The following is a 288,358-nucleotide window of genomic DNA, read 5'->3' on the forward strand; positions in this document are numbered from 1 at the left end:
CCACACACCCTTAGGGGCTGTGAGGGGGGAGCAACATGACTGCTCCCCACATCCAGGTCACTTTCTCTGCTTCGGCTGCATAAGGAGGTGGCAAGAGAGTAGCAGCTTCTGATGCCTCATAGCACAGCCCAGGTGGGAAAAGTGTCCTGGATGCTGGGAGTCCTGGTGTGTATGTGGAGGGGTGGGGGAGGGGAACATGATGGGAACGTGTGAAGAAGACTGGGTGTATGTAAAAACAGTGAACAAAAACCAAGCTGGCCAAACATCAGCCACGTGCTGCCCCCACTCAAAGGGAACCATCACGCTATCTCATTCTTCACATTTCTCACAGGGACTTCCAAGGCTTGAATTAAAGATTTGTCTGACACTGGGGCACATGTAAAAACTGTTTAAAACATTTTAAAAATAAAAATATGAAAAATGCATTTGCATTTTATTTACAGTGGCCTTTTTCATTCTAGTCTTGCTAGTCATTCCCCCCAGTTAGAGAGGCACAGGGATAAAGATCAGGACCAGCTGTGTCCCCAAAAGGCCAGGCCAACCCTCCAAACTGGACCCAATTCCCCCCTCTCAAACCAGGGGCACTGTGATGGTGGTGGGATGGGGGCAAGGTGACCTGGGAGAGATCCAGTCCCTCCCATAGGTGCTGGTGAGGGGGGCATGGGGCAGGCAGAACAGAGAGTCTCCCCCCGGTGGTGCTGCTGATGGGGGAGAGATGGGGGAGCAGGGAAAACCGGGGACCTTTCCCAAGGATATTAATGACAGGGGAGGAATGGGGTACCAGGAGGAACTGAAGGTCTCCCCAAGGGGTGCTGCTGATGGAGAAGGAACTGGGTCTCTGACTGGTAGGTGGGGCCCATGCTAACTGGCTTATTTGGATCAGGGGGCACTGGTGGGCACTGGTGGGGTTGGAGCAGGGGGAACTGGGTCTCCTGTAGCTGTGTGGGGCCCAGGCTGAGGCAGCTTATCTGGTCACTCACTGGTTGGGGTGTCTATCCATACGGTGCTGGTGCCCCATGCTGCTGCGTATTTTGCACATGCATAGGGATGGCTCTGCTCAAGTCCCACAGCAGCAATGCTGTGGCAGCTCATGCTTCAGCATGAACTAGCTCGGCAAGTAAGTCCCGGAGCTATGAGTGGGTTTACAGAGCCAGCACTGAAGCTCATACTGCCTTAGTTTTGTTGCTCAGTATCCATGCTAGTGAGAATAACGCTAACTCAGGTACATCAGCTTGAACTGCAGACACACACTTTCTGATTGCAGTCTAGACAGACCCTCAATCCTTGCTATTATGTAGTCTGAAGTCTTATTAGCTCAGAAGAGCCCATCAAAGTCTTGCTAGTGTCCTAAGGAAGAATATAAATGCAGGTCTCCTGAGGTTCTATAGTAAAAAGCAACCGGAACTACAAGTGTCTGTCACAACACTGGTGCTTAAAGTTACAGAAAAAAGCAAGATCTGTTTGAATGCAAATAAAACTATACAAATAAGTTAGCTGTTACCTCTATGATTTAATTCCTGACTGTTAAAACATGAAATTGAGAGTGGCTTGTTTTATGAGTTATATTGAGTATCCCGATACAAGCATCTCCGTTAAATTCTCATATAATAGTAAAAGAATGTTTGGCTCAAGAAACAAGGCAGCTATTAGTGTCACAGGCTTCCTACTTGTTCACAGTGTTGCCAGTTATTTAGATTCATCCTTAAATGTAATTTATGGTTTCCTTGCCAGAATTATTTTAAATTACGACTACAGAAGCTATTATTGTTTAATGCACTAAAAGTTGGACATGCTTGAATTGTAAATACTAAAAAGCCTTTCATAGCTTTAGTAGATTTTTATTTTGTTTTTGTATAAAGTAGCTAGAGGCAAACTCTCTGGTTATTTGACCTATTTCTTAAAAATAAAAGTGACCATGTATCTCTGAGCACAAAAGTTTAGCTGCAATTTAAAATTGTAAATGTACTAAAAATTCATTTGCTTACTTAACTCTTCCTGGGCATGTGTACACTACAGCACTAATTCAAACTAAGCTAATTCGAATGAGTGCATCTAGACCTAAAAACTAGTTCAAATTAGCGTTTTGCTAATTCGAAATAGCATGTCCACATTGAGTGGACCCTGAACAGAAGTTAAGGCTGGCCGGAAGCAGTGCCGGCAGGCATCAGGTCAAGACTTAGAGTGTGGAGCTGCTGCCTCAGGCTAGCCGAGGGCTGTGCTTAAAGGGACCCGACCTCCACCCTGGACAGACAGTTCTCAGGGTTCCCCGCTTGCTTGTCTACTTTGATGAGGGACAGAAAAGCAGTCCTGTCTTGGAGTGCCCTGAATGCCCACACTCGGCACATCACAGCACTCGGCCATCAGCTCAGCTGCACTTGCTGCAGGCTGCCATCCGGAGGGGAGGGGTGTCAATCGGGGGTCTGTCAGGATCCAGGATGCCCTGCAGGAGAGCTTCCATCCTGAGGAGCCAGCAGAGCTACCCCAGTCCTCCCCATCAGGGGCTCGTGCCCCATTCCTCCCTCATCTCCTTCCACTTACTCCTCCCTACCCCCCCTTCTGATGTAAAAAATAAGGGACACGTGTGTTCAAAAATAGAAACTCTCTTTATTTAACAAAACTGGGGGATGGGGGGGATTAACCTCTGGGGAGACTGGGAAAAGGAGGTGGGAGGGGGGAAGAGAGAGGGTGAGAGAGGGGAAAGGGAAACCTGGGAGGAGGGAGCTGGAAGGGAAAGCCAGGGGAAGAAGGAGGAGGGGAAGTATAAAACTATGGTATGCCATGTCTTCAGTACTGTGTGGTCTCCTCACCTCAAAAAAGATATTTTGGCCTTGGAAAGGGTTCAGAAAAGGGCAACTACAATGATTAGGGGTATGGAACAGGTCCCATATGAAGAGAGGCTAAAGAGACTGGGACTTTTCAGCTTAGAAAAGAGGAGACTGAGGGGGGATATGATAGAAGTCTATAAAATCATGAGTGGTGTGAAGAGGGTGCATAAAGAAAAGTTCTTCATTAGTTCCCATAATAGAAGGACTAGAGGACACCAAATGAAATGAATGGACAGCAGGTTTACAACTAATAAGCGAAAGTTCTTCTTCACACAGCGCATAGTCAACCTGTGGAACTCCTTGCCACAGGAGGCTGTGAAGGCTAGAACTATAACAGAGTTTAAAGAGAAGTTAGATAAACTCATGGAGGTTGGGTCCATGGAGTGCTATTAGCCAGGGGGTAGGAACGGTGTCCCTGGCCTCTGTTTGTGCAAGGCTGGAGATGGATGGCACGAGACAAATGGCTTGGTCATTGTTTTCGTTCCATCCCTTCCGGGGTACCTGGTGCTGGCTGCTGTCGGAAGACAGGCTACTGGGCTAGATGGGCCTTTAGTCTGACCCAGTATGGCCGTTCTTATGTTCTAAGCTCAGGGCTCAGGGTCGGAGGTCTCACTAGACCAATTTGATTTTCATGCAAACCTGCTCCTGGGTTCGCATGTGGCCTTTGGTGGCCAGGCTTGCAGCTATCCTGCCCTAGATGGCCTCATTCCTGTGCCTAATGCAAAGATTGTGGATGTTGGAGGCCTCCCCCCAAACCTCAATGAGGTTCACGATCTCCGCACTAGACCAAGCAGGCGCCCGCCTCTTGCGGCCCTGGACCAGGCTGGCAGCTCCCAGGAGCCTGCCCAGGGCCGCAAGAGGCGGGCGCCTGCTTGGTCTAGTGCGGAGATCGTGAACCTCATCGAGGTTTGGGGGGAGGCCTCCAACATCCACGATCTTTGCACTAGGCACAGGAATGCAGCCGTATAGGGCAGGATAGCTGCGAGCCTGGCCACCAAAGGCCACATGCGAACCCCTGGGTGGCAGCAGGTGGCTGGCTCATGCCGTGCCAGGTGCAGGGTCTGCTGGCTGGGTGCTGGCAGGCTTGCAACTGGCACAAGCACTGTAGCCAGACCATGCCCCTTTAAGGGCTCCGGGGCTGGGAAGGGAGCAGAAAAGTTTCCCTGATTTGGCCCAGAGTGGCCACCAGAGCAAGCTGGGGAGGGCTAGCCTCCAACTAGTTCAAATTAAGTGGCTACACAGCCCTTAATTCGAACTACTTAATTCGAACTAGGCGTTAGTCCTCGTAGAATGAGGTTTACCTAGTTCGAATTAAGTGCTCCGCTAGTTCGAATTAATTTTGAACTAGTGTTTTGTATGTGTAGCCACTATTAAAGTTAATTCGAACTAATGGCTGTTAGTTCAAATTATCTTTGTAGTGTAGACATACCCCCTGAGTGGAACACTTTGCTTTCAGGGACTGCCAGTGAAACAGTGGGAAAATAAAAGGAGGAAAGGGCCAGTTTGACATCGAAACTCCACATATTCTGCATGGAAAGTTTTCCCTTTTCCACCATTCATTTGAAACAAAAGGGCCTGTAGGGAATGTGTCCACAATCACAAAGTCATTTAAAATCCAAAAGCTAAATTTCCAGTGCAGTGAATACCAATTAAAATAGACTCATATCTGCTTAGTAACAGGAGAGGACCCCACTTTTACAAGGCTTCACGTTAGAAGAAGCTCAAAACACAGTCCCAGTGGAATCTTTAGGGCCTGATTCTATTCCCCTTGTAAGCTATTCAGGGCAGTGATTTCACATTTTTGTGCTATATGGCATATAGCATATCATCTGCCTTAAACAAATAATAGTGGGAGTTTGCCATTGGCTTCAATGGGAGCAAGCCTTCAATTTTAATGTGCTAAGACATCATCTGAACTAATTTCCCTTTAGCTAGCTTTGACTAGGAACACTGAATTAACATTATAAATGGAGCTGGGAGCAGTGTGGCCTTACTGGGCGAATCCAACTGGAAAGTCAAGAACTGGAGAGCCCCTAATGCCAGCTCTTTCCAAGTTCCCAAAGCAGACATTGGTCACCTTAAAATAAGAAGGAAAATAAGGGGGGGAAAAAAACAACCAACTTTAACCATTATGTTTCAGAGAACCCAAGTTGATGTCAGCTCTTGAGCTCCTACAGTGAACTTCATCAAATAAGGGAGTGAGGGACAATAGCCTGGTTGTGAGATCAGCAGAGTGTCTGGGAAGACTTCCTAGTTCTACCTCCAGATCTGTCAGGTCTGTCAATAGTGGGGGAAAGGGAGGTAATTGCCTGGGGCCCAGCGATTCAAAGGGGTCTGGGTCTCCAGCCACTGCTGCTGCCACATGACAGTGACTAGAACCCCAATTCCATTCAGTTGCCACCAGGGGACCACGCTGGGCACTCCATACAGCTCTGACATATGGGAGCAGGTGGCTCTAAGGGCTGGTTGCCTGGCCCTGCCCTTCCACGTGAGGCCCCACCCCTTCTGGCAGCATGGAGGGCCCCCACACACACTTTGCCCAGTGTCCCATGGAAGCTGTCAGCCTCCCTGAGCTCTGTCACTGACTGTCTCTGTTACCTTAGGCCAGTCACAAAGTTTTTTGTACCTCACTTTATCTCGCTGTAAAATAATACTTCATGCTTAAAACGTCCAAAGCACTGTACACAGCTTAACCCATTATTCCTCATAATATCGTTGAGTTATCTCAGTAAGTATCATCTCTCTTTGGCTTAGGCAGAAATTGAGACAGTAACATGAATGGGCTTGGGTCATGTCAAATGGTGAATGAGCTGCAGGACCTGGATTAGAACTCCTGCATATTTGTGTTCATTTTTCAGACCACTGCCTCTTTTGGAGAATACCAAAAGCTGCCTATACCACAGGGATGTTGGCAGGATAAATTAAATAATATGTGTAAAGCACTTTATAAATCTGAGGTGAAATGTGCTAGATAAGTGTAAAGTATTACATTGTAAATTATACATAAATGCTGCTTTTCAGATGTGTCTTCCACCAAGAGAGTAGCTTCTAAACAGTGAATGAGGAACACTTCTATAGAACTGATTACTATACCGTAGGGGCTATAAAAACTGAAAAGTGGTATGAGTGAGAAAGGCTCCTTGACATTTTCAGAAGTACTGTATTCCTTTTGAAGTTATGTCTTAGTTTATAGAATGCCAACCTCTGCCTTTTTGCATGTAATTTTAAAAAGTGATTTAAGTTAGTATGCTTTGTTTTAAAGTGAAAATATCTCAGATGGAGCACAAGGCATCCAGTAGGGCACCCAGTAAGAGAATACTATGTGAGTCAATGACTGTTTCAAGAAACTACGAGAAACAAGAATACTAATAAGGTAACGATTTACAGTGGAATGAGTAGAGTCTTTGGGAATTAAGGAGTAGAGAGTTGAGCTGAGAAGTCTGGATCTGGGCTATTATAATTTAACATTTATGTGGGGTTTACAGAGGCACAAGACACCATAGCAGAAGTGAAAAAGAGACTGACTTTATTTCCTGCTTCCATAGGCTTAAAAGCTCCCTGTTATATATCCCCTAGTGGTTCTCTTTTCACTACACCACAGCACGTTTTCTGAAGAGGAAACTTATACTTTATATTTTTATCTAATCACCAGCATAAAACAAAATAATATATAATACAAACAAAAATAAACAGCTGTGGGTAGGACAGGGCAGACTGCCTGAACCTTCAGCCTTGTGTCAAGGACTTGTTCTGCCTTTTTACAAATTCAGCTATTAACTTTCTGGGGTTCTTGAGATCTTTTGTAATCCTCTAGGGATCATAGAATCATAGACTCTTATGGCTAGAAGGTGCCACAGGAAGTCATCGAGTTCATCGTCCTACCCAAAGCAGGACCAATCCCAACTAAATCATACCAGCCAGGGCTTTGTCAAGGTGGGACTTAAAAACCTCTAAGGATGATTCAGGAGGACATCTTTTTCTAGCCAGATACATCTTTGCAGGGAGAAGATCTGGAGGTCATACAGGCAATTCTATGTGGTCAAGAAGGTTATCATCATAGATTCCGTATTAGGAGTGGGGATGAGGGTGAATTGAAGGTTCCTCAGGTGGATCAACAAGATGATACAGATTCCAAAGACTGATTCCTACTGGTTTGAGGATTGAGGAGCTATGGAACATCCCTATATGTCCCCTTTTATTGAATGTATTTCACTCATACATCTCCTGGATTCAGCACTCTCGAGGATTTGACTCTGTGACTCCTGTCAAATTCCCTCTTCTAGTGAGTTCTATATTGATCTTCCTTTTGTAGTCTCAAGAAATGAGGTCAACAAGGGTTTAGTAGGGAAGGAATAGTCAGGATAGTGAACTGCAGCTTCCTCCCCATCACTAGGTCTGCAGGACTAAATCCATTTGTTAGGGGCATTAGCGGTTATAGTAATAAGATGAAACAAGCATTTGAGGACTTAGAAAGAGGTTATTTTAAAGTGACATGTTTGAAGCTATAATACTCTGCAAACTTTTTATAGGTCTCAGAAGAAAACTGAAATCACTATCAGGGTTTGCTCTGGAATCCCTAATCAGGGAAAGATTAGTTTTATCTTGTGTACAACTGCACTTGATGTTGTGTTGAGCAACTTGGCAATTTCAATAAATCTTGAAAAACAATCAGTTAGGTTGTGTTATCCCAGCAGAAGATAAATCACTTCTGATTTCTGCTACGGTCAATCTGATAGAACGAATGTTAGTTTTTCACGCGATACATAGTCAGCCCGTGGAACTCCTTCCCAAAGGAGGCTATGAAAGCCAAGATTATACCAGGTTCAAAAACCAGGCAGATTAATTTATGGAGGCTATTTATGTCCATCAATGACCATTAGCCAGGATGGGCAGGAATGGTGTCCTTAGCCTCTGTTAGTCAGAAGCTGTGAATGGGCAACAAAGGATGGATCACTTGATGATTTCCTGTTCTGTTCATTTCCTCTGGGGCACTTGGCATTGGCCACTGTCAGAAGACAGAATACTGGTCTAGATGGACCTTTGATCTGACCTAGTATGGCCATTCTGATGTTCTTAGTAACAATTCTCATCTGTTTGTTCTCATACATGCAGAGCTGTCACTATCTCAACTCGCTACTGTAATTGTTTCAGACTGTTTTGTTCTCTTTTCTCTCCCAGCATTTGGAAATACCTGGGTGACCCTTACATAGTCTGTCAAAGATTTCCTGTTGCACTGATAAAAGGATGAGCATTCTGGACAGACCCTTTGTTTCTGATAAAATCCACAAACTGCCAAATGTGTTCCTGGAGGTTTTGAACATTGTCTGGGTTGTTTAACCTTCTCTGCAATCAGTTATGACTTAGCTCTGGCCTTAATCTGCCTCTTGTTTCTTATTAAGTTCTTGCAGACATTTTTCTGTGGTAGAAGGGCTAGACCAAGCCAGGGACTTACTTTCCTGAGCCCACAGTTCACCCACTGCCCATGTCTATATCCCTGAAAAAAACAGTATGTTTACTTCATGTATCTCAACCAACACAATTTAATTTCTCAAAGCCGAAAAGAATCCATGAACAAAAACAATCCTGTTCCCCTGACAACACTATACTTGCCTCAACTGGCCTTATGCTTCCTTCCCTCTCTTTTGATTCCCTCTTTCTTCTTCCCAGTTAACACAACCTTTTGTTTTCTGAACTTCTCTCCTTCCAGTGCTTACAAAGTTATCATTCTCTGTCAGCTTGGTGGCAGGGATTCAAACAGTTTCTTTAGTGCAAGCCTAATGGATGTATTCAGGCTAGTAACAAAGGATGAGCTGGTAGGTGAATGGAAGAACATTCCTAAACTTAAAGGGCTATGATGGCTGAAGCTGTGGATAGAACCAAAAGAATTTCCCATGATTTTTAAGGGAAAATGAAATCTATGAATCTGAACTTTAGATGAGTAATGATTGGTCCATACAAGAAAATTAGATTTTTTTAAAATAACTCAGTCATGGGCATAAAATATCCACACCCTCAAGCGATGTAGTCATGTCTGCCAATGGGGGAAGGAAGAGGGCAAAGGGGCCAACTGCCCTGGGGCCTGAAAATTCAAAAGGGCCAACGGCATCAGCTGCCACCACTGTTGTAGTAGTAGCAGTGGCAGCAGCTGGAGAAGGGGGCACAGTCTGTGTGGCACTGAGTTCTGGCTGGAGGGATCATGTTGTGGTCTGGAAAGCTCTGAGGGCTGGCTGCCTCTTCTGGGAGTATGCAGCCGGCTTCTCACACCTTGCCCTGGGGCCTGGCATTTGTCAGCCCTGCCCTCAGGTGTAGTTAAACAGACTTAGCCTCCCAGTTCTTCCATTGACCTAGAGTGCATCTACACAACGGTTATTTCAAAATAGCAGACGTTATTTTAAAATAACAATGCAAGAGTCTATATGGCCATTCCAGTATTTCAAAATAATTTGAAAATAACAGATGACTTATCTCAAAATCTGTAAACCTCATCTCACAAGGAATAACGCTTATTCCAAAATAGCTATTTCGGAATAGCAGTTGTGTGGACACTCCTCTGCTGCTATTTCGAATAGCTTCTCCTCAGGGCCATTTAAAGTAATTACTCCTCAGTGCCTCCTGGGGCTCTAAATTGAGGTAGCACATCTACATTAGGGAATCCTGCCTCAGACTAATTTTAAGGCTTCCCTGTAGTATAGATGTGCTATTTCGAAATAAACTATTTCGGAAGAAAAAATTCCAAAATAGCTTATTTTGAAATAAGTGTGCTGTGTAGGCATACCCCTAGGCTGTGTCCAGACTCCATGCCTCCGTCGACGGAGGCATGTAGATTAGCCAGATCGGAAGAGGGAAATGAAGCCGCGATTAAAATAATCGCGGCTTCATTTAAATTTAAATGGCTGCCCCGATCTGCCGATCAGCTGTTTGTCGGCAGATCGGGAGAGTCTGGACGCGATGCCCCGACAAAGAAGCCTTTCTTCATCGACACAGGTAAGCCTCGTGAAACCAGGCTTACCTGTGTCGATGAAGAAAGGCTTCTTTGTCGGGGCATCGCGTCCAGACTCTCCCGATCTGCCGACAAACAGCTGATCGGCAGATCGGGGCAGCCATTTAAATTTAAATGAAGCCGCGATTATTTTAATCGCGGCTTCATTTCCCTCTTCCGATCTGGCTATCTACATGCCTCCGTCGACGGAGGCATGGAGTCTGGACACAGCCCTAGTGACTGTATCTCAGGGAAGTGAGAATCCTTTCTGTCAGCATAGAAAGTGTCTGAACACAAGTGCTAAATATGGACGAGCCCTAACTGGAGAGGCAAAAAGAAAGACCTTCACCCAGAGAAGAGGACCAAAAATTGAATGTGAGAGCAAGTATGACAGATAAGAACAGAAGCTTTGAAGAGGGATACAAGTTAATGAGCAGAGGAGGAAAAAAACAAAATTACAGATGTTGAAGCAGGAAAATGACATTGAAAACTAAAACAGGATGGAAGTAAAGATGACTTGAGAGAAAACTGGAAGAAGCAAGGAAAAAATCATCCATGTTTGGTTGGTTCTTTATTTCTGAAGTTCAGATTCCTTAATGTGATGCTGTGGTCATGCCCTGCAAGGAACTTTCTCCTGCCCTTTTATGAACATTTACAGTGTGTCATAGCACTCAGAATTTCTCTTTTTCTCCCTCTGGTAGAGAGGTTTCCTACTATACTGTTTCCTAGTTGGGATGGGAAGCCAAGAAAAACAGAACCAGCCTGAATCCTAGCCATCTAAACCACGTATACTCAGCTGATTAAAAGACCTTTGGTAGTTAAGCCATTGCCCTTTCTTACTTCCAACAGATCCTTTTGATAAAATTAATCTCAGTATAATAGAAATTTCTGCTTGTTGGTATCTTGGTAGTTTGAGTACTCCCCATGGTCATATGGGGTGTGTCTAAACTACATCCCTCTGCTGACAGAGGGATGTAGATTAGGCACATCGCTTTTGCAAATGAAGCAGGGATTTAAATATCCTGCGCTTCATTTGAATAAAAATGGCCACCACTTTTTGCTGACTTGGCATTTTGCCGGGAAAAAGCAGCAGTCTAGACGGGGATCAGTCGACAAGGAAAGCCTTTTCTAACCAATCCCTTATGCCTCATGCAACGAGGTTTACAGGATTGGTTGGAAAAGGCTTTCCTTGTTGACCGATCCCTGTCTAGACTGCCGCTTTTTGCCGGCAAAGTTCCACATCGACAAAAAGCGGCGGCCATTTGTATTCAAATGAAGAGCCGGATATTTAAATCCACATTTCATTTGCAATAGCGATGTGCCTAATCTACATCCCTCTGTCGGCAGAGGGGTGTAGTTTAGACACACCCATGGAAGACAATACAGTCTTGGTTGTTTCTAATGGAGGAAAGCCTTAAAGCACTAGAGATTTTGAGAGCACTAGTCAATATGAGTAAGAGCTGGGACAGAGACTTTTGTACTGAAGGTTGGAAGTCTAGTGAGATGGAAGATAAGTGAGAGTTGAACCAAGAAAGGGAGTTGGGATACAAAAGGTTCCTGGGAGATTAGAAAGAAAAATCTTGAATAGTCAGAGGGTTAATGATAGGGATTTTGAGGTCAGAGAGAATGACCAGATGGGATTAGAGGGAGTAGATAAGAAGTAGGCTGGTTTAGGAGAATGGTGATAATGGATTACAGAATATTTCACTTTAAATTAGTTTGCACAGGGAAACATTTTCAAATTTGGAAGATTAAAATTAATCCCCTAAAAATGAGGACTGATTTCTTCAGAGATGATGAGCAATCACTAGGAACTCTGGGTGCACTGGACCTCAGAAAATCAAGTCAATTGTATTTAGGGATCTAATATTAAAGCAGAATTTTTAAATATGGGAGATAGCCATTTAGCCTTTCTATTTTCTTGGTAAAGGGACACTGCTAACTTGAATTATTTTTTTAAAATGACTTACTAAAACAAAAACAATCACCTTTTACAAGGCTATATTTTGAAAAAAAGTTCCATACATGTTTCCCTGTTCTTTTGTTGATATAGTTAGGTTCTTTTCAATAAGGGAGAAATGAAGATAATAGAAATAATGATGTGTGTTAAGTTAATGAAGTGAGTAAGTGTTTCCAAGATTGTTGTCTGATGGACTGTAAAGAACAATGCACAAAATGTTGTCAAAAGCACTAGAAAAAACAAATGGAAAAATACAGAATGTTTCTGCTAAATTCTTTCACCTATTATAATCTTAGGAAGTATAACTATAATAGGTTCAAACATTTCAGACAAAAATGTGTCATGGATATCTGTCCCTTTATGGTACAGTGATCCTGAATTCAGCATAAGAGTTTTCATAATTTTATTCCATAGAAAAACAGTTGGGAAGATTTACAATGTCATGTAAGTGAAAGAAAATCATATGAACTCTTAAACTGTGATTCAGAAAAAATTGCAAATTCAACATATGTATGTAAACTAGCAAATCATAGTCTCTTGCTGTTAGTTTACACCAAGTTTGGGAAATGATTTGGAAGGAAAACAGGCAGAAAGTTCCAAGGAACAGTCCCAAGCCTGTCAAACTATATTTGATGAAGTACATGGACTCTAAAAACATAGCAAATGAAAAATATATATTAAGGACCCAATTTCACAGACCTTGATGAATCAAAATTCTCATTAAGGTGAATGGAAGTTTTGCTGGATAAAAGGAGTTTAGAAAATCTAGCTGTAAATGCCTAAAACTGAGAAAACATCAGAAGAGGCAGAGGGAGTAGACAAGAAAGTCTTCCACTACAACAGTTACCTCATTATGCTGTGAAAATTGTCTATATTTCCACACAATTTCATCCCATTAAGCATGATTGGCAGTTAGTTCAGTTCCTGGTCTTTCTTGAACAATCAGGTGTTTACAGGTTAAAAATAAGGTGAATTAACAGACTTGTATGAGAATGGTAGCATATCTTCTGCCTGTGCTCTGTCAGGAGATGTCAATTCCTCTCCTTTTTGAGGGAGCAAGTTAACTCAGAATGTTTCTAATTCCCTTTTGTCTCTAAACCAATAAAGTCTGTGCATAAAATACAGTGTTATAAAGCTGCCATGTATTAATTGTTTACCCATAACAACCTGATAATCAGAAATTCATGCATATTTACATGAAGGCATTTAAAGATACTAAATTGAGCATCACAGCATCATTTTAAAATAGCTAAACAAGATAAATATATACTTCAGGCTTAACAGCTCGTAACACAATCACAGTCCGTCAGCAGGGATATTAAGCAGTTCAGTCAATTGTGCTGGTTTCCAGCCTTCTTATATACCATTCTTTAACTTAGCAGCTCTCATCTACCCCCTTAAATTATTCTAGTCATTGACATATAATTATTTAGACACACCATGCGGTGCATGCCTATTACTGAAAAGAGGGATAATTTCATGACGAAATAATTATTAGGACTTTACTGTTTGGTTAGTCATGTCTGAGTTAGATTGTCCCCAAGCAATCATTGGTGGTTACAGGTAAGATTTGTATGATTTAAATTAAGGCATTATTCAGTAGCATCAAGTAGCAGACATATAACAGCAGGTATTCTCTTCAGCTCATTCCTCTCCTAATTAACTGATTTTGACAGAGAAATTGGCTTTTTTCCCCACTTCCCCTTCAATTCAAGCCAGATTTTTTCCTAAAAATCATCCCAAGTCAGTGCTATAATTACCTTAAGATGCATCACTGAGGTTAAAGGTCAATAAACAGTTCCTTGACAAACATAGTTTTGGTGATTAATTCCCAACTCTTCAACGTGCTCTAGAGCTGAAGTTCTAAGAGATATCTAGTTCAGCCAGAAGTTCTGTGTTCATCACAGCTGGGTGAAATTCTATGTCCCGTGTCATGCCCAAGGTCAAATTAGATGATGACAATAATGTTATCAAGATGATAATTTACAGACACTGACCTTGTCTCCTTCTCACACTGTCCTCTGCCTAGTACATAACAGGTAACATCTGCAGTGTTTGGGATACTTGCTTTGTGCCAAATATTTGGAGAAGAAAAATCTTCAACTCAGTGACAGTGTTTAAAGGGGGCCGATTGTTTCTGGTGCTTAAACATCCCTCCCTCCCCCCCAAAAAAAGATTAATTTTGAAACTGGTGAGATGGTAAATAGAGTGGCAGCTGGGCGGTTTATTGGGCATAATCCAAAACCTTATGGAGTCAATGGAAGGTTTTCTATTGACTTTGGTGAAACTCAGACCAAGCCCTAGGGACATGATCCTACAAAGCTTATTCACGTTGATAAGCATTCCTTCTTGCAAGTAGTCCCAATAGATACTTGGTACTGCATGTGAATAAAGGTTGCATATTCACACCATGTAATTTTGAATAAATATTCCTGTTTGCCTGCCTTTTGGTCTTGCATGGAAGCTGCTGGTGTAAGAGATGGCAGTTAGGTATTGGATGGTGAGGAAAGGTGAAACTGACGCTGGCATTGCTTTTCTAAGGAAAGGGAAAGCAATGGTGCAGTTAGCTTTGGGGAAAAGATGTTTGTCTTAGGGTACGTCTAGACTACCGCGTTTTGTCGACGGAAGTTTTGTCGACAGATACTGTCGACAAAACTTCCGTCGACAATTTGCGTCCAGACACATGGAGTTCTGTCGACAAAGCAAGCCGCTTTGTCGACAGAACTCCGTAGTCTGGACACAACGTTACAGGCAATAACACCTTCTGTCGACAGAACTCTGTCAACAGAAGGTGTTTTGCCTCGTAAAATGAGGTATACCAGCGTCGACAAAACCGCAGAGTTCTGTCGACGTTATGTCGACAGAACTCCGCGGTAGTGTAGACGCTGGTATTGTTTTGTCGACAAAAGTCCACTTTTGTCGACAAAACTAGGTAGTCTAGACACACCCTTAGACTAATCTATTAACTGGACTGAGATTTTTCAAATCGGTTTTTATGGGGTGGCTGGGAAATACTCTAGCTCCAATTGTCAATGGTATTTGGGTGCCTAGCTCCCACTTACTGAGCCTTGGTGCTCATAAAAGAGTCTATTACTGACAGGCCAAGATACCACCTCTCACAGACACAGCTCCTTCCCCATGCCACTGTATGTTCACCACATCCTGAAAAAGGCAATTAGATCCTGCCTGAAGAGGGTAGTTCAGTCTCCAAGTACACTTGGTGCCAAGTGTCTTTGCAGAGCCAATGAGAACCCACTGTAAGAGTAGCTTTGTAAGCACTGAGGAGAGATTAGATCAGGTGGATTCTATGTTCAGAGGCAGTAAGAAAAGGCTGCTGAGCACCACTTCCATGTTCAAAGCTTTTACAGGCAAGGACAGTAGGCATCAGGGAAGATGCAGAAATATGAAGGGAAAGCGCTCTTTTTACACTAGTCATTTTAAAATATGCCTTTTTCTACTAATGCCCTGGGGATATCAGGAGTATGCATATTTTTATAAAGTCAGGTTAATTTCATGCTAGGAATGACAAGCTTTTTGGAAAGAGCAAGAACTTGTTTGGAAATTTTAACATTCATGTTGCTCAGACATTTACATTTCAGGAACTGGCATTGTTGGTCTGTCCTACAACAATTTAAAATTCCAAATGAGGCATTGGAGTATGTAACGAATATTTCTGTGGCAGATAATCCCATGGATTTCAAAGAAAGTTTGGGTAATGCTTTTACAGAGCACTCTGGATCTAACATGCATGCTCCAAGTGAGATGCACAATGCCTGTCTGATTTAATGGGGAAATGTCTCTCTGATTTTAAATGGTATTTCAGTTAATGTAATGGTACTATTGAAAATGTGTAGGGCAGATAATGCCCAGGCCCTCCTTGGTGCAACATGGGGAAGAGACTGCAAAGAGCTTTCCCTACCCCTTGTGCCCCAGTGTAGGAGGCAGGCACAATCTCAAGGAGGAATTCAGGGGCAACTCCAGGCTAGTGCTTTCAGCTCTAAGTCCCCGAAAAGAGGAGGGCAGGGCCATGGCTTTGTTTCTTCTCCACTGTCCTACAAGGTGGATGGGTGCATGCTGGCTTAGTCAAATAATACAAGAGAGGTCCTCTGTCTGTGAGCCAGAATTTCTGTTAGGACCCCTTCTCATTCACCATCACTAGTGAAAGCCAGTGCATAGTGTAGGCAATGAATAACCAGTGGGCTTAACATGATAAAAACTGGCACATGCCATGCCACATGTCTTAACATATGTGCATTAATCTTGATTAGGATGCTAAAGGCCCCTGTTAGGGCACAATTTGTTCCAGAGTATTTAAGTATGTTTGTCTCGGGAGTTTAATGGAATCTGACTTAGTACTGCAAGGTCCTCATGTCAACTCTGTGTCACTTAGAGCTAGTTTCTGGTGTCTTTAATTAGAGAGAATAGGATCTCACCCCGCGAATGGACCCATTGACTTCTGTGGCACAAATCAGGTCCTGTTCAGCATCAGTAGAAGTTTCATAACTGGTCCTTGAAGTTATGACTTCACATACCTTTCCTGGGCCAAAAAGCAAAGCCCAGGAAGCTGATATTCTAGGATGTCACTGAGCATTATTTTTCAGGAAAAAAATAATTAATAGTGTCAGAAAACAACCAATTATTGAGGAAAATAAAGGTTTTTGTTTAATACGTGTCATATACTATTTTAGTGCAGGTATCTGAAATCCAAGAACACTAACATAATGGCAATTTGGCAAAAATGCTTAAACTTTGTAAATTCAGTGCCGCTTTTCACCATTTAATATCTTCATTTGTGGAATATTTTCCAGGTGAATTCAGTGAATATAGTATCCTGTTCTAAGTGCTTTCAATTCTAGTCACTGCTGAAGAAAATAAAAGCTGTTATACCTGTTATAAATGACAGGTATTAACATTATTCACAATTTGAAATCCTTTTTCAAAGATGCAACAAAACAAGCCATTTAGCTCTAATGTACAATCAATTTAATCCAACAAATCACATTTATTCCATGTTTCAAATTGTTTGGATTGATTCTAAGGGAGAAAGGACATATTTTCTTAAATGTATCTGAACATCATAAGTGGAGGAATACACAGTGAGCTCTGGTCTATAACTCCTCTTATTTCAAAATAACAAGCGGAGCGTCCACATTATCAAGCCCATTATTTTGAAATAAGGGGCTGGTTATTTCAAAATAGTAATTCCTGTTTTTCACAAGGAATAACTTTTATTTCAAAATAGTTATATCAAAATAGCGGTAAAGTGGATGTTCCACTGCTGCTATTTTGAAATAACGTGTGGTCAGCCTCTGCCCCCTACCCTGGCAGGAAGGCCTCCCCCTTCCATTCGCACATGTTGTGCAGAACACAGCATGCAGCCACCAAATGTGCAATGTTGTACTCCCTGAGGTCCAGGTGGGTGAGGAGGCATCTAAAGAGCACTTTCAAATGGCAGAAAGTGCCCTCCATGACTATGCGGGCCCTGCTTAGTCTGGCATTATATAGTTCTCTGGAGGGGTTCAGGTGGCTGGTGTAGGGCTTCATGAGCCAAGGCTGCAGGGGATAGGCCACATCCCCCACCAGGCAGACAGGCATGTCCATATCCCCGACCCTGATGGTGCAGTCGGGGAAGAAAGTTCCAGCATGCAACTTATGGAACACACTCAAGTTCCAAAACACACATGCATTGTGCGCCTTCCTCGACCACTCGACATAAATGTTGTGTGAACTGTTCCCGGTGGTCCATCACAGTTTGTAGGGCCACTGAAAAGTATCCCTTTCCATTGCTGTACATTGATGCCCGGTGGTCTGGGGCTTCGATGGGGATGTAGGTCCTATCAATAGCTCCCCCCCCCCCACACACACACAGTTGGGGAAGCCCATGTTGGCAAAGCTGGCAATGATGATGTCCACATCTCTAAGGTGGATGACTCTGTGCAGCAGGATGGTGTTGATCACCCTGACCACCTGCAGAAGAAAACAAACAAAGAATCACAGGGGTGCCCCTGAGAATTCCCCCAGTCACCCCTCCTAACTCCTTTCCTCTACTCACCAGGAACAACCCCCTCCAATCACCTTAACCACTGGCATGGCTTTGTGAGGGCAGGACTGAACAAAACCTCCTGGGGAGGGGGGCTTGCACCACCTCCACCCCTAGCCCCATCCCCCCTTTCACTAGGGAAGCCCATTCCATCTTTCCACCCCCCTCTCCTGGGACAATAGCCCGAGAATGCCATACCTGAATGACCAGGGCCCCGATGGTTGATCTCCCCTTGCCAAACTGGTTCCCCACAGATCAGTAGCTGTCCAGCATGGAAAGCTTCCAGAAGGCAATGGCAAAACGCTTCTGGAGGCGATGGTAGGTCTCATGTGCATGTCCCGTCATCTCAGGGCAGGGGTGAGCCACTCACAGAGCTACATGAGGTGTCCTTTTTCATTTTGAAGTTCTTGAGCCATTGCTGGTCTCCCCAGTGCTACAAAGCAATGTGGTCCCACCAGTCTGCACTGGTATCCAGACGCCAGAGGCAGTGGGGCATGGTATCCAGGGCAGGCGGGATCCAGCTGCAGGAGTCATGCCCACACAGATCTGAGGAGGGTCTCCAACAAGGGCTGGGGGTTGGGTTCCTGCAGAGCCTGGGAGGCTGCATGCAGAAACTGCTGCATGACTTGCAGGAAAAGCTGCAAGAGCTGAAGACTGCCTGGAGGCAGCTCCGGCTCCATAGTGGAGACTGATGTGGTATCCTGAAGTAGGGAAATCAGAGCAAGAAGAGAAAATGCTTTGCTGTCCCTCAGAGAAGTAGGCAAGGAAGCAGGAAAACTTGAGAAATGGTTGTTCAGGAGGGTCCCTTTGAGCACGAGTCTCAGAGAGCTTCAAGCAGCAGCCACACGAAGTAATGACTGACCGGATGTCCTGTCTGAACTGGTTCCGAGTGGCCTTAAATGTGATTCAGCATCCAATCAGTGTGAATTATCTATTTTGAAATAGCTGAGCATCATTTCAATACACATTTTGTATGTAGACATTCTATTTTGAAATAAGCTATTCCGGAAAAGCTCTTCTGGAATATTTTATTCCGAAATAGCTGTGAGTGTAGATGTAGCCTGAGGGAACCTGCCTTGGACTAATTTCAAGGCATCCCTGTAGTGTGGACACATTATTTCAAAATAGTTATTTTGGGAGTAATTATTATTTAAGTAAGTTATTTTGAAATAATTTCCTAGTGTAGACATGCCCATATTTAGGAAATTAAAAACATAGAGTAATTTTGATGGTTTAGTGTCAAAGCAAGTTTAGGATACTGCAGGATTGTTCTGAGTACAATACTAAGAAATATTTCACTTATCATTTGGAGGCTGGTGTGAAGTGTACACTAATTACATTGTAAAGAGCTTCAGTTTCTTTAGAGAATAGAATTAAAATATAACACATTCCTTGCTAAATCTGAGAATTCATTTAAATGCAATAAACTGAGATTCAGTAAAGACAAATATAGATTGATGCATGTAGAAGTCAATAATCAAACTTAGAAAAAGATGTAACTTGGGAGATAGACAGTTAAGCAGTGGTACCATAAAGAAGTCTTTAGTAATTAATGTCAAGGATAAATGAAATAGAGGTCAACAATCTGACACTAGTGCAAAAAATGGTGATTGCTGTGTTGTGCTATATTAATAGGAGTGTCATATGCAAATCAAGCAGGATAGTTCTTGTTCTCTGCTAGAGGCAATGCTTTGGCCTCACTGACCATACTGTAGCTCTCTGTCTGGCAAAGAGGACAGAAATCTGGAGACAGTTCAGAGGAGAGCAGCAAATTTGCTAAAAGGTTTGGAACAACTTGATCTGTGAGAAAAGAATGAGAGAACTGTGCATGTTCAGTCTGAAGAAAAGAGGTCTTGGGAGAGATATGCTACTTGCCTACAAAATAAATAGAACAGATCACAGGGAGCAGCTCTTCTCACTGCTCATTCAGAACCGAAGTAACTGACTTGTGCTGTAACACAAAAATGTCAGAGAAAACTTACTTATAATAGACTGTAAAAGCAGCTGCTCAGGGATGCTGGTGAAGTGAATTCCTTAGAAATATTCAAAGGACTAAGAAAGGTTTAGGAATCAGTTCTATCATGATTCAAGAAGACAAAATGTACATGATTCACTGGAAACTGGAAACTAGCTCCTCCAATTATTCAGAATGCTAGAAGGCAGCAAGCTGATAACCCAGGGTATGTCTACACTACCCTGCTAGTTCGAATTAGCGGGGTAATGTAGGCATACCGCACTTGCAAATGAAGCCCGGGATTTGAATTTCCCGGGCTTCATTTGCATAAGCGGGGAGCCGCCATTTTTAAAACCCCGCTAGTTCGAACCCCGTGCAGCGCGGCTACACGGGGCACGAACTAGGTAGTTTGAACTACCGTTACTCCTCATTTCACGAGAAGTAACAGGAGTTCGAACTAGGAAGCCTAGTTCGAACTACCTAGTTCGTGCCCCGTGTAGCCGTGCTGCACGGGGTTCGAACCAGCGGGGTTTTAAAAATTCAAATCCCGGGCTTCATTTGCAAGTGCGGTATGCCTACATTACCCTCCTAGTTCGAACTAGGAGGGTAGTGTAGACATACCCCCAGAGAGTAATGGCAACAAATCCTTTCCTTTCTGTGCCTCTGTTAGCTGGGCATATTCCCTCTTGTGCAACTGTGCGGTATCTGTTTAGCCTTCTGGGCAATTACCATGCAAAGCAATTCACCGAGGCCTAGTCTATACTAAAGGGGAAAGTTGACTTAAGAAACATAATTCCAGCTATGTTAATTAAAGGCCATTTTTCAGGCCATCCACATAGTGGGAGATCGAGTGGACAAACCCTCCTTTTGACTTCCCTTATTCCCCATAAAAAGCAGGATTACCAGGGGGAAGGGGGAGTGGACAGCATGGGGCACACAACTGTTTGAATCAGTGGGTCTTCTCAGTTTGAATCAGTGGATCTTCACTAGACCAGCTAATTCAAGCACTAGAAGACCTCTGAAGGGTCAATCTTCTTCACCGTGTAGACAAGCCCTTAGAGTCACTTGCAGGTTTAAACTAGTGTAAATGGTAAATCCTATGTAACACAATCCGCTCTTCCATCACCAAGAGCTCATTAGGTTGGACTGTGCTCAGATGGCAGCCGTCTCCTAATCTCCCAACATTTTGGAGTTTGCTGTGTCTAAGGAGCTATGTTATGTAACCAGCTCCACCATGGGGTATCACAGTGAGAGTTGTGGCACATCAGTTCCTTTTAGATGATAGGTAAAATTCTAACACTGTGTGGTGTGAACATGGAGGTGATGGCTGTAAGTGTACTCATGGTAGATAGTAGAGATTAGCCCCAATAAGTAGAGACTGTTGGTTGGTCTCCACTGGACAGTCATACCGTTTTTAGGAAGCAAAGAATGATTCTTTATGGGGGCTGGCAGAAAAAGTGTACATTATTATTATAAGGTTAAGGTGTGATTTGATCACTGTCTGTAAAATACCTACAAGGGGAAAAGATTTCTAATTGCAGAAGGCACTTAAGTCTAGCAAATAAAGTCATGACAAAACCTGGTCATATCTAGAAGGTGAAGTTAGAAATTAGGACAAGAAATAGGACACGTTTTTAAACAAATGAAAGTAATTCTTCATTCGAACAAGTTGTTTACAGAGACTTCATCATCTGAAGTTTTTAAATCAAGACTGTCTGTCTTCCTAAAAGATATCCCCTCGTTCGACTAAAAGTAATCTGCTTGATGGACAGAACCACATGGTGAAATTCTATGAACTGTGTGTGCTGGGGTTTGCAAACCTCACACTGGAGAGCCATGGTTTAAAGGGCAGCTCTGGGCCCATGCAGCTCAAGAGAGCCATACTAGCAGGAACAGCATAAGTTGCGGACAGGACTTTAAAAGGGGAGAAGAGCAGCTCAGAATGGAGAAGGCTGTGAAGGGAGCAGATCATGTTCCTGAGTCAGAGGGTCAAAGTATTGCCCCATGACACCTAACCTGTGGCTTCACTACACAGACTTTGAAGAATGGCTTGTATGCTGATGAAATCACCATCAGCCAGGGTAGGAAGTGGTCCAGAGAGGCCCCACTGTTGGGCCTTGGACTGGATTTCAGTGAAGAGGGTGGGCCTAGGCACTCCTAACCCCACCCAGCAAATAACACAATACCAGAGGCCTTCATCTAAGGGGAGAGGCCTACTGGAAGACCTTGATTATTCAAAGACTCAGCACTCACTACCCCAGACAGGAAAGCTGGAACCCCTGACTACTAAGGAGTACTATGGGCAGTGGCACATTGTTTACCATGGGTTATGCAGGAGGTAAAACTAGCTGATCATGATGCTTCATTCTGGCCTTGAAACTACTACTCACTTATCTATTTGTATCCCAGTAATGCCCAGAGAGTCAAACCATGATTGGGCTTGGGATGACATGAAATTATTTAGGCCTCGCGTACACTACAAACACACATCACTAGAACTAGATCCTTCCGGAGTGTGAGAAATCCACCCCCCACCAAGCGACACAGTGACACTGACCTGACCCCTCTATGTCAGCGGGAGGTGAATTAACTACACTGACTGGAAAAAAACCCCTCTCCTGTTGCCATAGTAACTTCTTTACTGAAGTGCTACAGCAGCGGTGCTGCATTGGTGCAGTTGCAATGCTGTAAGTGTAGACAATTAAAAATTAAAGGGCAATTTAACCTTTTCCAATGGAGCCCCCAAATGTGGGCCATTAGGGGCTACAAGGGAGACTGTCCATTACATTGCCAAGGTCTGTAATTTTCCTTATGTGATTCATCCCTTCCATTCAATATTGCCCTGCAGTAGCAAGCAGACAGACCTCAATCTTGCTGAATGAGGTCTCACTAGGAGTGCTTGGCACCCCTTGGGGTGAGGATCAAACATGACTTTCTACCATCTTTCTGATTCATCTTATTTCCTCTCATCCTGGGGTAATAGCAGTGTGGTTCTTGGCCTCACTGCAAGTTACAGCAGTACCCTTCTGAACATTGTGCCAGTGGGGATTGTCAGAGCAAAGCACATTCTGGCTACTTCTCCTCCTTTCTTCCTCTGCTCTGGCTCTGCATTGTGGGTAGGGTGTAAAGTAAAATGTGGGGCCCATAGAGTCAGGTCTTCATCAGCCCTCGCTACCATTCTGTGTCCCCCTTCAGAGATGTAGTGTGACGTCTATATCTGGGGGTGGGAGGCATGAGGTGCGGGGTGAGGCACAGTGGTGGATTAGGATGCAGAGAGTGGGGCTTGCTAGGGGGTTCCGGATGAAGGGGATGAGCAGTCAGATGTGGAGGGACTCATGGGGGGATTCTGGTGGGGGAGGGTCTGGATGCCCGGGGATTGAATTGATGGGAGGATAACTCCCTATACAGTGATCCCTCCCCCTGGAGTGAGGAGGACAGGAAGTGAGGTGGGGATATAGAACTTCCTGCAGCTGTGTCCTAGGGATGGTTCTGACTTGGACCATGCCCAGCTTCTCTGTGCAGGAGAGGAGGAAGTTCCCAAGGGAACTGCTGTGAATTGCCCTGATTCCTGTACCTTCCACCCCTTGCCTTGAGCCTCTCCCCACCTCTCAAGCCTCACTCTTGCACCCTCCCATGCCTCCGGTCTCCTTCCCTGAGCCTCCCACATTCCCAATGCTCTGCCCGGATTCTTGCACCCCCACACTGCCAGCCCCGTCCCCTGAAAGATCTGAGCAATGCTGGGTAAGTCTTCTAGTTTAAAATATTTGAATAGCAGTAATCGCATTGCTACCTACAATTTTCTGGGGATTGATGATTACATGAGTTAATGGTCTGAAGCTGCAACTTAAGTTGTAAAATTCCTCCCAGCCTGTTGTTAATCCCCAGGAGATGTCCAGCAACTTGATAGTTATTGTTCCAATAAATTACCATAGTAGATACTTTCCTCCTGTACATCTTTTTATCAAACATAATAAGTAGTTCTGCATAATCTACAATTGCTTGAAGTACACAATTATTCAGGAGCAGGCCACTTCATCTCATGTTCACTAATTATGATTCTTTTCTTCCTCAAAGCTCTTTCAGAATAAAACTGTGAAAGCATAAGGAATGGAAATAGCTAGGGAAAATAGAATATCATCATTGTTATAAATGTATGTAGGGACCTTGCAAGACAATTGTGTCTTTTGTTTATAAACTGCATTTCACATCCATTTTCCTCTGTTATTAGAAAGTGCATTCATTTCAGCACGGTTAGTTGCCACATTTATGAAAGAGATTACAAAACATGGGAAACCAGAATATTATGATACATAAAATATATTATCTTAATCATAACTCTTAGGGTTTTGTTAGAAATGTCAGGACTCCAAATTCTAGTAGGGCCCCATTGGACCTTTCGCTTGACACACAGGGGACTTACAACTATGCTAAGTGGGGGCTGTGGGCAGCTTGAGGGGCATTTTCCATCCAAACTGGCTGTCACAGAGGTGATTCATGGGGAAGATTTCCAGATTTCTCCCTTAGCCCTGCTTTCTTGGATGGAGGGGGAGAGAGCAGCAGCCTTCAGGCACAGAGTGTGCAGTTGCTGTTCGCCTCCCTCTCCTCCAGCTCCCTAGAGAGAATGTTGGGGTGGGGACTGACTAGTGACACCAGCCAGGTGCTCTCCTCTAGCAGGTTAGTTTCTCACTCAAGGGCTGTATGGCAAGGGTTGGGGAGCAGCCATTCATTTCCAATGAGCAGAGCTAGGCAACTGAGCAGCTTCTCCGGTGTGGATCTTCCCATTCTTCTCTTCTCCAGGTGCCTGCTGTGTAAGGGCCTGTGAAAGTTACTCGTCACCATACATTTGCCAGATTCTAATCCAAGTACTTACGACCTGTAAAAAGTGGGGGTCTTTAGACACTGCTTACACATCCAACGTAGACAATGTCTCAAGCTAAGTATAGGGCTCTGAACTTACCTTCCCCACCTCCATGCCATTCCCTTCTGTGCTTTCAAGCTAAATTGACTGAGGCAGAGATAGGTGGGCAACATGCTGAGTGACTGATTACTCCCTTCCATGGGTAGAGACTCAGCTACTCAGTCTTTTTTTAAAGTACAAGACTGCGTGGTGCCTGATTCCTGTTGGAACTCAGTGTCTTCTGAAACATACAACGGGCTATTTTCTTTTTGTTGTTTTGAATGTAGAAGTGATTTTTACTGTTCTGACAATCACTAAAAACTACACTAGTATTTTTCAGGGTACATATGCTGGGGTCACACCGATGGCTCTGGATGTGGAATGAGAAAGAATAATAGCAAGGCATGACTGGAGCCTTCTCCCTTTTTTCCTCAGGATTATGGGCCCTAAGTTCACCTGAGGAATTCCCTCCTAGTGCAGGGAACACAGAGGAAACACACAATCTGTCACAGAGGAGTGTCAACTGGAACACAAAAATAAAGCCACTATCACAGTTCCTACAGTAATAAAAGATTAACAAGGGATTTATTAGGCATGGGGAACCTGGGATAGTGACAATGGAAAAAGTGAGTAGGATACCAGAAGACAAAGTTAATAATACATAAACTGTACGCTTCCCAAATGTACAACCAATACAAAGCTCCCCCCTCAGGTCTCCCTCTGATCCCCTGCCTAGGCAAATATTGAGTTAGATTTTGATGGTGCAGCAGGCAGCTTAAAACAAAATAAAAAAAATAGATGTTCTTACTAAGTATCCACACCAAGATGCTAAGATGATTCTATGGCTCTCTGGTCTGGATTCCAGTGTGTAGTTAGGCTAGCCACCATTCTGGGTATTGTGGTCAAGGGGTACCATGGTAAAAAAGCAAGGAGCTGGAGAGGGCGGGAGCATGAGGAGTGAAGAAGGCAGCAGAGCCTGGAGGCAATGAGGGGACCCTGGAGAAGCAATGGGATTGGGGAGATGGGTGGGGAGCCTGGGAAGGAAGCAGGGGTCAGGGTTGGGGGGTAGGTTGGGATCCTGGAAGACAGTAGGGACATGAGAACCAAAATATATTTCCTTTAAAGTCAGCCTGTCCTAGTCACTCTGGGAATGGAGTCCAGGAACTTTGTAGCCATTGCTGCTCTAGTCCCCTAGAGCTAAGTGAAGTATTTCAGGAGCATCATCCCCAAAGGGGTTACACTAGCAAGTGAAGAAAAAGCCCAAATAAAATCATGGATTCCAAGGGTGCATCTACACTGCACCCGTAGATTAAAATAAGATATGCAATTTGAGCTACGCAAATTGCGTATCTTATTTTGATCTAATTTTGAAATAAACCGCTATTCTGAAATGTCCCTTAACTCTCATGGAATGAGGGTTACAGGGACGTCAGAATAGAGAGCCTATCATTTCAAAATCTATTTCAAAATAATGGGCTGGTTTAAAAGACATGATATAACTATTTTGGGATATTGGCGGTGAGCTGGGCAGGATTGTATTCAGGCGGCTAGCCGGTGTTGTCACCCATATAGCCATGGTTATACTGCTGCTTTTAGTTCACTAGCTTGATTAAAGCTTTGGTGAGTACATCTACCCAAACTGGAAATCTACATCAATGTCTACATTGTATCCCCAGGAGTTTATGATGTCTGGCAGGGGAGCTGATAGCCACCTCATACCCCTACGCAAGGTGTGGGCGTGGGTGCAGCTTCAGACTCCCAGAAGGGGTGGGGTCTTGGGTGAAAAGGGTGGTGACAAAGCAAGCATGCCACACCAGCTCTGCCCAGCCTGCAGTGCCACTAAGAGATAGCACACCCATAGAGCTGCCAGGAGTCTGCCATGTGGCACTCTGGTGGCGATTTAAGGGGGGCAGGACTCCGGGCACTGCAGCTGTGTGACGGACCGGGCCGTGTCTGGGCACAACTAAGGGCGTCCGCTCAGGGCGAGTTGCTCAAATCCGGGGCTCCTTACAGTCCCCCTGACTGGCGACCTCTCCAAACAGGCCACAAACCAGTCCCACAGAGCGCTTCAGCTGCCTGCCTGAAGCCTCCCGAGCAAAACCCCTCCGACACCCCAGCAATATTCGTGCCCCAGATGGCCCCGGGCCTATACACAGGTGGGGGGTCCTAGCACCCAATCCCACCTACCCCGAACAAGTTCTGTCCGGTTCCAAGAAACCAGCCACAGATCCCTGGTCAATTTACCCTCTGGACCTTACCCACAAATCACGCTGGGCCAATCCTTTAGAATCTATATCTAAAGGTTTATTATTACAGGAGAGAAAAGCATGAGAGTAAGGTTATTAAAGTACAGTACGTTACATGCACCGAATCTCCCAGTTCTCGATGCAGGCTCTAGCAGAGATGTTGCAGCTGCTGGTTAAAAGTCCTTATTGCACATCCTGAGATCAGGATGGGTTCCCAGGTCTTCCGGGCTCTTCAATCCCTGCAGTGCTGCCTCTGGGATGAAGTGCTGAGCTGAAAACAAAATGGCATCGACCACATGGCCTCTTTATACTCCTTCCTGGCCTCTTCTTGCATGCAGCAAGTCACCTGGTCATAGGCCAATCTCTATGTTTCCTGCTGGCTGCCCTCAGGTGACAAATCCCATTCTTTGGGTGTGTCCATAGCCTATTGAGAGCCATTGTTCCACAGGGCTTTGCTACTCAGCCTGTCCATAGCCATGCTTAGCCACATTCACAGAAATATTCAGCTTCCACACAGATTACAGTTTCCTACCTACACACATAGACATTATACACTCACATAAATAGTGTACATAAGATTAGCAAACAATAAGTTCCCATTCAATACCCCACATGGCCCCCCCATACCAATTTCTGGGGCCAACACTCCCACCTAGGGGTGCAGCAGCGATTTGGCTGCTTCCCTCCAATTCAGCAACGTGACAAGCTGGCTTTAGAATTACCAGGGCCCAGGGCAATTAACCCATTTGCCCCTCTCCTGCTGTCAACAGGCCTGCTGTTTGGTCTAGGTATTACATACTCTCCATAGTATAGACTTTAATGTGTTTATTTTCATAACACTCCTGTAAGATAGGAAAGAACAATCATTCCCACTTTACAAATGGAAAACTGAGGCACAGTGAGACTAAATATAAAGGTATTTAGACTCCTAAATGACTTTAAAAATTAGGCTCTCTAATTCGAACTACCGGTACTCCTCGAGAGGTAGAGAGCCTAATTCGAACTACCTACTCTGTGCTATGTGCAGCTGCGGACATGGAGTCCGCACTAACAGGGATTTAAAAATAGCGGCGCCTAGCAAGATGCAAATGAAGCCCGGGATATTTAAATCCCGGGCTTCATTTGCAACTTCGAATGTCTACATTAGTCACCCTAGTTCGAACTAGGGTGGCAGTGTAGACATACCCTTACTGACCCAAGGTCACACAAAAGTTTGTGAAAGTGCTGGGAATGCATTGCTGATCTCCCAAGGTCCAGTCTAGTGCCATCACCATAGTATCTAAATTCACTTAATTGAACTGTTCTTATCTGAATTTTTCAGAGTATCGGAAATTTAACTTGGATAAAGAGAACAAGTCATGCCTGACCAATCTGATTAGCTTCTATGATGAGGTAACGGGCTCAGTGGACATGGGGAAGACAGTGGATGTTATATACCTTGACTTTAGCAAGACATTTGATACGGTCTCCCACAATATTCTTGCCAGCAAGTTAAGGGATTGTGGATTGGATAAATGGACAGTAAGATGGATAGAAAGATGGCTAGAAGGCCGGGCCCAGCGGGTAGTGATCAATGGCTCGATGTCAGGATGGCAGTCGGTTTCTAGTGGAGTGCCCCAAGGTTCAGTTCTAGGACCGGTTTTGTTCAATAACTTTATTAATGATCTGGATGAGGGGATGGATTGCACCCTCAGCAAGTTTGCGGAGACACTAAGCTGGGGGGAGAGGTAGATATGCTTAAGGGCAGAGATAGGGTACAGAATGACTTAGACAAATTGGAGGATTGGGCCACAAGAAATCTGATGAGGTTCAACAAGGACAAGTGTAGAGTCCTGCACTTGGGACGGAAGAAACCCAAGCATAGTTACAAGCTGGGGACCAACCGGTTAAGTAGTAGTTCTGCAGAAAAGGAACTGGGGGTTACAGTGGATGAGAAGCTAGATATGAGTCAACAGTATGCCCTTGTAGCCAAGAAGGCTAATGGCATATTAGGTTGCATTAAGAGGAGCATTTCCAGCAGATCCAGAGATGTCATCATTCCCCTTTATTCGGCTTTGGTGAGGCCACATCTGGAGTATTGTGTCCAGTTCTGGGCCCCCCACTACAAAAAGGATGTGGACGCATTGGAGAGGGTCCAGCGGAGGGCACCCAAAATGATTAGGGGGCTGGAGCATATGACTTATGAGGAGAGGCTGAGGGACTTGGGTCTGTTTAGTCTGCAGAAGCGAAGAGTGAGGGGGGATTTGATAGCAGTCTTCAACTTCCTGAAGGGAGGTTCCAAAGAGGATGGAGAGAGGCTGTTCTCAGTAGTGACAGATGGCAGAACAAGGAGCAATGGTCTCAAGTTGTGGTGGGAGAGGTCCAGGTTGGATATTAGGAAAAACTATTTCACTAGGAGGGTGGTGAAGCACTGGAATGGGTTTCCTAGGGAAGTAGTGGAATCTCCATCCCTAGAGGTGTTTAAGTCTCGGCTTGACAAAGCCCTGGCCGGGTTGATTTAGTTGGATTTGGTCCTGCCTAGAGCAGGGGGCTGGACTTGATGACCTTCTGAAGTCTCTTCCAGTTCTATGATTCTATGATTCTAACAAGGGAATTCGAAAGAGGAATCCCTGTGTTTCTGGAGGTAAAGATGTATTTCTGAAGGAAAAGGGTGTTCTGGTCTCTCATGTTGTATCTGTGACATAGCTGAGTTCTTATCTCTGTAACAATCCATTTCCCTTAAACTTTAGAATTGATATGCAGGCTAGACACCATACTGTCCAAATAAAATACCCTATTGTTTATTATGCATTTTATGCATTTTTAAATCCCCGTTAGTGCGTTCCACGAGGAGTAACGGTAGTTCGAATTAGAGATCCTACGGGTTTTGATAACAAACTAAACTTTCTGACCTTTTCCTTCGCTTCTGATTAGTTAGCTCTCAATAATAAAACCTTTTAACGGGTTTTTCTAGAGATGCATAGAAAAGGTGACGGGGAGACAAATAATTCACAAATTCAAAGGACCTGAATCTGCAACACTGAGCATCTCTTTCCATGGAGATCTGTGGGAATTCAGAATGTTCACTTCCAGCTTGGTAGGATTAACCAGCAGGTTGCCTGTAAGCAGAAGAGAAGATGAAAACACAAAAGGCTTCTTGCATGTGGATGGGAGCTTGAGGGGAAATCAGAATTGGAGTTTTAGGGAATTTAATTTTTTTTTCAATTTCTTGTCTTACAAATAAGTGAGAAGAAAGGGGGGAACATCAGCTAGAATATACTGCCCAGTGAAAAGAATGAAATAAATATAAGTGTTTTGTTGGCATGAATCAGCATAATTTAACCTCATTGACTTCCATGATTAATTTATACTAGCTCAGAATCTCTCCTCATCATTTTTCTTGTGAAAGATTATACTCAAATAGGGTATGTCTACACTGCCACCCTAGTTCAAACTAGGGTGGCTAGTGCAGGCATTTGAAGTTGCAAATGAAGCCCGGGATTTAAATATCCCAGGTTTCATTTGCATCTTGCTGGGCGCCGCCATTTTTAAATCCCCATTAGTGCGGACTCCGTGCCCGCGGCTACACGCGGCATGGAATAGGTAGCTCGAATTAGGATCTCTAATTCGAACTACCGTTACTCCTCGTGGAACGCACTAACGGGGATTTAAAAATGGCGGCGCCCGGCAAGATGCAATGAAGCCCAGGATATTTAAATCCCAGGCTTCATTTGCAACTTCGAATGCCTTCATTAGCCACCCTAGTTCGAACTAGGGTGGCAGTGTAGACATACCCATAAATAGTTGGATTAATTTTGATTTTCATCTTTTCATAACTATATTTTTTGTTAGTTCCTCTTCTTTACCACCAAGAAACAAATACCTTCTACAGCTAAACTAGTCCCCCTCTTTGAAAAATAGCTGTGAGGAGCAAGAAAAGGAACAGACTGGCAACATTTGTCAATGCTCATATGCCTTTATTATCCCATGGGCCTATGTTGTCTGTTATCTTCTGTTTTCTTTGAGGAATGTATGTGATTGCAGAAGTGTCTTTAATCAAAACTACAACCATTAGAATGTGTTCAGAACAACCATTTTTATCTGGTTTTGATAACAAACTAAACTTTCTGACCTTTTCCTTCGCTTCTGATTAGTTAGCTCTCAATGATACAGCTGTGACAGTTCATAAACATCCCTTTCTGTATCCCAAGTATTAGGTTTTAGGAACAAAGTTAAACATTTATCAAAAAACTGAAAGCTAGTGAGTGACCTCCTAAAGAGTTATTCCAGCCAAAAAGCATGCATATCACTTCAACATGGTGAAACATGAGGGAGAGCCCTGTTCATTTTTCTCCATAACTTAAAAGATTTATATAGGTCTAAATACCACTCTAAAGACACTAATGACCTTGAATAATTAGTTTAAAGACATTCAGCATTTATAGCATACATCATAATGCTGAACTCCTTAAAGGTTTCATCTGATTTGGGCAGAAAGAAAGAACCGATGAACCCAGTTAATTGGCTTTTTGTCAGTGCTTATTGGACAATCTGAGTAGGATTTATACTGTGCAGTTCTGAATGTACAGAATGTCTCTTTGAATTACTTTGCCTTCTAAGATAAAGTCAGTGTTTCACAAGCCACATTACACTACAATAATGCCTGCATCTTCTTAAAGAATATAAGCAGTTTTCATGTTTAGATTTAAACAGTTGACTAGAATAAAAGGATTGCTGGATGTAATTATTTCATAGTGCAGAAAGGTATTGCATGCAAAAACAGTACACTGCAAAGGAGAAAAAAAATAAAATGTAAAATAACTGACCAACACAAAACTAAATAAAAAAACAAAGCTCATTAAATGTTAATAAAGAAAAAAATGTATTGGGTTAAATTCATGCCAGATGTCAGTAGGTGGGACTTCATTGACATTGTGTGCACCCATATAATTGAACAGAAGTTTCACAAAGAAAATAATAAATGGAAATACAAATTACAATTCTGTCCTTTGAGTCAGGAGGTGAAATTCTTAAGGGAACTGCAAAAATGGATGTGAACCCACATGCCTGAAAACTCACTTATTTGCACACAGAAATCATGTGTTTGCATGCAATAATTAATACCTGCCTCCTTTATGGTGCATTTAATTCATAACCCTCAAGGGGTTTAAAAAGGAAGGTAATAATAATAATACCTTGCTTTCCTCTAGTTATTTTCATCAGATGATCTCAAAGCACTTTTATAATATAAAAAATACAATTCCCGTTTTACAGATATAACAACACAGAGTGATGAAGTGATTTGTACATGGTCACACAGTAGATGAGTGACATGTCTCCTGATTTGTGATTCAGTGTCCTATGCCTTGGATCACACTACCCTTGCTAGCGTTAGACAATGGTGCCTCTAAACAAGCAAAAAACAGGACCGTGTAGCACTTTAAAGACTAACAAGATGGTTTAACAGGTGATGAGCTTTTGTGGGCCAGACCCACTTCCTCAGATCAAATAGTGGAAGAAAATTGTCACAACCATATATACCAAAGGATACAATTAAAAAAATGAACACATGTGAAAAGGACAAATCAAATTTCAGAACGGAAGGAGGATGGAGGGGAGGGGGAAAGGGGGGGAGATAAATGTCTGTGAGATAATGATATTAGAGGTGATAATTTGGGAAGCTATCTTTGTAATGGGTAAGATAATTAGCGTCTTTATTCAAATTTGTGTGTAAAGTGTCGAATTTAAGCATGAATGACAGTTCAGAGGTGAAGTCTTAAAAGGTCTTTGAAGCAGGATGCAGGTAATCAAGTCGTTCAGACAATGTCCTTTCTGGTTGAAATAGCAAGAAACTGTTTTCGACACTTTACACGCAAATTTGAATAAAGACCCAAATTATCTTACCCATTACAAAGATAGCTTCCCCAATTATCACCTCTAATATCATTAGCTCACAGACATTTACCTCTTCCCCTTCCCCCCCCCCACTCCATCCCCCTCCTGTTCTGAAATTTGATTTGTCCTTTTCACATGTGTTCATTTTTTTAATTGTATCCTTTGGTATATATGGTTGTGACAACTTTCTTCCACTATTTGATTTGAGGAAGTGGGTCTGGCCCACGAAAGCTCATCACCTATTAAACCATCTTATTAGTCTTTAAAGTGCTACACAGTCCTGTTTTTTGTTTCAGCTGTATCAGACTAACAAGGCTACATTTCTACCTCTAAACAAGCAGTTAAACTCCCCAGGTGTCATTTTGCAAATTCATTTGAGGTTATTTTGCATGGGAATGGGGGTGCTTTTAGCCCAGCTCACCCATTGAATGAGCTTTGGAAAATTTGATTCTTAGACTCGTTATTTACTGATTTATTTAGTGTCATGTCTTGCTCAGTCCCCAGTCATTCTTACTGAAAATGAATTTCCTATGACAACAATGTACCTGTTAGCTGACAAGCTGGCAAACATAACTAACCTAATCATGTGACAAACATGCACAGCTTTGCGTGGATTATTATTTACCTACTATCACTGATGTGCATATTGGTTTGCAGATATACAGCAAGGCAAGGTTCATACCACAGAGATTTTACAATTTATGTAAGCAAAATGCAAATGCTGTGATATCAAGTACATTTCTTGTTAGTTTCAAGATGTTTGTATTTAAAATATATATTTTTCAAATGTATGTTGTATTTAAATACTAATGTGAGCTATGAGGTGGGGCATAAGAATAAGGAAGGATGGCAGCTGGTGGAAAGCCAAAAGACACAAGATTTTAGGAGGGGCTTGCATGAAATGACCTGGATCTAAGCACAGAAATGCAAGTGAGGACAAGAAATGGAAAACTGGTTAAACACTGGAATAAATTGCCTATGGAAGTTGTGGAATCTCCATCTCTGGAGATATTTAAGAGCAGGTTAGACAGACACCTGTCAGGAATGATCTAGACAGTGTTTGGTCCTGCCATGAGGGCAGGGGACTGAACTCGATGACCTCTCAAGGTTCCTTCCCGTTCTAGTGTTCTATGAACTGGAAAGGAGGCAGAGTATAGTAGATAAAGGGGACAGGGGCTGTAGAAACGGATGAGAGACAAGTTGAAGAAGGGCAGCACTGTGTTGTATCTTGAAAATGAGGATGATTAATTTGAATTTGATTCAGGAAGAGATCAAAAGCCAGTAAAGGCATTGGAGAGAGAGGATGTGTGTATGACATGATCAGAGTGGCAGGCCAGGAATATAATTTTGACTGCTGTGTTGAATGGCCTACGGAGAGATGAGATGCCAACAGACTAGACATTGCTGATGAAGAGAGACAGAATAGGGAGGAGGGAGGAGTCCTGGGAAGTAGGGAGAAGATGGGATGAAAGGACCTAAGAAGGTAAGGAGACAAGAGTGTAAGGTTTCCTGGTGGAGAGAAGATGGATGACCTCTGCATCAAAGAAAAGGGAGAAAGCCAAAGCACCAAGAGGGAAAGAAAGGAGGGAGAGACTGTGTAAAGACAGGTGAGGCAGGACTGATACTTCTAACATATGTGTAAGCTACATCTCTTGATGACTCCTTTAGCGTGTGTGAAAGGAGAAACAGCTAGTAGAAGGAACACCCATAGCCTAATTAGAAAACATTTTGATTTTGACGTCGGACACAGGTGTAGAGTGTTGAGCGTGTACGCATAAATAAAGAGTTAAGTGTGACAGGGGGTATGGGAAGCTCACGGTGCATGGCCTCACAGCAAGTCTTGTTTAATTGCAGAGGTAAGGCTAAGAAAGAAGCACATAGTTAAGTAGATCATTAGTATCCTGACACAGATCCATTCTCAATTACACCCTAAGCAGTTAGAAGTAAGGGAGCAGACTGCGCAAGAGACTTGAGAACAAAGGATTATGGCCTTAACCTTGCTTGCACCCAAACATAATCTCTACTCCTACTCCCACTACAACACAACAGGCTTGTACATGCACTGTGCGGTAAGCTAGGACTTGCAGGGTCAAAGTCTTTACAACACAGTGGTGCTCACATATGCATCAGAGATCAGTGGGCGGGTCCAGAGTTGCTCTTACTGTGGGTCTCTCGTCACACTTTTTAAACATGCTTACAATAATAGTAAACAATTAGAATAGTAACAATATTTATTAAGAAGGGATGCTGCTTCCCCCACTATAGAAATAGATCATTGAAGATACATGGTAACATTAATAAGAATGCTCCCCTTTCATCAGAAGGAACCTAAATAAGTACGATGTTTTCCACTCAGCGATCCCCTTTTATATCCCTTCCATCTCATCTTTCTGCACTGTTGTTTTTTCCTTCTTAGCTTCATGTCATGGCAACAATGCAGAATACTGATGAAAGAATGCATGGTGCTAACCCCATGCAGTCATTTGGCAGAGACAGATAAAGCACAACTCACAGACTTTCAGACCCCTGCTACCTATGCAGGTCAAATCTTTCTGTCCTGGTCCTTCACTGTTCAGCTCATGATGTGTTTGTTGTGATTCTGATTACATGATTAAAAATATCACCAGTCCTGAAAAGGACCCTGCTTAGAGGAAGTAGGACAGGACCACAGGAGTATTTTGAAAAATAACAAGGGAGTCCATGTTCAGTTGTTAATTGGTTGGCACTCTGCGTGTTTCCTGCTCAGAATAAATATTCAGTGGTATTCCCAAATACTTCAGAATGCCGGAGGCTGATAAGCCAGCCCTGTAATACTCTGGAATAATTGAAAGTGATGAAGTGGAAGACTGGAGATGTTTATTTCAGAACAACACTCTTACAGTAAAATGCCAGAAGACAGTGAAAACCACTGGAGATCTTTTTAAGAATGCCAAAATAGAAAAACAACATGGTCCAGAATAATCAGAATCATAAACATTGTAGCATCCAGTTTCAGCTTTCTTTAAAGGAACATTGTTTTAAAAAAACAATCTAGGTTATGAAGTTATGTGGCTTTGATACATTTTTAATTAGCTCTGATAAATAAATAAAAGAAACACGGGTTGCCTAGCTCTGGAAAGCTTCTGAAATGAAATCTTGTTCACTATTTGGCAAATCTAAGTGAACCAAAAAATGTTGACACTCTGAGGGAGTAATTCTTTCCTTAAATACCTGCTTGAGAATACCCTGGAAGGAGCACTTAAACTGGAATCATAAAGCTTCAGGATGCAACAAAGGAACTTTTTCTCAATTATTTTTATTCTGGCTAGTAACAGTGAAATATGATAGTGAGAACTCTTCAATTCAAATGCAGTATTGAAGCTGATGGGAGTAGTATGCGCATAAAAGGGCTAAATCTGTCCACTTGTCTAAATAACTAACATGGGATTCTGGCATAGTCAAGTCCAGTCAAGTGCAGGATGATTGCAATCCACTGACATCAGTGTATGACCTCCCCTGGGGTTGCAATGTCCAGTCTGAGAACCCACTGCTTAGTTCATGCTCTGTTCATGGTAGTAGAGCTGGCAATTATTTGAGGCTATAGTACTCTGAGCTTGGAAAGAGAAGGCACAGTTTCCAAGAAAAAATTATGACATTAATTTAGTGAGAGCTGAGTCCTGGTGTATGGAGTGTTTAGAGAATATCAGGTGTAGACAATTGCAACTGCCGTGGTGGAAAGATAAGGGGTTTTGTCTTTTTTAATGGTTGCCATTGTGTTACCACATTATTCCTGTCATACTACATTGAGGCAACGTCTTCTTCATCATTGTTCCAGTTTCATAAGACTAAAAGCTTTAGCTAGGCTTCCCTGCTCTTGGCTAATCTATATGGGTATGTCTACACTAGCCCCCTAGTTCGAACTAGGGAGGCTAATGTAGGCATTTGAACTTGCAAATGAAGCCCGGGATTTAAATATCCCAGGCTTTATTTGCATGTTCCTGTCCGGTCGCCATTTTTAAATGCCACTAGTCCAGACTAACTGCCCGCGGCTACACATGACAGTTAAATGGAAATTCGAACAAATTCCTTAGTTCGAATGACCTATTACACCTCATTACAGGAGGAGTAACAGGTAATTCGAACTAAGGACTTAGTTTAGTTCTAAGGCGTTTAGCCGCAGGCAGTTAGTCCGGACTAGTGGCATTTAAAATTGGCGACCAGATGGGAACATGCAAATAAAGCCCAGGATATTTAAATCCCGAGCTTCATTTGCAAGTTCAAATGCCTACATTAGCCTTCCTAGTTTGAACTAGGGAGCTAGTATAGATATACCCTATATCTATATCTACATACACCAAAGTCACATGGTTGTATATATAATGTTGCATAGTTGTGTCCATAATATCATTCCAATATTGCTTGTTTGGTGGGTAATCATTGAGTCATGAAAGGTACGTTACTGTCTCTAGTTGGGGTCAGTTATTGGAAGATACGCTCCTGTGTGTGATGCAGTATGTGGCAGAATAGTCTGCTATTGGGAATCACATAATTGGGGGTTGGAGTTGGCAGAGTTAAAACATCTCTTTGTGGCATGCTACCCTGAGACAGGCAGATCTTCAATCTATAGGGAGAACGGGGGGGAGGGAGTTATCCATTGGCAATGATTCCCAAAGCGGCAATACTGTTAAGAGCAGAGGAGGCAAGGCATCTGGGAAGAGGGGAAAATGTTCCACAGAGCTAGCTTAGATTTAATGTGATAGACTCTAAAGTCCCTCTCTAGCCACATGGTCACTCATTATCAGAAGGGACTATGCCACTGTTAACAACTATGAGTTCTTCTTTGGGTGGTGTCCCTGTGGGTGCTCCAGTGTTGGTGTTGGGCTCATCCTGGCGCTGCAGCTTGGAGTTTTGATGAGCAGTCATCAGTCAGACTTCACATGCCACACGCGGAGTGCATCAAGTGCCTAGGTGAGGCACATATCCCGCAGAAGTGTGCCCATTGTGCCAAACTTACTGTGAGGGCATGGTGGGTGTGACAGCGCGTTGGGTGTCCCCCGTCTCCTGCACCCCTGAAATGGCATGAACAGACTCCACCAGCCAGTAGAATAGAGGTGGTTTATTGCTTCCCCAGTATACAGCACAGCACAGATGTCATCAGGTTACAGGGCAGGCCTAGGATGCCTCAGCCCCCCTTGATATGGGGCAGGGGTCTCGGCTTCTAAACCCCCCAGCCTTTGCTGAGGCTGCTTCCTCCATGCTCCCAGACAGAAAAACTAACTCACTCTCCTCCAGCCCTGCCCCCCAGCCAGGGTAGCATCCACCTTCCTTTGTTCCTCTCCATGGGGGATGGCTGGTCAGGCAGGTTGAGACACCCTTTGCATAATGACTCATCCTGTTTTGCTGGGCCGTGGTACCAACTGCATCCAGTGGGGGTTACCCCAGAGACAGCAGCATAGAAACCAGCCAGGTACCCCCACTACGTCACAGTGGGATAGAGAGATGAGACTTAAAATTATATTATTTGACAAAGCCTTACAACTGGTGGAGTCGTCAAAACCAGCCTCAATGCGGCGATCTCCTCCACCACAGAAAAGGAGAGCTGCGTCAACACTGCTTGGCCCAGCCTGAAAACGACCATCCCTGGCTCGCTCCCTACTTTCACATAGAGTGAGCATACGAGACAAGGCACTTCAGGCATTATTTTACGGAGGAAAAATTGGCTTCAGAGCCAAAATCCCAGCAAAAACCAGACCCGGTGCCGCCAACAGCCGTAACGGCCCATCGCTCTCATTGCCAGTGACCGTGCTGAATAAACAGGTGCTGTTGTCATTTGCAACATCTGTGCTGGCACCAAAGCGCCCATCGGCACTGACTGCCTCAGCACCAATGGAACAGGAGCCACCCCCGTCTGTGCCTAGCACGGAACTGGCACCAGCAGCACAGGCACACCTAGCACCAACTACCTCGGCACTGCCTGCACCCGCACGGTCTGATCTGGCACCATCACCATCGGCACAGGAAGAATCAATGCTGCTATCATCTCCCACATGATCTACGGGATGTTTGGTGTCTCCTTACAGCCCTCCAAGTTCTTAAGAAGGCATCTCACAAGTCAGTCCCTCAGGCACAATTAAGCCTAGAACACTTATCCTTTTCACCAACACCATCCTCTCCACTGCATTCACCATACTTGTCTAGAAAGAACAGGGATAGGGCACATCGATATGAAATATATAGATCCAGATATGACCATTCACCTTCACCATACAGTGCTTATGCATCCTTCTCCTCTCCACCTTCACCCTACCGACACCAGCAGATATATTACAGATATAGAGTCTCTTCTAGACACTCCTCACCATACAGTCACTACAGCCCAGTTCACCACTGATGGTACTCCAGACAAGACTCTGTCCAGAGTCATCATCACCATAGGGACCACTATACACATAGCCAGTCCTGTTCCAGAGGTCCACTGCCTTCGACTTCTCCCCAGGAGGACCAGACCCAACAGGTACCACTGACATCCCTGGGATCACAATCCACAACACAGTACTTGGAACCGGAAGAGACATGCCTCTCGGAAGCAGAGGAACAACCACCTGACCTCTCTCTGACGGATCAATTCTCATAATCTCCGGATGAAGCGGATGCACCTGATGACCAATCCCCACCTGACGATCTCAGGCAATTCCAGGATTTAGTCAAGAGGGTTGCTGCATCACAGGATATTCAACTATCAGAGGTACCGCAAAAACAACATAGGTTCTTCAAAAATTTGCAACCCTTCCAGAGGGGTAGGATTGCTATACAAATCGACGAGGCTATTGCGGAATTGGTGGACAAGATATGGCAGACTCCTGTCTCTGTACTCTCCACTAACAAGAGGGCTGACCAGAGGTACTTCATTCCCCAGAAAGAGGCTGACTTCTTATTTGCACATCCACAACCCAACTCATTGGTTGTTGGCACCGCACAACACTGATCCAAACTCCCTCAGAATAAAAATACTAATGACAGGGATGACAAATGCATGGACCTCTTTTTCAGGAAACTTTATTTTTCTGCTACACTCCTTCTGGGTATGTCTACACTACCCCGCTAGTTCGAACTAGCGGGGTAATGTATGCATACCGCACTTGCTAATGAAGCCCGGGATTTGAATTTCCCGGGCTTCATTAGCATAAGCGGGGAGCCGCCATTTTTAAATCCCCGCTGCTTCGAACCCCGAGGAGTAACGGTAGTTCGGAATAGGACCCTAGTCCGAACTACTTAGTTTGAGCCCCGTGTAGCCGCGCTACACGGGGTTCGAAGCAGCGGGGATTTAAAAATGGCGGCTCCCCGCTTATGCTAATGAAGCCCGGGAAATTCAAATCCCGGGCTTCATTAGCAAGTGCGGTATGCATACATTACCCCGCTAGTTCGAACTAGCGGGGTAGTGTAGACATACCCTCTCAGAATAGCTAATTATGCCATGATTTTGTCTAACTACAACTTTGACAATTATTCAAAATTATCCGCTCTCATGGAACACCTGAGAGATGCAAAAAGACCAATACTAAAAGTGATTGTCCAGGAATGCTACACTGCATCTAGAACATCACTACAAATAGCCCTGGGCATCGCTGATACTGTAGCTAGAGCCACAGCCACATCAGTCGTAATGAGAAGAGCATTCTGGCTACAATCGGCCGGAGTCGTTAGAGAGTTACAGTCAAAGGTAAAGGACCTTCCCTTTCACAAATGATAGCTTTTCGTGGAAAAGACTGATGACATCCTGCATTCCAGTAAGGACTCAAGGACACTGGGAATGTACACACCTCCCTATCATCACAAGTGATACACCCCATATCAGAGAAACAAAGACTTCCAGTACCAGAGATACTACCAATGCACCTTTGACAGTCCAGACCCAGACAAAGACCATAGCGTAAACATCAACAGACCAGCCATACTGCCACCAGTTAGAACAGAAGCAGCAGGTTTGATTTGTTGGTTGAGGGCCCGCAAAGTCTCTCCATCTCTCATCAGTCATCACGTCGGTCCAATTTTCCATCATCGCCTAAAACCCTTTCAACATCAGTGGAAAGCCATTACATCAGACCGATGGGTCACAAGACAATCACTGCAGAGTGTACCATCCCCTTTACCAAACTACCTCCAATTTCCCCACCTTCCCCATCCCTTTTCAGGGACCCCTCTCATGAGAGCCTTCTCAGACAAGAGGTTCAATGTCTCCTTGACCTCAGGGCAATAGAGATCATTCCCGAGGAATTTCGGGGCAGAGGATTTTACTCACATTACTTCCTTGCCCCAAAGAAATTGGGAGGATAGAGGCCTATTCTGGACCTGCACAGACTGAATCGTTACCTTCGCAAGCAAAGATTCAAAATGATGACCCTCATGACCTTAATCCTGGCATTAGACAAAGGAGACTGGTTCACGGCCTTCGGCCTGCAGAATGTGTTATTTCCATATAACGATTCACCCAGCACACAGATGCTTCCTCTGTTTTATGGTGGGACTAGAACATTACCAATACTGAGTAATTCCGTTCAGTCTTTCCTCGGCTCCCAGAGTCTTCTCGAAGACTCTGGGGGTATGTCTACACTAGCTCGTTAGTTCGAGCTAAGTAGGCAAATGAGGGCAACTGGAGTTGCAAATGAAGCCCGGGATTTAAATATCCCGGGCTTCATTTGCATATTCCCGGGTGCCACCATTTTTAAATCCCCCTTAGTCCGAACTCTGTGCCCGCAGCTACACACACCACGGAGTAGGTAGTTCGAATTAGGCACGGAGTTCGGACTAAGGGGGATTTAAAAATGGCGGCACCCGGGAACATGCAAATGAAGCCCGGGATATTTAAATCCCGGGCTTCATTTGCAACTCCAGTTGCCTCATTTGCCTACCTAGCTCGAACTAACGATCTAGTGTAAACATACCCTGGCTGTTGTGGCAGTGTATCTACACAGACACCATGTCATGATATTTCCCTATCTCGATGACTGCCTTGTCAAAGGCACATCAGAAAAAGAAACGCTTTGTATGATTTCTACAACAAAATGAGTATTCGAACTTTTAGGCCTTCTCCTCAATATAAAGAAGTCAACTCTGACACCTATACAAAATATAGAATTTATAGGCGCTTGACTGGATGCTCTGACAGAACGAGTGTACTTACCCAACCAGAGAGTTCAAGCCTTCCAGGACCTTGTTACCACTATCACAGTGAGTCCCACGGTCCCTATTCTTACATGCCTTCAACTAATGGGTCACATGGCTGCTACTACATATGTGGTCACTCATGCACACCTACATTTTCCATGTCTACAGCACTGGATCACCACGGTTTACTCCCATCAAAAAGGGAAAGTACACAAGCGGGTAACTCCTCCACCGTACATACTTCAGTTCCTCATATGATGGACCAAACCAAGAAATCTTCTGGCAGGCATACCTTTCCACTGAGACCAACCTTCGATACATATAACCACAGATGCATCCCTCATTAGATGGGGGGATACATATAGGCACAATGTCAGCCCAGGGCAGATGGTCCACCCAACAGACAACTTACCACATCAACCTTTTAGAGCTCAAAGCTGTTTTCAATACATGCAAACATTTCAAAACATGCATCACTGGCAGAGTAGTCTTAATTTTAACTGACAGTGTATCAACAATGTATTATAGCAATCATCAGGGGGGCGCTCGATCACACTCCCTATGTACCAAGGCAGTTCGCTTATGGAATTGGTGCATATGGAAGGACATCACAATAGTAGCCTCATACCTACCAGGAGTAGACAATTTGATGGTGGATCAGTTGAGCAGACACTTTGCACCGGATCATGAATGAGGGATAAACCCCAGATATCTTTGCCCTATATTTCATCTATGGGGCTTACCAGAAATAGATCTCTTTGCCTCCAGCACAAACAAAGTGCCATCAATATTGTTCCAAAAGGGCATCGGGAATGGATCTCTGGGAGATACCTTTCTCCAATCCTGGAAGGGACCTCTCCTATACCCGTTTCCTCCAATTCCTCTCATCTTCAGAGTCCCGGAGAAGATTTGCAAAGACAAAGCCATGGTGATACTCATAACACCATTTTGGCCGTGGCAACCATGGTTCCCATACCTTTATCAAATGTCTCCTCGATCTCCCTACCATCTTCCAGTACGCTAGTATGCTACGATTTGCTGACTCAGAGATTTGGGACCTTACTCCACCCTTGACCACACATACACAATTAACAACATGGTTCCTTCTTGGTTCAGCCAACTTGTGAAAGACGTCTTCTTACATAACAGGAAACAGTCTGCCTGAGTCACTTACCTGCACAAAAGGCATAGGTTCCAGCATTGGTGTTCTGATCATAATTTGGAAACAACCTCGACATCTTTGGAGAATGTCCTGGACTACACTTTGTCTCTTAGGGTACGTCTACACTACAATGTTAATTCGAACTAACTTAGTTCGAATTAGTTAATTCGAACTAAGCTAATTCGAACTAACGGATCCAGACTAAAAAACTAGTTCGAATTAGCGTTTTGCTAATTCGAACTAGCATGTCCACATTAAGTGGACCCTGAACCGGGCTTAAGGATGGCCGGAAGCAGTGCCGGCAGGGCATCAGAGGAGGACTTAGAGCGTGGAGATGCTGTCTCAGGCTAGCCAAGGGCTGTGCTTAAAGGGTCCCGACCCCCACGCCGGACAGACAGTTCTCAGGGGTGCCCTGCTTGCAAAGCAGTCCTGGCTTGGAGTGCCCGGAGTACCCACAGTGGGCACATCACAGCACTCGGCCATCAGACTGGCTGCACTTGCCGCAGGCTGCCATCTGGAGAGAGGGGACAATCGGAGGGCTGCAGGAGAGCTTCCACCCCAAAAGCCTGCAGAGCCAGCCCAGTCCTCCCCATCGGGGGCTTGTACCCCATTCCTCCCTCACCTCCTTCCACTTACCCTTCCCTAGCCCCTTTTCTTGATGTACAAAATAAAGGACAATTGTGTTCAAAAATGGAATCTGTCTTTATTGAACAAAACTGGGGGAGACTGGGAAAAGGAGGTGGGAGAGGGGAAGAGAGAGGGTGGGAGAGGGGAGGGCAACTACAATGATCAGGGGTTGGGAACAGGTCCCATATGAAGAGAGGCTAAAGAGACTGGGACTTCTCAGCTTAGAAAAGAGGAGACGGAGGGGGGACAGGATAGAGGTCTCTAAAAGCATGAGTGGGGTGGAGAGGGTGCATACAGAAAAGTTCTTCATTAGTTCCCATAAAGAAGGACTAGAGGACACCAAAGGAAAAGAATGGGTAGCAGGCTTCAAACTAGTAACATAAAGTTGTTCTTCACAAAGCACAGAGTCAACCTGTAGAACTCCTTGCTGCAGGAGGCTGTGAAGGCTAGAACTAAAACAGAGTTTAAAGGGAAGTGAGATCAAGTCATGGAGGTTGGGTCCATGGAGTAGTATTAGCCAGGGGGTAGGAGTGGTGTCCCTGACCAAGGTTTGTGGAAAGCTGGAGAGGGATGGCACGAGACAAATGGCTTGGTCACTGTCTTTGGTCCATCCCCTCCAGGGTCCCTAGTGTTGGCCGCTGTCGGCAGACAGGCTACTGGGCTAGATGGACCTTTGGTCTGACCCAGGACGGCCATTGTAAGCTCAGGGCTCAGGGTCGGGGGTCTCAGTGGTCCACCTTGATTTTCATGCACTCCTGCTCCTGGGTGGCCAGGCTGGCAGCTCTCCTGCCCTAGACGGCCACTTTCCTGTGCCTAGTGCGGAGATCGTGGATGAGGTCCACGATGTCCGCACTAGCCCAGGCGGGTGCCTGCCTCTTGCAGTCCCAGGCAATCTCCCGGGAGCTGCCAGCCTGGTCCCGGGAAGAGGGGTAGGGCTGGGGGGCATCGGGTGGGTGGCTCGAGCCGTGCCAGGTGCAGGGTCTGCTGGTTGGGGTCCGGGGCTGGGAGGGGGGGCAGACGAGTTTCCCTGGTGTTGGCCAGAGTGGCCACCAGGGAAACCTGGGGAGGGCAAGCCTCCCACTAGTTCGAATTAAGGGTCTACACAGCCCTTAATTTGAACTAGTAAATTCGAACTAGGCTCCCCTTTAAGGGGTCCGGGGCCGGGAGGGGGGCAGACGAGTTTCCCTGGTGTTGGCCAGAGTGGCCACCAGGGAAACCTGGGGAGGGCAAGCGTCCCACGAGTTCGAATTAAGGGTCTACACAGCCCTTAATTTGAGCTAGTAAATTCGAACTAGGCTTAATCCTCGTGGAATGAGGATTACCTAGTTCAAACTAAGCGCTCCGTTAGTTCGAATTAAATTCGAACTAACGGAGCGCTAGTGTAGCGCCTATGAAAGTTAGTTAGAACTAACGTCCGTTAGTTCGAACTAACTTTGTAGTGTAGACATACCCTTAGAGACTCTGGCTTGGCTCTCACATCAATAAAGATGCATTTGGCTGCTACCACCTTTCATCAACCTTTACAAGGGCTCTTGGTCTTTGCGCACCCCACTACAAGGAGATTCTTAAAGGGTCTTACTAATCTATACCCACTGTGCAGACCACCACCACTTCTGTGGAACTTAGAAATGGTGTTGGATACTTTGACTCATACCTCCTTTGAACACCTCATTACCTGATCTCTGCATACGATGTTACCTCCCCAGATTTCCCTGGTGGCCACTCTGGCCAACACCAGGGAAACTATTGCCCCCCCTCCCGGCCCCGGAACTATTAAAGGGGCACGGGCTGGCTACGGTGCCCGTGCCAGGTGCAAGCCTGCCAGCACCCAGCCAGCAGACCCTGCACCTGGCACGGCTCGAGCCTAGGGACCCTGGATGGGATGGACCGAAGACAGTGACCAAGCCATTTCTCTCCAGCCTGCCACAAACTTTGGGCAGGGACACCACTCCTACCCCTGGCTAATAGCACTGCATGGACCCAACCTCCATCACTTTATCTAACTTCTCTTTAAACTCTGTTCTAGTTCTAGTCTTCACAGCCTCCTGCAGCAAGGAGTTCCACAGGTTGACTCTTTGCTTTGTGAAGAACAACTTTATGTTACTAGTTTGAAGCCTGCTACCCATTCCTTTCCTTTGGTGTCCTCTAGTCCTTCTATTATGGGAACTAATGAAGAACTTTTCTGTATGCACCCTCTCCACCCCACTCATGCTTTTATTGACCTCTATCCTATCCCCCCTCAGTCTCCTCTTTTCTAAACTGAAAAGTCCCAGACTCTTTAGCCTCTCTTCATATGGGACCTGTTCCCAACCCCTGATCATTGTAGTTGCCCTCCCCTCTCCCACCCTCTCTCTTCCCCTCTCCCACCTCCTTTTCCCAGTCTCCCCGAGTTTTGTTCAATAAAGACAGATTCTATTTTTGACCACACGTTTTCTTTATTTTGTACATCAGGAAGGGGGGCTAGGGAGGGGTAAGTGGAAGGAGGTGAGGGAGGAATGGGGTACAAGCCCCCGATGGGGAGGACTGGGCTGGCTCTGCAGGCTTTTGGAGTGGAAGCTCTCCTGCAGCCCCCCGATTGCCCCCTCTCCCCAGATGGCAGCCTGCAGCAAGTGCAGCCGGTCTGATGGCCGATTGCTGTGATGTGCCCAGTGTGGGTACTCCAGGCAATCCAAGCCAGGACTGTTTTGCAAGCAGGGCACCCCTGAGAACTGTCTGTCCGGGGTAGGGGTCGGGTCCCTTTAAGCACAGCCCTCGGCTAGCCAGAGACAGCAGCTCCACGCTCTAAGTCCTAATCTGATGCCCTCCCGGCACTGCTTCCTGCCATCCTTATCCCCGGTTCAGGGTCCACTCCGTGTGGACATGCTAGTTCGAATTAGCAAAACACTAATTCGAACTAGTTTTTAGTTCTAGATGTGCTAGTTCGAATTAGCTTAGTTCGAATTAACTAATTATTAACTAACTAATTATTAACTAACTAAGTTAGTTCGAATTAGCGGTGTAGTGTAGACATACCCAAAGTGAGTTGGCATGACCATTATGTAACGGAGGGATACAATGAAAAAAGTAAACAAATTACAAACTAACAAATCAGCTACATAGAACAGAAGGTTGGGGTGAGGGGACAAGGAAAAGACAAGGAAGGAAGAAATTACTTATTGTAAGAGTCAATTAAGTGGCTAATCTGGAGTTACTATTAATATCAAAAAGTAGGGAGGCTTTGTAATTAATGTGTAAGGTAATTATCATCTATATTAAGGCCCATTTGCAACGTGTTGAATTTTAGCATATATAAAAGTTCTGAAATCTTCCTCTGTAATATGGTGTTAAAGTCTCTTTGTAGTAACACAGTCTCCCTCCCAAACTCACCTTGTGCTGAGTAGCTATAGGGATCTCCTGAGGAGCTCCAATGTGATCTCCATGCAGATATCCATGGGTGTGTCTAGACAACATGGCTCCATCTATGGAGCCATGTAAATTAGTTTATTCATCATAGTCAAAGAAGCAGGGATTTAAATAATCCCCGCTTCATTAAAATAAACATGGCTGCCGCACTGTGCTGACGATCAGCTGATCTGACACAGCACGGCAGTCTAGACGGGTACGTCTACACTACAGCGCTAATTCGAACTAACTTAGTTCGAATTAGTTAATTCGAACTAAGCTAATTCGAACTAACGCATCTAGAACTAAAAACTAGTTCGAATTAGCGTTTTGCTAATTCAAACTAGCGCGTCCACACTGATTGGACGCAGGGGGGCATTTAAGGGCAGCTGAAACCGGTTCTGGCAGGGCATCAGGTCAGTAGTTGCTTTGTGTGGCTGCTGTCTGAGGCTATCTGAGGCTCGAGCTTAAAGGGACCCCCCGTGGACAGCCGGTTCTCAGCTTTTCCTGCTTGCTTGCCAACCTCGCCAAGGGACAGTCTGTGTCGGTGCTTCCCTTCAGGGGGGGCCGCCGCAGGTGGCAACATGGAGCCACAGCTCGCCCTGCACCTTCTGGTGCACTTTCTGGACTTGCTGCTGCAAGCCTGCCAGCAATGGCTCGAGGCTGCCTGGCACCACCTGGTGAACGTCAGCCCCCTGCCTCTCCGCCTGGCCGCTCTGGGGGCTGTGGAGGAGCCGCGGCAGTGCCCCGGCACCGGCCTGCCCCGCTGTGTCTGGCATCTGGACACCCATCGTCCTGGAGCACTGGGAGGACCGACAGTGGACCCAGAACTTCAGGATGAGGAGGGACACCTTCCTGGAGCTCTGTGAGTGGCTCGTCCCTGCCCTGCGCAGAAGGGACACTCGCATGAGGCCCGCCATTCCCCTCCAGAAGCGGGTGGCCATCGCCCTCTGGAAGCTCTCCACGCCGGACAGCTACCGATCTGTTGGGAACCAGTTCGGCGTGGGGAGATCCACCGTTGGAGCGGTGCTCATGCAGGTATGGCACTCGTCGGCCACCGAGCCGGGGGGAGGGGGGCTGCGAGGAGGGGATGGGCCGCCCCAGGGACAAAGGGGGGGCGGGAGGAGGTGAAAGCGCCCCGCACTGGAGGGGTCGGTCTGTCCCGGCCGTACTACACGCCACCAGGGGGGTTGCTACCAGGAGTGGGGCGCGGGGCACTGCCAGGGCACGAATGCTCCCAGCCACCCGGGCGCCCCACTGATTGGCGCTTTGCTGTGTCTCTCTCCGCAGGTGGTCAAGGCCATCAACCGGGTGCTGCTCCGCAGGGTGGTCCGCCTCACCGACCCGGACGCCGTCATCCGGGGCTTCGGTGCCCTCGGCTTCCCCAACTGCAGTGGGGCCATCGACGGGACGCACATCCCCATCCGTGCCCCGGAACACCAGGCGTCCCAGTACGTTAACCGCAAGGGGTACTTCTCCATGATCCTGCAGGCCGTGTGTGACCACCGGGGCCAGTTCACGGTCATTAATGTGGGCTGGTCCGGCAAAGCACACGACGCCCGGGTGTACCGCAACTCCTCCGTGTGCCAGCGGCTGCAGGACGGGACCTTCTTCCCCGACCGCCACATCAGGGTTGGGGACGTGGACATGCCCGTCTGCCTGGTGGGGGATGCCGCCTACCCACTGCAGCCGTGGCTCATGAAGCCCTACACGGGGCACCTCAATCCCTCCCGCCAGGCCTTCAATGCCAGGCTGAGCAGGGCCCGCATCGTGGTGGAGGGGGCCTTCGGGCGACTGAAAGCCCGCTTTCGATGCCTCCTCACCCGTCTGGACCTGGCCGAGCACAACATCCCTTCCGTGGTGGCGGCATGTTGTGTGCTCCACAATTTGTGTGAGCGGAAGGGGGAGGCTTTCCTGCCAGCCTGGATGGCAGAGGCTGACCGCATGGCTGGACACTACGGTCAGCCCCGCACCGCCGCCATCCGGGAAGCCCAGCGGGGGGCCGTCCGGATCCGGGAAGCCCTGTGGGAGAGCTTCCTGGTGGAGGAGGAGGACTGACCTCTCCCTGCCCCACTAGGGCCTTCTTCCACCCTACCCCCCTTCCCCTTTCCCCTCCCTACCTACTGTCAAATAAAGACACCTGTTTTTGAAACCAAAATGTCTGTTTATTTCACATAAGTGGGTGGTGGAAGGGAGGAATGAGGGTGGGAGAGGGGAGGGGGAAACCTGGGATAAGGGAGCTGGAAGGGGAGGGAAGGGAGGAAGGGAAAGGAAAGCTCAGGGGTGGGAGTCTGGCTGCCTCTCCCGTCTCACCACACTGCGGGTCCGGGGGCGTCGGTGGGAAATGGTTGGGGGGGGGGGCAGGAGGGACAGGGGGTGTGGAGGAAGCAGGAGCGGAAGCAGGAGCGGGAACAGGGGGAGCAGGGGGAGCAGGAGGAGCAGGAGGAGCAGGGGGTGCAGGGGGAGCAGGGGGAGGAGGAAATGGGAAGCGGTCGAGCAGGCTCTGGAGGTGGCCTCGCAGGGCATGGCCCTGCTCCTCCAGGGCCTCCAGACTCCTCCGGCGCAGCCTCAGGTCCTCCTGGACCCAGTGGTCCTGGGTGCGGAGCTGGTGGTCCATGAACCGGAGGTGCCGCCTTTGGTACTCCTCCTCGTTCCTGGCTCTCTTGCTTGCCTGGGCACGGGCAGCTGCTGCAGGCGGTGTGGTGCACCCTGCAGGCCCAGGTGCTGCAGCTGTGGTGCAACAAGACCAGCGGTCAATTACCCCAGGGGCCCAGGTGTGTGAAACCCAGCTCCCCTCTGCAAGGCCAGGGCCCCTGCAGGATCCCCAGCTGCTGCTCCGTGGTGGGCAAGGCCCAGGCGCACGGTCCCGGGGCTCCCTCTCACCCCAGCCCCCCGTACACATAAGGGGAACACGATGGTACTCACAGGTGGACGCCTCCCCGGCCTCGGACGACACAGGCGAGTGGCTTTGTGGGGTGCCTCGGGGGTCCCAGGTCCCGGGCAGGCTGGCGGCAGGCTCCTGGCTCTCAGAGCCCTCCTCCTCCTCCTCCGTCTCCAGGGTGGCAGGGACGGCATGAGCTCCCAGGAGGCGGTCCAGAGCGTGGAAGTGGGAGCAGGCCTCCGGGTCGGCCCCTGGCTGGCAGGCCCGGGAGTAGGACTGCCGCAGGTCTTTGACCTTGCAGCGGACCTGCTCCCGGCTGCGCTGGTGGCCCCTGGCGGCCAGGCTGGCAGCCATGTGGCCGTAGATGGCCGCGTTCCGGTGGCTAGTGTGGAGATCGTGGACATTGGAGGCATCCCCCCAAACCTCGATGAGGTCCACGATCTCCGCACTTGACCAAGCGGGTGCCCGCTTTTTGCGCCCCCAGGCAGGCTCCTGGGAGCCGCCAGGCTGGTCCTGGGGAGCACTGGAGGGCTGGGAGTCCTCGGGTGGTTGGCTCATCGTGTGGCTGGTTTAGGGTCTGCTGGCACGGGTGCTTGCAGCCTTGCAACTGGCACAAACTGTGTAGCCAGCCTGTGGCCCTTTAAGGGCTCTGGGGCCGGGAGGGGGGCAATAGAGTTTCCCTGGTGTTGGCCAGAGTGGCCACCAGGGAAACCTGGGAAGCCTTAGCCTCCCACTAGTTCGAATTAAGGGTCTACACAGCCCTTAATTTGAACTAGCTAGTTCGAACTAGGCTTAATCCTCGTAAAATGAGGTTTACCTAGTTCGAACTAAGCGCTCCGTTAGTTCGAATTAAGTTCGAACTAACGGAGCGCTAGTGTAGCGCCTATCAAAGTTAATTCGAACTAACGTCCGTTAGTTCGAACTAACTTTGTAGTGTAGACATACCCGACGTGGATCTGTGCGTTGGGGAAGCCTTTGCGGACCAATCCTGTAAACCTCATTTCACGAGGCATAAGGGATTGGTCAGCAAAGGCTTCCCCAGCCAACAGATCCGCGTCTAGACTGCCGCGCTGTGTCGGATCAGCTGATCTTCGGCACAGCACGACGGCCATGTTTATTTTAATGAAGCAGGGATTATGTAAATCCCCACTTCTTTGACTGTGCCGAATAAACTAATCTACATGGCTCCGTCAATGGAGCCATGTAGTCTAGACACACACCATGTGCCTCAGGTAGGTCCATAGGTACCTCAACATCTGAGGTGGGACAATTTTTCATTTCATGGGGGAAAGAGAGATCCAATTTTGTCTTCCCTCCCTACACTCAATATCATGACAGCCCCTGGAATAATGTAGGAGAAACTCCAGGAAGAAATCTCGGATTTTTCCTCCACATCTCCCACAACCACTTCTACAGGAAAAGGCCATTATTATACGTTATGATGTGCTGTGTGCAGCTGTAAGAGAGGAGTAACATTCAGAATAATGCATTACACCAGGGCAGCTTCTATCACAGGATTCTTTGGCTTTTTAATATGTGACTTCAATAATTAGTGGGGCGGAAAGCCTCAAACAGAACATGCTAGCTCACTTTGCCCAGCCTGTAGGCTCTGTTCAACAATGCCAGCATTTCAAGAGTCTGAATAAAACTTCTGTTCCTGATTGCAAAGAACATTCTGAACTTAAGAGCTAAAAAGGAAAACTCTTGGGTATCATATTCCTATGGAGAATGTGGGAGGCACTTTGCTGAGTCAGCACAGGAAGCCACACTTTCAATAACAAGGAATGAAATCCTTTCCCTCTCCTCCTTCAGTGATGTACAGTTTGTGTGTTGTTTCAATTACATCCTGCTATAAAAACAGAGCTCTGTCAGTTTGCATTACTGAGGAGGAAGTGAAGCATATACAGAGAATAGTTTTATATGCTCACTTAAATGTTGAAAAACAGTTTGAGTCAAAGAGGGGAGAATTTATATGTGGGGATGAGCTCTGCTTTATGTAAATCAATTGGCCTGCCTGATCATTGCGTTACCCTAATTACTTGCCCTTCAAATGCCATTTCTTCCAAATGAGTTCTACACGAGGGTGAAGCTGGAAGAATGCTGCAGACAAGTCAATGTGTTTGCATACAGTGTGATGGCTGAAGTTGTATGACTAGGAATGAATTTTTGTCCAAAAAAGTGTATTCATTTGCTTACCTTGACTGTATGTCTGAACAATAAATGAATATTCTGCATGTGAGTGACTAAACTGTAAATGGGATTGTTCGTGGCTCCCAAAGTGGATGCTGACCAGAAGATATCAATTTATGATGGCGATTCATTTAGCTATAAAATTATTATACTGTTTTAGAATACACACACACACACACACACACACACACACACGATACAAATTGACCCAGCTGGAATCACTGTTGGCAGTGTTGATGGAAAGACCAAGAAATGGATGGCAATGGAGACAGGACTACTCTCTTTGTTCTGGACATGGTGCCACCAGACTAGTGTTGAGAGAGGCAAGCTGGGGAGAACTTTTACATCTATTACCTATCTGTGACTAAATAATGAATTCATTGTCCAGGGCTACTCATCCAGCGCCTTTCATGGGATAGGCACGCCAAAGCTCTGGAGCCACATTTCTTCCTTTCTTTATCATGTCTGAGCTAATATCTGCCTGAGCTAATATCTATAGATAAATATGTGAGATCGGAGCCCCAAGAACGAAATGATTAATGTACTCTCTGGTTGTAAGGGGATAAGATTTGCATTTTAATGTAACAGTTCCATAGAGAAGGGGGTAATATTTAGTAAGTATGACACTGAAGATATAAGGTAGGCAATGGAAAAGTGAATGAATAGATTTTCATCATAGTTTTGATTTGTTCCACTTACCAGTGCAGATCGTACAGTATTTGTAAAGTTTCTAATGGGCAGGGATTTGGGGGTAGCTCAGGCAGAGCTCCACAGGGTGACTTTGATATCTTCTCAGAGTAGTACAATGAGATTTATCTGGTTCTCTGCTCACGGTTTCCTTTGGCAGCACTTTTGATCCCACTCCTGCCCATACAATTCTGATTTGTTGTCAAAATTCACTTTACCCTGGTTTCTTTCGGGTTCCTCTCCTTTTGTGAGGGGACACACAATTCTGCTTTTGGAGGGAGACTTGGGGCTCTTTTACCTCTAAACTGGTGGTAGTACTGGTTGAACCTCTCTAGTCCAGCACTTTCTGATCCGACAACATCCATGGTCCAGCATAATTTTAGTTATCTGGATGTCCACTTACCATGTGCGTGGCCAAATTTTCCATGGTCCCATAAAGTTTGTTTACAGCCACCAGTCCTGACTGTCTGTGTTCTATGCCATTATTTAGATGTAATTTACTCCTAAATGTCTTCTAAAAGCCCACTAAAAGTGGAAATGTTAGTAATGCTCCTAGACAATACTAACCCCATGGTCCAGCATATTCTCTGGTTCTGCACCAGTCAGGTCCCAAGGGTGTTGGCAGGGGCAGATATAGGGCAGGGCGAACAGGGTGGCCGCCCCGGGCCCCGTGCTTCAAAAAGCTATGCGCCATGGCAAAGGGGGACCCCGTGAAATTATGCTGCTCGGGGACCCACAAAACGGTCATCTGCCCCTGGGTGTTGGACTAGAGAGGTTCAACCTGTAGAGCATTTTTTACTAGCATGTTCCTGTATTCTTTTTACTTTTCCATTCCCACAGCCAGATGCAGACCCACTGGATGGCATCTTCTACTTTAGGCTGAATCCTAAAAAGAAAATTTAATCTTAAGAACCATCTTGGTTTCCTCTTCCTCTTTAAACACTACCAGTTGTATTACTGGTGGATGGCAAGGCATGGGGAATTCAGAGGTAGTGGAAACCCCCCTTTGCAACCTACTCCCAAATTGTAATGCGTGTTTCTCAGTTGCAGTCCATGATGTGGACCATAGTAAATGAGGTGCCTAAGTCCAGGTTTAGGGGAATTATCCTATCCCTGATGCAGAATCAAAGGTGCCATTTTGGGAGAGTGTGGGAGTAGAAGGGCAACAGCCATGTTACCAGGACATTACTTGCTCTGTACTTTCCCCTTGCTCCCTGATAATGAGGGGAAGGAGAAGAGAAGCAAGCAGCATCCCAGTGTGTGTGGCTATAGCCCCTCTTCCCAAAACAGCAACTGGTTCAAAACTCGGAGGAAAATATACTGTTGTTGCCTTAAACTTGAAATATCTTGGAATTAGAGACGAGAAGGAAACATATGTATTAAGAAGTTCTAGTCTTGTTCTTGCCTATAAAAGCTATGAGAATTTACAGTATAATTCCAAAACAAACAAACAAACAAACAAACAAACAAGTAAACACAAAATCACGTCATAGATGACTTTCTGGAAGATGTACTTTAATCAAACACAAGTTATTGTGATCAGTACAGGAGTGACTGAATTAAATTCTATGACCAGCCTTATACAAGGGAACAGTCTATGACCTAAAGGTTCCATCTAATCATAAAAAAACCCTGGTGGATATGTGAGTTGGGAGAGTGTCCTAATAACCTCTAGCAAAGTCTCTCCAGAGATTTTTAAAACACTTTTGTTGACAGAAAACTTTTCAGACACAATGTTGCCCAGTTACCAATTCACCAACATCATGAAATCTATTGAATATGCCATATCTGAAGTGAGGTGTAAATATTAAAAGTGCTCCTTTTTTTTGCATTATTTTAAGGTAAGATTTTCCAAGAAGACATCATTAGAATATCACTTTTCTCATGTAAATGCGGATGAGGCAACAAGGAGTAATTTCCACAGTTCTTTAAATGAGTCAGCGGAAAGCTGGAGTAACTTTACAGCTGTCTCTCTAAAGCAAATTGCTGAGAGCAATGCTCTGTGAAGGAATATTGAATTTTGAAGAATCAGGCCTGGAAAAAACTTAATTCACCTCTAACGTGTAAAAAGAATATTTTACTGTACTTGTATAATGTTTAACTTGTCCATAGAGAAACAGTAACAAACTCAATCAACAATTGTTACAGGAACTGATGTTATTAATTTAACTCTCAAGTTGTATAGTGATAATGTTAGATTTTATTATTTTCAGGTCCATTTCTCTTATGTTTCCTAACTGATGGAATTCTGAAAGTCAATATTTGCCCTGGGGAGTGGATTCTGTATTATGTAAAAAAATGGGAGGAGGTTACGCTCATTTCCAGTACAGGCAGTCCCCGAGTTACGGGGATCCGACTTATGTCGGATCCGCAGTTACAAACGGGGCCCTCCCTCTCCCTGGTCTCCAGCAGACCAGGGAGAGGAAGCAAAGCGGCGGAACACGCGGGCAGCGGACAGCCCAGATGCGTCTGGGCTGTCCGCTGCCCGCGTGCTCCGCGGCTTTGCTCTGCTTTGCTCCCCATCTGGGCTGTCCGCTGCCCGCGTGTTCCGCTGCTTTGCTCCCCGTCCCCCTGGTCTGCAGACCAGGGGGACGGGGAGCAAAGCAGAGCAAAGCCGCGGAGCACGCGGGCAGCTGACAGTCCAGACGCGTCTGGGCTGTCCGCTGCCCACATGTTCCGCCGCTTTGCTCCCCGTCCCCCTGGTCTGCAGACCAGGGGGATGGGGAGCAAAGCAGAGCAAAGCCGCGGAGCCTGGGGTTCTTAAGTTGAATCTGTATGTAAGTCAGAACTGGCGTCCAGATTCAGCCGCTGTTGAAACTGATCAGTTTCAGCAGCGGCTGAATCTGGACGCCAGTTCCGACTTACATACAGATTCAACTTAAGAACAAACCTACAGTCCCTATCTTGTACGTAACCCGGGGACTGCCTGTATAGTTTTGGTGAGTTATATTAGCAAGATGTTGAAAACTATGAATATGTTGCTGCATATAACACCATCTTTTATTAAACATGAAAAAAGCCTGACATACCGTGAAACACCAAGTTGAAAGGGAGTTTGGGAGCATTGGTGTCTGACAGCTTATGCATCCAATTACTGATATGTCACCAGAAATATGTGGGAAAAAAGTAATGAGATGGCAGGCCTTGTAACAAAGGGTAACATTGTCTCTCTACATCTGGATCACCATTTTTATACAATGTGTAAATCTACATTTTCCTATTAACTCTTTCCTGTCACACTGTAGAACTCACTAGCTCAAGTTCCACAATACTAAAATTCAACCCCAGGAAAGTATATGGCCACTTTTATAATGACATGGGGTCTAATTCTGACCTCCCTGTTACTAGCTTTACATCAGAGTCTGTGCATTGATTTTAATGGAGTTACTGCAGACCATACAGCCTGTGAGTTCGGACCCAAAAATTCAAATGGAGAAAGATTTTTTTTCATGTCTTCAATACTTACGCAGGTCTTAGAATCAGAACCATAGGGTCAGAAAAGATTGCAAGGTAGTGTAACTACCCATCATGATGCAGAATTTGATGCTACTTCATTCCTTTATCTTGAATCTTCAACTGGGTCTTTTCAAATTTAAGGTAGGGACAAAGTGGTTACAAAACAGCCTGAGATATCACCATAAACTTAAACAGAAACTGAACCATTTAGTAAATGAAAAAAGCTAGTTTAGCTTCTTCAAATTAGTTGTTAACTTTCAGACACACGAGAGCTGCTTAGTTCTGGCCAAAGCCTGAAGTCAAAGAGCTGAAACATGGCAAAGAAAGATATTCTCCTGGTACCAGATCCAATATTGTGCATCAGCCCCTTTTGCATCAGTTGGGCTGACACTATTTTCTCACCAAACCTCCAGGGAAATCTCCCCATCACAGACTCTGCTGTGGGCCCTCAACTGAGGTGGAGGGAAGACATGAGAGACACAGCGGGCTGGTGGGGGTATATTGGGAGCAGCAGAAAGTATCGTAATGTAATGTATATGGACAATTCCGAGCCCTTACAGGGTGCCCTGAGGGCTACCTGAGGGTATGTCTACACTACAAAGTTAATTCGAACTTACGGACGTTAGTTCGAATTAACTTTGATAGGCGCTACACTAGCGCTCCGCTAACTGGAACTTAATTCGAACTAGCGGAGCGCTTAGTTCGAACTAGGTAAATCTCATTGTACGAGGACTAAGCCTAGTTCGAATATACTAGTTCGAATTAAGGGGTGTGTAGCCCCTTAATTCGAACTAGTGGGAGGCTAGCCCTCCCCAGCTTTCCCTGGTGGCCACTCTGGCCAACACCAGGGAAACTCTACTGCCCCCCTCCCGGCCCCGGAGCCCTTAAAGGGGCATAGGCTGGCTACGGTGCCCATGCCAGGTGCAAGCCTGCCAGCACCAGATAGCAGACCCTGCACCTGGCACAGCTTGAGCCAGCCACCCGATGCCCCCCAGCCCTACCCCTCTTCCCAGGACCAGGCTGGCGGCTCCCAGGAGCTTGCCCGGGACCGCAAGAGGCGGGCACCCGCCTGGTCTAGTGCGGACATCGTGGACCTTGTCCACGACCTCCGCACTAGGCACAGGAAAGTGGCCGGCTAGGGCAGGAGAGCTGCCAGCCTGGCCACCCAGGAGCAGGAGTACATGAAAATCAAGGGGGTCCACTGAGACCCCCGACCCTGAGCCCTGAGCTTACAATGGCCGTCCTGGGTCAGACCAAAGGTCCATCTAGCCCAGTAGCCTGTCTGCCGACAGCGCCCAACCCTAGGGACCCTGGAGGAGATGGACCAAAGACAGTGACCAAGCCATTTGTCTCATGCCATCCCTCTCCAGCCTTCCACAAACTTTGGGCAGGGACACCAATCCTACCCCCTGGCTAATAGCACTCCATGGACCCAACCTCCATCACTTTATCTCACTTCTCTTTAAACTCTGTTCTAGTTCTAGCTTTCACAGCCTCCTGCAGCAAGGAGTTCCACAGGTTGACTCTTTGCTTTGTGAAGAACAACTTTATGTTACTAGTTTGAAGCCTGCTACCCATTCCTTTCCTTTGGTGTCCTCTAGTCCTTCTATTATGGGAACTAATGAAGAACTTTTCTTTATGCACCCTCTCCACCCCACTGATGGTTTTATAGACCTCTATCCTATCCCCCCTTAGTCTCCTCTTTTCTAAACTGAAAAGTCCCAGTCTCTTTAGCCTCTCTTCATATGGGACCTGTTCCAAACCTCTGATCATTTTAGTTGCCCTCCCCCTCCCACCCTCTCTCTTCCCCTCTCCCACCTCCTTTTCCCAGTCTCCCCGAGTTTTGTTCAATAAAGAGAGATTCTATTTTTGACCACACATTTTCTTTATTTTGTACATCAGGAAGGGGGGCTAGGGAAGGGTAAGTGGAAGGAGGTGAGGGAGAAATGGGGCACGAGCCCCCGATGGGGAGGACTGGGCTGGCTCTGTGGGCTTCTGTGGGTGGAAGCTCTCCTGCAGCCCCCCAATTGCCCCCTCTCTCCAGATGGCAGCCTGCGGCAAGTGCAGCCAGTCTGATGGCCGAGTGCTGTGATGTGCCCAGTGTGGTCACTCAGGGCACTCCAAGCCAGGACTGCTTTGCAAGCGGGGCACCCCTGAGAACTGTCTGTCCGGGGTGGGGGTCGGGTCCCCTTAAGTACAGCCCTCGGCTAGCCTGAGGCAGCAGCTCCATGCTCTAAGTCCTCCTCTGATGCCCTGCCGGCACTGCTTCCGGCCATCCTTAAGCCCGGTTCAGGGTCCACTTAATGTGGACATGCTAGTTAGAATTAGCAAAATGCTAATTCGAACTCGTTTTTTAGTCTTGATGTGTTAGTTCGAATTAGCTTAGTTCGAATTAACTAATTTGAACTAAATTAGTTCAAATTAGCGCTGTAGTGTAGACATACCCTGAGTTATGCTGGGGAGGGAGGGCTGTGTCAGCCCCGCAGACCACAAATAGTGGAGAGACAAGCTACCTGTCCTGCTACCTGTGCCAGCTCATGGGTCAATCTGTCCCATGGTACCTAGTCTAACCAAAAATAGGGGTTATGGGAATCTCCTGAGACCTCCAGGCCAGTATGCAGACACAGATTCCCTCACCAGTGAATTAACTTCTTCTGCTCCTGAGCTCTTAAAAAAATGAGGGGGTGGACAGTGAGAATGGAAATTAACAGCAGCAGCACAGCATTGCTCTACTGGGAGAAAGGAGTGTAGGAAATTTGTGTTAGTTAGCAGAAGGTCCTGTGGAATTAGGGTAAATTGGAGTAGAAAAACAGTAAGAGTACATCTAGATTACAGCACCAAAATACAAAATAAGCTATTCCAAAAATAACTCAAAATAAGATACACAATTTGCATAGCTCAAAGTACGTAGCTGATTTCGAGCTAAGGGCTCAGTGCAGACGCACCCTTTATGATTAGCATGAACATCACAGTCCTATGCATCCTTTAGGCCCAATCCTATAATTCTTCCATTGAGATCTGAGTGAAGAGCATGTTATTTCCTGTGAAGATTGTGGGATTAAGACTTCCAAGCAAAAACTGTGTTTAAGCAAGCAATAATTATTTTCAAATTCAAGGGTACGTCTAAACTACATGCCTCTGTCGGCAGAGGCATGTAGATTTGTTTGTTCAGCAAAGACAAATGAAGCCGCGATTTAAATGATCGCAGCTTCATTTACATTTACATGGCTGCCGCGCTGAGCCGACAAACAGCTAATCAGCTGTTTGTCGGCTCGCCACTAGTCTGGACGTTCCCCCTGTTGACATCAAAGCCCTTTGTTGGCAGCCCCGGTAAACCTCATTCCTGACACCACAGATGGTCAGTCACTTGCATCTCCTGCCCTTAAATCAGGCCCTGGCTGTAAGGAATTGTTGTGGTAGATCCCATTTCAGGGTGAGGCCTACACATTGAATAATTTTGTGAGCACCTATTGTACTAGGAAAGCTGCATTTATATGAATGTGTGTATTTCAGTTTTTGTTTCTGGAGGCTAGTTATTTCAGAAACACTGTCTTATGTTTCTACCACACCCAGACTCTTATAATGAAATGTCCTCCATTTATAATGTGTTTTGTTAGTATGCCCTTTGTTTTTGCCAGGAAGCATTAAAGACAAAGTGCCCTTTCAGTGAAATCTTACAATATTTGAAGTAGTAATTACTGAATGCCAGAATTAATTTTTCTCTGATAATTATTCCTTAAGCAGAGTTGACAATCCCAGGCATTTAACTCATTCATTAAAATTCAGTAATGATTTCTCCTATGGCTTTCACTCGCAGTAATGACATGCATTATTATGCATCACTAATTTCCATGAAGAACAATGAGCCACTGTTTTATTGGCAGCTAGAATTTCTCTACTGTACTTTGCTATGTTTTTCTGAAAAGATGATGAAAGGGATAATCATGCAGTCTGGATTAAGTTTATTCTTTTTCAGCCATTATAAAATTCTACTACATCAGCAAAGTATTAAAGAGACACTACTAAATGTTAAAAACTATTTTAGCTGTTGAATAATAATTGGATGAGTGTCAAAGTCCCAGGCACCAGTCTTCCCTCTAATATTTCCATCCATGTGTGGAATAAATTTTGTTACGTGCACTTAGACATGTATGGATGTGCACCAGTAATAGAAACACATGCTGCTGACTTTCAGCATGGTAGGTGCTCTGCTAATCATCCGGGCAGCATTTGAATCTCTCTTGGGTGGCTACCCAAGTGCTCAGCTTACATGGAACACTACCTGGCACCCATTAAGATATTTTTGCTAAGCCTGGAGACAATTTTTGCATTTTGATTAAAATGTAAGGAGTGATTAGAACTTTAGTTTAAAATTAGGTGCATTTGATTAAAATGTGTTAGGTTTTATTTGCTTTTTAACTGGTAATCAAATAATTTCTTTTTTCTTGAGCTCAGGGGTAAACTTCAGAAAGTGCAAGTGACTATTCTATTGTGGACCTGTTTCTCTTCCCATTAACTTCATTGGAAGCAGGATCAGGTCCTAAATACGTTAGGTTTTTAACTGAAGTTAAACAAACTATTCACAGGGGAAATTTTATTAAGAAAATTAACTTGTTTGTGAATTGTCCAAAGAGGGTGTTTTTTTTGTTTGTTTGTTTGTTTTTTTACAAATCGGTTCACTATTTGCAATTGTGTTAATTTATGTATGAAGAAACATCATTATTTGCTTGTGAGCTCACTATAACATGGTACATCTATACTGCACTCTCTTGTGCAAGAAAATACGCAAATGAGGTGAAGCGGTGAAGCTCACCGTGCCTTATTTGCATACTTAATGAGCCACAATTTTTGTGCAAAAACTCCCTCTTGTGCAAGAGCCGCTCTGCCACTTTTTTTCAGGCAGAACAGCTCTTGCTCAAGAGGGGTTTTTTGCGCAAAAAGGAGCAGTATAGACAGTCAGAAAAAAGCAGACTTTTCAGGCCTATACATCTTGCTATTTATGGATCAGAGATATTGATTGAAATACGGACAATGTTACACTGGCATAACACAGCAGAATTTGGCTTAATGGTGCTACTTGCCTTGGTAGGCCAGGTTTAAAACACAGAAGCTTCAATTATTTGGCTAATAGATTAATCCTCTAATGGTAATACAACCCAGAAGTTTTTGTATGAATATATAGAATTAATTTCCACTGCCTTGCCTTCTTGCTAGGGGAGGCAGATCAGCTGTCCTTTTAAGTATATTTTGTTTCCTTTAAAGTTAAACTGTCAAGCATTTAGGCCAAAGCAATTGTAAAGAACATAAAAATGGCCCATTTAGCCCAGTATCCTGTCTTCTGACAGTAGTCAATACCAGGTGCCAGAGGGAATGAACAGAACAGGTAAGCATCAAGTAATCCCTTCCTTGTCACCCATTCCCAGCTTCTGACAGAGGCTATGGGCACCATTCCTATCCATTCTGGCTAACAGCAATTGATGGACATATCCTCCATAAATGTATCTAGCTCTTTTTTGTATCCTGTTAAAGTCCTGATCTTCACAACATCATCTGGCAGCAAGTTTCACAGGTTGACTGCATTGTGTGAAGAAATACTTCCTTTTGTTTGTTTTAAACCTGCTACCTATTAATTTCATTTGCCCGTCTCGTTCTTGTGTTATGGGAGCAAATAAATAATTTTTCCTTATCTACTTTCTCCACACTGGTCATGATTTTATAGATGGCTATCATATGTCTCCTCCCCCCAAGTTTCCTCTTTTCTAAGCTGAAAAGATCCAGTTTTATTAACCTCTCCTCATATGGTATCCATTACAAACCCTAATCATTTTGTTGCCCTTTTCTGAACTTTTTCCAGTGCCAAGATAAATTTTTTTAGATGAGGTGACATCTGCATGAAGTATTCAACTTACTTTGCTTAAGAGCCTTTGACTTTATATTTGTATTATTCTCATGAATCAAGCTGGATTTCCATTTATAACAGCCAATTGTCAAAAATGCCCTTAAAATAATAGAATATGCACTGCACTCATTTCAGTGATGCTTGTTCAGTTGGAAACTATTCATTAAATATGCAAAAATGTCACAGATAATTTCGATTTGGCACAAAAATTACACTGTCTTTTTTACTAGTCAAGCTTTTCACTTCTTGTAATCCTTATGTAACTTCTTTGGCCTCAGAGGGGATTACTTTAGTGGTGAATTGGGACTACTGTACATTAGCCCTATTTCTATGGTGGAACAGTGACATTTAATAACTTATTAGCTTCAGTCACAGATGTATATGTCTTAGGGGAATATTGGTGGCCTGGTTTTGTATTACAAGGTGATAGTATTCAAAATACATATCTACTAAAGCTACACCTGTATTATTGTAAGCAATTTACTGACTGGAATCAGAACAACTCAGAATTAAGGTGATGCTTTGTGAATATCTGTGATCTAGTTTCCAAGCTTTTTTTTGTTGTCAATGCCTTTGGGGGTGGCCAGGATGACTTCATCCCTTGCCCTAGGGAATTTTTCCTACCCTTTATCAGAAAAAAGCCAGGAATAAATTGGATCAAATTCTCTGCTTCTGTGGCGGTATGTCTAGACTGCATTTCTCTGTCAGTAGAGGGATGCAGATTAGGCACGTCGATGTTGCAAATGAAGCGGGGACTTAAATATCCCATGCTTAATTTGCATAAAATGGCCACCATTTTTGCCGACTCAGCACTTTGTCTGCAAAAAGAGGCAGTCTAGAGGGGCATCTGTTAAGAAAGAAAGACTGTTTCGATAGATTCCTTATGCCTCATGCAAGAAGGTTTACAGGATCTGTCGAAAAAGGCTTTCTTTCTTGACAGATCCCCCTCTTGACTGCCTCTTTTAGCTGACAAAGTGCTGAGTTGGCAAAAACGGTGGCCATTTTTATGCAAATTAAGCACGGGGTATTTAAATCCCTGCTTCATTTGCAATGTTGACCTGCCTAATTTGCTTCCCTCTGCCGACAGAGGGATGCAGTGTAGACATACCCTAAATGGACGACCAGGACCATATTTTTAAATATTGGCCTCTGTTTTGTAGAGAAGTAATGGAGGTTTCAATGTAGATAACATAGATATACACAGAGTCAGATAGTTGTGCAAGTCAGAAACTGAGATATTTAAACATTCTAAATCATAACATTGTAAATCCAGTTAAGATAGGGCTGAAAATCAAGAATTTAAACATCTTCAATATTGTTTTCATGGACTTTCATGAAATAAATAGCATAATAGTAGGATCCCTGTTAAAATCAGACTACTCACTTTGATTTCTTAATAATTCCACACTTTATTTAAAAATAAAGAATTAAAGACCATCTTTCATTCATTCATTCAACTCTCTTATCTGAAACATTGTAAAAGAATAAGATCAGATTACTGGATCATTTAATATAAAAACAAAAAAATACAATGTCCATAGGTTTATAGAAACAAAAAATAAATCGGTTTTTGTGATGCTGTTCTATACAGATATAAACAATTGTCAATAACCATCATAAGCTGTAAAATTAGGAATTAAATTCCAATAATATTCCTAGATGATAAAAAAACTGTTCACAGCATGATTTTTGTCAGATGACTATAGTACAGGCAGAATTTGGTTGAAAATTGCCCCGGTAAAAAGCTGTTAAACCACTATATACTCTTTGGGACAGAAACTGCCTCTTTCTACATGTCTGTACAGTACAGACTTCAACAGAACCCACATCCTAAATAGGTCTGTGAGGTGCTATAATATAAATAATAAACAATAGTGTTGATGTAATCTTGGATATTATTTCTTAAAAGAACGTAAGAATGGCCATATTTGGCCAGACCAACAGTCAGTCTGGCCCAATATCCTGTCTTCCAACAGTAGCCAATGCTAGGTGCTTAAAAGGGAATGAACAGGACAGGTACTTATCAAGTGACTAACCCCTTTTGTCTACTCCCAGTTTCTGGTAAACAGATGGTAGATGCACTCAGGGTATGGGTTGCACTGATATGTTCTGTGGATTTATTTGGAGTGTGGGAAATGGGCTTCGGGTGTCCCAATTTTATAGGGGCAGTCCCAATATTTGGCTTTTTTTCTTATATAGGCACTTTCAGCATCCCTTCCCCTTCTGTCCTGATTCTTCACAGTTGCTATTTGGTCACCCTAATTGAGCCAAATGTGCAGGCAACATGACCAAAGTCACAGGGGAGACTTTTCATTCATGGGATGTCTACATGGGGGAGTTATTTTTAAACAAATCCCTTTACTTCGAAATAACAAGGTGAGCGTCCACACAGTAAGTCAAATTATTTTGAAATAATGGGCTTGTTATTTCAAAATAATAACCCTTGATTCTGATGAGGAATAACACTTAGGGTACATATACACTGCACACTTATTCAAAAATAAGCTATTCTGGAATAGTTATTCTGAAATAGTTTATTTCAAAATAGCATGTCTACACTACAGGAAAGCCTCAAAATTAGTCCAAGGCAGACTTCCCTCATGTGGATATGGTATCTTGATTTAGAACTCCAGGAAGCACTGGGGAGGAATAACTTAGAATGGCCCTGGTGAGGGACTATTTCGAAATAGCAGCAGTGGAGCGTCTACACACGCCTAATTTCAAAATAGCTATTTCTGAATAGGGATTATTCCTCATAGAATGAGGTTTACAGATTTCAGAATAAGTCATCTGTTAGTCTGAAATTATTTCGAAATAATGGAATGGCTGTGTAAACACTCACATTTTTATTTCAAAATAATGCTTGTAATCTCGAAATAATGGTGAAGTGTAGCTTCACCCCTATTTCAAAATTGGTATTTCAGGAGTTGTTATTTCAAAATAATCTCTTAGTGTAGACATAGCCCCAGAAAGTGAATTGGACTAATTGTAGGTTGGGGTGGAGAATATCTGGCATTCAGGCAGCACACGGTTCTTCAAGTTTAGGTAAGGGCTGGGACACTGCTACTTACATCTTCCTCTGGTCAGGAACTGTGGCTACTGGGAGCTGCATGGCTCTGTACCTGTAGACACTCAAGTAAACAAACCATTTCTCAGGCTGCCTACAGCTCACCCTGATAAACTGCATGTAGCTCATGGGCCTTAGGGGTTTAGGGGTGGTTTAGGCATTTGACCTGAAAACAAAGGTAAAAACAGGAAGGAAAGGGGTACACTGAGTCAATGGAGTGTGAAAGGGAAATCGTATATGAAGGATAGCAAAAATAAAGATAGAAAATGAAGCAAGCCTAACTTTGAATTTCCTGACTTTTGTGGATTTAAATCATCACAATCAATCTGGGTTTTGAGGTACACTCGAGTGGATACATTTTACATTTACAACTTGTTACAATGTCATGTTTTAGATTACGTGACTTTCTGCTGCTCGGAAGCTTTTAGTGTTTTTATTGAATGAGAGAGGCAGCAAGACACATTTTGTGACAGTGCCAATTAAGATTTATCTCTGGAGAATTGTGCCGAGAAAGAGCTTGATCAACCGGATTATAAAGTGTACAGAAGGCTCACACTGCATGTCTGCATTCCTTCACATCAATATCCAGGTGACAATGCATAGGGAGTTTTGATATCAGCTTAGTTGTGAATCACTTCTGAACTGCTCCTGGAGTTCTGACGGGACACTGCACCAGGAGATAACACTTCCAAAGAATCAGCCATTTCTGGGAGTGACAGGGTAAAACTCTCCTGGAGCTTGATCCCTATCTAGTTCTTGGGTCAATTCATTTGCTTCGACACTTCAGTTTTCAATCAGTACTTATACTTCTGGTTGGGTTGCTGCTTCCTCAGAAGTGGGTAACCAGCTGCATATTATGACTGAAAAAAGTAAACAATATCAGTGACAAGGAGTCCTGTGGCACCTTATAAACTAACAGATGTATCGGAGCATAAGCTTTTGTGGGCAAAGACTCACTTCATCAGATGCATGTAGTGGAAATTTCCAGAGGCAGGTATAAATATGCAGGCAAGAATAAGGCTAGAGATAACGAGGTTAATTCAGTCAGGGAGGATGAGGCCCACTTCTAGCAGCTAATCTGCAGATGTGAACACCAAGAGAGGAGAAACTGCATTTGTAGTTGGCTAGCCATTCGCAGTCTTTGTTTTATCCTAAACTGATGATGTCAAATTTGCAGATGAACTATAGCTCAGCAGTTTCTCTTTGAAGTCTGGTTTTGAAGGTTTTTTGCTGCAGGATGGCTTCCTTTAAATCTGCTACTGTGTGTCCAGGGACATTGGAGTGTTCTCCTACAGGTTTTTGTATATTGCCATTCCTAATATCTGATTTGGGTACATTTATCCTTTTAGGGTACGTCTAAACTACATGCCTCTGTCGTCAGAGGCATGTAGATTTGTTGTTTCGGCAAAGTCAAATGAAGCCGCGATTTAAATGATCGCGGCTTCATTTACATTTACATGGCTGCCGCGCTGAGCCGACAAACAGCTGATCAGCTGTTTGTCCACTCAGCGCACTAGTCTGGACTCTCCCCTGTCGACATCAAAGCCCTTTGCTGGCAGCCTCGGTAAACCTGATCCCATGAGGAATAACGGGGCTGCCGACAAAGGGCTTTGATGTCGACAGGAGAGCGTCCAGATTAGCGCGCTGAGCGGACAAACAGCTGATCAGCTGTTTGTCGGCTCAGCGCGGCAGCCATGTAAATGTAAATGAAGCCGCGATCATTTAAATCGCGGCTTCATTTGACTTTGCCGAAACAACAAATCTACATGCCTCTGACGACAGAGGCATGTAGTCTAGACACAGCCTTACTGTCCAGTTTGGCTGATATATATATCACATGATGGCGTATATTACATTGGTAGATGTGCAGGTGAATGAACCAGTGATGGTGTGGCTGATCTGGTTAGGTCCTGTGATGGTGTTGCTGGTGTAGATATGTGGGCAGAGTTGGCACCGAGGTTTGTTGCATGAATTGGTTCTTGAGTTAGAGTTATTATGGAGCGGTATATAGTTGCTGGTGAGAATTTGCTTTAGGTTGATGGGTTGTCTGTGAGCAAGGACTGGCCTGTGTCCCAAAGCCTGTGAAAGTGAGGGATCTTTGTCCAGGATGGGTTGTAGATCAGTGATGATGCATTGGAGAGGTTTTAGCTGAGGACTGTAGGTGATGGCCAATGGTGTTTTGTTGGTTTCCTTCTTGAGCTTGTGTCATGGCTCCTTCCCCACTCTGGCATGATAAATGCAGAAGTGGGGGCCAGCAAGTGTACCCCAAAGCCTTATCTACCAGGCTTTGGTATAAAACTTCCCCCCAAGATCTTACAAACCTAGATCTTGGGAATAAAACTTCCGCTGCCACCACCCAAATGTTGATAAAGAAATCAGGGGAAAGATCATTTGGGAAATCTTACCCCTAAAATAAAAATCAAGGCACACAATTAACCACTGCCAGGTTAATAAAAGAAAAGAAAGAACCTTTATTATTACAACAATATTCCTGTTGCAAACATAATGACTAGATAGGGAGGTAACAAAATATACTCATGGAGAAACTCCATGGGCCTAGAACTTAGTTACAAAGAAAAGCCAAAACATCTTTTAAACAGTGTCAGATCTCAGATCCCATACCCAATCCTTAAAACAATAAAACCTAACGAAACTGCCTAAACTTTACCCTACTTACAGAAAATGAAGAATGGTGTCTTGGAGAGAGAGAGACATGCTTGTCCCTCTCTGTAGCTGCAAAGAGTTCACTCAGAGAGACAAAAAGGGAGAAAAGAGAGAAACCCAAATTCCTTTGTCCCAGTTTGAAAAATCCCACCTACATTCCTATTGGTCACTCCACCTGGCTAGGTGTAGTTAACCGCTTAATCCCCAGGCTGCTGGCTAACCCTCATAATCATGACAGCTTCTCCCGCAGCAAGAGGCTTCTGGGCACATGTCTGGCTCTGTTAATCTGTTTCCTCACCAACAGAACACTAACCATGCATATATATGATGCATATATATATATATATATTAAGGCTGTTGATTAATCACAGTTAAATCACACTCTTAATTCAAATTAATTGTGACAAATTGCCATTTGAATTGCACTTTTAAACAATAGAATACCAATTGAAATTATACATATTTCAGATGTTTTTCTGTTTCAAGTATATTGATTACAACTTGTATAGCACTCACTTTATATTATTTTTAGTACTGATATTTACAGTGTAAAAATGAACACAAGAAATAGTATTTTTCAATTATCATCATACAAGTACTGTATTGCAATCTGTAATGTGAAAGTGTAACTCACAAATTTAGAGGGTTTTTTTGTTTGTTACATCTGCACTGAAAAAATGTAAAACTTTAGAGCCTACAAGTCTACTTAGTCCTACTTCTTGATCAACCAATTGCTAAGAAACAAAAAAGTGTGTTTTCATTTATGGGAGATAATGATACTTGCTTATTTACAATGGTTCCTGAAAGTAAGAATAGGCAGTTTTGTAACTGTCATTGCAAAGTATTTACATGCCAGATATGCTAAATATTTATAGGCCTCTTTATGTATCAGACATCATTCCATGCTGATGATGCTTGTTAAAAAATAATGCTTTAATTAAATTTGTGACTTAACTCATTAGGGGAGAATTGTACAGCTGTTGTTCTCTTTTATCCACATTCTGTCATATATATATAATGTTATAGCAGTGACAGTATTTTGCTTATTTTAAGAACACTTTCACTGCTGATTGGACAAAATGCAATGTTAGATTTTTAAAGCATTCAATCTAAAGTTTAAAGGTCTGAAGTGCCTTCCAAAGTCTGATAGGAACAAGGTATTTAACATGTTTTCTGTGTTTACTCCTTGTGTCAGAAGTGTGTATCCTCATCAGGAATGCTTATTGATTGTACTGTCAGTTGGGGCATTGCGGGATGGCTCCTTAAAGCCATTAATGCTTGACATAAGCAATGCAGTGTCTACACTGACACTGCATTGACCTAACTACACTGATCTTGACTCTAAGCTGCTTGTAGAGGTGGAGTACTTAAGTCATTGTAACATGGAGGTTACATCAGACTCAGAGGAAGCAAATGTATATATAGAAACTTACATAGTTAGATTGTCATATGTTGCGTTGAGTTGACCTAACTCTGTAGTGCAGACTAGGCCAAGATCATCCCAATGGCAGAGCAGGGTCTGCGGCAACCTTCCCTCCAACCCAGGCCCACCAATGCCCACGTTTTCCCAGTCTGCTCTGCTCCCACTTGACTCCTTCCTCCGAGCCATGGCCCTGCTCTGCTCTCCCCCACATTGCACCCCTTTCCCAAAGCCCCCAAGACTGGGAAATTATCAGGGGACCTGGGGTGGGGCAGCAGCAGTGGTTGGTCCACCCAACACTCACCAGAGCAGGAGTAGAGTAGAGCGGGTTGGATTGCTCCACTTCCTGCCACCATAGTGAAGAAAGCGACCCAGCTGGGAGATGGCCATAGAAGCAGAACAGGCAGCTGCAAATGCTCCACTTCCCACAAATTCCCATGGCGAATGCAGGGAGGCCTAACTCTCGCTGCCAGCCTCAGGGCCTCCGAGGTGTTCTTCACGAGCTAATCTCAATATGGTAGGACCATCCCATTCATAGGATGGCTAGGGCAGCTCCCACGAGGCACCCCAAAGCACGTGGCTTGGAGTGGATGCCCCGAACCATCCTATAGACCAGGCGGTTCAAAACTAGATTATACCGATCGAACTTCTTAGGTCAGGGCACCTTCTCCCAGAGTCCAGTTAATGTTTCCTGTCAGATGTTATGAATGCGATGGTCAAGCAGGGCATTAGAGAAAGGGGGAGTCTGCCCCTTTTTATAATCCTGTCCCCCCTTGGAGAAGCATTCCCAGAGGGGAGCAAGGTGACTATCTGTGTGAAAGGAAACTCCATTCTGTTTCTTTGCTAAGGTGTAGATGCTCTGCCCCTGCCTCCTTCTTCACAAAAGACCACTTAGCAAGTAGTGGTGCTGGCAAAAGCACCAATTTACCCTTCATCTTGTGGAACTGATTTGGCCATTCCCCAGACTTTCTGGGGAACATGCTTTTAGTCATGATATCAGCTTATGTTTATAACTTCACATACAACTCTGCTTCATGCATTTTACTATGATATAAATGAGCAGAAAATGATGCATTTTTAAATGATATCTTACAAGGCATATTTTGTACAAAGATTATTACAATAGTGTATAGGGTGCAAATACAGGGGCATATTTATTTTATTTGAATAAACAGCAACAGAAAAGACTCACTGCCTCTCAGCAGGCATTCATGGGTTATGTATCACATGTTCATTTAAAAAAATTGTTGCAATAGACTTTCTGGCTGATAAGCTTTTGACAACAATACTTTGTCTTTCAGAGGGGAGGAGATATTGTGAGCATGAGGCACATGATGCAAGGCACAAGCCAAAAATTAATTCAGTGTCAGAGAAATCAAGAGGAATGGAACATTCTTGATAAAATAAAATATCCATTTGGGAATAGGAGATGGGGATTTTATACACCCAATTACCATCATTACTGATAGCAGTCTGTGCTTTTTGGAATTATCTTGAGAAACAGCAATAAATGCTTTTAAGTCTGTGCTGTATGTGTGGTCATGAGGATGCTCCCTTGAATGCCTTACAGATATATTTTTTCATGGCTGTTTTTGCCTGCCCTAACCCCCACTTGGTACTCTCCAGTGATTTTGGAAAATACTCAGATATAGCGTCTCTGCCAGCAAATACACATCAACACAAAAGCAAACTAAGAACACAACCCTGCCATCCCTGCACTACTAAAAAACCCACTGAATTCAGGAAGTGCAGGCATAAGCCACACACAAACTGGATGTAGTAGCTGAAAAGAAAGCAATTAGTACCTTGTAATTACTATAATGTGCTTTATATTGTATTAAGTGTGTAATTAATATGTAGTCCTAATTTAGTCTTGTAAATCTACCACATTGAGAAAAGAAAATCATTCACATCAATCTTTATCTGATTCATAAAGCAGATATATCAAAGGGGATGAAAGGAAAGTTAAATGGTGTAGAAACATCCCAAAAGGAGGGGAAGGAGATGCATTGTAGAAGCCTAGATAGATATAGTACAGAGCAGAGCCTTTAAGACATCCTTTTTTTTACCAGCTCTCCTGGGAGCATATAGAAGGTCTTATTGCTATTAATTATTTGTATTACTATAGTATCTAGAAGGCCTGGACATGGACCAGGGCTGACTGTGCTAGGTTAGTGGTTTTCAAACTGGGGTACACGTATCTGAGGGGTATGCAAGCTCTCGTCAGGGGGCATGTGAGAAAAAGTGCAGTAAAGGTGGACAATACATTCTATTTATTGAGATATGACCCTATCTCAGATGAGGGTATGGGATAAACGACATTATTTAGAAAGGGGTTCACAGCATTTGAAAACCACTGTGGTAGGTGATTTTTCACAGAAAGTCCACAAGGATACTGGTGCTGGCACTATTGCTGCAGGGAAAGGGGAGCAACAACCCTTTGTGGTCTGTTTCCTTCAGGACTTTGTTGTGGTTAACTGGATACACATACAGAATCTAAGGCCTCATCTACATTACAGGTTGAACCTCCCTGGCACTCCCAGAACCTGAGTGATCCTAAACATCAGAGATTGCCATACCAGAGGAGGTTAATTCCAGTCCCTCTGCTGATGAACTCCAGGCTTTCCTGGGGTCCATCAGTGATCCAGCCAGGCGCCCCTCCCGATCATTGGGCTCCACTGTCAGCCCTGGCTGCCAAACTCCTTGCCCCTGGGCCACCAGCCAGGCTCCCCTTCTGGTCCCCGGACAGGTTCTGCTGCTGGCCCCAGTCACCAACCCAGCTTCATGTTGGCCCAAGACACCAACAGCCCCCCCATCCGCCTCTCACCTTATCCACGGAATTCACAGCTGCTGGGCTTTCTGCTCCAGGGGCTTTCTGGCCTGGTAACATCCGTGGTCCTGTTGAACCACTGATGCTGCTGGAGCAGAATGTCCTGGGCTAGAGAGGTTCAACCTGTGCACAGTTTTGTTGACAAAAAAGTCAGCTTTCATCAACCAAACAGTCAGGTTTACTACTGCTTTGGCTTGCATTATCTTCCCCACCATACTGGTAGCCACTTCCCTCAAAGTAGGTTTTTTCTTTTTCCTTGTGGACTGGAAGCCAATCGTAGCATAGCTTCTCAGGGAGCCATGCTGGGAAGGGGCAGCTTTGGATAGCAACTACACAATGACACATGATTGCATTTTCTGAATGTGAAATATCTGGAGGCTGCTTCTCCACTGCTTCCTCAAATTCCTCCCCATTAAAGGCACATTAGCCAGAAACACTGTGAGGTAGGATTTACATTGTTTGCTGCACTCTTTTCTCCCCCCATACATTTTACTGTGGGAGGCTGCAAACTTGGCCCTGAAAAATGTTCTCTCTGCCTTCTTGAGCTGTTTGTGATTTTCAAACAGTTTGTGGAAATCCAGAAAAGTAATTTTTTGTTCCCGTGGCCCCTAAATGACAGTTATCAGATGAAGAGCAAATTGTCTTCTCTAACTCAAAACCATGTTGTAAACCTCTTATTAGTTGGGGAGCATTGTAACCTTTATTTATTACTGAACAATACAGAGATCTGTGATATGAATTTGGATGAAATTGCTGAAATGCAAATTCATGCTAGTGAAAATACTATTGCCCACATCCTCAAAAATATACAGGCATTGGACTAATCTGCATTAGTTGGAAGTAGGTGCCTAAAACCTTTGAGGATTTGGGATTGAGGGCCTTATTCTGCCACATTGGCCCAAGTTGAGTAGCACTCTAATTTGTAAATTTCTTGAATAGAGGATTGATAGGGATTGTGCCCAGGGGCATAGGTGTGGTCAGACTGCTATTGCCTTGCAGACTCTAACTAGAAGACCTAGGATTGAAAACCCCTATGGCTACTTTTTCTTACACTGGGAGTAAGCAGCATTTGTCATGGCTCCTTCCCCACTCTGGCATGATAAATGCAGAAGTGGGGGCCAGCAAGTGTACCCCAAAGCCTTATCGACCAGACTTTAGTCTAAAACTTCCCCCAAGATCTTAAAAACCTAGATCTTGGGAATAAAACTTCCGCTGCCACCACCCAAATGTTGATAAAGAAATCAGGGGAAAGATCATTTGGGAAATCTTACCCCTAAAATAAAAATCAAGGCACACAATTAACCACTGCTAGGTTAATAAAAAGAAAAGAAAGAACTTTTATTATTACAACAATATTCCTGTTGCAAACATAATGACTAGATAGGGAGGTAACAAAATATACTCATGGAGAAACTCCATGGGCCTAGAACTTAGTTACAAAGAAAAGCCAAAACATCTTTTAAACAGTGCCAGATCTCAGATCCCATACCCAATCTATAAAACAATAAAACCTAACGAAACTACCTAAACTTTACCCTACTTACAGAAAATGAAGAATGGTGTCTTGGAGAGAGAGAGACATGCTTGTCCCTCTCTGTAGCTGCAGAGAACTCTCCCCAGAGACAAAAGGGAGAAAAGAAAACCCAAATTCCTTTGTCCCAGTTTGAAAAATCCCACCTACATTCCTATTGGTCACTCCACCTGGCTAGGTGTAGTTAACCCCTTAATCCCCAGGCTGCTGGCTAACCCTCATAATCATGACAGCATTCACAAAAGGATTGCCCTTTCATATGAATAACAAGAACACTCAGAGTTACAATACTAAGATTGTTTTTAAAATGACAGAAGTTGGAAAGGGATATGAATCCCCCTGGCTTCAGAGTATAAATCAATATGTGACTGATGGGGATTGAGAAGAAAGATTTCCTTGTGGATAGTTATTCCATAACAATTGCGTAATGCAAGGTTAGTTATTCCATAATATTGTGTACTACAAGGTTTCCTACACCTCCAGATACGTCTGTTACTGGCCACTTTGGGACACAGAATACTGGGTTTCACTTTGGGGACCACTGATTTGATCCAGTCTTGCAATTTCTAGGTTTCTACTGGAGCTGAGTAATATCTCACATTTCAATATGTGGCAATCAGAAAGCATTCAGTAATAAGCTATGCAGACTACAAGTGAATAAACAAAATGTGATAATCCATATTCATGAAAGAACCTTAATCCATTTAACTGGAGTGTTCAATTTATTTTCCCATTTGTGGGCAATCTAACTGTGTGCTATAATTGTCAGGAGCAATTTAAAAATTGAGTTGATTCCCTTTTATGGGCTCAATATTAAACGATGTCCTGATGCACAGTTGTCACTCAAGTTTGTCAGTTTTCTTATAATTTCCCCAGCTTGCTAGAGCATTGAATAAGGAAATGGAATGCACAGGACAGTAGCAAACTCAGAATGGGGGTAGATATATTATTTTAATAATTCAAAATAGTGAATATATGTAGGAGATGCCAACAGCATTGGCACAATCAAAGTTGGTTTGATACTCTGAAGCCATCTAGGATCTATTATATATATCATTGTAACTGGAGTACAGCTAAAGAGACAATCTGTCACAGGATTCATTAATTAAGATTGTAAAGGCACACCATTTTATATTGTCTTGTACTACAATCATGAATTCAGTAGAACAGATTTCACCAAATATAAAGCTACAGGTCCCGATAGTGGAGAAAAACAGGTGTAAAGTGACATGCTGACATGACAGTGATGTAGACAGAGAAAGTTATATAAACCGAAGCTTGCACCTGCATACTGTAGAGGTCACATAAGCCACACTACTAATGAATACATAGTGCAAATAGTACCCTCATTTGTAAGGGTATGTCTACACTACAAAGTTAATTCGAACTAACAGACGTTAGTTCGAATTAACTTTGATAGGCGCTACACTAGAGCTCCGCTAGTTCGAACTTAACTCGAACTAGCGGAGCACTTAATTCGAACTAGGTAAACCTCATTTTATGAGGACTAATGCCTAGTTCGAATTAGCTAGTTCGAATTAAGGGCTGTGTAGCCACTTAATTCGAACTAGTGGGAGGCTAGCCCACCCCAGCTTTCCCTGGTGGCCACTCTGGGCACCACCAGGGAAACTCTACTGCCCCCCTCCCGGCCCCGGAGCCCTTAAACGGGCACGGGCTGGCTACGGTGCCCATGCCAGGTGCAAGCCTGCCAGCACCCAGACAGCAGACCCTGCACCTGGCACGGCTCGAGGCAGCCACCCGCTGCCACCCAGCCCTCTGCCTCTTCCCGGGACCAGGCTGGCGGCTCCCGGGAGCCTGCCCGGGTCCGCAAAAGGCGGGCGTCAGCCTAGTCTAGTGCGGAGATCGTGGACCTCATCCACGACCTCCGCACTAGGCACAGGAAAGTGGCCGTCTAGGGCAGAATAGCTGGCAGCCTGGCCACCCAGGAGCAGGTTTGCATGAAAATCAAGGTGGTCCACTGAGACCCCCGAGCCTGAGCCGTGAGCTTAGAATATCCATACTGGGTCAGACCAAAGGTCCATCTAGCCCAGTAGCCTGTCTGCCGACAGTGGCCAACGCTAGGGACCCTGGAGGGGATGGACCGAAACAATGACCAAGCCATTTGTCTCATGCCATCCATCTCCAGCCTTCCACAAACAGAGGCCAGGGACACCATTTCTACCCCCTGGCTAATAGCACTCCATGGACCCAACCTACATGACTTTATCTAACTTCTCTTTAAACTCTGTTCTAGTTCTAGCCTTCACAGCCTCCTGCAGCAAGGAGTTCCACAGGTTGATTATTTGCTTTGTGAAGAACAACTTTCTGTTATTAGTTTGAAGCCTGCTACCCATTCATTTTATTTGGTGTCCTCTAGTCCTTCTATTATGGGAACTAATGAAGAACTTTTCTTTATGCACCCTCTCCACACCACTCATGCTTTTATAGACCTCTATCATATCCCCCCTCAGTCTCCTCTTTTCTAAGCTGAGAAGTCCCAGTCTCTTTAGCTTCTCTTCATATGGGACTTGTTCCAAACCCCTGATCACTTTAGTTGCCCTCCCCTCTCCCACCCTCTCTCTTTCCCTCTCCCACCTCCTTTTCCCAGTTTCCCCGAGTTTTGTTCAATAAAGAGAGTTTCTATTTTTGAACACACGTGTCCTTTATTTTGTACATCAGGAAGGGGGGCTAGGGAGGGGTCAGTGGAAGGAGGTGAGGGAGAAATGGGGTACGAGCCCCCGAGGGGGAGCACTGGGGTGGCTCTGTGGGCTTCTCGGGGTGGAAGCTCTCCTGAAGCCCCTTGATTGACCTCCCCCCTCCGGATGGCAGCCTGCGGCAAGTGCAGCCAGGCTGATGGCTGAGTGCTGTGATGTGCTGAGTGTGGGCACTCAGGGCACTCCAAGCCAGGACTGCTTTGCAAGCGCGGAACCCCTGAGAACTGTCTGTCCGGGATGGGGGTCGGGTCCCTTTAAGCACAGCCCTCGGCTAGCCTGAGGCAGCAGCTCCACACTCTAAGTCCTAATCTGATGCCCTGCCGGCACTGCTTCCGGCCATCCTTAACCTCAGTTCAGGGTCCACTCAGTGTGGACATGCTAGTTCGAATTAGCAAAACGCTAATTCGAACTAATTTTTAAGTGTAGATGCACTCGTTCGAATTAGCTTAGTTCGAATTAACTAATTTGAACTAAGTTAGTTCAAATTAGTGCTGTAGTGTAGACATACCCTAAGTTCCTTGAGTAGAGGATTGATAGGGATTGTGCCCAAGGGCATAGGCGTGGCCTGACTGCTTTTGCCTCAAAGGCTGTAACTAGCTAATGAATATGCAATGTGAAAAGGTATAAGAGATCACATGAACAAGGCACCAAATCAGAGAATATTGGACAGACTGAGATTACCTGCACAGAGCACAAGAGAGCTTCCTAGTTCTCCAGAATATAGTATCTTGTGCCCTAACAGGTCCATGTTATCTGCTTAATTATCTGCCATAAATACAGGATTGGAAACTATAAAGGACAATGATTCTGTCTAAACAATTATAAAGGCAAAAATTGATTAAACCTAAATTTAGAGGACTCACACTTCAGTTTCCCCATCTTACAGGAAAAAACTGAGACTTTTAGAAATGTTTCATGAAAAACCATAGAGAAAAATAGATATCCTATCCCAGAGCATCCAATTGCCCAATGGTTTGGGTACTCATATGATAGACTGCGATTTAAATCCCTGCACTGGGTTAGGCAGAGTAGAAACTGGAATCTGTGTCTCTTACTTCTGAGAGGCATTGCCAAACCACTGAGTTCACATGTCTTTCATAAATAGAGTACCAAGGAGTATTTTATAATGGGCCATTATGATTTATAGGAAATGCACCTTCTTCTTGCCCTCCCATATATACATTAGAGCTCTGACTAGCTCGCCCTCAATAAGGCAGAGAAGTTATTTCTCTTGGGCTCAGTATCTTTCCTATAATTATGACCTCTGTGCAAAATAACCCCTACAATAGTCTGCCAAATGCATAGACTCTTTGTGATGGGGTATGGGAATATGCTTTAAAAAAAATGATCTCAAATTTTGATCAGGCAGTGTGCTTTGTGGTGCTCTAATGCAGTTATTTCAGGTGGGGACAACAAGGCTGTGTCTGAGACATTGGTGAATGGATGTTGTCAAGTGACTATTAATTGATCGGTGAAGCACGGCTCTTTAATTGCCTCTCGGAGACAGTAGAAATCTTTTAATTGGTTGTAGGCTTCTGTGTAAGGGGGTGATAATCAGGGTCTAAATGCTGCAAAGGGAGAAATGAAAGATTTAACCCCCTCCCCAAATAAACAATTAAACCTACAGATCACTGTGAGTTACTATATCTTTGTGTTATAAAAATATATCTAGTGAAGTACACAGACCATGATCGTAATTGATGTGTTTTGGTATATAGAAAACTGCTCAAACTTCAGCCCCCCTTCACAGCAAGGCAGCATGCAATGTGCACTGGTCCACAAGAATTAATGGGAAGACAATGAGGCTCCCAGGCTAGAATTTCCCCAATCTGAAGAGCCATGAGCCAGCATATTAGGGGAAAGAGGCAAAAAGGAGAAAGCTTTTTAATAATGGGTTTGGAATTAAGGTTGGTCATCCAGAAACTGAGGCAGCCTTTGATTCTGTGTCCCGGTACCAATATTACATCCCCAAGTGCTGCCTGCTACTTCCATTGGTGGGGGCAGTACCCATAGATGGGGCAGGGCACAGAGCTACATGACTATACCTTCATGAAGGAGCCAGAGAAGGGACATGCCACTGCTCCCAGGAGCTGCTTGAGGTAAACACCAACTGGAGCCTGCGCCGAGTCCCCTTCCAGGCCTTAACTCCCTGCCTCAGCCCTGATCCCCTCTGAACCCCTCTCTCCTAAGCTAGAGCAAATTTCTGCATCCCAAACTCCTCATCCCCAGTCACACCCTAGAGCTCGCACCCCCAGCTGGAGTCCTTGCTCTACCTGCACCAGCCCAGTTTCACTTCCTGCACTCTGAAACCTTCAGTCATAGTCTGAAGCCTCCTCCTGCACCTCAAGCCCTTCATCCCTGGCCTCACACAGACCCTGCACCCCCAGTTGGAGCCCTCACCCCTCCTGCTCTTCAGCCCCCTGAGCTAACCTGGTGGAAATGAATGAGTGAACAAGGGTGGAGAGAGTGAGCAACAGTAGGAGGGGGACAGAATGAACAGGGGTAGGGCCACAGAGAAGTGGTGGGGTTGGGGTTGAGTTGGGATAGGGGTAGGGGTAGGGGCAGGGGAAGGCGAAGGGCAGAGGTGTTCAGTCTGGTGTAAGGAGAAAGTTGGCAACCCTATTCCTACTACTGGCATAATCTGAATCTTTCCTTAAAATTATGATGCTCCATTAGATTGGGTCAGAAAATATTTTGCCTTTCCATGAAAAAAAGTCTGACTTTTTGTTGAAAAGCCAAAAGCTAACCCAAACTCTTGGGATGGAGGAGCAAATTTTCTACTGAACAATGTAAAATTATCATGCTTTTCCAGGTAAGCAGACACTTCCTACAAATTTCATGTAGTTGAAACCCCAATTTTCCACTAAGTTTTATTTAGCTTTTTGCCTCCTCCTTTGATTTACTTTAGTGTTTAATTAAAATTTCTGTTGTGACAATTGGCCCTAAACATTTACCCCAATTGTAAGCTCAAATGTAAAAAGCATGGGCAAGTTCATAAAATGTCACAATGACCTATAGCTTTTGCTTGCTTGGAACTGAATCATGGAAAAGTTATTTCAAATAACGAACAGTATGAAAAAAACTCACAAGACAACCAGAAAGAGAAACTGGATTAGTCCAAACAAAAACGTCCATCTAGAAAAACTTGAAATCATGCTTGGTAAAAAACAGAAGATGTGCAGCCAGAAACTAATGAATCAAAATTCACATGGCAGATATTAGGCACGGTCGGTGGACAAATAATGATGGGAAGAACTATGAAGGCCTCTTTTTCCCTTTTACAGTTTCTTAAAAAAACTTTTAAAACAATCACTGCTTTCTTCTCCCATCCTAATTTGCATCTCAGCTAGTCTTGTCTCATCACATCTTATCTTCCCTGAGGAGCAGCTCAGGCTGAAATACTTTCTTTCCAAGAGGAAGGCCATTAGGCCTTGCTCTTTTTCCAGGGAACTTTGCTATTTACTTGTGTGCTCTGAAAATCATCATGTCATCATGAGATCCAATTCTCAATCCAGTACTGGGGATATCTATTTGCTAGTATCACAGAAGCATGTAAGACCCAGTTCTTGACCTTTTCCTTCCTATCATCTTTCTTAATCTCTTGGCTTTTCATCAAATCCTGAAGTCAACTACCTGGCAACAGTGCAGTGAGTTGAGAAGTCCACAATCTTGCTCTGTCTAAGGAGAAAAAAACGCAAGTAGATGAATGTTAACCAGAATACAAGTGACCAACGCAGATATTGTCCAGTCATTGAAAGCATCCGTCTATAACTGACCAGCCACCTGGTGGTCCACAAACATTAACAACAGATATATTTCCCCTACCTTTTCAATCTTATCTCTCAACATATACTGAAGTTTGTTGGGCCATAAATTGGAGCACATCTGAAGTAAAGGAACAATTTAGAATGCAGTAGTTAAGGTCCAGGACTGTGCCTGCCAGTAGGGTTGTGTGTTTTATTTTCCTGACTTCTAGCACTGAAAAATGGACCAATGAGTTTCTAGAGGTTGGGACAGCCTCTCTCATGCTAAAGAGCTGTGATCCAGCAGAAAGAGTTCTGCATAGATGGCAAGCGGCACAAGAGCTCTTTTTGGTACAACTCAGGAGGCAGGAGAAGTAAATGCAGGGTTTTTGTATTCCCCATTCCAGAGGAATTCCCAGCTGCCTAGGAAGGCCCAGCTTAATGGTCCCTTAGTGCTATCTGAGGCTATCTCTAGACTGCAAGCCTCTTTCAAAAAAGAGCATCTAGACTAGTACTTTCGAAAAAGCAATCCGCTTTTTTGAAAGAGAGCACCCAGGCAGTCTGGATGCTCTCTTTCGAAAAAGCACAGTTTGCATTACATAGCGCCTTTTTTCGAAAGTGCCCTATCAAGAAAAGGCGTTCTTCCTCATAAAACGAGGTTTTCCATGGTCGAAAAAACTGCTGCATTCTTTCGATTTACTTTCAAAAGAACATGGTAGCAGTCTAGATGCAGGGGAATTTTTTTTTAAAAAGGCCACTTATTTAAAAAAACCCTCTAGTCTAGACACACCCAGGGTATGTCTACACTACAGCGCTAGTTCGAACTAACTTAGTTCGAATTAGTTAATTCGAACTAAGCTAATTCGAACTAACGCGTCTAGAACTAAAAACTAGTTCGAATTAGCGTTTTGCTAATTCGAACTAGCAAGTCCACATTGAGTGGACTCTGAACAGGGCTTAAGGATGGCCGGAAGCAGTGCCGGCAGGGCATAAGAGAAGGACTTAGAGCATGGAGATGCTGTCTCAGGCTAGCCGAGGGCTGCGCTTAAAGGGTCCCGACCCCCACCCCGGACACACAGTTCTAAGGGGTGCCCCGCTTGCAAAGAAGTTCTGGCTTGGAGTGCCCGGAGTACCCACACTGGGCACATCACACCACTCGGCCATCAGCCCGGCTGCACTTGCCGCAGGCTGCCATCTGGGGAGAGGGGGTAATTGGGGGGCTGCAGGAGAGCTTCCACCCCCAGAAGCCCGCAGAGCCAGCCCAGTCCTCCCCATCGGGGGCTTGTACCCCATTCCTCCCTCACCTCCTTCCACTTACCCTTCCCTAGCCCCCCTTCTTATTGATGTACAAAATAAAGATAACGTTTCTTCCAACATTGACTCTGTCTTTATTGAACAAAACTGGGGGAGACTGGGAAAAGGAGGTGGGAGAGGGGAAGAGAAAGGCTGGGAGAAGGGAGGGCAACTAACATGATGAGGGGTTGGGAACAGGTCCCAGATGAAGAAAGGCTACAGAGACTGGGACTGTTCAGCTTAGAAAAGAGGAGACGGAGGGGGGACAGGATAGAGGTCTCTAAAAGCAGGGGTTGGGTGGAGAGGGTGCATTCAGAAAAGTTCTTCCTGAGTTTCCATAAAGAAGGACTAGAGGACACCAAAGGAAAGGAATGGGTAGCAGGCTTCAAACTAGTAAGAGAAAGTTGTTCTTGACAAAGCAAATAGTTAACCTGCGGAACTCATTGCTGCAGGAGGCTGTGAAGGCTACAACTAGAACAGAGTTTAAAGGGAAATGAGATCAAGTCATGGAGGTTGGGTCCATGGAGTGGTCTTAGCCAGGGGGTAGGAGTGGTGTCCCTGCCCAAAGTTTGTGGAAGGCTGGAGAGGGATGGCATGAGACAAATGGCTTGGTCACTGTCTTCGGTCCATCCCCTCCAGGGTCCCTAGGGTTGGCCGCTGTCGGCAGACAGGCTACTGGACTAGATGGACCTTTGGTCTGACCCAGGACGGCCATTGTAAGCTCAGGGCTCAGGGTCGGGGGTCTCAGTGGACCCCCTTGATTTTCATGCACACCTGCTCCTGGGTGGCCAGGCTGGCAGCTCTCCTGCCCTAGCTGGCCACTTTCCTGTGCCTAGTGCAGAGATTGTGGACAAGGTCCACGATGTCCGCACTAGCCCAGGAAGGTGCCCGCCTCTTGCGGTCCAGGGCAAGCTCCCCGGAGCCGCCAGCCTGGTCCCGGGAAGAGGGGGTGGGCTGGGGGACATCGGGTGGGTGGCTCTGTGCTGTGCCAGGTGCAGGGTCTGCTGGCTGGGTGCTGGCAGGCTTGCACCTGGCACGGGCACCGTAGCCAGCCCGTGCCCCTTTAAGGGGTCCGGGGCCGGGAGGGGGGCATAGAGTTTCCCTGGTGTTGGCCAGAGTGGCCACCAGGGAAAGCTGGGGAGGGCTAGCCTCCCACTAGTTCGAATTAAGGGGCTACACACCCCTGAATTCGAACTAGCTAGTTCGAACTAGGCTTAATCCTCGTAAAATGAGGTTTACCTAGTTCGAACTAAGTGCTCCGCTAGTTCGATTCAAATTCGAACTAGCGGAGCGCTAGTGTAGCGCCTATTAAAGTTAGTTCGAACTAACGTCCGTTAGTTTGAACTAACTTTGTAGTGTAGACATACCCCCAGAGAGTCTGTGCTGAAGTGGGATATCTAGCCCATTATGTGTAACTTCCAGTGAGTTTGCATTAAAATGACCGCTATTCTTTCTTTCTCTCTCTTAAAAGAAGAAACCCTCCTCACCCCATCTCTCCTCACACAGCCCCTTCTTTCCAACTTATTAAACTAGCTCTGTACTTCAGTCTAGGTTTATGATGGGCCTGACTCCAGTCCTCTGGTTCCAAATGTCATGTTTGCAGTTCATGTTATCACTGTTAATATGAAGTAAAAATTGTGAGATATGAACCTTCAAAGGTCAGATGACAAGTCTGCTGCTAAGTGATCTTTTAAAAAACAAACACAACACTAATACTGCATGCACTGAGCCAGCCTCTTACAAAAGGCTTCCAGTTCACCCCTAGAGAAACCTGTCTACTCCTCTACTCCTCGCTCTCTCCTTCTCAGTCCTCTTTCAAGTTACTTCCTTTAGAGAGAAGGAACTCTCTTTCTCCCTTTCTTCATGTGTCCTCCCCACAAATGGGCTCACCTCCATGTGCAAGTAGACAGGTATGTTGGCCTCTCAGATCACATATACACATTGCTCTTTGTTGACACATGGCACAAGCACCCCTTCAAAAAGTGTATTCTACAACTACTACTTTTGACCTCCCAAACATTGAATATATATATAAAAACTTGCACTTCACTCCCCAAAATTGGAAATGTTGGTGGTTAAAGAATCTGCAAAATATAACTATGCATTTTCATCTAGTACAGTGGTCCCCAACCTTTCGAGGTTGTCGGGCGCCAGGGGGCGTGGCCGTTCGCCCGCCGGGCGCCAGGGTGCGGGGACACTTGCGCCCCGGCGGCGGCCCCCCCCATAGCCGCATGCCCGGGGGCGGCCCCCTCCCATAGCTGCATGCCCAGGGCCGGCGCTCCCCCCGCCAAGCGCCGCGCGCCCGGGGCTGGCGCTCCCCCCGCCAAGCACCGCGCGCCCGGGGCCAGCACTCCCCCCGCCATGCGCCGCGCGCCCGGGGCCGGCACTCCCCCCGCCATGCGCCGCGCGCCCGGAGCCGGCGCTCTCCCCGCCATGCACCACGCACCCGGGGCCGGTGCTCCCCCCGCCATGCGCCGCGCGCCCGGGGCCGGCGCTCCCCCCGCCATGCGCCCGGTGCCAGGTCAGCCCCGAGCACCTGGCGGGCGCATGGAAATGCCCCCACGGGCGCCATGGCGCCCGCGGGCACCGTGTTGGGGACCACGGATCTAGTACTTCAACAATCTGTGATTTCTTAATAAACAGTATACTGTACCTTGAGGGTTTTTTTTTAAGCTATGACCTTTATAAACAAAGAAACGAAGAAAAAGCTGTGAGTAATGAACCATTTACAGTAAAACTCCGATAGTCGGTCATCAAACTGTTTGGCACTCCCAATACTCTGGCATCAAAATGCCAAGTGCTCCTGACCAGCTGATTAAAAAGCCTGCAGCTCAGCACAGGGGGTAACCAGAAGGACCATAAGGGGGGAGGGGAATGGGATCGTGTTACAGTAAGGAGAAGAGCATTTTGCTTCAGCAAAAGGGAAAGGGGAGGGGAGAGGAAGGAGGATCAGGTTACAGCACAGAGGAGACTGGAAGAGGAAAGGGGAGGAGAGAGAGAGGGAGATTGTGTCCTGGCCAGCTGTTAAGCCATGCAACTGTACTGGACCTCCTGATTCTCCGGCAAACCTGATAATCTAGCACCACCTAGGTCCAAAAGGTGCCAGATTATCGGAAGTCTACTGTATAAGGTATTTTTAACTGGGAAGTTCTTATCACAGGTAAACTGTACAAGAAACAAAATGTCTGTAGGAGTAGCAGAATGATGTACTAAATCAGTGCTGGTTGGCAATCTGGGGCCCGAGGGCTCTATGTGTCACCTATGAAACATTCTGTGACCATTGCGCATGCACAGGGTTACCAGATTCAGTTGGTTTCATCCACATAGTTTTTCCCTACCATTATTACTAAAGTGCCATTCAGGTAAAGCGAAAGCACGTTGAGGTTTGAGCTGATTGCATACAACATTGGCTGTGACAGCCATATTCTCCCTCTGCATCCAATCAAAGTGCTGCTATGCTTCAATTAGCATGACCCGCAAATTCTGGGTACACAAGTGCAGTTAGCAAAACCACCCTGTTCTGGGAAAACACATTGGTTACAACAGTCTTGCAGCCCACTGAGATGAAGGAGGGCCTCTCTTGCAGCCCACTCACCAGCCTAAATTGCCCATCGCTGCACTAATGGGACAGGGACATTCAAAATATGGACTTTTCTTTTATTATTAATGTCACCCGAAATTCCATGCACTATGGTGCCCTAGAATGCAACATTTTGTCAAGTCACAGACACCAGCAAAATGCAAATGCATATGTAGCTCACCTATAGAAGCTAAGATATATCTCATAAATGTAGAGATTCTGTGGTTTGCCAGTGGTTCATATTTTATGTTATTTTTAAAGGAAAAAAGAGACTATATATTTTAAATAAAGCCATTTTATCAACAACTAATTTAATTTGATACCTAAAGCCTGTCCTTTGTCCTGCTGATATGTTACACATGATCATGCTAGGCCTGAACAAAAGCCTCCTGAAATAAATAAAATGATATTGGGGCCAACATTAACAGCACTACATGCTACTAATGTTTTCTTAAGTAACTAGTCACTAGCTTTCCTATGTGTATATCCATGGAGCACCATTGAAGTCAGTGGCGTTTCTACTGGTATAAAGCAGAGCAGAATTTGGCTCTCTGCATTAAAGTGATTTCTGAGAATCACTTCCAAGACAGATGGAGGGATTGTAAATCTCTGAGAATTCCTTCAGAGCAGCAACAAGAGTTCTGACTAACAGGAACAGTTATAATTGCAAAACTGTATAAAAATGTAGATGAAATAAAGCATTTTTCTCCCTGTGCTTTTCTGTATCTAGATCACGTAGTTGTGATTAAAACTTTGCTGAAAGTCAAAATCCTTGACATGGCTTTGCAGGAGTTTTCTGAAACTTGCAATCCCCACTTGTAGATACAGGGAATTTTATCATCCAGTCATCTTTAATTTAATACATTTTTAATGTCTTCCCCTTTCCAGTTCCTCTCTGGTGTCCAGTTTGTGACTCGGGAGGAGGAGGGAGGGATTGATTTTTTTTAGCAGAACTACAGAGGTCAGTGAAGCCCATTGCTCTTGCCAGAATTTAATCCAGCAGCTGCTGCAGATAGGAGTAAGTGGGGCAGTTCTGAAACTAAAGCCAGGAATATAGGCACCTAGGAGGTAGCTGTGCCTCAGGCCACAAGATTATATGAAGAGATGAAGTGATTGTAAAGACAGCATTGAGGTTTCAGCAGGAGAGTGGGTAGAGTCTTCTAAGGGATACTCAGGAAAATTAAGCTGAATTAAATACATGTCTGACATGAAACAATATACATTAAAACACTTAAATTAATAATGGTAGTGTGACCTGCTGGATTATGTACTATACTGGGATTCAGGAGAGCTGGGGTCTCATTCCAGCTGTACACCTACCTTCTGGGGGGTCACCTTGGTAACTCAGCTCACCGCTCTGTGTCTCAGTTTCCCCATCTTCAAAATGGGATTAAAGATACTGACTTGAATGGCTCATTCTGAAGTAAAGAGGACTTCTTGGAGGATAAAACTGATGAAATAAGGCCACATTGCCTCTGAATGAGAGTATCCACACAGAAATGTATTGAGTATTAGTGCCATACCTTTAGTTAATTTGTCTGGACTTTCCTGAGTGTCCCCCACTTCCTCTTCACTTGAACAAGCTCTCATTGCTGGAAGATGTATGGTGTATGCCAAAAGGCAACTGGACTGAATGTCTGGAGAGGAATTTTCTCTTCTTCCTCTTTTCCCTCAGCCCAATTGCAGTCTGCAGTGTATTTTCAGGGAGCAACCATGAGTTGTTGAGGTGTAGTCAAGCAATATCCAGCCAGCCTAGAAGGGGACAGGAATTTGAAAATTATAATGCCCAACAATGTTGGCACTGGGGGTTGTGTGGAATGAAGGTTTCTCAATAACAATAAACTCTCTCAAAAGAGGAGAGAGGCAAATATCCCTTGACAATGAATTATGAATAATAAACTCAAAGCCTTTAAATAATATTTTCACCTGCTTTTGTAGTGGTTGTAATGAGTCTGATAACAATGTGTTTGGGTGCAGAGTTCACATATCTTCAAGCATGTGTCTTTCCTTAAGGCATTACGTCTTTGTTTCCTCAGGTAAATGTTTGATTTCCACTTTCCATTGACACTGTGGGTCCCTGCTTTACATGTATTTCACTTCCATAATGCCTATCCTCCAACGCTGCATTTTGCCTCTCTTTAAATTAGATACATTCAGATGCAGACAAAGTGAGTGTTTTAGTTTGTACTTATGTGGCAAAGTGGTGTCCTACAGAGCAGTGATAGAAAATATGCAGGCGTGCTAGCTTATCCACAACCTGCTAATAGCTTTTCCATGTATTATTTAGCTCACAAGACTCTGATCTCAGTGATGCTGAAATAAATCTGAAGTACAGGCAGTCCCCGGGTTACGTACAAGATAGGGACTGTAGGTTTGTTCTTAAGTTGAATTTGTATGTAAGTCGGAACTGGTACATATTGCAGGGGAAACTCTAGCCAAACATTTCTCCAGAGCTCAGTTTTATTCTCCCACACCTCACTTCCCTCAGTCCTTTATTCTCAAGCTGAGGTGTCTGCTGAGAAAAGCCGCTCTGCGTCTCCCTGGTCTGCTGGCGGGGGGGCGCTAGCTTCGCGTCTCCCTGGTCTGCTGGGGGGAAGCAGCTAGTGTGGGGTTGCCTCACCCCGTTTGTAAATAGGGATCCGATGTAAGTCGGATCCATGTAACCCGGGGACTGCCTGTACCTTCAGTGAATTTTCTTCATATTTACACCAGTGTAAATTAGGTCAAAATCTGGCTCTTTGTTCTCCCTTTTCCTTGTTTTTGCATTGAGATATGGCTCATTTAAAAGAGAGGTATAATGGGATAGATACAGCATATACTGAATCTATAGCAGCACATGACAAACATGTAAAGATGGAAGGACCAAGCCAAAACCTTCAAAGATAAAAGGTTAGCTAGAATTCCGAGTTATTCACACTGCAGTGCATTACCAACAAGTCTCAGATGTGCACCACTTGAGAAAGTGAAAAAGTGATTATGAAGGTTATAATGGCCACTCTGAATCTATAATGCATGAGGCATTCATCCCAAGGTGCACTTGTGCATCTGTTAAAGTGTTTTTACTAGTAATTTTAGAGCTTTTTAAGCAGTTTTCTGAACTGTTTATCTCATTTCTAATGTTTAATTGATTTTTTATTTTTGTCCTTATGTTTCTAACACTGATAAGCCATGACACAATGGAGTATACAGCAATGAAAATTGTTTCACCCTACATGAATCAACCATTGTGTTCTGTCATCACCTTTACTGTCCTCCTTTGTGTCCTTTCCTGCTTTTGCAGTCCTTTTGGTACTAGGCTGGCTCCCAATAGGTACAATGAATCTGCTCTGCTCTAACTTAATGGAAGTCACTGGAGTTGCTCCTAATTTTTACTGGTGTGAGAGAATTAGGGCTAATTACTTAAATGTGAGCTACAGTCTTCTACAGAGAAATAAAATGTTTCCTGTTCTGCCTCCCCATTCATGCATCTTGGTATTTTGCTTTGATTTTATCTTGCTCTGTCTTGGATATCAATGGAACAAAAGAAAGGACTATGCAGCACTTTAAAGACTAACAAGATGGTTTAGTAGCTTTCGTGGGCCAGACCCACTTCCTCAGCTCTAACATGGCTACGTCTCTATTACTATTGGATATCAATGTAGGTCAGACGAAACTAATTCTTTTTCTCACAAGGTTTACAGAAAATGTGGTTGTATTGGTTTCAGTCAAATTATTCCTGACTTACACAAGCATGAGGGAGAGGAAAATCTCTTGGATCCAGTTCTGTCCTCACCTACTTAGGTACATATCACCTTGATTTTAATAGGTCAGCCATTGAATCCACATTGGTGAAAACAGCACCAGGCCCTTTTTCTTTTAACCTGCAATTGTATGAACGAGTCTGGTTTTACAAGGGAACGAGTAACTCAGGAGTGACTGGACGGACTCTGATGAGGATACAGCAGCATAAAATAGCATGGCCTGCAACTGTGGTAGAAATCAGACCCCATTATTATTAAAATGGGCAATTTCTGCAGAACACTGAGCTGGATGGTGAATAAAGGATTGTTAAGAAACCTCATTAGAAAACTGGCAGGCTTGATCATTCAAACTTTACACTGGTGTAACTCCATTGAGCCTCCTGTGTATTACACTCTCTTCACAGATTTCTAATGACAGTAAATTAATAACTAGAATGAAAACTAGCACTTATTTAAGATTGTTCACCTTCACAGTACATTATGAACCTTCTCTTATTCATCTAGCTCAGGGGTGGGCAATAATTTTTGGCCAGGGGCCACTTAAAATTTTTTTGAAGCAGCCCTAAGCTGCCCCAGAAGGGGCAGGGCCTCAAACGGAAGGGGTGTGGCCAGGATGGTTCCATGATTGGTCTGGGAGTGGGGGAGCCCCTTTGCCCCCCCTTCCCACTAAGCACACATGCCCCTGACCCCGGCCTTGACACTCCCCCACCCCCAGACTGATTAGGGTCCGGGGGCGGGGGAAGTGCATGAAGTTTTCTCCACCCTGCTAGGAGCACATAGCACTTTAAAGTGCCTGATTGGCCTGGGGGCGGGAGGAGCGTGCAAAGTTTCCTCCACCCTGCCCCCGCCCTGAGAGGAGCGTGTGGCACTTTGAAGTGCTCTTGGCAGGGTGGGAGGAGGCTTTGCATGCTTCCCTGCCCCCAGGGCTTGGGGCCAGGGCTTGGTGCCACGGGAGCGTGTGAAGTCTCCTGCTACCCTGCCAGGAGCGTGCGGCACTTCGAAGTGCTACGTGCTCCTGGCAGGGCAGAGGAAACTTCGTGTGCTTCTACCACCCCCAAGCCCTAATTGGCCTGGGGGTGGGGGAGCAGCAGGGCCTCTGTGGGCCGGATCCGGCCTGAGGAGGCTCTTTTGCCCACCCCGATCTAGCTTCTCTCTACCCAAAGGATTCTTTTGCTTATATTGGCTATTTCACTGCTTGGCTGCAAGGATCCCAATTCTCCATTGCCCTGCATCTTGTGTGGTATTTACATCCATGCTAAGTGAGCATAAAATGGGGGTGAAATGATAACAGATAAGAAAGCGATTATTTTATACCCACTTGGCCTAGGTGTGAATGACTTCTTAAGGTACAAGGCAGTGGAGAACCAGTCCCCATGGCTAAATCCCCAATACAAAGAATGACAAAATGGTCTGTGTTTCTCCTTTTATTACCTACCATCTTCCTGGCTCATGCCTATTTTACTTTGGTATTACAATCTGCACACAGCCATGCAATCTGCTCTGTGTCTACTCAACAATGATACTCTTACTGGTACCTAGTCACTCTTTGTTTTAGTTGATTGAGAGGTACAGTAGCAACACCTTTTTAAAAAAAATTGAAGTAGCTTGTGTTCACTGATTCCTATCTCCCCAAATATGTATTCTGTAAGATACCATACTGAGTCATTTTTATTCTCTGATACTTCACTGGGTGTTTTGTGGCTTTAGGGTCTGATTTTTTTCTCATGTCTGCCAGCATGAGTCAGTAATTTTACTGGAGTAGAATTATATAAAGTTAAAATAAGTGAAAGGAGAACCAACCTTTTAAGCAACATTTTCAAAAGTGACCTTTGTTTTTAGCTGTCTTGACTTCTGGGTGTCCTAAGGTGTCAACTCAGGGACTTAGAAATATGGCACCACTTTGAATGTATGGCTCTTAGCTTTTATTGAAGTCGGTATGTATGGACCATAGAATTCAATATGTTTACTTGGGTCATGATCCCAAGTTACCTTAAATCAGTTAGAATCTTTATTAATAGCAATGGTCCACAAGCCAGACTCCAGCTATACAATTTTTGGCTTCAAGTTATTCACATTTTTATAAATTTCAAGCTTCTGCCTGATTCTCTGTTCTCTCTGTGCCTCTGCTCTTTTTCCAAGGAATTTTCAAAAACATTTGCCATTTAATTGCCTCCTCCATCTCCTCAGGTTTATAAGGTTTATAAGAGGATAGGAAGGAAAGTCAAATTAACCTGTTTGTGAGTTCTCAAGTTTTCACATTCCTTGTGTTTGCAAATGTGCACACCTTTCCACACATGAGCATGGACCATGACCAGAGCAGAAAGTGCTAGAATACCATAGGAAGGGCAAGGTATAGAGTCGGTTGAATCTCATTAAAATTGTTGTGATCTCCTATCACATTCTGGAGTGTAATCCAGACCACTGAGAGGTCACGTCACCACCTATTTCCTAACCTTTGGCACCTTAAAATTCTTTGCTTTTGTAGCTCCAAACCTTGGCTGCTCATAACCAATCTACAAGCATGCAGGGGAAATCCTGAGTATTAGAGGGCTGGACAGTCCTGGTTCAGCAGCTCTGACCTCAGCAGCCTGTCTACATACCCACAGCTTTACTTGCGGGGTTATCCAAATGCACTCCCAGTCCTGGAATTTCCCAAAAGCCTGTGTTCTGCAATACCCAGCTGTCACCTGAGCAGTTTGAAAGTCTCAGGGTATGTCTACACTACCCCGCTAGTTCGAACTAGCGGGGGTAATGTAGTTATCCGCACTTGCAAATGAAGCCCGGGATTTGAATTTCCCGGGTTTCATTTGCATGAAGCCGGCCGGCGCCATTTTTAAATGCCGGCTAGTTCGAACCCCGTGCCGCGCGACTACACGCGGCATGGAGTAGCTAGTTCGGATTAGGCTTCTAATCCGAACTAGCTCTACTCCTCGTGGAACGAGGAAGCCTAATCCGAACTAGCTACTCCATGCCACGTGTAGCCGTGCGGCACGGGGTTCGAACTAGCCGGCATTTAAAAATGGCGCCGGCCGGCTTCATGCAAATGAAGCCGGGAAATTCAAATCCTGGGCTTCATTTGCAACTGAGGATGACTACATTACCCCCACTAGTTCGAACTAGCGGGGTAGTGTAGACATACCCTCGGAGGGATAGCTGTGTTATTCTGTAACTTTAAAAAAAAAGTAGTCCTGTACTACCTTAGGGTATGTCTACATCAGCCACCCTCGTTCGAACTAGGGTGGCTAAAGTAGTCATTCAAAAAAATATCCCGGGCTTTATTTGCATGATCCCAGGCACCACCATTTTTAAATGCCCAGTAGTTCAGACTCCCTGCCCATGGCTACATGTGGCATGGGCTAAGTAGTTCGAACTAAAGCCCCTAATTCGGACTACCATTACTCCTCATTGCTTAATGAGCATACTCTCCATGCCATCATCTAAATCATTGATGAAGATATTGAAGAAAATTGGTTCCAAAACAGAATCCCACAGAATCCCACTTGTTATGCCCTTCCATTAATAACTATTCTCAGAGGGTATGTCTACACTACAGCGCTAATTCGAACTAACTTAGTATGAATTAGTTAATTCGAACTAAGCTAATTCGAACTAATGCATCTAGAACTAAAAATAAGTTCGAATTAGCGTTTTGCTAATTCGAACTAGCATGTCCACATTAAGTGGACCCTGAACCGGGGTTAAGGCTGGCCAGAAGCAGTGCCGGCAGGGCATCAGATGAGGACTTAGAGCAAGGAGCTGCTGCCTCAGGCTAGCCGAGGGCTGTGCTTAAAGGGACCCAACCCCCACCCCGGACAAACAGTTCTCAGGGGTGCCCCGCTTGCAAAGCAGTCCTGTCTTGGAGTGCCCTGAGTGCCCACACTGGGCACATCACAGCACTCGGCCATCAGACCAGCTGCACTTGACGCAGGCTGCCATCTGGGGAGGGGGCCAATTGGGGGGCTGCAGAAGAGCTTCCACCCCCAGAAGCCCACAGAGCCAGCCCAGTCCTCCCCATCGGGGGCTCGTACCCCATTCCTCCCTCACCTCCTTCCACTTAGCCCTCTCTAGCCCCCCTTCCTGATGTACAAAATAAAGAAAATGTGTGGTCAAAAATAGAATCTCTCTTTATTGAACAAAACTTGGGGAGACTGGGAAAAGGAGGTGGGAGAGGGGAGGGCAACTAAAATGATCAGAGGTTTGGAAGAGGTCCCATATGAAGAGAGGCTAAAGAGACTAGGACTTTTCAGTTTAGAAAAGAGGAGACTGAGGGGGGATAGGATAGAGGTCGATAAAAGCATGAGTGGGGTAGAGAGGGTGCATCAAGAAAAGTTCTTCATTAGTTCCCATAATAGAAGGACTAGAGGACACCAAAGGAAAGGAATGAGAAGCAGGCTTCAAACTAGTAACAGAAAGTTGTTCTTCACGAAGCAAAGAGTCAACCTGTGGAACTCCTTGCTGCAGGAGGCTGTGAAGGCTACAACTAGAACAGAGTTTAAAAGGAAGTGAGAGAAAGTGATGGAGGTTGGGTCCATAGAGTGGTATTAGCAAGGGGGTAGGAGTGGTGTCCCTACCCAAAGTTTGTGGAAGGCTGGAGATGGATGGCGTGAGACAAATGGCTTGGTCACTGTCTTTGGTCCATCCCCTCCAGGGTCCCTAGGGTTGGCCGCTGTCGGCAGACAGGCTACTGGGCTAGATGGACCTTTGGTCTGACCCAGTACGGCCATTGTAAGCTCAGGGCTCAGGGTCGGGGGTCTCAGTGGACCACCTTGATTTTCATGCACACCTGCTCTTGGGTGGCCAGGCTGGCAGCTCTCCTGCCCTAGCCAGCCACTTTCCTGTGCCTAGTGCGGAGGTCGTGGACGAGGTCCACGATGTCCGCATTAGCCCAGGCGGGTGCCCGCCTCTTGCGGTCCCGGGCAAGCTCCCGGGAGCCGCCAGCCTAGTCCCGGGAAGAGGTGGATGGCTGGTGGGCATCGGGTGGCTGGCTCGAGCCATGCCAGGTGCAGGGTCTGCTAGCTGGGTGCTGGCAGGCTTGCACCTGGCACGGGCATCATAGCCAGCCCGTGCCCCTTTAAGGGGTCCGGGGCCGGGAGGGGGGCATACGAGTTTCCCTGGTGGTGCCCAGAGTGGCCACTAGGGAAAGCTGGGGATGGCTAGCCTCCCACTAGTTCGAATTAAGGGGCTACACACCCCTTAATTCGAACTAGTAAGTTCGAACTAGGCTTAGTCCTCGTAGAATGAGGTTTACCTAGTTCGAACTAAGCGCTCCGCTAGTTCGAATTAAGTTCGAACTAGCGGAGCGCTAGTGTAGCGCCTATCAAAGTTAATTCGAACTAACGCCCGTTAGTTCGAATTAACTTTGTAGTGTAGACATACCCTTAGAAGGTTTATGCAGCTAGTTATACACTCACCTTATAGTAGGCCCATCTACGTTGCATTTCCGTAGTTTATGGATCAGAAGGTCATGAGAGACTGTATCAAATACGTTACTAAGGTGTAGGTATACCATGTTCATCACTTCTCCCCTAGCTACAAGACTTCTTAACCTATCAAAGAAAACTATCAGATTGGTTTGGCATGATTTGTTCTTTACAAATCCATGCTGACTATTACCTATCACTTTACTATCTTCCAGATGTTTGCAGATGAATTCCTTAATTACTTGCTCCATTATCTTCTCTGGCACAGAAGTTAAGCTGACTGGTCTGTTAGGGTATGTCTATACTTGCACCCTCTTTTGAGAGAGGAATGCAAAAGCAGACATTCAAAATTGCAAATGAAGCTGGGATTTAAATATCCCATGCTTCATTTGCATATTCACATTATAATAACTGGTAAACCTCATTGTATGAGGAATAAGGGTTATTTCGAGAGAAGGGATTTCTCTCGAAATAACCGTGTCTTAACAGCTTCTGATATTTTGAAATAGCACTATTTCGAAATAGTGCCATAACACAAATATGCAAATGAAGCATGGGATATTTAAATCCCAGCTTCATTTGCAATTTCAAATGTCTGCATTTGCATCCCTCTCTCAAAAGAGGGTGCAAGTGTAGACATACCCTAACTCCCCGTTTGAAATCACCTATTCTCATGCTCTCTGGTCGCTGACTCACTCATTTATAAAGCCCTGGACTGCCTGATAGTCTCTCCTTCTACCAATGCTCAGCCAATCAGCAGAGGCTTCTAGATTTCAAACTTTAATTAGAAGCCAACAGTTTCCAGCTGCCAGTCATAGCACACACACCATGGGGCGGGGGGGGGGGGGGGGGGGGGGGGGGGGGGGGGGGGGGGGGGGGGGGGGGGGAGGGTCAGGGGGAGCAGGGAAAGGGAAAAAACAACCAAAAAAATACCACACTCACAAACACAAACTCAGCACACAGCAAGAAAGCCCCAAACACAATACATACTACAGACAGCCACTTCCCTCAATAGTCCTGTAATCACTTCTCCCTTACCTGGAGAACTCCCTGTCCAAACTCCCTGTTTGCAATCACCTTTTTGCAAGCTCCCTGGTCGCTGACTCACTCCTTTATAAAGTCCTGGACTACCTGACAGTCCCTCCCACTACCAAGGCATTCCCTTATAGATCTAGATAGTATCATGAGCAGTCATGGACAAAACTCATTTCCTTCTTTTTCTGTTATAAATTGAGAGGGTTCTGCCTTTTCTCTCCTCTCTGCTCCTCTGAGGGAGAGGCAGTGGGGGAGGAATATTCATCAATTGTAGTTCCAGTGCTAATGATGCTAATTGAGTTGGCTGAAAGTATCCCCATACTTAGCTTTTGATGTCAATTGGATGTTGAATGTAAAGAATGCAGGTTTTATAATGCCCCGTCCAGTTCATTTCTTGGTTCAAGCTATGAGATATAGTGTCAAATTTGCATACAAAGGCCAATCCATAGTCCCTCAGTAGTTGGTTTTTGGAATTCCTTGGTAGAAAAATGGCTAATTTTAAATCCATTAATGAGTGCCCAAGTAGGTTAAAATGTTCTCCTACAGGCTTTTGTGCCTTACCATTACTGATATCTGACTTGTATCCATTTATCCTTTATCATAGAGACTAGTGAGTTTGGCCAATATACATGAGAGAGGGGCATTGCTGGCACTTGATGGCTAGCAATATATCACATTAGAGGATGTGCAGTTGTATGAGCCTCTGATGTTGTGGCTTATGTGGTTAGATTCTGTGATGGTGTCATTTGTATAGATGTATGGACAGAATTGGCAACGGGGTTAATTGCAGGGGTAAGTTCCTGGGTGAGAATGTCCGAAGTGTGATGTGTGGCTGCTGGAAAGAATCTGTCCTATCTTGCGTGACTTTTCAGAATGGAGAGAGGTAACTAATTGGTGTCCCTCAAGGGTCCATGCTGGGACCAATCCTGTTCAACATATTTAAAAATGATCTGGAGAAAGGGGTGAACAGTGAAGTGGCAAAATTTGCAGATGATATTAAACTGCTAAGATAGTTAAGAACAACGCAGACTGTGAAGAGCTTCAGCAGCATCTCACAAAACTAGGTGATTAGGCAACAAAATGGCAGGTGAATTTTAATGTTGATAAATGTAAAGTAATGCACATTGGAAAAAATAATCCCAACTATACATAAAAAATGATGGGGACTAATTTAACTATAACCACTCAAGAGAGAGATCTTGGAATCATTGTGGATAGTTCTCTGAAAACATCCACTCAATGTGCAGCATCAGTCAAAAAAGCAAACAGAATGTTAGGAATCATTAAAAAAGCGAGAATAAGACAGAATATCTTATTGCCTCTGTATAAATCCATGGTATGCCCACAATCACATATGAAATAATCTAATACATCAGGGAAGGGCATACAAATAAACACTGGCAATTTTTTAAAGTGCTTCTACACAAATGCTAGAAGTCTAACTAATAAGATGGGTGAACTAGAGTACCTCGTATTAAAGGAGGAGCTTGATATAATAGGCATCACAGAAACCTGGTGGAATGAGGACAATCAGTGGGACACAATCATACTGGGATATAACTTATATTGGAAGGAGAGACTAGGTCGTGCAGGTTGCCGAGTGGCACTTTATGTGAAAGATAATTAGAATCAAATGAAGTAAAAATCTTAAATGAATCAAAACATTCCATAGAATCACTATGGATAGTAATTCCATGCTCTAATAAGAATATAGCAATAGGGATATACTATCAACCACCTGACCAGGACAGTGATAGTGATGTTGACATGCTAAGGGAGATTAGAGAGGCTAGCAAAATAAAAAACTCAATAATAATAGGGGATTTCAATTATCCCCATATTGACTGGGTACATGGCACCTCAGGACGAGATGCAGAGATAAAATTTCTCAATGCCTTAAATGACTGCTTTTTGGAGCAGCTGGTACAGGAACCCACAAGGGGACAGGCAATTCTCAATTTAGTACTGAGTGGAGCGCAGGATCTGGTCCAGGAGGTAACTATTACAGAACCGCTTGGGAATAGCGACCATAATATAATAATATTTAACATTCCTGTGGTGGGAAGAACACCTCAGCAGTCTAACACTCTGGCACTTAATTTCAAAAAGGGGAATTATGCAAAAATGAGGAGGTTAGTTAAACAGTAATTAAAAGGTACCATGACTAGAGTAAAATCCCTGCAAGCTGTATGGAAACTTTTCAAAGACACCATAATAGAGGCCCAACTTAAATGGGTACCCCAAATTAAAACACATAGTAAGAGACCTAAAAAAGAGCCACCATGGCTTAACAACCATGTAAAAGAAGCAGAGAGAAGCATTTTTAAAAAAGTAGAAGTCCAATCCTAGTGAGGTAAATAGACAGGAACATAAACACTGCCAAATTAAAAGTAAAAATGTAATAAGTGAAGCCAAAAAAGATTTTGAGGAACAGCTAGCCAAAAACCCAAAAAGTAATAGCAAAATATTTTCTAAGCAGTACATTAGAAGCAGGAAGCCTGCTAAAAAACAGTGGGGCCCTGGACAATCAAGATACAAAAGGAGCAATCAAGTATGATAAAGCCATTGCGGAGAGACTAAAGTTACGTCTAGACTGCAAGCCTCTTTAGAAAAAGAGCATCTAGACTACAACATGTACTTTTGAAAAAGCAAGCCGCTTTTTCAAAAGAGAGCACCCAGGCAGTCTGGATGCTCTCTTTCGAAAAAGCACAGTTTGCATTACATTGCGCCTTTTTTCAAAAGAGCACTTTCAAAAAAAGGTGTTCTTCCTCATAAAACGAGTTTTTCAGCAGTCAAAAAAACTTCCGCGTTCTTTTGATTTACTTTCGAAAGAATGCGGCAGCAATTTAGACGCAAAGGAAGTTTTTGCGAAAAAAGGCTACAGTAATTTAGCGAATATAACCCGCGGTTATATTCGTTTTTACAAATCCCGCACCCCCTCCCCCGCAGGCTATAGTTGTGCGCTGGCTATATAGGGTTTTTTTTACAGAAATGTCAGAGGATCCCTTCTCCCCCCTTCACTACCTTTGCCGAGCTGAGTACAGAACAACGGGGGGAAACTTACAGGGGCTGCAGCAGCAGGGAACGCTTGGGAGAAGGGCAGAGATATCCCCAGCAGAGGCGGGAAGTTCCCAGCCCAGGCTGACAAAGGGAAGGAGCCCAAAGCAAGTTGGCGGCCAGCAGCAGCGGCGGGAGTCTGCAGGCTATACAGGGTTTTTTTTAATACAGAAAGGAAGACAATGAGGAAAGCAGCATATTTTAATTTAGTAATAGAGATTGTTATGTTCCAATTCATTAATATTATTTAAAAGACATTATAATACCTTAAAACACATTTTAAAACATTACTTTATTGTGCAACTAGTAAAAGAATAAGAACACTGTAAAAAAGAAAGGCTTCGCATTCTCATTCACCCTGATCTCTAGAATAAGCACCAGCAACATCCTCCTCAGCATCTGAGTTGTCAAAGCCATCAAAACTTTCATCATAGTCAGTGTCTTGAAAAATATCCATAATATCCATAGCCAGGGCGAGATCAGCTTCAGTGACATTTGAGGTTTGTATTTCCGAATCAGATTCACTATCATACTCGGAGTCAGAGCTTGAAGAGTCATTGTCAGGTAGAATTGCTTGTATATCATAGGGGTTGTATATCCCTTACTGCTCGGCGTTATCAGCTGTGGCTCATTAACAGCTCACATTACCATCTTCAGCTTCAGCTCATTGACAGGTGATTAAAGGGGACTTTATTCACAGAGTCTCTCCTGCGGGCTATAGTCCTAGGTGGGGTATACAAGGATTCTTAAACTCAAAAGGGAAAAATCGCAGGTTATACTAGGTTGCGGAGTTTATTTGGGTGTGGGGTATATGTGCTAAATTACAGTACTTTTTTCAAAAAAACCCTGTAGTCGAGACATGCCCCAAATGATTTCTTTGCTTCAGTCTTCATGGCTGAGGATGTTAGGGAGATTCCCAAACCTGACCCATCCTTTGTGCGTGATGAATCTGAAGAATTGTCTTGGATTGAAGTGTCATTAGAGGAGGTTTTGGAACAAATAGAAAAACTTAACAGTAACAAATCACCAGGACCAGATGGCATTCACCCAAAGGTTCTAAAAGAACTCAAATGTGAAATTGTGGAACTATTAACTGTGGTTTGTAACCTATCCTTTAAATCAGCTTCTGTACCCAAGGACTGGAAGACAGCTAACATAATGCCAATATTTAAAAAGGGCTCTAGAGGCGACCCTGGCAATTACAGACCAGTAAGTCTAACAATGTCAGTATCAGGCAAATTAGTTGAAACAATAGTAAAGAATAAAATTGTCAAACACGTAGAAGAACATAACTTGTTGGGCAAAAGTCAACATGGTTTCTGTAAAGGGAAATCATGTCTTACTAATCTATTAGAGTTCTTTGAAGGGGTTAACAAACATGTGGAAAAGGAGGATCCAGTAGATATAGTATACTTAGATTTCCAGAAAGCCTTTGACAAGGTCCTTCACCAAAGGCTCTTGTGTAAATTAAGTTGTCATGGGATAAGACGGAAGATCCTTTCATGGATTGAGAACTGGTTAAAAGACAAAGAGTGGGAATAAATGGTAAATTTTCAGAATGGAGAAGGGTAACTAGTGGTGTTCCCCAAGGGTCAGGCTTGGACCAATCCTATTCAACTTATTCATAAATGATCTGGAGAAAGGGGTAAGCAGTGAGGTGGCAAAGTTTGCGGACGATACTAATCTGTTCAAAATGGCTCGGGCCAGCGCTGGTTCATGGAGGTTAGGTCCATCAGAACTTATTAGCCAGGGTGGGTAGGAATGTTGTCCCTAGCTTCTGTTTGTCAGAGGCTGGAAATTAATTACAGTAGAGAGTTCACTTGATGATTACGTGTCTCTGTTCACTCCTTCTGGGGCATCTGACATTGGCCACTGTTGGCAGACAGAATACTGGGCTAGATGGACCTTTGGTCTGGCCCGGTATGACCGTTCTTCTGTTCTTCAGGAGGCATAAAGCTGCCTAAGCAGGGAAATGGGGGCTGTCTCCTCATAGGGACACTATTGAGGTAGTCTTGGGAATGGATAGGAGCATAGAGTACTTCTGCACACTGGTGACCTCCTGCTACATAATGGCCACTTGAGAGCCATTACCTGCTGTCATGTGTTAGAGCAGTAATAAGGCTTCTCTAATTTATGCCACAACTAAACTCACCTCACAGTCCAATTCCCAAGAAGTGAAGGTGCACAAAAGTCATCCCTTTCCTTTCAGTCTTCTTTCATTCCTACATTGAACACAGTGTGACTAGACCTGAGAATCTAAGCAGATGAACTTTAAGTCAATATGTGAGTGATTGCAAAACAGAAAGTGAATATTGAACAGACCCCTGATTCAAACCATCCCTGCTCAAATACTGACTGCTCCCGGTGAGATGCTGGTGACCAAGTTATGTACCACCTATATGCAGAAGTTGTTTAATAAATAACGTCAAATAAAAATAATCTGAGAAACCCATAATTTGCTCAAGAACAATTATGGAAGATAAACATAGGCACCATTCTTTGAATAAATCTTGCATCACAAATTCCAGCTTTAATTTAAACACTCATTGATTTCATTCACTACTGTGCAGCTGCCCTCTCATTAGTGCTTTTACACTTTCTAATCTTAGCACCTTTTCTCCTTAAGAGCTTTTTATTACTTCACCATAAAATCCATCTTATCCCCTACTTTTATTATTGTTTGAATGATGCACTCTGCTCCAAAGCTCAGAATATATAGTTTTTAAAGAGCCTCATTTTAAAGAGCCTCATTATAAAGACAGATCATGAAATACTGTACCTTCATTTGCTCTGATGCTTTCACTAGTAAAATATAGTGATGTCATTTAAATAGACCCAGTGTGAACCAGCTGTTGCTTTAGTATATTCATCTCATCACCTCTGTAGCCTGATGCAGTTTTCCTAAAACCAGGTCAATTGCTTCTGTCTATCTAATGCTTCATTCTGTCAGAAAATGATCTGATCCTGTACCATTTGCACTAATATTGCAAGCCTGCTTCCTAAGTGAATTCTAGTGACTTCCCAGTTAGTAACCATATTTTGCATCTCCCACTCTATCAAATCTATTGCCGAACGTCTTCTACTGCACAGTGTCTTCACAATCTAGTGCTGCCTCAAGTCCCTAACTATGGATGCATTAGTTAATCCAGAGGAGGCAGAAAATTTTCTGAAGCACCTGCAAATCACTGAGACCTGGTCTACACTAGGGGATAAGTTCGAATTACGATATGCAACTTCAGCTATGTTAATTGCGTAGCTGAAGTTTCTTAACTCGAATTTTGGCACCATCCACACTGCAGGGAGTTGAAGGGAGCACACTCTCCTTTCGACTTCCCTTATTCCTCATAAAAGCAGGACTACCAGCATCGATGGGAGCACACTCTCAGTTCAAATTAGCGTGACTTCATCACACCTGCTAATTCAAACCCTAGAAGGTTGTCTGTGGCTGCTTCAATCTTCTCTTTAGTGTAGACATGGCCTTAGGTAACTATACATCCCCAACACCTCTCAGACCACTAGGAAAAATGAAGTGTGCTCTACAGCCATAGCTAGGAGGCAGCTGGCTTTTAGCTCATGTGGTAGAATAGGAATGGGTAAATTCTGGCCGATGGGCTGGATCTGGCCCATAGGTTTAGTCCCTGCCAGGATCCCACCTCCATGTTTACCTGTGCCTTAGCAGGTATCAGAGGATCACAGCTTTGGTTGGCTGTGAAAAGTAATTTGCGGCCAAACAGAGTTGCGATCTTCCGATACCTGTGGAGGTGCAGGTAAACATAGTAGTGACAGCATGCCGAGGACTAATCCTGCAAGCTTCCTTTTTTTTAATTGCCTACTCTGTGGTGGAGGCTTATGGCTTTAGCTCTTAAGGGGTTCCAGGTTCAATCCTACCTACCAACAACCAGCACCTGTCTGATTTACACTAGGAAAGAGATTCAGAAAAGCTAGTCGGCCATGCAGCTCCCGTAGAGGAAAAAGGAATTGTTCTACTCATCATCATTTCCTAAGCAGTGGGAAGGTTGCGGGGGGGGGGGGGGGCAGGGTTATTGAGAATCAGGGAATTGCTATCCACTATCATAGACGGTGGCGATGATCTTTTTCCAAAGACCTGCTAAGCAAACACATAAAAGATCTCTTGATAACTGGGATGGGCATTGCATGAGTTCAGAGCAGTATTAGAGATGCAGTGTAGAGGAAAAGAAATGCCACATCTGAGCAGGTTGGCTTGTGTTTTTAGACATTGAGGCACACATATCTCATTGTTAGGAATGGAGAACTTCTTCACAAAACCCTCTTTGCTCTGGGTAGAACTTGGTATCATTAACATTGGCATGCACTGAATCTTTCCTGGCTCCACAAAAAGATTTTGAAAGCTACATAACCTCCTAGTTTTTCATCGTCAAGGAGACTGGGCCGATAAAAGACCAGTTCCATAATAAATTATTGCTAGCCGTCAGCTGTTAACAATCTCTACATTGTTTCATTCTGTATAAACAGCTGTGTAATAAGAACAAAATAGAAAAGAGAGAGGAAAACTGCTTGTTGCAGCCACTTGGTGCCAGTGAACTTTGTATGCTCTGATTTGTGAGGAATTAGGTGATTTGTGCTTAGTTAAAAAACCAAGTATCAAAAAGGAAAAATGAGAAGTATCAGATAATATCCATTGCACTGTGACCATATTTGTCATCAATTGCATCCAGTGCAGCAACTTTTGAGAAAGTCATTATTGGATCCTAGACTGTAGGATAGTACCACGTTACTTGAAATAGCCTATTATTTTTATGTTCACAAGGTTAGCATTGTTCATAATAAATTCATAGAGTACAGTACTTCTATTGAAACTTTATCATCATTAGTTTATCACAGACGAAAGATTATTTAGATTTCTTTATACCTTAATTACATAGAGGAGTTTAGCTTAGACCAGCCTTTCTCAAACTGTGGGTCCTGACCCCCTGAAGGGTCGCGAGCAACTTAGAGGGGGATCGCAAACAACTTAGAGGGGGGTTGCAAGCAACTGAGAGGCTGGTTGCAGCAATGGAGAGGGGGTTGCGAGCAACTGAGAGGGGGGTCGCGGTATCACAAGTTTGAGAACCCCTGGCTTAGACACAACACTTAGTTGCCAAGTCGGCCTGGTAATAGTAAATGCGAGAAGACATTTAAATGTGTGCATCAGTGAACAACCAATGATTTTTCAAAGAGTGACAATGAGGAACTGTACAACATCTAGAGCGTAAGGTGGGGTTCAGATAAGGCATTCTGCCTTCTGTAACTAAAGTAAATCACAAAACAAATGGCAAGCTTTGAGAACACAAACCTCTTTTGTGCCACTCGGAATGTGCTTTGCTGATGAATCCAAATACACAGCAGACCAGTTTGAAGCACAAGAGAATGACATGTTAAAATATGGCTGGATACTGAAGCAATGCCAGTTTACACAGTAGCACTTGGCAAACACCAGGCTGTTTATTCTGCTTGGTAAGCATCCTCCAAGTAACTATGAGTCTAATAAACTGGAATAATGTGTAGTATGTAGGAGAAAAAAAAACTCTTGGTGATAAGCGAATAATATGAAGAACTTCCACTGAACTTTAGTGCTGGTGAATGGGAATCAAAGCTTTAGCTGTTAATGCTTTAGAGAATGTTCATAGATCAACTAGTTACATGATAAACAAGCAAAAGTTGAGTACCTAGCAGAACCCAAACAAAGATAATGGTCCTAATTCTGCCCTCAGCTATTCTTGCACATTCACACTCATATTAGTAGGTTTGAAAAGATAAAGGCCAGAGCTGAATTTGATTATTTGGCAGCACTCAATTATTATTACTGTTGGTTGGGTGTTGATAGTGTGACTGCTACATAAAGGAAAAACAAGATCCATGTTCTGATTAACTTGGTGGGTCTGACCCAGGGGTCCAGCTGGACAGTAAACAGTGCAAGTTGGTATGGGGGAGTTTAGCAGCTATAGATATACATTGTGGGGGCAGTAATTCTTACAGCAAGCCCGTAAATTCTGGTTGGGCTAGGGTATATATTTGAAAGCAACAACCAGTCTAGAGTTAAAGGAGTCAAGTGAAAGAGAATACATTACATCTTTATTAAATTGTTCCAGTAGTTAATTACAAGAGCTGGTAAGAAAAATGTTTGTTGTGCCATTGAAATATATATGAAATTGTCTTGATTTCAGTGAAATTCATCTCAGGGAAAAATTGAAAAAAATCAGAATGAAATATTTTCCAATTTTTCCTTTTTTCTAAATTTTTGTATTGTGTAGTATTTTAAAAATTGATCTGGACCTTTTTCTTTGATAGTGGGAAATTTTTTCTTTTGTTGTAAATTTTGTTCTGATTTCAAATGAAGCCAAATATCAAAATCCTTCATCAAGTGGAATTGTCATCCTCTATTCAACTGTATTAGTTACTCTTAATTTTAAAAATTTGTGCCTGAAATCTACCGTAGATGTGGCTTCAGCTTTTAGTCACTGGATCTTGATATGCCTTTATCAAAGAGCTTCCATTACCAGAAATCTTCCCATGTGGTTAGAGATTGTGATCAAGTCATCTGTTAACCTTTCTTTGGAAAATATGTTGAACTTCTTTAGGCTCGGCTGTGAGAAAGGTTTTACAGACCTTGAATCATTCTTCTAGTTCTTTTTTCAACTCTTTCCAGAATGGAACACAATATTCTAGTAATGGTCTAGCTGATACCATCTCCCTTCTTCTAAGCTATATTCCCCTATTTATACCTCTAAGGATTACATTATCTTTCTTAGTCATTCACATCACACTAGGAACCCAAGTTCATATGCTTGTGTACAAATAATTCCTATTGCCTCTAAGTTGCTATTTTCCAAAATATAGCTCTACCTCTTGGCAGTGTGATCTACATTATTTGTTCCTAGATATATGTGGCTGTGGTCTTGCTCTGTAATGAGAATTATTGATGAGAGATTTCTTTTTTCATGTAAAAACTCAGACTAAAAACTGGTTATTTTAAATTATCATTCACCCTATGCTTGCGTGGTCAAGTTTATGTACTCGCGCATAAACTCTTGCATAATCGTGTACTTGCCTAGCATAGAATGGACCATAAGGAAAGCTAAGTGTCAAAATACAAAGTCTCAAGTTGACAATCTCCAAAACATTACCCCAAAAGAAGAAATTTCTTCCGAAACAACAGAACAGTAAGTGTTCGTGGATCATAAGTCCAAAAGGGACAACTATGACATCCTCGACACAAGCCATTAGTCTTTCCCAATTTAATTCCTTTTGGAACTAAAGCATATACATTAGAAAAAAAAACAAATCTTCCTTTAAGCATTGCCAGAGATGGAAAATCCACCACAATCCTAGGTCAATTGTTCAAATGGTAAATTTACTCTCACTAAAAAATTTGTACTTTACATCCTGCCTGAATTTGCTTAACTTCAATTTCCAGCCATTGGATTTAGGTATATCTTTGTAGACATAAGAGAGGCCTAGTGTCTATTACCCCTGTAGACTGTAATCAATTGACCACTTTACCTTGTCAGTTTAACAGAGACACAAGGAAATCAATCTACACTATTGCTATAATTCATGCTTTCCAGTCTTTTAATTAAAATAATTTATGTTAACTAATACAATCACTGAGCCTATGCTACATCTAGAGCTCCGTAGGTGTATGACATAGAATGCTTTTTTACTGTCACACAAAAATTGTTTTTAGCTATTTTCATTCCAGATCAATAGAACGACATGGCCACCTGTGACTGATTGGCATCTGCTATGGATCTGATTTGTTGTCCACTGCAGCCAAGGAGAGTTTCTGATCAAACCCTACTGAAGCAACCTCTTGCAAGTACTGGCCTGCAAATCTATAACAACTGCATCATTACATTCCAATATAACCCACTAGGAGGGGGGGGGGGGAAGAAATGAATACTCACATTTCCTACATTTTGTTAAAAGCAGAGAGAAAAATCAATACTTAATTTTTGCTCATTCTACATAGTATATTTTACTCTTATATTCATTGCTGAAACTTCAGCCCATCATTGCATTTATATTGAACATTACAATAGCCATAGCTCTTTGCATGGGTAGCAGAACAGTTTCTATATATCATGAAGAGAAAGAGCTGCCCCAAAATCAAATCATGTTGGCCCTGCTCCAAAGCCCATTAATCAGTGAATGGGAAACATTCCACCAATGACCCTTTAAGAGGGCACCTAAATAGAAAATGATTAGCTGTAAGTAAGGGATAAACCCCCTCCCCTCCCCGTCTAGCACCATGTATGTGACAAGGAAACCAATATTCTGAATTAGCTAGTGACGCTAATACAAAGAGTTTTATGGTGTGCTTTATAGCATATTCATAGTTGTTTTACTGCCATAGTACAACAAAAGAATCCATTCTGAGGCGAAACTGATGATTCAGCGTCCTTTGACCTATTTCAGACATCATTGATCCAAAGTTTTTCTCAGTCTACTACTGATTACCAATAGATTAGGTCAGTGGGAAATTCAGACCTGATATTAATCAGTGATACTGAAATGTTAGTGTCTTAAATTAAACTGTTACAAAAAAAACATGCTAAATTGTCTATGATGTAGATTGACTAGAATCATAGAATCCTAGGGCTGGAAGAGACCAGGTCATCAAGTCCATCCCCTGCCCAAAGCAGGATGAACCCCCACTAAATCATCCCAGCCAGGACTATGTCAAGCCAAGACTTAAAAACCTCTAGGGATGGCGATTCCATCATCTCCCTAGGTAACCCATTCCAGTGCTTCACCACCATCCTAGTGAAATAGTTTTTCCTACTATCCAACCTCGACCTTTCCCATTGTAACATGAGACCATTGCTCCTTGTTTTGCCATCCATCACCACTGACAATGATGGAGATGCCTTTCTCCATCCTCTTTGGAACCTCCCTTCAGGAAGTTGGAGGCTGCTATCAAATCCCTCCTCACTCTTCTCTTCTGTAGACTAAATAAACCCAAATCCCTCAGCCTCTCCTCATAGGTCATGTGCTCCAGCCCCCTAATTATTGTTGTTGCCCTCCGCTGGACCCTCTCCAATGCGTCCACATCCTTTCTGTAGTGGGGCCCCAGAATTGGATGCAATACTCCAAATGTAGCCTCACCAATGCCGAATAAAGGATAATAACCACTTCTCTAGATCTACTGGAAATGCTCCTCCTAATGCACCCCAATATTCCTTTAGCCTTCTTGGCTACAAGGGCATACAATTGACTCATATCCAGCTTCACAGTCACTGTAATCCCCAGGTCCTTTTCTGCAGAACTGCTACTTAGCCAGTCAGTCCCCAGACTGTAAGAGTGCTTTGGATTTTTCCCAACAAGAAGATGGGCTTAAGTGGAAAATTGGGTACCTTGTACACCAAATGGATAGTGAGGGAAAAGTGGCTCTTTCTGCTATAGTTCCCCCATTCACCTGCTATACATTTAAATTATACTTGCCTTGCACATTAAGAGCTAGACTCTTGATTCACTGGGTATCCTGAATCATGGGGCCTCCAAAACTGTTCTACAGTGCAAACTAGAGCTATCCAAAAGCTGGTGTAGTATATACCTGGCTATTTATGGCAACAGGAGGCCTCTCCAGCACCAGGGGATAGTTAGCATTCAAAGATAACTGGTCATTTCAGCCTTTAGGCTGCTCACATTTGTGTTATTGTTTTTGCTGCGGAAGTGTCCAAAGCAGCTAGCACAGGAGCTGAATCTGACTTAAACTGATTATTAAAAAACTCACACAGTGCAAAAGCACTATCCTGCATTTACATTTTGGCCAATTTCCACCTTACCCTATTGTTTGTCACTTGTGAATTTGGCTGCATGTTTATTCAGATTGATTTTTTATATATATCTTCCCAGCTCTTAACTAGCCAAGAATAAATGGATACATCGTGTACACTCACCAAATCCCAAGACCATCATTCTTATTTCTGCAGAATACTAACTTTGTCAGCATTTAAAACTGATCTAAGGGAAAGAGACTTCTAAGGCGTTCAGACATGGAAAGTCACAATTTAAATTATATATGAACACAAAAATTCATTTAAGAGCACTGCTATAAAATAAATAGTAACCAGTGTTGTATGCAGAATCGATGTACGTGTGTTGGTCTTAGGAACAAGTGACCAATGTTCACATTTTTCCTATTGTAATTAGATCAATTTGGCTTAAGAAACAATTAATTTAAAAAAAAATCTGTTGTAACCAACATTATTTAATGTAATAAGCCCAGTAGCTAAAGGTCATTCAGTTCTAAGAACACCTTTTCTTCTCAGTTATAGTGCTATTAGTCCATTGACTACAGCAGAGCTGCACTGAGGTAACAAGGGGTTTAATTTGTCTTAAGGATGCTTCTGTACAGGCAGTCCCCGGGTTAGGTAGAAGATAGGGACTGTAGGTTTGTTCTTAAGTTGAATTTGTATGTAAGTCGTAACTGGCGTCCAGATTCAGCCGCTGCTGAAACTGACCAGTGGCTGACTACAGGAAGCCCGAGGCAGAGTTGCTCTGCCCTGGGCTTCCTGGAATCAGCCGCTGGTCAGTTTCAGCAGCGGCTGACTTGGGGACGCCTGGGGCAGAGCAGCTGGGGTGCTGCCGGGTTGGTCCAGTAGCGCCGAGGAGCGGTGCTGCAGGACCAACCCGGCAGCGCCCCAGCTGCTCTACCCCTAGCGTCGTCGGTGAGAAAAGCCTGGTCTGCTGGGGGGGGCGCACTAGCTGCACCCCCCCCAGCAGACCAGGGAGACGCGGGTAGCGGGACCGCCGAGACACGCCGCGGTCCTGCCCGCATCCTCCGCGGCTTTGCTCCGTGTCTCCCTGGTCTGCTGGGGGGAGCCCCCCCCCCAAGCAGACCAGGGAGACGTGGAGCAAAGCCACGGAGGACGCAGGAAGCGGGACAGCCCAGACGCGCCGCGGCTGTCCCGCTGCCAGCGTCCTCCGAGGCTTTGCTCCCCGACTCACTGGACTGCTGGGGGGAGCCCCCCCCCCAGCAGACCAGGGAGACAGAGAGCAAAGCCGCGGAGCACGCGGGCAGCGGGACAGCCCAGCCGCGGCGCATCTGGGCTGTCCCGCTGCCCGCGTGCTCCGCAGCTTTGCTCCGCGTCCCCCTGGTCTGCTGGGGGAGACTCCCCCCCCAGCAGACCAGGGAGACGCGGAGCAGCTTTTCTCGCCCCGGAGGATGCGGGCGGCGGGACAGCGGTGCATCTGGGCATCCCGCCACTCCCATCCTCTGTGGCAAGAAAAGCCCCGTTCATAACTGCGGATCAAACGTAAGTTGGATCTGCGTAACTCGGGGACTGCCTGGACATTGTTTATTTGGCTGGCCTAAAGCAGAGGTTCTCAACTATTTCCACACTTGGAAACCCCCCTCCCTCCCACCGCCCCACACACATACACCATCTTTCTTTGTATAAAGGCTTCATCCATTTTAAAGTAAACTATGCTGGGGTGGGGGTGTTATTGTATCAAACATACATATTCAATTAAACTATCATAGAACATAGAAACTAGAACTGAAAGGGACCTTGAGAGGTCATCGAGTCCAGTCCTCTGCCCTCACAGCAGTGATCATATTAATCACTTTACTATATTGACCTTTTATAATACATTTTAACCTTCTCTGCCCTAAATCCCCCATTTTATTTATTATACACGCTACATTCTGGAACATGAGGCATGGATTGTATAGTATCTCATGACAATACTCTATTTCCTACTTGGTTCCACCATTTTTTATTCTGATTGTTTCTATATTAAATGTTGTAATAAGAATCCAAAGCTATTCTAACTGAGATAGAGACTTGGCTGGCCTGTACGTGCAGCCCCACACGGCTGCCAGCGAGGAGGCCTATCGGGGGGCTGTCAGTATCTGGGAGGCCCTGCGGGAGAGCTTCCAGATGGAGGAGGAGTGAAGTCTCCTGGCGTGCCCCACTGGGGCCTTGTGCCTTATTCCACCCTCACGTCCTTCCACTTTCCCCTCCCTAACCCTCCTTCCTGATGTAAAATAAACACGTGTGTTGCCTAAAACAATCTCTGTTTATTGAACATAACTGGGGTGGAGGGGAATGAGGGCAGGAGAGGGGAGGCGAGAGGGTGGGAGAGGAGAGGGGTAAACCTGGGAGGAGGGAGCTGGAAGGGGGAGGCAAGGGGAGGAAGGGGGAGGAGAAGTTCAGGGTTGGGGGGTCTTGCTGGTCCATCTGTCTCCCAGCACTGCAGGTGTGGGGGTCTCAGAGTCCCTGGGGAGGAGCAGATATGGTGGGTGGGGAGGGTGGGAGAGGAGGAGTGATAGCTGGGGAGGCAGCAGGGGCTGGAGTGGCAGGAGGCACCAATCTCTGCACCAGGGTCTGCAGGTGGTCGCAGATGTCACGGCCTGGGCAAGCAGCTCCCGCCAGCTCTCCCACCGCAGCTGCAGGTCTTCATGCACCCAGTGCTCCAGGATGCAGACCTGCCTTCGCAGGAGCCCCAGATGCTGCCGCTGGTACTCCTCCTGGTTCTGGGTGAGCCTGGAGAGTGCTCAGGTGTGAGAGGATGTCCAGGCGGGGTGCTGCGCCCTGCACTCACAGCTGCTGCGGCTGTGGAGAAATAAGAGAAGTGGTAAGTTCTCCCTGGGGAAACGGTGGGTGAAGCCCAGCCCACCTCTGCAAGGCGAGGATGGCAGGTCTCCACACCATCAGAGCCGATGTGCTTGCACCCAGGCCATGTTTGGCATGTCCTGCTATCCCCGGGAGTGTGAGCTGGCCCGGGACTGCAACCATACCCCTGTGCTATATATAGTGTGGGTGTGGGGGCTGCGCAGAGGGGGCTTGTGGAGGGAGGACATTATGTCAGTGTCCCTCCACAGGGTCAGGAGCATGTCATGTGCCTTCATACATACACGCATGTGGGTAACACCCCAGGGCCTCTGTGTGGCAGCCAGCTGGGGACACATGCCCAGGGTGGCATGGCACATGCACAGATTGCTGTATGCTCCATGTTCAGCAAGGCCCACACACACGGTCGCTGGTCTCCCTCTCCAGGGAGGCCCCCTATTTCGAAATAAGCATCTACACAGCGCTTATTTCCATTTACCTATTTTGAATTTGGCTTTATTCCTCGTAAAATGAGGTTTACCAAATTCAAAATAAGTGCTCAGCTATTTCGATTTAATTTTGAAATAGCGGTTTGGCTGTGGAGATGCTAGTAAAGTTATTTCGAAATAACTTTTCTGTGTAGCTATACCCTAAGTGAAGTATTTCCGGAAAAATGGACATTTTTCAGAAAAAAAACTGCATGTAGACATACCCAGGGAGAATACAGAAGTAGCTGTCTCCTTGTCTCCGTTCTGGTTCCTGATATCATGGAGGTCAAGATTTAAACTTCCAGGAAAAAGTCTGCTCAGCTCTTGTTTCCCTGTGGAGTTGAAGCCTGCGCAGTGTGGCTAGCAAGTAGGAGCTATGGAGGGATAGTACAGATAGAATACTTTGGAAATAATACTGTATTGTCTGCCTCTAGCAAGTCACTTTTCAGAGACTTGTAACTTAGCTATGTTTTCAGCTTTTTATTGGTACAGCAAAAGGCACATCAGTAACACAAAGACAACCTCCATGACAAGTTTCAAATTCATGCTCCAAAGCATGAAGACACTAAAGCTGCTTGTTGAAATAGCTATCAGGATTTTTTAACACGAGTAAAACAATATAATCTTCCATTAATGTTGGTCACAGCAGAGGAGGAACCATTTTCATTGAAACGTCCTAGAAAAATTGAGCCAGAGGCTGACACTTGAAATGGAAATTTTCAGCCTGAATGCTTAAAATTTAGCAAAGTTGTAAGAAATTGAAAGAAAAAAAGGGTATTTCAAATGGACAATTAGGCAATTTAAATTATAGGCATGGCTGCCAGTACTGCTTACAATAACTTCAGTCCTGTAGCCGTGTGAGTAATCAGTAGGTCAAGAGTAGCTACTCTCGAAGAATACAGAAGTTGTGGATTATCAAACCCACTCTAATTTGGGCCCTGAATATATATTTCTTGTTGCAAAAAGCCTGAGGTTCTAATTGCTTTTCCCCATACTCAATGGTGAGTATTGAAGAAAAACCATCAATAGCATTTCAGACAGACATAGGCTATGTCTATATTACAGAGTTTTTCCGGGATCCCAGAGGTATCCTGGAAAAACTCTGCCCCATCCAGGGAACACATTTGCTCTTTCGAAAATTTTTCAGAAGAGCAGACATGCTTTTTCGACAACCTTGTAAACCTACAAGGAAGAAGAGATGTTCTGAAAAAGGGTTTTTTCCTGACATTATGCCCGGTGCAGATGGGCCAAATGTTGGGAAAGCTCCTTCCAAAAAAAGAAGCAGAAAAAGCGATGCAAATTGCGGTTCGCAATTTGCGTAGCTTTTCCCGGAAGAACAATGTAGTGTAGACATAGCCATACAGCTTTCTTGGAAAGAGAAATAATTTTTTTAGGGAGTTTTATTCTCTAGCTTTACTCCAGGGGTGTCCAAACTTTTTTCAAAGAGGGCCAGATTTGAAGAAGTGAACATGCGTGAGGGCCGACCATTTTGCCTGACATTCTTTGAACCATTAAAATTAAATGCAAATTAACTATTTTATGCAAAGTTTATTGCAAACGGCATACTTTTCATTTCGTCACATGGATGACAAATCTAAACAGGTGTTAAATCACTCTGCCTTTCATACCTGAAGGCCAGATGAAAAAAAAATCCAGGAAGCTGAAATATATGTCAGGAACATTGTAAAGTACATTACATATTATCAACTTTTAAGTTCAAAAAATATGAACAGGAACATAACACCAACTATACATGTTGTGTCCAAATATATTTATAACTGATTTAGACCAACTGACATTAACTGAGATTTTACAATGTATTCATCTCAATTGAAAAAAAAACTTGCCTACACTAATGTGAAGGGTGAAACTGAGATCTGGACTGCAGCACAGGAGAGCGCAGGGCACGCTGGCCTCACGGCGGCACGGGGGCAGGGCGAACCCGCAGCCAAGCGGGGGAGCGGGGCTGCAGACGTGCCCTACATGGCAGGCTTTAGGACCGCAGCGGCCGCCATGGATGGCGGCGGCGCGGCTGGAAGCGGCGCGCTGTGCGCGCCAGTTCACAGGAGTGCCAGGGAGCCAGGAGAGGGGGAGGAAGCGGGGGCTGTCCCCGCACTCTCAGCCCCAAAGCGGAGGGCCCGCGGGGTCGGAGAGTGCAGGGCACGCTGGCCTCACGGCGGCCCGGGGGCAGGGCGAACCCGCAGCCAAGCGGGGGAGCGGGGCTGCGGACGTGCCCTACAGTGCTGGGTCTAGTACCGCAGCGGCGGCGGCAGCGCGGCCCGAAGCGGCGCGATGCGCTGCGCGCGCCAGTTGAAAAGAGCACCGGGGAGCCGGGAGAAGCGGGGGCCGTATTAAATCCGACCACGGGCCGCAATTGGCGCGCGGGCCGGACTTTGGACATGCCTGCTTTACTCTGACTGATTTCCTCTATTTCAAATTTCTTTGGCATTACAGCAGGGGAAAACTGTCACAACAAGCCCACTCACTCATATCATTTCACTATGCTGGATTTGTGTATCAGTTCACTTCTGAATGCTGTGTCTGAATTCCAAGACAGATGTGACTAGCTAGCCAATGCAGATCTCCTTGGCAGAATTATACATTTTAGAAGTTTTGTTATTCTTTTATAGCAACTATCACACAAGTATCAGTTGTGAATGCTCAAGATCAGTCCCTCAGGATGGCAAGTGAATCATGCAACTTCCATTAAAGTTAATGCAGCCATAACAGTGTGCTATGAAAATGAACTCTTCATCATCCAGAATTGCTTTCTGGGAGATTATTTGGGCCATTTTGGTGACATCGCTCCCATGTTTAGATTACCTATGATACCTATGTACTATATTACCATGACTAGATGATCTCATTTATTTAGTAATAATCATCATTTGCTACAGGGATGGAAAATGAAGAGGATAGGGTGCCGAGGAGTAGATGCTTGACAAATTTGGCTTGCAGAACACTGAATGACTTTAAAGTGTGTACTCCATGCTCCAGAACAAGCATCTCTCACAGGCTTTTATTTGCATTTTAAAGAAATACAGATGATGTGTTTCCTCTTTGAAATGATCTCCCCCCTCCTCCTCTCCCAGCTTTCTGACTGTGTATTAACTATGTGTGAAGATTGTGAAATCCAGAAATAAAGCTTTGAAGATTAAGTTTAAAATGTAAGAGCTATTTTGTAATAGTATTTTGTGTTGTAGTAGTCCAACAAGTCACCATTTAGATGGCTCATAACGGACCCCTAAAATGTATTCTTCTGTGACCAACTATTGTGATTTCTAGACATTCTAGTGTTTAATAAGAATTGATTTTCCTAGGCTCCACTTTTCCTTCTGACAGTTATGGAAAAATCTTTGCTAACCATACAGTAAAATCCCCTAATAAAAGAGTCTAATAGAAATAAATAGAAATTTTCACCTGTTGAAGGATATGATAGGCTCAAACAAACAAAAACTTATCAAAATATATTACATTTTACATGCTTTAGGTATAATTTCTATAGAACATTCTTGGGTTTCTCATATTAAACTCCATTGGATTTTCCTCAAGAGGAGGAGAACCTATGCAAAAAAAAAAAGTCATTTCACAAATAAGCTGGGCTTAGAGAAAGGTAAAGATGGACTTGCCCATAAAGTGAGAGTGAAGAATACATTATGGGAACCGGGCACCTCAAACAAGACTAGACTTTTAATTCCTGATCTCTGTTTCTAAATCCTTTTACTTTTATTTTGTAACCTAAAAGAATTAGAAAGTAACAGATGACAACTTCTGCCTCCCTTTTTAAAATGTGTATCATGCTGGTGCTGCCTCACATCTTTGGTCAACTGCTCGATTGTTGTTTTGTGATGTCCTTTATTGCTGAATAAGTATCTTAGCAATAAATACTGTAAGCAGAGCTCTGTTTTATGGTTGACTGGATGTCCTGAGATCAGGTCAGATTCTAAGAAGCTTCCACTGTTTTCTTCTTTCTGGGTGAGTGCTTTGGAGAGACAGTGCATTTGCAGCCATGCTGAGCTATTTTACTGAGCTAAAATGCTTGCAAATGGATATCTGTGAATTTAAAGCTAGCAAGGAGTGCAGACAGACTCCAGCAAGACTAGCAAAACCAAACCTAAATCTTCAAATGGTATTGTGTATTTGGACCCATAGATCTTTCCTGGCGAATGTTTAATATTCACTTTATGTTGTCTCAATAGTTAACTCTCCAGAGCAACTGACAGAACAAAATTGCTTTTTTGGAAAATTTTTTGTCTGCAAACAGAAATGAATCTTAAGGAACTCACTGGCATTTATTTTGACTTAAGAAAGAAAACTTTTGAAGCATGAAGATACATGTTCCTGAAAAATGCTAAGCCTAAATTTCTATTACCTAAGAAAAAGCAATCAGAAGGGCTAAGGCAGTATGAAAAAGTTACAATAGCTTTGGAAGAAAACCACACACACAAAGGCACAAACATTTCAGCAGGCCTGCAGCATAGAGTAATTCTGCTGTATTCAGATCATTGTTACCTACGCCTGGTCCAAACTAGATTTTTGCTCAGCTGGAATTGGCTTACCTTAAGCTTCACTGTGGAGGCGCCCACACAGCAGGTGGCTGATGGGAACACACGCATCTGTCGGCTTCCTTTACTCCTCGCAGAAGAACGAGTATTGGATACTTGCATGGCCTGCCCCAGAGTTCAATTTAGGGCTCGATATAAGACCCACTAAATTGAATGCTAGAAGAATGACTTCCAGAGAGTTTATCTTCTCATAAGTGTAGACATGGCCCCAGTGCTCACTATACCTAGCACAGCTCAGAGTAAGGAATAACAGAGGTGAACATTAGGAGGCATTCTGCCTGCTTTCCTGAACTCCTCAGGATTCAGCGAGTGCACTTTCAACAATGACACTATCAATACATCTCTTCCCTCTACCAGTGTGTTAATCCCACACTGCAGGACAGTTCAGAGAGGAAGCTAGGCCTCAGCCCTGATGACACCCTATCCCTCTTGGTATGTCTACACTAGCCACCCTAGTTCGAACTAGGGTGGCAAATGTAGTCATTCGAACTTGTAAATGAAGCCCGGGATTAAAATATCCCGGGCTTTATTTGCAAGTTCCCGGGCGCCACCATTTTTAAATGCCCTGTAGTTCGAACTCCCTGCCCGCGGCTACTTCTCATTGCAGGAGGAGTAACGGTAGTCTGAATTAGGGGCTTTAGTTCGAATTACCTAGCCCGTGCCGCATGTAGCCGCAGTCAGGGAGTTCGAACTACCGGGCATTTAAAAATGACGGCGCCCAGGAACATGCAAATAAAGCCCGGGATATTTTAATCCCGGGCTTCATTTGCAAGTTTGAATGACTACATTAGCCACCCTAGTTTGAACTAGGGTGGCTAGTGTAGACATACCCTCTCTTACACTGGAAAGCACACAGAGAACAATTGTCTTCTCCTGAGTATAGGAACTGCATTTGTACCCAACTTTTATGCAGGCCATACAGAAGAGAGAGGGAGAAATTGGTTCAAGGGTGTTTTGTCTTCCAGAACAGACCATCACCAGCTGTCTCCCCAACCCCACAAATCAAAAGGCACACTATTTTTTCTTTGTCAGTGATTTTGTCTCATCAAATATTTGCACCCACGTTGGCTACCTAGATCACCCCTCCCAAAGATCAGACCTGCTCCTTGCACCCTGTGAAAGGGCTAAGCAAAAACTTGCTCTCTCACAGCATATCTAATTTATACCATATTTGAAGATTTACCCAGTGGTGCTCAGGTCCTTAACTCAATTTTTGTTTTTCTTCATCTAAATTATTTCTCTGGGTTAGGACTGGGGATGAGAGCTTCCACATGTGGGCTGCCCTGAGGAGAAAGGACTACCAGTTTTCAGTTCAGCAGTTTGGGACCAAATGAAAAGCACCTCTCCATGGCCACTGCAGCTCCAGCAGGCACAGCCAGGAGAGAGGTGCACATGCTCCAGCTAAGGCAGGTCCAGGTTCAACTGCCTCTTGTGCTCCCCAGCCAGAGTGAGGAATGTAGCAAACTGTGCACTTTCCCCTCACTCCCTGACGAGGAGGTTCCTCTTTGAATTGGAGTGTGGGGGAGGAAGAGCTTCAGCCACCTGCCATCCCAAAAGGGCACCTGGGAATGGGAAGCTTGGGGTTGGGGCAGTCCCAGACAGGGAGAGGCACATGCCCAGCCAGCTTCTTTCATCTGCCTGGGGATTCTGTCTGTTTTCCATATGGTTTTCTGAAAAGCAATCCCATTCTAGGCACATCCCATTTTCCTGGCACAACCAACTCTATGATAAGAGGACGCTGCATACCAGATTTGGTTGTACTAGCTCTTACCACTTAGGAGGAGTTCTTGAACAGAGAGACACACAAACTCTTTCAGATATACTAGATTATCTACTTGACATCAAAATGACTAAGAAAGTGCCAGATGAGATTGGATATCAATTCAGTCTCAACTTAAACAAAATCCATTTTACAGTTTCAAATAGAGAGGATAAAGACTCGTTCTCCTTGTGGTAGAGAAGCTCTCATACAATGCAGAGCAGATTAAATTAGGCCAATTAACCTTATAAGCTACATCTGGAAGAAAGCCAGGGCTCAATAGAATCTAATGGAAAATGAAATTCATCTGGGAAGGAGCAGATTAAGCTTGTAAAACTGACCATACTGGATCAGATCAATAGGCCATCTAGCTCAGCATCCTGTATCCTGACAGTGGCCAATCCCAGGTATTCCAGAGGGAATAAACTGAACAGGCAATTATCTGATCCATTCCTAGTTGTCCACTCCCACTTCTGGCACTCAGAGGCCTGTGGCTTCATCCCTGAGCAACTTGGCTAAAAGCCACTAATGGATTTGTACTCTGTGAAGCTAATTTTTTTTAAATCTCATTTTAGTTTTGGTATTCACAACATCACCTGGCAACAAGTTCCACAGGTTGACTATGCATTGTGTGAAGAAATACTTCCTTTTCTTTGTTTTAAATCTTCTGCCTATTAAGTTCACTGGTTCTTGTGTTATGTGAAGAAGTAAATAACTCTTGCTTATTCTGTTTCTCTACCCAGTCATGATTTTATACACCTCTATCATATTTTCTCTTAGTTGTTTCTTCTTCCAAGCTGAAAAGTCCCAATAGATGTAATCTTTCCTTATATGGAAGCTATTTCATATCCTTAATCATTTTTGTTGCCCTTCTTGGTAGCTTTTCCAACTCTAATATATATTTTTGAGGTGCAGAAAGGAGAGCTTCATGCAGTATTCAAGCTATGAGAGTTCCATAGATTTATATAGTGGCATTATGATATCATCTATCCCATTCCTAACATTCTGTCAGCTTGCTTGCTTTTTAAAAAATGAAGCTGAGCCCAAAAGGGGACTCCAGGGAAAGTACACAGCAGTCATTTCCAGAAAAAAGAGAGGTGCACTGGGAGCTCCAGAGTCTGGCAAGAAGTTAGAGGAGGGAAGTCATGCACAGTTACTCCCTGGGAGGTCAGAGTTTGGGCTGGTAAATTCCAAGTGAGCAGAGGAAGTGAAAGAGTCCAGGGAAATAGAACCAGGTTCTGGGAGCAAGTAGATATAGTTGCTGGACATATGGCTCTGGACTAGAACCCAGAACTGTGGGTGGGCCTGGTTTCTCCTACCACCCACTGGTAAATAGCACAGGATCTGATCTTCAACTGGCTACAAGAAGATGCCCAGGGTGATGTATGAACCCGGTGACATTCCACAGAAATTTCTTATGGAAAAAATGAAACAGTTTGATATTGAAATGCTGTCGCAGTGCCTTAGAGGCATTGTATTTCAGGTGCAGCATGCTCCATAGGACAGGCTCCCTAATCATTACATTTCCCATGGTTCCCCATGGTTTTCATTCTTTGTAAGGTGCATCATGATGGTCGCATGGCCATTGTGCATTGTGGGAGATAAAATCAGCAGGGGAGTCTGGCCCATTAGAGAAGAACTGGGAGATGAGGGTAATCAAACTACAATTCCCCTGCGGCACTGCGGCGGTATATATGAACAGAAGTGGTTTGGCTTTGTGCTTTTGGTTTTGATTTTTTTTCAATTAAAAATATCAACATTTTCCATGAAAATGGATTCTTTGTGTGAAACAAATTAATTTAATCAAAACTCCAAAATTTCCATTGGTAAACAGGTGATGGTAATTTTTTGACCAGTCCTAGTTACGCAGTATCTTTGTATCCAAGTGTTTTGAATACAGTACTACAACTCCTGTTCCTAAACACTCCTGGCTGACTGTTGTTCATGATTACATATTGTCAGGGTTCTTAAAGCAATAGTGATAATCTATATCCTGACAGGATTTTCCAATAACTGGTTCACATGAGCTATGGATGTAACTGAGAACATTTTAATGGCACCTTCAGAAAATAGTTTAATCTTAAACTGTATCACAAAGTAGAAAAAGACTACAAAATAGAGATGGTCTGGGTACAAATTACTTTGTGCCTGATTGTTCTGACCTATGGAAACAGAAGTAATCTAGGTTTAATCATGTTTCAGTCTTTGTCCCTGATACTGAATCAGTTTTTTGTGTGCCAAATGTTGTGTTCCACATTTACTCTCTTTTCAGCAAAGATTGCTGGGGGGAAGCTGGCCAGCCTGGGAATATGAAAGGAGTGAAAAGCCTTACTATCATAAGAGCTGATATAAGGTTGTTGGATCCCCTGCTTATTTGTCCCATGTTTGGCAGACAATATAGGAACTATACAAAGAAAAAAAAATAAGATAATGGTGGAAAAGCTACAATTAAGAGGCAAAGAACAAATCATGGTTTAGTGCCTTTGTTTTCACATTCATAACTCTAAGTCCTATAAGCATCCATATTTGGCAATCAGATTATCAGATGCAAATTATCAGATTATCAGATGCAGATTATCAGATTCAGGACCAAATTCTACTCTCCTTTCTGCCACGGTAAATTCAGAGCAACAACAGAGAAATTACCAAGTAATTCCATATTTAGTGCCTCAAGACAATTTACTTCAATGGACATTGTATTGGGCCCTTACAGAGATGAAAGAGAAAGCAGAATTTAAAGAACAGTTTTTTTGGCAGATGGGTGGTATACTTAATGCATTTTACTGAGTACTATACATTATGAGTATCAACTACACACCATAGAGTATTTCTTGCTGTTTCAATTCACTATGTTTCCATAGGTTGAACCTCCAAAATGTAGGATTCTCTGGTCTGGTAACATCTGTGGTATGGTACGAACATGGCTATTGCTGGATCAGAGAGCCCCAGCACCCAGGAGTGTGAACTCCATCCTTGGGGAGTCTGGGCTGGGTGGGGGAGAAGTGGGGCCATGTAGCTGGGGAGTTGTCCTGGGGAGATCCAGCAGGCCGGACCCCAAGCTGAAGCCCTGCAGGCTGGAGTCCAGTGGCAGTGGGGCCGGTGCAGAGCTAGCTGCAGGGAGGGGCAGGATCCTAGGAGGCCAGTGGCAGGGGACCTCCTCATATCCAGCAAATTCCCTCATTCAGGATGGGTCAGGTCCCAAGGCTGCTGGATAAGGGAGGTACAACCTGTACCTTGTCCTATAAAAATTACAAAAAATGGGCAATGTGCACCCTCTGCCCCTGAGGGTTTGCTTGTTTTATTGAAAAAGTGAGGGGCACAACAACTCACATGGCAGAGATTTCTTTAGTCAGTGGAAAGGCCAGCTGCAACCCAATAAATATTCAGAGCAATGTTGGTACTGGACAATTTGCCTGTCCCCCAAATATAGCTATCAATTCAGAGTTCCTGCTTCAGGAAAAGTTTCCAACTATCAGCACCTGGGATTGGGTCAGAATTCATGAGGGAATCAACAGGATTATGAGTTAACTTCCCTCAGCTTAGCCTTTATGGCTGCACACAAAGATGTAAAACTCCACAACTTTCCTCTTCCCCCCCAACTCTCTTCTGGACAGATTTTCTAACCCCAGTCACATTTAAGGCAAATGATTTTCTTCACTTATGACTGCGTGGACTACCTTTAACAAAAATGGATTAGCTTCGTAAATGGAACACATTTCCACCCTGTCTACTCCTCTCCCAGGGTATGTCTACACTACAAAGTTAATTCGAACTAACAGATGTTAGTTCGAATTAACTTTGATAGGTGCTACACTAGCAAACCGCTAATTCGAATTTAATTCGAACTAGCGGAGCGCTTAATTCGAACTAGGTAAACCTCATTCCACGAGGACTAATGCCTAGTTCGAATTAAGTAGTTTGAATTAAGGGCTGTGTAGCCACTTAATTCGAACTAGTGGGAGGCTAGCCCTACCCAACTTTCCCTGGTGGCCACTCTGGGCACCACCAGGGAAATTCTTCTGCCCCCCTCCCGGCCCCGGAGCCCTTAAAGGGGCACGGGCTGGCTACGGTGCCCATGCCAGGTGCAAGCCTGCCAGCACCCAGCCAGCAGACCCTGCACCTGGCATGGCATGAATCAGCCACCCGCTGAAATCCAGCCCTCCGCCTCTTCCCGGGACCAGGCTGGCGGCTCCCGGGAGCCTGCCCAGGTCCGCAAGGGGCGGGCGCCCACCTGGTCTAGTGCAGACATCGTGGACCTCATCCACGACCTCTGCACTAGGCACAGGAAAGTGGCCGTCTAGGGCAGGATAGCTGCCAGCCTGGCCACCCAGGAGCAGGTGTGCATGAAAATCAAAGTGGTCCAGTGAGACCCCCGACCCTGAGCCCTGAGTTTAGAATGGCTGTACTGGGTCAGACCAAAGGTCCATCTAGGCCAGTAGCCTGTCTGCTGACAGTGGCCAACACTAGGTACCCTGGAGGGGATGGACCGAAGACAATGACCAAGCCATTTGTCTCGTGCCATCCATCTCCAGCCTTCCACAAACAGAGGCCAGGGTCACCATTTCTACCCCCTGGCTAATAGCACTCCATGGACCCAACCTCCATGACTTTATCTCACTTCTCTTTAAACTCTGTTCTAGTTCTAGCCTTCACAGCCTCCTGCAGCAAGGAGTTCTACAGGTTGACTATTTGCTTTGTGAAGAACTTTCTTTTATTAGTTTGAAGCCTGCTACCCATTCATTTCATTTGGTGCCCTCTAGTACTTCCATTATGGACTGTTCTTTATGCACCCTCTCCACACCACTCATGCTTTTATAGACCTCTATCATATCCCCCCTCAGTCTCCTCTTTTCTAAGCTGAGAAGTCCCAGTCTCTTTAGCCTCTCTTCATATGGGACCTGTTCCAAACCCCTGATCATTTTAGTTGCCCTCCCCTCTCTTACCCTCTCTCTTCCCCTCTCCCACCTCCTTTTCCCAGTCTCCCCGAGTTTTGTTCAATAAAGAGAGTTTCTATTTCTGAACACACGTGTCCTTTATTTTGTACATCAGGAAGGGGGGCTAGGGAGGGGTAAGTGGAAGGAGGTGAGGGAGGAATGGGGTACGTGCCCCCGAGGGGGAGGACTGGGGTGACTCTGCGGGCTCCTCGGGGTGGAAGCTCTCCTGCAGCCCCCCGATTGACCCTCCTCCCCGGATGGCAGCCTGCGGCAAGTGCAGCCGGTCTGATGGCCGAGTGCTGTGATGTGCCAAGTGTGGGCACTCAGGGCACTCCAAGCCAGGACTGCTTTGCTGTCCCTCATCGAGTTAGACAACCCCTGAGAACTGTCTGGGCGGCGTGGGGGTCGGGTCCCTTTAAGCACAGCCCTCAACTATCCTGAGACAGCAGCTCCATGCTCTAAATCCTAATCTGATGCCCTGCCGGCACTGCTTCCGGCCATCCTTAACCCCGGTTCAGGGCCCACTCAATGTGGACATGCTAGTTCGAATTAGGAAAACGCTAATTCGAACTAGTTTTTAGGTTTAGATGCACTAGTTTGAATTAGCTTAGTTCGAATTAACTAATTCGAATTAAGTTAGTTCGAATTAGTGCTGTAGTGTAGACATACCCCCACAGTGTCTATTTCCAGAAATTGGTTACACTATTGTTTGATTAGAGAGAGGCATACTTATAGGCATGCAATATAAAGTTACTATTTTTAAGAAACAAGAATGCCATAGTAAGAATTTGCAGCATTCCAGTGGGGGAAAAAAATCATGTGCAAAGTGTGCAACCCAACCAGAAGCGGAGGCAGTGGGGCCGGGATCAGGAGCAGAGCCTGGCTGTTTGGCCTGTGGCAGTGTGGCTGTAATTGTCCTCTGCTGGTGTGGCAAATTCCCTCATTCAGGACCTGACAAGGACCGAAGGTGCCTGACCAGTGATGTCCAGCCTGTATTTGCTAAAATGCCTGATCATTTCTGGTACTCCTACTAAAGTCCATTGTTTGGCTGGCCTCACATCAGAGATTCACCAAAACCTGGCTGTGTTCCAGGGACCATGAAGCAGAGTGTTTTGCAAATGGTTTGTCCTCTTGTACAAACAAGAAGGCTCTCTGGTGGTGTGTTTTTGCAGCTTCATTGTCAGAAGACAGGCAATAGAAGGGTTCAAAACTGATTTACCAAGCTGATGCATTACACTAGGGGAATTGCTTCCACTTGTATGCAGTCAATTAGATATTCTTTGGATGGAAAGGAGAAGAGAAGTTGACCCATGGGATTGTGGGACATTTTTAATAGACTCCCAGGATTTAAGGGAGGAGCATTCTGCCTGTGTCTACCCTGAAAAATAATACAATCACGAATCCCAGCTTGACTCTGTCTCAAAACATCTACCCCTGGAATCTCCTAGGACCCTAGGCCTGACCCAGAATCAAAGATTTGTGTGTAGATAGAAGAGGTGTGTGGGCTCAAGCCTGCATCTTACCCTGGGTTTCCATTGTATTGTAGACATACCCCATGTTTGGGTTTATCCCAAAGAATCATCTTATGTAACTTTCCACACTTAATATTGGGCACGATCAAGCTCTGTGAGCACAAAGTTAAATCTGGATTTGAAAACAGAAGAGTAGAGAAATTCAGAGTCAGTGGCTTCCATGGCAACCTTTACAACTAACTACCACTTATTGCTTAAGCGCTGTGCATTGTGGCCATCTCCTGACACCTTTGCCTTTCATTGCATCATTTCTTTACACTGGTGTAACTGAGCAGATGAAACAGACACGTTCTTTGGCATCCAGTGAAAGAAAATAATCTCTGCTGAGAGAAAACTTCATGATCCAGAGGCAATGAAGGCCTTGTTCCAAAAAGCATGATGGGTAGGGCCTTACCTCAGATTCACAGCCATGAACATTTCTGAAATGCTGTCTATATAGCTGAAGCAACACCACATTTTTGGGGGAGGAAATCTTATTTTCCTAATAAAGAGTACTACACAAGAACTTATTCAAGCTAAATACCAACAATGCCACTCACCACAGCCATCAGCTCAGCAAGAAGGAGTAATTCAAAGGCCCAGACCCTTAGATGATATAAATCAGTGTCACTCCACTGAAGTCTAAGATACTGTAGATATTTTATGCAAACTAAGGATTTGCCCTCAAAAAAGGGATTTAGAAAAAACTAAGGCTGCAAACCTATTATTTTCTTTCCAGATGTCACTTCCCATATTTTCTTGCTTTCTGTGACACACAATAAAGACATCAGAAAGGGTCAGTAGTTACAGTCATCCCTGCAGAAGGGCTACAAATCTGTGTGTACCAGCACTTAAGATATAAATATTTTATATTCCTAACTACAGCTTTTTCTAATATAGTAACTTGCAAGAATGCTAGAGAGACTGAGATGAAAATGATGTACACATTTATTGTGTGTGATTCAGCTGTATGTAAGGGGATCACTTTTTATAATTCAATTAATTGAACATAGAATTTAACTAGTGAACAGAAAAAAAATTGGGGAGTGAGGGGAAATATTAGTGGCAGCTGCTGTTTTGTTTTATTCTTACTGGTTTGCAGTTGGCATGAGAATGGGTTGAAGATCATAATTGGAAAAGCTCCTAGTTCAGGGACTTGTTTTAGAACTCTTTGTTACAACTGCACACGAACACACACACACACACACACACGCATGCACAATCTCCTCTATTAACAATGCTTGAGAATGGCCCAAAGAATTGGAGTTTATACAAAACAAAACAGAGTGGTGAAGGTATTAAACAACCAAAAGGTGACAGGGTTAGGAAGAAAACACCTCTATATGTCAACTACAGTATTAAGCAACTGTTCACTAAGCGTTTCTTGGCCTTTCTGAAGCATTTGATCATGGCAGCTCTGGATATATCTATCCTGCAGTGTAAGCCCAACCTCAGACCCAGGTTCCAACTTCCCAGATCCCACATCTGTCTGCACACAATTCACTCAGACTCTAGCCTGGACCTCGAATTCTAAGATTTTGTGGGACTGGAAGATCTGAGCCTGAGTCAAGCCATAACCCAGGGTTTGAGACTGATTGCTTTGCAGTGTAGGCACACACACAACCCTGACTTGGGTCCTAAGAGCCTGCCAAAAGTATCCCATAATTCCATGGGCCAATTTCCTTTGTCTGGTTTAGCCCAACAATTGTCAATCAACTCGAGTGACAAACAGAAACAATCCCAATTGGCATTCAGCAGCAGTTTATGAATCAGCATTAACCCTTCCATTGTTTTCTGACCACTGAGCAGAAAACATACCATCAAAAAGTCTTCTGTGTTTGCAAGACTGGACAGAAGAAAGTTTTAGCAAAACACTCTGCTTCATGGTCAAAGGAGCAGCCAGATTTTGGTAAATCTCTAGAATGAGGCCAGTAAAACAACAGACTTATTCTTATTAGAGTACCAGGAATAACAACACATTCCAAAAGATATCAAGGAAAGTGACAGGCATGCAAATATTCTGAGCTGGTGACCACTGCAGAGAGCCAATTAAGCATCTCAAGACTGAGCACCAGAAAATCAGGGGCCCTGAAATACCAGAGGTTTTTGTCTTATATGTGGTTTCATGGTTTGCACTTGGGCATTCTGTGCTTTGGTATTCCTCTTCCTCTGGGTCCACCTCCTCTTACTTGATCATACGCTCTGTCAGATGTCACCGATAATGTCCACCAGTGTCTTGTGGAAGCTCTGGCAAGTTCCTGATACAGAAGTAAAAATGCAAATAAGAAAAATTCTTCAAACGGTGCCTCTTCTAGTAGTTGGGGGTGCACAGACCAAACTGACTGCGTGGTAGGATGTGGTGGGTTACTTTCCGTCACATGCAGGGTGGTCAGTAAAGTTTTCTCACAGTTCACCATGGTCAAAAAGCTAGAGCAGTCACATTTTAGAAGGGCCCTTTGGAGTGTGGGATATGGTTGGTTTGACTTGGATTTCCATGCTATACCATGGATGCCCAAGCCCAGATGAGAAAATTCTTAATGGAGGGGTTAACAATCAGTGTTTACACTCAAAACCTGGCCTTCTCTAAGCCACAGTCAGCTGACTCAAGTCCCACCATTACTGCATAAGTATAGTCTCTGAAGGTATGTCTACTCTGCAGAGTTTTTTCAGAAAAACAGCCATTTTTCTGAAAAAAAAAAAACCTTCACTTACATCCACACTGCAATCGCATTCTTTTGAAAAAAAAAATCTAAAGAATGGAGGGTTTTTTCTGACATTGGTAATCCTATTTCTATGGTAAACCTATTTTGGAAAAGAGCTCTTTCGGAAAAAGGTGTGTGTGGATGGGGAAGAGGGAGTTCTTTTGAAAAAAGAGGAAAGAGAAAAAAGCACAGGTGCCCTGGTGGCCACTCAGTCCTTAGTAATCACAGCTTAAATGCAAGATAGAGTCCATTCAGTGTGGACACTATCTTTCGAAAAAAACAGATCACTTTTTCGATGTGCTTTTTCTGTGTAGATGCTCTCTTTCAGAAGAATTTTTTTCTGAAAATCTCTTCAGGAAAAGCTTCTTCAGGAAGAAGCCTGCAGTTTAGACATAGCTTGAGTGACAGGATACATACACAGATAAACATGCTTCTAGCATGGCACTTTCTGTGCTCTACTTTTATAGTAAATGAGTTGAAAAAGAAACACTTCATGGTAGGTGAGGCTTTAGTGTCATCCCCGTTGGCATTTTAGGCCTTCACAACTGCATCCTGGTCAACATTTCAAACTTTATTTCCTGCTATATTAACCTCCGCTACATCATACCATTTCCTTCCCACAATCATTTCTCTTAATACAGTCTACATTGATCTTAAAATCCATGTTTCACCAAGCCACCTCTCTCTAGCCATTCTCATATGTATGTGGAAAAACTGTGTGTGTATCTAAAGAAACCATCAAAGTATATTCTTATCAAAACTGAGCAACTATGTGATCTTATTAATGTATCCTTTGTCCTTCCTCACCTAATTTCACATTATCACACCTTTTTAATCTAAAATTAGCCTGGAAACTCTTTGTGGCAGGAATGATATTGTGTCTTTTTATTCATGCTGTGAAGCACTCGGTACTTTTTTATTTGTTAAGGCAACGCATAATAATAAGCCCCGGCACTAGGTATTTCAATGCTGCTGTGTTTTATAATGAGTGGAATTGTGTGACTAATTTATTTTTTCTTCACTGTCCACCTCCTTCTCTGAATGAGAACCAAGTTTCCATGTGAGTCTATCCACCAACAGTTTTCAGCTGAAGCTGTTTCACAAATTCACGTTGAATTCACTAATAGTTCATCAAATTGAAAGAGCTTTTTTCAAATAAACTGTTTGATATACAGAAGAGTGAGAAACATGGGGATGTAACTGACTCATTGGCTAAATGGAAGAAAAATGCTTCAGTGAAGCTGGGCAAAATTTTTCAATTTGTTTTGCAGAACAGCACAAACTGTTTCCCACCCAGTTCTAATCAGGAACAGAAGGAAGTGGCATACAACCATTTGTGAAGTACTACAAAGGGCCAAGCTCTGGTGCTAACTCTACCGTTTCTTTTACCTCACAAAGGTGAGGTGTCAAATTACTAAGAGCAATCCATACTTTTTAAAGGAGACACCACTATTAACATGATTCCAAATGTCTTGAGGGGATGAATTTGTATTACAAACAATATGAACCACCTGGTATTTAGCACATCCCAGATGCAACATATGCAATCTTAGGGCCCCAATTTTTTCCTGATGCAATCAGCAGGGTTACACAGATGTAAAGAGGTGGGGCAGAATTTGCCTCTGTTAGATTTAATGCTCTCTCATTCAGAAATTTTATAGCACAGCCCCAACAGGAGCAAGTCACAATGAATTAAAGGCTAGCATCTTGATGGAACATGAATTTCACTGCGAACCTCCATTCTACCTGAGTGAGATGGGCAGCTTCCTGAAATACACCACAACAGATTTTGTTTCCAAACATGCATTTCTGGATAAAGGGACATAGTTGATTATTCGAACCGACAATTGCTAAACCGCACCCACTAACAATTTTCCCCCAATGGTGTAATAAATATTTAAAATAAATGTTTCAAGGTTCTCGGCACAGAATTCCAACATTTAGTTAAAAGCATTCTGTAAAAATACTGCCATCTTACAATAAAATCTCAAGGTAAATGGAGTGTTATGAATTAATGTAGTGTGTTATAATTTTGTTTCACAGCTTCATGCTACTTTTACTAGCTTTTTTTCTGATTGACCTTATATGAGAGGGTGATGCATACTGGAAATTAGGGAAATGCTGCAACAGGAGGTGTTTATTCAGTGGGGGGGGGGGGGGGGGGTGACAGCCACCATGGGCCCCCAGGTCGGGGAGGGAGGAACTTCAGGCTGAAGGGGCAGCGCCGGGGGCCCTCAGCATCACCCGAACCATGGCACAGCCCTCTCCTCTGAACTCTCAGAGCCATGTGGAGTGCCTGACATGGCCCCTCTGGCAGCAATTTAAAAGGTTTGGGGTTCTGGCTTACCACCACTGCCACAGTAGCAACGGCAGCATCCAGGTGCCCGGGCTCCAGAGCAATTGCCCCTTTTGCCCCTTCTACTCCCCTATCAGCGGGTCTGCGTTTATTATGTCCACTGTGGTCTTATAACATACCATGTGGGAATAACTACAACTCCTATCAACCACCAGGACTGATTTCATTGTGGTTGCTTTAAACTAGCAATGGATGAATCACTAATGATATGAGAGTTTAGGCTACATAAGCATGGAATGTTTGTCTGAATTTTTATTCATGTATCAATGTTCAGCAAATTGACCTTGAAGTATAGCGAAAATCCCATTGTTGCGTGATTTCAGAAGAATTGTGAACATATCATTTCGGTAGTTCTGCTTCTAATCCCAGCCAAAACCAGACATGCAAACAATAAAAGCAAAGAAAAGTTAAGTGCACATTTACAAATCTTACAGCTTCTGAACTGGGTTCATATCTGTGAGGATTTGGATCTGCTTTATTGCTCTGTGCCACGCAAAGTCAGGATGGGTTCAAAGTATTTGCACTTGTAAATAACCTATGAGCAGTTTATAAACCATGGCTGATATTCAGTTCATCTGGTCCAATTTTCCATATAACACAGGCCTTAGAATTGTGTCTACTAATTCCTCCATCAAGCCCATTACTTCTGGTTCAGCAAGAACATGTTTTTTAGAAAGACATTTATTTTTTGCATCAAATCTCCAGGCATGCCCAGGAGAAATGATACAGTTCCAGAAGCCTCAGCAAGCTTGGACTGAGACAAGTCAATTAAAAAGAACAAACAAACAAACTATGCCATCTCTGTCAAACTGAACTCCTGACAGCTTAAAAACACATTACTGTGTTTGAAGGGTATAGATATGATGGTTGCTGATGTGTTCTGACGGCAAGTCCCATCTACCTTCACCTTGGACAAAACTGAAGACAGAGACTGCTACACCAAAATGCATGATACCTATCTGTAATTTGCCATAGGCACCTTTGGTCTAGACTCATTGTTCCCCATCTCCAAGTTCACAGTCTTATACATGAATAATATTAAAACTTGCATGTATACCCTCCAGTAAGAAACTTGCATAATTTTCCAGAACAAGCAAGATTAATCAAACATGATAATCACAATACTAAATGCAATACTGACTCCTCACATCATATCAATCCAGCTAAATGGGCTCAGTGGCACTAGCTGTTAAGAAGTAAGAGGAAAGGCAAGTGACAATCCACATTATGGAAAGTCAAAACACCTCAGTCTCTGAATCAAAACCATTTTTACAGTTCACATACAGTCCATCTTTTCAGTTAAACTAGCATTTCTCAACCTTTTTGTGCTAGCAACCCTCTTTGGACCTAAAAAATATTGTGACTTCGTGCCTAGGAAAAAATTGCAACCCCTTACCTTCAGCTTGGAACTTCGGGCTCCAACCACCCCACTTGTGGCATGGGGTTCTGAGTTTCAGCTTAACGCAGGCCTGGGACTTTTAAATGATCTCTGTGGGGCTCCCTGTGGCATGGTCCCAAGGCAATTGCTCTGCTTCCTACCTAGTAATACCAGCCCCGCATGCGACTTCCCTAAACCCCTCCTATAACCCCTGAACTGAAAAACATTGAATTAAAACCATAGAGTGTCCAAAGGTGGGCAAAATACACCAGTCAGATCCCCCAACAGTAAACCTCCAACTTGACAAATCATAGCATATCATTTCAGTAGTTCTGCTACCGAACTATGGAGGTGCTACCTATGGAGGTGTGTCTTTTCTGGCTTGCTTAAAGTGAAATTTTCATCAAAAATTAACATGACTCTAATCAATATGAAATATGGGACCACATCCTCAGACAATGTAATTTGATCTAATTCTGCTGATGTCTATAGAATTATATCAGTTTATGCCATTTGAGGATTTGACCCTGATGATTTTGAATTGCTTAAAACTAGCCAAATTCCAGATTGTTAACATGCTCATTTTAGATCTTGGATTGTCTATAGGAGGCCAATATCATACACTCTACAAATACCATATCAGGGTACTGTATAATTGTGCTAAAATATGCGGCATATAAATATGTCAGAAGAGGGTCAAAGATACCCATCTCCTGTACCTCATAATCCACTCTGAAAAGATTAACTCAGATTCTCCTGTCCTTCTTCCACCCCCACCCTCCCTCCGCCCCTGGTATTTCTTACCTTTACCCTATTTTCCAAGTGATCACCTGAATCTCTCACTCATCTACAGATTTTGGTATCCTTAGTTGACATAGCTTCTGTCCATCAATCATTATATCCATATAATCAATTTGCATCTCCACTTCATTCCATTTTAGACTGAAGAATTTTGAAAGCATATCAGTTATAGCCCATCCAGTATTTTATTAATCTCCATCAAGTTCTTAATAAAGTCTGACATTGCTTGATAAGTCAAATTCATATGGTGTAAAATTTTAAAAAATAGTCATAGAGAGATGGGTCCAAAGCCCCGCTATTGGAAGGTTGACAAGGAACTCGTTTGTGGGTGTAGCTTTATGTATTTCAAAGTGTTATGCATTCAATGTCTTTTAAGTAACAAAAGCAATCACACAAAAATACAAGGTTAAAAACAGTGAAATAACAAAATTGGGAAAACTATAATGTGACATCAGTTGTAATCTTCACCGTGTCTAAGAAATTACATTTCATATTTTATTAATTAAAATTAGAAATACACAGTGAAAACTGAGGGGCCACATTCATAAATCAGGAGTAACTTTTAAGTCCCTAATATAGATCTCTGTCAGGGCAATGATCAAAATCTGGCCCTGTATTTCTGTTCATTTCTTTCTTACCACAAGGAAGGAATCTCTTAATAACCCTGATAAAACTCTGAGCTCTACCTATTTTTTCTTGCTTAATCTTTTCATACAATACCACTATTTTTGAAGTTTAGGACTGCAAAAGACTCCTGTTGCAATCAGTTGATGTTTCTCCTGATTAGATGAAGGGGCTCTAGATGAACTATTGCTAAGGGGCTAAGCAGCTTTTGTTGAATTAACCACAACCTCAAGGACACTTTCACCGTTTTACAGAAAAATGAGGTAAATTAGTGGAGGTGATCTAGTCCAAACCTTGCTCAAAGCAGGACCATCCCTACTAGGGCTTTGTCAAGCCAGGCCCTAAAAATCTCTGAAGATGGAGATTCCAATGCCTCCTTAGGTAACCATTCCAGTGCTTCACCGCCCTGCTGGTGAAATAGTTTTTACTGATATCCTCCTCCATTGCCACTTGAGACCTTTTCTTCTTGTTCTGTCATCTGCCACCACTGAGAACATCCCAGCTCCTTCTTGGAACCCCCTTTCAGGTAGTTAACGACTCCTATCACCCCCTCTTCTCTTCTTTAGACGAAGTAAACCCAGTTTTCTCAGCCTCTCCTCGTAAGTTTTGTGCACCAGCCCCTAATCATTTTTTGCCCTCCCTTGGACATTCTCCAATTTGTCCACATCCATTCTGCAGTGGAGAGCCCAAAATAAGATGCAATAGTCTAGAGTGTTACCTCACCCAGTGCCACATAAAGGAGAATAATCACTTCCTTTGATCTGCTGGCAATGCTCTTAGTAATGCAGCCCAATATGATGTTAGCTTTTTTGGCAACAAGAGTGCATTGTTGACTCATATCCAGTTTCTTGTCCACTATAATCCCCAGGTTCTTTTCTTCAGAACTGCTATTTAGCTAGTCGGTGCACGGCCTATAGCAGTGCATGGGATTCTTTTGTCCTAGGTGCAGGATCTGCACTTGCTCATGCTGAACCTCATCAGATTTTCTTGACTCAATCCTCCAATTTATCTAGGTCACTCTGGGACCCTATCCCCACCCTCCAGAATATCTGCCTGTTCCCCTAGCTTAGTGTCATCTGCAAACTTGCTGAGGGTGCAATCCATCCCCTCATCCAGTTCATTAATGAAGATGTTGAACAAAACCAGTCCCAGGACTGACCCCCTGGGGCACAATGTTTGACAGCAGCTGCTGACTAGACATTGAGATGTTGATCACTACCTACTGAGCCTGATGATCTAGCCAGCTTTCTATCCATCTTAGGGTATGTCTAAACTAAATGGCTACGTCGACGGAGCCATGTAGATTTGTTTGTTCGGCAAAGGGAAATGAAGCCGCGATTTAAAGAATCGCGGCTTCATTTAAATTTAAATGGCTGCCCCGCTCTGCCGATCAGCTGTTTGTCGGCAGATCGGGGCAGTCTGGACACTCCCCTGCCGACATGAAAGCCCTTTATCGACCTCCCCGGTAAACCTCATCCTATGAGGCATAACGGGGAGGTCGATAAAGGGCTTTCATGTCGGCACGGGCGTGTCCAGACTAGCGCGCTGAGCCGACAAACAGCTGATCAGCTGTTTGTCAGCTCAGCGCGGCAGCCATTTAAATTTAAATGAAACCGCGATTATTTAAATCGCGGCTTCATTTCCCTTTGCCGATCAGCCTAATCTACATGGCTCCATTGATGGAGCCTTGTAGTTTAGACACACCCTTATAGTTCATTCATTCAAGCCATACTTCTTTAACTTGCTGGCAAGAATATTGTAAGTGACTGTATCATAAGATTATCTAAATTAAAGATCTAATTTACCTCTGAGCTGTGCAGCCATGTAGTCACACAGCTCCCTGTTAGGTCCCATGCAGGTGCTCAGGGCTACAGTGGGGAGAGATGCCTTTCATTAAGCCCCAGACCTTCTGCAGCTGGGGCTACATCTCGGGAATGAATCCATGCTGACTGCTCCTGATCATTTTACTCTCCTCCAAGTGCTTCAAAATAGATTTCTTGAGGAACTGCTCCATGATTTCCCAGGGACTGAGTTGAGCCTGATGGGTCAGTAGTTCTCCAAATTCTCTTTCCCCCCCCCTTTTTGAAACATGGATACTATATTTGCCTTTTCAAATTATCTGAGACCACCATGGAGCATGAGTTTTCAAAGATAATGGTCAATTGCTTTGCAATCACATCAGGCAGCTTTCTCAGCACCCTCACATACATTAGATCCAGCCCCATGAACATGTGCACATAAATAGTCCCTAACCTGTTGTTTTCACTACTGAAGGCTGCTCGCCTCTCCCCTCTGTACCTCCCTTGCCTCCCATACTGTGTTGCCAGGATCCAGAATTTGACCATGTCATGGAGACTGTTGCCCATCTTGCCACCCACATCTATTTCCCCTACCAATTCCTCCTTGTTTGTGAGTAGCAGGTCAATAGGAGCATAGCCCCTGTTTAGCTCTTCCAACACTTGAACCAGGAAGTTGTCCCCAATACTCTCCAAAAACTTCCTGCATTGTTTGTGCACTTCTGTATTGTTTTCTCATCACATGTCAGGGTAACTTAAATACCCCTGGAGAACCAGGGCCTATGATCTGGAAACTTCTGTTAGTTATCTACCTCATGCTCCTGGTCTTGTCGCCTATAGCAGATACCCACCATGACATTACCTTCTGGAAAATCACTCAATGCACAAGTTTCTAACATCTGTTGGTATGTTTAAAAGAACTGTATTTGAGTATAAACAGAAAAGTGGATCGGGAAGGGATTAATGCTTGCTGATATAGATTTATAGTTGCTTAGGCTAGTTGTGCCCTCCTTTAACTTTAAAGTCTGTGTTTTCTGGAGTTATACATATTCCTCTTCCAGGTGTAAATTTCTTGTGCTGCAGAGAGAGATGGTGGTGGGGAGTCCTCTCTTCTTGGTGTAAATACATTCTGACATGGATGTTCTTATCAGGACAAAAGAGCTTGTCTTGGACATGCTCTTTATACTCAGCTCGATTAAGGGCAAATTTGAACCTTACACTTAGAAGTTCTTGGTATGTTGTATTAAAATAAAATCGCATTTAAGATGTGTAATGGAAGAATCTTGGGAAGACATAGTCCAAAAAGAAAATCCCATCCACCATGCAAGTATTACAAAGATTCATAGGACTTATAAACTTTGGGAGAAAAATTTAATTTAAGCTTCACAGATTCCCCCACTCCTCCTTTCTTCTACTTCATTGAACAAGTGAACATGCTGTGTTCCAGAAGAGAACTATAGAAAGCACCACACCGGAAAATGCTGATTTTTAGTGTGAGTGTGGAGGCAGAATAAGACATGTGCCTGAGAGTATGTGACAGACAATACCAAATGTCACAGTTTTGCCAGGCCCAATGCAAAGAACTGCAAAATTAATGGGAATCCTCCCGTCACCTTTAGTGGATCAGGCTTGTATATGTGGTGTGATGTGATCGACAAGAAGGAAATGAGGTACACATTGTGTCAAATGGATCATACCATCAAAAATTATTATTTTCTGGCCAAGAGCAGTTACCCTGTAGATGGATGTGGAATGTAAGCTTCCTTGCTTGATGTATCTGCATACTGCACAGAAAACACTGCAGCAAACAGGGGTGGGGTGATACCCTCTAGTAAATCTTGGGAAGGGCTTTGTCCTTATTATTAGAACACTAAAGTAAAATCTGAATATGATTATAGAGACCAGCCAACCCAAAGATGCCAATATTGTCTACACTCAAAATGTCTGTTGCACATCAATGTATTTTGTTGAAGGGACTTGATTTACGGTCTATTTTTTAAACCACTATTTTCATCTGTGAGGCGGGACGGAAGAAGGCGGGTGAAAATCAAAATCAAGTAAACCCAGAAGTGGACATTGACTAGCTGCAGGGACATTGCCGTGTGTGTGTGATTTGAAGAAAAAGAGACAGACACATTAACCACTGAGAGAGGGCCTCCTCCTCCTCCCTCTCCAGAGGAAGAGGGACTTGCTAACCAACAGGGTCATTATTTTAACCTCAGTGATGAATAGCAAGAGAGGGACAGGAGAAGGGAAATGTATGAACCCCCCTCCTCCATTGTCACACAGCAGCTAGACAGACAGAGAAAGATTAGGTAGGCACAGTGAAAGAATGCCCTCTGATACAGCTATGGGGCACAGTAAGTAGCGTGAAAGCCTTCACACAACTGTTCAAAAACATCAAATCATCCACAGCAGCTGTGCCACTCCTTCTATCACCTCTGTTTTAGATTGTGAGACCATGAAGGCTAGAAGGCTATTGAAAAAATACAAAAAGGATCCTATAAGGAATAAAATGGCAAGTGTCTATTAAAGTAAAGGGGCCTGATTTTTTTTAAAAAATAGGGTCTTGTACTCGTCTCTTATTTTTCACTTGCTAATCATTATAGAAGCGGATTTTTGGATATAATTAATTGTGGACACAAAAGATGGCATCTAGATTTCTAACTACCTAATTATGTCTGGAAATAGAGCAGTTAGGCATTTACCAACCATCACGTGTCTACATTTATCTGCACTTGGAAGTACTTGAAGGCAGTTAATTGTGTATATAAAATCGGGGCCCGTTTAACAAGTATTAGGCTCCCCAGGTGCATCAGGTGCCATGGCAAATCTAAGAAAATTATGCTGCTCTTCCACTGTAGTAACTAAACAGCACCATTTCTTACCTCTTTTAACAATGGCAATGAACACACTAATGATGTGTATATGGGAATACTGGCAATGATGAGGAATGGATAGACTAGTAAAAAAAAAGCAGAAATAGAAAGGTGCCTACCAGTCATTACAACACATAAAATATTAAAATAAGCTACTTCTTTGGTTAATGTGGTCTCATACCTACCAGCACTTATTCATAGTGCAGCTCTGCAAGCACTGCAATGAGTACAAAAATGTAATAGTTGCAGAATTCTGTAGGCTATATGGAGCTACAGCAGATATTTGATTTTTAGTTCTCCTGTGTTACTATGTCATTGTAAAATGCAATGTCAACTTGGAACATCCATGACTTTTAATAATAATATTTTTGTCTCAGCTTAGTGATTCTGTGGGGGGGATTTTTTGCTTGAGTTCTCCCTTAACACGGCCCTGTTATGTTCCTAGCATTGCCAAACTAATGTGATCCATCTGTTCTGCTGAATCATTTCTAGCTCACTAAGCAAAAGTATTGCGTTTTCATGCATTTTGGACATGGTTGATATGCCAGATCCCCCTGCAGACCACTAAGAGTAATCTTGGATCCCTCTCTGGAGCCAATATGCCTTTCACTTAAACATATACACGCATAGCCCTAATGATCAGTAAAGATTTTCATTTAGGGGGCAGAGGTATCACTCTTTGTATCCTTTGGCCCAGATACTGCTCATCTCTCTCAATGCTTTGTGATCCAAGTATCGTGTGGGAGGAAATTAAAAATAAAACAGGGTACGGATGTTAAAGAAGGGACTTCAGCCTTTGCTTTGAATTTTTGCTGACTTTCATTCATTTAAATTAGGCTCTTAAAATGTGTACAGTGTGTGGTTTTGTGACATAATTATATAGTGACATCTTGTGATGGTTGGACCTCAGAATGTGTAGAGGGTCAAGCAGTCCCACCAAAAGGGGGATAAGAGGGGCAATTGCCCCCAGGCTCGGTGTTTCAAAGGGCTCTCGGCAACTGCCATTGATACTGAATTTCCACCAAAATGGTGTGCTGAGCATTCTGCATGGCTTTGAACCCCACCTCTTCTACCTGCGACCTCGCACCTTCTGGGGATGCAAATCCAGCCCCCCCCTACACCTTCTCCCCAGGCCCACAGTGGCTGCGAGCCACACTGGGGTCAAGTTAGGATCAGCACCAATGATTTGCTTAACAATTTTCCACACACATAGACGGTCCCTATCGTCATCCTAAAATCATGTCTTACTTTCTTCTCCAATAATTCCCTGGCTTTTTATTCCCAGGGACACCTCTCCCACGGGGACAGACAGCTTCTTGGGTCCCTGAGCAAGGTGTGGGGGGCCCGGCTTCATGCTCTTGGAAGATGCTGGGCCTCGAGAAGAAGGAGTGATGACAGGGCAGATAGCCCTCAGCACCCAGGACTGCGGTGTGCCTCCACAGCCTCAGAGCCACCTGACGTACACCACATAACACTCTGGCAGCAATTTAAGGGCACCAGGCTTCTGGCCACCACTCATTGGCCCAAAGGCAACTGCCTTCTTTGTGTTCCCCTCCCCCATTAGTGGGCCTGACCTCTCCCTATGCCTTAAATAGGCTCTAGCGTCTTCATGGCTCCAATAGTTCCAAACTACCAAACCCGTTATTTCGAAATAATGGGCCAGTTATTTTAAAAGCTGGATTCCTGCTTTCCTCAGGGAATAACACTTATTTCAAAATTGTTATTTCAAAATAGTGTTAATGTGGATGTTCCGCTGCTGCTTATTCAAAATAATTAGCCTCCAGAGGCCTCTCACCGCTGCACTTGTGGCTGCTCTGGCCACATCTGCCATCTCCACTGCTTCCCTTCTTTTGTGGTGCTTAAAGTAGCAGTCTGCAGGAAAAGAGCTATGACACGAGAAGAGCGTTGCCAGCCCTGTGCCACACAGCACCATTTCAGGAGCCATGGCCAACCCCAGCACTCCCTTTGAGCCCCCTACAGCTGCCAGAACTCTCACAGCACATTCACCTGCCACTGGCCAGGGACACAAGTGAGCACCAGCCTGGACTGGTGCAGAGATCCCGGATCTCAGCGAGGTCAGGGGTAAGGAGACCAACCTCTGGGATCTCCACACCAGAAAGAGAAACACAAATGTCTACCACCAGATATCCACCAGCCTAGCCAACAAGGGACACATCCAGACCCTCGATCATGTCTGAATGAAAATCAAAGAGCTCCAGCAGGCCTACAAGACCAAGGAGCAGAGTGGACACTCTGGGGCGGCACCTCACATGTGCTGGTATACAACCAGCTCGATGCCATCCTGGGAGATAGACTGGTCTCCTCTTCCCTCCCCCATTGTCATCGAGTCCAGCCAGAATACACCTGGCATCAGCCCCCACGGGGGCAGGGTTGTGGAGGACAATGAGGAGGAGGCAGAGCAGGCCAGCCAGGACACGGTGCCCACCAATCAGGAGCTGCTCCTCATCCTGGAGTTGGTCCCCTCTCCCAGGACATCTCTCAGGGATCAGACGAATCCAGGGAAGGTACTTCAAGTGAGTTCTATAACTTTCCCTATACAAATGCAGGAGTAGACTGTGAGGGTACATCTAAACTACATGCCTCCGTCGACGGCAGCACATTCCCATGCCTGCTTGTCCCCTGGCCGTGGGTGTTGCAACGCTCCCCTGGGATGTCCCTGCTCCTTCAGGAAAGTGCCCGCTATCAAGGCAACTGATGGCCTTGCTCGAAGCACATCACCATTGTCTGAACTGAGACCTTCAGTGTCAGTTCAAAGATTAGGGTTAGGCTTCATGAACAGTGTCTCCTGGGATTACTGCCTTTGTAACTCTTCTTCGGAGTTGGGCCAGCTGCGGGTGTGGTGTGTCCACCACCTCCCACACCATCTTCCCAACTCCATGGAATCCACTGGAGGACGAGAACCTGGGAAGACCTGCTGTTTGAGCAGATAGCTTACCTCTAGTCCATCGTCCAGCACCGGGAGTGGGCTGCTGACTGGGAAGAGCACTGGGCTTACCGGGAGCATCAGAAAGTTGCCTGGGACCAGCTGGCATGTCAGCATGAGACCATGTGCCTCTACCTCACTTTGGTGATGGAGTTCATGGAGTGGGCCACCAGTAATATCTACTCCCCTCCCTGTTACTTCCCCTCCTAGACTCCCCAGGGACCACCAGGGCCCCAGAACATGGGAAGTAGGACCTCCAAGGCAGCCAAAGCCTTCCAACCACCCTGAGGCAGGTTCCACTCCCAGCCCCATCCCTGAGCCCCCCTTTCATCCCCTCCTCCATTCCAGGTTCTTTCCCCAATCCCCTCCCTGTTTTGTATCCCCCCACACACTTGTTTATTCAAACAAAAAAGGCTTTTTTATTTGTTCTTCAGGGGAGGAAGGGAAAGTGGGAAAGGAAGGGCTGGGGAAGGAAGACACAAAGGGGGAATGCAGGGGCCCCTTGTGGAGAGGCACAGGAGAGACTCTCATGGCAGGCCTTGGCTGAAACTCTCAAGCCTCCCTGATGAGCACAGCCCCTTGATGTGCTCATTGAATGGCCCTGGTATCCAGTTACTCGTAAGCCCTGGCCAGCCATTCAGCCTTTGCCCCCCATCCTGGCAGGAAAGTTTTCCCCTTGCTCCCTGTGACGGGGCAGGATGTGAGACCGCGCTGCCCTGCACTAGAGGTGGCTCCGAACTGGGAGCGGGCAAGCAGGAGTGGGGCCCGGGTGACGGCGAGCAGACAGCAGCTGGCCGCGGGGCCGAAGGGGCCACACTAGAGACTGTCGGCGGTGCTGCGGCCGCGGACTGCTGGGAAGACAGGTTGCAACCCGAGGATGTCATCAGTAACATCACACGGATGCCCCAGAGGGGCGGGGCAGGGGGCGCGGGGGCGGGGCTGGCAGGAGACACCGAGGCGGCCAGAGTGAAAAGGGCGTGAAGCCCGAGCAGAGGGGGGGAGAGCCAGAGCAAGAGGGCATCCACCCCCAGGGAGAGAGTAATGGTAAGCCTGGCACCGCACTGGGCAATGTAAAAGGTTCGTCAGGGAAGAAGTGGCCCAGGGCAGGGCCGTGAACCCTGTGAGTGGAGGGTTTAGGGGCTCGAGCCCCCTCCACTGAGTAGGGACAAATGTCCCTGCCTTAGGGCCCTGGGCCGGGGCTCGGAGAGAGGGAGGGCCCGAGCCCCCTTCCCTGACCCAAGAGGTCACTTGCGTCACAGCTTTAGATGCTCTCTCTTACCCTGACCCGGCACGGGGAAGAGTCGGGCCGGAAGGTCCGCAACTAAAAATCGCCGGGTTATCATAGACACGATTTGGCTCGCACGAGCCACTATGGGGTGTGTTAGAGGAATCGGTAACATTCCCACATAGGTTGTGGAGCACATAGCAGGCCACCACCACAAAGGGGATGTTGTGCTCATTGAGGTCCAAGCAGGTGAGGACACTCCTGAACCTCCCCTTTAAGTGCCCAACGCACACTCCACCACCATAAGGCACCTGCTTAGCCTGGTGTTAAAGTGTTTCTTGGTGGGGTCCAGACTGCCCATGTATGTCTACATAAGCCAGGGAAGCAAGGAGCAGACTGCATTGCCCTGGATGCAAATGGGTATGTTCACATCTCTGACCCTGATGGTGCAGTCAAGGAAAAATGTGTCAGGCATGAGTTCCAAGAGATGTGGGCATTATGTGCTTTCCCTGACCAGCAGTCACTGATGTCAGTGAAAAATCCATTGTGGGCCATCATGGCCTGCAGCACCATCGAGATGAACCCCCCTCCCCTTTCTGTTTATATAGTCCGAGGCACGGTGGTTGGGTGCCAGGAGTGGATGTGCATGCGGTCTATGGCCTCTCCCAGCCGCCCCCCCCCCCGCCGTTGGGGAAGCCCATGGCAGCAAAACCATCCAAAATGGTGCTGATGTTGTCTAGAGTGACAAACCTCCATACCAAGATGTTATTGATGGCCTGGGCTACCTGCAGAAGCACAGCCCTGATTGTGGTTTACCCCATGTTGAACAGGTTCCCGATGGAGCAGCAGCTGTCCGGAACGGTGAGCTTCCACAGGGCGATGGTGAGCTTCCCCAGGGGGGTAGCAGGTTGCAGTTGGGTGTCCTGTCAACTGAGGGTAGGGGCAAGCCACTTGCAAAGCTCCAGGAGATGACCTTCCACACGCAGAAGTTCCGCAGCCACTGCTGGTCGTCCCATCGCTGCATGACGATACGATCCCACCAGTTGGAATTGGTCTCCCTCCACCAGAAGTGGCATTCGATGGTGTCCAGGGGATTGAGGTGCATTTGCAGCAGCAGGAATGCCAGGACCTAGGTGCAAGGGTCCTCTGGTTCAGGCTGGTCGTTGTCGTGCTGGAGCACCATGTGGGTAGTCTGGATGAACTGCACCGTGAGGCCCAGCAGGAGGTTCATGAGCCTGGCACTGCTTTTCAGCAGCTCCGGCTCCATGGTATCAGTGCTGTGGTGTCCGCAAGGGCAATCAGAGCACCCTGCATGCTTTTGGTGCTCTGGAGAAGTGGCACATGAGACGTGGCTGTAGAAAGGAGCCCCTGAAAGCATGTGTCTCAGCTAGCTTGACCAAGCAGCCACAGGAAGCGGCTGCCCTTCTGGTGCCCTCCCTGGAGTGCTTCTGGGTCTCTAAATCCAAGGCAGGCTCCAATCAGTGTGGACGTGCTATTTCAAAATAATTCTGACTAATTTGATGCTACCCTGTAGTGGAAACATGCTATTTCCATTATTATTTCAATTTTACTTATTTTGAAATTATTTCCTAGTTTTGACGTGCCCAGGAATGGGTCACAGGCGATGGACCACTTGCGATTACCTTTCTGTTCATTCCCTGAAGGGCGCTTGGCATTGGCTAGTCAGAAGACAGAATATTGGAATATATGGACCTTTGAGTTGACCCAGTATGGACCTTCTTATGTTCACACCCTCCTCCATGCTTGCCCTTATCTATGAAACATCCTCCTTGAATTATTACAAAGGACCACTACTCTTTCCTCCTTTGAAACTCTCTTCAGGACTCACTTTTGCAATCAAAACATTTAGTTAACCAGTGATCACAAGATCTGCACCAGTCTGCTCTGGCTAGTTTTATTTAATAAAAGAGTTTAAGGTAATTTAGAATAATCAGGAGCAGTGTAATTTATTATAAAACCATACAATGATATTTTAGTGACCCCGGTCCTTCATTTTTTCAGATTATCATGCTAATTTAGTCTCTCTTGTCTGCAGTTTGACTTTAAACTTCTAAAGGAAGAAATTGTTTCTTACTATGCATTTGTACAAATGACTCAGATAACAGAGCCTGATTCTGAGAGGGATGTCTAGGCACTCTCTGACTACCACAAAATTAGTCATGTCAATCATGAAGACAAACAAGAAGAACAATAGAGTTTGATGAACTGATATGTGATACTGAAAATAGAAAAAAAAGTAATGTTTGGAAAAAATGTGAACCTTCAAATTTCAGAGAAAACATCTCTGAATATAGTTGAAGGTAAAATGGTCACCAATGTCACCTCCTACTTTGTGTTCAAGTCTGATTTCATGATTACTAAAATGTTCTCAAATCACAGGAAAAATAATCCACCTACTTCAAAAAAAATCAGAAGCAAAATTGATTTCAGTTACAGGTAATTAAGTACCTAATATATATATTATTGTTTAAATATATATTATTTCAGAAGAATCCTTCTTAGTGTGCTTTTATTGTTGTCCCTACATAGTACTGCAGGTTTTAAATGGTCTTTTTCTCTGGAACTGGAGAAATAAAAGAAACAGATGGAAAAAAACTGATTAGGTCATTTTGTCACTTTCAGAGCACAAATGTTATTTCTCAAAGGGCCCTTGAATGCTGTATCCGATATAGTTATAAAAGAGTCCAATGAGGGGGCTTCATCATTTCTCTTTGAAGACAAACCCAAAGACTAATAGATTTCTTGGTTAGGTAGCTTTTTCTGATATACAGTGTGCATATTTTTCATTTAGCATGTGTTCCTTGGACAACCCAGTACAATTAGTAGACACAATCTTTAACACGGCAGACGCGAATGATTGAACATCAATGGACTGTGTAATTTTATACTCAACTGTCCTAATTTAACACTGGATGGAGTTTGTCCAACTATTAAAAATATATTTTTGAATAGGTATCATAGAAGAAAAAAGAGGGAAACAGAATAACGCAAATTCTATTCTGCTCCATTCCGCAGCTATTCTAATTCCTGGCTCTTTCAGGAAATAATTCATGTTTAAATGCTCTGTGAGGCTTTTGGTAAATCACTTGTGACTTTAGAGATAACATGAGTTCCTCTTCCCTACCCTTTGCCTGTACTGTCTATTGAGAATGTAAGCTCTTCAGAGTAGTGTCTATTTCTTACTATCTATTTGTACAGCACTTACCACCAGGGCCTGCAATTTTCAGTGGGCCTTAAAGGCACTTCTCTAATATGAAAATAAATAAATAATGTTATTTACTAATTCCTTCATGTTAATCTTTCTAGTTTTACTAGCTCAAGATCTCTTTAGCCTGACAAGTCTTATTCCTGTTACCTCTTCTGGCAAAAATTAGGCTTCACTTTTATCTGTATCTAGAACTGCTGCAGAATTAAGTTATTTTGCTTGTATATCTCTTTATTAGCACTATGTGTGTATTTTTGTTTCTGGAGTTTCATATATTGACATTGTAAAGGGCAACTGGACAGAAAGAAAATGATGGCCAGGAGCAAGAATAATAGGATTGCTAAAAAAAATGTTAAACTGAGCAAATGGCTATGATGTTCTGCCTAGTTTTTTAGAAAGACTCCCACCACCCAGGTATATGGGTGTCTGTCTGGCTCTGGCCCTCATCACCATAATATCCAAGCAGCTTACAAGTTTAACTAAATTTCCAAGACCAGTATGTAAATTTTATGGTGAAAAATATGACCCTAAAATGGATTAATATAAGAACTCATTTTAAACTGAAAATCACAAGGAACAACACTCATACTTTCTGTTTTCATTCTGTACAACAGAATGAAAAACAATTCTGATTTCATTCACCTGCCATGGCAGTGGAAGATCACAATATTGTGATAGTAAAACCAGAAAGTGAATCGTTGCATTTATATCATTTCCGATTTTCTTTATATTCTTGTCATGCCAGTGAATCATGTCGTGTTATTTTATCTACTCTGTCATATAAATAGATTTTAGAACCTCATACATTTTGTGAAAGACAGTAATGTATTGAACACCCTGACCTTTTTCTTATTCTAAAATTTGATTGATTGGTCTCTTTTTGCCTTTCAGCAATGGCAGTGGTGGACTATCCAACCAATCAAAATACTGAATTTAAAAAAAAATGAAAGTGCTGCTTAGCTTACTGTCTCTCCTAAGCCTGTGTCAGGCACTGAAATTCAGATGTCTTGTTCTTGTGACAAAGATAACAACAAGAACAGGAAGAAGCTCTGGAATGTCAAAAGAATGAATCCATTCTCCTGACACAGAATTTAAACAAACCAGTGGAATGGTACAAATTTAAACTGGCTTGTTACAATATAAAAACTGTAATCTTTTATCCTTCTTAGACACTATAGAAATCCAGCTTCTCACTTTTTAGCATTTTCAACAAAAAATTCTGTGCATACCTTATCAAATCTAAATATATGCCTTGATGAATACAATGCTTAGTAGAAATTCCTACATCTATCCCTTACTTTATGAAATAAGGCACTATTTCACAGACAATATACAATCTGAGGGTCAGACATATCTGATAAAATAATCTGGATACTTCTGAAGACATTTGGCTATGGTGATATAACAATTTTATTTTTAAAATCTTGCAGAGTTCTAAATATGATTTCATCTTCTGGAACAATGGAATATTGTAATACCATCTTCTATTTAGAAGAGCAAAATGCTTGTGCCTGCGCAGAGGATACTAGAATCCATACTAGAATACTGCATTGCAAGTTAAGGGGTCCAAATGAGATGATTTCATTGTTGGTGTCAAGTTATAATTTTGTAGTAGTTTACAATGTAAAAACACACATGCATGAAAGCCTGAGGGAGGGTAAAAAATACTACACTATCTGAAACGTGTAAGAAGGGAAGCCTAGAGAAAATGTGGGGAAGAGTTGATTTCACAACTGAGGTTTCAAAATCTCCAATAATAAATCCTGAAGAATGGGATTTTAATGCAAATGCCAAGCAAACATTAACTGTAACAACACTGCATTAATAATGCATTAATACAGAGCATTTAGGAAAACACTACCAATTGACATAATTGTACTAAATTATACTGTATTTTCAAACTGATTAACTGATAACTCATTAAATAACATCACCACACTTAAGCAAATGAAGTGTGTTAAAAGGAGCCAATAATCTTCAATCCATGTGCAGATAAAAGGTGCTGGATTGACATCTGGCTGTAGGAAGCAGTGATAGAATGGTATGCATAAGAAAGCCATATGTCAAATCTGCACATGGCTAAATGTCATTGAAAGGATAAAGATGGAAACATATTGACATGAGAAAAGAGCCAGAAATGAAACTGAAGTAAGTATGAGGATGATTATACAAGGCCCTGATCTGCAACTGCAGCATTTGCAGCTGAAGGTCAATTAGAAAGGTGGATACACAATTGGCAGAAACTGGGAAGATTTGCAAAACTACTGTGTAAAACTGGGAATGCATCTGGTTTTGAGCACATTACAAGAAGTTATTGAAAAGCAGTTCTGGTTATTGCACAATGACTGTACACAAGCTGCTAGAAACCCACAGGAATGAAAGCAAGATATATAGATGGACTTATGTTACTTCTGAGACACCACTGAAAAGTACTTTGGCTACTCAGAGTAATCAGTGAAAGGGCTGCTGTATAACAGTACGTTATAATGTAACACTGAAAAAAACCAGACAATTAACAAGTACCTAGGGAACTAAAAACTGGTTTTCTTTATTTACACTAAACATTAGCATATTTTACCCATACAAAGTGATGATTGATGTTGGATGTGTCAGACACAATTACCCACCTGCAGTTCCTACATTCCCTCCTTGTCCCTTTCCATTCTACATGAAGGCTGCTTCTTCTATCCCTCTGGCACCCTTCCCAACATGCCTTGCCAGCCATTGCCTTCCTGGGTATTCCTTCGGGGGCTAGAGTCTACCTATTTCAGGTAGAAAGCTGAAATAGAGTAGAGCTGATCCTAGAACCTCTTTCAATCAGCCAGAACACCCCATGACCACTCTACCGTGTTATGTTCCCACTTCTGCAATCTGATCCATACAGATAAATATCCTGCACCTACACACAAGGTCCCATTGATTTCAGTTGGTCTCCACATAAGCACATGGCTCCACCTGCTGTGAGGATCAGGTTGCAGGTTCAAGTTCTTAGAGAAAGCAGATATCAGGAGCATTAGAGAAGGGAAACAATGTGGCAGCTGATTTTAACAAAATTAGAACATCCCTGGGAAAAAAATATGAACTAATTCATATAACTAACATATTCCAAAATGTTATAATCTGCTTTTTGACAACTGGAAAAAAGAAGGTGAAATTTACTGAATAAATAATGTGTTAGAAATTATTCACTAAGCTCTACCATTTACTTACCTCTTTAAGTGCTCTGACAGTACGGAATGATTGAAAACACTTTGTATTAAGTAGTAGAAACAGTAACAGTGATAAATAATGGAACAGATTATTTTGGAAGATGTTCTGAAGATTGAGACTTTAAGAGAAGCCTGAGTATGATCTCTAATGATTTTCAATGACTTAAGAAAATGGTGAGCATGAAGAACCCAGTCCAGCTTCTGTGGATCCCATTTGGCTTGGGACCCAAGTGAAAAGTAGCCAAATGCATTATATCATCTTGACAAGCTGAGGAGGTGAAGAGGTGCAGGAGGTAGGGGAGACTGGCTTCTAGTCATGGTCAGCAGCCTCCTGTTGTACCTGGAAACATCTGTCCTCATAGTAACAGAACTTATGGTTCAAGGATCAGCTTTATCAGCCACCTGGGGGGCCACAATTCTAATGGAAGATGATCATACTTGGCAACGAGTGAGCGTCATCATCAATCATTTAAAAATAAATGCCATCTACTATAGGTGATGAAGACTATAGAAACATCTCTGCCCATGCATAAGCATTTTTCTAAAAACCCTCAGACCTTGTTCTATACCCGTTGAAATTTTGGTTCCAAATGTTTCTATAAATATAACAGGACCTCTGTTTTTAAATCTTCAAAATAGGCACAGAGCAAATACTGCATGGAATTTATCTTAGAAGAACTGTATGTACCCTTGGTTCCAGTGAGCCTTGCTTTTTCTCAACAAGATATTTAGGTCACCAACCCCACATGCATATGTCTTCATGAATCCCAGCAGAAATTGCAAATGTGAAGGTCTCCAAGAAACTAGATAAGTCTGACAGCCAGACCCTGATTCTCCAATGTCTTACAATTTGTATAGTAACTTTTCCAAGGGGAGTGAAAAGTGCTACCTCATATACTGCAGTTACATGTTTACAAGGTGCAAAGCCCTCACTAGGCTGAAGAGGATTCTTCTGCTCTTAGAATGGCTTCAGGTATTAGGTATTAGCAACCCTAGACTTGCCTATGGAATTATTTGTCCTTAATAAAATAGGAAGTAAAAAGTGTATCCCTGTCCTAATTAAAGACCTCATTGTGAGAGGTACTGAACACCCTCAAGTCCTATTAACAGCAAAAAGAGTTCAGGGTGCTCAGTACCTTTCGGTATCAAATCCTGGTGGCTGATTATACAAGAAGTAAATAGTTCCAAAAATCTATCCTAGGATTACCCAGCAAATATCCAAAACCAAAAACTCAGGAATGGACTGATGTGTATTTCCAATTTCATCCATAATCTAGTCAGAATACTGAGGCTGAATTAGCACAATCAGTACGTGGACATGCTTTCAAATCCTTTTATCTCCACATGACCCGGACTTCAATATGCTGTTGAATTTTGTCCTGAATGCTTTAAGGGGGATGTGAATAAAATGAGATTCAATACATCATTGGATTTGTCAAAGTCAGTTGGGGTAACTGCATTGAGGTGAATAAACTCTCCCTAGCTTTCTAATTTGCTATCATTCCCCTAAAAATCCAACAATGTAAGTTCTACAGTAAGTACGTATAAAACATCTACTCAAAAGCCACACTCTACTTCCAGAAGAAACCATTTCCCCTTTTAAATAGTATAGCACCATTTAGATGTATTGTGGGAAATCTACAGCTCCCTCTTAAGCATTCAAGCCTCCGCCATTGTTAGAAAAAATGTATGGAATGAGCAGTAGCTGATGTGTTCTTATGCCACTTTTCTTACATTCTTCAGATGGTGTTTTTATTAAAAACAAGGATGTTCTTATTTAGAGAAGAAGTGTAAAGGTCTCTTTCATGACTCCCATCCTGCTATTGAATCTGTGCACATTAAGTGTAATATACTTTGATAGCTGCAAAAATGCTGTATTTCTTAGGCTGAGTGATATCTAGGCTACTTAGCAAGTGAATACAGTGTTGGGCTTGCTTGCTTTTACCCAATATTTCATCCATAATGTCTGCAACAAGCTTGACTACAATCAGTGCCAAGGCTCCCTAGCTTTTGTAGAACTTCTTCAGAGATGCCTAGAAATTCAGTTGCAGCATCATGTAGACTAAAAGAGGGAAAGTTTTATTTACTTGAATTTGTAAATGAATAATGCAATCATCACAGAGCTGGAAAATGGGGGTGGTAGTGTTTCCCTCCCTCACCCCCCAAACGGAAACATTCAACATTCAGCTACTTTTTTTTTTACAATATATTTCTTTCCCCATTGCCCTACCCAAAATGAACACAATAAAAATAAAAGAGGGGGAAAAATCACTTTGGGAAACTCTTCCTCCCCCTCCTTTGAGCTTCACTGACCCAAACTCTGGCTTGCCATCTGAAATGCAAAAGAAAAAATGTTGCTGGGTTAATAGTATGGTTTTAAAAAGTAACCTAAGGCAATGGATTTTCATGCAAGCATTTAGATTAGTCTATCTTGTGATACCAAGTATTAGGAAAAACTTGTTCTTTTAGATATTACTTGCCATTTTTCTAGTACTAAACATGGGCAAACTGAGTTCTGAAGCACATGTCTTCAGTCAAGTAAAGATAACTTTTTAACAAGGTTGTTTCTTTAGCTAGTACATCAGTCTTTGTTTCATTGTGCAATAAAAAGGATTTATTATGATTTTGTTATGACTTGTACTGCAGTAGCAACTAGGAGCCCAGATATAGACCATGACCCCATTCTGTTAGGCACAAACAGACCAAAAAAGATTGTCCGTACTCTGTAGTGTTCATTTTACAGTTTTAATCAAAATCAGGCAAACATTTGAACAAAAACAACCTCCTCCCAAGGATCTATCTACATAAATGTTCATTTAGGTGAATTAGCAGTAGCTAGTAACATTTTGAACATAAGAACATAAGAACAGCTGTACTGGGTCAGACCAAAGGTCCATCTAGCCCAGTATCCTGTCTACCGACAGTGGCCAGTACCATATGCCCCAGAGAGGGTGGACCGAAGACAATGATCAAGTGATTTGTCTCCTGCCATCCCTCTCCAGCCTCTGACAAACAGAGGCCAAGGACACCATTTTATCCCCGGCTAATAGCCTTTTATGGACCTAACCTCCATGAATTTATCCAGCTTCTCTTTAAACTCTATTATAGTCCTAGCCTTCACAGCCTCCTCTGGCAAGGAGTTCATAGGTTGACTACACGCTGTGTGAAGAAGAACTTTCTTTTAATAGTTTTAAACCTGCTACCCATTAATTTCATTTGGTGTCCTCTAGTTCTTCTATTATGGGAACTAATAAATAACTTTTCTTTATCGGCCCTCTCCACACCATTCATGATTTTATAGACCTCCATCATATTCCCCCTCAGTCTCCTCTTTTCTAAACTGAAAAGTCCCAGTCGCTTTAACCTCTCCTCATATGGGACCCGTTCCAAACCCTTAATCATTTTAGTTGCCCTTTTCTGAACCCTTTCCAAGGCCAAAATATCTTTTTTGAGGTGAGGAGACCACATCTGTACACAGTATTCAAGATGTGGGCATACCATAGTTTTATACAAGGGCAGTAAGATATTCTGGGTCTTATTTTCTATCCCTTTCCTAATAATTCCTAGCATCCTATTTGCCTTTTTGACCGCCGCTGCACTCTGTGTGGAAGTTTTCAGAGAACTGTCCACGATAACTCCAAGATCTCTTTCCTGATTTGTTGTAGCCAAATTAGCCCCCATCATACTGTACGTATAGTTGGGGTTATTTTTCCCGATGTGCATTACTTTACACTTATCCACATTTAATTTCATTTGCCATTTTGTTGCCCAATCACTCAGTTTGGTGAGATCTTCTTGGAGTCCCTCACAGTCTGCTTCTGTCTTGACTATCCTAAACAGTTTGGTATCATCTGCAAACTTTACTACCTCACTGCTTACCCCTTTCTCCAGATCATTTATGAATAAGTTGAAAAGGATTGGTCCCAGGACTGACCCTTGGGGTACACCACTAGTTACCCCTCTCCAATCTGAAAATTTACCATTTATTCCTACCCTTTGTTTCCTGTCTTTTAACCAGTTCTCAATCCAAGAAAGGACCTTCCCTCTTATCCCATGGCCATGTAATTAACACAAGAGCCTTTGGTGAGGGACCTTGTCAAAGGCTTTCTGAAAATCCAAGTATACTATATCTACTGGATCCCCCTTGTCCGCATGTTTGTTAACCCCTTCAAAGAACTCTAACAGTTTAGTAAGGCAGGATTTCCCTTTACAGAAACCATGTTGACTTTTGTCCAACAAATTATGTTCTTCTACGTGCTTCACAATTTTATTCTTTACTATTGTTTCGACTAATTTGCCCGGTACTGAAGTTAGACTTACCGGTCTGTAATTGCCAGGATTGCCTCTAGAGCCCTTTTTAAATATTGGTGTCACGTTGGCTACCTTCCAGTCATTAGGTACGGAAGCCGATTTAAAGGATAGGTTACAAACCACAGATAATAGCTCAGCAATTTTCCATTTAAGTTCTTTTAGAACCCTTGGATGAATGCCATCCGGTCCCGGAGATTTGTTAACATTAAGTTTTTCTATTTGACTAAGGGGGTGGTTGTCAGTTGGATATCTGACTCCCATTAAAAGTCAGGGGATAGAAAGTTCCTAAGTACATTTGAAAAGTTGCTCTTATACAACTAGCTTAACCAACTTTGTAGTTCTGATACAGAAATCCCAGCATTCTGAAAGAGAGATACCTCTCAGAGCTACCATCATACATTTCACTGAGCTTTTGACCAAAGCAGCTTCTGTTTATTTTTCATTTTGAACTTGGAAATATCAGAAACTGGGAAAATGACTGAATGATACCACTGATCAAAATAAAAATTAAATAAAGCCACTGAACCTGCTGTCAGTAAATATGTATAGTACAAAATAGAGACTCATCTCCTGCAGCTATGGGACTATTTTATTGTTCATCAGATTTCTCAGAGCATCATTTTCCCTCCCGTCTCCTGAGTTTATCGATCGTTCAAAAAAAAACTGCTTGGAGAAAAATAAAGAAAAATATTATACTAGATTTGATGAGTTTGTACTGAAGGAAAAATTGTTTTTGTAAGGACTTTTTTTAAAATTAAAGGGCTAATCTCACCATTACTGTTGGATGTCTTTAAGGGTATGTCTAGACTACATAGCTCCATGAGCAGAGCCATGTAAACTAGTTTACCCAGCATAGGCAAAGAAGCGGGGATTTAAATAATCCCCGCTTCATTAAAATAAACATGGCCGCCACGTTGTGCCGACAATCAGCTGATCTGGCACAGTGGGACAGTCTAGACGTGGATCTGTCGGTTGGGGAAGACTTTGCCGACCGATCCTGTAAACCTTGTTTCATGAGGCCTAAGGGATCAGTAGGCAAAGTCTTCCCCTGCCGACAGTTCCGCATCTATATTGCTGCGCTGTGCCTGATCAGCTGATCGTCAGTACAGCGCAACGGCCATGTTTATTTTAATGAAGCGGGGATTATTTAAATCCCCGCTTCTTTGCCTATGCTGGGTAAACTAGTTTACATGGCTCCGTTGACGGAGCCATGTAGTCTAGACATACCCTAAGTGAAAATAGACAATACTGTTTTTTCCATGGTATTTTAGGTGATATCTGTAAGTCAAATGAAAGTTTTAACTTTTGTAAATACCATATTTGTGTCCATTCCAGATATGGTGAAAAAAATCTATATTTGCCCAAATGAGTCAATAGAGATTTGTCTAGAATTGCATGGATGAATAAGAGATAAAAGATATCTGAAAAAAAAGAAAAAAGCAAGAGTGAAGAAGTACAAAGGCAGTATGAAAGTGAGAGCAGAAAATGGTTCTTGACAGAGGTTCTATGTGTTATGAATAGGGTATGGATAAGAAGAGGAAAACATGAGTTTGTCAAATGTTTGTGTTTCTTCTTAACATGGGTTTTGGGTTTTTTTTTTTTTTTTTTGAGTTTTCACTGATTAAATTGTTTGGATTTGTTTTATTCATTTGTAAAGATAACTTTTTTGCCGTTCTATTACTGACGTGTATTCTCAACCTTAACTCCAGCATAATAAAGATTTTGTTTAGAAGAAAGTAGGTCTGTGTGAATAATACATTTCTTTCTAATTAACTGGCAGTTCCAATAAAAATTGGGGGAGAGTTATTCTGGATTGATACATAAACAAAACCTTTTGAGAATTTTGAAAGTTGATAAACATGAATTTTGTTTGCCCCAAAATGAAATACTTGATTTTGAACTTTTGTTCACATTTTTCCATTTAAAAATATAAAATTGAAGGATACTCCATAATGAAAAGCTGCTTAGACACACAATGTCAAAATGTTTCATTTTGAAAATGTCAGAACAAAATATTCTGAAATGTTGGGATTGTGTTTTTTCTGAGACAAAGAGTTTGATGAAATCAACATGAATTTAGAAACTTTTTGGTATCACTGAATATGTATTTTTTGCTGAAAAAATGTTTAAACAAATTTTTTTCTCACTGGTAGAAAGAGTTCTTGCCCAAATCTAATAATATGATCTAACATGGTGATGGGGCAGGGAAAAGGAAGAGAGAGTAGGAGAGAGATATCAGCCCCCCTCTTTACATGAAGATTATTTTCTTGAATGCCTGCCCAGAATATATCATTATGAGGTGAGAAACCATCTTTAGATTAACCTTGGAATGTAGGCAAGATTCAAGTGCAACTAGATCTTCCAAAATAAACACATCTCAATGAAAATACAGAAGGCTTAACATCAACTCTAATAATTAAGCACTAATTTTTGGATTACACATATGGCTTATACTGTTTTAAAAACACATTTTGCCAACTGTGTTTCAATTTACTGCCTATAAAATATCCTCCATTCATGTCCTCTTCAAGTACTCACTGTACAGATGTTACCTAATTTGTATTTATATTTATCTAGGTCAGTTAAGTCTTTCTGATTTCCAAATCTTTTGCCTTGTCCACAAGGCCATGAGCTATGACCTATGAATAGCTGTTTTTTTCCATTGCTGTCAGGCAGTCTCCCTCTCTCTCTGGTATCACAACTCAAAGCAACATGACCTATGAATAGCTGTTTTTTTCCATTGCTGTCAGGCAGTCTCCCTCTCTCTCTGGTATCACAACTCAAAGCAATATGCTTGGCAGGAATTATGTCAATCAGCAGGACGCTCTCTCTCTCTCTTTTGTCTTCTGATTTGTCTTTGGGCTATGGAGCCCTGGTAACGATCTTGCTCTTATTGTCAGTACCCATGTAAAACTTGCTGATGAATGTGGCCAAGCTCTGACAAATATTCTCAAAGGGCACGTGCAACATGTTGTAGGGTTCTCCTATTCCTTTAAATTTTCCTGTGAAATTTCAGTCTCAGTTTGGCATTAAAAGGTCATTTATTTACAAACACAGTAGGACTGTCTCAGTTAAACATATGTCCAGATGCATGAGACTAAGAGTACTTGCTTTGGTAAATGGTGCTACTTATTTCTGTACAGCTGAATTTCACCTTTTTCTGGACATGGCCCACAGAAGCTAAACCCTTGTGGCATTCCTACCCAGGAAATAGGAGCAGAAGCTAAAAATGGAGCAAAGCATCTGTTGTGTAGTCTGTAGAGGTGAGCTTCATCCCCACTCCATATAGGTCATTGCAGTCAGGACATCTAGGACAAGGGTCATCACTGAAACTATATGTAGGTGGATCCCTCCAATGGCCTGAAATTCTCCTATAGGGTGAGTAGAGGGGCAGAGGCCACGACAACTAAAATGCAAAAAGTATTTTAAATTCACCACTGTGATTTTCAGTATTGTGGTAATCTATTCACAAAAAAACTGCCTTGTTAGATGTGGCTTCTTATCTACTATTCTATTTATGAAGGTATATTGAACTATAAGTACATGTTTCCTGTCTTTATAATCAATGAAGTGAAGTAAATCTGGATGATGTTAGGGAAACCCACAATGTTTTATTTTCATTTAGCATTTCAGTGGCTAAAACTCTCTACCTTCAGGAAAATTCATTAATTGTGGTTGGTAGCTAAAGCAACAAAGCTAGAGAAAACAAAACAATGGATTCCCAAAAGACAACAATGCATGGTTGTCTTCAGATGTGAGTTTGGATGTGGGGCATCACTATAAGATGTGCCTAGGGATTAATTAAGCCATTTATGACCGTGGTTTCATTGTTCTGGTTTAGCAGGACAATACTATATTGAAGAGAATGGCTCATCTTTTTTTCTCCCAGCAAAAGCTCCCACACTGAGTTTTCCCTATGTTTTTCAAAGAATTTTAACTATTTCATCTTTTTTAACTTGATTTATATTACATATTTGTTCTAGTGCATTTTACAACTCCCTATTTCTCCAGCCAGCCACTTTATTATTCAAAGCCTAATTTGGTCTCTACATTTGTAGAAATCATTATGCAGAATGGATAAATCTTTTAAAAATGATGTTCCATTAAAAGCCAATGTAAGATTTATTAAAACATTACTGTATCTGAGGCACCATTTTGTGAGTACAAGTATCAGGTACCAGAGAAGAGACTCAACCAGTACCCAACCAACCAGGGAGTAAAGGAGGCATCCTTACACTTATCCATTCATTTATCCATTGGGGGATTGGACTCATGTTTCCTGAAATCCTTCTTAAAAGCATCAACCCTAGAAAATGCATTTCTACAACTATCAGAGGGGTAGCCTTGTTAGTCGATATCTGCAAAAACAACAAGGAGTCTGGTGGCACCTTAGGGTACGTCTAAACTACATGCCTCCGTCGACGGAGGCATGTAGATTAGCCAGATCGGCAGAGGGAAATGAAGCCGCGATTAAAATAATCGCGGCTTCATTTAAATTTAAATGGCTGCCCCGCTCTGCGAGGCATACCTGTGCCGATCAAGAAAGGCTTCTTTGTCGGCGCGGCGCGTTCAGACTGCCCCGATCTGCCGACAAACAGCTGATCGGCAGAGCGGGGCAGCCATTTAAATTTAAATGAAGCCGCGATTCTTTAAATCGCAGCTTCATTTCCCTCTGCCGATCTGGCTAATCTACATCCCTCCGTCGACGGAGGCATGTAGTCTAGACACACCCTTACAGACTAACAGATTCATTTGGGCATAAGCTTTCATGGGCAAAAACTTGTGCTTATGCTCAGATAAATCTGTTATTCTGTATGGTGCCACAGGATTGCTACCCACAGAAATGCCAATGTAAGGGACCCTAAGGAGAGTCATATTATTCCAGATGAAAAAGCAGGACACATTCTGTCATGGGGGGGTTAGAAGGGATCTCATGTAGCACTTGACCATGAAGATGGACTGCAGATGCTCCTACACCATTTTATAGCTTGCAACTGGCTAGTCTGGCCAGGTCTACTGGTTAGTGCGTGGTAAATGATGCCTGACTAAGGGGATCAGCAAGGAGCATGAACTTCAGTTCTGCCTGGCCTTTTTGTAAGCTACACAAGATGGCGTTAGGAGGGTGGAATTTTCATACACATTGCCCTGCAGAATCTGACCTTAAATTTGTCTATAGGTTTAAAGAAGCCCTGTGGGAGCAGAGTTAGGCCAATGCTGTAATTGCTTTGGAAAATCCCGCTTCACACTCTGTTTACCATTGAGTAAATCATCCTTAAGGGTCTGATGCTGTGTGCCCTCTTGCATAGAACTCCTATGGGAATTGGTGGTGGCTCCACACACTCAGAGCTTTTGGGACCTGCCCCAGTGCTGTTTGATTATGTTTGTATATCACTGAGTTTGGACAGAGAGAATGGAACGGTCAATTTCACTTTTGGGTTCTAATGCATTGGTAATGCAATGTTGCCAAATCTCCTGCATTTAGTATGCCTTGCCCAATATGTTCTTGCAGCCCTAACTTGTGATATCATGTGAGTACACTGGAATCTCAGCTTTTATTTTTATTTTTATTTTTTTTAAGTCGGTAGCTCCCAAAAAGCCTATTGGCTCAAAAACCAGAAGAGACATGAGAAGAACTTAAAGAAAGCCCTTATTTTTTAAAATCTCATTATTTTTAAAGCAGTCTTCATAAATTCGGGGAGCCCACCTCACGCATTCTGAACACTCAGAGCTAGTATATTACATTGGTTTTGTTGCAGATTTTATAGCGAAATCGGAGGAATTTTTAAATCCAATTTTTTCAAATGTACTTTCAATTAATTTTTATTAAAATTATTACATTAAAATATTTACACTTGTCAAAAAATTGGAAACAAAGAGAGAGGGGGGGAAGAATGTGAGGGGATAAGGATAGGTTTTTTTTTTATCCAAATCTGATTCAGGGAATTGACAGTATTCCTTAATTGAGTGATGAGCCATTCAGAATAAAAAAGAGAATTATATTGCTCAGATTTTGCTGCCCAGATCTCACAGTATAACACTCCAGATTTTTCCTCCTCCCATCCCAGAGCCCATCTAATTATTTCAGGTTCAAATATAGTACAGCATGTTCCTGCTCAAATCATTTTTTCAACAATATCTTGTTAATTATTTTAAAGTTGTTTATTTGTACCATTTGGAATTAAAACAAAAAAAGGAGAGGAACTAAATTTGAGCTGTTGATGCTTTGCTTAGGAGAACCCATTAGAGGGTCCAGCTTACAAATTAATATTAATTTTATTGCTATTTCTGTTGTGGTACCCTAAGCAGAGCCCCGTTGTACTCAACAATGTACATACACATCTTTAAAAATGAAAGCCCGTCCAAAAAAGTTTACAACAAATATGATCAATCGGTGAAGAAGAAAATTGCTCAGGGGCAGAGGACCCATAAAGCGTCCTGCACACCACGCCAGTCTAATATTTACCATCAAGGAGCTTTTTTGTTTCACACTCCTGTCTGATTGGAGTCTTTAAGTTGGATTATTTAAGTTATCACAAAACATGGACTGCACTCAAGGTGGCAAAGTGTACTTTTTTACAAAACATACCAGTTTGGCCAATATAATGTATAGTGATACACTTTTGCTTCACAGACAATAAGTACTTAGAAGAATTAGATTATTAAAGTAGGTCATGCCAAACAATGTGTGGAGAATGAAATCAGAAGGGAGTGCATATGTATATCTGAGGCAAGAATTTATCCTACTGTATGCAAGGAAAACCTACCCCTCTCCTCCCTAGCATTGAGAAGTTTGCATGGAGAGCTGCAGCCCCCAAATGCTACCGAATCCAGCCTTAAGGGATGTGATTTCAGCACTTAGGGTATGCCAGTGAATCCATTATTACATTGATCCAGTAGTCCTCATAGGAAAGGGTGGGGTCCGCATAGGCTAACTAGTCTTCATGGCCCCAGTAGTTGATGCAGAACAGCTCCACTGTTCATCTGTGACATCAAGAGGAGGACTCCTTAAATCCCTTTTTGATCAATCACCAGTTATCCTCTGCCCCCAGTTCAGCAAGGTATATAATTCCATACCTGCCTTTAAGCATGTGAGCAGACTAAATGATAAACTCTTTTTGGAGAAAAGACGGCCTTTTATTGTGTGTCTAAAGTGCTGCAACACCGTGGGGAGCTGGCCCATGATTTGCATTCTTTGAGGCTATCACAATACAAGTAATAACTGATAATACTAACAACCCCTTTGAAGTCACCAGGACTACTGGTGCTTATAGCTAGGCACATGATTAATTCCCTTGCTGAACTGGGACACTTCACCAAGACGAGGTGGTAGGACTCAGCTCTTTATTTATTAGGATATTTGCCACTCTTCCTTTTTCCCTCTGTTGCTAAGCTCAATTAGGAAATGCTATCTATGAAAAACACAGATTAACAGCATAACTTAATTGAATGTAAACACACAGAGAAGACCTGCTGTCCACCTACTGTAGCCTTGTAATTTTGTAGGTAATAAGTTAATTATAATGAATGTATGTTATAATATAAGGTTTGGATTACATTTTTAGAGATTTAAACACAAGGGCTGTGTCTACATTGGCCCCTATTCCGTAATAGGGATGCAAATGTAGCACTTTGGAAGAGGCAAATCCGCGGGGGATTTAAATATCCCCCGCGGCATTTGCATTAACATGGCTGCCGCTTTTTTCCGGCTTGGAGATAAGCCGGAGAAAAGCACCAGTCTGGACGCGATCCTCCGGAAATTACGGTCTTTTCCGGAGGATCTCTTATTCCTACTTGAAAGAGCTTATTTTCCGGAGGATCGCGTCCAGACTGGCGCTTTTCTCCGGCTTATCTACAAGCCGGAAAAAAGCGGCAGCCATGTTAATGCAAATGCTGCAGGGGATATTTAAATCCCCCGCGGATTTGCCTCTTCCAAAGTGCTACATTTGCATCCCTATTACGGAATAGGGGCCAATGTAGACACAGCCAAGATGTAGGCCTCAGTCAGGCCAGGCAGCTTTGTTAACTTAGCTCCAGCTCTGTTTGATGTTAGCATGATCTGATATTAAAGTGAAGGGATGGAATATCGTAATGCATAGTGATGTTAGTATTAGGTAAAGCCTTGTAATAGATAGAAAGAAGTTCAATGTTGAAAGACTCTGTATCTTTGTTAAAGTAACTACAGGTACACTTTTGTTCCATGCTGCAATTATGTAAATGTATTGTTTGTGTGAATGAGAGAGAACGTTTTAGGAGAGATAAATGTGAAGGCCACTGCATGCCAAGATGGTCAGAGGAGGTGCTGAAGACTCAGAAGCACCAAATAATTATCAATTAAGCTAAAGCACACTGAAGACGCAAACTGGACCAAGACAGATTGATGATCCCTGAAGTTAGTGGCAAGCATTCCTTCGTAGGGAACCGATAACAGGTTTCGCCAGAAGACAACACCCAGGAGGGGCCGTGGGCCCATTGATATCAGATGACTGCAAGAACAACTTCCAGATAATATATGTCATAGAAAGACTGATTGTGATGTTGAGTGATTGATTAAGGCCTGACAAGGCAAAATGCATAGACTTTCATGGAAAGAAAATCCTATAAAGGATGGGGTGTCTTGTATGGTTCTTTGGGTTCCATCCTGCTATGACCATGGGGCATCAGTCCGGATTGACAAGAACCCAGCTCCTCCCTCGTACTCAAATTATCTGGCTAATAATTTGGGTTGAGCAACAGACTGGTAACTATTCCATCAGCAGGACATGTGTATGCATGTGTGTTTGTGTGTGTGTGTGTGCACACATATGCTACTTTGTTATATTATTAGTAAATGTGGCGTGCTGCCTTATCCCCCTGAAAAAGATCCCGTGTGCTCCTTTTAAGCTTAACACCACAACTTTTCCACAAATCTTTTTTTAGAAACTGAATTTCTATTTAATCATTGCTACTTTAAAAAATGTTGTTGCTTTTCTGTAGAATAAAAACAAAACGTGGCTAGAATTTTGATCCTGATTTTGGAAACCTGCCCAGACAGCTTTCACAACATAACAATCAATGTAATTATAATCACAGCTGACAATAGTTTCAAACATTTTCCCCCATTTAAATAATAACATCTCCGAACAATGACACAGTGTTACTAATATAAATGTTTGAAATTGAACTAGACACTGGCAAAAGAGAGATATGGTATTTGCCAGAAAATACTATACTAGCCTAATAGTGCATCATAACAAAAATATGATAAACACACACAGCGTTTTAAAGTGCTACATAAAGAAAACTAAAAGTATATAATTTTTTCAACACCCGCAAAGTCATGAATAGCATAGATGTCAAGACATCTGAATTCTATGGTGGGGGGGGGGGGGCGTTTCCTGGCAAACTTCTTTCATAAACATTAAAACCTATTAGTTTTTCTTCATTGCCATTCAATATTCAGAACACCTGTTTTGTTAAGTCTGCTGCTGTTCAAAGAAAGTTTAATAAGACTCATTGTGTTTAAAAGCTTTGTTTAATCCTGGTATTACTCTAGGGGGCTGTAACTTCATCTTCACTTCCCCTTAGCCAGCTCCTCTGTCTCTCCTTCCCTCCCCCACTTGCACATCATTGAGACTGTTGTGGCTTTACTAAGAGAAATGGATCGTAATGGTTTCAAAAAATCTGAGCTTTAAACTTCTTCTGCTCTCTGTTCTGGGTTGTGTTAATTGACACTCTCTCACTTCTTTGAAACAATTCCATGGTCTAATCTGATAACCTGCTTTGTTGGAGTCTTCCAGATAATAGAGAGGCATTCATTGGTATATCTTTATCAGCTAGACTGTCTCCATCTTTGAAAGTGCTATTTATTTCCCCACATTGCCTAGATTTATTGAATAGTCCATTAGAAACTGTGCCTGACAGCACAGACTTGATAACCACTAAGTATAATAGAATCAGCTCTCTTTATGTACATACGTGCATGCACATGCACACAAATCTAAGTCAGAAATGATAGAAGGGGAAATTGCTAAAGAAATACATTTTCCTTCTACATTTCTTTTTAGATGGGAATAAAAAAGGAGATTGCAAATGCACAGATGGGAACTAGGTGCCCAAATCTCGTTAAATTTCAATGGAAGTTAGTCATCCAACTACCTTTTTTGTCACTAAAAATTATCTCCTAAATATATATTATTTTATTTCCTTGTAATGGCTACAAAGCACAATGTGCACAATCATCCCTTGGGCTATGTCTATACAGCAGCATTATTTCAAAAAAAATTATTCCAAAATAACAAAGGGTATGTCTACACTAGCCACCCTACTTCGAACTAGGGTGGTAATGTAGTCAACCGGAGTTGCAAATGAAGCCCGGGATTTGAATTTCCCGGGCTTCATTCGCATCTTGCTGGGCACTGCCATTTTTAAATGTCCGCTAGTTCGGACTCCGTGCCGCGCGGCTACACATGGCATGAACTAGGTAGTTCGGACTAGGCTTCCTATTCCGAACTACCGTTACTCCTCGTGGAAGTACTACCATTACTCCTCGCAGCACGGAGTGATTATTTTGAAATCATGGCAAACTGAAGGACTCCTTACCCCAACTCCTGTAATCCTCATTTTACAAGTGGTAAGAGAAGCTGAAAGAAGACTGTTCTTTCTACGACCTCCTGCTGTTTAAACAATGCCAAAAGCTGAATTAAGCTATTTCAACTTAAACTACGCAATTGACGTAGCTCAAGTTGTGTAGCTTAATTCAACTTTAGCCTGCTGTGTAGTCATGCGCTAACGTAATTCCATTGATTTCAACAATTAAGATTTCTCCTGTGTCTCTAGACCATGGCTCTCGTTACAGTATTATCTCTGTGGCTCACAATCGGTAATGGCTTTCTTAATCCGCAAAACACTCTGAGGATTAAGAAAGGTAAGGTAAGGAAATAGTTTCCCTATTTTATAGAAGGGAAACAGAAGCCTGGGGTTGGTTTACTGAATTACTAAAGGTTGTACAGGAAGTTTGTGTCCAAGTCTTCTTATCGTAGTTCAATTCTCTACTTGCTAAAGTTAAACTACCCTTCCCTCCAATTCTCACTAGAGCATGTAAATTGGATTTTCTGTCTGCATTGTTTCCATCCCTTTCCTTTTTACTACACCCCTTTCACAAACTTTGACTGCTGCTTCCATCCTTTTCATGCTTCCTTGTTTTGTCTTCTTATTTGTTTCTCTTCCTTCTAGCCCTTTCCATCTTCATTTATTCCTTGAGCCAATCTCATCTCCCCCATGTATTTTCCCCTTTTTTACCTCCTTTCTCTCTCCTCTGTCAGCTGCTCCTGCTCTCATCATGATACCGTTCATCTCTTGACCCCACATTTTCAATCTAAAGTACTTTTGTGGTCATTCCAAAGATCACATGAACTGAATAACTCTCATCCCTGCTAACTGGCTTCTATTATCTGGAAGCCTGAAACATGTGCAATTTTGGAGGAATCTTTGACTCAAAACCTGAAGTTAATAATTAAAGAATAAGACCCAAATTCCAGCCCTCTCATAGCAGCTGTACTAAAAAGATGAGGACACCCAGCATTTTACATGGGCTCACTGAATGATTTCATAATTTCACTATCAGTAGAGCCCTGCAAATCCATGGACATCCACTTGGACATGATAGTGGTTTTCAGGGATCTAAAAGGGTGCCACAGGAATGATGGGGGACATTTATTCTCCTTGGCCTCTTATGATAGGGAAAGAAGTGATGGGCTTAAACTGCTGCAAGGGAGGTTTAGGTTGGACATTAGGAAAAACTTCCTTACTGTCAAGGTGGTTAGACACTGAAATAAGCTGCCTAGGGAGGTTGTGGAATCTCCATCATTGGACATATTCAAGAGCACATTAGACAGACTTCTGTCAGGGATGATATAGACAGTGCTTGGTCCTGCCATAAGGGCAAGGGAATGGACTTGATAATTTCTCAAGGTCCCTTCCATTTCTAGTATTCTATGATTCTATGATCATGTCTAATGTAGCACTACGGAGTGTGGGACAGGCTGATTCAGAGGCCTAATACCTGTCTCTGCTTTCTGGAATAATCAGCCTTGAAGTATTTATTTATTTAAGGCTATTTAAAATATTTAAGTAAGAATTTTCTCTTGACATGGAACTTCACATAGCCAAGGGTATCCTGAGACAAGAAAGCAGAGGCAGTGTAGTGCTTTCATGTTAAGATTACAAGAGTCACACAGTGGCAAATTGAAACTACAGGTATTCATGCAGTTTTCACTTCTCAGGGTATGTCTACACTAGCCACCCTAGTTCGAACTAGGGTGGTTAATGTAGGCAACCAGAGTTGCAAATGAAGCCCGGGATTTGAATTTCCCGGGCTTCATTTGCATATTGCCGGGCGCCGCCATTTTTAAATGTCCGCTAGTTCGGACTCCGTGCCCGCGGCTACAGGCGGCACGAACTAGGTAGTTCGGATTAGGCTTCCTATTCCAAACTACCGGTATACCTCATTCCACGAGGAGTAATGGTAGTTTGGAATAGGAAACATAATCCGAACTACCTAGTTCATGCCGCGTGTAGCCACGGGCACGGAGTCCGAACTAGCGGACATTTAAAAATGGCGGCGCCCGGCAATATGCAAATGAAGCCTGGGAAATTCAAATCCCGGGCTTCATTTGCAACTCTGGTTGCCTACATTAACCTCTCTAGTTCGAACTAGGGTGGTAGTGTAGACATACCCTCTGAAACCTGGATTCAAACAACTCAAACTTTTGGGGAAGTCCAAATCCAGATGAAGTATAAAATCTTTTTATTTTTTTCTTGTACAGTATAAAATCATGCAGATGCACACAGTATCTGACCCTAATTATTTGATCAAAAACTTCTCAGTAATTCCTTCTAGGTCATGGAACACTAAGTATCAAATAAGAACAGTCATTGAAGAATGGGTCTAATAACAACACGCTTTTGAGGGTTACACTCCAGTTACTATATGAGGCTTAAAAAAATGTAATGTCAAATGCCAATTTTACATCTCTTTATTTTTTGAAACATTTATTTTTTGGAATTCATATTTTCCATAGTTAAGATTTCAGGGGCTTTTGTTTAGTTTGGTTGTTTTTTTAAGGTAGATTAAAATTTCTGTAGCTATTTTTGAATTATCATAGAACCATAGAATCATAGAACCATAGAGCTCAAAGAGACCTCAGGAGCTCATCAAATCCAGCCCCCTGCTCAAGGCAGGACTAATACCAACTAGATCAACCCAGCCAGGGCTTTGTCAAGCCGAGACTTAAACACCTCTAGGGATGGAGACTCCACTACTTCCCTAGGTAAACCATTCCACTGTTTCACCACTCTCCTAGTGAAATAGTTTTTCCTAATATCCAACCTGGACCTCTCCCACCACAACTTGAAACCATTGCTCCTTGTTCTGCCATCTGTCACTACTGAGAACAGACTTTCTCCATCCTCTTTGGAACCTCCTTTCAGGAAGTTGAAGGCTGCTATCAAATCCCCCCTCACTCCTCGCTTCTGCAGACTAAACAGACTCAACTCCCTCAGCCTCTCCTCATAGGTCATATGTTCCATCCCCCTAATCATTTTGCTTGCCCTCCACTGGACCCTCTCCAATGCATCCACATCCTTTTTGTAGTGGGGGCCCCAGAACTGGACACAATACTCCAGATGTGGCCTCACCAGAGCTGAATAAAGGGAAATAATGACATCTCTGGATTTGCTGGCAATGCTCCTCTTAATGCAACCTAATATGCCATTAGCCTTCTTAGCTACAAGGGTACAATTATGAAAAATATGCAGTTCTCCTAGTTTGAACGAATTCTGATCTCCTTTATTTTTCAATTTCTAAGTTATATAGTGATAGACTTTGCAGGAAATCAGCCAATATATGTATGAATCAATGATTAAGATAGTTATAGAATTATTTTCATTGGAATAACTAAAAAATGGTTTCAAAGCTTCATATTTGATAGTTAATTTAAGAACTCCTTAGTGTCAACTGGCAAACAGTTCATTGTTCTTTAACAACAACTTTATGAGGCTTGGCAAACTCACTACATTCAACACATGGTTTCTCAGTATTTATCCAAAAGACTCATGTGATATCTCTTCATAAAAGCTTGTGTCTATTGACCCTCATAATTATTGCAAAATGTTAAAAAAATATGTTTTTTGAATGCGTCTGTAACGGGGCTGCGGGCACAGTGGTGGTGGCGGCAGCAGCCACAGAGTTCCCACACTCATGGGAGCCTTGAGGAGGTGTTTGCTGGCAAAGGCATGACCTCTCTGCAGCCATGCACTGCTTGCTCTGACACTGCCCACGGAAGTGGCGTAGGGGCACGTGCTGATATCAGGGGGACGCCAAAAGGAGGGCAGGGGCTACACACAGGAGAGGCAAAGAGGCCCTATGCAGGCAGTGTACAAGAGGGCCAGACCGGCTCAGGAAAGGGGAGTGGAGGCAGAAGTGCAAGCTGTGGGGACGGCTGAAGGAGGACAGGAAGGCGCCGGTCTAAGGAGTGGGGAGCAGGAGAGGCCGGGGTACCACCTGGAGGCTGGCTAGTCTGGAGACATGACGGAGGGAAGGAAATGACCCAGGGCTGGGTGTTGGAGCCAACAGGCAACCCGAAGGAGTTACGGCAGCTGCCCCATCAACCAGACAGGGAGTTGCATCCCTGTCCTTAGGGTCCTGGATCAGGACCTGGAGTGAGGGAGGGCCCAGGTCCCCCTCCTTTCCTCCGGGCAGCAATGCAGGGCCAGAAGCCCTGCTGACGGGGTGAACCCAGTGAACTTAGCGACTGGTATTGACGAGGTTGAGGATAAGTAATAAGGACAGGGACATGGAAAGAGTGGCTAGGGAGGTGAAGAGAGCACTCGGATGGGAGGCTACACCTTTATCCCCAATGATGACGTGGCTGTAAACCTGAGGGGAGGCACAGATCATGACAGAATGGTGGAGAATGTGGGTACCCCTGCTTTTAGTCCTTGGATTTAGGTGCCCAAGTACGTTTAAAAAAAAAGGAGAGAGAGAGAGAGAGGGGAAAAGTTTTTTTGGTGAAGAATACTTGGATCTAAATAAGGTCTTTGAATGGCTGGCTGAAGAGCAGAGGCAGCAGACTCAGTTGTTGCAGCAGCTAGAGGCTCAACAATAAGAGCAGCAATGACAATTGTTAAGAGAACTCTCAGACCAACAACAGGCCCAGCAGGAATGCTGGCTCCAACAGGGAGTGGCATTAGGGTTGGTGGAGGTCAGTTGCTGGGGCTATTGAGGGGTCTAGAGGAAGGTCCAGCCGGAACAAGCCAGTTACCAATACGCCTATGCAAAATGCACGATCCAGAGGTCTACTTGGTTATGTTTGAAAGGGTGGCCATGGCAGCAAGGTGGCCTGATGAACATTGGGCCACCCTCCTTGCCCCATATTTGACAGGAGCTGCCCAACTAGCTTACCATAGCTTGTCTCCAAAGGATGCGCTGAACTATCACAAAGTGAAGGAAGCCATCCTGGATCAAGTCAGGGTCACACCCGAGACATACAGACAGAAGTTTAGACAGGAGAGATATCCGGCCAGAACCCGACCACAAGCAGTGGCCCAGAGGCTCAAGGAAGCATGTTGGAGATGGTTGGAGTCAGAACGGCGTTTCAGCACCCAACTCATGGATGTTATAATGTTACAGCAGTTCCTTCAGATTTTTCCCAGAGATGCACAAAAATGGGTTCGGCGACAACAACTCACAACCCTTGCCGAAGCCGTCACTTTGATGGAAGACTACCTGTCAGCTGAAGGATCTAGTGAGGGAATGAAGATGCCAACAGTAGGATGGGAAGAGCAAATATTATTGAGCCAAGCTTGGCCGACCTGGGGCAGTCGGGGCCAAGGTATGAACTGGGTCCTGACAGGGATAGAAGATAAGAAGATGGGGAGTAGAAGGGGTATTAGACGAGGTCCCCAAAAGAGAAAAACTGGCAAAGAAGGAGGAAATGGGATGAACCCTGGGAGGGGGAGGAGTCATCCGGGGCAGCAGTTATGAGTGCGGCCAGGAAGGACACTTCCGGCGGGACTGTCCCTATAGGACTGCTCGTTCATGCAGGTAGTAGACTTGGCCCCTAGGGCCCAAGTTCAGGGTTCAGAGAAGCAGCTCATAAGAGTGGAAGGGACAGAGGAATGAGCCTTGCTAAAGTTAGGGTGCGAACAACCAATGGTGGAGATGGCAGTCGTTCCTCAAATAGAGGGGACAGGGACGCCTGTTTGGATGAAGTGCGTACATGGGGATGTATGGCCCTACCCCACAGCCTGGATACGGATTGTCAACGACGTAGAAGAAATAGTGTGCTGGAGTATCCTGTTTTGCTGGGGTGGGATTGACCCAGCTTCCAACGGGTGTTGGAGGCCTGGCGGCCGCGAGAGCCAACAGCTTTGCAGGGAGGAGAACAGAGGAGCATACTGGCCGGGCAAGAGATGGGGATAGATTTGTCAGCCCCACAGGTAGAGGAAGCCAGGCAAGTTCTTAGTAAGTACGGGCCGTGATGAGTACCTTTCCAGGGCGAACGACGGTCATGAGCCACCACACATGCACCAGGTTGCAAGATGCATGATCTCGTGCAACCGTTGCCACAAAAGTTATGGGATACTGTACATGAAGTGGTAAGGAACATGCTCCAGTTGGGAGTAATCAAAGAGTCTCACAGTGACTGGTGCAGCTCAATAGTGCTCGTTCCAAAACTGAACGGCACTGTGCGGTTCTGTATAGACTATAGGAAAGTTAATGCAGTTTCGCGATTTGACGCTTGTCCTATGCATCTGACAAAGTGGGTCTTTGCCCACGAAATCTAATGCTCCAATACATGTTTGTCTATAAAATTGAAGTCGTAAGCTAAGGCTTATCGGAAAGAGGTTGGCTGGTACAGGGTGTTCATTCCAAACATCCCCCCCCCCCCCCCCCGAATGGTTTATAGAATACATCACAGCTCTGATCAAGCTTTGAATGAATACTTTTGGAGTTCAGGGTCAATGTTTTGAACACTTGTGTATGACACACAGATACCTATATCCCAGCAATATTAAGGGTCTATTTTAAAGTGACAAAGCAGAAAGTTCAGAATCATGTCCAGTATTGCTAGTCTCTTCATTTTGGAACATTTGATTCAAGCTCCAAAAAAGATCATGAAATGAGATTTTTAACAATACTAATACACAGTGTGTTATTTTTATTTGCCTTCTGATTTTGAACCTTCAGAGTGCACTTGGATAATGTCCTCCAGCTTTTTCTCCACCTCCATGAAAGTGAAAAACTTATTTTTGTTTAAAAGAAATCTGAGATTCTTAAGTTACACCATGTCTACGGGGATTTAAGAAAAAATATCATAAATATCAGAAAAGTCACAAGAAAAAAGATCACAAGGGCTGGAAATAGTGCAGGCCTTAGAGACACACTGATTCCTGGTGGGAGTTATATATTTCCACAGAAAATCCAGGGAAGAAGAAAACTGAATATATACAAATCTCTCTTCACACCAACATGACACAGGGCTCCTCAGGGGAAGGATTCATGTTCATGTTAAAGGACACCAGCCTTGCAATCACAAGGAGTCATAGGACACATGGGCTACGTCTAGACTGGCATGATTTTCCGCAAATGTTTTTAACAGAAAAAATTTTCTGTTAAAAGCATTTGCGGCAAAGAGCATCTAGATTGGCACGGACACTTTTCTGCAAAAGTACTTTTTGCGAAAAAGCATCCGTGCCAATCTAGACACGGTTTTGTGCAAGAACGCCCCGATCGCCATTTTCACCATTGGGGTTTTTTTTGCGCAAAACAGTTTTAAGCTGTCTACACTGGCCCTCTTGAACAAAAACATTTCCGGAAAAGGGCCTTTGCCCGAACGGGAACGTCAAAACATTTGCTCAAGAAGCACTGATTTTGGACAGTAGAACGTCACTGCTTTTGCGCAAAATCAAGCGGCCAGTGTAGACGGCTGGCAAGTTTTTGCGCAAAAGCAGCCACTTTTGCGGAAAAACTTGCCAGTCTAGACGCAGCCATGAAGAATTCTGGTCTCTATCCTATAGTTACTTTGACATCTGTTCTTAGTCCCCTTCCTCTCTGTTATGATGGCCAGCTCCAGCAGTGCTACTACTGCTTACCCCTTTGCAGCTGCATACTACCTTAACCATAACAACAAATTTTGCAGCAAATTGTCCTACCCATGTAAGTGTTACTCAATGCAAAGATTGCTAAATCAGTTCTGTAGCATGCTTTGACCTGCAGAATTTGTTGTACATTATAACAAGGCCCACACAGGCAGGGTATGTCTACACTACCCCCCTAGTTCGAACTGGGGGGGTAATGTAGTCATACGGAGTTGCAAATGAAGCCCGGGATTTGAATTTCCCGGGCTTCATTTGCATAAAGCCGGCCGGCGCCATTTTTAAATGCCGGCTAGTTCAGACCCCGTGCCGCGTGGCTACACGCGGCACGGACTTGCTAGTTCGGATTAGGCTTCCTACGAGGCATACAGCTAGTTCGGATTAGGAAGCCTAATCCGAACTAGCTAGTCTGTGCCGCGTGTAGCCGCGCGGCACGAGGTCTGAACTAGCCGGCATTTAAAAATGGCGCCGGCCGGCTTTATGCAAATGAAGCCCAGGAAATTCAAATCCCGGGCTTTATTTGCAACTCCGTATGACTACATTACCCGCCCTAGTTCGAACTAGGGGGGTAGTGTAGACATACCCACAGTTAGTAAGTGGCAACCCTAGTACATTTTAGATCCTCCTGGCTTTCTTCACGATAACTCCTCATGCTCTTCCATACTTATGGGGCACCCTTATCACAGTATCACAGTCTTTATTGTATTTATCCTCACAAAAGCCCTGTGAGATAGCATTTCCTTATTATGTCCATTTTACAGAGAAAGAAAAGATCCAGAGGGGGACTAAGTGACTCTCCTGAGGTCACACAAGAAGTCTGTGGCAGAGCAGGAACTTGGCCCCAGATATCCAAGTATCCTATACATCGGGGTGGGCAATAAAAAAAATTAGTTCCTGACAAGTCACCGCTACTATATTTACCTGCATCTCAGCAGGTATCTTGTGATTGCAGCCCTTGTTGCTGCAGATTGATGTTTGGAGCCAGTGGGAATGGCAAGAAGTGGCATGGACCAGGACACCATGTCTTCGTGCTCCCATTGGCCATGAACAGGGATTCATGGCCAACAAGAACTGCTATCACCCAATACCTGCAGAGGCACATGTAAATATAGAGGTGGAGACCTGTCAGGTACTATCTCTACAGGCCGGATCCAGTCCCACAGGCCAGAATTTGCCCACCCCTGCTATACATGGTATCATTTGACCCATCCCTCTTACTGCATCACAACTGGACTTCTCTTTCCACCATTGACATCAGTCAATTATGTGGTCCCAGAGAATTTTTTTCTCAAGTATAGGAAAAGGAACAAAAACTAACAAAGTAAAACAAGATCCTGTTTACTCACAAAATATTCCTAATCAAAATGAGGAGGGTTTTTAAAATATAAAAAAATATATTATCTCAAGAAAACAGTCCGAACAGATTATTACAGGTTTTCTATAAGATATCAATAGATCTTTAAGGCAACATATTCTGACTAACACACAATCAAATATTTATTTCAGTATATTCTACAGTATGCAACAATCACTCGCAGAATTTGGGTTTCTATGTGAATGTCTCAGTCTACGTAGTCTCTAAAGTGCGGCAAGACTATTCATTGATTTTTAAGTTTTTCCAAACTAAATAGCAGAGTTGTTGACTCGAGTCTCACGACTTGAACTCGAGTCCAACTTAAGTCGCCTCGGTGACTCGACTTGAGACTCGACTCGGGTTCATTGTTTGTGACTTGAGACTTGACTTGAGAGTCGCTAATTTTGTTAAATTGACTTGGTGAAAAAATTGTCCGAAAATGCCAATATTGATGGCTTGTACAAAAGTGACTTGACATTTTTTAAATTAAGACTTGAGACTCGACTTGGGGCTTGACTCGAAAGTGACTTTGGGGACTCGAAACTCGACTTGAGATTTGAACGGTTGTATCCACTGGCAAAGAGGCTTAGTCTCAATACCAGGATTTATAGAAAGCATAGTTAATTTGTCAGGAAATGGGCCCATTTTTAACTAGTAACGAAATCAAGAAGACTGAGTAGTTTCATTTTCCGTTGTGACTATTATCGACATCTACTTAGTTATAGCTAATATCACAGGGGTGTTTTCAGATGTCATTACTATTGGTAACATCTTTTAGGCCTGGTCTAGACCAGGTAGGTTGGCTTAAGGTATGCAGCTCCAGCTACACAAAATGCGTAGCTGGTTTCGGCTCACCTAAAGCTGTGGCAGCATCCACACAGCAAGAGGCCTATGGGAGCACATGCTCCCATCAGCTTCCCTTATTCCTTGCAGAATGAGAAGTACTGGATACTGGCAGCTGCTGCCCTCAGTGTTTAATTTCATGGGTCTTTATTTGACATGCTAAATTGAACACTAGAAGACTGATCTCCAGAGAGTCAATCTTCTCTCAAGTGTAGACATGCCCTTAGAGTTTCAGATAAAAGGAGTTATATAAACACAATGAATTATTATTGGGAACCTAGTCAGCATGTATAGTATGGTGAAGCTTCTCCATATTCCATGTAGGTTAAAGCAGTCACTGAGGGTGTGCGTGTATATGTGAGTTAGACAGAGAGCTGAAGAGAGAGAATATCTCCCCTGCTGCATTTCTTAGGATTAGAAATTCAAGCCAAGAGCTGGCACCTCGATTTTAGTCTTTGGGTACAAATGAGGTGCAGGCCCATACACAAACTTCCTCTGTTGTGATACATTTGTTTGAGAGAGTGAAAATCTGTCTGGAGAAATAATTGTTTTTCTGAAATTAAATAGAATGGAATGAGAAATTGTGCACTCTCACTTACTCAGAGAAATCTGAATGCCAAAAAAGGTAAAATACAACAGAATTATCCTGAAAGTGTATATCAACAAAGGAAAAGTTTCACAGATGTCTAAGTTTACAATTCTTGTTGAACAGTATGATGAGAACTAGATAATATAATTACATGATTGACCACTTCAGTGCCTAATTGAACATAAAGTAATAATAAGAATAAGGGATATATTTTAAAGAGATTTTGTCCCAGCTTCCAAACTTGCATCTGCAATGTCTGTGCACTCAGGCTACGTCTACACTGGCATGATTTTGCGCAAATACTTTTAACGCAAGAGTTTCTGCGTTAAAAGTATTTGGGCAAGAGAGCGTCTATATTGGTCCGGGACTTATCGTAAGAACGATGCGCTTTTGTGCAAAAGTGTGTCTACAGTGGCGGGACGCTTTTGCACAAAAGCAGAAGCCCGGAACTATTTTGAAGAGGGCAAAAGGGCACCAGCCTTTCTGGAGGCGCGGGCTGGAGCTCCTTTGAGACACGTGCTTAAAGGGATCTCCCCAGACAGCCGTTTCTCTCCTGCTGCGTGCTTTAGGACCTCTTGCAGGGACCGACAGCCGTAGCTGTTCTATTTGTGGTTGCCCTCTGCCTTTTTGGACACCACTGCTTTGTACCTTTAGTGCCTTTGGCTGATTTTTTTTATCTCAGCTTGTTTCTTGTGCCATGGAGCCAGGAGGGGCCTTGTGCCTGCTCTGGCCCCTTCTGGCCATTTTGGAGTGCCTGCAGCTGCTGCTCCAGGCTGCTGCACTCTTCATCCAGGACCTCGAGGCGCAGGTTGCTCTGGACTCCCTCACCAGGGAGGCCATGGCGTCCCTGTGCCATCCCCACCCCACCATGCAGAGGTCCTTGTGTAGACTGGACACCAGTACTGACTGGTGGGACCGGTTGGTCCTGGGGCAATGGGACAACCAGAAATGGCTCCGGAACTTTCGCATGCGAAAGCAGATGTTTCTGGAGCTTTGTGCCTGGCTTGCCCCTGCGCTCCAGAGAACCATCACCTGGCTGCGGGCACCCATCCCAGTCGAAAAGAGGGTCACCATCGCACTATGGAAGCTGGCCACCTCAGACAGCTACCAATTGGTGGCACACCAGTTCGGGGTGAGCAGATCAACCGTCGGTGCCGTCGTCATGCAGGTAAGTCCCAGGGAGAGTGTGTGTGTGGGGGGGAGGGTGCTGCACTCCATGCCCGGGGGCAGGCAAGACTTCAGGTTGGGTCACCCAGGGGTTTGGGCCGTCCCTCCCTTGCACAGGCCTGCTGGTGGGGGGGGGCGTAGGGCGAGGGGGCCCGGGTGCGTGTGTGTGTGTGTGAGGACAGAGGGCATCACAGCCCCCCCCCCAAGGGAGCACGTGCTCACCCTGCCTTATGTGATGTGCTCCCCTGTGTTTCTCTGCACCCTTCTGTAGGTTGTCGGTGCCAACAATGATGGCTTGCTTCAGAGAGTCATCCGCCTGCACGACGTGGAGGCTATGGGGGCCGGCTTCGCTGACCCTCGGGTTCCCCAACTGTGGGGGAGCCCTGAATGCAACCCACATCCCCGTCCGTGCCCCGGAGCATCGAGCGGCCCATTTTATAAACAGAAAGAGGTATTTCTCAATTGTACTCCAGGCCCTCGTGGACCCCCATGGCCGCTTCCTGGACATTTATGCAGGCTGGTCTGGCAGGGCACATGACGCCCGCATCCTACGCAACTCCAGCCTGTTTGGCCCATGTGTTGTGGGGGACACGGTCTACCCCCTGCTGCCCTGGCTAATGCGGCCCTAAACAGGGCAGCCGAACCACAACCGGGCCCAGTTCAACGACCACCTCAACCAGGCCTGCAACCAAGTGGAGTGCACCGTCAGGCGTCTAAAAGCCCGGTTCCATTGTTTGCTCACCCGTCTGGAGATGGGTGAGCGGAATGTCCCGGAGGTAGTGGCCACGTGCTGCGTGCTCCACAATCTTGTGGAGCGGAGGCGGGAGGCCTTCCTCCTGTCATGGATGGCAGGCGAGGGCCAGGCCTTCGAACAGCCCCACAAAGTTGCCATCCGCCAGGCGCACCACGATGGGGTGTGCATCCGGGAGGCCCTGACGGAGATGTTCTCCTAGGCCCCATAGTAGGGTCGCCTCTGTCTCCCTTGACATGTCCCTGCCATCCCAAACCCTTCCCTCCTCCCCTCCCCTTACCTCCCAATAAACAGCAACACAGGTTTTTTTGGAACACAACGTTTGAACTTTTTATTTACAATGGGGAGGGGCGAGATGTAGGGTGAGAGGGGAAGGAGGCTCTCAACTGGGAGGGGGAGGAGGCTCTCAACTGGGAGCGGGGAGCTACTGCTGGGAGGGGTGGCCTCTGTGATTGCTTCTGCGGGGACAGACCTGCACATGGGGGTCAGGCCACATCGGGGCAGGCAGCTCGGGGAGGTGGGCAGGAGGGGGTATTGCAGGAGCAGGAGGGTCAGGAGCAGGAGGGGGCATTGTGGGAGCAGGAGGGTCAGGAGCAGGAGGGGGCATTGCGGGAGCAGGAGGGGGCATTGAGGGAGCAGGAGGGGCAGGAGCAGGAGGGGGCAAAGCGGGAGCAGGAGGGTCAGGAGCAGGAGGGTCAGGAGCAGGAGGGGGCATTGCAGGAGCAGGAGGGGGCAATGCAGGAGCAGGAGGGGGCATTGCGGGAGCAGGAGGGTCAGGAGCAGGAGGGGGCATTGCAGGAGCAGGAGGGGGCATTGCGGGAGCAGGAGGGGCAGGAGCAGGAGGGGGCACGGGCATTGCTATGGGAGGGATGGTGGGTGCATGGGGCAAGGCCATGCCATTGTGAATGGCATGGCCAATGTGCACGGTGAGGGTGGAAATGGCATCTGCCATGCGCACACACTGGGCCTGGAAGGGGCCCCAGGCCTCCTGGCCTCACTGCAGTTCCGCCTCCACCCAGCACGTGCTGCCGAAGGAGCTGGTCCCGCTGCCGTACCCGCCGGTTTGGTGCTTGGGTGGGTGGGGGTGCTGCCGCTGCCTCAGGGATGGAGGATCCCCCGCTCCTGCTTGGTCCCGCTGCAGGGAACAGAAGAAAGGATGGGTCAGTAAGGCAGCCCAGCCACTGTCCCCACACCCCATGCCCTCCACCCCTGAGCCCAGGTGACACCACAGTAATGTGGCTAGGGCCCACTCGGTTCCCCCCTCCCTCCGTGTTGTACGTTTGCATACAGGACCGCTCCTGGAGTAGGGTCCTCCTCCATGTATTGTAATCACCGGTCTGTGTCCTGGCCCCTTGGGGGGTTGGAGGGCGCTTGTGTTGTGTTAACCTGTGGAACTCCCTACCAGGGGAGGCTGTGAGGCTTTGGGCTAATCAATGGTGTTTGACAGGGATCAAGATGAATCTCCACACAGTGCATGGGAGCACATATGGCAGACATGGTCTGGGCTTTCAGATCCCCATCACTTTGATGTAGACGGAACCAGAAGAGTGACTGGAGAGTGTACCATCCTTGCAGCAAAACTCAGGTGGCCCTAGGGCCGTCCCGAGCGCTTCCCCCCTCCCCTCCCGTTAGCCCTCACACACGTAGCCCAGGGACATGTGTGGCTACAGTGGGGACTTCCCTTGGGGGGCCTGCCAAGGCACCGGGAGCAGGCGAGGGGCTCAGTGGGGGCTACGCTCACATTGCTGTGATGCTGCAGTTTTCCCAGGAGCAGCTGGCTGTGCCTCACACCCAGGCATGGAATAGTGTGCCGTTCTGTGTGCTGCACCCTTGCGGAGGTGTGGGCTCTGGCCTGAGTCCCTGAGGCCCTGGCTGGTTCCAGCCGGCATCCACCCTTCACCCCTGGTCCCGCCGGATATGTGTGAGCAGCACGGTCACAGGCATCCCCTGGAGCTGCTTGTTGTGGCCAAGTGCCGCTCGGTCACCAGGCTGCACGTGCTACATACTGCTAATGCTACACAGCGTGCAGCTCACGTGGCCCGAGTGACATGCTTTCCCCCTCCTGGCGCCTGGCTCCCCCCCCCCCCCCCGCCCTTGTGAGTGCAAAGTACAACACTCACCGATGGATCCTTCCCTGGCCTCCAAGGATGCATGGGAGACATCGGGGCTGCCAGAGAGGGCCTCCACCTGGAGGGTCCTACTGCTCCCCTGATCCACCTCGTCGTCTGACCCACTGGGCAGCTGTGCCTCCCCCTCCACCTCACTGGGCCTGGTGATGGGGGGTACCTGCAGGTGTCCACGGGCATGGACAGGCCATGTGGTGTTGCCTGGCCCAGGATCCGGTGGATCCGCTGGTAGTGGAGGCAGCTGTTGGCTCCTGCCCCCTGGTCCTTGCTGGCCCAGACATAGCCCAGGCGTAGATCTTTCACCTTAGCCCGGACCTGCTCGAGGATCCGGGCTGGATGTCTCTGGTGCGAGAGTGCCTGAGCCATGTGGTCAAAGATCTCCTCATTGCAGCGATGGGAGCGGGTGTCATGGAGGGCCTCCTCCTCCTCCCACAGGTCCAGGATGGCCTCCATCTCCCCCGGGGACCAGGATGGGACCCTTCGTTTTCGGCCCCTTGGGGCCCCCTGCACTGAGGGTGCGGGTGGCTGTTTTCCCCCTGGAGTGGCCATCCTGCTCTGGTGGCTGTTGGGGATGGCAGCAGAGCCGCGTGGCAGAGCTCTGGGCAGAGGCGGCAAAAGTGCTTCTACCTCGTGGCCTCTGCAGGCTGCGTCTGCCTTTAAGGGGTTTTAGGGTACCAGGAAGTCCAGAGCTGCCTGCAGGTACGGAGCGTCCAAGCGGCCACTAGGGCTTTTTTCCATTTAGACTGCTTTTGCGCAAAATGTGTTGGCTGCCTGTCTACACTGTCCTCTTGCGCAAGAACACTTGCGCAAGAGGGCTTATTCCTGAGCGGGAGCGTCATAGTATTTGTGCAAGAAGCACTGATTTCTTACATTAGAATGTCAGTGTTCTTGCGCAAGAACTCGCGGCCAGTGTAGACAGGCGGTAAGTTTTTATGCAAAAGCAACTGCTTTGCCACAAAATCTTGCCAATGTAGACACAGCCTCAGAGTACAAATGGGCCACAGTTACAGCCACATGGGCAGATCCTTGAGCCTAATTCAGAGTCCCCTTGAAATCTGTGTGGCTTGCACAAGAGTCCATGTGCACAGATTCAGTTGATGAACTGCCATTCTAATGCCCCAATGTTTACAAACCTCTTAATTTGTAAACATACAAATGCAGGACCTACCGCTGTTGACATAGACTGATAAGGTAATTCAGAAAACAACTTTTGATGAGATCTAATTCATTCTTTAATTACCGTATCTATTGCCTCTTGAAAAATAATTTGTAGTCTGCTTCTTGGAACCATAAGTTGGGAAAAAGCACTGCTTATTTGGTGTGTTCATTAGAGTTTTGAAAAATGAGCATCACATTCACAGTTTAGCAAAAATTGAAATTGTCAGGACGGTGCATTTGGGAATCAGTTATGACAAGAGAAACAATTTTATCTTTAATGAATATCATGTCATCATTGGCTTTGTTGTCATATGGGACATAGAAATCACCTTGAGTGGGTTACACAGCTAAACCAATTTACATAATAACATCATATGCATTCAAAGAATGTTGTCCTTGTGGAAGCAAGATTCAGCTGCTGGAAGGCTAAAAATAAATGCAACAAACACCTCCTAGATCAGCAAGAATCACAAAATTCTCTTGAATGTTAATTTCAGTAGAGTTCAGCATGAAATCAGTCTCTAAAAGTACAATATGTACTTCTGAAAACACTTTGCTTATGGCATGTACAGGTCACCCACTAGAAACATAACAATATATTCTATTACCCTAAAACTTTTTCCTACTACACAAATCATACAGTCCCATGAAAATGATCATGAGGACAGAAACTTGAGCAGTAAACCAAATTTTCAAAAGTGGGCTATTACATGAAGAGTATAACAAAAAAAGCTGTTATTAATATTTCTTATTAAATCACTCATGATTTGCTTCCATGCTTGACTTGCTGACCAGGAACTTTCAAATTTGGAAGGGGAGCAGTAGGTCACCGAGAATTCCAGCCAAACAAGAGTTCACTTAAATGATCTAGTGCAAACAAACTATTTCATTTTCATTTATCCAGAGAAAAAATGATACATTTCAGCAAATTGGAAATTTTCCCACAGAAAATATGTTTTGCAGAAACGGCAATTTCTATTGAAAAACATTTTGATAGAAAATTCCTAGCCAGCCATAGTAGACATAATTATAAAAGCATTATCTTTAAAGGCAGCTCTTGAGGGTGGGACAGACAACAAAATGGATCAGAAACTCATCAGTCAATTATAGAGTAAAAAAAACCATTCTACTCACAGAGCTGCACAGCTTTACAGCACATTCATTCTTAACATCATTTTCTGCAAAATTAGGCAGGGTTGGTTTTAGTTTTCTGCTAACCAAGCTCTGAAGGAGACAACCCATACCTGAAGGGTGTCCTATAGTTAAATAATGCCAAGTAAGACCTCAAATCGATTCTTTTGATTTGTTTCAGAAACCTCTTATTTCTACACCATTGTTTACTAGACCACTTGACTGTGGCTATCTTGGATTCACTGTAATATATTTGAACCCATCATTTCTCACAAAGTTTTTGAATTAAATAATCCATGATTTGCAGGATATATCTAACATTACCTCTGCAGGAATACCATGTCCATCAAATATCGATTTAATGTGCATTATTAATATGCTTCATCATGGTATTATCCAGTAAACCAATCTCTGAAAGGTAGGTAATAGTCTAAGATTGAAAAAATATAAATTTTGCCAATATAACTGAATAGATCAATATTACCTTTTTACCAAGCTTCTAAAGCTTCCTAATGTACTAGCAGAGAGGTTCTTTTGCAGGCTTAAGCTGCAATTCGATGTTTCACATTTCTTAACTGTTTTTTTCTATATCCTCATACATTTGAGGTCAACACAAAATATGTCTAACCACGTCTTCCCCTTCTTTTGCATTTTTCAATTCCTAAATGTCTTTTGTGAATTCTAATAAGCAGGTCAGGCTGTAAACTTTAAAGGCAATTGATTAATCGTTTCCAAACAAAATACCATCAATCACTGAAAGTTCTTTAAAATTAAAATATGGACTAGCTTTGATCACTCTTTGCAAGGTCTTATTCTGTGCTGTGGCTGCTGCAAATTCAGTCCATATTTTGTCAGAGAGGAGGTAGCTTTTCTTTATGAGTCACATACATTATATCAGATACTGAATCATTTTCCACTACAATATTTTCAAAAGTTCTAGGCAGATTGTCCATTACCTCTAAATCTCTTCCTGATTTATATTCTACTTGCAAATCAATAACTGCACTGCAGAAAATAGTCTCTATTCTGAGAGGAAAGCATCAACCAGTCCCTTCTTTGAAATGGATATTAAAGGCTTATGGTTAGTTTCAACTATAACGAGCGGATCAGATATAGAGGTATACAAAATTTCTTGCTAACCATGTGCCAAAGCTAAAGCTTTCTTCTCAGTTTGTGTGTATGGATACTCAGGTTTAGGGAATGCCTTGGAAACATATGCTATTGGCCTCCGGTGTTTATCATATAGAATCATAGAATCATAGGACTGAAAGGGACCTCGAGAGGTCATCAAGTCCAGCCCTCTGCCCTCAAGGCAGGACCAAGCTCCGTCTACACCATCCCTGACAGATGTCTATCTAACCTGTTCTTAAATATCTCCAGAGAGGGAGATTCCAGCACCTCCCTTGGCAATTTATTCCAATATTTGACCACCCTGACAGTTAGGAATTTTTTTCTAATGTCCAATCTAAACCTCCCTTGCTGCACTTTAAGCCCATTACTCCTTGTCCTATCCTCAGAAACCAAGAGGAACAAATTTTCTCCTTCCTCCTTGTGACACCCTTTTAGATATTTGAAAACTGCTATCATGTCCCCCCTTAATCTTCTTTTTTCCAAACTAAACAAGCCCAGTTCATGAAGCCTGGCTTCATAGGTCATGTTCTCTAGACCTTTAATCATATTTATCGCTCTTCTCTGTACCCTTTCCAATTTCTCCACATCTTTCTTGAAATGTGGCGCCCAGAACTGGACACAGCACTCCAGCTGAGGCCTAACTAGTGCAGAGTAGAGCAGCAGAATGACTTCACGAGTTTTGCTTACAACACACCTGTTGATACAACCTAGAATCATATTTGCTTTTTTTGCAACAGCATCACACTGTTGACTCATATTCAACTTCTGGTCCACTATGACCCCTAGATCCCTTTCCGCCATGCTCCTTCCTAGACAGTCGCTTCCCATCATGTATGTATGGAACTGATTGTTCCTTCCTAAGTGGAGCACTTTGCATTTCTCTTTATTAAACCTCATCCTGTTTACCTCTGACCATTTCTCTAACTTGCTAAGGTCATTTTGAATTATGTCCCTATCCTCCAAAGAAGTTGCAACCCCACCCAGTTTGGTATCATCTGCAAACTTAATAAGCGTACTCTCTATCCCAATATCTACATCATTGATGAAGAAATTGAACAGTACGGTTCCCAAAACAGACCCTTGCGGAACTCCACTTGTTATCCCTTTCCAGCAGGATTTAGCACCGTTAACAACAACTCTCTGACTACGGTTATCCAGCCAATTATGCACCCACCTTATCGTGGCCCTATCTAAGTTATATTTGCCTAGTTTATCAATAAGAATATCATGCGAGACCGTATCAAATGCCTTACTAAAGTCTAGGTATATGACATCCACCGCTTCTCCCTTATCCACAAGGCTCGTTATCCTATCAAAGAAAGCTGTCAGATTAGTTTGGCATGACTTGTTCTTCACAAACCCATGCTGGCTATTCCCTATCACTTTATTACCTTCCAAGTGTTTGCATATGATTTCCTTAATTACCTGCTCCATTATCTTCCCTGGGACAGACGTTAAACTGACCAGTCTGTAGTTTCCTGGGTTGTTCTTTTTCCCCTTTTTATAGATGGGCACAATATTTTCCCTTTTCCAGCCTTCTGGAATCTCCCCTGTCTTCCATGATTTTTCAAAGATCATAGCTAAAGGCTCAGATACCTCCTCTATCAGCTCCTTGAGTATCCTGGGATGCATTTCATCAGGACCTGGTGACTTGCTGATATCTAACTTTCCTAAGTGATTTTTAACTTGTTCTTTGTGTATCCTATCTTCTAAACTTACCCTCTCTCTGTTTGTATTCACTACGTTAGGCACACCTCCAGACTTCTCGGTGAAGACCGAAACAAAGAAGTCATTGAGCATCTCCGCCATTTCCAAGTTTCCTGTTACTGCTTCTCCCTCCTCACTGAGCAGTGGGCCTACCCTGTCCTTGGTCTTCCTCTTGCTTTTAATGTATTTATAAAAGGTCTTCTTGTTTCCCTTTATGCCTGTAGCTAGTTTGATCTCATTTTGTGCTTTTGCCTTTCTAATCTTGCCCCTGCATTCCCGTGTTGCTTGCCTATATTCATCCTTTGTTATTTGTCCTAGTTTCCATTTTTTATAGGACTCCTTTTTTATTTTGAGATCATGCAAGATCTCCTTGTTAAGCAAAGCTGGTCTTTTGCCATATTTTCTATCTTTCCTACACAGCGGAATTGTTTGCTTTTGGGCCCTTAACAACGTCCCTTTGAAATACTTCCAACTCTCCTCAGTTGTTTTTCCCTTCAGTCTTGCTTCCCATGGGACCATACCTACAAGTTCTCTGAGCTTATCAAAATCTGCCTTCCTGAAATCCATTACCTCAATTGTGCTGGTCTCCCTTCTACCTTTCCTTAAGATCATGAACTCTATTATTTCATGATCACTGTCCCCCATACTGTCTTCCACTTTCAAGTTCTCAACTAGTTCCTCCCTATTTGTTAAAATCAAATCCAGAACAGCTTCTCCTCTGGTAGCTTTTTCAACCTTCTGAAACAGAAAGTTGTCTCCAATGCAATCCAGAAACTTATGGGATAGCCTGTGCCCCGCTGTGTTAGTTTCCCAACATATGTCTGGATAGTTGAAGTCCCCCATGACCACCAAATCTTGGGCTTTGGATAGTTTTGTTAATTGTTTAAAAAAAGGCCTCATCCACCTCTTCCACCTGGCCTGTAGTAGACTCCTAGCATGACATCACCCTCATTTTTTACCCCTTTTAGCTTAACCCAGAGACTCTCTACACAGCTATCTCCTACGTTCATCTCCACTTCAGTCCAAGTGTGTACATTTTTAATATACAAGGCAACCCCTCCTCCCTTTTTTCCCTGTCTGTCCTTCCTGAGCAAGCCGTACCCTTCCATACCAACATTCCAATCGTGCGTCCCATCCCACCAGGTTTCTGTAATACCAATGATATCATAGTTGTATTTATTTGTTAGCAATTCCAGTTCTTCCTGCTTATTACCCATACTTCTCGCATTTGTATATAGGCATCTAAGATACTGATTTGATCTTGCCTCCCTGTTGTGCCCTGACCCTCCTTTCTCCTTGCCATTATAGGCCATAATCCCCCCCATTTCCAACCCATCTCCCAGTGGGCTACGTCTACACTGCAGGCTTTTTTCTTGCGCAAAAACTTGCTGGGTATCTACATTGCACACATGTTCTTGTGCAAGTAAATTTACAGTACAGCGTCAGAAAAAAGGGCTTCTTCTGGAAGAGTTATTCCTCTCCCCACAAGGAATAAGCCCTGTTGTACAAGAGCTCTTCCACAAGAAATCAGTGTAGACGGGCAACATGAATTTCTTGCGCAAGAAACCCTTATGGCTAAAATTGCCATCAGAGCTTTCTTGCGCAAGAGAGCATCCACACTGCCATGGATGCTCTTGCTCAAAGCACATCTCTTGCGCAAAAGCACATGGCAGTGTGGACACAGTCTTGTGGAAGACCTTTTGCACAAGAACTCTTGCGCAAAACAGTTCTTGCGCAAGAAGCCTGCAGTGTAGACATAACCTTATAGTAAAATTACCCCTATGTCTTTCTTTGAGCATCCGTGGGCACCTTAGTCTCCCCAAATTATAAACTCTGGGTACAAGAACCCTCATATATAGCTGTTTTGAGCATTCAAATTCCTTATGTAGGTTGGCATTCCATGTCCATTGACTATTTTTGTGCAAAAGTTGATTGGTTTAACAGCCAAATTTACATACAAACTTTCCCACAAAATTGATCATCCTAAAGAACCTTTGCATCCTTCTAGAAATGGCACATTTGTAATTCCCTGAACTCTTAATGACTTACATAACATGGCATCTAAAGAGATTCTGTCTCCCAGGGATGTGATATCATGGGATCCAAAATGTACATTCCCACCTGTTTAATTTTAATCCTACTTCCTAATCTCTTTCACTATAAACTGCAGTCATGTTCTATTGTTCTTTCCCTGTTAGACTATCATCAATATATATATTAATACTTTCTGTACATTTAAATATTTGTTGCACTTATGAAAGACCTCTGATGCAGTTCTTAATCAGAATGGAAGTCTGCAAAAGTAATATTTCTCATATGGTGCATTAGAAATATGTACATGTATTCTACTCTCATCTATGGGAATTTGCCAAAATTCTGCTGATGAACCTGAGGTGGTGAAATATTTACCATGATCATCCATTTCTCCAGAAATGTCTTCCCTACTTGGACATGGGAAAAATGCTGTCTTTTGACATATGAATTAATTAGGGTCTAGAATTTACTTTTCTAATTACTAATGAATAAGCCCCTTCTGCAGGATCTCCTGCTTTGACTCTCTCTAGAGCCACAAATCGTTTTAGATCATTTGAATTCCCCCACCTCTGTCAGAGTTAGAGCAACATGCCTGTAGGAATGAACGATAGCACAATTAGGCCCTGTTGATTTAATTCGATATTTTGTTGGCTGTTTTCCTATGCCCATACAGGCATCCTGAAACTGATCTTCAATAGCTGAGTCCCCTTGGCTCTCTAAATGAGTTATTCTTGGTACTAACCCAACAGGTTGACACATTTTCAAACCCAGTGTATGTACAATTGAAAAAAAATCAATCTTGTCTTTTAACTTTACTTCTAGTTCCCATGTGTCCAGAATAGGAATGAACTGTAAGCCTTTAACTTTACCAACCTACTGTCAACATAAACCCTTTTTCTTTGTAGGGCTTTTAACATATATTGTTCCCACATTTTCTTCATCATCAGTATGTAGTTTAAAAGCAATCAAAAAGAAAAGTATAATTCATTTCCAAGGTAATAGTTCAGTCATTTGGTGCAGCAGCTGCTTCATTCAACACTCTGGAGGAAAAAACCCTTTTCTTCTGTGCTGCCAGCCCTGTTCTCCTCCTGATACACAGCATATATACATCACTTCTTTTCATGCACCTGCTGTTCCTGCTTACACAGTCTTGCAAAATGATTGAATTTGTCACACTTGTAACCTTGTCCAAAGATGGGTCATTGCTGAAATCTGTTAGCCTGCACACTGCACAATTCTTTATATGGTTCACAGCAAACTCCTGTCTTGCAAACCCACTTTTTGCAGGCTTGCTGTACATTTCTTCTATATACTGATATTTCTTCTGCTATATTTCTTCTATATACTGCTTTTGTGCTTTTCGTTAGCATTGACTGTTTGTGATTCTGTCAATCAAAACAGTGTCTTCTGTTCCCTCCAAAAGTGTCAATCTGTTCCAGACAACTTCTGATGCTTGGAATAGTCTTACTTCTTTGTCCAGGCTGAAATTTGGATCTTCCAACAGTCTTTTCCTAATCTTTAGATCTCAAATAACCTTCACTATTTGATCTCTGATTATTGAGTCTGTGAGTCATCCACAATTACATATTTGGCTCAGTTTGAGAGCCAACATAAATTTGTCAAGTGACTCTCCTTATCTGAGATCTCATGTGAAATCTACATCTTTTAAAAATTTAATTTGTCTTGGGTATGAACCAGTCTTCAAGTTTCTGTATAACCATGTTACATCAATGCTTGCTCCGCTGACTTAACTGAATATTTTAAACACTAGCCAATTAGCCTGTCATAACATGGGATTTTCAGGTCTCTCCTCCACATCCTATTCCCTTTCTATCTCTTTCTTCTCTCCTGGCCCTCCGGTCTCTCGCTCCGTCTCTCTCTTTCTCCCCCCTCTTCCTACTCTCCCTCTCTCTCTCAGCTCTCCTCTGTCTCCTGCCTCTCTCTCCATCTCTCTCTTTTCCCCCTCCTGCCTCTCACTCTCTCTTCTCCTTCTCCTCCTGCCTCTCACTCTCTCTTTCTCTTTCTCTTCTCCTCCCCCTCCTGCCTCTCTCTCACTCTCTCTTTCTCTTCTCCTCCTCCTCCTGCATGGGGAGTGCAGAGCCCAAACAGCTGTTTATGCTGCTTGCTCCAGTGTGGCAGCCCAGATGAGTGGCTGCCTATGAGCTCCAGCTGCCCCCCTGCACCGTTTCCCTTCACCCCAACACTGATCCTGCAGCCTCCCAGTTGTCCTCCACCTCCTCCTTCCCCGCCCCCTTGTTCCTCCCCCACCCTCCCGCCAGGCTCAGCTCCCAGCCCCCCTCAAAGGTGCCAACTGGAGGATTGAGCAGGGGGCAGCCATGGAGCAGGCAGCTAGAGAGAAGCGGCACTTTCCCCTTAAAAACGCTGCTTCTTTCCAGCTGGCTATGCAGCTGTTTGTGCTCCTCCAACCCGCACCTCCCTCCCAGGCCCACTCCAGGTTGTGAACTCTCCCGGGCTGGTTGGACCAGATGTCAGCACAGTAAGGACATGACAGAGGCTCCAGGACCCGCCCCCTGGCCATGTACGTCAGTGCCCCGCCCCTCCTTTGCCTCCCATCATGGCTGCATGGGGCGTGTGGACCCCAAACAGCCACTTGCGCTGCTTGCTCCTGCGCAGTGGCCTGGCTGAGTGGCGTAGAAGTCAGCCAAGCACCACGGCAGGAGGCAACAGCGCTGCCCAGAGGGAACAGCCAGCATTTCAGCGTTACAGAGTCATAGAATGTTTAAAAAGGCAGAAAAAAAATTAAGAATACAAGGAAGAACAAATACAATTTTGCAATAATGTTGCTACTTACAGATGTGATTTGCCACTTTGCATTCACATTCAGTTTTAAATCATTGTCACTAGTGTAAAAGAAATATATACATTTAGAGCCAAAGTCACAGGATCAGGTAATTACAGAAGTGTACTGTACTTGATTCCCAAGCTCTCTATGCTGGAGAAGACACAAATGTAATAGCTGCTGAAACAGTATAAAAAAATCAAAGAGAAAAATGAATTCACTCAGCAAATACAAATATTCATGGTAGCAACCATCAATCCTCCTGAATATATAGATACATGAAAGAATTTTTATTAGAATTATTTTTAAATAATTATTTCTTTATTAATATTATTCTAAGCCATTGAATATAATGTATTCATTTTATTTGAAGATTTTAAGTTTGACTGTTGAAATTCTGACACTTTTGCCAGAGCTTTTCTTAAGTTCTCTTCATGTCAAGACAGAGAGGTAAGAAAGCAGATTTAATGATCTTCATGGAACAGGCTGCTTTTCCATTAGAAAGGAAGGAGACAGTTAAAAAGAAGTTGATTGGCAAAGAAAAGAGCATTTGCCAGAAGAGCTAGTAAACAAGGTTATAATGGGGCATAGAAATCACGGGGAAGGGGGGGGAAGAGGTAACAGTAGAAAGTTTATTTTTATAAAGCTCTCTCTCCCTTTAGTCACTTGTTTCAGTATGTCAGAGCTGCAGCAAATTCAAAAAGCAATTGTACACATTGTGACAACTGACAGAAGTAAGTGACTGTAGTGTGACAAGAAAGAGGTGTCTCAAGTTTTAGCGAAGATGCCCATTCTCACCAGGCCTCTCAAAGAAAACGTGATCTGAAATATGTATGATCCCAGTTGGGGATAAAACTTCAGGACAGAGAGAACAGTTTTTATTCAGTCCTTGTGGCAGTGGGAATTCAATGGGAGTGTTGCCTGTATAAAGCCTGACTAGAGTCTGCAGGATTTACTCATTGAAGAACAATTAGGTTATCTACAAGTGAGCTTCTGAGTCTGGACATCTCTTTTTACTCCCTTATTCCTCTCACCTTTCCTGCATCCCGACAGCTTCACAAGCTTTTATGTCTCTGTCCCATTTTCATCTCTGAGCCTCTTTTTTTTCTGTTCAGTCTCCAAAAGTGGAACCTCCAATCCACCCTCTCTCCCAAGTGCCTCTTGTATATACACCTCTTCCACAAGGCTTGAACCATTTAGTCACTGCCTTTGAAAGCAGCAAGATGAAACAAATGAGTGCACACAGACACAGTCATTTTAAATACCATCATGGTGTGATACTCTATACCTCAGAATGGCACCCTGTAACCTCCATGTTCACCATTCATACATGGTTGTGATATTTCATACAAAACAGGCCATGTAAGTTATCACTCAAGGTTGTGAGTACTGAAACCCACTGTTCTGTCCATATAAGCATATCATTAGTGTGCATAAAGTTATTAATTGTGCTGTATGGCTGTTACTGCAATACGTGCTAGTGACACATAAAGGACTCCCACCCATATGGTGTTGCTCATTTATTAATCAACTGTGTGACTCAAGCATCACACAATGGAAATTGTTGGTCAGTGTGACTTGGGAGCTGCTTCACTGTAACAGTTTTTGAGGTTTACAGGATCTTTCAAAAAAGAGCCCCCATTTTCAAAAGAACTGCATCTAGACTGAGGTTTCAATTTCGAAATAGCGCCATTACATGATTATGCAAATAAAGGGTGGGATATTTAAATCCCGACTTCATTTGCACTATTGAAATGCTTCATTTACATCCCTCTGCTGACAGATGGATGTAGTCTAGAAATAGCCTCAGAAAAACCCACTAGGACAAGCCTGGGCTAGTGTCTGGCAGGCACATGGGCCAACTGTATAAAACAAGGTACAGTTGCAGCAAGAGGGGCCTCTCTCCTCTCCAGCCTAAACTGGAAACAACCAAGACACTGAAAAGAAAAAGATAATCAGAGGTCAATGGTCCAGGCTTCAGAAAGGAAGTTTGCACATGAAGGTCTGTAACATCCAATGGGGTGAGAACATTGCTTGATTCAAATTCTGCTTAGATTATAGAATTTAGACTATGCACTTTTTCTTAATTTCCTTGGTAATTATCTCTGGCCTTTTGTCTGCTTCTAATAAACACTTAAAATTGATCTTTTCATAGCTAACAAACCTGTTTTATATTTTATTCTAAAACAGTGTGTTTTGCTTGAAATGTTTGAAAAACTTCTGCTTAGCATACAACTACTCCTCTCCACATTGAGGGAGGGGCGGACTAAGTAATTAACTTTCAATGGTCAGGCTTCTGATCAAGGCAAGATTGTCCAGCTCAGGAGTCCTGGGTTGTGGAGTTAGTAGGAAGCAGCTCTTTCCTTTCTCCATATGATTCATAGAAACTTTGGGTGCCTTCATGCAATCTGGCTGAGTGTGGAACTTTATATGCTGTTGTGCTGCGCGATGACAGCTCTTGGAAGGGTTTACTGCTTGACACTAGCAAACCACTGTGACAGTCAGCCCAGGCTGGAGAGCTAAGGGGCACAGTGGCTCCATGCTCATAGGTGGCACCCCAACGATCCTATCACACATTCTTAATTTCCACACTGGTCTTCACTGCATCATTCATTCATCCTCTCCCTATTTAAACTTTAATTCTGTAATCACTCACTCACATGCTTACTTTTACCATGGGACTACTTGTTTACTTGATATTAAACATGCAAACAAGATTAGTGCCTTATACAATAAAATCTGTGTGCCTGACATTTTTATCTTCATATTTGTCCTTAGAGCAGCTAGTGTACTGTTGGAATTATACAAGTAAATAAGGATAATTGAGGGAAAGTAAAATGTGATGTCTTTTTAAGTGATTAGTAATAACAGCAAATTGGAAAATGTTGTAAGGATTAGGAATAAAATGTTGATACCACATTTGTGCATTAAACACTTGATTGCCCATTTATATTGACGGGAGACAGTGTCATAGCCTTATGCATCATACTGAAAATTACACTGAGGGGTGGCAGATAATGAAACAGCAGGGCTACGTCTACATTGGCCCCTATTCTGTAATAAGGATGCAAATGTAGCACTTTGGAATAGGCAAATAAGCTCTTTTCCGGAGGATCGCGTCCATACTGGCGCTTTTCTCCGGCTTATCTACAAGCTGGAAAAAAGCGGCAGCCATAAAAATGCAAATCCCGCGGGGGATATTTAAATCCCCCGCGGATTTGCCTATTCCAAAGTGCTACATTTGCATCCCTATTATGGAATAGGGACCAATGTAGACGTAGCCCAGGAGTCACAAGTCATTTACATAAAAGGGTATGTATTCAGATAGGGTATGTCTACACTACCCTCCTAGTTCGAACTAGGAGGGTAATGTAGGCATACCGCACTTGCAAATGAAGCCCGGGATTTGAATTTCCCGGGCTTCATTTGCATAAGCGGGGAGCCGCCATTTTTAAAACCCCGCTGGTTCGAACCCCGTGCAGCCTGGCTACACGGGGCTCGAACTAGTAGTTCGAACTAGGATTCCTATTCTGAACTACCGGTACACCTCGAGATGGAACGAGGTGTACCGATAGTTCGGAATAGGAATCCTAGTTCAAACTACCTAGTTCGAGCCCCGTGTAGCCGCGCTGCACGGGGTTCGAACCAGCGGGGTTTTAAAAATGGCGGCTCCCCGCTTATGCAAATGAAGCCCGGGAAATTCAAATCCCGGGCTTCATTTGCAAGTGCGGTATGCCTACATTACTCCGCTAGTTCGAACTAGCGGGGTAGTGTAGACATACCCATATTTATTTAGACTTGTATCAGCAAATGCATCTATAGCAAGTGTCCAGCACCCCTCATATTTCAAATTCTTAGCTATTCCCATCTCAAAAGTTTGTCATAGCATGAATTATGAATATCCGCACATACAAACAAAAGTTCACCCACAGCCACCCTCAGGGCATAGGCACAGGTGGTAAGCTGTACAACTGCTGACCACTGGAGCAGGGGGTGGTTGCATAGTCAGTGGCTGGAGAGAAGTGGTACTTTGAAGGAGAAACCATAGCTTCTCTCCAGCCGCCAGATGCACAGCTGCCTCCTGTTGCTCTGGTGTCCTCTGGTCCATGCTCACACCACTTACCATCTCCTGATGAGCAGGGGCTGGGTGCAGCCCACAGAAGTCAGCCAGGGAACGGGGCTGGCTGCAGGAGTCAGCGCAGAGCCTATGTGAGGGGGTGGCCAATGATCCCTCTAATGTTTCAGGTGAAGAATAAATTTTGTTATGTGCACAACAGCATGTGTGGATGTGCACCACCAGTACAAAAATGCTGCCAGCTGTAGGTGCAGCGGGCACTTTACTAATCAGCAAGGCAACATTTGAATCTCTCTTGGGTGGCCGCCCAAGTGCCCAGATGTCCCCTTCAGAATCTGCACCTACCTCTTCATCCTTCTGTAATTAAATTTGCCTCTTCTCAAGCACCAGCATTCATGGTTAAGTGGAAAAAAAACTATTCTTCTACTTTTAATTGCAAATATACAGTATTTCAACTCCATTATGGGTTAAACAGACTTTTTGTGGGCTACGCTGGAACCTAACTATCATTTATAATATGGTTTCTATGGGAAAATGCATTCCAAGTTCCAAACAACTGACAAAGTTTTGGAACACAACCCGTTTCTAAATTGGGGACTTCCTGTATCTGCTCCTGTGTACATGGCCTATTCATATGGTGCACATGGATGACCAGTAATGTAGGCAAGGGAAGGCATAGCCTTCCCAAAATTTCCTACATTCCCCAGCCACCGGAAGGGCTGGGGCCACAACACAGCAACCCAGCTTCTCCAGCCACCAAGGAGGGCTGGGGTAGTGGCTTGGCAGCCCTGATCCCTGGCCACTGGGGAGAGCCAGGGTGCGGTGCAACAGCCCCAGCCCTCCAGGTGGCCAGGAAGGATTGGGCTGGGGGTGGGGAGGGCTTGGTTCCAGAGGCAGGCCTTGGGTGGAAGGGGTGGGGTTGGGGCTTGCCTTCCGCAGCTCGGCCTTCACCCATCACATCTAGCACCAAGACCTCACCCAAGAAAATGTCCTAATCCTGATTATTGGTCCAGAGCACTTTACAAGGTCAGTTCAGCATTCTCTCATGGAAAAAGGGCTGCTCTCAGTCCAGACACGGCACTTTCTCCTCAACAGCAGGCTGCACAGCATCCATCAGGAGCTCAGCAGTAAAGCAGGTAAGCATGTATCTTTGGCTCAACAGTCAAAAAAAGATAGAAATGTTTGATACTTAGTAAGGGTGGATGGCTGCTTAATAACAGCAAGTAGACAATCTATCAGATGCTGAGAGTAGACAGAACAGGGGCTAAGAGCACGCTCAGAGAACAGAGGTTAGCAAGAGGGATAATAGATGTACAAAAAGAGGAGGCACGGATCTGACTCTAGACATCCCTGTAATTCAGACCCTACAACTCCTGCAATGATATGGGTATAAAATTCACCTCATGAGGTCTAATTTGAAAACTAATGCACTGTTCAATACAATTATGTGGAAATATATACGACAGTGCTGTACGTGACTGCTCACCAATACTATGCTTTAAAGCTAACAAAAAGGTGTTTAAACTGGGCATGTCAGGCAGATGACATGGAGAGGTATATAGTGCTGTATCATATGCCATGACTAGAACAATCAGCTTCAAATGCCTTTAAGAACAAACATGCTTCCTGCCTGCAGAGCCATCACACACGGGCTGTGTCTAGACTGGCAAGTTTTTCCGGAAAATCAGCCGCTTTTCCGGAAAAACTTGCCAGCTGTCTACACTGGCCGCTTGAATTTCCGGAAAAGCACTAACGATCTTATGTAAGATCGTCAGTGATTATCCGGAAATACTATGGTGCTCCCATTCGGGCATAAGTCTTTTTCCGAAAGACTTTTGTGCAAAAGGGCCAGTGTAGACAGCACAGTACTGTTTTCTGCAAAAAAGCCCCGATCGCAAAAATGGCGATCGGGGCTTTTTTGTAGAAAAGCACGTCTAGATTGGCCACGGACGCTTTTCCACAAAAAGTGCTTTTCTGGAAAAGCATCCTGCCAATCTAGTCGTGCTTTTCCAAAAATGCTTTTAACGGAAAACTTTTCCATTAAAAACATTTTCGGAAAATCATGCCAGTGTAGATGTAGCCTAGATGTATAGCCAGAAGGGCCTACTTGGGTAGGACCCCACTTTGGGTAGAAGGGCAAGAATAGAGGGGGGAGGCATTGGGATAAGGCCCTGCCCTGTTCACTGGCCAGAGCATCAGGGTGGAGCAGGATAAGCACAGGGGGGGTGGGCCTTGATGCAAAGTGGGTGGGGCATGGCCCTCCCAGGCCTACCTATATTTACGCACTATGGATGTGAAATCCTATTTAATTAGTTAACTGGTTAAACTTTATGTTTAACTAGTTAATCAGCTGTGGTCAGGAAGGCTGAGTTGGAGCAGTCCCCTGCTCACCACAGCTCGACTGGAGCGCACCTAGCTACGGAACATCTGGACCGGACCCACCATGGATGCACCTGCTTGGCAGCCATTAACAGCCTTCTTATACTCTAATTATGAATCCAGATGGTTCTTCCTGCTCATCAGTGGTCTAGGTCCTGGAACAGATGGGAAAAGCATTATGAAAGCATGTTGAGATATGGACCCTGGTGATGACTGTTTAGAGCTATGGGTATGTCTACAAAGCAAAGTTATTTTGAAATAACTTTCCTAGCGACTACACAATAAAACTGTTATTTCAAAATTAACTTGAAATAGCGGAGCGCTTATTTCAAATTTGGTAAACCTCATTCCATGAGGAATAATGCCAAAATTGAAATAGCTAAATCTAAATAAGCGCTGTGTAGACACTTATTTTGAAATAGGGGGCCTCCATCCCTTCCCAGAGTGCCAAGGTAGCCACTCTGGGCACAACCAGGAAAACTCTTATCCCTCCCCCACTCCCTGGAGCCCTTAAAGGGGTAGAGTCTGGCCACAGTGCCTGTGCCAGCTCCAGGCCTGCCAGCCCAGAGCCAGCAGTCATTGCCCCTGACCCAGTGGTCCCACAACATGAGCCAGCAAGCCACTGGCAGTCAACCTTCCACCGCTCCCCAGGACCAGTCCCCCAGCTCCCAGGAGCCTGCCAGGGGCCACAAAAGGCGGGCGCTTTCCTGGTCTAGTGCGGAGATCATGGACCTGGTTGAGGTTTGGGGGGAGGCCTCCACTGTCCATGATCTCTGCACTAGATGCAGGAACGCGGCCATCTACAGGTGGATGGCTGACAGCCTGGCCACCAAAGGCCACATGCGCACCCAAGAGCAGATGCACATGAAAATTAAAGAGTTGCGGCAGGCCTGTGCCAGGGCCACAGGGGGCAACTCCCAACCAGGGGCAGACTCACACATCTACCCCTATTTCAATGTACCCTGGACCGCATCCTTGGGGGCGGGATGGTCCATGCCCCCCAGGTGGTCATCAACTCTGGGGCAGAGGACCCTGACCAGGGCATTGAGGAGGAGGAGCAGGAGGAGGAGGAGAGCAAGGAGCCAGAGGACGCCATCATCACCACCAAGATGAGACAGGACCCCTGAGCTGCCCCAGCAGACCTGTCGCTGGTGTCATCTCAGGCCAGAAAGGCAACAATATGTGAGTGCCATCATTGTCCCCTTATGCTGGGTGGATGGGGGGATGTAAACCAGGGACTACACGTGTGGGCCTTGCTGTCCATGGGTCACACAGCAACCTGTTCATGTGTGAGCATGTGACATTCCACCCCTGGGCATGTGGCCCCAGCTGGCTGCCACACAGGGGCCTTACCATGTTATCCACACACGTGTGTGAAGAAGCATGACATTCTCCTGACTTCGGGGTGGAACACAGCAGGATGCCCTCCCTCCACAAGGCCACTCTACACAGAGGCAGGGGACATCTCCACAGGGGCATGGGTGTGGTCTCGAGGCAGCTCTCACTCCTGGGGATAGCAGGACATTCCAAACATGGCCTGTGTGCAAGCACATCAGTTCTGATGGTGTAGGGAACGGTCATCCTCACCTTGCAGAGGGGGGCTGGGCTTTACCCACTGTGTCCCCAGGGATAACTGACCACTTCTCTTGTTTCTCCACAGCTGCACCAGCTGCACATGCAGGGCGCATCCAAGGGCTCTGCGGGCCCACGCGTGCAGTGGAGGGGTATAAACAGCAGCACCTGTGGGCACTGCAAGCCCTGTACCGCACCCTCCAGCACTGGGTACAAGAAGACCTGAAACTCCAGTGAGAGCAGCTTGCCCAGGGCTGCGCCATTTGCCAGCAGCTGCAGACCCTGGTGCAGAGTGGGCTGCATCCTGCCACTCCAGTGCCCGCTGCCTCCCCAGCTACAGCTCCTCCTCCCACTCCTTCTTCCCCTCCTGCTTTTCCCCTCACCTCCTCCACACCCTCCATCCCCTCCCCACCCCCCCAGGAACGCCGAGCTCTGAGGGTATGTCTACACTACCCCGCTAGTGCGAACTAGCGGGGTAATGTATGCATACCGAACGTGCAAATGAAGCCCGGGATTTGAATTTCCTGAGCTTTATTTGCATAAGCCGGCCGGCGCCATTTTTAAATGCCGGCTTGTTCGAACCCCGTGCCGCGCGGCTACACGCGGCGCGGCTACACGCGGCACGGGCTAGATAGTTCGGACTAGCAAGCCATTCCGAACTATCTGTACGCCTCGTGGAACGAGGCGTACAGATAGTTCGGAATGGCTTGCTAGTCCGAACTATCTAGCCCGTGCCACGTGTAGCCGCGCGGCACGGGGTTCGAACAAGCCGGCATTTAAAAATGGCGCCGGCCGGCTTATGCAAATAAAGCTCGGGAAATTCAAATCCCGGGCTTCATTTGCACGTTCGGTATGCATACATTACCCCGCTAGTTTGCACTAGCGGGGTAGTGTAGACATACCCTGAGACAGTTGGTTCGGCAAGACCCCCAACCCTGAGCCCTGTGCTTCCCCCCCCTTCTTCCCCTTGCTTCCCCCTTCCAACTCCCTTCTCCCAGGTTTCCCCCTCCCTTCTCCCACCCTCTCTCTCCCTTCTCCCACCTCCTTTCCCCAGAGTCTCACCAGAGTTTCACCCCCCCCCCGTTTGTTAAATAAAGAGAGTTTGTATTTATGAAAATATGTGTATTTTATTTTACATCAGGAAGGGGGGTTAGGGAGGGGTAAGTGGAAGGCCGTGAGGGAGGAATGAGGCACAAGCCCCCAGTGGGGCAGACTAGGGAGACTGTTAGTGCTCCTCAGGGTGGAAGCTCTCCTGCAGGCCTTCTGGATACTGACAGCCCCACAATGGACCTCCCAGATGGCAGCCTGCAGCAAGTGCAGCCAGGCTCGCAGCAACGCATCCAAGAGAAGCACCAGAGTGTCCAGGGACAGCTCTGGCTCCATGTTGCAGAGTGCTGTGATGTCCCGAGTGAGGGCAACCAGAGCACACAGAGACAAAAATGTTTTGCTGTCCGTCATCGAGATAGACAAGCAAGCAGGGAAACCTGAGAACTGGCTGTCCGGGGGGAGGAGGACTTTAAGCACAGACCTCAGTTAGCCTCAGGCAGCAGCCCCACACAGTAAGTCCTGACATGGTGCCCTGCCGGAACTGGTTCTGGCCGGCCTTAAATTTGATTCAGAGTCCACTCAGTGTGGACGTGCTATACCCTATGTGACTTGGCAAGACACATGGTTGTAGATGCAGGAATGCACACTGATTCATGGAGGTTAGGTCCATAAAAGGCTATTAGCTAGGGGATAGAAGTGATGTCGCTGGCCTCTGTTTGTCAGAGGCTGGAGAAGGATGGCACGAGACAAATCGCTGATCATTGTCTTCGGTCCACCCTCTCTGGGGCACTTGGTGCTGGCCACTGTCAGCAGACAGGCTACTGGGTTAGATGGACCTTTGGTCTGACCCAGTACGGACGTTCTTATGTTCTTTGTTCTCATGTTATCCTCCACCACTTGAAGTATGAAAGGATATCGAAAAATTATCGAATAGAGTGCTGCTGGATCTTATGCTATTTCACCCAAGCTGCACAAAAGTACCTTGGAATCAATGCGCATCAGCCTGCATCAATTGTTCTTAAAACATATAGGTGTCAAAGTACCAGCAGAATGGAAAGATGGCATAACGATATCCTTGTAAAAAGGGTAAAAGATCACAAATGGACTATGGCAACCACAGGCAAGACTTGGGGTCATCAGTCTTAGAAGCATTTTTTTTTCACTTCCTGCTTGATAAGATGCAGCTGATCTTTCACAGACATTTTGTCAACCCAGCTATCACTGGGTGGCTGTCAACAATGGAACCTGTCCATACCCTCCAACTTCAGGCAAGCTGCACTAGGAATTTAACCACACTTTTCAGTGACTTTAACCACTTTATGTGCCATATATCAACATCAGACTAGCTTTTGATTCTGTGCACAGGTCAGCATTTTGTCTTTCATTTAAAGGAATTGGCATATTAGATGTGTGAAATCTGTTGTGCAGTTTTTATGCTGGTATTAGTGTAAATATTTGTGTTGGTGTATGGCTTTTGCCACATTTTTATATAGCCTCAGGGAAGCAGCAAAGATGCATTCTTACCTCAACACTGTTCTGTTGAGCTATTGACTGGATATTAGGACTCATTGTTCTACGCATAAGATCAGAGGTGGTCAATAAGGAGTAGTTTTGGTCAGTAAACACAATGCTGCCTTGTTTGTGGAGAAATCAGAGAATTTCAGCCCTGCTTTCCAAGACATTCCTCATGTTATAGGGATGAACATTTCATGGCAGAAGACCAAGCTCCAGAACTTTGGAGCTGAGCTACCAGAACCCACCTTGATATGGGAGTCAAGTACAATGGACACTGATGTCCATCTGCTTAGGAGGCAAGCAGAGTTCAGTTATAGCAAACCCGACTTTCTTTGATGAATAGTTGTCACTGTCTCCTGCATGAAATCCATGTCTCACCTATGAACAGAAAAATGTCTTTGTGATGAGACAAAGGTCAGGGTCTATCAAACCTGTTATCTGTATTGCTATATGGGTCAGAAGTCTGGATTTTTATCCAGGCAGAGTTGGAGCAGCTAGAGGCATTCTATCACTGCAAAATTCTGAGCATAAAGAGGTTTAACTTTGGATGAAATGTCAAAATCATGCAAATATCTGGCCTTCCTTCAATTACTGGTGTCCTAGGCGAAACATGCAATCGGCACCCCCACCTCCAAACCCCTCAATGATATCGCGCCACCATTTGGCACCCCATTTAACTTGGCGCCGTAGGCGACCACCTAGTTCACCTATATGGACAGGCCGCCCCTGTTAGTGGGCAATGCATATTTGTTTGATTCGTCGCATCTTTTCTTGTTGTCCCACTTTCTGTGTTCTCTTCCATCCCACTCCGGAGTCCAGATGTAACAAAAATAAGCTATTCAGATATCAAGAATCTACTTGTGCAGGCTTAAAGTCAGGCTCCTGATGTGTGGTAAATCTGGTGCAATGGGATGGTGAGTTGACCCTCCCTCCTGGAAGATGTTGTAGCTATGCTTGTACACAATATAAAGGAAAATGATCTCAGAGATCACTTTAGTTAGTTTCAAGAGTAGGATTGAGCTCACAACTCAATATCTACTCTTGACAACCCCACATAGGCTGCACTAAGACTCAGAAAGCTATTAAACTTAATGATAATAAGATTGTCTCCTGCTGCTATACCAATATCTGGCAGAGAGCAACTTACATTGCCTGAGATGGTGGTCATGACAACCAATACACTTGTCCATACCCAATTTCTAAAGCTTTTGGAATTAAATGCTGTCAAGCTGATAAAAAATGCTAAGCCTGATGGGGCCATTTGTTCTGGTTGTCAACAAATCTTTTTTTTCAAATTCATCCCTGCAGTTGATTCATGCTACTTCTAAATAATGTGTATATCTCAAGGTAAGGCTCTCAGGTCTTCCATACTCCTAGACGTTCATCCTGGCCTGCCCTCAAGCCAAGGCTCTTAGATTTCTAAGGGTACATCTGCACTGCAAAAAAGACCCTCAGCAGCATGTCTAAGAGCTTTCATCAGCTCAAGCTCATGTGGATCATGTGATGGGACTCAAAATAGCCATATAGACATTCTCATTAGGCCTGGAGCACTGGCTCCGAAACGCAGCTAGGAGGAAGGATCTCAGAAACTGGGCTCCAGCCTCAGTGGGCATCTCTCTATTCATCTACCCAGAACACAAGTCTGAGTCAGTTGCCCTAGGCTCTCAGACTCTCTGCCACAGGCCTTTTTTGCAAGACTTGTCTTTGCACTGTATTAATACAAATGGACATCTCTTAAAAATATTGCAGATGCACATGCTTATTTCTGCAACATTGAGGAATTAACAGCAATATTCATAGACACTATTCCATTCAATGGATATTTTGGTTCATCCAGGTCTCAGCTATTATTTCAGATGCATCAAATATGTTATCTTTCAAGTCCAGTCCTTTAGACACTTAACCACCTCATCTATCTTTCATCCTGATGGCTACAGTATTGTGATAAATCTGAATTTCCTTTTGGTTGATGTGACAGATCAAAGTACTCCCTCTTCCAGACTGTAAAGCTTTCTCATTTCTTAGGAGGGATATTTATGATTGCATCTAAAGCTGTGTACCCGGAACAAACTAAGAGGGATCAGTTTGTTAAATCCTCCCATTCCCCAAGGTAAAATTAGAGAACATCCCCTTTTAAGTTTAAAAAGTAAGGAGGTTTGTCAAATGAAAGATTGCCACATTTTAGCTTGATCATTGTTTACAAACCCTACAGAATAATCACTGGCATCATAGATGTCATTATAGATAATACAGGAGTTACTCATTCTTGAATCATGTCTGGCTTCTGTTTTTCTACTTTGATACCTACTCTTTGCATATTTAGCTAGGGCCATTGCAAACAGAGGCCTTTTTGTATGTTAATAAAAGCATGTGAACACCAATATTTGAATCCTAAATTATTTATGTATACATTTATATAGCACATATAATCTTAGCATCTGAATGGGAACCTGGCAAAATGTCAGAGAATATTATAATTTGCCTTCTGATTATTGGGTACATTCCAAAACTTGCATACATGGCTCAAAACATTTGGGGCCAGATCATTGTTTCCACTTGAGATACTGTTCAGAACAGAAAGATTCAGGGCAGGGGAACTAAAGGGGAAATTAAATTACTTAGGGTTTGTCTATACTGCACGGTACCCTGCATCTACACAAGCCGCCCGTTATTTCAAAATATTTTCTGAAATAACAGACACGCTATTTTGTCTTCCCGCTGTGTAGATGCGCCAAATTTCAAAATAAGCTACAGCCGGTGCCCGAATTGCAAATGGTCGACTTACAACCATTCACAGTTACAACCGAAGCTGTCGTAAATGGCGGACCCCAAGATACGAACATGATCCACGCTTATGAACAGCACGGTTGCATGTAACTCTATGGGGTCCGACTTACGAACAAACTGAGTTACGACCAATTGCTTGGTCCATAACCGGTTCATAAGTTGGGAAGAGGCTGTATTTTGAAATAGATTTGAAATAAGAAAGACAATTTGTGTAGCACAAATTGCGTATTTTATTTCGACTTTAGAGTGCTGTGTAGATGTACCTTTAGAGGGTTAGAGCTACTTTTGTGCACCACTGATCTTGGTGGGCAACTGGAGGCTGTGTTAGCCACAAGCATACATTGGAGCAGCCTTGAGGTTATTTTAACCAATTCAGGTTAGTTATGCAGAGATCCCAGGAGAACATGCTTCTCCATTCACACTCCCTTCTTGGCTAATGCATCCCTTATGTGAAGACAAGGATAAAGTATGTTCTATTATGGCAGCTTTCTATAACCTTTGTACCGAGGGACTTGCACAAAGAGCTGAGAATCCAGCTCTTGAAACCATTGATAATATTCCTATATTTTTAATACTTCCCTTACTTGGATAGCTACAAAATATCATTTATTACATAACAATAGGTTGATGTGCAGAACAAGCAATATTTATATCTGGGCTAGTGATAGGTATTAGGTCCAGTATCTTATGAAAGATTGGGCCTAGTCATGGATGTTCCTACACTGGAACTCCAGAAATCCCTAATTTTTAAGGTCCAGTTTTCTTGTCTCAGTAGATCTCAAGATCCCAGCTGGCATGAGATCTATGACATTTTTATGCAAGGGAAAGCTATTTTAAGATACTATTCAGAGGTTTGCTAAAGGGTATTGGGAGTTATAATTTCACTCTCCTCTTGAAGTCTATAACAAGATTCGCAGTACAAGGACTCACAGTACATTCTGACACAGGATTATGAAAAATATTACCAACAATTTCTTAATTTTTAAAAATCACGTTTCTGTTAATAGCTTTCTTTTATTTTTTGTAAAATACATGGCATATTAATGCCTTATAGGGCAATGGTCTAGAAAGGCTTTCTCGGCACTTCTTTGGATAACCCACATTATTCACTCATGGCTTCAACATTTGTGAGTAATGTGGCAATCCCAAGCTTGTGCCAATATTCTGCATCACATCACCTCATTGTGTAGTTGTCAAATAGACCCTGATCCAGGAAAAAAATTCTGTGTGCGCTTAACTTTAAGAAGATGAGACATCCCATTCAATGCTTAACGTCAAGCCCAAGTGCAAGTCATTACAGGATTGTGGCCTTAGGATGAAACTTCATCACAACTGGGGCTGCATCTTCCTATGGTTGATGGATCAATGCGCTACACATAGTATAATCCCACTTGGGATCTTGAGGGGCTACCAGAAAGAAAACATTCATACACTAAGCAGTGAAGGATCTTCAGTGTGTTTCAAACTCTGTCTGATAAGATGGTTAAGGCAGATGTCACTGAAAAGCTCTAATGCCACAAAGGCAAACACTGAGGCTGACAGCCTGGCTGATCCCCTAGGAAAGGTTTTGGGGGGGGGGGTGGATTCTGCTTTGTGCCACTGAAAAAGGTGGGGCCTTGGGTAGAAGGGTCAGGGCTGGGGCTAAGCAGCCCTCAGCACTGCCCAGAGAATGGTACACTTTCCCCAGCCAGCTCTCGGTGCTACCTGAAGTGCTCCATGCTGCGCTCTGGCAGTGATTTAAAGAGCTCGGCTTTCCGGGCACTGCTGCTACTGCAGTAATGACTGGGAGCCCCGGGATGCAGGGCACCTCCAAGATCCTGCACACTTCCCTGTTGATTGTTTTGAATATTATGCAAATCAGCCAACTTAGGCCAACACAATTAAGCTTAATTAGTTGAATCCTTTATTTCTGAGTCTCTGTCTCCAGAGAGATTTTATTTTGGAATTTAAAGCCAGAGTAGCTAAGTGTTATTTTCATCACAAAGCCATGGCAGCCAAACAGTAGTCTTTAGTTCCGTGGTCACCAACCAGTAGATCGCGAGCGACCGGTAGATCTCAGGGGCTCTAAGAGTAGCTCTTGAGCCCTCTCTGAACTGCGCACCTGCGCAGTACATTTACATTAGATTTCCTCATGTAATGTAGGCAGGGCTTCAAGGAAGGGGCGGGGCAGTAGATCTTCGCCTGTTCTGAGACTTAAAAAGTGATCTTGGGTGTAAAAAGGTTGGAGACCACTGCTTTAGTTGCTCATACCTGTGTTTGTTTGCTTATATTCATCCTTTGTAATTTTACCCCGTTGTTTTTATACAACTCCTTTTTTATTTTTAGATCATATAAGGTCTCCCAGTTGATCCAAGGTGGTCTCCTGTCATACTTTCTATCTTTCTTACATAATGGAATAGTTTGCTCTTGGCCTATTTCATAGCATTGGATATGGGGGTTGCCAGAAACTGTGACCACCCCACTAACTACACTACATTTCCATAAAATAGCACAGACCTAGAACACTCCCTAAGGCAGTCAGATCCATGGCTGGCTTCAAGGAAAAAAATCTTGAGCATCTGGCTTGATTTCCCATTAGATATGTCATATAGCAGCTGCTCCAGTCAAACTCACGGTGACCTTAAAAGGCTGTGGAGAGCTAAGAAGTAGTAGGGAAAAGATATGAATGAGCTAAAAGAGCTTCTGAGCAACTAAACTTTAACACCAAGTGAAGTGAAAATTGATTGCCAGAGTCTTAACAAATTGGAAGGTAGTTGGAAAATAGAGGATTCAGTCCTTGATTTCAGAACTGATTTGTCAGTAGGTCAAACCCTAGTGAGATGTAAGGATGAGTTCTTGCAGGATTCCCAGACTACTGTTTGGCTGCCATGGCTTTGTGATGAAAATAACACTTAGCTACTCTGGCTTTAAATTCCAAAATAAAATCTCTCTGGAGACAGAGGCTCAGAAATAAAGGATTCAACTAATTAAGCTTAATTGTGTTGGCCTAAGTTGGCTGATTTGCATAATATTCAAAACGATCAACAGGGAAGTGTGCAGGATCTTGGAGGTGCCCTGCATCCTGGGGCTCCCAGTCATTACTGCAGTAGCAGCTGTGCCCGGAAAGCCGAGCTCTTTAAATCACTGCCAGAGCGCAGCATGGAGCACTTCAGGTAGCACCGAGAGCTGGCTGGGGAAAGTGCACCATTCTCTGGGCAGTGCTGAGGGCTGCTTAGCCCCAGCCCTGACCCTTCTACCCAAGGCCCCACCTTTTTCAGTGGCACAAAGCAGAATCCACCCCCCCCCCAAACCTTTCCCAGGGGATCAGCCAGGCTGTCAGCCTCAGTGTTTGCCTTTGTGGCATTAGAGCTTTTCAGTGACATCTGCCTTAACCATCTTATCAGGCAGAGTTTGAAACACACTGAAGATGATCCTTCACTGCTTAGTGTAAGAATGTTTTCTTTCTGGTAGCCCCTCGAGATCCCAAGTGGGATTATACTATGTGTAGCGCATTGATCCATCACCCATAGGAAGATGCAGCCCCAGTTGTGATGAAGTTTCATCCTACGGCCACAATCCTGTAATGACTTGAACTTGGGCTTGACATTAAGCATTGAATGGAACGTCTCATCTTCTTAAAGTTAAGCGCACACAGAACTTTTTTCCTGGATCAGGGTCTATTTGACAGCTACACAATGAGGTGATGTGATGCAGAATATTGGCACAAGTTTGGGATTGCCACATTACTCACAAATGTTGAAGCCATGAGTGAATAATGTGGGTTATCCAAAGAAGCGCCGAGAAAGCCTTTCTAGACCATTGCCCTATAAGGCATTAATATGCCATGTATTTTACAAAAATTAAAAGAAAGTTATTAACAGAAACGTGATATTTAAAAATTAAGAAATTGTTGGTAATTGCAAGATTAGAAAGGCAAAGGCACAAAAAGAGATAAAGATAGACAGGGGCACAAAGGGTAAAAAGAATATGTTCTATAAGTATATTAGTAGCAAGAGGAAGACCGAGGACAGGGTAGGTCCCTTGCTCAGTGAAGAGGGAGAAACAATAACAGGAAACTTAGAAATGGCAGAGGTGCTTAATGACTTTGTTTTGGTTTTTGTCAAGAAGCTGGATGGTGACAGGATGCATAACATACAGAATGCTAGTGGAAATGGGGTAGGTCTAGAAATTAAAATAAAAGAACAAATTAAAAATTACATAGCAAAGTTAAAGCAAAATGTAGGACAATGTAGCACTTTAAAGACTAACAAGATGGTTTATTAGATGATGAGCTTTCGTGGGCCAGACCCACTTGGGTCTGGCCCACGAAAGCTCATCATCTAATAAACCATCTTGTTAGTCTTTAAAGTGCTACATTGTCCTACATTTTGCTTCAGCTGCACCAGACTAACATGGCTACATCTCTATCACTATAGCAAAGTTAGATGTCTTCAAGTCACCAGGGTCTGATGAAATGCTCAAGGAATACTCAAGGAGCTGATAGAGGAGGTATCTCAGCATTTAGCTATCATCTTTGAAAAATCATGGAAGATGGAAGAGATTCTAGAAGACTGGAAAAGGGCAAATATATTGCCCATCTATAAAAAGGGAAATAAGAACAACCCAGGAAACTACGTATCAGTCAGTTTAACTTCTGTGCCAGGGAAGATAATGAAGCAAGTAATTAAGGAATCCATCTGCAAACATCTGGAAGATAAGAAGGTGATAGGTAATAGCCAGCATGGATTTGTAAAGAATAAATCATGTCAAACCAACCTAATAGCTTTCTTTGATAGGATATCAAGCCTTGTGGATAAGGGAGTAGCAATGGATGCAGTATACCTAGACTTTAGTAAGGCATTTGACACGGTCTTGCATGATCTTATCAATAAACTAAGGAAATGCAACCGAGATGGGGCTACCAAAAGGTGGATGCATAACTAACTGGATAACCATTCCCAGACAGTAGTTTTTAATGGTTCACAATCATGCTGGAAGGACATAACAAGTGGAGTTGCGCAGGGGTCTTTTTTGGGGCCAGTACTGTTCAATATCTTCATCAATTATTTAGATGGTGGCATACAGAGTACGCTTATTAAGTTTACAGATTATACCAAGTTGGGAGAGACTGTAACCTCTTTGGGGGATAGGGTCATAATTCAAAATGTTCTGGTCAAACTAGAGAAATGGTCTGAGGTAAACAGGATGAAGTTTAATAAGGACAAATGCAAAGTACTCCACTTAGGAGGGAACAATCAGTTTCACACTTAGGGTATGGCTACACTACCATCCTAGTTCGAACTAGGATGGTAATGTAGTCAACCGGAGTTGCAAATGAAGCCCGGGATTTGAATTTCCCGGGCTTCATTTGCATGTTGCGGGTGCCGCCATTTTTAAATGTCCGCTAGTTCGGACTCTGTGCCCCGCGGCTACACGCGGCACGAACTAGGTAGTTCAGACTAGGCTTCCTATTCCAAACTACCGTTACTCCTCGTTCCACGAACTACCTAGTTCGTGCCGCGTGTAGCTGCGGGGCACAGAGGCCGAACTAGCGAACATTTAAAAATGGTGGCGCCCGGCAACATGCAAATGAAGCCCGGGAAATTCAAATCCCGGGCTTCATTTGCAACTCTGGTTGACTACATTACCACCCTAGTTCGAACTAGGGTGGTAGTGTAGACATACCCATACAGAATGGGAAGTGATTGTCTAGGAAGGAGCACTGCTGAAAGAGATCCAGGGATCATAGTGGAGGACAAGTTAAACATGAATCAACAGCGTGACACTGTTGCAAAAAAAAGCAAACATGATTCTGGGATGCATTATCAGGAGTATTGTGTGCAAGACGCAAGAAATAATTCTTCCACTCTATTCTGCACTGATTAGGCCTCAGTTGGAGTATTGTGTCCAATTCTGGGCACCACCTTTCAAGAAAGACATGGAAAAATTGGAGAAGGTCCAGAGAAGAGCAACAAAAATGACTAAAGATCTAGAAAACGTGACCTATGAGGGAAGACTGAAAGAACTGAGCTTCTTTGGTTTAGGAAAGAGAAGACTGAGAGGGGACATGATAGCAGTTTTCAAGTAGCTAAAAGGATGTTACAAGGAGGAGGGAGAAAAATTGTTCTTCTTAGCCTCTGTTGATAGGAGAAGAAGAAATTAACTTATACTGCAGCAAAGGAAGTTTAGGTTGAACATTAGGAAAAACTTCCAAACTGTCAGGGTGGTTAAACACTGGAATATATTGCCTAGGGAGGTTGTGAAATCTCCATCACTTGAGATATTTAAGAGCATGTTAGACAGACACCTGTCAGGGATGATTTAGACAGTGCTTGGTCCTGCCATGAGGGTAGGGGACTGGACTCAATGACCTCTTGAGGTCCCTTCCAGTTCTATTATGTTGAAATGTTTAGTTACCAGCCAGTCTTGGCTCAGAATTGAACTACAGATGGAAGGAGATGGATGACTGCATGGAGATAGGTTTCTGGTATTTCTCCAAACCACTGGTCCACTTCTACGCCCATGCTCTCTGGATACACTCTCAAAAGATGGTCTCTCTTTGAGTTACATGAGAAATGACATCATAATGCAGTGACTTCTAAACATGCCACCCCTCTCTAGTCTGCTTCTCCTCACTAAGTTTTTCCCAGTTTTTCCCTAGTGTTAACTGCATGTCTGCTATCATCCAGCCCCCTTCTCTGGAATAGTTTCCAGTTTCCTGTCAGCCAAGTAACCTCTCCTTCCTTCCAATCCTGTTGTAACACCCATTTTTCATGAGTATTTCCTGCCTTAGTCTCTTCATCAACAATCTAAAGCTGGGGTGGGGAACATTTTTTGGGTCAGGGGCTGCTGACCCATGGAAAAATCAGTTGGGGGAGGGACCGCACATAAGTGAGAAGCAAAAAACAAACAAAAACAAACCAGAAAACCCCAAACACTCCCTGATGTGGCCCTGGACTGGGAAGCAGAAAGATACTCCCCACACTTCCCTCGCACACAAGAGCCTCTAGGGACTCAGGCTAGTAGATTTAGTGTGCTCCAGGCCCACAGAAAGATGGTGGAAAGGCTGGAGCACCAGCATAGGCTCTCTAATTCTGGGGGCACCTCAGAGGTTCAGGGGCCAGATCATAAGAACATAGGAACGGCCGTACTGGGTCAGACCAAAAGTCCATCTAGCCCAGTATCCTGTCTACCGACAGTGGCCAGCACCAGGTGCCCCAGAGAGGGTGGACCGAAGACAATGATCAAGCGATTTGTCTCCTGCTATCCCTCTCTAGCCTCTGACAAACAGAGGCCAAGGACACCATTTTATCCCCTGGCTAATAGCCTTTTATAGACCTAACTTCCATGAATTTATCCAGCTTCTCTTTAAACTCTATTATAGTCCTAGCCTTCACAGCCTCCTCTGGCAAGGAGTTCCACAGGTTGACTACATGCTGTGTGAAGAAGAACTTTCTTTTATTAGTTTTAAACCTGCTACCCATTAATTTCATTTGGTGTCCTCTAGTTCTTCTATTATGGGAACTAATAAATAACTTTTCTTTATCAGCCCTCTCCACACCACTCATGATTTTATAGACCTCTATCATATCCCCCCTCAGTCTTCTCTTTTCTAAACTGAAAAGTCCCAGTCGCTTTAACCTCTCCTCATATGGCACCCGTTCCAAACCCCTAATCATTTTAGTTGCCCTTTTCTGAACCCTTTCCAAGGCCAAAATATCTTTTTTGACATGAGGAGACCACATCTGTACACAGTATTCAAGATGTGGGCGTACCATAGTTTTATACAGGGGCAGTAAGATATTATGGGTCTTATTTTCTATCCCTTTCCTAATAATTCCTAGCATCCTATTTGCCTTTTTGACCGCCGCTGCACTCTGTGTGGATGTTTTCAGAGAACTGTCCACGATAACTCCAAGATCTCTTTCCTGATTTGTTGGAGCCAAATTAGCCCCCATCATACTGTACGTATAGTTGGGGTTATTTTTCCCGATGTGCATTACTTTACACTTATCCACATTAAATTTCATTTGCCATTTTGTTGCCCAATCACTCAGTTTGGTGAGATCTTCTTGGAGTCTCTCACAGTCTGTTTAGGATAGTCAAGACAGAAGCAGTTTGGTATCATCTGCAAACTTTACTACCTCACTGCTTACCCCTTTCTCCAGATCATTTATGAATAAGTTGAAAAGGATTGGTCCCAGGACTGACCCTGGGGGTACACCACTAGTTACCAATCTGAAAATTTACCATTTATTCCTACCCTTTGTTTCCTGTCTTTTAACCAGTTCTCAATCCAAGATAGGACCTTCCCTCTTATCCCATGGCCATGTAATTTACACAAGAGCCTTTGGTGAGGGACCTTGTCAAAGGCTTTCTGAAAATCCAAGTATACTATATCTACTGGATCCCCCTTGTCCGCATGTTTGTTAACCCCTGCAAAGAACTCTAACAGATTAGTAAGACAGGATTTCTCTTTACAGAAACCATGTTTACTTTTGTCCAACAAATTATGTTTTTCTACATGCTTCACAATTTTATTCTTTACTATTGTTTCGACTAATTTGCCCGGTACTGAAGCCCTACTTACCGGTCTGTAATTGCCAGGATCGCCTCTAGAGCCCTTTTTAAATATTGGTGTCACATTGGCTACCTTCCAGTCATTAGGTACGGAAGCCGATTTAAAGGATAGGTTACAAACCACAGATAATATCTCAGCAATTTCCCATTTAAGTTCTTTTAGAACCCTTGGATGAATGCCATCCGGTCCCGGAGATTTGTTAATATTAAGTTTTTCTATTTGTTCCAAAACCTCCTCTAATGACACTTCAATCCAGGACAGTTCCTCAGATTCATCACCCACAAAGGACGGTGCAGATTCAGGAATCTCCCCAACGTCCTTAGCCGTGAAGACTGAAGCAAAGAAATCATTTAGCTTTATCGTCCTTGATTGCTCCTTTTATAGCTCGATCATCTAGGGGACCCACAGGTTTTTTAGCAGGCTTCCTGCTTCTAATGTACTTAAAAAACATTTTGTTATTTCTTTTTGAGTTTTTGGCTGTTCCTCAAGATCTTTTTTTGCTTTTCTTATTACATGTTTACACTTGATTTGACAGTGTTTATGTTCCTTTCTATTTATCTCACTAGGATTGGACTTCCACTTCTTAAAAGATACCTTTTTGTCCCTCACTGCTTCTTTTACATGGTGGTTAAGCCACGGTGACTCTTTTTTAGGTCTCTTGCTATGTTTTTTAATTTGGGGTATACATTTAAGTTGGGCCTCTATTATGGTGTCTTTAAAAAGTTTCCATGCAGTTTCAGGGATTTGGCTCTAGTCACTGTGCCTTTTAATTTCTGTTTAACTAACCTCCTCATTTTTGCGTAATTCCCCTTTTTGAAATTAAATGCCAGGGTGCTGGACTGCTGAGGTGTTCTTCCCACCACAGGAATGTTGAATGTTATGATATTATGGTCACTATTCCCAAGCGGTCCTGTAATGGTTATATCCTGGACCTGATCCTGCACTCCACTCAGGACTAAATCGAGAATTGCCTCTCCCCTTGTGGGTTCCTGCACTAGCTGCTCCAAGAAGCAGTCATTTAAGCCATTGAGAAATTTTATCTCCAGGCAAACCAGGTGCCGCATCTGGCCCCCAGGCCTTAAGTTCCTCACCCCGATCTAAACTGTTTGGCTACGTCTACACTGGCCCCTTTTTCGAAAGGGGCATGCTAATTTTAAACTTCGGAATAGGGAAATCCGCGGGGGATTTAAATATCCCCCGTGGGATTTAAATAAAGATGTCCGCCGCTTTTTTCCGGCTTGGGGAAAAGCCGGAAAAAAGCGTCTAGACTGGCTCGATCCTCCGGAATAAAGCCCTATTCCGGAGGATCTCTTATTCCTACTTCAAAGTACTACTAATAAGAGATCGGGCCAGTCTAGACGCTTTTTTCCGGCTTTTCCCCAAGCCGGAAAAAAGCGGCGGACATCTTTATTTAAATCCCGTGGGGGATATTTAAATCCCCCGCGGATTTCCCTATTCCAAAGTTTAAAATTAGCATGCCCCTTTCGAAAAAGGGGCCAGTGTAGACGTAGCCTTGTGTCTGTGATTTTGGACACTTTCAGTTTCCTATTCTACATTTGTAACATATCATGAATCTTTAAAGCACTATATAAGTTATCGATTCTAATAATCATATTGCGATGTTTGGGTCCACAAAACTGGCTTAAAAGCCAACTCCCCCTAGCACAGTGCAGGGGATGGGGCGGGGAGGCAGAGCCGCAACAGTCCCAGAGATGGTGTGAGCTGGGACTGTTCAGTCCTGGCCCATGCTGCCCCCAGGAGCTAACCCCACTGCAGCTCTGCATTTTGAGCCACAGCGGTCCTGGAGCTGGCGTGAGCCGGGGCTGCACTGCCCCCAGGAACTAACCCTGCATGCTCGGCTCCTACCATATTTAAACCGCAGAGCCACAGCAGGGATAGAAAGCATTCTCTCCCCCCCTCCCCCGCCTTATCAACTAATCAAGTAGTCCATGGAAATTCCATCAACTACTCAATTAGCTAATTAATTACTACTTAACAGACCTACACCACTCACCTGCTACCTGATTTTAACTTGGCCCTCATGATCTTGGTAGCTATTTTTCTTAAATGGGAGCCCTGAATCCCTTCAAGCCCTCTCCCAAGATATGTTTCCTGAATATCTGCATACACCCTCTCTTTTCTGTACCATTTCTGACCCCACCTACTCCTCCTGCAAAGTCAGAAAGCACTGAAGCCAAACACCTGAGAGATTTTCTGCTACTAAATTTTTATGTCACGGTCTCTGAGGTTATACACAACAGAGCACACTGCATACTAGGCAGCCCACTAGACTGTAATTGAGATGCAGTCTGGAACCTAGCAGGAAGGATGTGCTGGGTCACACAACAAGATCAATGAAAGGTTAGAAAAAGTTAACAAGGGAATTAAGTTAAGCAGATATAGTCCTGGACTAAGACTAATGTTTGTTCACCCCTTCCTCCAGGTTGCTAATAGAGAGGGGGTAAAGTTTATGGAGGACACATAATATTTAGGCTAAATCAAATCTAGCTAATCAAATGTAATGAGGATTAAGGAAAACTTCAGAAGGATCTAACAAAACTAGAAGCCACAATGACAGATGAAATTCACTGAAGACAAGTGCAAATTAATACACACTGGAATCTTGTGAACAATTCTATATACTGATGTGTTCTAACTAACTGTAAGTACTCTGGGAAAAGGATAGACATTTATTCACAGTGTTGAGGAAGTAGTGTGTGTGTGTGTGTGTGTGTGTGTGTGTGTGTGTGTGTGTGTACCTATACGCACCCATATGTTATGCTATATTAAGAAAATACTAGATTATAACCCTAAACTAATTATAATGCTGTTATATAAATGTGGTATGTCCCTGCCTTGAATGCTGAGTTGAGATTTGTTCGCCTCATCTCTTAAATGATACACCAATAACTGAAAATATTCAAGGGAGAGCAATGTAGAGAAAAAGAGGCAAGGAAAGACTTGTACAAGAGAACATTTAAAAGATTAACATTATCTAAGTAAGAGAGGAGACAAAGGGTTATATGACAGTTATGTGATAACTGTCAGTACAGAGGCCAGGCAGTTGCTACTATTTACCCCCTCTCTAACACAAAAACAAAGGGGATGCCTACACGAGCTAAAAAGCAATGTATTTAAAATTGTTCAGAAGCAGTATTCTGCTTCAGAAATGGCAAGAACCCGCAGCTTCGACTGAGAACCCAGGCCAATGTGAGCTAGACCTTTGAAAAATAAGGTTCTAAGAATCAAAGAGCTGGGCACCCAAAACTGAAGGAACCCAATAATAAGTTTGCTTTTGAAAATTTAGTTTTTCTCTCTTCCTAGTTTAAGGCAAAGTTCCTTTCACTCATAATCTCTGTTTAAATAAATCTTACATCCTCTTATTTTTATCTGAGGGATCTTTGGCACTGAGAATTTTTGCAAAGCATTGTTATTAATCCCTTTGTGAGTTTGAAAGATTCTATTTTTCTCTGATAATTGGTGCAGGTCCCTTCAGATATCAAGAGCCTTTTATAAATATGGTCTCATTCTGGTTGCTCTGTGAAGCATCCCCTCAAGGGCAATTATCTATCTTCCAAGATATAGCACCCAGTGATGAACACACATAGGGAGATGTAAATATTGCTTGTCGGTATAATGTCAGCTTATGATTTATGAGTTGTTCCACCTGTGCCACAACTCAGTAATTTTGGTAGTACAGTGCACTCTGCGGTCATGGGAAGAAAATGAAAATCATAACTTTCAGAACTCTTTCCTGGGACTGTGACCCTCTTTGATGGAATGGTACCTAACATAGAAAATACGTGTATGTCACTCATAAAGAAGAGACTTATGAGAAGGTCAGTAATTTTGTGTTCAGAGCAGAGTTTGAATAGTGTTCAGTAAACAAGGCATAGGATCACATGCTTGACAATGAGAAAAGCTATTGAAGAGCTGATTCTGAGCACTGAATGAGACAGGTGTCCTGTGATTATATAATTAAAAACTTACCCTAAAGCATGTACACAAGAGGGCAGCAGCAGCATTTTGCCTACAAAGTTGCACAACTTTGGCATTTGCACAGCAATTCTGGCATTTCTCAGTGACTGAGTTTGGAACATTCATATTCTTTTAATGTAGTTTTTGTGGGTAATTTCCTAGTTTTAAAAAAAACAAGCTGAAAAAAATTCAGGAATCATAGATTCCATTCCAAGATTAGGAAATGAAAATGTTCATTGGTTACTGATCCCACTGACTGACCTCTCCAATTTGTCCTTGTTCCCAATCTGTCTGTCTTCCCACCCCAAGTTCTCATCCCAGTCTCCTTACCTACCCAGTACCAGTCTCCAAGTGTAGCTGGAGGCATAGCTGGGAGCAGAAGGATGGATTTTGCCAGGGCCGGATTAAGACCTTTAGAGGCCCTAAACACTGAAAAGATTATGGTGCCCCCACATATGTAATTCAAAATAAAAACAATACTGTACCGTAAAATCTCTTCTTTTTGTGTGTGTGTGCCCCTGCTTTGCTGGTGCCCTAAGCACATGCTTAGTCTGCCTATTGGGTAATCCAGCCCTGGATGTTGCCTCCTGAGGTTGCAAGATCCTGTCCTGAGGGTGTGGAGCAGAGTGTGGTTGGAGGACTGGGGTCCCTCATCATGGCCAGTCATGAATGGCAAGCCCCGGCTGAGAATCACTTGGCAGGAAAGCCCAGGCCTAGGATGGACCCAATACCAATCTCTAGTCCTCAGGCTTTTCTTCCCAGTCACAGTCCTTTTGCTCAGTCAGTCCAAATTCTTCCCCTTCACTCCAGTTCCTCATCCAACCTGTTTCCTTCTCCACATCCTTTTTCCATCCTGACAAGCGTCCACTCCCAGGGTGTGTCTAGACTACAGGTTTTTTTTGAAAAAAGTGGCCTTTTTTTGAAAAACCTTCCCCTGCATCTAGACTGCTGCTGTGTTCTTTCTAAAGTAAATCGAAAGAACACGGCAGTTTTTTTGACCACGGAAAACCTCATTTTACAAGCAATAATGCCTTTTTTCGAAAGTGCTCTTTTGAAGTCCTGGCCGTAGAGAGTGTTGCTCCTTTCAGGAAGCCATGCTGACTGCCTCTGCCACAATGTGAACCGTGATAGTCAGGAGCCATCCAAGCTCACACCCTGGCTAGAGGTGGGGGATCCCAGCACAAGGATGAGAATGTTAACAGGGGGTGGGGGGTGGAGAAGTGGTGGGAAGTAGGATCCTAGTGTGAGGGTACAGATGCTAGCAGTGGGGAAGAATCCCAGTGTGAGGACATGAGGGTGAGAAGTCAGTTTCAGGTCTGTGTAAGATAATGAGCCTTCACTCTGCGTTGTGTTTAAGCAACAAGTTGCCAGAGGCAGTTTATTCGAGCAATATTGCAAGGGAAGACAGCATAAGCGGATCTTCAAATACAAAACAATTAAAAGCCAATATATATACCTTTCCGTTACATATAACATAAAACAATTACTTCTCTGCCCACTCAATTCCCATCAGACACTGTCTTATCTCCAAGGTTCTCACTGAGGTCAGCATTTCACTCTTATCTTGGAGAGCGAGGCAGAGAGGCAAACGCAGCATCTCTTCTAGCTCTCGCGTTAGCAGGAGTCAGAGTGAACCAGACTCTTGCTCTGCTACTGACAAACCCTGAAATGGCCACCCAAATCCCCTCTCCCTTAGTCCTGCTTCCACAGGTCTTCTGTAAGATCTGTCTGGACTCCTGGACATAGGAGGAGACACTATCAAGTTGCATGTACTGTTTTGCCAACCCCAAGAGATCAAAAATCATGAATCAGTCCCTGACCTCCCCAGCTTCTAGAAATCACAGATAAAAATACATTTGGGGATCTTTTTATTTGGGTTCTTGGTGTTTAAGGTCTTTGACTGAAGTCGAGGCATATTTTCTAGCAAAACCATGAGACCTAAAGTCTTTGAAAAAACATAAAAGAATGCTGAAAATCTCTTCTAATACCATGCACTAACAAACAATTATAATATACTAAATCAGAACAATCATGGTAAATAGTGGTGCATGAAACACTAGCCATAAAGTAAATTGATTTTGAGACCCCCACATATAGACATTTTAAACATGATAAACCAGTAAAAAATTCCAAACATTAAATCACACTGCTTTCAGAATGTCTAAGTGACAATACTCAACAACAGGCACATAATTCAGGCTCAGTTCTTTGAGGTACTTAGTGCCCTCAACTACTGTTGAATTAATCGGGAGCCAAGAGCGCTTGGACTTTGCAGGAGACAGCCAGTCACACAACATTTGACCCTTCCTCTGAACAAATAAAAACATAAATACCCATTTGTCAAGGCTTTTCCCCTACTCTGGCATAATAAATGCAGAAGTGGGGGCCCGCCAAAGTATCCCAAAACCTTATCTTTCCAGGTTTTGGTATAAACCTTCCCCCCAAAATCTTAAAAACCTAGATATTGGGGATAAAAATCTGCTGCCACCACCCAATAATGAGGAAATCAGGGAAGAGATCATTTGGGAAATCTCACACCTAAAGTAAAAACCAGGACACAAAGAAAGTAACCAATACCAGGTTAATAAAAAAATAAAAAAAAAAGACTTCTATTATCACCACAATCCTTCTGTTACAAGCATAATGACTAGATGGAAAAGTCACCAATTAATATACTCGTGAGGGAACCCCCTATGGGCCAAGAGCTTAGTTACAAAGGAGAGGAAAATCCATTTTTAAATGCACAGACACCAGAGTCCCATTCCCAAACCATAACACAATAAAACCTAATGGATTTATCTAAACTTTACCCTACTTACAGATAGTGAAGAGTCTTTTCTTGGAGCAAGACATTTTGTCTGTCCCCCTCAGTAGATAGAGAGAAACTGTTTAGGGACAAAGGAGGGGAAAAAACTAAAAATTCCATTGTCCCAGTTTGAAATCCCTATCTGCATTTCTATTGGCTAAGCAGATACCTGGCTAGGTACAGTTAACCCCTTAGTCCCCAGGATGCTGCTCATCTCTCATGGTCATGACACCATTATGTCTGCACAGAGATCAGAGCTGAAAATAGGCAACAGGAGATGGATCACTTGAGAATGGTTCTGTTCATTCCCTGTGCATTGGCCACTGGGCTAGACTGACCTTTGTCTGAACTGACCCAGTATCTTATATTCCTAGGGATGAGGATGAAAGTTGGAATCTCTACAAGGGTCTCCAACTTTGAACTCACTGAGATGTCTCATTTTTCATCCCTGCCCCTACACTGCTCTCAATAGACTAGTATACCTCATTCAAAATGAAATGCACTGAGTACAGCGATGCTGGAACTGGAAACATCATGGAATCCTTTGAAAGCCTGCTATAATTTTAATTCTGAATGTACACCATTCATAACTGAGCCACATTCATTTTTCATATAATCTTTCCCTTTGGTAAAATTCTTCCCTATGGGGATTGAACTAACAAAGCATCATAAAGAACGTGTGATCAGTATCTCAAAAATCTCATCCAAGTGAAGAAAAGTCTCATATTAAAGAGTCCCAATAAAAGCCTTTTAATCTCTCAAAAGTTAGGAACAAAATCCTGACAAAAGCACTTTTGGTGGAGATACTGAAATTCAAAGCAGGTAGTTTTCAACTTTCATTGCTAACTTTTCTTTGTGTGGACCAGGGGGTGAAGCATGTGTGTGTTTAAATTACCATTATATTTCTTTCCTAGAAATCACTCACTCTCTAGACACCTTTCAATTCCTTTTAAGCTAAATGGTCACCATTTTAGAGCACTTCTAGCTGGCTTTTTATGTTTTGTGATATATTGGAATGGAACAAGCTAAAAAATAAAAAAGCTTATTGGGTACTGCAAAGAGACACCTACAAAAACTCTTTAAAATGACATTTAACTGTGCCTTGCAAATATTTGCATGACCACAGTTTTGTTCATACAAAGGAAAAGTGTCCGAGAGAAGCATACAAATACACATTTGTTTGTGTATTGTGACTAGCAGTGTTCTCCCAGCAATCTTGAAAGGATTTAGTGGATTGGGAACTGAGTAGGCGAGGAGGAAGTTCCTAGCCAAGGAACAGGAAGAACAAACAACAAAACAAGCAGCAGTGAGGAGGTGGAGCATGTGACACAGGAGGACATGAGTAAGAAACAGCCCCTGGAATCAATAAATGTTGAGCCAGCCATTTGACAGTATTATATATATTTTTTAACTAAGGCAATGAAATAAGACACAGGTTGAGATTTTCAAAGATGACTAGTGGATTTAGTGACACAGCTCCTACTGACATTAATGGAAGTTGTGTGGCTAAATCCCTTAGCCAGTTTCGAAAGTAGCCCACTGTACCTCAGACTATTCCAGGACACAGTCACCGCCAAGAGCAGGTGCAAGGCTAGTGAAGTGCTTTGGCTTCTTGCTATATGCCTGGAGCTCAGTGGGAGTAATCATCATTCTAGAACATTCTGGAACCATCTGGACAGGTAGCATCCTAGACCTAAGTTGTGCTGTGTTCAGATGGGCCCTTCCCAATGGTGCAAAGGTCTGATCATTACATAAAGCAGAGTGAGAAGCAGCAGCAGCATCACCAGAATATGAGGGAGAAACAATAGTAGTGGGGAGGTCTGATGGCAGCTGACCTGCTTGTGGCTTTTGATAACAACACCATCTGGTTGTCAGCATTAATGTAACTCGGGTTGCTCTGATACAAGGGAGCAGGATCTCACAAGCAGAGGGTACTCAAAGGGGCACATTGCCAAGGGCAATGCACAAGTAGATGCTAACAAAAACATCTAGAGAAGGCCAACATTTCTTGACCCTTCTTCCCAAGTGCAGATCATGGAAGTACATAGAGCCTGCAGTGAGATTCTGGGTAGGAATGGGGCTGGAGAAGTGGCCAAATTCTAAACCTTCATCCACACAAACTCAGGGATTCTTCTGTGACAGATCTGGAGGAGCGACTAGACCCAATGTTGTTTTTGTTTAAATAGCTGAAGCAGCTGTAGAAAAAAGGACAGTTCACTGATTCAGGAGCTAGTATGGGACCCATAAGACCTGGGTTCAATTGCTTCAGACTTCTCATGTGGCAGGGGGAAAGTACCTTCAGGTGAAATACACAAAGGGATTTAGCCATTGCAATGCTGATCAGCAGGACACTTAACTTTTATATGCCTAGAAAAACTACGGGAACACCACAGTGATCCACAGATTTAAGCTTGACCCCTAGACTCTCCAAACAACGCACTTAAGTATGCAGTGCACTAAAATCAGCATGCTGGGCACGAAGTTAGCTAGTGTGAGGTACCAACATAAGAGTGTGTGCATGGGTGGTGGGTGTAATAGGCCAGGGGAGGTTGCCATGGTGGCTGGATCCCTACTTGTGGGGTTTGGGGAGAAGTTTTTGATTTATGATGTCCCATGCAGGTTCCAGGGTTGTTGAGGAAGTGGTATGTGCTGTTCAGCTTTCTGGGTTCCCCAATAATCTCCTGGACTCCAAGGAGACTACTGATGACCTGGAAGCTGAGTAACACATCCTGCCTCCTCAACCACCTGGAACCTGCATGGGGCATAGCAAAAGCTTCTTCTCAAGGGGTATGTCTACACTACCCCGCTAGTTCGAACTAGCGGGGTAATGTATGCATACCGAACTTGCTAATGAAGCCCGGGATTTGAATTTCCCGGGCTTCATTAGCATAAAGCCAGCACCGCCATTTTTAAAAGCCGGCTAGTGCGAACCCCGTGCGGCACGGCTACACGCAGCATGGGCTAGATAGTTCGAACTACGTAGCCATTCTGAACTATCGAGGAGTACAGATAGTTCGGAATGGCTACGTAGTTCGAACTATCTAGCCCATGCCGCGTGTAGCCGCGTGGCACGGGGTTCGCACTAGCCGGCTTTTAAAAATGGCGGTGCTAGCTTTATGCTAATGAAGCCCGGGAAATTCAACTCCCGGGCTTCATTAGCAAGTTCGGTATGCATACATTACCCCGCTAGTTCGAACTAGCGGGGTAGTGTAGACATACCCAAGGAAAGTTTGAGAGACACTTTTCTCCAGGATGCTTGGGGTCTGAGGAGGGAAGATGCAGGGCAGCTGCTGCTAGCTCAGAACCCCTTTGGGCAGAAGAAAGTCTTGGGGCTTTTGCCAGCTGGCTCGGGGCTTCTCCCAGCAAAGGGGCCAAGTGTCTCTGGGCTCTGGCCACAGGGAAGGGCAGAGGGGGTCTCTGTGTTCTGGCCATGAGGAGGTGGGGCAGGAAGAAGGGGCAGAGCTACAGTTAGCCTCTCCAAAGGGGGGGGGTATCCTATTGCCCATGGGGGTATGCTAAGCACTGTCCCCTTTTGGAGTTAGAGGACCTACTTTTGTTTAGCAAATCATGAACAAGAACCCAGCACCTAAGACACTTCTTGAATGAGAGTTTGGTGCCTGCCTTGCTCCACCCAAAATGGCCAGGGAAGGTGGTTATCCCCACCTTTTAACTTTTAGCCCACTTGCCTAGATGTGGGAGACTTCGATTCAAATTTCCCCAGTCTGCCAGAAGGGGGAAGAAAGGATCTGAAGGAAGAAAGGACTTAATGAAGGGATGCTCTAACTATTGGACTACAGATTCACTCATGCTCTTACTGGCCCAATGACAGGTTAGGCATTTATCAATGAAACACTCATGGTTTGGGAGGGCAGGAAGTGAGCACATGACTCAGTAACCCAGTGGTTAGGGCACCCTGTGAGGAATTGGGAAGACCCTGGCTTCACCCCCGTCCCTGCCTGCTCCAGTCTTGTTCATTAACTATAGTAGAACAGCTTGGTCTCAGGAGACCAAGTGAGCTCCAGTGATGGATTTGAATTTCTATTGTTCGAGCATATATCATCAGCTGTGCCGGTGTTTTGCGGTGCTACTAGCAATGCAGAAGGTGTGATAAGAAGGGGCACTATAACCAGCTCTGCTAGGCTATTTTTAAGATTTATGGGGCCCTACACACTTCTATTAAACTGGGGCCCATACACCTGATGGGAGCTGAGAAGGAGGGCAATATTTTAGATGTTTAGATAATCTTTAGCAACACTCTAATGAAATATTTTAAAGCATATTTTAAACTAAGGTACAGTAGACTATCATAGTAATTCAGAAACTGACAATATATACTAAAGTTGGCAAATGTCTGTTAAATGGCTTCATTACCACTTGAATAGCTCTTTCCAGGCTCAATGTTTTCCTAAGAGCTCTGGCAGGCTTTTTCACTTTTAAGTTAACTAGATCCTCTCTGGAAGAAGCAGAGTCGCAGAACAGGGATAGAAAGAGGCGGATGGGAAGACCTAGTGGTGCCCCAAATTTTCAGGCGCCCTATGCAGCTTTGTATTCTGTGTATTAGTAATGGCAGCACTGCAAGTCTGACACATTCCACCATCGTGCAAAGTAAATAGTACAGAGAGAAAGTCACTAAAGCATAACCCCATGACCCTCCACGAATAGTTATTTGACTCCAGAGAAGGCTGTTTCAGCAATGGTACAGTGTGGTGATGTGCCTTCAGGGTTAAGCTTCCTAGAGAGTCTGCCTGAGATACAGTGAGGCCCTTGTTATGCACAGCCATTTGTAATCACACAGAGTAAAACAGAGCTCTTGTAAGCTCCTTAAAAACAGAGTTTTGTTTCACACTGCAAGTTATTTTCAAGATATTGTCTATGTTGGTGGAATTGTACAGTACAAAATGAATGGATTCAAATATTCATTAATGGATGGTTGTAAATATACACTATGTGAAAGGAAGAATGAGGCACAGGCTGTATTATCTATGATTTCTGATTTTGTATCAATATTCTAATGAAAAAATGATAGTTCTGGATACTATAGTCAATGAAAGCAGCCACTGTATATTATGAAGTAGCCATAAGAACAGGCCAGAAATGGCCTCAGGATCTCCATGGAAATGGGCAACTAAGCTCTGTTAAAGGCTACATATTAATTTTACAGAGAATAAACTGTAATGCTTAGCTGTTTCTGATTTTTATTTCAGGTGGCCAGAAGAAATATATGCAGCCAGCACTTCTGCTGCTAAGTTATTGTCTACATAAGATAACAAAATCAGATGAAATTCACACTTCTGCTTATTTCAGTGTAATTCTGTGTGGACACTCTTATTCCAAAATATAAGCATCCACACCTACACTTGCTTCAAAATAAAGAGCAGATGGAGGCATTTAGGTAACTCATATGCAACCAGTGCTTTCCTTCAAACATACTTTCAGATAATGATCCTCAATTCATTTCTCTAGAGATGACTAAGGAGCCTGGTTTCTTGTACTTATCACTCAAATAGATTAGCAAAATGCTTTAGGCGAATGCTAATGTGTAGTGGAAAAGGAGTGAAGGCAGGAAGCAAGAACTTTGTGTTGTAAATACTCTGTCATGTAGGCCTACGTAACAATGTACCACTCACAGGACTGCATCAGATTTATTTTTAAATCTTCACAGAAATTTGATTTAACTGATTTAGGCTAGGCGCAGCAAAAGAATTGGATGAAAAGCAGCACAGAGTAATTGAAACACAGAATATCCCTCCAAGAATCCTATGCTCAGACCTGAGAACCTGAATAAGAAATTACAAGTAGAAAAGGAGTGAGGCGAAGACAAAGGTGATATCAGGAAGGCGTTGGGATTAGTGGCATACCTGGCAGAAATTACAAGGAAAATGAAATAACATATTGACCAACCATTCAAGATAAAGGTTGAAGAAAGAAAAAAGCACTAGAAAGAAGGAAAGTGTTCATGAAAACATTCTTAGTGGGAGGGAAAATGGTTATGCTTTATAATAGCCTACAAAAAAAAATGGAAGTGAAAATGTTATTGAAGAAACTGCATCTCCAGGTGCAGATGAAGAAACTGAGAAAGAGCAAGTGATTGATTTCAATGAGAGTTAGACCCCTAAGTGTCTTTGAGGACAAAGACTTGCAGAAAGCTGGCAGCATTGCCTGAGACACCTGCTCTCTTAGGTTAAGTCCACACTTAAAACTGTTGCCAGTAATGTCATGCAAAGGTGTGGGTTTAACTAGATTACTACACTGGCAAAAGCCTTAGGCTTTGTCTGCACTGCAGGGTTTTTGCACAAGAAGCTGTTGGTGGAAGAGTTCTTGTGCAAAAACATCTTGTGCAAAAGAGCATCCAGATCTCAAAGTGCATCGCAAAAGTGATGTGCTTTTGTGCAAGAGAGTTTCCACACTGCATGAACGCTCTTGCACAAGAAAGCTCTGATGGCCATCAGAGCACCTGTGCTTTTTCAAAAAGGCTCTTTTTGCACAAGAAACCCCTGCGGAGTGTCCACACATGCCTTTTTGCACAAGAGCTGTAGGGCAAACAGGAGTTATGCCTCATAGAAAGAGGTAAATCTACACCACAAAAATCCCTCTGTTCTGTTGATTGACTAGATTTTCTAGCGCAAAAATCTTGTAGTGTAGACATAACTTTAGTGTATAACTAAACCTCTTCTGTAGACTAGACCTTAGTGACAGCTTAGTTAACAAGCTCTTAGCTGGAGTACATACTGACTCACTACAACTACTGTTCTGTCAGCCACTTTAGCATCTCTGCTTTTCTTTCTTTAAGTCTCTTTTCCCCCAAAGCAGTTCGGGGAAAAAAAGTCATTATAAAGAGGGTTAAATTGTCTCCAGTTCTTCCAGGCCAGTCAGGTCTTACCTAAACTTTCTTTTCCTGGGGCTGCTGCACTCATAAGTGGTATCACTGTCTCAAAGACCACAATTTCTCTTGTGTTTCAGTCTGTTCATTCAAGATATTCCCCACACAGTTACCTGTCTCTGGAGTACTTACAGCATACGCTTCCAAATTCATTTATACAGGAAATGCTCAACTAAATTTTCTCCCCAGGTTTGGTTCCACTCAGCACTCCTCCCAGCAAACCATAGTTTTGTCAGCTGAAGGGCTCCTCCCCTTTCCTTTAAATCAGGTGGGTTAAAGAGACAGCTGCAGCAATGGTTAACCCTTTCTTAACCAGCTTCAGTGTCACCATTGGGTGTATTCTGGTTTGCAGGCTAAGTCCCTGTTGTGCTTCAAATGTCAGTGTGATGCAATTTTAGAGCTGCAGCAGTTTAATGGCCCAATGGTCACATGCCTCAATCAGACAAAGCCCGAATGTATGTTAAATATCTAGAATCAGGAATGCAAAAATCATAAAAGCAAATGAATAAAAAATACAAGTACAAAGATTTTAAGATAGGGTACTTAAATCTGGAGTAAGAATATTTTATGTGACTGTTGAAGTAGTATACACATTTTTTCCATCCTGTGAAAGATCAACAGAGAAGCAAGGGGTAAAATGGGGTACTGCCAGAGGTGGGAAACCTGAGGCCTGGGGGCCAGATGCAACCCCTGACTTGCCTGGATCTGGCCCCCAAGGCTCAGGGCTTCCCCCAGCATTGGGGACCCTGCTGCCCTACCATGAGTCTGGAGCTCTGGGGAAATGTGGGGAGTGTCTTTCTGTTTCTCAGTAGGGGACCACTATTTTTTTTTTTTTTTTTTTTTTTTTGCTTCTCATTTGTGTGTAGCCACCCTGGACTGCTTTTTCAGTGTCAGAGGCCCCCAACCCAAAAAACGGTTCCTCACCCCCTGTATACAGTGTCAATGCCTCTTGTTTTCAACACATTTCCTGAGATTTGTACATTTAAGGAACTGAACAGCCACTCTTTTCTGTTAGATGGCAAATCTTTGTGAGATTTCCAGTTTCTTGATATTGAGGTGAGTTACGATTTATTACTCAGTGGAAGAAGCTAAAGGATCCTGGACTCATTTGCATGAGTTTCAATGGACCCACTGGAGCCACGGAGCAACTATGTGATTGATTTCTATTGTTGCCTAGCCCCATAGACTCCTGGTAGCCTCTGGCTAGCATAGTTTGTATAGGACCACAACCTCAGTTTCCCCCAGAGGAGAAAGGGCTGCCCATAGAGAAGTGGCACATGTGAAGAGTCTGCATGAACTTCTGCTGGTTTTCCCCTCCTTGTTTTATGTGGGAAAGAATCTACTCAGCTAGCTTCCTCCCAAACACTTCAACTCCACAAAGCCTCCGCAGACAGCAGGGGGAAAGGGAGCATGCTGCAGAGGTGGTAGTTCTCTTTTTTCATGCCTACAGGTCCATAAATGCTAGCACTTCTTCATGTGGGGACATGGAAGGGATCTCAGAGTTCTAAAGGTGATAGTGGTGGTTAGCTTGACAATGAGTTACATGGGGCATAATAATAGCAACAAAACCCCATTTGCAGGCCTACAAGCAGAAGACACTCTCGTTATATAGACCGCAAGTGAAGTGCATGCTTTTTTAAGGAAGACATATAGGAAGCAGCTTTGTGACTGTTTCCATGCTCCAATCATGCCAGGTGAACGTGAGAATTTTGTGAAAATTCATTTAAATATGGTGACCACACTCTGATTCCCTACATTTTAGGAGTGAAGAGATAGTTTCAAAAGCTGACCATCTCTAGAAATACATTACAAGTGAGAAAAGGCCTGTTGTTAGTCTTTCAGGTTTATGCCAAAGAACTGGAGCTCTCTGCACTGTTTGCTGCTCTAAGCAAAGGCAACCTTGCCCATGAACTTACATCATTCAGAACACTACTACAGAATTTCTTGCCTCACTTGTCTCTTGGCCACAACAGCCCTCTCTTTGCATCCCTCCAAGTCTCCCCTTTTTTAGGCTTTAACCTCCATTGGCCAGCCAACAGACTTTGTGTTTTCTCCCATGCTGCTCTTCAGGGTTGGGAGGTGCTCTCCATAAATATCTGCAAAGCCATTGTTCATATTCTTCCTTTAAACTCTCTTTTGTTATTCCTAGGCATCACAACTTGATAAGGGTTAGGCAGCTGTTGTGCTGATTCCAAGGCCTATCACAGTGGCCAAGGAAGAACTGTTTTGTTTCCTTGTTCTCTCTCTGTCCATTGAATACACCTGGGCTACGTCTAGACTGGCCCCAAATTCCGGAAAAGGGATGCAAAGCAGGTAAGTCAGCATAAGGAAATCCGCGGGGGATTTAAATATCCCCCGCGGATTTAAATAAACATGTCCGTCGCTTTTTTTTCCCGCTTGGGGAAAAGCCGGAAAAAAAGCGTCTAGACTGGTGCGATCCTCCGGAATAAAGCCCTTTTCCAGAGGATCTCTTATTCCTACTTGAAAGGATTTCCCTATGCTGACTTACCTGCTTTGCATCCCTTTTCCGGAATTTGGGGCCAGTCTAGATGTAGCCCTGGTGTCTTAAATTGTAAGCTAATTGGGGTTAAGAACCCATCTCCTTTCTATGTGTTTCTATAGTACTTCACTCAGGAGTGAGGGGGGCCTGGCTTGTGAGTGGTACTCCAAGGGGCTGCAGCAATTCAAATAAATAATTATAATTTCCTCTTGTCTGACTTTTGGTCAAGAAAAATGCTGAGCTTCACAAAGTGATCGGCACATAGCTGAAGATGGTGCACTGTGTGTTTCAAACCCTAAATCTGCCCGTTGCAAAATGATAAAGAAGTACATATGAATTCATAGAGATTTTCCTCACAGAGTTTGAGCTGCGTCGAGTCTGCAGGAGGAACTCATGTGCACTTTATACCATCTGTTCAGATCGGCTCTTTCAAAATTCCTGATTATACGCAGAAATAGAAATTTTCCCTTCCTCTCTACCCCCCATAGCTCAATATTGATTTTAAAAGAGCTTTGCAGCATTCTGTCACTGCAACAATGGAAAGGTAGCTGAAAGAGGTGACAGCATTACAGACAGAGAGCAAACACCAAAAGCTTGTCAGTATTGGTATTTAGGGCAACGCATCAGTGTCATAGATGCAAGAGTAAGAATTCCTAGCACTTCCGCAGCTGTCAGGCTTCAAACATTAAAATGCAGATTTTGATTTTAAGACACAAGCATCCAGCTAAGAGATGTTATTCCACTGCATAATAAAATACATGCCTGCTATATTTAGAAGAGTTGATGATTGTGAGACAGGGAATGAACCAATTTATAAACCGGAGTAAAAAATATACTTTAACTCAGATTTTGATATTAAGACATAAGCACCCAACTAAAAGATTATGTTCCTCCTATGCATAATAAAACATGGTTGCTCTGTGTAGAATAGCTGATGGTATGGAGTAAAGTGATCTAATATTCTCTGAGATTGCATCCTGCAGTGTCTCTGAAAAGAGGGTAAAGCTGCATAAAAACTCAAATTATGGTTTTTTTATGGGCCTGCTCTGAAAGTTTTGATTTATTATCTTTCTAAAAAGCACAAATCCCTTCTTCACATCCAAGTCCTCGGTGCTCTGCAAGTACATTTTTAGTAAGTGTATTATTAAGTTAATAAGCTTTTACTTTGATCCCCCCTCTGAACTAACCAGGCTCTATACTCAGTTTCCTCCTGTTTTATGCTCTCTCAAAACCCATAGCATTATGAATAAAATCAAGACCCTCCTGATATGCCCCTCTAGCATTTATACCAGGAAGAACTGTAATAGCGCTGACCAATGAGGAAACATTTCAAGTTCCATTTCTTCTAGGGTTATTTTCTTTCAGAAAAAAATAATAGGAACAATATGGTTTATCCTAACATCAATGCACTGTGCTCTTGCATGTATAATGCCTATGAATGCTAATGTGCATTACATATTCTGCAGCATGATGTTGCTATTACAAAAGCTATTTGACAAGAGCATGAATGGCTCAGGGGGCTGACAGATCTCTGGTTACAGAAAGACAGGGGAAAAGGAGAGTTCTCAAAGTCTTGGGAAGAAATGGCAGGAGATTGTTTTGGGGTTTAAGTAAAACAAAAGACCGTTTTATTTGAAACTATTCAGTCAACATACAAACAATGTACTTAAATCCTTTCTTAGTATTTTCATATATATTAAATAAGTCTGCTTAAATTTTTCCTATGCATTTTATGTAAATTTCCTGCCTTCCAGTAATAAACCCCATTCTACATAGCCTCTCTAAAGCAACCCCACATTTTGAGAGGTACCCCTACACATTAGTTCTAATATCAGCTCCTCCATTTTTGTAAGGATTCTGAACTTTATTATGAGACACTGTGTAAATGAATGGAGGAAAGAGGAAAGAGAAAAAACAGAAATTATGCTTTTCAAAGAAAGAAGAGACAAAAGAGAAAAGAAGACTGAACAAAAAAGCCAAGAAACTTTGTAGGATTGAAAAGATGGATTGAATATCTTTAGGGATAATAGGAATATCAAATTAGAATAGTAAAGCCTTGGAAAAATAACCAAGGATTTGAAAAGGATACCAAACCTCAGATTTCAGGGCAAACAACACCACCTTACTAATAATTTGAGCTAGGAAACAGCTTTCCGCTGGGTATGATATCCCATAATTGCTTTCAACAAGGGGTTTTGTATCTTCCTCTGAAGCATTTGGTATTGGCTGCTTTTATAAAATCAACACACAGGGCTAGATAGATCACTGGTCTGATCTAGTATGGTAATTTCTATGGTACTTCTACATTTGCTCCCTGAACTTTCATTACAAGCCATGAACAACATGCAAGGCTTAGCTACATATACAAACCGCTGCTCTGGCAGGCTTTGAGTGGTTTCTGAAGCCTTAAAGACTGACAGTAGCTATAGGGTTCACAAATTATTTTAAAATATGCTGTCCAGTTGCCAGGCATTATATCTTTATTTCCTCTTCTCTTCTTCCCTCTGGGTACGTCTACACTTGCACCCTAGTTCGAACTAGGGATGCAAAGGAAGGCTACGGAAATTGCTAATGAAGCAGGGATTTAAATATCCCATACTTCATTAGCATGATATCACCGTCACGTTACTCCGCTCAACAGCTGTTTCGAAAGTGATAGTGTGCGCCGGGATGCGTTAGTTCGAACCAAACCCCAAAAACGAAGAGTAACGTTAGTTCGAACCAAAGGGTTTGGTTCAAACTAATGCATCCCGGAGCGCACTTTCACTTTCGAAACAGCTGTTGAGTGGAGTAACATGACGGGGATATCATGCTAATGAAGTATGGGATATTTAAATCCCTGCTTCGTTAGCAATTTCAGTCGCCTTCCTTTGCATCCCTAGTTCAAACTAGGGTGCAAGTGTAGACGTACCCACAGGGAAGAAGAGAAGAGGAGATAAAGATATAATGCCTGGCAACTGGACAGCATATTTTAAAATAATTTGTGAACCCTATAGCTACTGTCAGTCTTTAAGGCTTCAGAAACCACTCAAAGCCTGCCAGAGCAGTGGTTTGTATATGTAGCTAAGCCTTGCATGTTGTTCATGGCTTGTAATGAAAGTTAGCCCCCAAAGCTCAGGGCTCCCCCCCCCCCAGCACTGGGAAGTCTACACTGGCACTCCAGCCCCAACACCATCCCACCATGGGGCTGAAGGATAAAAAATCTGCTAGCTGGGCCCCACTAGACTCTGGCGTGCCAGGGAAATGTGGGGAGTGTCTTTCTCCTTCTCAATTGGGGGCCACAACTGTGAGGGTTAGTTTTTGGGGTTTTGTGTGTGGCCCCTGACTGTTATGTGAATCAGTGGCCCCCAACCCAAAAAAAGTTCCCCATCCCTGACATACATTATATAAAAACCAAAAGACAGAACAACTGGCAATAAGGACATGATCCTAATCAGTTAAATAGGGAGTGGTGGCAGAAGCTTAGTTAAACAGCCATCAGGTTTACTTCCAATGAGAATTATTCCAATCTTGGGTAAGCCCCCTGGAATGCTCAGTCTCTACACTGACAAGATTTACCCTTTGAGTAGAAAGTGCCATGTGCCTGAGAAGCCGAGCTGTCAGCCGCTATTCTCATAAGGAGGCTTTAAGAAGTCATTTAGATATGATAGGGTCATTCCATTCAACTCCTTGAAGATAAAGACCAAGACTTTATATTTGACTCAATGTTCTATGGGAAACCAGTGTAGAGAGTGATGGACAGGTATGATGGGCTCATGATAGCCCCTGAGTGTTGCTAAGGAGATAAGCTGCAGCAGTCTATAATAATTGGAGCTTACCAAGGGCTAATTACTTCATGCTCAGGCATACCGAATTGCTTGCAGGCATCTGTTAACTAGCCCATCTGGCCTCATAAACCACTTCACGGTAAGTGTAGGGATGAACACCTCATCACCATAACCAATAGAATAATGAAAGAAAAAACATCCAGAGTTATTCATTTTTTCTTTTCAGTGTGCTTCTAGTTTGAGCTTTTGTGAGAGAGAAGTGTCTGGGTTCATTTTCTGATCTTTGCAAAATGATTAATTTCAAACTCAGGGATCAGAGAAAGTCACTCAAGCTATGTCTACACTATGGGAGGTTTCTGGGATACCACCTGTATCCCGGAAAAATTTCACCACGTCCAGGGAACACATCTACTCTTCCGCTTTTTTTTTTTTTTGGCAGAAGAGCAGACTCGCTCTTTCAGAAGCCCTGTATTCCTCCTCCCATGAGGAAGAAGGGCTCTTCCAAAAGAGAAGGCTTTTCCAAAATTTGGCCCAGTGTAGATGGGCCAAATTTTGGAAAAGCCTCTTCCGAAAGAACTATCGGAAAGAAGGACTCAAATTTTCCAATAGATCCCTGTACTGTAGACATAGCCGCACTTGCATCTAGTTTCATCCCATTGAGGCAGCTTAGATATCTCATTGAGAATGACTTTGCCTTGTTTATATAGTTTCATTTTCCCTTTTATTTCTCTAGCCAGATACTGCCTTGTGTTGTGAGCAGTTCACAGCTTCAGAGTTGTGTCGGGGTCAGATAGAACTTGGATGTAAGCCCTTTAAAGCAGGGACTCTCACATCCTGAGTCCTGGAATCCATTAAATGACTATTACCAGTGATTAAAAGTCTCAGAGGGGAAGCTGTGTTAGTCTGTAACTTAAAAAAAACAAAACTTGAAAAACAGCAATGGTTCTGTAGTACTTCAGGATATGTCTACACTACAGCGCTATTTCGAATTAACTTATTTTGAATTACTTAATTCGAAATAAGCTAATTCGAAATAAGCTAATTCAAAATAACGCATCTAGACACAAAAACTAATTCGAAATAGCATTTTTTCTAATTCGAAATAACGCATCCACATTGAGTGGACCCTGAATCGAAGGTAAGGCTGGCCAGAACCAGTGCCAGCAGGGCATCAGGGTCAGACTTAGTGTGTGGGGCTGCTGCCCCAGGCTAGCCGAGGTCTGTGCTTAAAGAGACCCGACCCCCCATCCCGGACAGACAGTTCTCAGGTTTCTCTGCTTACTAGTCTACCTCGCTGAGGAACAGCAAAGCATTTGTGTCTCGGAGTGCTCTGCTTGCCCTCACTCGGGACACCACGGCACTCTGCAACATGGAACCAGACTTGCCCCACCACACCAATCCTCGTATGTAATAATAACACCGATGACAACCCTAATCCTTTTCAAACATATCATGATGGATATCTAAGAACTATCAGCATACTAGTACTAATTGCACACTCAGTCCAGACAATGATGTATCACACAACACAGTGCCCCTCCCATGAGGGCATTGGTTTGGGACTGCTTAGGAAAAAGAAGCACCACTGAATCATCATCAAAACACTTTCTGGTGGATATTGGATTTCCTGTGAGGTCTCCTATAAAAGGAATGGTTCAGTCTATCCAAACTTAGATAGATTTGTGAGATCTGACAGGATCAAGTCCCAGGGGCATACACCAACACCTAGCTAATAATGTGAGCCAGGAAGCAGCTTTCCCTAGGCATGATATCCCATAATTGCTTACTACAAGGGGTTTTGTATCTTCCTCTGAAGCATTTGGTATTGGCTACCAGATTTTCACCTAATTTTGAACCTAATTTTCACCATTGCAAACTCCATACTCTTTTTTCCAAATAGAACACATGCTTGATTGTCCATGCTGGCTGCATTCCCAAAGGGCTAGAAGATCAATGAGAAGCACTTTTGTGTGTTCAAATATCACCTGATTGTTCTCAAAGCATTCCATCCCTATTTGAATATAAAACACAGCTAAAGGTTAATTATTGCTTCCCACTGATGATTCATCTATAACCTTCTCCTAGAGGAAAATCATTTTAAAAGAAATTGTGTTTAATTTTTTTTAATCATTGTAACTTGGTGCACATCAGTCTGTTGTTTGGCCTATGAAGGCACAGTGAGCAGCTGGCTTTCTGAAGCTTACCTATGACATTTCATCTTTTGAAAATGCATCAGTGAGACCTTTTTCTGGAAGCATTTCCACACGGTGTGCCCCCATACACTGAAATCAACATTTGAAAGGCACTACTTCATTACTTTTTCCTGTACAACTGACTAAAGGAGGAGGGCAAAGGGCAGAGAAACTGGTCTCCTTCAGTAATGGGTAGACCCCCCTCCTGCTGTAGTGAGGAAGTTATTTAGAGAACATTGCTGAAGCAGGTTTATTGTTTTCCATTTTATAACCTATTTCAGACTATAAAACCCACACCACAATAATGTTCAGAGCCTGAAAAAAATCCACAAAGCAATAAAATAAGTTTTTCAGTTCAGAGGAGACTTTTGTGAAGGTGATGCACAAGAGAGATTTTGGCCCCATTGTTCCAAATCTTGTATTGTCTGTGATTAAACTCCAAATTTAAGAGCCAAATTCTGTCCCTTGATCAGTTAATATGCTGATATGTTTCAGAATCAATGGAACTGGCATGGTGTAAATGAGTGCAGAATTTGTTCCCAAGTAGATCTAGTCAGATCTTTATTTCTCCCCTCAACATTTCCAGAGAAAACAACAACTTTCTGTTTTCATCAGTATTTTTGTATTTCAGCTGGGAAAAAATGAAAACTCCCCACAATTTAGGTTTTACATCAACCCAAAAATGTATCAGGAAAATAGAATTTCTTTACAAAATTGTCCATTTTGTCTTAAATCCATTTTTATCATCATAAAAAAAGAATGGAAACAAAATTCCAACCAGCTTTATTCCCACCTATCTAGACTCTAATGGCAACAATACTAGCTTCTACATCATTCTGCATCTTTGTATTCTACCGCATTACTCCTACCCAGGTGCAGAAATGAAGATACTGTAGCTAGCAAGTTCACTGCTATTACAGATCAAGGGCCTGCTGCAACTGTTCCTATGCCAGTGGCATCAACCTCACATAAATTAGCCTTTGCTGTTTCTTCCCTTTGTATTATTAATACACACAAAGCTACGTTGGAGCTGAAATGAGTCCTGAGGATATCCCTTTTCTATTGGGAGGACTGCATGATCCTACTGCCTTGGACATAGCTTCTGGAACAGCAGAGAGACAAGGAAGGCAGCATTAAAACCTGAGGAGATTTTGAGGCTGTCCTTTCTGATCTCCTATACAAACTCAAGCTGGCCAGATTCTGATCTCATTTATGCCTTTATAAACCCAAGGCGATGCCTTCATCTTCACTTTTAGCACTAGCTCCCTGTGTCTAGGGGACTTCTTGCTATAGATCATTTACCAAAAAAGGAAGCAGAATGTACTTGTAAAGCTTGGCTACTGTTGGTTTTCAACTGTTTCCCTAGACTAAGCAACTTTTACCTTTTCTGTCTCAGTGCAGGGAGAATGCAAGTCCAAAACACAGGCGTGATTTGAGATACATGGGAAAGATTGCAAATGTGTCAGAATAGCATATACAATCATTCAAACCTACCCGAAGTAGATTTGTGAGCCTGGGTTCAGATAAAAGGGCATTATAATAGCCCCGGTCTTCTGAGTTTGTCTGGCCACCAGCAAGACATAATCCATGCTTTTAAAAAACATATTTTCAACACCTGGATTAGTATTGCCTTCCTCCCTTTCTTGCCAGACTGCATCGATGTTGCATGCTGCTTTGACTGCACTTCTCTCTACCCACGCATCAAGAGATTAAATTAATTGGCTGAGTTTTCCCCATTAATCTGTATGAGTGATCACATAGATCTAACTACCCCTTCTGCACTATTTTTCACTTTCGCTTTGGCTTGCTAGTCCAACAGTAAATCTTTAGTCCATTTCTCCACACCTCCCTTGCTTGTTTGCGATGGCAGCCGCAGCCTTCCACCTCCCAGTTCAGAAACTGCTCTCAAAATTACAAACACTTCAAGCACAAGTAGCCCTGCAGACACTAAAATAGTTTGTTGAAGCAAGGGTTGGCTCAATTTGGATAACTCTCAGACATGCACATGTATATGCACATGCCCAGCTTGCTCTCCCAAAAGGAAAAAAAATAGATTGCATAGTTCCAGCAGAGGTCCTTACTTATTGATTCCTCAGAGTGATTAAACATGAAACATCTTGAATTCCTATAGTGATGTCTGTTGACTCTTTTTACAATTATATTGTCTGAGAAAAGAGATATACTTCATGGTGTTTCAAATAACCGGAATGCCAGATCAATAGAGATGTTGGTAAATGCTGTACTAAATTAGAAATGAGAAAAATTAGAGAGCGAAAGTGAGGCTGAAAGTAGGGATAGTTGTTAAGGGCTGTAGGCAAGTGACTACCTCACTGGACCTCTGGGTTATTTTAGGGCAGCTCAGCACACTGCCCCTCACCTCTGTTTCCCTTCTTGGATCCGCAAATAAATCACATGGGGGTTTGTTTGTTTTTTTATCTCCACTTCAATCATAAGAGCCCTTCTGAAGGTTTGACTTTTTGACTTAAAGGTCAAAACTAAATGCAAAAATCTTCCCTCCAGCCAGGTACAAGCCAAACTCCCCTGGTCCTTCTCCTAGCAATCCACCTACCCTGTTCACATGGTATTCCCAGCAGAGGCCAATCTTATTCCCTGAAGTCTCCTTACTGCCTTCTGAATGACTCCTTACTTCAGCTACCTCTTTCTCTTCATAGCACTACCTGATTCCTCTCAGATGAGGCTTATTCTGCTGTCAGGCCAACCCAAAGGCAAGCCACTCTCTTACTAATGTCATGGTGAAGAACATAAAGGAATTCCACTGTAATGCTGAAGGATACAATTAAAACTGATCTTCGTGCAGTACTGAAAACTCAGTTTAATATTTCAGTTCTATATTCCTGTTCAAAATAAATAGCCTGTATTGGTGACTCACATTTTCACAGTCACAGAAAGCACAAGTGAAAGATCAGTTAAGAAAGTAAAAACAGACAAACTGTGTCAGACCAAAGATCCAGTTAACTCAGTATCCTCTTTTCTGACTGTGGGTATGTCTACACTGCATTCCTCTTTCGAGAGAGGACTGCAAATGCAGGAGAGCGAAATTGCAAATGAAGCGTGGATTTGGATTTCCCGTGCTTCATTTTCATAATTGCAGCTGGCTGCTTTTTCGAAATACAGTAGGAACTGGGTCCCAGGCCCTTTTGAATCGCTGGGCCCTTAGGCAACTGCCCTCTTTGCTCCCCTAGCCTGGAGGTAATCATCAAGGTCTGGGCTACACTATAGCTTAAGATATGCAACTCCAGCTATATTAATTACGTAGTTGGAGTTGAGGTATCTTCAATTGCATTTCCTCACAGTTCATACAGCAGAAGGTCGATGGGAGCAAAAGCTCCCATCAGCTTTCCTTACTCCTTGTGAAGAGCAGGAATACTGGTGCTGACAGGGGTACCCTCTGAGTTCAATTTAAAGTGTCTATATGAGGCAGCGTCAATCATCCATGTAGTGTAGACATAACCCAAATGATCCATTTCCTGTCACCCATTCCCAAGTTCTCACAAACAGAGGCTACCCATCCTGGCAAATAGCTATTGATGGACTTTTCCTCCTTAAACTTATCTAGTTCTTTTTTAAGCTTGGTTATAGTCTTGGCTTCCACAACAGTTCCGGTAGTTATAGCTATCTATGAAAATGGTCATTTCTGGTTATCTGGAATCTACGCAATATGTCATACCATGCAGCAATTGCCAAGAAAGTATAGCAGGTTTGTAACTGCTGACGTGATTAACAGTTACAGCAGTGGTCTCCAAATTGTGGGGTTTCCTTTGCATAGAGAAACACTTGGGGGGGGACGACAGCAAGACCAGGCAACCCCCTATGAGGGGAAAAGAGGGAGCACCAGGCTTCCAGCCTTGTTCTGCTCTCAAACTAGCTATGTCCAGCTTTGCTCATCTCTGAACCCGGTTCAGCCCCTAGTTCTGCTCTGTGTACAGGCCTAGTGATAAATAAGTGATACATTGTGATAAATAAGTAAACAGCAAAAGCAACAATACACTGGGGAAGAATAAAAACAAGTTTTAAAATAGGGGCTTTTGCAATAAGATAACCATGGAGCTGACTACACTGATGTGTTGAAAATTACTGTATGCAAGGAAGGGTACTAACTGTTGGAAGTTAAATTGTGGTTAGCTGGCATACACATGTAGGTCTGAGCCGAAACCTTATCAAATATGTTCTCAGACATGAATTGTGAAAGGTGGTGTAAATTGAGCTGTCATATCTCAGTTATGAGATATTTCACTAACATTATTTTTCTATCTGTATTTTCTACAGTTTTCAGGAGTATAACAATCCCAAGAGTTGTTCACTTAATTACATTAGTTTATTGGAGCTGTAAGCTGCCTAGACATAGGCAGCCTACACAGTGGGTGGTGGAGGGACTTGCCTGGTGGCTGTGGTGGCAGTTTGAAGTAATGCCATGTGTAAATGCAGGACTATGGTGGTATCAGACTTAGTGAGCCCTGCTGAACTTGCTATGTTGCCTAGCGACCAGGCTGGGAGCCAGCTGTGATCCTGAGAGTGCTATTGCATTTACGTGTATGCGTATTTGGATTTAAAGTAAAGTCTTTAAGTCTCTGTCTGTGTCATCAATCCCATCCTAAATAATAATCTTGTGTAACTGTCTGGATAAAGAACCTGTGTCAGTGGCATGCAATCCTGCACCCAAATTCCTCAAGTCTGCATTGTGACAACTTGACTCATCATGAAAATTAAAAAAAGAGGTGTTCACAATGGCTTTCTGTCCCCAAGTATTCTAGAGCCGTCCTAACAAATTATGTATCCGGGTAAAATGTAGAGCTAAGGTGGGAATGGAAAGGAGAACCATACCCCTAATCCCACTCCTAAAAATGTCAGTGAGGCCCAGCCACTCTGTCCAATGCTAAATATCCAAAGTCTCCTTCTATGAAGAGGGGCTGACCCAAAGGAAAGGCAGTGAAAGGAAAATGATGGGATGCGAAGAATGTGCCGTGAACCTGAAATGGTATCAGTCCAAGCAAAAACTCCAGATATCAGGGGATTGTACAGTGTTTGTGCACTTTGAACATGCAATGAACCTTGGAATCACATTAGATGAAACACTGACATCCAAAGAGCACATCAAGAAGTTAAAAAAGAAAATGACTTCTAGGAATTGTGCAGTGCAGAAACTGGCTGTCACAAAACGGGTAACCATTCCTAAACAGAGCAACCCGTCTTGCTCTGTGTTAATCAGATGCAGACTACTGTGGCCTAGTATGAGCATGCTGAGTCATGCACACAAAGTTGACATTGAACATAATCATTTACAAGAACCCTGAAACCAACTCCCACATGGTCACTGTGATGCCTCGCAGGAATTGCACTAATATCCATGAGGTGGGATGCCTCTAGTAAAAAAAGGAGTGTGATGAGGTGTTCACCCTGCTCCAGTCCTGATGGGAGTAAGGTAGGGCCAATTAACCACATAAGCTTCTCTTGGAGGGGAGCCAGGGTTCAATAATGTTTAATTAAGTATGAAGCTTACCTGGACAGGAACAGGGCATCATCTATAAAGTTAAGTAGCTCAGAACCAGAGGGAAATAATCTTCATTCACTCCCTGTTGTTAGAGGGTCTGGGAAGAAACCAAAGGGGTAAGTAACTACACAGAAAAGAGACTAAGAGTACATCTACACTGCACAGCTATTTCAGGATACCAAAGGTATAGCTACCCCACATCCACACAAGCTGCCCATTATTTTAAAATATCTTTTGACGTAATGGGCACATTATTTCGGCATCCCGGTAACCCTTGTTCCATGAGGGTTAAGGGATGTCTCAAAATAATATGTTATTTTGAAATTTGTCACTATGTACACGAGCCAAATTTTGAAATAGCCTATTTCAAAATTCAATCGAAATAAGATTCACAATTTGCATAGTGCAAATTGTGTATCTTATTTTGAGTTTAGGGTGCTGTGTAGATGCACCCCTAGAAACTGGTGCCACAGGACTACTCATTGTTTTTAAAGACAGGTGGTAAATCCAGAGGTGCACGAAAATAAGGTAAAAGTATGGCAAAGCCCAGGGTACTAGCGACCAGATTTGAGAGTAAGTAGATCATAGTTGTGGAGCATTGGGTGTGGAACCCAAAACAGAGGGTGGGCCTGGATTCTCCCACTGGTCATGGGGGAAATAACATGGCCTTGAACGTAGAATGGAGGACTGCTCTGAACGGCACAATGGCTGTTTGTCCAAACAGGCACCGACAGACTGAGGAAGAGAAGACATGAAGAGACTTGTCCAGAGGGCTGAATCACAAAGCAGATGACTACCCTGAGTCCTGCATGGTGAGTCCAAGACAACAGGCTGAGCAACTGTACGAAGAAGTGTCCATCCCCAGGAACTAATCCCCAGATGGGCCATGAGTAGGCACAACAGCAGTAAATTGTGAAACTCATTACAAGGGGACAGAAAGATGCATGATCCAGAACAGTCACTGTGTGAATATGTTCCACTGCCCAAGAGGCTAAAGTCCAGAAACAGATATGCCTCTGAAAATCCCCTATTCCAAAATTCCACTGTGGAAGGTGACAGAGTAACCAAATGACGGGAAATGATAGTGAAAGAGAACCCTATTCTTTGATAACAACTCCCTTCAGTAACTGACCTCAATCAAAAACACTGGTGTAGTTTATTTTGAAATGAGGTGGCAAAGACTGATGACAATGTGATAAATTGTTGTACTCCAAATGTAAATGTGAAGACCCTACACAAAACACTTGAACAGTGGCTGATGCAGTGTCTTCTGTTGACATCTTGTGCTCCTGAGGAATTTATCTATGACAAGTGATATCAGGTTTGCAGAATTAAGATTTGATTATGATGATTTGCATGGTGTTTTATAGATATTTAAAATATGATAGGTCTCTTATGCCAGGAGTTTACAAAACGAGGGACTGATTTCTATAAGGTGGGAGGTGTGTTATTTGAGTTGTTATTTGAGTTACTTAGTGCCTCACTAGATTTGGACTTATCGTTAATGGTCTCCTCATAGGATAGAAAATCTAAATTGGATTGGCCAAAGCTCTGGGACTGACTAAGCATCAGTCCTTGAAGCTCTCACTTAGGCCCAGTCATGCTGACATTAGATGGAGATAAAACTAGTAAGTAATTTATATTTGGTCTCTTTAGGTGCATTTATACATGAGAATAAAACAAGCAGCAGATTAAAATTCAGCTTTGAAGATTAATTGAGATTTTCTTGCCACCACTATGTGAGGAAAACACTAAACAAAAATTAAGAATTATTACATTGATTACAATTATTCCATCTTCTGTCCTCCATTTATATTGTTGCAACATCTGGCCCATCTGATTCCAGGAGGCAACATAGAATTCTATTACAGGTGCTAAAATTAACTAAATATGTGGATAGTAGAAATATATATGTTTTGGAGAAAAAATATATATATATGCAAAAACATCAGCACTACTGAGGAAAATGTAAATGTAAAGCCCATCTTCATGATAGGGATAATGATCCCTTGGACATGGAAAGTAATTAAAAATGTTATACTTTTTTATCGGGCACTTTATGTATATGTAAGCAGTATTTTAATGTGAAGCCTAAGCTCTTTTTCTTTGTGGAAGACTGCCACATATTGTATCCAGCTATAGATGCAGATGCAGAATTCTGTGGTTTGCCATTTGTTTCACTCTGTGGTGCTTGATGCTACCTTCCACTCCAAGCATAAGATACACTTTATCAACCTTGACTTCTGTGACACACGTACAGAAAGGTGTCGAAAAAAGAAAAGAACATTTCACTGAAATAACACATTGTACACACAGTTCTCCCTCGAGGAGATGATAGTCATGTCACCCAATGCAGAACTGGAAGGAGCTGAGGGTATGTCTACACTACAGCGCTATTTCGAACTAACTTAGTTTGAATTAGTTAATTCGAACTAAGCTAATTCGAACTAACGCATCTAGAACTAAAAACTAGTTCGAATTAGCGTTTTGCTAATTCAAACTAGCACTTCCACATTAAGTGGACCCTGAAGCGGGGTTAAGGATGGCCGGAAGCAGTGCCGGCAGGGCATCAGAGGAGGACTTAGAGCGTGGAGATGCTGTCTCAGGCTAGCCAAGGGCTGTGCTTAAAGGGTCCCGACCCCCACCCCGGACAGACAGTTCTCAGGGGTGCCCCGCTTGCAAAGCAGTCCTGGCTTGGAGTGCCCTGAGTGCCCACACTGGGCACATCACAGCACTCGGCCATCAGACTGGCTGCACTTGCCGCAGGCTGCCATCTGGGGGGAGGGGGCAATCGGGGGGCTGCAGGACAGCTACCACCCCCAGTAGCCCGCAGAGTCCAGCCCAGTCCTCCCCATCGGGGGCTCATGCCCCATTCCTCCCTCACCTCCTTTCACTTACCCTTCCCTAGCCCCTCTTCTTGATGTACAAAATAAAGATAACGTGTCTTCCAAAATGGAATCTGTCTTTATTGAACAAAACTGGGGGAGACTGGGAAAAGGAGGTGGGAGAGGGGAAGAGAGAGGCTGGGAGAGGGGAGGGCAACTAAAATGATCAGGGGTTGGGAACAGGTCCCATATGAAGAGAGGCTACAGAGACTGGGACTTTTCAGCTTAGAAAAGAGGAGACGGAGGGGGGACAGGATAGAGGTCTCTAAAAGCAGGAGTTGGGTGGAGACGGTGCATACAGAAAAGTTCTTCATTAGTTCCCATAAAGAAGGACTAGAGGACACCAAAGGAAAGGAATGGGTAGCAGGCTTCAAACTAGTAACAGAAAGTTGTTCTTCACAAAGCAAAGAGTCAACCTGTGGAACTCCTTGCTGCAGGAGGCTGTGAAGGCTAGAACTGGAACAGAGTTTAAAGGGAAGTGAGATCAAGTCATGGAGGTTGGGTCCATGGAGTGCTATTAGCCAGGGGGTAGGAGTGGTGTCCCTGCCCAAGGTTTGTGGAAGGCTGGAGAGGGATGGCACGAGACAAATGGCTTGGTCACTGTCTTCGGTCCATCCCCTCCAGGGTCCCTAGGGTTGGCCGCTGTCGGCAGACAGGCTACTGGGCTAGATGGACCTTTGGTCTGACCCAGGACGGCCATCGTAAGCTCAGGGCTCAGGGTCGGGGGTCTCAGTGGACCCCCTTGATTCTCTTGCACACCTGCTCCTGGGTGGCCAGGCTGGCAGCTATCCTGCCCAAGCTGGCCACTTTCCTGTGCCTAGTGCGGAAAAGAGGGGGAGAGCTGGGGGGCATCGGGTGGGTGGCTCGATCCGTGCCAGGTGCAGGGTCTGCTGGCTGGGTGCTGGCAGGCTTGCACCTGGCACGGGCACCGTAGCCAGCCCGTGCCCCTTTAAGGGGTCCGGGGCCGGGAGGGGGGCAGTAGAGTTTCCCTGGTGTTGGCCAGAGTGGCCATCAGGGAAACCTGGGGAGGGCTAGCCTCCCACTAGTTCGAATTAAGGGGCTACACACCCCTTAATTCGAACTAGCTAGTTGGAACTAGGCTTAATCCTCATGGAATGAGGATTACCTAGTTCGAACTAAGCGCTCCTTTAGTTCGAATTAAATTCGAACTAACGGAGCGCTAGTGTAGCACCTATGAAAGTTAGTTCGAACTAACGTCTGTTAGTTCGAACTAACTTTGTAGTGTAGACATTCCCTGAGATACTATAACAACAATGATGACAGCAAATTGTATTTTCTAGATAAAACCTAATTTATGTATAAAATAACAATTCAATAACCTGGATAGATGCTCCTGGTTTTTAAAAGACCTTGTAATTTCTACTCACTCTACTATGGCCTAAAAATATTTGGTAATTACCCATTTGTCATTGCTTGTGTATTTGTTCTATGTGAACAGCAATATCAAGTTGCATGACAAGTTTCATCTAAATTACAACTTGTACGTCAAAGTATGATTGATTTCTTAATTTATTTTTCTAATAGCACTGCAAATGGTAATATTTACATTTGTGTTCTGTCTCCACACTTGGGTTCGGCTCAAATGAAAATATTGAGGATGTGGAGAATATTAGAAGTCATCATTTGAGCCTAATTCTTCTATTGAGGTCAATGGCAACAGATCTGAGACAGTCATGTGATGAAATTAATAATGTTTAAAACACAATGCTGAGGAGAACAACTACCCCTGATCATTCATGTTCCTTCATGGTTATTTCAACAGTGTTATGGAGAGTGGGAGTCATGTGAAATGGGACTGAGCATCAGGGCTCTTGGGTTTTCTCTCTTATTTCATTACTAATAACTTAGATTATATCAGCACCAGAGCAGGAAGGTATAAATTCCACCTTAAAGAGACATGCCCATGCTAACTTACTCTGATCGAGAGAGTGCACTAAAAGTGTAGTGCACTAAAAGTGTAGCTGCAGTGTAGCAAGCAGCAGGAGGCACTGGCACGATAGGTCCATATTCAGGATGACTAATCCCTCCCACCATTTGCACTGCAATGGCCGCTCTTCTATATGTAGCATAGGTGCATCTCCTCAGAACACAATTTATACCTTCCATCTCCAGTGTGCACATACTCTAAATCACTTACACCTTAATCCACTAATTTGGGTTCCCCAGAATTTTGGATGCCCAATTCAAGAGATAGAGCACCTGACTTTGAGCAGATAAACCACTGCAACTCCAGCTGACTTCAGTAGGAACCGTAAGCCACTTATTTAGTCACAGACATAGTTATTACTTTGTTTTTACTAATAGTACATTCAGTCTCATCAGATGTTCCCTAGCACAATGACTGACTCATCTAAAGACAGGAGTCAACAGTTTGCCAAGAAATTGACATTTAGCAGAAGAAGTACTATATTGTTGTAAGCAAAGCCTTTGTGTCCACACTTGAAAAAATATAAATATTACTTAGCTAGGGAATAACAAGGATTGGATTTAGGCTGCAATTCCATGCTATACTTACATATTCTGAGCCCCTAAGCATTATGTGTTGTTGGAGTTGCCTCAAATCTAAAAGTGACAAAATCAAAATCCTAGGCACCAACATGCAAGTGTAACTTTTCAGAAATCTACATTTCTGATTTGAGTGATGTTATCTTTGCTTTTATCACATAAAAATGAAAAAAGAAATCTCAAGGCTATTTGCAAGACCAGGGTAAGGAAGAAAAAGGGAACTCTCAGAGGATATGTCTAGACTGCAGAGCTTTTCTGGGATACTGGTTTTTCTGGCATCCCTGTAAAGCTTGTTCAACAAGGAAGAAGAGATGGTCTGAAAAAGGCATTTTTCCCGACAACTGGCAAATGGTCAGAAAAGCCTCTTTCAGAAGAAAAGCAGGAAAAGATACTCAAATTGCGGTTTGCATATCTTTTTCTGACTTTTTTTATAGTCTAGACACTGCCAGAAAGTGTGAATAAACTTTGGAATAAGGATCCAGATTTTTTAAACTTTTGAAATAGTGTAATTCTAAGCAAGCAGAGTAAAGAATTGATCAAAATATATTCCTTGAGAATTTACTTTAAAAAAAAATACAAAAAACCCCCCAAGAAAACTCAGTTTCTTCATTTTTCTATTTCTGTAGTGTTTATCTCTTGGTGCCTCTTTTGAGGGCCCTTTTCTGATGATATTCTAGGCTCCTAATGTGCATGTTCATTCACTCGACCCTAGTGGGACTTAGCTATGATTATTACAAATTTTTGACTTATTGCCAGAGAATCAGCGGATTCAAAGACTTCTACACATTTTGTTAATCCATCTGTCAGAGCTACCCAGGAGCAAAGCATCTCATGCTATGAACCTCTTCCGAGACTTGTAACAGGCAATTGAAATTCAACTAAAAAAAGGCCACCTGAAATTTTAACTACACTCCATGGTATATAATATCCTTCAACCAAGGTACAGTCAAGTTTTGAGATTCTGACCTAGGCCTTAGTGCTCTAATAGGACAGGAAAACTCTTCTGCCCCAGTGCCACCCAGTGCTCCTTTTAGGCAAGCCTTCTTAATTTTTCTTTGTGGGTCCTGATTGGCTATTGCCTCCTACCATTTGCTAGAGGATGATGTCTTGGTAGTTCTGCCAACAGAAGAACCCAAGTAGCCTCTCTAGGTAATATTTGGAAGTCTGAACTCACTGTCCCTCTTCCTTAGGTGATACTTTTCCTTTGGTGAATGTATCGGGAGGCAACATCTCCAGTATGTGACAGAGAAAGTCTCATGCACCCCAGTTCAATTATTGATATCTAAACACCTAATCCAGTATAATCCCACTTAAACCTAACAGCAATATTGCATATATTGAGTAGGTTTTAATTCCAGGTAATGAGGTCTGAGGGATACCACACTAGATTAGTAGTCAGGAAATCTTGGTTCTATTCCCAGCTCTGATATTGATCTGTTGTGTGATTTCGGAGAAGTCACTTCATGTTTCCAGGCCTCCTTTTTCCTCATCATTCTTCAGTATTTTCTAGGGGAAATCTTGTGTTATTTCCAGGATCATGTCAAAACGCAAGTAATTCAGCTACACAATAATTGGCAGTTTACAAAAAGGGAGAATTCACTGAGATAGACCCTTCCCTGGGCAATTTTCTTCAACTAGAGAAAACATGAAGCTGCCAAAGCCTCTCTGTAATTTCCCATAATACCTCAACTGTTCCCTCTGTTGTAGCTAAACAATTTCATACACTAAAAATAACCAAACTCAGTAAGACTTTTTGATATGCGATGGTAGTCTTCATGGTCTCAAATTCCTACATGGGGAATAAACTGCTCTCTGGTATGCTGTAAGTTAAAACAGAGCTCTAGCTTCTGCTGTAAGAATTTATTGTAAAAGCAATTAAGAAATACAGTGCAATAATTGGTCATTAATCCCGCTGAAGAACACCACTGGTGTAATGAAGAAAAGAGAAAGGAGGCACAACCTAATACATCTTTTATTTTTCTTTTGCTAATCACATCTATTATTATGAAGAATCACCAGTGTGAGATAATCATCATTATCTCACACTCTGAATTAACTGATTTTGCCTTCTTGTTGTGTCCCTTTAAGTGAAAGACTTCCCCAGTGCTATCCCAGGGTTGGTCATTTCTGATGAAGTAGCTCTTCTCTGCATACCCAGTAGTTTCAGAGTTAATTCCTCTTTTCCTCTATTTTCTTTTTCCATGACTGAACACAGATAAGAAATATTGTCAAAACATTTAATTAGCAGTTTATTTCTCAGAATAGAAGAGTCAAGTTCAATCCAGAAATAAAGGCATCTTTATTTGAAAAGCACTACAGACAAATAGGGGTTCCTTCCCTCCGCCCCCCCATACATTAGCCTCTTTAGTTAAGTTCCTAGCTAAAGGGTCCAAGAAATACTTAAGAATTTTAAATGAGTAATTGAATGCAGTACAGCATAAGGAGTGCTTGCACTCTGGCTCAGCCAGTTTAGGGCAAATAATTGTCAAGCTCACTATCACTTCAACAGTTTGTGATCATTTGTGATGGACTGTCCACCCCTCACAGAGCCTGAAGGGGTTAAGATAGCTTGCTGGGCCAATTAACTTCCCCAGCTACACCTGGAGGAAGAGCCAGGGGGCAGGGATTAATTAGATGAGAGGCAGATAGTCAGCAACACAAAGGGCTTGTATACAACTCAGGAACATTTTTAAAACTGGAGGTGCTGAGCCCCCTTACTTTGCCCACTCACACCCCCAGTGAAGGCCAAGTGGAAAGCCCCAGCATTCAGAGCTGGTAATCTGGACCCCGGACATGGGGCCAGCAGCAGAGGCCCCTAAAACATGGGGCTCAAAATGGGACCGCAGCATGCAGGGGTATGCAGAGCTCTTGGCATGCAGGGCAGCAGCCTGGAACCCAGTGCATGGGGCAATAGCAGATCCTCCCTGCACATGGGGCCAACTCCAGACTCCAACTGGGATCCCAACATACAGTGCCAGTAGCAGAGCCCCTGGTGCATAGGGTGACAGCTGGGAACCTGCCACACAGGGCTGGCAGCAAAAGCCCTGGTGCATGGCGCCAGTAGCTGGAACCATGGGCACTAGGCCGGGAGTCAGGGGGTGCTGAATCACACCCTGCACCTCTAATTACCTCACCTCTGGCTGAGATCAGTTGGAGGCTACAGGGAAGTAGTCTGCAGCCACTTCCTGGGGAAAGAGGGGTGGGTGTGCTTTGGGCTATCAAAGCAAGTACCATACAGTTAGTCACTGAGAGGAGGGAATTTGGGCTGAGAGAGTGAGGAGAGCTGGAAAAGCTCATGGGGAATGTGGTAAGGCATATAGGAGAATGCAGATTTGGCTGCTGAAGAGAGGGCCCCTGAGCTGAAACTTGGAGTAGAAGGTGAGCCTGTGTTAGCCTTCCAGATGCTGAGAAAGAGGCACAGACCAGGCTGTGGAGAGCAAGCTGCCTGGGACAGTTTGCCTGAAAAGACTGACATCCTGGAAGGAAAGGACTATAGTGACCTGGCTGGAGGACAATGCTAAAAAGAGGAAGCTGCAACTCCTGGGGAAAGAAAGCCTGCAAGGGGAAAGTGGGATGGCAGGGGGAGGCACAACCAAAGGTGCGTGCAGCACCTGGAAGGAGCTAATCCCCAGATGAGACACCTTAGGTGTAAATGGACCTTGTAACACTGTCAAGCTTATTTGTGTTGCTGCATTTTTCTAAACTTCAGAGTCAAGTTTTTTCATCCTCTGCTCCTAAGACCAGTTATAAAATACATTACAGATAACATTTCCTGTTCAGCACCAACTTACAGTGCAATGGAGCTGCGTTGTAAATGGTTTCCCCATCTTGTGAAATTTGTTCAGATTTCAAAAATAGCTTTCCCATTCTCAACCCAGGTGAAATTGACACCTTTGATTTTTCCCGTTTTTCACCAGAGTCACAAAAGGACTTCAGTGTTCCACTCCCATTTTAGGCACCTCAGCCTAAAGTTTAGGTACCACCATGTTCCTCAAAATCTCTCAATAGCTGCCTCACTCTGGGGCTGCCTAAAATCCACTGAAACTTAAATTTTCATTGTAAAATTCCACTAGGTACCCAAGTTTCTGCCCCTGGGAATCTGCACAATGCCTCAGTATAGGCACCAATCTCAAAGAGGTATTCTCAAAGTGAAGTTAATCAATTCCCCACCTATCACACTGGAGCTTGGTCTACACTAGGGAATGAGTTTGAATTAAGGTATGCAATTTCAGCTACATTAATTGCATAGCTTAAGTCGAATTATCTTAACTAGAATTTTGGTGCCATCCACACTGCAGAAAGTCAAAGGGAGCATGTTCTCCCTTTGACTTCCCTTACTCCTCATAGAAGCAGGACTACCAGCATCAACTGGAGCGCCCCTCAGTTCAAATTAGAGTGTCTTCACTAGTCCCGCTAATTTGAATCCTGGAAGATTGACTGTGGCTGCTTCAATCTTATCTGTAGTGCAGAGATGGCCTGGTAGTTGACCATCTCAAAGTATGGCTAGCTCCATAAAAAGTAGCCAGAGGTAGGAGAAAAGAGGAAGGTAGCAGTGAAATATACAAGTTTTAACCCAGTGATTCAGTAATTCACCCAAATGTGGGAGACCCTAGTTGAATTCTCCTACCTGTGTGACAAAGAAGGGGTTTGATCAGGGGTCTCCCACCTCTCAGGTGAATGCTCTAGCCATTGGACTATTCAAAATGTGCATTCGGAGAGAGAGAGAGATTTTATGGCTATTTTGACCTTTTCCATTTATACACCTATAAAAATATTGTGATTCACCTGATAATGGGACTACATGGTTTGAAGTAGAAAGTGTTCTCATAGTATAAAAGGAAAATGTGTCATGAGTCTATGAATGTTTAAAACTTTTTGGTTTTTATTTTTAAACAATAAAACAAAAACTTTGCTGATTGCTATATGCTAAAAGGATTTGTACTCTGGGGAGTTTAAAGTAGCAGATTGAGCACAGCATTTTTAGATCATATATTAGCATACATTAAAATGTATTTTGTTAATGCTTCAGTCCAGCATTTAGCCCATATTTTCCCAAAATCATAAAATCCGCACAGACTGAGTCTTTTCTTGGAATATATGACAATATATAACATAATGTGCTGCATAATCAGATCTTGAGACTTGGCCAAATTCCATACAAAGTCTTCAGTGACTGATCATATTAAGGTCTAATATTTCTTACCCACTACAAATATTGCTGTTCAATTTCACTGCAGTACGAGACCCAAAAATATAAATCAGTATGTTATATAATAAATATTAAAATATTTCTGGATCCAGTCCTGCACTCTTTACTCATTTAAAAAAATCTCACCAAAGTAATTGGGACAGATTCTGTTCTCATTCACATTAAGGCAAATCAGGAGTACCTCCTTGCAAGTGAATAGGTGAGATTTGCAGGATTGGTGAGGGAAGGAGTCATCATAGAGGAGAGTAGGTAGTGATACTGATGGAATTTTCCATTGTGTGCAGGTAGTTTTAGTTCATGGCAAGGATGTTATAGGAGGAGATGAACAGGTTCAGCAGTTACCATAGCTGTGTTTCCCATCCCCTGGCTAAAGTTGGACTTCTACAATAAGGTAATGTAGCTTCTTATCCTGGCAGACATTATAACTCATGGATCCTTGAAAATTTACATTGGCTGAAGCTGATGAAAAGTAGATCCAGTGGAATTATTCCAGACAAAGACCAGTATACCAGAACACAAAGCTCAATTCCCTTTTCATATACACCGCTTTAATTGAGAAGTAGCTTTGCTACGTCAGCGGAAATAAATTGATGTAAAGTCTGTTAGCAAGATTAGAATTAGGCCCTCAACTACCAGATGTGCTTGATAAGCTTTAATCACTGGATAGTGGGAGGAGAATGTTAGTATCACAATATACTGCAGCTTTCTGAGACCTTGTTGATCGAAAGAGAATCTGAGAGGATCCAAAGTAGATGCCAAAGCCATCTTATCCAAAGGTGATCTCAAAATGGCATGCCTGTGTGTGCTTCATATTCAGAATATTTAACTCACAGCACACAGTAATGTTTCATTGACATCAAAGTGTGTAACTTTATGGTTATTGAGATAAGTTTCTAAGGGTATGTCTACACTAGCCCCCTAGTTCGAACTAGGGAGGCTAATGTAGGCATTCGAACTTGCAAATGAAGCCCAGGATTTAAATATCCCAGGCTTTATTTGCATGTTCCCGTCCGATTGCCATTTTTAAATGCCACTCGTCCGGACTAACTGCCCGCAGCTACATGCGACAGTTAAACGGTAATTTGAACTAAGTCCTTAGTTCGAATTAACTATTACACCTAATTCCAGAAGGAGCCACGGGCAGTTAGTCCGGACTAGTGGCATTTAAAAATGGCGACCAGATGGAAACATGCAAATAAAGCCCGGGATATTTAAATCCCAGGCTTCATTTGCAAGTTCGAATGCCTATATTAGCCTCCCTAATTCGAACTAGGGGGCTAGTGTAGACATACCTTAAAAGAACTTTACCATTGTAGATGATACCAAACTGGGTGGGGTTGCGACTTCTTTGGAGGATAGGGACATAATTCAAAATGACCTTAGCAAGTTAGAGAAATGGTCAGAGGTAAACAGGATGAGGTTTAATAAAGAGAAATGCAAAGTGCTCCACTTAGGAAGGAACAATCAGTTCCATACATACAAGATGGGAAGCGACTGTCTAGGAAGGAGCATGGCGGAAAGGGATCTAGGGGTCATAGTGGACCACAAGTTGAATATGAGTCAACAGTGTGATGCTGTTGCAAAAAAAGCAAATATGATTCTAGGTTGTATCAACAGGTGTGTTGTAAGCAAAACTCGTGAAGTCATTCTGCCGCTCTACTCTGCACTAGTTAGGCCTCAGCTGGAGTACTGTGTCCAGTTCTGGGCGCCACATTTCAAGAAAGATGTGGAGAAATTGGAAAGGGTACAGAGAAGAGCGACAAGAATGATTAAAGGTCTAGAGAACATGACCTATAAAGCCAGGCTTCATAAACTGGGCTTGTTTAGTTTGGAAAAAAGAAGATTAAGGGGGGACATGATAGCGGTTTTCAAATATCTAAAAGGGTGTCACAAGGAGGAAGGAGAAAATTTGTTCCTCTTGGTTTCTGAGGACAGGACAAGGAGTAATGGGCTTAAAGTGCAGCAGGGGAGGTTTAGATTGGACATTAGGAAAAAATTCCTAACTGTCAGGGTGGTCAAATATTGGAATAAATTGCCAAGGGAGGTGGTGGAATCTCCCTCTCTGGAGATATTTAAGAACAGGTTAGATAGACATCTGTCAGGGATGGTGTAGGTGGAGCTTGGTCCTGCCTTGAGGGCGGGGGACTGGACTCGATGACCTCTTGAGGTCCCTTCCAGTCCTATTATTCTATGATTCTATGATTCTATGATTGTCAGATGCACTCTTCTGCTGTTCACTATTTTCCCTCAGATACAAGGAATGACTGCCTCATTATGCACATGAAGGGTATGTAAGTCAAAAGAGCAGCAAAATCAGCATCAATAAGTTCTTATTCTTCAGTTCCCTGTGTTGATGCTTATTCTGTAAACACTAAAAACTAGCATCTTCTAAGAAGTATGGTGCATAAAGTAACCTGCTTATGAAAGAAACTCTCATTAATGGGTTTTCTTTGTTTGCAATCATGTCTGGACAAAAATACAAGAAATGAGAACTTGCCATGGCAACCACATCACCGCCATGTAGACCATGTATATTACCTCAGTCACACACTTATCACATCATTGTTATGGGGAAGTTTTCATGAGATTCTCATTTAACCTCAAATATCTCTGGGCTCACCATCATTTTCTCCCAGTAGTAGGTTTTGTTCTGAGGATGTCTATGAGAACTGTTCCTCTCTTCTGAGAGGTCTCCTGTTTTGGAGCCACTAAACATTCTGCTTCCTCATCAAAGGATACAAATGTCTGCCCATGGTCACCACATGACTCGGTTCCTATCATTCTCCACAGTGTTTTGAGTAGGTTCCTCAGGGATGCAGTAGTCTTTCCAAAGGGGTCACTAAATGGTGATAAAAAATGCAAAAGCCCTCTCATTTGCCCACAAGTTGATCTCAAAAGTGTATGATAATATTGTAGAGTCCCAGAGAAAGAGCCTGCCTCGTCAGTTTAGATAAACTTCCATGGGAAGAAATTGTAGACATTCTGGGATTTTATACTCATTTAAAGCCATACATGAGAAGAAACCATAACACATCCATAAATCTGAATAAGAAACAATGTTCTTAAGAAGTTTCTGGTTACCGATAACATGAGTCTGATGCACACAAGACTAAGTAGAACCTTGCTCTATAGATGAACAAATCACCTGCCGTGCTCTCCAAAACGTGGTGATGGGGGTACCTCGTTGACCTCTCTACTCTTTTTCAGCATTCTGGGCACCTAAAATGTCAATTAGATTTTTTTGGAAAATTGAAATATTTTGACTCGGATTATACATTTTAAATGGTGGACTCTCCACTTGAAACTAGATGCCTCTCTGGAAGATATGCCTTAGACAAGCACTAGATGAACTAATAACTAGATGAACTAATAATCGCTTCTGGCTTTAATATTTACTAATTTATAAATGATCATCCAAGTACCAATTATCTGATCCATGCTGTCTCCATATTTCAATCTCAGTTTGTTTATAAGGAAAATAAGTTTTGTGCCCCTCCTGTTAATATCCATTCCCATTCTATTCAAGCTCACCCAAAATGGGATTTCCCAAGTCTCCAGATGCAGCTGGCAGACTTCCCACACGTATAGATCAGGGACAACATCATGCTTAAACAACTCCACTGGTTTTCCATTTATTTCAGAGTCCACAGCAGAATTCCCCTCCACAGACTTGCTTCAGCTGAACTTGCAGATCTGATTCCTTTCATTTACCCTCTACTCTCTTAAAACTTTTAGCCTTTCATGCAGCCTCACCAATTTTACAAGAAAAACCTTAGACAGGAAGAACAACCTTTCTGCAACCCCCTACATCACCTTCCCTTAAATTCTTAGGAAAAAATACTCTTTTCCCTATATTCCTTAAACGTTCATTTTTAAATTGTTTCCCGCTGTTGTTATAATTAACTCAAGTCTTTTAGGAAGCAGTTTAAATGCAAGAGTGTATATAATATAAAATTACATTGTATTATCCTGAACACTCCCAGTGCTTTTCCTAGTGCAGCAGGCAGGATGAACAGAAAGAGATTTAATACAACTCTGTAGTGCTGCAGGTAGATAAAAAGATGAGTGATGGTGAATTGGCTGGGGCCTAAATGTTTCAATATGTCTAGGGCATGACTGGAAAAGTGGAGTAGGCTGTGAGCACAACCATTAGCAATAGGCCTTCCCCACACTATACTCACTCTTTCTATGCCTGGGAAGACAGGAGCACTTCCTACTTCAAAGGCAGTGACAAAACTAGTTTTTGTAAAAAATAAAAACCTTCTCATGATCTGGAGAGGTAATTTAACTGGGAAGAATCCAAGGGAATGAAAAGCACAAAAACTATTACTCTAAGAGGCAGAAATAGAGCTATCTAACTCAGTGGTTTTCAAACTTTTTTTCTTGCAACCCAGCTGAAGAAAATTGTTGATGCACATGACACACCATAATTGTATCTTTTTACTAGAGTGCAGGCTCCAAGGTGGGGCTGCAGGGATGAGGGGTTCGGAGTGAGGGAGGAGCTAGGGGGTAAAGGCTTTGCCTAGGGATGGGGCCGGGGCTGAGGTATTTAAGGTGTAGGAGAGGGTTCTGAGTTTGTGGGGCTCATGGCTGGGACAGGGGATTCTTGAGGCACAGGCTTACTCTGGTGTTGCCAGTCAGTGATGCAGTAGGATGGTAAGGCAAGCTTCTTGCCTGTTCTGGCACAGTGGGCTGCATTTCACTCTGGAAATGGCCAGCAGCAGGACCAGCTCTACAGGCTGCCTCCACCTCAGGCTCTGGATTCATAGTCCCATTGGCCAATTACTGGCTTGTCTCCAGGCATTGCTGAGCAAAAATGGATGGAGTTCATTTTGGGGCTTGTTTGAAATGAAGTTGGCTTCATTTTGGGGCTTATTTTGCTTTTTTAAATCCTGTGAGTTAGTTTCTCGCCTCCTTCTAGAAGCTGGACCTGCTGCGGGCTACTTCTAGTATCTGCAGTGCCGGTACAGGCAGGAAGCTGGCCTTAGCACCCCCACTGGTCACCTTGTCACCCTACAGCAAGATAACTCTGTGTCTGTCTTTTGAAAATCACTGATCTAGGTAAGCACCCCCTTTCAGACAGGAAAACTGCTGGATAAAAAGTTTATTAAAAATATTCAAAGAAATACAGACACACGCTACACACAAACTGTGGTAAAATACCTTATTAAGGTTGCAAAGTCATGCACCCAAAAAACCAGGAAAGGCCAGAATTAAGACTGCTTGTGAAACCTTAATAGATCCAGTTGTGCTTATATATTAAGATAGGGTCTTTAATTACATGATTATATGCTTTTTTTTAAAAAAAATAGGACCACAGCCTGATTTAGTACATATGATAAATCTGCCTCGGGGGATCACTCAGAGCTATGTAACAGAGGAGGTTGTTGTCTGTAGGACTATGGTTCATTTGTTGCAGAAGTTGGAAGGTGTGTAGTGAAGAAAGCAGTGCATTACAGGAGAAAAAAGGAATCTCATGTGACTGAATGTTGTCCTGATAAATTCAATTCTATTTTTTCCTCTGCCTCAGAATTCTTGTGTGATGCTAGGCAACTCAATTAAAGCAAACTCTTAGAGAGGTTCACCAGAGCCACTGGCGGGAGAAGGGGCCAAAGAGGGGAGCTGCCCCAGGGCCTGGTGATTTTAAAGGGCCCGGCACTCCAGGCCACTATCACAGCAGCAGCAGGAGTTGGAAGCCCCAGGCCCTTTAAATCATTGCTGGAGACCCATGTGGTGCAGTCTGGGTGGCACTGACAGCTGGGTGGGGAGGTAGCCACAGTCCCACCCCCTCTATCTGAGGCGGAGCCCCCCCCACACACACCTAGCAAATTTTGTTGCCAGCCCTGGTGGTCACCAGTGGTGCATCTCTCATTTTCTGGCACCAAGAGGAGATCCTGAGCTCTAAACTGAAGAAATACAAAACACTCAAAACTGCACCTGAAGTTAGTTGGAGCTGCTTTGAAGATATAACATGAAATATAATTAGTACTCTAAAAATATCTGGCCCTTGGTGTCAAACTGAGCATCCAAATTTAGTGGATACTGTTGACCGTCCTGTGTTTGTACCTCAGCTTTCCATCTGTAAAATGGGAATAACTACACTGCTCTGAGGAGAGGATGTGGTATATAGATTGATTAATGTTTGTGAAGTTCTTGGATACTATAGTGACTTGCACTATATCGCATGATATTCTTATTGATAAACTAGGCAAATATAACTTAGAAAGGGCCACGATAAGGTGGGTGCATAATTGGCTGGATAACCGTAGTCAGAGAGTTGTTGTTAACGGTTCTAAATCCTGCTGGAAAGGGATAACAAGTGGAGTTCCTCAAGGGTCTGTTTTGGGACCCGTACTGTTCAATATCTTCATTAATGATGTAGATATTGGGATAGAGAGTACGCTTATTAAGTTTGCAGATGATAGCAAACTAGGTGGGGTTGCAACTTCTTTGGAGGATAGGGACATAATTCAAAATGACCTTAGCAAGTTAGAGAAATGGTCAGAGGTAAAAAGGATGAGGTTTAATAAAGAGAAATGCAAAGTGCTCCACTTAGGAAGGAACAATCAGTTCCATACATACAAGATGGGAAGTGACTGTCTAGGAAGGAGCATGGCGGAAAGGGATCTAGGGGTCATAGTGGACCACAAGTTGAATATGAATCAACAGTGTGATGCTGTTGCAAAAAAAGCAAATATGATTCTAGGTTGTATCAACAGATGTGTTGTAAGCAAAACTCGTGAAGTCATTCTGCCGCTCTACTCTGCACTAGTTAGGCCTCAGCTGGAGTACTGTGTCCAGTTCTGGGCGCCACATTTCAAGAAAGATGTGGAGAAATTGGAAAGGGTACAGAGAAGAGCGACAAGAATGATTAAAGGTTTAGAGAACATGACCTATGAAGCCAGGCTTCATGAACTGGGCTTGTTTAGTTTGGAAAAAAGAAGATTAAGGGGGGACATGATAGCGGTTTTCAAATATCTAAAAGGGTGTCACAAGGAGGAAGGAGAAAATTTGTTCCTCTTGGTTTCTGAGGACAGGACAAGGAGTAATGGGCTTAAAGTGCAGCAGGGGAGGTTTAGATTGGACATTAGGAAAAAATTCCTAACTGTCAGGGTGGTCAAATATTGGAATAAATTGCCAAGGGAGGTGGTGGAATCTCCCTCTCTGGAGATATTTAAGAACAGGTTAGATAGACATCTGTCAGGAATGGTGTAGACGGAGCTTGGTCCTGCCTTGAGGGCGGGGGACTGGACTCGATGACCTCTTGAGGTCCCTTCCAGTCCTATTATTCTATGATTCTATGATTCTATAAAAAAATCCCTATAAAGAATGAAAATCATCCTTTCTTATGAGCAATGTTTCAATAGTGTGCAATAAGTAAGGCAAGGAGTCATTGTTCAATGAGGATAAAACAGATTATTGAATAGCTCCTCACTAAATGAGCACCACCCATCCCGTGCACAAATAAGGCAGGTCTGCCATAGAAAATATTGTGTGTCACCATGTACTAAAAGACTATATCACAATAGAGCCAAATTAAAGTTGCAAAAGTTATCCTTATTTATGACATTTCCTAACTTTTGAGTGCATGATTTTGTAACTTTAATAAGGTTCTTTTAACATAGTTTATTGTGTGTAATAAACTGAAAAAAACAGATTGTTTCATGTTACATGATACTGAATCCCACACGTTCATAAGCAGGTATGAAACCTTTGGAGCTGTCACTTCACTTCCTCCAGTACAGGAACTGATAGCAATGCTAAGTTGCCCAGCTCTGTGAGAGCCAGCAATACAGCTGAATATAGCCATATTTTACCAGCAGGTTTCAGATTTGCTGACAGCAGAGCAATGGTGAGAGTGAGACTTGAGAATCAGGGTTCCATTCCAGGCTCTGTAGGGGGAGTGTGCTGTAGTGAGCACAGACCATCGTGAATGTACCCTCTCACACATGACCCCTTCTGTCCAGTTCCTTATACTCCACCTCAGACCTGTCTTTATCCCCATCCAGGTCTTCATTCTAGTCTGATTTTCAGTCTCCACTCCTCTCGCCCCTCATTCCTGTCCCCTTGTCCTACCGGTCATTGTGATCCCTTGGAGTACCCTGTCCAGAGCCCAGCCTTACCACCACCATCAGTCCCAGTTCCCTTATCCTAATCCCAGTACTTCCCTATCCAATTCCTAGCTCCCCATCTCCTTGTACCACAGCCCCTTGACAGATCCATCTCTTCCCTGCCCTCCACTTCCTACATTGGTATCCAGTTTATGTGTCCCAGTCTCCCCATTCTTCTAGCTCCTTGTCCAATTTCTGTCCCCACTTCCGCCCCCCCAAAAAACTGGCTTTCACCTTCCTTCCCCGGATCCCATCCCCATTTCTCCCCCTCATAACTCAAAGAGATCATTTCTCTTCCTTCCATCTCCTCCAATTACAGCCTCACCAGATTCGTGTTTTAATCTACTTCTTTCGCTTTCCCCACTCCAGATTTTACCCTTGGCATTAAGTTATGGAGGCTGGCTCTTCTGGACTCCCTAGATTTCAGCAAAAGTGGCATAGTAGAACAAGTTGCTTGCTCTTATTTCCAGTGCCTACCCCTGAACTGGCCCAAAATTGCTAGTAGTAGTAATTACAGCCTGATGCCATCCCATAGCCCTGGGCTGGAGCACATGGTGGGAAGGGTGCATTAAATATACACAATTCATTCAGCTCAATGTACAAACTAACCATTTACACACACCAAATTCCAGAAAGGGTAAACACATTTTTTTTCTGGGGTAGGGAGGATTCCTTTTTTTTTTTAATTTGAGGTTTGAAAGTGCTGCTGCTTGATTTTTTTAATCCCTGTTGCTATCATGGTAGGAGGGCTGCTTTTCCTGTTAGATGCATTTTAGGGTAAAAGGATTGTAAGCACAAACAGGTGTTGTCCAAACACTTTCAGATAGGCTGACCCTTTACCCATTTTGGAGGAGACAATCCCCTTTTTAAGCCCTGCTGATCAACTAATAAGGGCAAATGGGACAAATGTCCAATCTTATCAAAACAAATGAGGAGTAACTTCTACGGGGATGTGGAGGAACATTCAGGGGGACAAGTGGAGATGTCGGGGCTCAAGTAGGCAGTTCCAGCCCCAGGCAACTCAGGCAAACCCTGTGTGGGTAGACAGGAGAGGCTTGGGCAAGCAGCATTGCCAGGCGGCTCGGGCCAGCCCTGCAGGATGTCCCATTTCCCCTATTTATAAGGTTTTTATTGTGTAGTTGGTGAAATCACAATAATTATATCAGTGGTGACTGAATGGTTATTATGTGATTTTAATCACTGAAAGGGCAATCAATCATTGTTCCCCTGGAGCTATTATTGTGCAAGTGCTTTTTAGTGCTCATTTTTCTTAATTTTCTTCTTCTTTTTTTTTTTAAGAAGAGAAATGGATTGGATTAAGTTTTTCCACTAGTGATATACACTGATTATCCTCCCCCTACCCAATGTTATGTTTCGCAATAGAGTTAAATTCTAGTTGTCTTACACACAGCAGAAAAAGCCTCAAAAGTCTTGCTGATCTCAAATATGAATAAGGTGAATAGGATTTGGCTGTAGTTTTATGTGTGTTTGTTACAAGCTTTGTTTTTCATAAGCAGTTTTATTTGTAACTTGAGTCTATTTTGTGTGGGACAGAGCATCAGCACTAGATTTCCCGCAGAAGAGAGAGCTGAAAATAACTTCACATTTTAAAATCTAGAGCATAGGTTCCCAAACTGGGGGGCATGCCCCCTTGGAGGGACATGAAGAAATTCCAGGGGAGGCATGAGGCAATCCAGACCTCCTCCAGTCAAGAAAGAGCCCCCTGCCAAGAAAGTGCCCAGACCGTCCGGTAAAAAAATTCAGAAAATACCATGCAAAATGTCCGGTATTTTCTGTTTTTCCTGTCTTGGGCATCTGCCAGAATATGTGCAGCTTGAGCTGGCTGCGGCAGGGGGAGGATGGAGCATCCCGGGCAGACTTCAAAATGGCCGATTTAAAAGGGCAATGCCTGCTCTGCTCCTAAAAGAGCAACCTTTTTTTTTTTGGTCAACATTTTCTCCCCTGGAGTACTGGCGCCATTTTTTTTACACTGGTCCAGGGAATTAAAGGGTCCGTGAGGGTTTCTCAAAAATCAAGAAGGGGGCATGATGCTGAAAAGTTTGGGAACCACTGATCTAGAGTATCCATTGCCCATGAGCACCATTCCCCTGCCCCATTAAGTAAGGGAGTTGCATCTCAAGAGAAGAGACAGACTTTGTGGGTGCCCATGAGTTCCATCTGCCCAGGAAGGCAGGTGGGAAGGCTATGAATACCCCTGCTTTACTTCCACCTGGCAGGCTACAGAGAAGAAAGAACATCTCCTTACCACTTGCCCACACTGTACTTTTAGTTCCCACACCTGGCCTGTGGCACTTCCATGCCTTGTTACTGGTCTGTCTTTCCCTTCAGCCTGCCAGAGAGCATTGGAAGGGGATGAGCTGTTTGCAACTTGCCTGCTAGCAACAGGAGGAGACAGCTTGTTTCTCTTGACACTGCTTGCAACCTGTTTTCCTTGTAGCCAGCCTACACCAATTTCTGGATTTTGGATCCAGAGACAAGACCTACTTGCATCTGAACCAGTGGGTTCCAATCTTTAAAGATTGTTGGCACCATTTAAGAAGGAAGTGGATGGTTAGTAACCAATGAAGACCTGCTTACCTGTGTCAGGCTCCTAACTGATCAGCCAGAAAAGGAACCTGAGTGAGTACCCTCACCTGTGTTATAGGTGGGCCATTAGGATGAATGCTGCACATTGCATCTGCTCAAGGACACATAGCTTAGCTTTTAGTAATAGAAAAGGATTGTAAATATCACCAATCATTTTAACCATTTAATATTTGTATTGGTTATATCATTATATAAAGTTCATGGTTATTGTTTTTACCCTGTTTGTTTGTGTGAGTCAAGGGTGGTAGCCAGGGCCTTGGTGCGTCTCATTGTAGGCACGGCCAGCTAGCTTTATCCTCTAGCACAGCAGGAGGAGAGGGGCACCAACCAGCAGCACAGTCAACAGAAACTTTGTAACCATTCAAAGACAGTGAGATACCCCCTCCTTTTAGCACACCACTAAAAGGGGTATTACACTCAATTACTCAGAGGCATGGAATGACACCATGAGGAAAAAGATTAGAAGACAGCACTTTACCGGTTCAGCATATGCAAACTATTTTGAAGCAATTCTCTTTATGTGAAATCAATAAACCTGATTCTGCTCTCACTCACACTGATGTAATTCAGGAGTACCACCATGCAAGTTAACTGAGTTATCCTGCTGTAAGTCTGGTGCAAACAAGAGGACAGTCAGCGCAGCTAGCTCTCTCTTGTGCATTGTTACCTGGAGGACATTGATTCTGTTGCCATGTCCTTTTTAAAGCCCCAGTTCTGCAAAGACTTACACATGTGCTTAACTTTAAGCCTGGGTTCAATGGACCCAGCCATATATTTGTCATTTTGTATTTGCACAAGCCTTTCCAGGATGAGGGACTAAGATTTTCAATCCATAAAGTCATTTAGATTTATGTGATTTGCCATTGCAGTATTGAATAGCTGGCATGCAATATTCAGCCAACCTACATGGCCTGTTCTGATCATTACTGTAGTTAAATATTGATACCTGCATTAACTTTTGCTTAAGACAGTGTAGCTTGAGCACCAACTAAAAAAATCCATTAAAATCAAATCATCGGCATACATATGACTGAAAGAGTCAGAACAGAGCTCTGTAGGTATATAGTGCAAAAATCTTTTACCTAGGTGATTGCTGCAGATTTAAGTACTGTATGATGTTTGCATTAATTAAATCTGTTTAAACTCCGCATACATTTTTTTAAAAAAAGAGCTTCATTATCCAGCCATTTTCATGCATTTCATTCATCAGTATTCCTAGTGTAGCTATGAAGTAGATAATCATATGCCATCTGCAACTCCACAGAACATGTGACATGCTAGAAAAGCAATTCTAAATGTCATAAAATATTCTCTAGATTTGATGGATCACACCTAATATGAATTCTGAGATACTGAATTCTGTTTATGTAAGTAAATTCTCTCTGTCATCATTTAAATAGTAGGCAATTAAGTCAATTTTTATACAAAACAAAATCTGCCTTGAGCGTCTCATCTCAAGACAAACATCCACACCGACTGACACCTTGCAAGACTTTTGTTCCACCAGACAAGAAATCTACTATACACACTTCTATTCCCTACAACAAAGAAAAGACAATAAATGTTCTAACCTGCTCCATACCACTGGCTACAACAGCAACTGCCTCAACCCACCGGATAATATTGTTAACCTCTCCAGCTACAAACTCAATCCAGCAGAAGAGTCTGTCTTGTCCCGGGGTCTCTCTTTCTGCCCCACGTCCCCCACAAACTGGATACAATTTTGTGGTGACCTTGAGGCTTTTTTTCGCCGCCTCCGTCTCCGAGAATATTTCCAAACCACCACTGAACATCAATCTGACCTACCAGATCCCCCCTACCAACACCAAAGGAAAAATAATTCTATATGGACTCCCCCTGACGGTCGGAATTACAATCTGGATTTCTATATACACAGCTTCCGCAACAACGCACAGACTGACATTATTCGCAAACGACAACAAGCGACACACAATCTTAGCCGCGCTGAACACCATGCCATCCAGAGTCTCAAAAACAACCTGGACATTGTAATCAAACCAGCTGACAAAGGGGGTGCTGTGGTCATTATGAATAAGGCTGACTATAACCAGGAGGCAACCAGACAACTCTCGAACACCACATTTTACAAACCTCTCCCCTCTGACCCCACCTTGGACTACCAAAAGAAACTACACTGTCTCCTTAAAAGCCTCCCCACAGCTACTTGGGAACAAATCCTCACAGAATCACCTTCTGACCCCCGACCAGGATTGTTCTATCTACTTCCCAAGATCCATAAACCTGGGCACCCCGGACGTCCCATCATCTCTGGTATTGGCACGCTCACTACTGGTCTATCCAGCTATGTAGACACTCTTCTCAAACCCTTCATAACCAATACCCCCAGCTATCTCCGAGACACTACTGACTTCCTAAGGAAACTACAAAACATCGATAACCTCCCCAATAATACCATCCTTGCCACCATGGATGTAGAAGCTCTATATACCAACATCCCACATGAAGACGGATTACAAGCAATTAGAAACACTATCCCAGAGGACACTACTGCCAACCTGATAGCAGACCTATGTAACTTTGTTCTCACCCACAATTATTTCCAGTTTGAGAACAACTTATACCTCCAGATCAGCGGCACAGCCATGGGTACACGCATGGCCCCACAGTATGCTAACATCTTTATGGCTGACCTAGAACAACGTTTCCTCAACTCCCGTCCCCTTTCACCCCTCCTCTACCTACGGTACATCGATGACATCTTTATGATCTGGACACATGGCCAAGAAACACTGGAGATATTCCACAGAGATTTCAACAACCTACACCCCACCATCAACCTCAGCCTGGACCATTCTACACGAGAGATCCACTTCCTGGACACCACCGTACAAGTCAATAATGGAAAATTAGACACCACTCTCTACAGAAAACCCACCGACTCATACAGTTACCTACATGCATCCAGCTCCCATCCAGAACACACCACACGATCCATCGTCTATAGCCAAGCCCTTCGATACAACCGCATCTGCTCTAACCCCACTGACAGAGACCAGAAGCTTCAGGATCTCTACCAAGCATTTATAAATCTCAACTACCCACCCAGAGAAATAAAAAAGCAAATTGAAAGAGCCAGACGAATACCTAGAAACCACCTACTTCAAGACAGACCCAAGAAAACCAACAATAGAACACCACTTGTCATCACCTACAACCCCCAACTTAAACCTGTCCAACACATTATCAATAAACTACAGCCTATATTGGAACAGGATACCATACTCAAAGAGGCTCTGGGAGACAGACCCATAGTCTCCTATAGACAACCACCTAACCTCAAGATGATTCCTACCAACCACCACAGGACATACCACACTAATACCAACCCTGGTACCTTCCCTTGCAACAAACCCCGTTGCCAGCTTTGTCCACATATTCATTCTGCTGATACCATTATTGGACCTAACCAAGTGAGTTATAAGATCAAGAACACATATTCCTGCGCATCCAGAAATATAATCTATGCTATCATGTGCCGAAAGTGTCCGTCTGCTATGTACATTGGACAAACATCTGAGACACTTCGCCAAAGGATTAATGCCCACAAAACAGATATCAGACAAGATCACAAAGAGAAAACAGTTTCTTGCCACTTTAACCAGAAAGGACACTCTCTAAATGACTTAGCCACCTGCATTCTGCTACAAAGACCTTTTACATCTGCACTTGAAAGGGAATCCTCTGAACTGTCATTCATGTTAAAATTCGACACTTGCCAACAAGGACTTAACAAGAATTTGAACTTTCTCACCCATTACCAAGACAGTTTCCCCAATTATCACCTGTAATACCATTAACTCACAAACATCCCACTCTCCCTACCTTTAATATCAGCAATTCACAGACACTTACCTTCCTTCCTCCCCCTTCCAACCCCCCCGCATCCCCCTTCTGTTCTGCAATGTGATTTGTCCTTTTCATATTTGTTCATTTTTTTTAATTGTATCCTTTGGTATATATGGTTGTGACTACTTTCTTCCACTATTTGATCTGAGGAAGTGGGTCTGGCCCACGAAAGCTCATCATCTAATAAACCATCTTGTTAGTCTTTAAAGTGCTACATTGTCCTGCATTTTGCCTTGAGGCTGAGAGAGATCAAAGGTTAATTTGGATTAGGCCACTCACTGACATATCATCATTTTAACTTCCTCTCTCACTTTTGAGAATACTTTGACAGAGAGGCCACTGAAAGGGCCTAGTAAAGATTTTATAGACCTCTGAAGTATTCAAGTCAGTGTTGTCATAAACCAAGATTCCTGACATTTACTCTTTATCGGTACTAATCTTTCTTTGTATATGGTATCTAGTTTAAAACCTCTTTTCAGCAAAAGTTACCTTTATTGTGTTTTTTTTTCTTGTGGCTAATAGAGTAGATGCAATGATAAAGAACTGGAATAAATTAGCAGCAAAATATTGTGTGTATGCTGATTTTTTGAAATTGACAAACCATTGTTTATTGATGTTATCACATAGGGTGAATCTATATAGCAGGGCTTATCTTGAAATAAGCTACGCAAATTGAGCTTCATCAATTGCATAGCTTATTTCAAAATAGCTTATTTTGAAACTGGGAGTGTCTACACAGCACTTATTTCAAAATAGAGCATTCTTCCTCCGACTTCCCTTACTCCACGTACAATGAAAGTTACAGGAGTCAGAGTAAGAAGTCCTCCAGCTTGGCAATATTTCAACATTATTTCAAAACAACTGCCAGCTGTGTAGACACAGACTAAGTTATTTTGAAATAATGCTGTTGTGTAGACATACCCATATACTATGCAGGCATATAGTTTTTCTTTTATACAGTTTTTCCAGCTGTAACTTCTGGGTTCTTTCTGTTATTTCTCATGGATTCTTGATACTCAACTGTTCTACTTCTCCTTTCTAGAGAGAGGCAGGGCAGCTCAGAAAGAAATCAGCATGAAAAAAGTGCAGCAACTTAAACTGTAGAAAATTATTGCTTTTCAATGCAAATCTGAATCACTTCAAACTGTCATCATGATTAATATTTTCATCCTTCTCTTGTTCTCCTAAAGATTCCCTTTTCTCCTGTTGTCTTAGGACCATCATTCATATTTCTTAATATGACAACATTTCTTCATTTATTTTACCCTTTTTACTATCTTTACATATTCTTTTGTTTTTTCCTGTCATTCTCTCTCCTCCCTTTTTCATTTCTTAACTCCCCTCTCACCTCAACCTCCTGCTTTCTGATCCTTTCCCATTTACCTTTATGTTTTTCTCTTCTATCTTACTTTCCAGTCTCATCTCAGAATTTTCAGTGCCTTTTTTCCCCACCACCATCCATCATATAGATTTAAAACTGTATAAAATGAGTTAATATACTCCTGTGATCTGAGACATACTTAAGACTAGAAATGAGCCAGAACAAGACCCTCTCCCCTTCCCTCCCCCCCCCCCCATTTTGATAACAGAGATAAAAATAAAATGAAATGTGGAAGCTCAAACCCTGATTTTTAGTTTTGAAAAATCAAACCCACAGTGTTGCTCAATGCTAAAGTATTTCTCTGAAGCTGTTATTCAAACAAGTTTTGGTGGTTTGGTTAAACTGGACCACAGATCTGCCCAAGGTTTTGAAAAACCAAAACAAATGTCAGGCCAGCCTCACACACAATGCTGGGATGTATTGTCATCTGAATTACCTGAAGAAACAATTCCTAATACTACTTTAATAATGACTGGCTATTAATATGTATTCATATTAATATATCACAGTTTTTGACATAGCTGCAGTATTTAATTTGTAATGAAAGAGGTACCAAGGCACAAGCAAGTAGGTATGGTGGCTCAAGCAATTTTTACATTCATAACTGCTGCAACAAGTCCAGAAGTGCTGGGGCTACGAATGGCCAATGCTAGAGGTGCCAGGGTTCAGCCCTGACAATCTCTGGCACAAATTAAGCACAGCAAAGCTGTGATGGACCACAGCCAATTATTGCATGGAAGATCAAATGACAAATGCCATTTTCAGGATTTAATTTTAAATATGCGAATCTTCATTTTCTTAAAAATACCTCAGTATTTAAAACAAGAAACTTAATAGCTTGCCAATTTCTCCTCGGTCTTTAAATCCATCAATTATTTTGCCATAATGAAAAATTTGCAAGCATGCTACAGTAAATCGAAACCTTATTTATATTAATTTTTTTAAATGCCTGGTTTTGTAATCATCTATATCTGCTTGCTACCCAAAATGTGTGACATGGGAAATCAAATCTTCCATTCTAAAAAACACTGGTGCTTGATAGAAACATTGTTTCATTAGAATTCAGCACAGTTTCTCATTGCCATAGCATACAAAAGAGGAAAAATTCCAAGAACAAAGGGAAGAATGGGGGAATCCCAAACGTCTATCAGTGTGCTATACATCTTCTTCTATTGACTTTTTACTTTGTCTCTATGGAATCTTCTTCTTGGCAAATCCTAACTCTAACAACCAGCACGTGGTATATTCTACAGCTGGATTGTCTATGGCACCCATACATCATACATTCACACATCTGACAGACAGTTATGTTGCTTATTTGCTTGCTAGTTAGCAAGAAGACAGGTTTTAACTGGAAGGGATAATCTACAAATGTTTTAGAAACAATAGGAATGTGGTACGCATGTCATGAGCAAATGTTACTCTCACTGCCTCTCAGAGCAATTCATCTACTCCACTTCGACTGTCTAGGAAGGAGCATGGCGGAAAGGGATCTAGGGGTCATAGTGGACCACAAGTTGAATATGAGTCAACAGTGTGATGCTGTTGCAAAAAAAGCAAATATGATTCTAGGTTGTATCAACAGGTGTGTTGTAAGCAAAACTCGTGAAGTCATTCTGCCGCTCTATTCTGCACTAGTTAGGCCTCAGCTGGAGTACTGTGTCCAGTTCTGGGCGCCACATTTCAAGAAAGATGTGGAGAAATTGGAAAGGGTACAGAGAAGAGCGACAAGAATGATTAAAGGTCTAGAGAACATGACCTATGAAGCCAGGCTTCATGAACTGGGCTTGTTTAGTTTGGAAAAAAGAAGATTAAGGGGGGACATGATAGCGGTTTTCAAATATCTAAAAGGGTGTCACAAGGAGGAAGGAGAAAATTTGTTCCTCTTGGTTTCTGAGGACAGGACAAGGAGTAATGGGCTTAAAGTGCAGCAGGGGAGGTTTAGATTGGACATTAGGAAAAAATTCCTAACTGTCAGGGTGGTCAAATATTGGAATAAATTGCCAAGGGAGGTGGTGGAATCTCCCTCTCTGGAGATATTTAAGAACAGGTTAGATAGACATCTGTCAGGGATGGTGTAGACGGAGCTTGATCCTGCCTTGAGGGCGGGGGGCTGGACTCGATGACCTCTCGAGGTCCCTTCCAGTCCTATTATTCTATGATTCTATGAAAAGATTTACTTTAAAAAATCTGACATGTTCAGCACTAGCTACAAAGGGTCCTTCTGACTGGAACAGTGCAGCCACTTTCCTCCAACTGGATCATCAGTGACAGAAAAGGCAGGAAGAGAAATGTTTTTGCCAGAAGTCCAGCCAAAACTAGTTGTTTAGATCTCACAGTATGAAAGGATTTTTCCTGACAGTCAAACAACAAATCTTTGGACTAGCTCCACACCGAAATAACTCCCCCATGATCAAGGCAGATATTCTGTGTTATGAAATCATTATGTATCCATTTCAACCCCCACATGGGGCATCAACTGAACAGTTTGAACCCAGAAACATTCAATACTGAAGCATAAAGCTGCATAACGACTATTGTATGGGAATCTGGGATAATTTGAAAGAGAATGAACCAGCAGAAGGTGATAAGATTGCTTCTGATTCCTTTTTTAAATCGTAGAGACTGGGGAGATGAATATGTCTTTAGGCCAAGCCCTTCTGATGCAGAATAGTTTCCCTTTGGTGTATTTTTAATGCTTTAACCAAATTAGTTACAAATTTCTTCATTGATGAAGCTTCTACCATTCTCTTTGGAAGTCTATTCCATGCTCTTAGGTCACAGTATTAAGAAACATATCCAAACAAGATTTCCCTTGCTCTATTTTTTTCTGCAAGCTTTTAGTTTGCAATAAAGCAGCTGTTTATGTGTATTTTCTACCAATACAATCACTTAAACTCTAGGAAAATCCCAAGTTAAGCACCAGAGAGAGTCAAAACAAGAGCTTTGATTTACAGAGTCCCTGTTTGGCTGATTCACAGCAATAACCTAAACATAGGTCTCCACATCGCGCCCTACTCACAAGGATATAGACTCAGTTTCTAGAGCACTCACACTGAAGTTCCATTTCATATAAAAAGTAAAATATTCCTTGCACTGGAGAGAAACTGACTTACTGAGGATGTGAGAAATCCAGGTTCAAGAGCTTACTCTGCCTGAATATTAGGTGAGTGCCTGATTCTGGACCTCTTCTTAATGCCATCTGAGTAACCTTTTCAATAAAAGTTTTGTTAAAACCAGTATATTTCTGTGACCCAGTTATTGCTTGGTGCCAAAGTGCAGAAGGCACGAGTGCATAAAAGTTACAGAGATCCCCTAAGTCTGGCATAAACATGCTATTTTACAAATGAGTGTCATATGAGGACTTTTCTGAAAGCCTGTGTCACATAACACTTCATGATCATTGCAGAATATATGTATGGATAATACATAAGGAGCTATGCATCTATACACTGAAAATTAGTTCTTAAGGTCTGTGACTTTGGGCTTCCCACCATAAAGTAAACTAGTTTCTTTCAGGCAGGAGACTCTTTTCTGCCCATCTGGCTATACGTAGATTACATGTTGTATACTTCATAATCAATTTACAGCCTGAGCAAAATACTAACCATATACTAATCAGGGGAGGTTTTTGGCAGAAAAAAAACGAGCATGGTGGTTACACTTTTTACAAGTGAAGGCATTAGAATGATATCTGGGGTGAAGAGGTATACCCAGATATACCTCACCATGGGACAAGCTGGCAGCTGGCTTGTTTTATGAATGATAAATTACAGCCAGTTTGGCTGTTTGACTCTAGGAGAGAAAATTCTAAGACAGAGAATGTATCATTAGTTAAGTTTATAAACTAAACTACATGTTATGATTTTATTTTGTATCTAACCATTTGTTTTCATTGATTTTACTTGCTTCGTCTCAAATCTCTGTTCTTTGTTAAATAAACTTATTGTTTTTACTATAAAATCCTATATAAATTCAGAACTACAGAGTCAGAAGGGACTGCATGGATCATCTAGTTTAACCCCTGCTAAAACAAAGAGGTGAGGAGCCTCCAGCCCACTGGCTGGGCACGTTTAATCAGGGTTAGCCATTGGTGGCCCAACAGATGCTTTGTTTACCTGAACATCCCCATAGGTACTGCCACTTGCAGCTCTCAATGGGAGCTGAGGGAAGTGGTCTAAACCATCCCAAGACTGATAGTTATCTAGCCTGTTTTTCAAAACGTCCAGTGAAGGGACTGAGTGCTGTGTGTTAGACTGAGTGCTAATCCTGAGGTATAAGGTAGTGTGTATTATGTCTTTGAAAGTAAGTGGATCTGTGAATTCTGTGGTGGTCCTGTGAAACAAGGGCTGGATGTTCCAGTGTGATGCTCAGAGTGCTTGGATATTACAGTGTGCCTCTCATTTACCAGTACTGAGGGAGCAGGGCCTGTTGAGGCCTGGAAGGCAGTGATTGTGTAGCCAGAGGCTGGTAATACAGGGGAACTGGACCATGGCAGGCACTGCTAAGGGCTAAGGGCTGGCAGGAGGGAGCAGCCTCCCAACCCTGAGTACCCCGGGTAGCATCAGTTACCACTTCAGATTCCAGAAGTCTGCATTTTTCAATAAAAAAAAATCACTGAATATTTCCCAGTCCTCTCTAGTAAGGACATTTTGAATATCCAGGAGAAACTCAATTTACATGCGTAAGTACCCAGACTTCATACAGCCCAGATATACACATCTGAAACACACTTTTCAGCTCCAGTCGCTAACAATCAATACACCCAAATTCTTTTGAAATCACATTAAAATCTCACCATGCACGTTGAGCTAAAATTGTTATTTAAGATCTTTAATAAAACACTACAGATTTGTAATGTGTCAGTTCGTAATTTGGGCCTGGTGCAGAGTGGTAGCAGCGGTTAGGACCTCTGAACTCCCCATGATGGCAGGAGCCACAGGGAAGTGGAGTGCACTGGGGCCCTGGGTAGCTCTGAGGGCTGGTTGCTCCCAGCCTCACCCCTTTCCGCTCACCCCTCCCAGACATATAGAGTTACCCTCCACCCCCCACCTTGCCTGGGGGCTGGCAAGTCTGTTGCCCCCCTTGATATGTGAGACTCCAGAGCAGTGATACTCAAAACTGAGACTCATAAGCCACAGTAGCTCTTTAATGTGCTTCTTGAGGCTTTTTGCAGCACATGATGTTAAAACACTGTGTGATTTCATTATTAAGCAACCTAAGTTATTATCCAATCAGGATGCATTTACTATGTTATTAACCAGTTAACTAGTCTTCTTGCACTAAATTATTAACATATTTGCTATGAGAATTACATATAAATATAGTACACTAATAAATTAAACAATGAATTCACACTAATGTGGCTCTCCTGGGTAATGTGAATTGCTAATTTGGCTCCTGAATGACTGAGGTCTCAATATCACTGCCCCAAAGAAAACACAATACTTTAGCTGAGGCTCCAAATAGAGTGGGATTGTTATCCAGATGTTCTACATATGGTACTGTTATCTGCTATATAAACCAATAGGTCATTTGCTTTTTTTCTGAACAGCTTTACCTTGATGACCCGTTCAATTTATCATCTTTTATAAACAAAGAGGCTTTTCCTTGCTCTGCCACTAGCTCCTCATTTATCCCTGTCCTGTATCTGTTTTTCAGTTCTAATGGCACTCCCATGTGTGATTTTTTTCTCTGGGAGATTGTTTAGTATTTGTCCATTACAATTTGGAAAAATGGATGATCGTCATGTCCTGGGAAATGGAAGAAAATAATTATCTCAGGTCCTCTAGGCTCTTTGAATACAGTGCCTTTTACAGAGCCTTTTCTGGTCTCATTTTATTCCTCTGCCTTATCTGAAACTGGAACACTTGAGTGGGATGATTGCATATACATTAACCTGCTCATTAAAGTCCTCATCAAGTACTCACTGAAGTCAATGGGAGCCCATCCACTGATTTTAATGGGTACTGGTTTAGGCCTGACACTAGCAGCAAAAAAAAGAAAAAAATCCTGGTGAAGGGGGGGGAGGTGGGGGAAGCGGGAAGGGAGAAAAGGGACAGTTTTTTTATGTTTGCCTTCTAGCTTATAAGCTGCCAAAAAAAAGTGAAGAATAGCACTTACTGGCTAAAGTTTCAGCACCCACAATAGGAAATTAAATGCTCACCTCCAATTATCGCTAGCAGGAGTTATGCATCTAATCCATCACACATGCCACTGATGTACCCCTACAGTATTTTTTGTCTTCAATTGCTTTTTTTTATTATAGATTTTTCAACAACATTATATTTTTTTTCTCCTTCCCAAAGTGGTTGCAGTCAGGTCCCACTCTAAAATGAAAGACAAAATGAATGAGGCGAGTAATGCTGCAGAAAAGGTTCTACAGCTGACTGATGGATTTACTGTCATGTTTGTGTCTAAAACAAGAACTCCAGACTTAGGCTATATACACAACACAACACATCTCTATTTCTTCCATTTTAAAACATTAGTTCTCATTCATATTGCAGTGGTACCTAGACACTCCAGGTGAAATCAGAACCCATTTTGTGAGGCACTGTGCAATCCTTGCTCCCTCCCCCCAAACACACAAGCTAGACTGAAGGTAGGCGATGAAATAAAGATGTAAAACCACTTGCCCGAAATCATATAGGAAGTCAATGGCAGATTGGAGACTAGAAGCTAGGTTGCCGGATTCCCACGTCAGAACCCTACCCACCTAACTTTGTTACTTCTCACCTTTGTTTCAAAATTCTCATTTACTTTGAAAACAATTTCATATGTAAAAGAAATCATATCCCAAGTATGAGCAGTATGTTCTCTAGTGCCTTTACACATACCTCCCTCTAGTGCTCAAAGGAAGCAACTGACAACCCTGTAGCAAGCAGTTCATATTTTATCTTTACAGTAGACACCAATGAAATACAGTGAAATCCAATTTTCTGTCCTCAGTGGAATAGAATCCAACTAGATAATGCTGGAAGTATTAAATACTAAAATGTTAAAGTCCCATCCATTACTTCCCTATTGGAACAATTTCATTTCCTGCGGAGAAACAACAAGCCCAAGTTAGAAGACTCAGCAACATAGTATTTTCATTAAACACTGCCAGGGATGTGTGCTGGGTAGCTGTGTATTAATGTTGGCCCCAATTTTAAATAATCAATAGCTAACACAGCACTGCTGATGTGAAGATATTTCTAGTATAGACTATTTTAATGTCTGGAGATCCACTAAGGATGTAGCCACAAGTCAAAACATCCAAACATCATAGTGTTGTGAGTCAAATTTTCAGGAAACATTTTGTAAATATCTTGTGTCTGCTTATGACCAATTAGGTTATTGAGTTGTATGTTAAATTTTGAGTTCAGTTAAAGGCTGAAATTGTCCAGGGTATGAGAGAAGTGACAAATAGGTCCCTGTAAACATAATGTGTAAAATTGTAAAAGAAACCACGGGACAGAGTCAGAGAAATTATGTCAACAGAGCTGCTATATGCTAAGAGAATGGTGTTTTAGGGGTTTTCAAGGCTTCTGATAAGCTTCCAAAGTTGTTATAGAAACAAGACCAGAATCTTCTTCACCTGGAACAATATGTCCACTCTTAAACCACTGGATATTTTATTTGCTTGAATACAGCTGTCATTCCTTTTGGTCATTTCCACTTTGGAAAATATGGCAACGTACTAGCATTGCAAGAGCTATCGCCACTGCTACCCTGATCAACATCAGTACACAGTGGCAATCTGAGAATGTATTGCCTGTTTGTTTTGAGGATTAACTCAAAAGACCTGTCTAATCCAACTAATTTAAAAATATAATTTAAACAACCATCTCCATGGGTGCATACAACACAACTCCTGAAATGTGACACTAATGTTCCTGCTGTACCCCATTCTGTAGGCTGTAATTTCCACCCTACATTATTCACCCTACCTTTTCTCTTCTTTTTTCAGGTTTCCTCGATTCTCTGTAGCCTCACAGCTCACAGAGGCATTTGTACCTATGAAGAGGGAGTGAAAACTATTCTGCCTGCCTAGTTTTTCCCCCACCCACTTTACATAAGTGTATGCAACTACTCCAGATCCAAGGAGGTAGAGATTAAGATCCACTATTTCCTGTACTTTACTGCAATGAGTTTCATGAGTTAAACACAGTGATTAAGCTGCTTGATTTCAGTGAAAGTTTACCAGGGCCCAAGATAACTAATTAGGCCTAGACTGTTCAGCTCACTGTGCAACAGATGCCATGTTTGCATTACTGGGAGCTTAGGAAATCAGTTATACCAATATACAGGGACAGGGTTGATCCCACGCTGTGAAGCATCCAAATTTCCTGAATCCCAGTCCAGTACTTTAACCATACATTTATTAATTCTCCCTATGGGCCTTCCTTTACTGATTTCCTAAAGACTTCATGGTCTTTGGATCCATAATTGCTATTGCCAGCAGTCCTTGCTCTCAGAAACTGGGAAATTCCCTTGACTACTCCAGCTGTAGAATGTAATTAATATTTTATTGGGAATATGAAAAAGGACTAGATATATCATACAACAAGTAATTACCAAGCCATAGAGTTGGTCAGCTGTGTGACTTCTTCCCATATGAACAATAACTGAAGTCTTATCACTATCTAGCTGTATATCCATTCCTAAATTGAGTAGTACCTTACTCTATGAATAATCTTTTTAAAATAAATAGACTAACTTGGCTACCCCCCTGAAGCTCCTTTTTAAATAGGTGGAAATACTCAGAGAAGGTTCTTCTCAGCATGACCAAAGGTTTCAAAATCTAGTCCTAAGTATCCTGCAATTAAGTAAAAGAGTATTATTGTTCTGCATTGAAATTAGTACCACGCAAAGGAAAATTCCCTTGCTGGTAATCCCTTTTCAGGAGAACACTGCCCGATTTGCAGAAGTTCAGTGGTTAAATAGAAAATGTAATCCCCAAGGGCTGTCAGCCCTTATCGTTTACTGTTTTGGTGGGAAGTTAGAGGGTTGATTTTGAAGGAGATTGTTGTGGCTTTTGAGAGAGGTTGTTTTTCAGAGTTTATTCTTTAAATAAACATTACTTTACTAAAAAGGAAGGAAGGTAGACAAAAACTTTCCAAAACATGGCCAGTGATTTGGACAGAAAAAGTAAATAGAATATAGACAGTGTCTTTCCTGTTCATCCAAAATGAGGGAAAGAAAAAGCTGCACTTTTGTGCATAACTGTTTACCACTCAGGTTTCATTGCTGACCTCCTTTTCCAGTTAACCATGAAAGTTTTGGCCTTCACTCCCACTAGAAGATGTTCTTTGAATTGCTAATTTGTGTCCTCTGTGAAATATAGTAATCACGGCAACTGAACACGAATACATTTAGTGATATATTCTGAAGTTAATTTCTTAAACATTATTTTCTTTTATTACTTCCAGGAGAAGGCTATCAGTCCATGGGAGTTGAAGGGCAGCTAGCTGTAAGTGTGTTTTTATCCAATTTGTTCAGCAGTGGAATTTTGTTTAAACCATTAGTATGCTAAACGTAAGTGAAGCTTGTGGGTAACAGAACATAAAAGTAGGTCAATATATAAAGAAATTCTCTCTCTGACAGTTTTATGACTCAAAGCAATAGAACATCCTTGACTACTTGTGTTTTGAATTCTAATACACAGTTTATCAGGTTAATATGGGAGATTAATATGGGAACTTTTAGCATACAGAAGTAACAAGCTCCCCCATTGAGACCGATCAGTAGTGACTAGAACATATTGTAATTCCAAATGTATTATCTTTCTCAAAATGTTTAAAGTTAGAGAAGTCACTCAGCTGTCTAATTCCTCCTTTCCTTGCAAGGCAATTATTTGCACATTTGTCACTTAATGGTAAGATAACATCAATATAATATAATATTGAAAGTTCTGAAATGACAGTTTTAATCAGCTGCAAAGACTGTCAAAAGCACACGAAGGGTGTGTCTAGACTACATGCCTCCGATGGAGGCATGTAGATAGCCAGATCGGCAGAAGGAAATGAAGCCGCGATTAAAATAATCGCTGCTTCATTTAAATTTAAAGGGCTGCCCCGCTCTGCCCATCAGCTGTTTGTCGGCAGATTGGGGCAGTCTGGACGCGACGCGCCGACAAAGAAGCCTTTCTTGATCGGCACAGGTATGCCTCGTGAAACCAGGTTTACCTGTGCCGATGAAGAAAGGCTTCTTTGTCAGCGCGTCGCGTCCAGACTGCCCCGATCTGCCGACAAACAGCTGATCGGCAGAGCGGGGCAGCCATTTAAATTTAAATGAAGCCGCGATTATTTTAATCGCAGCTTCATTTCCCTCTGCCGATCTGGCTAATCTACATGCCTCCGTTGACGGAGGCATGTAGTTTAGACGTACCCCTATTGTGTGATTGATAATAGGTCTACAGACAGATGTTGGAAGAGGAAAACAGTCTTCACAGGTGTCATACTCATTGTGACCTTGGTTCAGGAAGGTAGTTAGGTTGTGCTGACCTTCAGTGAGACTGCAAACATGTTTAAAGTAAAGAATGTGCATATGTACCATACTGCACTAGGGACCTAACCTGCTTGAATTACTCACAGAGGGTATGTCTACACTGCAAGGCAAAAGTTGAATCAAGGTATGCAACTTCAGCTACATCAAGTGTGTAGCTGAAGTTGAAATAGCTTAACTCAGCTTTCAGCATTGTTTACACAGCAGGAAGTCAAAGGAAGAACACTCCCCCTTCAACTTCCCTAACCCCTCATGAAATGAGGGTTAATGGATTTGGAGTAAGAAGTCCTTCATCTTAATAGTATTTTGAAATAATGCCAGTTATTCTGAAATAACGCTGCTGTGTAGACATACCCTGAATAATATTGTCTTGTGAATTCATCTTTTCATAATGGCTGTGTCTAGACTGGCAAGTTTTTCCGCAAAAGCAATTGCTTTTGCAGAAAAACTTGCCAACTGTCTACACTGGCGCTTGAACTTCTGCAAGAACACTGACGATCTCATGTAAGAAATCAGTGCTTCTTGCAGAAATACTATGCTGCTCCTGTTTGGGCAAAAGGGCCAGTGTTGACAGCTCAGATTTGTTTTGCGCAAAAAAAGCCACAATCGTGAAAATGGCGATTGGGGCTTTTTTGCGCAAAAGCACGTCTAGATTGGCACGGACGCTTTTCCACAAAAAGTGCTTTTGCAGAAAAGCGTCTGTGCCAACCTAGACGCTCTTTTCTGCAAATGTTTTTAACGGAAAACTTTTCTGTTAAAAGCATTTGCGGAAAATCATGCCAGTCTAGACGTAGCCTATCTGTTTGAAAGCCCATCCTGTTTTCAGCATCTGTGTTTATTATTTATAAGCATTTACTAAACGGTTTGGATTTTCAGCCTGTTGAACTATTCACTTTAACAATAAATGTGCCACCTACAACTGCTGGGATTGTGTCCACTCTGCAGTGGTGACAAACTTTTTGATGAATGGTAGGCTTCCAGTCCCAGATGTTATAGATGAGCAATCCTTTGTCGAAAAGTATAATGAAACCATTGGCATTCACATGCATTTGGATACAGCCACCAGTGGTCACTGGAACATTTGGGAATGGTGAATACTATGACTCCAGAAACAGCAATGTAAGATGATCACAGACAGAATAAGCCTGGGGAAAATATGTTTCCAGATGTGTCTAATGAGCTCTACTGTGTCTAGCTTACTTAACAGTTTCTAGTCTCCTCTGGACCAATGGATACTGTATATGAAAATATTGTTAATTGCTACAGTCCTCACTAAAAAAGTTTCTCTCCTGAAGTGGAACAAAATTAAAGGTTTGGGGAAAAAATTTAATGTAATTTAATTTTATAGTCAATTTGACATTTCTCTTCTACAACTTCAATGATCTCATATCATCATGTATTATCTGTACTCCAAGGTGTACATCCAGGGTATCATTCCAGGGTGCATCTTCACAGCAACTAGACATGTAGCAGCTGGCTCATGCTAACCAACTCAGGTTCATGGACCTTGGGCCGTGGGGATATTTTATTGCTGTCTGGTCTTCTGGGCTCAGGTTGAAGTCCAGCCAAGGCATTTTCATTGCTTTGCAAACATACCCTAAGCACCAATTAGGGTACGGATCTCATTATGCTAGACACTGTACCAACAAAAGAGAGTCCCTTCTCTACCTGTAGAGGATAAACTATAAAATCTCAACACAGAGAAATGTAGGCAAATAACCTGTCTATGTTAAGTAAATAAATTGACAATTGCAAGCTGTGCTCTTAATAATCAAATTAGCACAGTGTGGAAATAAATTTAATTTTCTGAAATAATGTGATTTTTTTTTAAAAATGGTAATAAGATCAAGGTTCCCCCAAGGGGAAAATTAAGGTCTATCTACCAAAGTTTTGCCGAGAGCCACATACACAGATATAATTTTATTGATAGAGATGTAGGCGTGTTAGTCTGGTCTAGCTGGAACAAAAGACAGGACTATGCAGCACTTTAAAGACTAACAAGATGGTCTAATAAACCATCTTGTTAGTTTTTAAAGTGCTGCATAGTCCTGTCTGTTGTTTCATATAATTTTATTATTATTATTGTATAAAATGGTAAACTCCTTCTCATCTTCCTACACATTTTCCTTAGCACTCCCCTTTGAAGTCGCTTATATCAGTATGATGAGCAACATTTGTCCTTTTAGGGGTCTTTTTCCCCCCTTCCCTCTGCATTCAGAATTTCTGAAAAGTTTTGAAAATAAAAACAAAAGTCACTGGACATTCAGCAAAATAATACTGTAAAGGACATTCAAACACATACATTTAACAAAATGACAGTCTTATCAATTAAGGAAATTAAGGAAATTAGGTTATAAATTAAGGAAAATAGGTTTCAATTCTGAAATCAATTGGTGTAGAAAATCTTTAACTCTGATTAAGCTAATAAAAGTTATAAAGTATCTGGGTCAAACACTAGGGCCTCATTTATGCAAGTGAAAAATGCAGAATAACTCAGAGCAATGCTAGTGAAACAGGAGAAATGGGTCTCATATTTTTAGGAATTTTGTTTTGAAATACATTTAATATTTCCATATTCTTGGTAGAATTTCATTCTTAGGGAAATGGAATAAGTTGTGCTATGAGAAGGTACAGTGTATAAAATGGAAAAAAATAGAGATAAAGAATATGTTTATGATAACATCACTTTGGATAGCTTTAACTTGGACTTCCTGTCTAATTCTCACCAGCATCATCTCTGTTTCCACACTATCCTGTGATGGACCTTACCTCTTTGTCACATCATCACACAAAGAGAACATTGCGACTTACCTTGTTTCACAAGTACTTATGCATATTATGTATCAAGATCATCATTTAGTAGGATTCAAAGAACATATTTGGATTCTAAGAACATTAATATGGCATTTTTATGGATAACGAGAACATTCATAATTATATTACATAGCTTGTCACTTGATGGACAAGCTATTTAAAATTAGAAGGGCTATAAACTCTCACTCTATAGGGTGTAAGCTGAACACTGAATAATTGCAGCTATGGGCCGTTTACCCCATTATGTTCCCTACAGGGTTTCCTGCTTCATTTTCTGAAGTACACAGCACTGATTACTGTCAGAGTCAAGATACTCTTATGACCTATGTTAAACTTTGTTGTTGTTGAGCTAACCCCTCAGTGAAACTGATGTGTGATTGTACCCTTCACTTAAGATATTGTAAGAGAAAGTTCAGGGGGCACACCTAAAACAAGGCCTAATAGATTCTGCCCAGAAACTAGCACCATGTGGTTGGAAAATTCCACGGGGTATAATTCTGACCAAGTTGTGGGGGGAAGGTGGTTTTGTCTGTGGCAGTAGAAAAACAAGCTGGAGTGGAGACAAGAAACAGACTGTGGAAAGAGACAGACAAGCAGCAGCCTGGAACCTTGATATGACACCGGGAGAAGCTTAGAAAAAGTTTCTGGGTCAGGAGTGGGGGTTGAGAGAAGCTTGAGCCTGTAACCTAAAACTGCTGCTTTTGGTTTTTCCTGTGTCTGGAGAAGACAAACTTTGTATATTCCTTGTAAACAAGCAAAACTGCACCAAAAAGTTGCAGACTTCATCCTCAATTTCTACATCTTCATGCTGCAAATTTCGACTAGTCACTTGGGCTGAAAAAGGGGCAATGATAATGATTTAGATCAGGCGTGTCCAAAGTCCGGCCCGCGGGCCAATTGCGGCCCGTGTTCCGGTTTAATACGGCCCCACAGGTAATTTGGCAATATCTATCTTTTATGGCCCCCAACGAATCCATATGTATTGAGATGAATACATTGTAAAATCTCAGTTAATGTCAGTTGGTCTAAATCAGTTATAAATATATATGGACACAACATGTATACTTGGTGTTATGTTCCTGTTCATATTTTTTGAACTTAAAAGTTGACAGACAACCTTTATTACCAATAATATGTAATGTACTTTACAATGTTCCTGACATATTTCAGCTTCCTGGATTTTTTTTTCATCTGGCCTTCAGATATGAAAGGCAGAGTGATTTAACACCTGTTTAGATTTGTCATCCATGTGACGAAATGAAAAGTATGCCGTATGCAATAAGCTTTGCATAAAATAGTTAATTTGCATTTAATTTTAATGGTTCAAAGAATGTCAGGCAAAATGATCAGCCCTCACGCATGTTCACTTCATCACATCTGGCCCTCTTTGAAAAAAGTTTGGACACCCCTGATTTAGATGAACCACTAGTCTGTGCCAAACCACTGACGTTTGTTTTGGTCTATATTTCTATACAGTTAGTCTGCATTTACCAGTTCCACTCTGTTATGTGAGAAATAGCAGTTCTACCCTTCACATAGTATCATTAAATACTAAATAACTCTAGTATCTCAGCTGCTGTAGTATAATTAAAATCAACCTTGATTACCACATAACATAAATGAACCAATAGAAGAAATCCATGCCAAACAAGGAACATAGTAGATGAATTTACAGTAATGGTGCTATAGAAAAATATATTAATGGAATGTACAGTCTCCAAAGTGACAAGCTATGTTTCATATGTAGGAAAGTAAATACAATGTATGAGCAGCTCATGAATAAAGAAAACAGAGTTCTAACTAGTTATGGTTATGTGAACATTTTGTTTTCACATGAAAATCTCTGTGGCAGCAGGATACAATAGATTACCTGCACAGTGCTTAGCACAAGACACTTTAACAGCTGTCATACACCAATTTATAGATTGAGTCTGTCCAAGGGCCAAATCCTTGATGGTTGCCTTACTAAACAAGTAACTCAGGGTACGTCTACACTACAGCGCTAATTCGAACTAACTTAGTTCGAATTAGTTAATTCGAACTAAGCTAATTCGAACTAACGCCTCCAGACTAAAAAACTAGTTTGAATTAGCATTTTGCTAATTCGAACTAGCATATCCACACAGAGTGGACCCTGAACCGGGGTTAAGCATGGCCGGAAGCAGTGCTGGCAGCGCATCAGATGAGGACTTAGAGCTTGGAGATGCTGTCTCAGGCTAGCCGAGGGCTGTGCTTAAAGGGACCCGACCCACACCCCGGACAGACAGTTCTCAGGGGTGCCCCGCTTGCAAACCAGTCCTGGCTTGGATTGCCCGGAGTACCCACACTGGGCACATCACAGCACTCGGCCATCAGACCGGCTGCACTTGCCGCAGGCTGCTATTTGGGGAGAGGTGGCAATTGGGGGGCTGCAGGAGAGGTTCCACCCCCAGAACCCCACAGAGCCAGCCCAGTCCTCCCCATCAGGGGCTCGTACCCCATTCCTCCCTCACCTCCTTCCACTTACCCCTCCTTAGCCCCCCTTCCTGATGTACAAAATAAAGGACAATTGTGTTCAAAAATAGAATCTCTCTTTATTGAACAAAACTCGGGCAGACTGGGAAAAGGAGGTGGGAGAGGGGAAGAGAGAGGCTGGGAGAGGGAAGGGCAACTAAAATGATCAGGGGTTTGGAACAGGTCCCATATGAAGAGAGGCTAAAGAGACTGGGGCTGTGTCTAGACTACATGCCTCTGCCGACAGAGGCATGTAGATTAGACAGATCAGCAAAGGCAAATGAAGCCGCGATTTAAATGATCGCGGCTTCATTTACATTTACATGGCTGCCGCGCTGAGCTGACAAACAGCTGATCAGCTGTTTGTCGGCTCACGTGCTAGTCTGGACGTTCCCCCTGTCGACATCAAAGCCCTTTGTCGGCAGTCCTGTTATTCCTCGTGGAATGAGGTTTACTAGGGCTGCCGACAAAGGGCTTTGATGTCGACAGGGGGAACGTCCAGACTAGCACGCGAGCCGACAAACAGCTGATCAGCTGTTTGTCGGCTCAGCGCGGCAGCCATGTAAATGTAAATGAAGCCGCGATCATTTAAATCGCGGCTTCATTTGCCTTTGCTGAACAAACAAATCTACATGCCTCTGCCGACAGAGGCATGTAGTTTAGACGTACCCTGGGACTTTTCAGCTTAGAAAAGAGGAGATGGAGGGGGGATATGATAGAGGTCTATAAAAGCATGAGTGGGGTGGAGAGGGTGCATACAGAAAAGTTCTTCATTAGTTCCCATAATAGAAGGACTGGAGGACACCAAAGGAAAGGAATGGGTAGCAGGCTTCAAACTAATAACAGAAAGTTCTTCTTCATAAAGCAAATAGTCAACCTGTGGAACTCCTTGCTGCAGGAAGCTGTGAAGGCTAGAACTAGAACAGAGTTTAAAGAGAAGTTAGATAAATTCATGGAGGTTGGGTCCATGGAGTGGTATTAGCCAGGGGGTAGGAGTGGTGTCCCTGCCCGAAGTTTGTGGAAGGCTGGAGAGGGATGGCACGAGACAAATGGCTTGGTCACTGTCTTTGGTCCATTCCCTCCAGGGTCCCTAGGGTTGGCCTCTGTCAGCAGACAGGCTACTGGGCTAGATGGACCTTTGGTCTTACCCAGTACGGCCATTGTAAGCTCAGGGCTCAAGGTCGGGGGTCTCAGTGGACCACATTGATTTTCATGCAAACCTGCTCCTGGGTGGCCAGGCTGGCAGCTATCCTGCCCAAGCCGGCCACTTTCCTGTGCCTAGTGCGGAGATCGTGGACGAGGTCCACGATGTCTGCACTAGCCCAGGTGGGTGCCTGCCTCTTGTGATCCCGGACAAGCTCCCGGGAGCCGCCAGCCTGGTCCCGGGAAGAGGGGGAGGGCTGGGGGGCATCGGGTGGCTGGCTCGAGCCGTGCCAGGTCAGGGTCTGCTGGCTGGGTGCTGGCAGCCTTGCACCTGGCACGGGCATCATAGCCAGCCCGTGCCCTTTTAAGGGGTCCGGGGCCGGGAGGGGGGCAATAGAGTTTCCCTGGTGTTGGCCAGAGTGGCCACCAGGGAAAGCTGGGGAGGGCTAGCCTCCCACTAGTTCGAATTAAGGGGCTACACACCCCTTAATTCGAACTAGTAAGTTCGAACTAGGCTTAGTCCTCGTGGAATTATGTTCGAACTAGCGGAGCTCTAGTGTAGCGCCTATCAAAGTTAATTCGAACTAACGTCCGTTAGTTCGAATTAACTTTGTAGTGTAGACATACCCTCATTTGATTTCAAAGGGTTAGTGCCAAATGTGCCTTTGGTTGAAAACAACAAATACCTGCAAAGGGAGCTCCTCTGAAACACATAAGCAAACTAATACAAAATATCCACATCATATGGCCACACACCCAAACTCAGAAATAAATAGAAAGATTGGATTAATGGGAAATAAGACATGGGTCTTACATAGCCCATTCAATATTGCCATTATGTTTTGACCATTTAAACGCTGGAGCTGCCTCCACACTCTCTCTTCCACTAGTGCCAGTGTATGCTCTCGTTTGTGGCGGGGGGAGGGAAGGAAGGTGAGAGACAGAAAGGAAGTTGGGTGGCTAAAGAAAGAGCAACAAAGAGGAGCCTAAAAGGAAAGGGAGAGAAAAAGAGGGTGGAAATAGAGGGGGCATGAGAAGAGGTACATTTAAGTCCAGGCTTGATGAACTATGTGAAAGTGAAAGAAAACTATTAGGACAAGAAATATGGAAAGCTGCAAAGAGAGACGTGGGAAACAGAGACTAAAAGAGTGAATGTTTGTCTGCTTACTATGAAAAATTCATGAACAAACCAACCAAGAGAGCGGGGCAAAGGACACAAGGGCCGAAAGAATTAGAGAAGAGATATCTCACTGGACATACAGAGGGCAGCCAGGAGCAGAGGCTGCATTTTCACTAAATGAACAACTGCTGTTCTTGATTTTGGAGGGGCATGATGTTCCTTGCAGGGTATGCAAGCACAGGAGGCAAAAAACTCAAAGCTGTTCCTTGTTTGGTTGCTTTTAACCAACAGAAAGATGAGAAGCCAGTTGTCTGTGTTTCTGGAATCCAGATAGTGGAATGGAGCGTTTCTATCTTTAGTTAACACAATCTATTTTTACATTTGGCAAATATAGTATTGGCTGAAATTATTTTGTATTCTAAAACAGAAGAAGCATCTTACAGTAAAGGAATAAAAGATGAAAACAGTCAGAAACAAGGGCTTTAACACAATAAGAACAGAGGCTATGTCTAGACTGCAAGCCTCTTTCGAAAGAGGCTCTTTCGAAAGATACTTTCAAAAGAGCCTCTTTCGAAAGAGAGCGTCTAGACTGCATGCGGAACTTTCGAAAAAGCAAGCCGCTTTTTCGAAAGAAAGCACCCAGTGAGTCTGGATGCTCTCTTTCGAAGAAGCCCTATTTACATTCAAGAACGCCTTCTTTCGAAAGAACACTTTCGAAAGAAGGCATTCTTCCTCGTGAAATGAGGTTTACCACCGTCGAAAGAAAAGCCGCATTCTTTCGATTTAATTTCGAAAGAACGCGGCTGCAGTCTAGACGCAGGTGAAGTTTTTTCAGAAAAAGGCTACTTTTTCCGAAAAAACCCCTGAGTCTGGACACAGCCTAGAGAGACATAGACAGACTAAAGGAGCATTTTTAAAAATAGCATCAAGAAAATCCGAAATACTAAAGAAAAGACAGATAAGCATTTTATCTTGGGTAAGACATTTAAAGGAAAGTAAGATAACAGGGAATAAGAGAAGAAAACTAACACAATAGCAGAGAAAATAAAAAATAGCACAAATGAGAGAGGATTTTTTTTCAATAGGCTGAAAAAACATGCAAAGAATTAGTTCCTGAAGTCCTACTGGATTTCGTTTCTCAGACTAAGGACTGCAGGATCAGGAGCAGAAAATATAAGAAGTGACCATAAAAATGCATTGAACAGTTATTCAGTAGAATTGGAAAACAAACAGAAAAGGCCAAGAAACAAAGGCTTTCCCTCTTCATTGTCCATTGACTGGTGAACAGTCAGTGTGTGAGCTCCAAATGTTTCTTACATACAGACCTGTGCATCGTGTGCTGAATCAATACTAATTTTACTTAATATATGAATTAAAATTTAGCAATTGTTCCAATTTTTAGAAAGACAGAATCCATCCACTTAAGAAAATATATCAATTATATGGTTGGTCTAGCTAAAAAAGGTGTATCAAAACAGAAAGAAAGTGATATGCCTTTTGAAAGTGTAGAAGAGGATCAATGAATACCATAAGTATAAGGAATTCTTGCATTTGAACTGAAGCACTGTCACTTGCTACAGATATATTTTTTGCTTGCAGTTTTTCCATTGACGACACTTTGGCAGAAAAGAGATGAATTTCTTAATACAACTCATCATAAAAATATCCTATTGTACCCATAATGTAATTAGATTTTGCATCTGCATAAAGCCATAAGATGCTCTTGTCTATTAATCAAAATGGAAATGTAGCAGGCACACTGACAGCAATTCTGGGTCCCAAAGCAAAACAGTCAATAGGCCCCTATGCATGCACAAGACGTGCCCACATGGACATGGTCCACCTGACATTTGGGCAGTGCTGAGCCTGAGTTGGCTGGTACCCAGTGAGCAGCTGGCTGCACTGCTGGTGCCCAGCAAGCTGTCAGCTGAGCTGCTGGGCGCATTCTTCTGACATTGCAACAGTTGACTATCTAGCAGATCTCAACAAAAAGAAGTGAACATTTACACGCACATGCACAGAATTTCATTCTTTAAACTAAGAATGTTTCCCTCCTTTGTGCCAGGTTAAGCACAGACTTTCTTTTTTTGCATTCCTACAGCAATTACAAATGTTGCAACTAGTATTAACACAATTTGAGACCCAACACAAGCCAAGCTGATTACAATGAGCAAAACACCACTCCATCAGCTGAATATCTAACATATCTAAACAAAGCAGGGGCACACTGTATTTCCATAGACACATCCAGGGTTTCTTTCCCCTTCCAGCTGGCTGTAATGGATGCATTCCTTCAGACACTTACATGTGATTATACAGTACTTACAGATCCACAGGAAGAACCACAACAGCAAGACACATGAGTCCTCAAGGCATTCATTGGGCAACTGAAGAGATCACTACTTCTGGGCTCTAGAAATGAGCAGTGCCTGTTGGGATTTCATTATAATGAAGGTTTACGATGATGACTAGTGGCTGCAGAATTTTAGGATGTGAAAACCCATTTTCTTGGATCTGTGTACTGAGTGCACTCCAGCACTTCAGTACAGGAACACCAGAATGGGAGCACTGACAGCGGAAAAGTGAGAGGTGATTTCTCTGAAAGCTAGCAATGCTGGACTGGTACTGGTGAGCGGGAAATCATTTTGGAGTTGGAAAAGCCACATGAAAGTTTACAGGGCTATTAATCATCTCCTGCTTCACAGGAATGTGATTCTCATCAATGTGCAGGACACAGACTCATAGAACAGGAAGGAACCTTGAGAGGTCATCAAGTCCAGTCCCCTGCACTGATGGCAGGACCAAGCACCATACCATTCCTGACAGATGTTTGTATGGACTTTCTGCAGTTCGAGAACCCCATTGTAAGGGGCTATGTGTACTCCTATTTTAGCACCAGACCACCGTGCCACAGAGTACTTCAATAGAAAGGGCTATTTTCTATTTTTATGTATCAGGTATCCTTCATTGATATCAATGTGGCTGGTTAGGTAGGTGAATGATATATCTTTAAGAATACAACACTATTCAGAAAATTGCAAGCAAAGCATTTTCCCAACCAGCAGTTTACCACTGACAATGGTGAGTAAGGGAGATCTAGCTTACCCTTTGTTCAGGAAGCCATACACTGGCCACTTCAAGAGCACCAGGGAAAGATTCAATTACCAGCAGAACAGGTACAAATTAGAGATGAATGTGATTTTGGTGGATTGAAGGACAGGGCTTACTCACAAAATTGGATCTCAGTGAGAAAAATACTCCAGTGATTATAGCTGCCTGTGTGTCCTGCCTAATATCTGCGAGGCAAAGGTGGAAAAGTTGCCCCCATGGTGGAGATGGAATGGCTGTCTGCTGAGTCTGAAAGTCAGCCACAAGCTGTTAGAAGAGCAGAATGTGGAGCTATACAGTTGAGGCATGCTTTGAAAAAGCATTTTAGAGTCAGCCACTGTGGTGTTGTGTGTTGGACTGTTCTCTGACCATGTAGCTTTGAGAGCTGATAAAAACTGAATAATACTGGCTACACATTTATAAATATTACACTGTGTGCTTTACTGAAACCTATGATTTATGCAGTGGTTGCTGCAAATGTATAAATAGTACACTGTGTACTGCACCAAACCTATGAAATATGCAGTGCCTGCTGTACATTTACATGGATGACTGGGAGTTTTCTTGAACATCTGAGTTCAGCAGTGCTGTACACTTATAAGTACTTGGTGCTTTGAACGCCATTCTGTATTTGGCAAGCTGTTTGTGAACTCAAAGATTTTATTTTAAAAAAGTAGATATTTGAGTGGCAAAAATGTGAAAATAGAATAACCTAATGCAATACAAACATCTAATAAAGTAACAGAACAGCACTTTAAAATCAGACAGGCAGCAAACATCTGTCCATTTCAATGCACAAATGTAGTCCATTTTGCCTACATATACACTAGGCTGTGAAAGCCACCATTAGGCTATGTGATGATGTGCTTGTCCATACCCTGGTGTGCAGTGGTAAAGTTGGGAAAGAGATGCAGCCCATGAGGGAACACCAAATGTTATGGGGGAGGAGGAGGGTAAGGAGCTGCTACCACAGACTTCTCCAAGGACTGCAAGGGTGGTGAGTCCAGTATTGTTGGACCTATATATCTACCAAAGTCCGCAGCATTTGTGATTACTGTCTGAGAAGCCCCATTATGTCCTGACATATCTCCCTCTCCTTTTCCTGGAGGGAATCCTGGGCCTCTCGACTGTCCTCTCTGTCCCTGCAGGCTCTTTGTTCCTAGTATGTTGCAACAGTCATTTGCATGATCTCACTGAACATGTCCTCCTTAATTTTCTTCTTTTTCTTCAGGCTTAGGCTTTCCATGAATGTAGAGGGGGCACCCTTAAGCCTGCAAGAGCAGCAACTACAGCTATGACAAATAAATGTGTCACTGGATTTATAGTCACCATTGAAAGGGAAAGATACATTTCAAAACTCTCTTCCCTTTTTCCTCATTGTGACGGAGCGGGTCGCCTCCACCCCGTGGACGTGGACCCCCCCCCCCGCACTAAACCCGCAGTCGCCCTGACACTCCTGGGAACAATCCGAGGAGTGGGAGCGAATTGCCATGCTTGCTCTGCCGCCGCCACCCAGATGACGAGCGGCGCGCAAGGAACATGGCCGGCAGAGAGGCGGGGACTGGGGGAAGGGGCGGAGCCAACCTGCACGGCAACCGACGTCATCACGTCGGGACGCCGACGTGGGATCTTTAAAACCCCCATTGGGCAGGGGACAGAGAGGAGGCAGGAGAGACGGAGCAGGGAGAGAACAGAGGAGCGATATGGGAGGAGGAGGCAGGAACGGAGCGGGAGGAGGGTGCAATACAGATGGAGCGGGGAGAAGCGAGGGACACACAGAGGGCTGAGTCCAATACGGGGAAGGTGGGAATCACTGGGGAGCTAGAGCCGGGGAGATAGGAAGTAGCCCAGGGCCGGGTAAACCCGGCATGCTGGTGAGTTTCGGGCAGGCACGCCACCAGCAGGGCAGGTCTCTGTGTACCTGTCCTTAGGGCCCTGGGCTGGGATCCGGGAGAGAGGGTGGGCCCGGATTCCCCTATCTCCTCCCCACCCCTTGGTGGCCATAATCAAGAGGCCACAACTAGGAACTAGAGAGAGAACTTGACTCACCTGTTACACTCATACAAACTTTTAACAAGACATGCTTAATGATATTTTGACTTTGGAGTGTTTCTACACAACACCACTGTCCAGCCCCAGCCTTGGTAACTACAGCCCACCTGAGATGAGGGACAGGAAAGGAGGAGGTATGAAGATTTTCTTTTGGATGATCCCTGTCTCCATGGTTACAAGTAGCTGGCAATGGCACTGAGTTTTGGCACTGTTTTTCATAAGCCATGGTGATTTTTAGCTGATCTCTAATTATTGATGGTAACAAAGGCAAAGGGAACACAGCTGATGACCTTGGCTCCTCCAAGGTAACCCCAGTGTCCATGGGTACTGGTGGAATCTAGTATGACATACAGCTCTTTATAAAAGCAACAGGTCTGTGGTACAGCCTTTGGTTAACTGTTGGCCTCCCTGAGCTCGAGGTATGCCTGCTACAGCTCTTTAGATGTCACACAAAACTGCTGCTGATCTCTGTCCCCTGGGCAATTCCCTGGGCAATCTTTTCATAGATATCCATGCTTCTGTGGCTGGTCCAAGGCTAGGCTTAGGAGGTCCAAAACCTCCTGTTAGTTGAGTCAGGTACACATCTAGCACATGGATAAAATACAGAGAAAGGCAACAAAAATGCTTAGGGTTATGGAACAACTTCCATATCAGTAGAGATTAAAAAGACTTGGCTTTTCATCTTAGAAGAGAGACATTAGGGTTATGTCAGGGCTGTTCTTCACTCTGGCACTCTGAGTGCAGAAGGTGGGGGCCTGCAAGGGACCTTAAATATCTTGCTTTCTATAGGCTTTGCTTACAAAAACTCCCCAAGGTCACAGATTTACTGATTTTGGGAGGTAGCTGCCACCATCAAGTGATTCAACCCTGAAAAAACAGGAAGGAACACCTGAATTCCTTCCCCAGGGCTATCCCGAGCTCTTTTGCTCCAAGAGAACATGAAAAAGAGAAGCAAAAAGCACCAAAAAACAAATTGTATCTCTGATAGCTGACCACCAAGGCTAAGCAAACACACAGAGACCTCCTGTTACCTTCTAGGACATAAGAATCAAATCATCGCCTTAAAAAAGATGATTTTATTAACAAAACAAAAAGATATTCTCAGTAAAGCATACTTGGTTGCTAGGTGTTACAGAGCAACTAAGAAAAGAATAGATCAAAACACAAAGAATGTATTTCCTAGTTCTTCAGTCTATAACTTAAATGGTGAACAGGGGAAGGAAGGCATGGATTCACACAGAGAAGTTTAACCAAACAACCAAAATAAAGAAAAATACCCTGGTCACGACTAAATACACATTTTCCCTCTACTCATGATCCATGCTGATCCATACTTCAAAGCCCTGTTCACTCCCATGTCCAATATTTCTTCCTACTGGGCCATGTGCATTTGTGAACAACTATGACCCTAAAGGGAGGGAGGGAGGGGTACTTTGCACACTGCCTGTTCTTTGAACAGGTAGCTCCCATTGGCCAGAAACCAGCCAGTGGTAGCAGCAAGATAGTGCTGAGGGCAGGGCAGCACACAATGCTTTTCTCACCCTGGGTTTGCGCTTTTCACAGACAGTGGTGAGTAGGGGCGGGGCAGGCAGAGAGCCTGGCTGAGGCTATCGCTATGCACACAGGCTATATTTTGCCAAGCTCTCAAATAGATAGATTATTGACCTCACCCAGTATGGCCATTCTTATAAGCATGGAGCTGGCACAGTCAGTTTGGGAGCTACACATAACAACTGTGCTTGGCAAGCCAGATAATCAGGGAAATTTCAAAGTTGTATTAAGTGAGTGTTCAGTTGTAAACTTTTGAAAGAAGCCACAATGTTTTGTTCAAAGATGCACGCATTTCAGGAGTTACAAACAACCTCCATTCTGAGGCATCATAACTTTGAGGTTCTACTACTGTGTTTAGTACTTATAGTCTCAGATGTGCCACATATCATTGTAGGCAACCTCATCATACTATCTTCTCCATAAAGCTATCCAGCTCAATCTTGAAGCCAATTAGTTTTTTTGCCCCCATGGCTCTTCTTGGAATGCTGTTGCAGAATTCATTTCTCCAACAGTTAATGTAAACTTTTTGATTATCAATTTATATCTATTTGATCTTGTGTCAATACTGCTTAACTTAAATAACTCCTTCCTCTCCCAGATATTTATCCCTCTGGTGTATTTGCAGAGAGCCTTCTCCCCTCAGCCTTTGTTTGGTTGAGCTAAACAAGCCAAGTTCTTTGAGTCTCCTTTTATAAGTTCTTCCATTCCTCAGATCATTCTAGTAGCCTTTCTCTGCATCTGTTCCAGTTTGAAATCATCTCTCTCAAAACATGGAAGACCAATTGCACACAGTATTCCTGATGAAATCTCATTTAGTTGAATCTGACATGCCCCATTGGACAATTGCCATACTTTAATGGGATTGGTTTGGCTCCAGGTGCCTTTCATTGCAAAAAATATTGAT

Source organism: Pelodiscus sinensis, chromosome 1 (genome assembly GCF_052426305.1).
Source record: "Pelodiscus sinensis isolate ZL-2025 chromosome 1, ASM5242630v1, whole genome shotgun sequence".
Taxonomy (NCBI): Eukaryota; Metazoa; Chordata; order Testudines; family Trionychidae; genus Pelodiscus; species Pelodiscus sinensis.